This window comes from Zosterops lateralis, assembly GCF_965231275.1.
Source record: "Zosterops lateralis genome assembly, chromosome: 18".
In the NCBI taxonomy this organism is placed as follows: Eukaryota; Metazoa; Chordata; class Aves; order Passeriformes; family Zosteropidae; genus Zosterops; species Zosterops lateralis.
In genome coordinates this window covers 1,013,008-1,298,604 of record NC_139778.1, presented here as the reverse complement: position 1 = coordinate 1,298,604, position 285,597 = coordinate 1,013,008, and the positions used below count along the sequence as shown (strand labels likewise).

Genomic DNA, 285,597 nt, shown 5'->3' with positions numbered 1-285,597 from the left:
CTGTTAGAAAAGAACATTTAATTTCCCTAAAGAAAAACCGTATTTGAGTTTATTGTGTCTCGTTTTACAGAGCAGGCCTTCACAAGGCCCACCTCAACAGGGCCATTTACAGAGTGCTAAGTCAGGTTTAATCCTTTGGTAACTTTTATAATACTCACATGGAAATAAATATTCAGTTACACAGCATTTTTTTAAAGACACACGTTCTTTAGAACAGTTAGTATAATAAAACAGATTTAACATTTGTTTGTTACTAAGGCAGCCTATGATAAAGTGTCTACGCTCTGTCACCTCCATCCCATCCAGCACAGGAAAACCTTCCCAAGGAATGGACAATGCAGCCTCACCCTCACCATGCAAACACCCCTAGCCAGGCAAGTCATCTGCTGCATATTTTGTGCTCCAAATGTTTCCAAACTATTAACAACAAGCTGTAGCTCTCAAGAGATTAGCTCCTATTTATATGATGCTTTAATCATGAGTGTAATGCATAAACACATTCTTGAGACAGGATTGAGCGTGTATTGTCATCCCAGTGCCTGAGGTTTGCATACTTTATTCACCTTTCAAAGTGACCTTAAGGGGAGTTTATACAGCCCAGCACACTGTGATGGCAACAGGGACCCAGTTAATCTACTGTACCTTAGGACAGGGGATAAAGTTCTTAAATGAGAAGTGCACATGCCTTTATCTACACCCATAGTGCTACACAGTTCAAGTACTTACTGTCTGCTTTAAAACCTTTCCACTTTTGGACAGAAGCAATCAATCATTCTCTGAAATATTTGCAAGGGCTGGCCCACTGAGGTGACTGAAATGGCACAGTGGGCCAGCTCCATTTGGCAAAAGACCAGGTACACATTTGCCAGTTTGCAGGGCTCCAGCTGGAGCAGTAACGCCACTCAGAGAAAACAGCTCATCTCTAATAACAAATTAAATCCTACACAGAACCAAGGAACACAATTGTGCGTTTGGTTTTTTTTCTGAGAACATGAGAATGTGACAATTACCAGTGAGTAAAAAACTTTGGAGACTGTGTTTTCCAAAGAGGAAAAAAAAAATAAAAAAAAAAAAATCAAGAAAATGGCAGGAAAAGCAATTAAACTGCACCACTCACAGTGAAGATTCTGCACAACAGTAAAAGTTTACACAGCATTTTTCTTAAGACATCCAATCCCATTAATTAATTCAGATGTGCTTCATGTTCAGCATACATGCCTATAAGTTTAAAATAGGTCTAAGAGTGTTGACTCAGGTTACTTTGTATAATTGGTATTTGTATAATTTTTAATAAGCTTCCAGACTTTATATTTAAGCCAAAGTACTTTAAAGAGTGACATTCAAGATGAATATGGAAAGCAAATTATGAACAACATGCTCTCATTGCTTTTGGCATTCTGAAGAGAAAAATACTACCAAGGTATTAAACATCTTTAATAAGGATTTTTACTACATAGTTCATGTCCTAAATACATATTTACGAGTGGAACAGCTGTGTACAAAATATGTCGCTTAAAAAGTATTTATACATAGAAGTCTAACCAATAGACCTGAATGGAGATTTTCTGGTTTATCAGCTATGATATGCATTTGAAAAAGCTGCCTAAATATATATTTACACAATAGACCTCAGCTAAATGTGTTCATTTAAAAAATTAAGAAAATATATAAACACATGTTTGCCTGATAGACCAGAACTGCTCCTATTACATAAAAATGTTTAGGCAGTTTTAAAAAAGTGTTTCTATATTTACTCCTCTGAAACTGTTCAGTTCTCTCATATAATCAAGTTACTAAATTTCTCTGCTAATCTGAACAGCTCCAGCCATTTGGGGATAAATGCTGGATGTTTATTAAAACCCCTCAAAACTTTTACTTTCCAGAGACTAAATTAAAGAGTAAATCTGGGTTTTTAAATCTTCTGAAGTACAGAAATCGTGAAGTGTTTAACTTAGGTCTGATACTAATGCAGAAATTTCAATGTAAAAGGAAGACAGTCTTAAACTCACATTTATGGTTAAAAAAAAGAGATGGTGAGTAGACAGAATAATAGAGTCAGCCTAATATTAGTCTCCTGACTTTCAGTAATTTTCTCTGTCTTTGTGTTACCTGATAATATTGTTGCTAAATTATTTTATTTTATTTTTACTAAATTGGGGTGTGGAGCTACAAAAAAAATACATTTTGTACCTAATTATGTGGAACTACACTTCTTTTACGATCTCACTTGAGCAGAATTTTTTCCTGTACACTCTCAGTCTTTTCTCATGCTCTAATTGAGGTCTCCAACCTCCACACACATAGTGCCTTATGAGTTTGACCAGCTAGGCAGAGAAGGTCATTCTAAATGCTTAGGACATAAGGAGTTAAGACAAGAAAAGAACAAAACATATCCCCTGTCTGAGAATTTTACCATTATTTTCCAATTTATATCAACCTAAGAATACCCTTTGGAAACAGAGTTGTTCCATGTCAGGGAGATAAAAAAACAACATTATGCTCAAAATTGCTCATTCCTGAGAGCAGCAGTTCTCAAGCTTTAAGGTTCATTAGTGAAAATATGCTTTTATTTAAATATTTTCATTTTAATTCCTATACAGCCTTCTCTTTCCCCCCCACAAATTCTGAAGAATGTAACAAATTAAACCATGTACAGTATATGAGCAAGATCTTCCAAGTTTGAAAACAAAAGCTGAAACATACAGTTTCCTTGAGCCCTCACTGAGTATTTGGGTGAGTCTTAATAATCCATCTCCTAATTTGTCCATTTTTTTTTCATACTCTGGGAATAACTTTGCTGTTTTACCTGATGTATTATACAGTGAAATGAAGCTCAGCTGGAAGAAAGCTGAACTCAAGTGAGACTATTAAAGAAGTGAACACATGAGATTGGTGTGGTACAGTAAAACTGTCTCAGCTGCTCACTGTGGTGTGCACACCAGCTGGAGAAACATCAGATTTCCTCACACTCTTCCATTTAACATGGGTGCAGTAAAACAGCACAAGCTAATTCTGTAGAGCTAAAGGTATGACAGATTTGCAATATAAAGTTAAACAGCAAAGAAATGCTTCAACATCATGTAGTGAAACAGGTTCACAAATTAAAAAAAAAAAAACATGCAGAAGCTTTTTTTTTTTTTTTCTTTTTTCTTTTTTCTCCCCCATCCACCCCCCCCAACCCCATTTTTAAGGTCTCCAACTGCATCCTCCAGGCTCACTCACTGCCACACATGACTTGCCACACTATTAAGTGACTCCTCTCAGCTTTGGCTACAGAAGGTTCAAGTGGTAGAGCTTCTCCCAGAAGTTCAGATTCTCCTCCTTCATCACCTGGAAAAAAAAAACAAACAGTGTTGTTTGAGGCAGCCAATAACCAGAACAGCATCGACACCACATGCAGCAAGACAAGAAAAACACTAAAAAAGACAGTGTTGCCATATGCTGATATAAAAACATATTAAAATCTGTGAATGTAAACAGCGTGTTGCATAATTATTTCAGAGCCTAGCATTCTGCTGGCCATATTCTTTACTTCTAGCCCCAAAAATAATGGCAGTTTTGTAAGTATCCATATTCTTTGTAAGTATCCATATTCTACCTCTTTCATTATTTGTAACTCTTTAATGTAAAGAGGCCTAATTTGCAAACTACCAGGCAGACACAGAGATGGTTCTGCCACTAGAAAGTGCCCTGGGATAAATCCAAACCTATAAATGCCCTGGGACATTGAGCACGTGTGAGACAACACAACATTCATGTCTACAGTCAAACTTTCCCCCTCTTTCCTCCTGTTCCAGTTATTCCAGCTTGTCACAACTCTGCCCACAGTGGCAAAGAAAGCCTTGAGGATATTCTCCACTATTGCTCTTCGAAAAGAAGAGCAGTTTTGTACTCTGGGTGACTGGGACCAAAGCTGACACTAAACTGCACATGGACAGCCAGAACCATCAATCCAGGAGGTCACTTTAATCAGAGGAAACAGGAACTGATGCACATCTTCAGGAAGGTGCCAAATCAAATTTTGGCTGGTGCTCTGATTAGACTCCTTTAGAGGAATGAGAGAGCTAAACAGAATAGCTCCAAATGTCATTGATTTAGTGGGATGGCAGGATTTGGGATGGCCTTCCTGGCTTTTCCTTTGTAATGGTTTATGTGGGTTGTTTTGCTGTTTGGTTGGTTTTGAAAGACTACAGACAGATTTAGGCAAAAGGTCAAAAGCAGGTCTAAGAGTTGTGTTTGTCAAGGTCTCAAGCTGCAGATTAGAAGCACAGAATCGCAACAGCTCTCACTTTATTTCCCCAAAGAGTTAAATTAAAAAAAAGAAGATGAATGTTTACACAAGAACTCTTTTATGGGCTAGATCATGCAAAACTGCTATCCAAGAAAAGCAGTGATCAAATACGATGGGCATGCAGAGATAAGTGATCTACTTCATTCCTTCCTACTCAAAAATGAGTAAATTTTACACTGAGCATTCCTCACTTAAAAATTAAAACAACTTGTTTTCAGTCAGTCTGCATATTTAAGTAACTAAGGACATGTTTTCCAGCAGTTTGAGACAGAAAATTAACCTGCCAAAGAAAGACTGAAAGCATAAACAGGCAGGTGGTACATGACTCCAAAGCAGAGTTTCAAATAAACCTTGTTATACAGTCATCCCAAAGGTCATGGTTTATTGAAAGTGTGTCAGAATAAAAATACTTCTATCCCTGCAGTGCATGGTAAAGACTCTATATACTGACCACACAAATGCACTCATTGCAATTACAGCAGCAGTTATTATGTGGGTAATACCCTTTGAGTATGAAGTATGACTCATTTAAAGCTCAGATTTCTTACCCATTCTGAAGTCAATGTATCCTTCTCCACCGCTTATCACCAACATTGATTTTAAGGGACACTGGTTGAAGGATTCTTGGGCTTGTTTATCAGCTGTTAGATCTGTTCCAGCACTACTCTGAGGGCAAACAACCTGACCTGGGTGAAAAACAGAACACTTATGTCTTATCTCAGAGTAAAACCTTCTGTGCTTGGTCATTAGATGACAAGGCCTAAAGCAATTGAGTGCCTTCTTAGCAGGCAAGTGCTCCCTTAGCACAGAACCCTTTTCACAGAAGGAAGCAAAGTCCTTGCTTGTGATCAAGCCCCTTTCCTCCCATTAAACAGGGCTGCACTTAGGAATCAGACAAGTCTTGTAATTCAAATCCAATATATTGTTTCTGAAAGTATGAATTCATACTCTTGCTATCTTTGCCTGAACACTGTGTTTAAGTAAGCGAACGAAGGAAACAACAACAACCAAACAAAAAACTCAAACAAATAAAAACCCTTTTGAAGATGGTAACAAAACCTCACCTGGTACTGCAACAAAGAATTTCACAGCATCCCTGTGGCCGTGGAAGCAGAGCTGTGCATGTGCCATGGAGCAGTAGGGGATGAATGTCCCTGGAGTCACTTTATCACTGTGCTCATCTCCATAAACACGGATCACACTCCCTGGACGGTTCCCAGAGCCTGCTGCTGATTTATTGGCTGGAAAAGAAGAGGACTTGTTTTTTCTACTTCAAAACACAAATTGCTTAAGTGGTTATTTGTTAAGAAACCTTATGGGTACCATCTAAAAGCTAAAGCCAACTTAGATAAAAATGAAACAGGAGGGCAGCAATGCCAATTCAAGACAGAGCTGGAAAGAAAAAGATTGCATGCTTCGTTATTTTTAAGTACATCAGAAAATGGAGCAGGATTCTTATTAGTCTAGCATAAACACCAGATTTCAATACCCTACTTTTGGGAAAAAATAATTTGTGACAGGACTGTATCTCATAGAAAATAAGTACCTCTAATGTGTTACAGTATGAGCAAATTCCACATACTTAAACATGAAATTAAAGACAGTTTCATTCCAACTAACCATAATGTATGCCCTTGCCAGCAAAAATTCTCTAGAAACAGCCACCTGTGGGCATGAAAGAGCTACCCTATTATCATTCTACATCTAGATTTTACTGAGAAGTTTTAAAATCCATTAAACCAGAGAAGTACTCATGCTAGACATACAAGCCATCTCCATTCCAAAGACTATCAAAGTAGTGAAAGAAACAGTGATTTGTAACAAGACAGCAAATGATGGGGATTAATGACAAAAGTTATAAGATGTGGTATCACATTGGCTGGAAGAAAAACAGTCTATATGAGAGTTCAGGTGCAACACAGATGATATGCTAAACTGCTGAGCAGACTGGTGGCCATTTAGCAAACATAAAACTGCTGCAATGCAGTGACTGCAAGTGGAAAAACATTCAGGAACATACAAAGGGTAAATCTATAAGGAGTGGGAAACAGCCTCAAAGTGGCTATTAGAAGCCTGAAAATAGGTTTTGGTTCAGGATCTGCACTTACCCCGCAGCCCCAGTAAACGTCCCTGGTGGAGGATTACAGCTAGTGAGAAAGGAGGAAAGGGGAAATGGATAGGTATGACAGTAGAGGAGAAGGATTAATGAGAACCCACCACTCAAATTTTGGTTTTTGATAAGGTAGAGCTTAAAATTTTAGCTCCTAAAAAAAACCCAATAGATATTTAATTACAGAAGATTCAATCAAAAGTCACAAAGAACAGCATCTTATTATAGAAGTTTCAGTACAGAATAGACCACAAAAACACTGTCACATATTTTTAAGTTTATTATTGATTAGCAACGTTTCCCCTTTCTCTCTTTCCCTGGCAGGAGGCTCCAGAGTAATACAGAATGACTCATGTTTTCAAGTATCCTTTTGGAACATCATCTGCTGCCCTGCTACTGAGACCCAGGGGACTGAGAGATGCCACTGCTCATTCAGGGATGTGACTGCTTTTATTAAAAAACATTAATATTTCTCACCAGGGTTCTCAGCCTCACTATCAGGATACCCCCAAAAGGCTGTTCTGACTCACAACCAACCAACAGAACTGAAATGAAACTCAACAGCTTTAATAGGGATTTCTTCATGTTCACTCCTGGTTTAAAACAAACTCCTCTGGAAAAATCAAATTAAGCTTGACACAAATTAAGAGCTCTAATTTTTGAAAGCATGATTTAAAATGTCTCAAAATCCATGACAAGAAGTCTGTCCTTCCTTAGTACATTCATGCAAGGCAAAAAAAAAAAAAGACAATTACTGAATGGATGGACAATGCAATGGAACAATATGAGAAACAATGCATGTGTTTGCTGTTCAACAAAGATACAACGTGAAGAGTTTTCACTATTAAATCACCCTAAAACTTCCTGTCAGACCACTATTTTCTAGGTAACAACAGTACAATTAGGACTATCAAAGGTCTGCATTTTATTTTCTGAAACTTCTGTCCACTTGTTATAATATTAGTCTCAGGCACAAGGGTTGAGGCTTTTTTTTTTATTGTTTAAATACAATTAATTTACACAGAGATTCTTCCCAAGCTTTACCTACTTAAAATCTGGTTTGCCCTTGGGCTGTTCTTTTCTCCTGAGATTCAACTGCCCTCGATTAGTTTCAGCCTATGACAAGAGTCTGGGGTCCGTTATTAAGCAAAACCCAAGATTTGCATGATTGGAATTTGACCTGGATGTCAGTTCCCTGTTTGAAGAATGTGTTTACAACTCCTCTAACTCTGAACGTGTCCTTTAAAGCAGCCTGTGTTACTTCTCTTCCAGTCCTATATATGCCCACTTTGTGATGAATTCTCAAGAACTAAAGCAAATCAAACTGTATTAGCAACAACATCAACATGCTCAAATCAAAAAATCTACTTTGTGATCATATGGCAATCAAAAATAACATTAATCAGAACCCTAATGATGTTCCATATAAGCAATAAACCTCTATCAGTGCTGTTAGTGCTCAGAACCCTCTAAGGCTTTGAAGTGTCCCTTTGATTCAAGCCAACTCTGCTCAGTATAGGAGATTCTGGAGATGTGTTATTTTCTCAGAATTATTGTAACCACAAACACAGATTTAGGTACTGAACAGCACACAGGCCTGATCTGTTACAAACCTTAAAGAGTCAGTGAAGCTTTCTATCCATAAGCAAGCATCTGCATTGTGTTTAATACTCTTTTTTTAATGCCTACAGCATATTGCACATTGCTATTCATTGACATTTTACTTACTTTCTGTTAATGGAATGGAGATGATGACACCATTTCCTGTTCCTACCCATAAACGATTACAAGACACCATAAGTGCTGTGATTCTCACAAATGAGAATCCCAGTTTACCAGTACCTAAAAACAAAAGATGCTTTTCATCAAAAATTATGAGCAAGAATAACTTGAGTTCTACAACACAGAATCTTAAATCCAACTCCCAAATCACAAAGACAAGTAATTCCCTCCCACTTCTGACAGAAACAAAGTAGAGGAGCACATTTAAGTTGTAAAGATAACCTAGAAGGCTACAACACTGTAAACTGAGAATTTATACTGCAAGAGTCTAACATTAGCTATGAGAAAGCAAAAAAGGTAAAACAGCTCCTTAATGCTGCACAGTAAAATCTTTTGGGGCTTACCAGCTTTTAAAACAAAAGAAATGAGTTTACAGAGATAAGATGGTAGTTTATCATGCATTAAAATTAATTTCTCATTTGTTAGCATGATCAGGAGAGCAGAAAGCTGACCAACCATGTGCAATGCACAACACTGAAGGATTTCCCAGAGCCTGATTACCTGTGTTTGTTGTGTAATGTAGGTGGTCAAACTGCTCTTATGCAGATATTAATGAAAAAAAATCAGAAAGCTTATTAGGTTCAACAGCAATAAAAATTTGCTATTTTGAGGGTGTTTTTTGAAAAAAGACACAATTTTTCCAGGCAGGTAATGGATTCTTCCTATTTTTAGCTATAAAAAAATTTATCAGTATAGAAAAAAATAAAGATTGCAGCATCTCTATTGGTGCCTGATCAACTCAATTTGCCTCATTAGTTCTGAGTTTTTAAGGACACTTTACACACCAGGTGAGGTGACTGTAACAAATGACCCATCACACTTCGCAGACTGACTTAGGCTTGTGCTTCCAGATTCAACTTTGCACAAACTGATTTTAGCTGGCCTTTCCACCCCCCCTTACCCCAAATCTGCAGTGAGAACCCAGCAGGAAGAGGAAGCTGCAGAGAGAGAGAGAACACACCAGTTTTTCCTGGCAACTCACCCAGCATTTTGCTGACATAGGGCTCGATGTCCACGTCCTGCAGGTGCTGGTAGGTGTGGGCGTGGTAAAGGCGCAGGGTGGAGTCCAGGCGGATGGACACCCACACCCCGTCCCCCACCCACGCCAGCTGCCTCACTTGGCTCTCCCTCCTTGGGTGGGCATCAAAGGACTTCTAGGAAACATTGGGGTTCAAATCAAAAGGTAAAACAAAGGGAAGAGTAAGAAAGCGTAATTTTTGTTACTCTCACGCAGTTGGAACTGGTAGTTTTAAATCAAGCACAACCCTCTGATTTGCAAGATCACAGACAGTGTTTAGCTCAGTTACAAATAGCATGGGATGCTCTAAAATTGCTGATTCTTTTCCCTGAGTGTGATCTCCAAGTTGTAATTTCCTACTCTGTCCTCATTTACACATCTCATCCCAGCCTGCTCCAGCTTCTGTCTCCTTTGAACCTTGAGCCTTTTTGGTCTGAGCTCCTGCTGCCACAGCACAAGGTACACGTGCCCAAAAAGTGTCTTTCTTCCTTATTCCATCATGACTGACTCTCATAAACAGCCCACCTGTTCAAAATATACACTATCCACCAGCAAAACAATCCATTTCACTTTATATGAACTTCATTTCAGTTTTCCCATATATACTTACTCTTCTTCACAGGTTATTATTGGGTGATTGATGTTTTCAGAAGAGCTGAGCACTCACCCTCCAAGGCCTGGCCCATGGCTCAGGCCAATTAGCAGGAACTGAAACACTTCAATTGCTCAAGGCTTGCAGAAACCTTAGCCACTTTCTGCTCTTGAGATGACACACTAAACACTGCAGATAAAGCACCAGCTCACACCTTGCATAAGCTATTCTCTAACTGGAAGGAGAGTATATTCCAAAGTAACACAAACCTCTGCATCTTGGTGGAGAACAAAATAAAGCACACAGTATAAGCTGGGAGCTGGCCTTACAAGGACACTTTCCAGTTTCTGGCCAGCTAAAAGTGGAGAACTAAATCTCCCAAAAACTGGTTTCAGTAAGTGAGAACTGTCTCGTCATAGCTTTAAGTCTTCCAAAACAACTATTTCGTGAAACGAATTTGCTAGGCAGCCTGTTTCCATACTGATGAAAACAGATGTTTCTGGAGTCTGAGCTGCAGCATTAAAACACAACATTTCATTTTTTTAGTCACCATTGGAACTTACCTCTATTTTCATGGCCTTTGGTTGAACAACATAGATTTTGTTCCTGTAGCCACACCAGACCTTGTCGTGTACCACTGTCATGCACCGGATGGAGTGGTGCGGCCGGCCGAGGTCCAGGAGGTGATAGTTTGTCAAATCCCACTGACCATCTGCAAAAACAGCAGGAAAACAAGAAGCAAAACTCATAGGGGCCTGTGTTTAGTTTAAGGAAAATTTAGAAGTACAAGCAACTATCTTAAAAGTCTAATTTTTTTAGAGCATTGTAATAATCTGGGTAAGTCAGTCCAAATTTATGGCTAGGCTGTTCATTAAAAAAACCAGCAACTAACATCCCAACTGTAACCTTTTTTTTTTTAAATAAAGTTTACAATGATTCAGGTTAAAAATCCAGCAAAACATTTTTAAATCAGGCGATTACCCAGTACTACAGGCTCTGCTTGACTAGGACCAGTGCCTGTGAAAACAGCTTTCCACACAGCACCAGGCATTTGCTGCTTGGCTGAACAAAAAAATGTTGGCCAAGGGCTGTGCAGATTTCTTTAAAATATGCTGCAAGATCTTAAAAAAGGCACCTGAAATCTACTAAAAGCATATTAAATTTGGTCATTCGACACCAAGTAAAATTCTTCCATAGACTGAACTATCAATGATGTTCACTAGAGAGCCTTAGGTATTTTAAGCCACTGCAGTGAGTTTTAAAAAAATAAAACAACAAAACCACTAAAAAATACTTCATCCCAGATGCATCTTTTCCAATATTTGCATTAGTGTTGTGCAACCTTTTTAATTCTTTTAAATGCTGTGCACAAGGATTTACACATCACAAGAGGAAGATGAAATGAATAGGGTGGAAAAACAAGCTAATAGGTAGTTCCAGTTGCTCATTGTAAGACCTTCCCCTCCAGGTCCTATTTCTGGAGGCTGAAGAATGGAGCTGCTTCAGGAGCAGTTTGGGAATAAGTTCTGAAGGCACATTTACAAAATTCTCATTGAAGGACTTGCCCAGAGACCATTTTTAACACTAATAAAACAGAAGACGTGACTATAATGAAAAAGAGATAATGATCGAAGTGGACTTTCAGATGTTTTTCCCTATTTAGTTCAGATCTATCCCATTCTCCATTTCAGAGTAAGAAAATACTCCATGAACACATCACAACAGTGTAAAAACAGTATTTGAATCTGCAACTGAAATAACAAGAAATATTTCTCATGACAACCCAAAGAAAGATCATTGGGGAATACATTATCAAAACATTACTTGTAAATGACACATTTCTTTCCTGACCACTGTTAAAAATTTCCAGATGCAACAGAATCCTTACCAACTCCCCGGTGAAAGATGGCAAGTGTCCCATCTGCCAGTGCAACCAAGACTATTCCTTTGACATGTCTGGGGAAAAACAAAGCACAACAACACACTCTGTTAGACTGCTCTACTCACAAGGCACTTTTAAAGCTAGGTATAAACATTTGATATTTCAGCATGTTTTTTACAGTCACATTAGCCCCAGTGTTTTGATTTCTATAATATAGTTCAGAGAAGGGATGTAAGAAGGGGTCAAAATCCAGTTCAGAGAGATTGAAATATATCTGGCTACAATGTCTGAAAAAAAAAAACAAACCAGCAAAGACAGCAACCTATAGCTACAGCTCATCCTTTGGGCTATGTATTTCTACAGGTGCAAGATTCCTTTTATTTTCTTTATTCCCCAGAAGTTTTCCACTGTCCCTCAAAGAGCATGCAGGCACTTATGGCAACTGGCATTCCCAATATCTGAGGAGGAAATATAAAACTACTTTGGAAAGTATTTTAACAGAAATTCATTATGATTTGCATGACATTCTTTTAAGGACTTACACAATACTGAGAATAGAATCTTTAAGTTTAATGGCATGAACACATTTCCTCCACTGGGCCACTGACGAATGAACATACAGGCTGCAAAGACAAATCAGGAGGGATTAAAAGCACTACCAGACAAAAACAACACAAGCAAAACCCTTATAAACTGAAATCCTCAATCAAAGGGAAAATAAGTTTTCACCTTCCACTGGAAATTATGTATTCACTGAAAGGAAGAACTACATGAGCAGCAGAATGGCTTTTTCAGAGGTGTAAAGCATTACAAACTCCCTTGCAGATCCATCTGCAGTAAAAATTACAATACATTTTTCTAGCCACTAAAATATTGAAAATTATGGAATTAACAGACCATAACAATTTCTTTGACTACACAAAACCCACAGAACTCTGCAGATGAAGTGTTATCTAACAAAAAAAGGACTTGCTAATCACCTACAATACTTCCTTTGAATTCTATAATGCCTAAAAATGCAGCAAAGCATTCAAGGTTTTTGCTCTCTTGAGATCATCCTGTGCCTAATCTTGACTTGAGATGGTTATCAGGCCTGTAGGCACAAAAAGCAAGCTTAAAGTAATTATTATAAATAAATGTAACAAGATTAGCACTTCCTTACCATCCATTCTGTGCTCCAAGCCACATGGTCGGTAAAAGGCTACTCATTTTCTGGGCTTCTTCTCTCACTAGATCTTGCTCATTTGGCAGAACTGCAACATCCTTATATAACTCTGACTCAGTACTAGAAAAAAAACACCAGTTAAAATACATTTAATGGAGTGCACAGATTACTCAAGCTATAACCCAGGTGTTTACTTCACTACTGAGAGTTCCTACACTGGCTTTTGAATTATGTCAGGTGTTTAAAAACACAGTAACCACACATGAAAGTACAATACAGATGAAAACCTCAATAACAATGAATTTCTTCAAGTGGACATTTACTTTTACAAGGAAAACTAGGTTCCATTTAAATCTGTCAGTATTATTATCTCTGGGGAATGGCAGAAGAGAATCACAAAATACAGACTTGTACCAAGACTACTTAAAAAGGAAAAAAAAGTAGTCATTTTGTCTCCATGCTATGTTCCTACAAACATTACATTTCTTTTTAAAAACACATTTTAAAAGGTGTGAGGACTGAGACTAGGTACTTAGGCTGATACACTGGAGATGCTTCTGTCGTGTGCTGCACTCCCAAGGGATCTGTAAAGACATGCTCTGTGTAGACTCCAGTTTGTGCAATATCAGCTGTGTCTTCTCCTGTCCCTGCATTGACTTCTGTTGCTTCTGTTGCCTCCTCTGCCGTTGGAATGTTCTCATCTACTGAATTATTTTCAGTTGCAATATCTATGAAACAAACAAATTTGATAAACTTTTGAACAACTACAATAGAACTTGCTATTGTTTAAAACAGCCAGAACTTGATACTTAAAACTGAAGTGAGTAGCTGGTATACCAGACAGTATTTCCACATTAGAATCAAAAACATCACATCAGGAATGTCCAAATATTAGCAGGTTGCACTGTATAAACAAATGTCAAATGCACTTTAAGTATCAACCCAGTGACTGAGGGCTCAGATTGGCCATTAAATGATTAACTAGGACAGCAGTGAACAACTAGGACCACATATCAACTGACAACTGTATCACCACACAGCTCTGCAGGGCATATGACAAAAAAAAAACCAGTATGAATGTTTACAAAACAATCAGTTTCACTTAAATCTCTATTAGGACTCGACAAAATCCAAGGCATTTATTTTAGTCACTCTTTGGTAACATCTGCATTTCAAATATTACATTAAAATCTCTCTAGAGCAGGCACAAGAATTCTCTCCAAAGTGCTTAAAGAAGCAGCTGCCAATTCCCATTTCATGTCACCTCCACCACATTTTCAGCTACAATTTTCACATTTACAGAGAATTCATGTTATCACAGCTTACACGCTCAGTAGTTGCAGCACTTATTTCCAGCTGCATCTTGAGCTGTTTGGCCAGCCCTGACACACCTGGAGTATTTATCACCTACCTGACTGTTTCTCTGCCACAGGTGAGGCCCCATTGATGTCATGGGCAGCAGGAGCTCCTGTGAGACCCTCAGCAGTGCAGCCCACCACGGTGATGCCCCCCAGCAGGCTATCAGTGTCAGCAGAGCTGTTACTGGTCATGCTGCCACACAGGGAGGATTTGTCCACTTGGCTGGAATCTGCCTCCTGGGACCCTTCTTCTCCTGCAGGGTAGTCTGTTTCCCTTGCTCCTGAAAGAGATTAAATTCAGAATAACATAATATCCTGAGCTGGAAGGGGCCCACAAAGATCCAGTCCAACTCCTGGCCCTGCAGATACCAAACAATCCCACCTTTTGTCTCAGAGCATTGACCAAACGCTCCTGAAGTTCTGGCAGCCTTGGTGCCATGACCACTACCCTGGGGAGCCCTTTCAGTGCCCCACCATTCCCTGGAGAAAAATCTTTTCCTGATACCCAGCCTAAACCTCCCCTGATACAACTTCAGGCCCTGTCACTGGGTGTTTTTCACAGTGATAAAGCTGAACCACTTCTCTATCTAATAACTAAGCTTCAAACTGAATGATCTCACCAGCAACTGAGATTTAACATGCAGACAGCCCCTACCTATAAGATTATTTTAACATGATCAGCAAACATGGAAGATGCTATCACAAAGCTCACAAAACAAAAGCAAGAGCAACTTATGCTGCACTACAATGTCATTCACTGTATTTCAATCTGCAGTTTTCCAAAAAGATTATTTCTATTTTAATTACATCTTCCTCTTAATTAGATTTCATAACAATGCATGTACACAAGGGCACCTATCTATATCTTTATGAAGAATTTAGGTGCAACAGATCCTTTGTTCTGGAAAAAAACCCGACATTTTTCTCATGCTCAATCCTCTCATACTTTCAAGACTTTTATCACACTAAGTAACAAATCTGTGGGTTTTCATTGCCTAAGAAAAGCTGAATAAGAAACAGTTAAAAGAGCAGGAGCTGAACCAGCCCAAGTGTTTACCTGGTACACTGGCAATACAAAGCACGTGAGAATTGCAAACAATGAAACTGTCCAGAATATTCCCCGGTTGATTTGCATCAATAATGATAACTTTTGTAGCAGAGTGTGTGCTAGTACAGATCCAAACTAGACTGGATAATTCTTCCTGATGTTTCAGTTCCTTCTGCTGATCCTGAGGGAGAAAAAAGGCAGAAATGAACAACAGAAAGGGGGACAAGAATAGAATTATTACCTTTGATCTTTTATGGTTTTACATTTTCACCAACAGAAATATACATAAATATGTGGGAAGTTAAATATCTTCAATACTATTGTAAAACTACACGTAGTTACTCGTTCTCTATGTATCTGAAGTATAAAGCTCCCTTGTATTTCATACTTCTATTAAAAATATATAAAATATTATAATTACACTGCATAATTATCAGTTAAATCAGTATAAAATAATAACATTATTGACATGACAACTGCCATACTCAGTATTTCTACAGGTTAATGGGATATCCCAAAGCACTTCAGAATCACGACTTTGTTTTTATGCCCTTAATATGAATTCCATTCATGGCAGTTAGAACATGAACAGTTGTGTCACAAATGGTTTTTAAACAAGGCAGCATTGGTATAAGCAATACATCATTTTGATATAGTTGATTTGCTCCTGAGATTTGCCAGCAAAAGAAAAAAGTATTTAATAGTTGGATTCAAAAGCCCAAACATCCTGGGCTAATGACTAACCAAGCAAAATCTATTTGTTACCAATGAATCTCAATAAAAAAATTCTTTATTACTCTACAGTTACACAGTAAAGACATGTAACTATGTAACTTATTAAATGTACCTTGCAATGACCTTACCTTGAGCTCCTGGTCCAGTTTATCTAAGCTACTCTGGGATCCTGTTTGCTGCTTGTTGCCATCTGCATCCACATTAGTCACATCATTGTAGAATACACTGGCACCAACCACAGAGCCTCCATCTCGTGTCTTCCCTCCTGACAGGTTGACCCCTACAGCACACCACAGCTTGGGAGAAAAAAGAAATATTTCACTTGAATCTCAAACTTAAAAGAGACAAAAGCATTGGTAAATATGCTAAGTGATATTGACATTATTATATATCTGAAGTTCCATTTTAAGTCATTAATTACAATTAAAGTAATGCACATTTTACTGAGACATAAATTCTTCTTCACTATGTTTTAAAAAGAAAATTGAAAAAGAATGTAATTGAGTCCAAAACAAAAATATTCAAGCTATAGTTTGCCCAAGTCTCTCTATCATCACTGGAAATATCCTACCTTCATAGAGGTATCCTTCTCATCCAAAGGCCTCAGGTAAACAGGTACAGGCAAGTTCTTCATCTTATTTTCACCCTGTCCACCATTTGCCACCTAGATAAAAAACAAACAAACAAACAAACAAACAGGGGAAGTTTTACCTTCAAAAGAGCTTTACAATCTTTGGAATTAGTTGCTCAGACTTTATTAAACACAATTAAGAGTTTTGCATTACTGCTTTCTTTAGGAAGATTCTTTACTGCTAAATTCAACAAAAACAAAGCTGGAATCACTCAAATCATACCCTATTCAAACATGACAAAATATAAAGCTGTTACTATTACACTTGAAAACATCCTACCTGTTTGTACTTCTGAGGTAGACTCCAGCCAAAAGCCTGCACTCTGCCATCCTCTTTCTGGACATGAGCCTTCACTTGGCGATACTGCTCCCTCTTCTGCTCCCGCCGTGAGGCTAAACTGGCTTCAGTTCTGGGCAAGAATCAGGATTGAAGAACTTCTTATTCATACTCTTTAGAATCTCTTGTGTAATGGGAATTGCTGTTAAACTCAATAACCAAGATCAATGTGGAAGCATTGGGTTACCAAGGATATCCCTAGGTTTTTTCACCTATCAGAATACCAGGTTTCCTGTGGGATATTTTTAAGGGATTGCTGAAAACCAGGCAAAACCAGAAATTCTATTGCCAGCATACTTAAAAGAAATGAACTTGGGTTGTGTACCTCTAGTAGGAGCTTTGAAAGTTGTAATGCAGAGGAATATATTGCCAAAACAAAGCACAGGAGAAAAAAATAATTACAGATTCTTGTTAGCCTGACTCTTAAGTGAACCTTAAGTACCTGTACAGGTATTGCCCAGCTACAACATTTGCACATAAAAGTGCACCAAGTGTTGCCTCCTGTGATTAAATGCACTTTTTTGAAAGACAGTGGTATTCACCAAGTAAAATATTTCAGCCAGGTGCTCAAAGTATTTACCCACTGCTGCACATTTCATTCTGCACTCTCTTGAGTCTTTATGAATCAACACTCACTTCAGGAGAACATTATACACTTCACCTACCAGCATGCTAATAGTCTCAGAGGACTAAAAGAGTGAACACTTGATAGAGCATATCTACTAGTATAAAACAAAAATGTCTTACTCTTCACTGAGGAATTCAAAGGCTTTAGATTTGTCACTGGGTAATTGAGATAAGGTGCTGCTTCTTTTCTTGACTGATGGAGTAATGTGCGAGGTTGGAGCATTATATTTAACGTTGACAGGAGGTTCTGGTTTCTTTGCTGTATTGCTGGATGAACTGAAGAGCCTACTAAAACTAGAAGAAGAGAAAAAGAACAAGAGTCAAGATTTGTCAGATACATCCAAATTTGACTGTGCAGGCAAAACACAGCATATGCCAGCCTGCTCAAAACAGTTAAAATAAGAAACTGGAGATCAACATAGCAGCAGCCACCACCACACACTCAGCAACACTCTCAAAGCACAAAGACTCACATCTCTAAGAAAAATTCTTAAAGGATTATTATCCCATTTATCAAATTCAATGGGAATTTCACCTTGAATTAACACCTACAGGGAACCAAGAAAATTAGGATGTGAAGAACACACCTGGAAGACAATTCTATGAAGGATATTAGTTCGTGCAGAGAGAATTTTAAAAACCTCACTATTTTCTATGCAACAAGATAAAACAGTTATCAGCAAATCACAACATCAAAAGGATTATTTAACAAATATCTTTTTGTGAAAAACACTGATTTAGATTTAAAGAGCTTGAAGTCAGCGAGGAGAATGTAACAATCAGTAAGCTGTACTTCACAGAGGGAAAAGAAGCTGAAATAAATGCAATCCACACATGCCATGCTGGGTAATAAGAGGAGAAGTGTTAAGATATCTTCATCTGCCAAAAAATAATTAGCTAACATCCACAAATGTGCCCATTAATTGGTTAGGGTCTGTCTTTATTTCTGCCAGTGAGTTGTGTTTCTATACTCACAATTGCCAAATGCTTGATCTTTTCTTCTCTTGCATGGCTGGATTTTCTCTGGATGCTCTACAAGAAATGAATTCCAAGTTTACTGAGTCAGTAATATGTAAAAAAGAAAAAGGAATAGAACAGTGTGTAACTCCTTTTAAAAAAGGATAGTATCTTGAAAACAACAAAGCCTGTTTTTTCACACTGCTACTTCTTTACTTATCAGAGGACAATCTTGAAATTCCCACTAGAGGAAAAAAAGCTACTTAATAAACTTCATCCACATTTCTTTGCATCCCAAACAAACTGGCAACTTTTCAGACAGAAGAGACAAATCTGCATAATACTTTGTAATAAAAAAAGCTCAAAGAAAGGCACCAAACCATTTTAAATTATTCTGTTGCCTATTTAATATTTTAAGCATTGCTTTTTGTTTTAAAGCCTATTAATCTTCAATACACCAGTAAATAATTGATAAAGTGAGTGTTCCCATAGCCATAGATAAGAGATAGGAGAGGATTTCTACAGCAGACAATAGTTACAGAAGAACAAGCCATGGCTGTTGGGAATGTGTATTTTTTTTTCCTCCCAAAGGGTCACAGGCATGAGGACAATGGGAATAATTCCATGTCACTGCTGTCTGTGGCCAGCAGGCAGCACCACAGCCTCTGGTACCTGTGTCAGGCACAAGGATAAGCTGGGCTGAGGCAGAAGATTTAGGTTTTTAAACCATACCTTCCAAACAACTCAATATTCAGGATGCAAATGAGACCAAATCACCATCTTTACTGCTTCTATTTAACACACCTTGCACAACTTTAAACTGTTTCATCTTGAACAACCCAAGTCCTTCCAAAGGAATTATGCTCAGCCTGAAGACTACATTATCCCTTTTTGACATCACAAGGTATGTGTACACACAGAGTAATTTCTACTGCCCATCAGATTAATGTTATTTACAATTACCAACTTCTGTAGCTGTTCCAAAATAAGCATCCCTTGAAAAAAAATATGTGTATTTCACATCACATTAAGTAACACATCTTCACTGAGGTCTCACAAAGAAATATTCTGACAAATTTATGTCCACAACTTAAAAACAACATTCCTCGTGGGCATGAGGAAAACGAGCAGAAAGCAATGAACCTGCTGACCAGATTAGAACTCTTTCACCTTATCATCTCAGTCCATCGAACAGCCTCCTGCAGCTCCATCAGCCTCTCCTTGTACTGGTTCCTCTCCATCAGCACTCGGGCCATTTCCACGCGGGTGAAGCGTTTCCGCTGTGCCGTGGGGACGTCGCTCTGGGCACACAAGGAAACAAACGTGGCAGGGATAGAGGAGAGCACAGGGCACTGCAGAGCCACCCTCTGCCTCCTGCTAACAGCCAGGCTAGGGCAAAATTCCAGATTTCACATAGTTAGGGGCTTTGGAAATCTGAGTTTTACCATCCTCTCCTCCCATCCCTTTGTATGTGATATATTGTGAATGAAAACAGCTCTTCAAACAAAGTGTGATAATAGAGGGCAGAGAGGAAAGCAAGCAAACTAAGCACTGTCAGTTTAAGTTTACTTGTGCTCTTTTATCTTCTGGATGAGCTTTACCACTACTTATTAAGCAGTAAGTTTTAATAACATTCACTAAACACATGGATTTCTAATGTCCCATTGAATTACACACACATATACACCTACATCATCATCATCCTTAGCCTTCTGTCTTGCTTCCTCTGCTTCTGCACGAGCTCTAAATACAAAAAAAAAAAAAATTGCATTAAATACCACAGTAGAGTTTTTTCTTCTTTTTTTTTCTTTTTGACAAACACAGAATTAAACTTACTTTCTCAGCTCTTCTTCCAGTTCTTTATTCTTCTCTTCAAGCTTTTGTTTTGCTTGTTTTACAGCCTCTAATTCACCTTGTAGTACATCCTTTTCACAGGTCAATTCATCCACCTTTGCTATTAAATCATTCTTCACTACATTCAGTGCATTTCTACACAAACATTAAAAACACACGGTTAAAAAGATGACCATGGTCTCGCAGTTCAGCTTCAGCCTGGTTTTATTTTTGAAGATCTACACATTTCTTATACAGAGCTGCTGTAAAACAACACAGCTTCCTTGGAGAGCAAACCATGTCCCCCCAAATCTCCAACATTCAAACACATTCACATTCTCTCTATTAGATGATAGTAGTGATAAATCAGTTTACAAGGATAAAAGCACATTTTGCTTCTTAGGTCTTTAATTTCTAGAAGAAGACCAACTCAGACAAATACACCTACAAATTCAAAATACTCACACCCCCACTACTCTTACAACTGAAATCACATTTGTATAGTTACAATTCTGTATCAGAATATTGAAGATATAATGAAATAACTGGAAGTCAGTATTTTTTTACATAAACATTCTCACTTACTTTGTCTCCAGCAGCTGAGTGTTTTCCAAAATAAGGTTTTCAACCTCACGCCCCATTCCTTTCCAAAGGAAACAAATACATGAAATCAGCATATAAAATGGTTGTTTTTACAAAACTTATATTTTGTTATTGTCTAAAGTCAACTGAATTTTAAATATGACAAATTTGTCAGAAGGACTGTGAGCTATCTGAAGTTTCAGGTCCAACCTACCTTCTACAATTATCTTCCCCCCACCTTCTCCCAATCTGATGTCAATTAAAGCCCAAAAACATCCCTGACCAAGCACAGGCCAGTGCTGGACTCTGTATATTTGTATGTTACAGTATTAAGTCAAAAATCAAACACAGCATATGTTGCAGAAGTATTAGACCACAGAAAATTAAGTTTAAAATGCTCAACTGTCTTTTACACCATCAAAGTGGATCAGTTCTAGACACAAGACATGCTGAATAAAGCTGAGATTGTGAAAAGCCCTGCAGATTTCCCCAGAGCAAATGATACCTTACCAAAGAAATTATGGTCTTAAAGCCCATGCATTCCATGTAGAGCAAAAACAAGAACAAGAAACATTTTATGTGAGGTGTAGTATGAGTGAGGAGCAATAAAAGATTTAGACTTAGGAAGTAAGAGTGAATTAAAACAAAGCCACCACCAAAAACCTGAAGTTTTTTCTTCAGATATGATATGATATGATGTGATTAGAAGCAGGATTTATACAGAAGACTGATGTTGAAGAATTTAAGTTTGTCACAACCATTTCCATTGGTGAAACCTCTTATAAAAATCAGTAACTTAATAAAAGTCTCTCATTTTCTGTGAAATAATTTAAAAGCACAGCCCTTGGAAGAAATTCTAAGCCATTCAGAAGTTTTCAATTAATATGCTATTATGGAAAAAAAGTGAACAGAACTTCTCAAGTAACTCCTTCAGTGTTACTTAAATTTCTGGAAATTAATTTCTCACCCTATTTTTTGCATACATTATATAATTTTCAGAATTTTTAAAAAAGTAATTTCAGGAGAAAATAATTATTTTGCATCTTGCACAGCAAAATAATTACCACACAGATAAGCAGATATGATGTTAATTCAAGATTAACATAATGAATGAAAAAGGTATCTTAATGGTGGAGGCCTTTTAAAATACTTAAGGAACGCAATCTTCTAAGCAACTTTGGCAGCAGAAGACTTTAAAGATATTTGGATAACAAAGAAAAAAAGGTATCTATAAATAGACATGCAAGTCAAAGTTCCCTCTTTTGACATTTCCCTCTCTGGGTTTTGCATTAAAACTAAATGACATTTACTGAAGTAACTTAGATCAGCCATGGTTAATTTATCAGTATCTGGAGAAATCCCTTATACTACAGCCATTAAGAGATTTTACTCAAGTTGCTATTAGTTTTTAAACATTTTCAATATTCCCAGATAAAAGTACGTAGGATAATATCCAACAGGTTTCAGGATCTATTATAATGCAAGAAAAAAAAAACTACAAAGCCAGAGTGCAACAGCAAAAAAAAAAAAGATACCAAGCAGGGAAAAAATACAGAGAACATATTTCATGAGAGCAGCAGCCAAGAATGCCTAACTGGAGAAGCAACAGATTTCAAGGAGTTTTTGAAAAAAGAAGCATACACACCAGAATATTCCCCTGGGTATGCAGCCCAAGAGAAAACAGATTGGAGAATCCCAATTAACTATTTTTACACAATTCCATACTGAACTTTAATGCTCACTTAGAACAGGTGCAAATGCTTTAAACACACTATCCTGGATGGAGGTGTGGCTTTTCTGGTCCTCAAAGTTAAACGACAATTCTAAAATAAATTTTTTAGAACAACAAGTTCTGCATAACAAAGGCAGGTATAACCCTGGGCTTAGTTTGCACACACTGGTGTTTTCAGCAATAAATTTACAGAAACTAGTAATAAACTCACTGACAAACCTTTAGTAAGTTATACTAAAAAGTACATTATTTTTTGCCCATGAAAAACAAAGCATTAGAATCAGGACATCCTGAAAACAGTTTGATTTCTTTTATAATTTATCACAGCTAAGGGATGGATGTTGCTCCATGTTAATACTTCTTCAATATCTGTATTTTTGCATGCAGAATGTGTGATTAATCCCTGTGAGAATGGAATGACATCCAAGAGTTTTGGATGGAATATGCTGCAGTAAGGATGTGGAGAGTCTCACTGCTCAGAGCAACAACAAAGCAAAACCATCTCAGCCTGGACATAGGCCCATTACTCCTAGTGAGTAATACCTGCAGAAATGTCACCTGTTTGATGGAAAATAAATTTCTGGAGGAACATTGAACAACCAGAAATCCAGATTGCACACAGGAGTTTTAAACAATCTGCATTTTTTCAGGGTCAGAGGACAGAAGCAAACAGGCCTCTGTCCTTGATTGTCTGCACACAACCCATTTCAAAAGCATCTGAGAGTGACATCTGCATTTTATACATTTCACAGAACCAGCTTTCATTATTTCAAAATGAGGCCTGAACAGTTATACAGCAAAAAATACCTTGCTATGACCTTTTTGGTCTTGGTCAACTCAAAACTTAATTTTTTTTCAGTCAGCACAGAAGTAACAGCAAGCTGCTTAGGGAAAGGAGAAATGTGAGTTTCCCCTCCCCTATCAATTAACAGTTTGATTCTCAAATTGCCACCATTTCATTTGCTGCAATTCTCTTTCAAGCTAAAATCCCTAAGGAGGTGATAAAGCTGGGCTACTACAGATCAGGCATGACCTGAATAAAATTATCTAAAACTAGTTCAAGACAAAATCCTTCCTTGAGATAAAAATCCTTATGTAAGAGAACAACATGGGAGAAATGGAGAACAGTGTAGGAAGTGCCCCAAAAGATTAAGATCTTTATAAAGAGAGAAAGAACAAACACTTTCTTCTGGTTTTCCATTCCAATGACTACCTTAGGATGCTATTTAATTTTAATGCAAATGAAGCCTAACAATAAATCCAGCAAGAATAATTACGCACTTCCTGAAAAGGAAAATTGCTGTATACAGCATCTCTAAATAACCTTTCTTACCCAGTAAATCTGCACCTTCATCCACGTCTCCAATTAGGCCAGAACCAGCAGATGACAGCTCTTCAAAGAGTGACTCTGTGTTACGGTCAAATGCTTTGTTCTTGATGCCTTTGGTGGGAGTGCTGGGCAGAGAATTAAACAGGACATGAAAAAGCAGGGAAATAACACTGCCATAATGAAGAAAAGCTTTCTCTGTATTTTTTGCCAGGAGTTCATCTGTTCCCTCTAACAAATCCCACAAGCTTTCAGTTGGCTTACAAGTTCTAGATTATATTTTCAAATATAAATGATCTGCTTTGCCATCAAGATCTTCAATCTTGAAGCAGTAGCTGATATTGAGCTGGACAGGATTTTAATAAATTAAAGCATATCAAGTTTTGGCCTATAGAAATTCAGTTGTGTCAGGACTTAGCCCAAATGCCTGAAGAACAGACAGCTCAGCTAAACTGGAAATCATTTAATATAACAAGAATGCAAGAGAACTGAATAGTAGGAGGTCAAAATATTCCTCTGGTCAGAGAAGGAGCTCCTTTCACACAAAGCTCTTACACCCTTAAGATTCACCATACAGGGTAATTTTATCCTTCTCATCACAAGAATGAAACAAAGACAAAAAAAAGAAAAATTCCCATAAACAGCATCTTTAAATAATTTTCTAAAATTCGTCTTCTTCCTCAAATCGCAACACACAACTTACCTGGAACCTTTATATCCACTGAGATCTTTATCCATATCCAGTTCTGGAGTTGACTCAATGATTTCCTGAACTTCAGATTTTTCTTCATTTTCATTTCCTCCTGGGGCAAAGCAAGTGGTACAAGCCCATAAACAAAATCACCATGATATATTAACTACATGCAGTAGTTCTTAATCAATTGCCAACTTAGGATACTTCTGTTCAAAGACTTATTGGGGTAATTAAATGAAGAGACACAGATTTTGATACTCTACTGCAGACACTGGAATTTCTAAGTCTCTCCTCATTTTAACACAAATAATCCAACAGCAGTTATTTCCTACTATTTCTACAACTGAAACCAAGATGTCCAACACTTCATGATTCTTTGTGACTTTTCTATTGCCAATGAAATATCATAAATATTTCTAATTCTGAAGGAAAAAGGACTAAAATCACCAATAAACAACAAACTTATCTCTGACCAATATTCTGTACACCTTAAAATATTGAGCAAAAACTCCATTCTCATTTGTGGCACAACAAAAGATAATTAATAAGTGATCAAATAAGACGTCCATAGTAACCCTACATTAAAAAATTAAAGCAGCTCACCAGTGCACACATTTCTTGTCTCTTGAGCTACCTGGACTTCAGTATTCTTGCTCACATCCAGCTTCTCATTCAACATCTCTGTGTCCTTTGCAAGCCCTTCAACATTTTCCTTTTGAGGGGTTTCAGCAGCCAGTGCAGGAACATCTGAAGCAGCTGTGGATGCTGGAGTGGTACATTTGGAGCCTGCTTGGCTAACATCAGACAGCTCATCCTAGAATTGGACCAGTAAAAAATGAACAAAGAGTTATTTGAAGAGTTGGGTATATAAACTAAGGAACAGACAACAAAAATCACTGTATTTTACTGAAATTTATCCAAACGTAAAGATAGATGAATAAAAATAATATTTTAAGCCAGTACAGTCATCTTTAGCCTATGGCTCTTCCACTCTTGTTAAGGCAGTTATAGCTACATAAAAATGCCTTTATTTTTAATAATAATGTTTGATCTCAGCTGATAATTTTAGTCACTACTTTTCTGTGAAGTCTTCCAGAAAACAAGCAGCATTCTCATTCTAAGAGTCCTTCTAGCTGCACAATGAACTGCTTAATCTTTCCAAAGCTGTTATAAAATTAATGCTTCAGAATATACGTGGTACCTTAAAAAGCAGCCACTGATGCAAACATGGATCTAACTGATATAAAACTGCAGTAATTCATAGAATTATAATCACAGAATGATGGTAAGGATGGTAACTTTCTATAAAAAGTTCTCCTAGGTTTGTTTGGGAATCAGAGGTGAAAGAAAGGCTCCTGAACAAGTCTGTGACATTTTTTTAAATGTGACTGAACTTGTCAAGAATAAAACAGGTTTAGATTTTGCAAAGCACAAATTGACTGCATGCCTTTTTGAGTAGGAAATGAAACTGGATTTTAAGGTCATATAAAAAAATAGAAGAGACCTGCATGTAGATATATGTTGTCTCACTTGTACTTAGCATAAAATTACTATGAATCAATTATAACTTAGAGATTTCTCCTTTTGGAACTTACCAAGGCAAAATTTTTATTTGTGGGGACAGGGAGCAAAACACACATTTATGTATAACAGCATAAATGTAAACCTTGCTTGATAGTGACATCTCCACAATGAATTTACAAGCCCTAAGAACAAAAATACAGCACTAATTGCCTATCAATTACTGACAGCTCTCATTGTTTCATAGTAAATTGCAGAATAACCAATTATTAATATTCGATTTTCTGTCAAAAGTATTCAGAAATACAGACACCTCTAAAGAAATAAAATAAAAGAAAAACACTCTGCAATTCACTCAATTGCCTTTTGAATGGGTGAAGTTGAGGCACTGGCTAATGGTTCATACTTGAGCAAGCAGATACAGAAGGGAGGAAGTGGTGCTCCTTACCAAGGGCATCCAGAACTCACACAAATGAGAAATAAAACCTCAGCGGAGCTGCTGGCTCTGGTTAAACATTTCTACATCTTTGTATTCCAAGAGCATCCACTAACTGATGCAGCACAAACTGATCACTGACTTTCGCACACAAAGCTCAAGGAAAATAGCTTGATAGCACAAGAAAAAAACAGGGAAGAAAATGGTCTTTTCCATAAAGGAATTTCAAATCATCCCATCTATTTTATATTTCTGACTTTATTATCTATGATATTTTTGAGCTTACTCTTGGAAACCACACAGATTAAACTATTACAGATATTCGTTCTAGAACTAAAGAGAAAGCAATTTCATTAAGTGACACTGAATTAATCAGAATATCTCTTAAAGCCTAAACATTTGAAAGTCAGTGCTGTGTTGACTTAGCAAAATTGACTTTCTTTGTCATGTTGCCAGAAGACTTTTCCCGAACAAAAAAAAAAAAAAAAAAAAAGAAAAAATAGTTTAAAAATTCAATAATTAAATCTGAATGATAACTCATCTGCAATGCTGTGCAGGAATGAATAGAAAAGAATGACTGGTACATAATTGTGTGCCATCTTACAATGATGTCCAGCAATGTCACTATTGCACAAGATACAAAATACTCAGATTTTTTCATCTCTGCCATCTCCTCTTTGTGAAACTTTTGGAGGAAACATTGACCATTAAGGAAAGTTTCAGGCATGAATGGAAAATAGAGGCTGGAAAGCAGCAGAATCTTGTTTGTGCCTTGTACTGGATGTTAAAAATATTCAGAAGAAAAGTATTAGAGAAAAAAGTTTCAAATGCTGGTTTTGACTTCAATATATCAAGTTATTCAACAGTTTCCCTTCAGAAGTATTTCACACTCACAGCTACAAAGTAAAGATGTTCCTTTGGACTCAAAGAACTTATTCTGAATAAACAGATTTGAATAACTACACTTTGTGCTATTTTGTGAATTCTCATTTTAGCAGGGCATTATTTTTTAGAAGAATTAGACCAAGAAATCTATTTTGACAATATGGATTAGCCAATTTTCTGAAGGGAAAGATGGAATGAGAAGCTTCCCTTTCCACCTCATCTCCATCTACTGTTAGTGGTAACTTGTATTTAGTGTACATATTTCACTCAGCTTTCCTAAAATCCACCAATTTACTGATGTTAAAGGACATACTCAAAATCCAACCTCTTGACTAGCATCCTTTTAAGTGACAATTTTTTAGAAGCAAACTCACATTGTCACTTGGATATCCTTATAATTAACCACTACTTACTCTTCCAATTACCTCCTTATGACTTCCATGATAAATAAATGAATTCCTATTACTTCCAAATAGTTTTTGTAGTTCTGAACAGTTAATATATCCCTGCTAGGCAGGTATTAAGTTCTCTTAAGAGGAAAACTCCTTCTAAAGCAGCATTAATGAAACTAATTAGACTGCACTCACTGCCTACTGACATATCTAGTGTGGAAAAACAAATTGGAACCTTTGGAAAGGGCCCTTAGTCAGCAAGAAAAGACCCACTGCTGAGAATAAGAGGAAAATTAACCTGTATTACCACTCATTTGGAAAATGCCCCCAAAACTTTGTTTCTTGTACTAAGAAAGTTCCCTCAAAGCTCACTGGAGTAAGCAACGCACTTGGCTTATACAAAGATGTTTTAAGGGTCTACCTCCTTTCTTTCAATTTGGTGAGGTTTTTTTCCATCCTCCCAAAGATCTACCATCTGTTATGGGAGTTTTTCCACACTCCACACAAGGCAGGCAGGCTGTGCTCACCTTGAGGCTGGTGTGGGACCTTGGCTGGCTCAGCTCGTGGAATTTCCAGTGCTCTGCTGCGGGTGTTTCCGCCGCCTCCCTCTGAGCCTCGGGGGTGAGCAGAGCATCTCCTGCAGGTAATGGGAAGATGCCCAGGGATATGGGACGTTCCTTCCTGTTGGAAAGACAGGTAGAGTTCATCAGCCATCTCAGATAGTCTCACAGTTTATTCTCCTGCAGACCTCTAAAATCAGCAGGGAAGTAGTGAAATTCCAGGTTCAAAGTGCTCCATTAGAGGAGAGCATCTCCTGCAGGTAATGGGAAGATGCCCAGGGATATGGGATGTTCCTTCCTGTTGGAAAGACAGGCAGAGTTCATCAGCCATCTCAGGTGTCCCACAGTTTATTCTCCTGAAGTAGTGAAATTCCAGGTTCAAACTGCTCCATTAGATGTGCAGCGCAGCACAGCCCGGAATTATTGTTTTGTATTGTATTGTATTGCTTGTTCCACAGCACCCAATAATTCCTCATTTCACAATTGCCAAATCAATTTCATGGCTTTAAATAGCAGTTATTGATTTATACTACAGCTAAGCTGTAGCAAAGTTTTACAGAAATGAAACACCAGCAGAAGTGTAAGACAAAAGTGTTTCCTTACTTCAGTTTTCAGCAACCACTATTAAAAATATCATTTTGCACCTTCTTCTCCAAGATATAACCACAATTTCTACAACAGCAAACAGCTAAATCAACAACTGAAGTATTTGCAAAATTGTAAATAGTAAGCCTCAGGCAACTCTTCTCAAATCATTGGGGATTTTATTCCTGAAGATCACAGAAACCACATGGATTTATGTAAGAGAAAAGAACTGGGTCAGGGAATTACCAATGTTACAACTGGCTCAGCTAAATATTGTGTAGTTTTACCCAACATCAGTTCAACACTCTACTTCATCCTAAAGCTGCAAAAAAGCTTGTGCTACCAAAGCAAATTCTCATCCCAAATTTTAACTTCTTCACTCTTTCTACTTGCCTATAGCAAAAAGCATTTGGAAATTCCAAAGGTTTATGCAGTAACCCTCAAAAGAAACAAAAAAATCCCCAGGTCAGTAGTGTGCTCAGTGCACAAAAGGATTCATTCTTCCTGCTAGCAAGAGACAAAACCATTGTGTCCAATGCCATTCAGAGGATGCTGTGGCCAGCCCTGAAAAGGAAAAATATCAGCCAGGCCTAGAACTGAGATAAGCAAAGTGTTTGTTCAGGCAGAACAATGTAAAGCAGAAAAAAAAATGACTGCAGTCAACTAGTACAGCTTTAAGTATAGTAGAGGCAGAAGATAAAAATGTCTACAAGTGATGGAATAATTTTCACATTTTAGCATTATAAAAAGTCAAGTCACAACCACACGTGCTTTCTTTCACAAATTAAACATAACCTTGGCAGAATTATTATCTGCATACAAAATACATGCAAATATATGGCAGGTAGTGCTGAAAAGCAAAAGTTAAGCATTTTTGGACATATTTTTGATTTTGTTTATTTACTTTGAAAAAAGTTAATGAAGAAAGGATTTTATTTACCAATTAATCAGCAAACTCTCTTTGGTAAATTTTACAATGTCAAAATCACAATGTTCAAACAACAAACAATTCTAATTGGCAGGAACCTTTCCAGTCCAGGTGTAGAAAGATGCTCCTTGTCACAAAAACCTTTGTGCCTAATTCTCACATTACAGTTATCCTGACCTTTCAGAAATATTATTCCAATTTAAGTCATTAATTGTGAAGTAGTTTAGCACAACAAAGGAGGCAGCAAAATAAGTAAAGTAAAATCAGTCTGAGTTACAAAATTCAAAACATCAGACAATGTTCCAGCATCTGCAACTGCTGGAATGAGAAACCCCACAGTGGATTCCAAGGATTCCCACTATTGTAACAGTTCCTGCTTTGCTTTAGATTTCCCACAACTCTCAGGCATGTGGGGAACAAAAGACAGGCTACAGAAGCTGAGATTGTGTCAAAAGAGGGTCTGAGACCGTTTCACTGGATAAGAAGGAACAAAAAGGAGGAAGAAAAGCTGCCCTTCAGTGGCTGACAGTGATGCCTTGGGAAGGCTGACCTGAAACAGAACTAGAGAATAAAGTAAATATTTATTGCAGGGTCTTTAAGGGTATACCTTGGGCAGGACAAGAGCCACAAGGTGGACTTAGAATGGTCACAAAATCTCACACTTTTCTAAGTTTTGCTCCATTTGCATATTGGGGTTAATTGTCCAATTACAGCTTTAGGTCTCATTCTGCTTATTTCTCTCTTCAGTCCACTGTTGTTTGTGCTTTTGGGCCTGAAAGCGGTACTTGTTGTCCTTGGTCTTCAGCAGAAAAAGATTTATTTTGTCTCCTACTCTGTGGAAAGAGCTTACTAGCACTTAATGTAAAGCTCAGAACTACATCCCTGGGCAGCACAGAATGTGAAAAACACAAAAGCTAAAGCTTAAAGCATCAACAGAGCTGCATTGTGAGGGGCCTGGCCTTAGGCAGAGGGTCCAGCACATTTCCTTATTTGCAGGACGTGCCACAAAGCTGATCTGCTTCACAATCCTCAAAAGAGAGGATATTAAATGGGTACCAAAACAGTTCACATTGCTTTTTTTTTTTTTTTCCCAGATTAGTTTGAAAGAAATTTTCTAATAAACATCTTTTGATGTGTTAGAACAGAGGTCAGGTGTGTTGCAAGTCTGTGCAGTAAATGAAGTTTGCAGAAGAGGCTGATTTTGGAAATGAAGCTTATTATGTGACTGTCAGCACTAAAGAAATGTTCCAATTAAACTGAAGCAATGTCAATTTATTTCACTGCTTGTTGAGCAGAAAGCAAAGAACCTCTTCTGCTTTCCCAGCACCCCCAAAAATATCTGAAAATGCCACAGTGAGCAGAATGGAAACACATATTTTAAAAACCTAAACTGATCTGAAATGGTGCACTGAAACACTTACAGAAACCTTTAGGAACTTTTAAATGCTCAGTTCTAAAATCTGACTGGTGTTAAAAAATAAAAACAATTCTTCTACAATTAGATTCCTTCATCCTGTATTTTTCTCTCTTTTTTAAAATGAATAAAGACTGAAAAAAGTGAATTCTAATTAATGTAATTCTGAAAGAAAATTAGAAGTGCAGAAAAGAAAAAGAATACCTTCCCCAAACCCCTCAAATCCATTAAATAAATAGTCCGGGGGAGCAAAAGCACATTAAAAAAACTAAAAAAATCTATTTCTTAAACCATCTGACTGTCTAAAACTTTAAAATATCTTAAAAATTTACTGGATATGAAATCCTGTTTTGGTTTTAGAGTTGGGAAGTATTTGTTCTGTGTTTGGGTTTCCTCCCCTTTTAAACAAACATAGCCTTACTAACTAGATCAATCTATAGTTTCACTTGAAATTTATTTAATTCATCATATTTAAATATTCATTCAAATTTTTTATCAGCTACTGATATAAATTGGTATTTCTTTCATCTATTGATTGCCCTTAACCTTTGGAAAAACACTTCTGTGCTCACAGACCCAAGTTAAAAGTATACTACCACACAAAATCTACATGCAGCTGGTATTAAGGAGGAAGAAGTCACATAGCTGCTCTGAGAACACTAATTTCCAGCATTTTTCCCCATTTAAAATAAAATTCACTATTAAATTTATAACCACAGGCAAAACAAGTTAAGCGTTCAGGCCAGAAAGCTGCATTTGAAAACTTTTCCAGCTGTTTACCATCTGTAATTATAGTATTAAAACATGTCAAGACTACTTTTGGCCACAATATTCTAATGCATTTCTGTCTGTTACTGCTCCAGGCGTGTAGGACAAACAGAACATAACCTGAGGGGGGTGGGACAGACAGATGGCAACTTGCCATACAAGTACAGAAACAGAGGAGAGGGGAACGTTTTCCTGAACAATAGTGAATAGGTTTAAGAGCTTTAATGCTTAAATCATGAGAGATTTTTTTTTCCCCCCGCCAAGCAATAATCAGATTTTTTGAAAATAACACGATCAACTAATTACTGTGGTTTTAACATCAATTAACTGACCTTACATAAGCCTTTTAATTAAAACAGGTGCAGTTTAATAGTACAAAGCCACAGACTGCAGATATTTATGCTACACAAGATTTGACAATACACTGAATGTGACATTAACATTGCAGCTTTTGCAGCAGGCTACAATAAATTGATGTTAAGATAGATCTTTGTACAGGAAAGAGATACATAAACTGATCTTCAATAAAAGGCAATAAAAATAGATTTGTATCTCTGTACATAGACACATTTTCAACAAAACCTGACATTTATACATAATTTATTTTATTTTTGAATAATGTTTGAAAAATGCAGGAGAACAGAAAGCAGGGGAGCAGCGAAAGCACACCAAGATGGGGTTCAGTGGGTCAGAGTACCTGAGGATCCTTGGGAGGTTCTGCGTCAGAGCTGGCACCCCAGTGGAAATGGAAAAGTGCACGAGCAGCAGAACAGAGAGCGACACCAGGATGGCAGAGTTAATGACCACCGCCCCGCCAACGAAGCCAAACACAAACAGCAGCATGCAGCCCGGATTCATGGCGCTGCGCTGGCATGGTGGAACGCCGGCTCCAAGAAGGCTATGCAGGGGCCAAGGGGGGATCTTTGGAGGCAAAGTCTGTCATTCAGCCGCCACCACAAAAACAATGCCATCAGCAGCAGCAGCAGCAGCGGCGTTCCACTCTTCTGCAGCAGCTCCAAAGCAATGACATCACCACCCTCCTCCCCCTCGCCGCTCCTCGCGGCATCGAATCGATGCAGTAGCGCAGAGGCACGGCCAGAACAAGAGTGCTTCTCCCTCCTTCCACGCAGGGTTCACAGGCTCCAAAGCTCCCGAATCTGCATAATCTATTCCCAGCAAGCCCTGAGGACGAGCGGGTACCGTGCGCACGCCTCCATGGCCACACACACACACAAAGATGCAGCCAGACGGCGGAGCGGCCGCGCCGGGACAGCCGCTGACATTTTCCCTGCCTGCCCCAACGTAAATACTCCAAAAAGCTGAAATTGTTTAAGGCTAATTAATGTACAAATATATCTCAACGCTTAGCGGCACGACAGCAAAAGCCTCTTTCTACGGATTTCCACGCTGTTCTCTTACCACATTCCAATCATACAACAAATCTTTCTGATTCAGCCGAACCGTTGTTGTAGGATTAAAGAACAAAGTCTTGCAAACACAAATGAATAGAATTTTTTTTTCTCATTTCAGGGTGAGAGAGCAATAAATAGCTTACCTAATTCTACTGTGTGTTGTGGATTCTAGCTGATCACCCCCTGTTAGCTGATGAAGTTTGGTTCTTTCCAAGTGCTCCATATAATTGTGTATCATCTGTTTAAAAGGACAGAAACAGCAAGAAATATTTAGTAACATTTACTTGTACTACATACAGCTGCATAGTTCTTGACCAATATATTCTCCCCCTGTAATGCTAAATAGTAAATCCATTTAGAGACATTAAAGAAATAGAGAAAGAAGCAAAATTACAGTGTTATTAACCAGATCAATCAGTGTTATTAACCAATTACACCAGAGAAATCCATAATAAATTAAAAATATTGGAGAATATTCTTGTACATTCATGCACAGGGAACATCCTAAGGGTAAAGAAAGTGCATGCCATATTTCAAACATGAGTTAGGAAAAGAAGTACCATGTTCAGAACCATTTTGGAGTCTGAGCCCTCTATGTCCAGCAGATACAAGCATTTTTTACATGATACGTAATAGGCACTATAGGCCTAATTGCAAACTAATGTGAAGGTCAGACAATATGCTCCTCAAATATTAAACACTCTGAATCCACAGGCTACTAATTAAATTATTTCTGTAGGCAGAAATAAGAAGTCCCCATTTCTCTTCCTTTTTTCTACTAAAATACAAATAAACTTCAGCTTTCTGTATTTTCTACAAGGGAAGTTTGGTTTTAAATTATCTAGGCTGACATCTCATTCAAAGGACAGAGTGGCTGTGGATTTTCAGCACTCAAGACGAGCTCTGCTTGCTCTCTCTTTCTCACAAGAGACAAACACAGGCCAGCACAGTACTACACCTGCAGTCATGATTTATTTAACAAGCCCTGACCCCCATGGCCAAAGGATGCTGCTCTCAGCATGTAACTGATCCAGGACACGCACAGGGAGAAGGACCAGGTATCACTGCACCATTCCAAGGGCTTCATTTGGACACACATCTCTGAATTTAAAACTGGGAAAGCCTGAGGAGAAGCCTATGTGCAAGCTGGTATTTTTAGCACTTTCAACATTCATGTTCACAGATGAATAGGGCTCTAGGAAGAATAAAGGAAAAAAAAAATCACAGGTGTACTGCAGAGGAATTTAATGTACTTTTTTTTTTCCTGAGACATATTCAGGTCAAATCTTAACAGCTTCCTCTAGGGAAAAAAACCCAACAAACTATTCTTTAAAACTGTAATTTCTTAACTGCTATTCTACAAAGGGTATACAAACACTTCAGAATAGTGATATTACCAGGCATTTGTACAACCGGTTTATATAATCTTTTCTTTTGGGGGCAGCTGCACACATGAGTACTGAACTCAGCAGGACCTGGAAACCTACATTTATGTGTTACTCTCAAGACAGGTTTAATGTATCCGAGTTTGACCTTCAGATGCCACCAACCTCAACTAGTGCCAGCTTCTCCTCAAATGCTTCTCGCCAGCATTAGCTACATAGGAATAAATATTCTTACTTACAGATTTTTCTGATCAAACAAACTGGCTTAAGACATCCTGACTGATGGATATTCTATAAATCAGTAACTTATGTTATCTGCTGGTTACATACAGATGTTGGTTTTCCCAGCATTCACCTGAACTAAGAAAAATAATTCAGACGAGAATAAAATATGCTGTTGAGGGTGGGGTTTTCTTTCCTTGTTACTTGTGGAATTTTTCCCATTGCGTTGCTAGGAAGCACTGATGGCTGGGTGCTTGAGATGGGTTAGCCACTGGCGGGGTCTCTTCACAAGAGGACAGTGGAGCTGCTGCTTGGGGAAGGGAACTCACTGCTGCTGTGAGTGCCCAGCTTGGTCCTGTTTCTTCTCCTGCTGTGGGGAGAGCCTCTGCTCCTGGGAGCAGCCACTGAACTGGGACCTTCTTATTGCCTGCCTTACTAAAAGAGGGGCCTGTCCCTGTTTACTTGGGTGTCCAGGGACCCTGAGCCTGCCCCACTTTGCCCCACTGGGAGCCAGGTCGCTCTTGTCCCATTCCCGCTGCTTCTTTGGCAATGCTTTGAGTTTTTCACTGCTCTGTGGCCCACAGCCCCTGCTGCCGAGACCTCCTGCACCTTCAGCCTCAGCTCTGGAGCTTCTGATCCATCTCTTCCATTCCTTCCCATCTTCAGGCACAGCTCTGGTGCTTCTGATCCATCCCTTTCATCCCTTCAGCCACAGCTTTGGAATTTCTGATCCATCTCTTCCATCCCTTCAGCCACAGCTCTGGAATTTCTCATCCATCTCTTCCATCCCTTCCCATCTTCAGGCGCAGCTCCGGAGTCTCTGATCCATCCCTTCCATCCCTTCAGCCACAGCTCTGGAATTTCTGATCCATCTCTTCCATTCCTTCCTGTCTTCAGCCACAGCTTCGGAGTCTCTGATCCATCCCTTCCCGTCTTCAGGCACAGCTCTGGTGCTTCTGATCCATCCCTTTCATCCCTTCAGGCACAGCTCTGGAATTTCTGATCCATCTCTTCCATTCCTTCCTGTCTTCAGCCACAGCTTCGGAGTCTCTGATCCATCCCTTCCCGTCTTCAGGCACAGCTCTGGAATTTCTGATCCATCTCTTCCATCCCTTCCCATCTTCAGGCACAGCCCTGGTGCTTCTGATCCATCCCTTCCATCCCTTCCCGTCTTCAGGCACAGCTCTGGAATTTCTGATCCATCTCTTCCATCTCTTCCCATCTGGGACAACGCCGTCATTACCTAGATGTTCCAATTGTTCCTTTGCATAGTTTTACACAAATTTATTATAATGCAGATAGTTTAGAAATTCCAGGCTGGGGGGACCCCAAGAGTGCATAACTTTGAAATGCACATTAGATCATTCTGTATCCTGCTCACGTATTCCCTCATCACAGGAGGAAAATATTGCTGACCTGCCTATAAACACCCCCATTTGCAGCACACCAATTGGTTTCTCAAAGTAAAACTTTAAATAGAATAACTGGGTTTTTTCAGCCAGTGAACAGAAGATGAGTGTCTAGTACCTCTCCAGGGAACTGCTAACACATGGGGAAAAAAAAATAGGGTCAGTAAAACCCACACAACTTTCACGTTTTGCAAAGGACATGGTTTTAACCTACTCTCTTCCCTCCTCTCAGTCTGTTCTTTTGTTTACTGAAATGTCTCATCACATTTATTACCCAACAGAGGCTGGAGGGCAGGTCAATTTAAAGGACTGTTCAGCTTATATTGTTCTGCAGCTGAAAATGGTGCTGATAATAAGCAAATCTGCAGATCACATACTTCAGCACAATGCATATAAGCTATAAGAAACCAAAAATAAAAAACAAAATGTGCAGTGCTGCATGGCAACTTAAGATCCATAGAATCATGAGGTTCTATGTGCACATGCAGTGCTGCACAGCAATTTCTCCACAAATCCAGGATATATGTGCCTGTGGTGTCCAAAAAATCAGAACAGTGGTACAACCACGCAAAGTCCACTTTCTGCCTCAAGGATATAAATTGATAATACTGGAATAGTGTCCACAAGGAAAAGAGCTCCTCATCCTCCCTCCCCACAGGATGGGGAGCTCCACAGCTGGTGCTGTTGAGTCATAAGAAATGGTGTGTGAATTCCCAACTCCCACCAAATTAATTTGAAGGTTAAAGTAATAAATACTGCAGCTTCTTGGGAAGTAAGCCCACTCTAACTGCTCATGTGCAATAAAACTTTGAAGACTCAATCCAAAACCACTGGGATTTGAACCAGATGATGTTCAAAATTCTTTTGAATCTAAATGACTCTCGAGCCTTGGCATATCCATGAAGAGCCAAAATCATGTAAGGAATTAATGCACTAAAACTCTGAAGGCTCAAAATCTGATTAGAAGTTCTGCTGTTTTGAGATTATTCAGCTGTTGAAATAAAAAGGTCTTAATATTACTGACAATTTAAAAATAGACTTAAATGGATTGAATTGCTCTCCGTTCAGCACAATTTTTACTGAAGTTGTGCTGGAGGACAGATGATAAATAATTAACTATGTCTACCCATCTTCTCTTCAATACAAGCTGCAGTCAATATTTAATCATCCATAACCTTCCACTATGGACAATTCACTCTGCTGCCCACAAAGTCCACAAGTATTTTAAATACAGCCAGTTGTTCCAAGGAACACACATCATAAACACAGAGCACTTCAGCATTGTTGTAATTAAACACATTGCTCGACTGGAATTAGCTGAGGGGATTAAAGATAAACTCAGAATTTGGAAGACTTACCTTAGTTAACAGCATTTCACAGTTCAGGTGTTAATGATTTTAAGGCACATGTACAAATCAACTCCAACATGCTTTTGAATACATTACAGCATGAATGTGAAATCAATTCCCTTTAAATGCAATGTCCTTCCACCTCATAAAAACACTCAGAGTGGTTTCCTCATATGGCACGTGACAAGTTTTACAACTACAGAAGTGCTAAAGGTTTTTCTACATCTTAAACTTCAGCACTCAATAAAAGACAACAACATCCTGACACTAATTTCAATTTCTACCCTTACAAATACAACCACTCCCAGTGTATACAAGCCTGGCATTTGTCATAAACAATGTGAATATGCCATGCTGGGGACGTTGTTACCTACACCTTTGCCTTAACCAGGTTGAGAGCACCTCCTTTATACATTCCTTGCTCTTTCACTCCTTCCTTTTTGTGTCACTGCTTTAGCTCCCCTGGACAGGTTTTAGTAATTCTTTGGCTGTCAGACCAGGCTCAGTGCTGCAGCCCTTGCTGCTTATCCTGCAGATCCAATCAGGCTGGGCACAAGCAGCTCCTCCCTTTGGGAATGTGCACCCAACTGTGTGTATTTAGATCTTTCTCTGTCCCACATAATCTAATTTCATTGAGGTAACAGATATTTCTAGAATCTCCTTAATTCAGTATCAAAGTCCTAAACATAGTCCCACGTAAGTACCTTTTTTCCCATCAGGGTTTGTGGTGAGTTTCTCACCTAAGTAAAAGCACCATTCCCCCCAGAGGGCTTGATGCATCTTTATCCACACATAAGATGGTGCTGCTGGCAGATACATTAACATGTAAAGATACTAAATCCAGGTTTTATAGATCAAGCTGTTAATGCTCAGCATAAGGCTTTAGAAAAACTGTTGGCCTGAACTGATATCCAAAGTCTAATCTCAAAATGTGACAGCTGCCCATGCTTAGCTATAATTGCAAATAAACACCTCCACCAGCCTTCTCTTCCTGCCCAAGGACTTGCTGGGGATATGTTTGTGCTAATGAACCTGACAAAGTCCATTCCCAATGCCAGAGCCGGGCTCACTGTTCTGTCACATTGTATCAGTGCAGGACATTGAGAAACTTCCATGGCCCAATTATGCTTCATTAAACTAAGCCCATATTCTGTGTGCCAGGGAAAGATATTGAACCACTTCAGCCTGGTGTTTCCCAAAGGAGAGAAAGAATAACTTCCTTAAATAGAGAAAAATGAGGTTTATCTTGGAAACCCGTGCAGAGAGAAGTCACAGGTCTAAGTCAATTCTCCAGCAGATCTCAAGTATTTCTTTGCCTCAGTTTCCCCACTGAGCAATAAATATAAAAGCTTTAGCCAAGCCTTTAAAAAGCCAGCACCAAAGTCATGAAGTTATGCCCTTTAGGTCTGCAGAAAAAGGAAAGTAAGATCCTTTACGTCCTATTCAGCAGTCAAAACCACCCTGAATGGTTTGTTCTGACAGAGGCAGCAGCAGCAGTGCATCATCTCAGCACCAAAGGCAAAAAAAAAACCCCACAGGTACAAAGAGCAGACAGGCCTGCTTTTATCCAGGCATGAAAAGCCAAATTCTACTGAACAGAACAGTATCTGAGATACAAGAGACAACCAACAGAATTCCTTTCTAAGTCAAAGAGCAAAGATTTCATTGAAGACTTTTGTGTTAGACCACTGTTGACCATTCTGCTTTCCAGCATTTGACTCTATGATTGCTTCCTGTATCTGGTCCTTTAGAGTCAGAGAAAGATGGAAACAAGACCTTGCATAGAAGTTCCACCTCAGGAACTCCAGCACACTGCTTTGTCACTCATCTCACCTGAGTGTTAGAGCAGAGTATGATCAGCACAAGATCAAAACCCACTGCAAACACAGGAAAGACAAGGAACCAGAGCATAGAAGTCAGAATATGCTCAGGCTGTTCCATCCATTCTGTTCTGACCAAACATTTTATCCTCTTCACTACCTGCTACATGCCACCTTCCAATCTGCCATCTCAACTGCTCAGGTTCTCATACCCTAATCCATTTAAAATCAAGCCAGTTAGCCCAAGTAGAGTCTTAGTGGGAAGGAGGCTTAATGGGAAATCCTGCACCCAGCCAACCAGCCCACCTCCCTCTCCAGAGAGCAGCAAGACAGATGCTGATGGAACAGAAGGGTATTGGAGGGTAAAGCTTGTCCCCAGAGCTCCTCCCAGCCAAGGCAGCCCTGCTGCCTCTGCAGCCACAGACACCTCAATGCTGGGCAGGCTGGGGCTGGAACTGCAATGCAGACCCTGTCTCTGACAGGCTGAGCTCCAAGGAGATCTCCCAGCTCTCACCACAAAACACACACTGCACAGAGGGATTGGTTCAGCTCTTTGCTCCACAGCCCTGCTAAAACTCCCCAAAGTGATTCAGTCTCTGTAGGTCTTGGTCTATTGGGACTGAAAATGGGGGACATTCCCTGGGGGGCTGAGACAGCACCTTTGCTCTGCAGTGAACTCCAGCCACAGACAGGTAGGGAGGGCTGAAAGGACACGGATACAGAACCTCAGCCCAGGAGTCGGAAGAGAAAGACATCCAACTCTGAAACATGATCAGTGAAACAAAGAATGAAGCAGAGTGAGTGGTAGAAGGAAACAAATAATGAAGACAGAAGAGAAAACTTGCTAGAAATTAAGATTGCACAAAATGCAGTCACATTGCATATTTAACATGGCATCTGGCAAAGTAAGCATCTTAGAGCTAAATTTTTAAAAAATAAAAATCTTTCTAAATGATCTGTTCATTTTTTGGTCAATTGAAAGAAAAATAATTGCCATTTCAGTAAGTAACAAAGATGTGTGTTTACCACTTGTAAAGACAACTGTGATGGGGACTCAGAAAGAAAGAAGTATCCCTTCCAAGGAAGAAAAAAGTTTAAGAACCAAGTATTTGATAGAAATATTTGATCCAATAAAACTGCTAAACCTAAATGCTGAAAGGAAGTTGGATGTCTGCCAAAATACCTGCATTAAAAGAAAAAAGTTACTACACAGACCTGAAGTGTCAGAATTTGTTGGGAAAAAGGGAAGCACCCAATATTCTGAAGTACTTCCAGATCAAAAGGATCCCAAACCTCAGGGGCAGCATTAAGATTTGTCACTTCTCATTTGTCACAAGAGGACATAAAATAAAGATGTTTGACTCTAGTCAGAAGGTAGTAGAAATCAGAAGGCTTTATTTATAATTTATTTAATTCTTTCATAACATTCTGTGCTAAGAAGGCACGTTATTGGTCCATAGGATTGTTACTTCTTTTATTGGCTCAGTAACAGAAATAGCAAACAACACCTGTTGTTATGGGAAAGGAATATTGTTTACACAAGGTTGTTTTGGGAATAAAAAAAACAAACTGTTGAAAAGTTTTTTTTTTGGAAAGAGCTAGCAATTCCTAGGTTGAGAAAATATCAGGTTTGCACTCATTTTACTTACACTTCCAGTTTTCAACATGTGCCATTTTAAAGTGACTATCTAGTAACAAATGTGATTTTTAAAATGCTCTGATTTCAGTAAATATATGAATATTTTTAAGAGCTTCAGAAGTCTTGTCACACAAGTGCTACAGACTGGTCATAGCTCCAAGTCACTTTTCAGCCACTGTGAGTATAAAATATTTAAGGTCACCAAATCTGACACCTGTACCTGCTTTCCCTTTCCCTGCATGGGTCTCTTGGACTGGGGACAGTCATTATGGATCTCTTTGGTGGCAAGGACCTAAAATCAGATCTCTGACCTTCCAAAGGCAAAGCAAGGAGAGTCTGGAGAACTGTGCTCAAGTGGGACATTAATCAGAATAATTCAAAGGACCTAGTGACTTCCTCACTAAAATATTTATATGACTTGAGCAGTAAAACATCCCTGTATGGAAAGATAATCTGCTCCTGAAAATTGAAGCATTGCAAGTCCTGTTTTTATGCTCTGGACCCAATGTAAACAGTGTGGCTCTTATTTATTTAAATTAACACATTCAAACTTGTTCCATCTTTATCAGCAAATCCCATTTTCAACAGTTATAAATAAAGTATGAAAGGGAACTCTTGTAATCACAAATCCCAGTAGGCCAGATTTGGAAAGGATTTGTTCCTTCAACAGTACAAATAAAACCAACACAAAAAATTGACAGAAAGAGTATGAAAATGTAATTTCATTTCTATTTCTTTGAAGCTTATCAGTGTTTTGAAACTTTGCCTTTGAAATATGGAAGAACAAATTCCTTTTTACAACTTCTCAATATCTGACAAAGCTATAAAAATGACAGATGTGTCATCAAACATGGAGAAAATAGACACTTAGATGTGAATGAGGAAAACTACATCACCAAATGAAGCCTGGTTACAACTCAGTGTACAAACCAAAATATTCATTAATTTTCCCAATTGCTCACAACAAATGGTTTTGCACAGATCTGTATTTTTACAGATATCCCAAAATCATCTTGATGTAACAACCTACCTCTGTATGTCTTGAATGAAGGGCATTGTATTCCTTCTTGAGTTCTGCCTCCCGCTCCTCAAGTCTGCTAACTGGAAGAAGAAGAAGAAAAAAACAAATTAAAACTGAATTCAGAGTTCTAGTAAGTGAGACTGACTTGCCTGGGACTAAACAAGCAGATCAGAGTACTCCTAGTAGTGAACAGCACAAAGCAAGATAAAAAGTATGTCAGTGTTTGTCTTTTTAAGCTCTTATCACTGAGCTTTCTAAGTCCATCACCAGCAGCACAATCTTGCAATTTACATTCCCCTAAAGAGCCCAAGTCCTATTTTCCCCTGCTGATTGCTCGGCCACTGAGAGGGGATTTTTCTGTTCAAGGCCAGCTTACTGCTCACTGCAATCCAGATTGTTTCACATGGAAACTGCAGGAAGAGGCAGAGGCCACGTCCCCCAATCCCAGATGAAGCCATGGGCTCCAGCTAAAGTCCTACATCAGTTCCCTAAAACACATCCACACAATTTCCAGAGTATTTAACCAGGACAAACATAGGCAAGGTATTTGTTACAACAGGTTCAAGCCCTACTCAAATTAAGGTTTCTGCTGGCATTCACTCACACTTCACTGAGCATTAAGGCAATAGATTGGAAGACAGAAAACATTTGAATACTTCTGTAGGTATTCCAAGAAATTAAAAATATATATCTAGCAGATTTAGGAGAACTTTGGACAGTAAGTTCTTATTAGAGGGAGATTAAACAAATTGAGCAGCTCAGCTCATCTATGCTGTGTTTCAGCTCAGATGAAACCGAGCTGAAACAAACTGATATCCCAATGCACTTAATTTGCAGAAAAAACTAAGAGAACTCAAATTTTCTACATACAACTTATTGTGTTATTTTTTGCTGCTTAGATGTGAATTCCATGTTTTTATTTAGGTATTTATCACAATATTTATGTGACATAAGCATGTGTATCGAATTGTGTAACTGAGCTTATTCTACTTGCCATGTTTAAATATCTCTGGTAAAGTTTAAATTCATAGTTCCACGTTTCCAGAGTCATTGCCAGACACACATTATCTGAAGACAAATGCCAAGATCTTCTCTGCAATTTGCATATTTTCATGCTGCCAACTGGGTCTCCTGAAAATTAATTCTCAATATACCATTTCTTTTTGTTCTATATATCTGTATTTTGCCACAGTATTTTATCATAAGTATGTTTTAATGGAAAAAGAAGTCTTTGCCTGAGTCAAATGCTGGAACCAAAGTACATAACTGTCTACTCACTCAAATCTGTATAAACATTCTGAACTGATCTAATCTTGCTCTTATAAGAACATTAAGTTCCTTGACACAACCTTTTGCAGTCCACCTATAAATATCTGCTCAAAATATTACATCAAATATTATTCCTAACATTGCCAGATCAAATCCATTTCTGCCCTGTTACTGAATGGAACAAAAGCTCTTTGGCTCAAACAGCAGCAGGGGAGGCACATGTATCTATAACACAGCATAGAGAAAAATGTATTTTACACCACAAAGCATGTAGATAAAAAATACACATTTATGTGATGCAGAACACTACTGAATGAAAGAGTTCAGTTTATTGTTTTGAGGCACGAGGTGGTTTAAGTCTCCTTGTATACTTGAAGTGTGGTTTTATGGAAGCCTTTGGTAAGAGGTTACAGAAACAAGAGTTAGAACTTAAAATTAACAAAGTTATCATATTTTATCCACTATCTTTGCCTGATCGACATCCTAGTCATGAGTTATGAGATGTTAAACAGCTGCCCATCAGAGATACTCAGCAGCTCCCACCAGGCTGTGCAGCACAGCTCCCAGAGGATCTCCCTCATAACCTTTCCACTGTGCTAAACCTGCTTTGGGAAAACAGGAGATCAGAAAGAGCAAACTGCATGAGCCTCATGTTTGCTGAGACCAGCTCCCTCTCCAAAAAACAAGTGTCCAAGGAGCCTCCCTGCTGCTTCACTCTGGGTGGTGAAGTCACGGCTCCCACACAAACCAGGGTGATGCACCCAACACTGTTCAGGGAGTTCATGTCTAGACAGTGCAGCCAGCTCCAGGGATGAATTCTGCAAGTGGATTCTGGGAAAGTACTCAACAGTACATTTAATGAAGGTTAACATCACATCAGGTGTTACCAACACCCTTCTTTGCAGCTGCCCAAAACCAGCCTTCAAGAAATCCACAAAATTTCCCACTGTTACGGATATAACACACTCTTGCACAGGGGTTGAGGTTCCATAAAGAAGCACACCACTTTCCTCTCCATCTGTGAAGAAAGAAATGCTTTAAAGTGTTTTAAAACATTAATGGCCCAGTTATAATAATAGTTCCTTCAATCAAATCATCGAAGACAAATGTACATAGCAAGTGATGCTGCATGGTCAAGGGGGATCTCTCCATTAGATCTGACCACAAGGTCTTTTTCATTGGGTTTTCATTAGGTCCAGAGGTTAAAACAATGAAGGGCCCAGAAGATGATATAACTGACATAAAGCACTTTCTTCTGGAAGCCATTTCCAGCTGGGCAATACATTACATTCCTAGAGCTGGAAGTTTCAGCCAGAAGAGCACTAAGTTATATACCCTCAACAGACACATCAGCAGTCCTCAGAACTGGTTTTTCCAACACCAGAAGGATGAGAGACAGCACCAGAAATCTATTCTACCCAAAATATGCCTCCCATCAAGATAAGATCTTGCCAAAACAACCAACAGAAGACACTTTCTTTTTTCAATTAAACACTGTGCAAGAGATCAGATACTCCCCAAGGATCAGAGATCACCACTGACTTGGTCACGGAGTCAGAAGAATTTTGAGGAAGACCACCAGATTCTTTCCCCAAAAACTTTGAGAAACTTAAGTCACTATTAAACAGAACTAAATAAGATGGCAAAATGCCTTTCACTGGCACCCAGAAATATATTTTAAACTCAACTGTCGCCAGTTCCATTTTAATACATGAACATACAAAGGAGTGGAGGCCTGGCCTTGATAACATCTCAAGAAGAATAGAGCTGTGTGCTGGCACTGCCTGACACATGCTGGGCCTACCAAGTGCCAGGCAGACATAGTTTCTATCAGTTTGACTTAAGTAACAATCCAAAAAATGTCTCTGATATTTCAGCCTTAGACATTTTTCCACTAACATGTCAAATTCTTATGGGTGGATGATAAAATTAGTTTGATTGTATAAATTCTAAAAGCAAAAGTAGCCATTGTCCCTGTTGCAATGTGTCATTACAAAGCCTTGTTACATCAAGGAAGATCTTACATCACAAGATTACATTGCTCAAGATAATACATCCGCAAAATATAAAATGCAACAAAAAAGTTGCACTCTTAGAAGCTTATGTGGAAAAAATATAAAGGTCTTCAAGCATCATAAGTATGAGCATAAAATGCAAATATTCTAGTGCTTTTAGGCTGATGAGAAGGCATCCCCCTGAAACATCAGCACAAACTCAAACCCAAGGCCTAGTGCAAACTTCTCCAGCACTGTCAATGTTCTAACACCTTTAATGACCTGAGGTACCAATCTTGATCAAAGTTCTCTCACAGAAAATCAATTATGCCTGAAAATGGGAGATCAAATGCAACAGTAAACTAGAGAAACTGGAGTTTCTGTCTCCTGACAGCATTATGAGGAATTAGGCAGCCAAGCTGCCCACCCTGCCTGTTCAAAAGTCAGAGCTTACCTCCCAAGTCTGATGGCTTTTACCAAGTTTGGAACCCTTCATCTGTATGTTGTCCTCTGCCTCAAACTCCTGATAAGCCTGAGGGGGAGAAAGAGAAACAGACCTGCTAGAATGGCAAATCCAACCAGTGTGATGCCTTCAAGAGGAATTACAAGTTCCTCCTACACAAGCCAGGACAAAGATGCAGCTCACAAATGAGCCTTTCCTGGCACCAGGACTGTCTGAAGACTCTCCTTGGACAGCTTTCATCCAGCTCTATTCTTTAATGCAGGTCCCACACCAAAGTTAAGATGCAGATGCAGAAGGACCTTATGACCTCCTAACTAATTGCCAAAGAGCACACATAACACTTGTGGGCTGAAAAGAGGACTGAGCTATCAAACAAGTGTTTATCCTGGAAGTGGTAAGACCTGCAAATCAAACCAGCGCAGAAAACTGATTTGTAAAACCAGTGAAAAATTCAACCCCTTGACAAGATCATCTTCTAGATCTCAGTTTAATAAGTAGGGCACTTGAAATTATGACAATAATTTAACTGTCAAGAATGCTCTGCTGATAGCAAATACCAACACATGCAGCAGCAATGGTCTTATCCCTGACACTCCTAGATTGCTCAAGTTTGCACTGTGTCTCAGGCACCCCAAATCCCTGCAATTTGTTACCAAAAACCCACCACAGAACTTAAAAAGAAAAGCCAAAAGCAAACAAAGAAACCTCACCTCTTTAAACATTCTGCTACAACATTTAATATGAAGACAACCACATGCCAGGACACCCCTCACATAGACTGAAACTCAAACAATCAAGAATATATACAAGAAACTTCTACACAAAATCAAGTAAAAAAAAAATCCAACTTCTTGCCCACTCTGCACAAAGAAGTGTTTCAGTGAGAAAATCTTTGATTGACTTCTTTGCAAACAGTGGGATGCTCCATTTATAAACTTGGCTATTGAAGCAAGTCTCTGTCTGAGAAAATCTACATTAAGTCAGCGTGGACACAAAAGCTTTAGCAGACTGTATTTGTCTTAAAAGCCAGTGAAAACTGATGAATGTAAGAGTCTAAGAGACATTTGAAGTTGTTTTCTTAATTACTGCAATATTTTGAGCAACAGAATCACTATAACAACCAAACTCCAGCACAAACTACAATACTCTCTTAATTTAAAACCACACATGAGCAGTTAATTACACACCAATGGATCTCAAGCTCTTCTCACCACTTTTGCTCAGGTATATTAACAGCTAAGCTTAAAGCAGGCCAACCACTGCTCTGATTTCCTGCTCCATTTTATTTTAGCCTTGAGGCCTTGTAGTTTGGCTTGGTGCCTGCTCTGGAGCCAGCTGTACCCCCTGCTCCATCTAGTGGGCTGCTGGCTCCCAAAACCAGAGACAGCAGCTCTTTGGGAACAGCACCGGGCAGCCAGGAAAGGCACTGGGAAATGCACAGTCAGGAGGAAAACCTCCCTTTCCAGCACACCCTGATACTCACAGTTCTTACAGAAGGATTTTTCAGGTGTAGTGACTGACACCTGAGGCACAGTGTGGCAAAGGGCAAGGGGAATCTGCCTGGTAAACAAACCTGAGATAATGAGGGACTTCATCAGAGATGAGGAACATCCACACTGAGAACACACTAGCAAACAGTTCAGTTCCACATCTGCTAATCGAGAAATACAAGAACTCAAGCCATTCTGTTCCTCCTTTGCTGGAAATCAGATTAGTTCTGCTGCTGTCACTCTGTGAAAATGAAGTAGGAACAATCCAGACCCCCAGTGAACAAACCTGAACTTTTCAACTTCTTTCCAGGATCTATTGAAAAGTTTTCTTGTATTCCTTGAGATGAACACCAGTTGAGCCATCCCCAGAAGCAGAGTTTACTGACAGAGCTGTTTCACACCAGTTTATTTATTTATTTCACCATCTGTGCAGATACGCAAACCAAATCTCAAAACAATTTTCTGGGAAGTTTCCGTTAAACTTCACAGCTGAAAGTTCACATCAGAGTCTCCCTGTTAACTACAGATACACATGAGCTGCGTGATATCCCATGTGCAGAGATATCTCAGATATTGGATGCCTTCAAATTACCCATGAGTGGCTGACAGCCTGGACATACATAACACCAATGCTGGTGTCCTGAGAGCTCAGAGGAAAATCAAATATCAAATAACATTTGCAGACATTCACAACAAAACCTGGTCTTGCATTTTCTCTTGAAGCCAGTGGAAGCAATAGTTCTGTTTAGCTCCTGAGAAAAACAAATGTTTTTAGGTCAGCTTCCAAAGCATTTGTCTCATATCCCAAATAAAGCCCTCAGCAAGCAATAGCCACAGTGTCATCTGACATGGGAAATACCATCATCCCAAGAGCTGTGTCACAACATTTACAGCTCCAAAACCTAAGAGCTGTTTCTTGGGATTATATTTCTTTGGGATTTGTTTGTTTTGTTAGGTTTCTTTTACAAATGTAGTTTTCCCCCCAAATGTAATTTATCTTGTGCACAAAGCTCAGGTTTGAGAAACTCAGGTATGTCTTGTCAAATGCAGTTTGTTATCTTGGTTGTACTTTAGCACTAGGCAGATCCAGAAAAGGAGCCAAATCTTTCAACTCCCACAGCCTACCACCTCCATCAGAAAACACTTCAGCCATGCAGACATTGCGCTTTTCAGATTCTCTAATAAATAATTTACTCCAAGAATGAGTCCTTCAGAAAGCTTATGCCAAAGCTCTTCCATTCCTGTAGTAAGTCAATATATACTAGTCATTTTTTTACTCCCAAAAATTTAATTAACTTATAGCCTGTAATACATAAAGAAAATTGACATTCCCAGAAAGAGAGACGAGGAAGGAAACTAAAATAAACCTCTGTAGCCCCTCTCCTATAACTCCATGGAACATCCCATGAGCTCTGAGAAGATCATATCCCTTTCCTGTAACTGGAGACTGAGCACTATCAGTGTCCCAGCAGTATCATGTATCCAGAGCACTGCTGGACAAATGAGCTGTGTATTGCTATTACAAGTTTTTAACAGCCTTCTATTTTTCAGGTCCAAGGTCGACATCTCAAATATTTTAATACTGCAAACAAATTACAAGCAGAACTAGGAGGGTCTCACAACAGCAAAGACTTGAAATAATGTGGAAGTCATGTATTTTTAAGTTCTTGTAAGAAGTATTTAAGATTATATCAAAGACTGGCACTGGCCTCAGATCCACCACTGCAGAACAGAAGAATGTTATTTACTGAACAAGTGGCATTATCGTGTTCACAGGTGCCCTCTGCTGCTGAGAAGGAAAAAATGACATAAATTCTGGATAAGTCATAAAGCCAGAAATAGACGTTTGCCATCACTCGGTAAAAGTTTACTACAGATCCACAGCAAGAACTTCTAAAAACTCTGCCTGTACCAACATCATTCCTAAACAAATACCCAGGAACTTTGTGCTATTTAACTTGCTTGACATGGCACAGACCCCAAGAGCACAGGCACTGCCCTTCCCCCCTCCCTGTGCAGGTACTGCTGAGAGCCAGGACACACAGGGGACAGGGACAACCCAGGGAAAATTACAGCCAAGTGCAAAATGAGATGAAAAGCTGCACCACGAGCCAAGGAGCTTCATCAGTGTTGTACATTCCTGTGCTCAAATAGAAGCCACAAATCCTTGTGGCCTCTGCTCTCCTTTGAGCAGCTGTAAAGTTTAATGAATTATCCTAGAGTGCCATATATTGCACCATTTTTTGGCAGTAAAATTGACTTAGGCAACCAGCACAGCCCACCAACTACCAGAACTGACTAAACACCATGCAGGAGTGGTAACTCCAGTGAATCTGCTCCCACCACTCGTGGTTTCATCCTCTGCTGGGCTCACAGTCCACCCAGCAGTGTCCTGCTGTCATCTCAGCTCTTTCCATCTCCTCCTAAGAAAGAACACAGCACTTCAAGGTAGTTCAGGCATCTGGCAGCAACTGTTTCAATTTCTGATGGGGGGAAGAAGTCAGTGAACAACAGGTTGACACAAAACCTCCTGATTTCACTTCTCTAATTTCAAAATGTTGCTTTATTCCAACCTACCTGGTTGAATACATGGCCATGGATGCAATCCCACAGGGTAAATTTAAGTGTAAAGAAATACCTTTTGTTTTCTTTTGATTTAGTATGACGATCACTTAGACTGCACAAACAAGCACTTAAAATTCAGGACATAACAACCATAACTTCTTGAGCAATTTTAACTGGCACACAGGTTTAAGCACATACAATAAAGCTGAACTCAACCACGTAAGGTAAGAGCTGCCCAGCTGACAAACCTTCACTAAATGCCCAGTGTTCAAGAGAATGAGTCAAAACTTTTTAAACAGACAAAACTTGTCCTCACAGACTTTGCTTATTTGAGGAAAAACACACAGAGCACAGGCAGCCTACAAGAAGCAAAAAGTCTTGTAGTTAAAGTATGACACAGAACCACATTTTTCCTGTTTTTCATTCTTATCTATTACTGCTGTCACAAACTGATGTCCTGATCTCACTCTACACTCCAGACCCAGGTTTTATTTGCTTACTTGCACTGTGCCAGGCATTTGCAACTCCCATTACCAGTGATAACACTGCCACTGTTTTGAATGTTGATGTGGTAACACAGTTGGCAATACCAGAGCCCTAATTTAGATGCACAGTCAGTGCTATAGGAAGTAGAAGAGAAAAAGAAATATAGCTAGAAAAACTAAAGTGATATATCAGTGATACAACATGAGAGTTGCCTGGTCTGTGAAACAAAACAAGGTAATGCAGTAAGGTTAAGGTGTTTCACAAATATAGATGCTTGCATGGTTTTCATACTTTAGAAATTTAGAGCACTAAGAAAACCAGTTTACTTGCATAATATTCATTAGATGTTCAACAAATGCGCTTATGTCTCCTTTGATCTTGCTCTGCATCAGCAGAATGTCAAATCTTCCCAGCAGCCTTTCATGTTGTCCTGGACAGTTTATCAAAGTCAAGCATAAGCAAACTCGGCATTAAACCCAGCCCAATTGTTTCTCCAAATATACAATTTTGCCATCACAGATGGTTTTTCTCCAATAAAAAGATTTTTTTTTTTCCTCCAATAAGTAGATTTTGGAACTGTCCAAAACTCATTGTTCTATCACTAGAGCTTTATGTAGTTACAACTTCTTTTAGCAACAAAAAAAGTAGTTCAAGCAACATTCAGTGCTTCTACTGGAATAACTGAGTTTCTTGGGCAAATCCTTTCACACCAATAATGGATAATGGAGCAGATGATGCCTCTAAGATCTGCCAACACCACTCTGAACTGTCCAAATTTCAGTAAAATTCTGCACTAGAAACCACCTACATTCATTTTAACACCCTCAGACTAATACTTCTGCCCTGCTTTAGACTCAGTCACGCCACTGAAAATTAAACTTTACAGAAAAAGTGTCATTCAATGACTCTGTGGCTGGAGAAGCAGCCCAGCAGAATGTCTAATCTACAATACATGGAACTTCAAGCGTTTCAAGACAAGTGATCACTCTCATCTTTTTCTGAAGTTTCCAGAAGTTCTTTTTAAATTACACAGAACATCTCTAAAAAGGGAAATGTTCTTCCTAAACCTTTTTTCCTGAACTTTTTTCTGTAAATGTCTCATAGAAATAAATAATTCTGCAAAAATTATTTAAAAGTTAATGAGAATCACCATCAATGCTCTTTCTCATCCCAGCTGTGCTTCTAAACCTGAAGATTACCTTTATTTTAGCACAGACAACTGTTTAATAGGAAGAAAATAGCTTATTTTATCATCACTAACAAGGAAGTAATCTAACCATCTCCTGAAAAAGTTGTTGAAATGTGAAAGCAGCACTGTCTAAAAGGCAAACAATACAAGCAGGATACCAGAAGAATCAGATTACAAGTCACAAGCTGTATCTGTATTCCAAAGAAAACAGACTTGCACAAGAGTTAAACCCAGTTATCTGTGTAAATACAGGAATCAGAGGGCACAGATATTTAGTGTATGTATTATTATTTTACAGAACAAAAATCACAATGCACTAACATCACTCACAGGGAGTGCACCATGTTTTACTTACTTTGATCAGCATAGTTTTTTGCTTTTAGTTCAAGTTGTCGAGTTTGTGACTCTAATGCTTCCACTCTGGTCTGTAAGTCCTTTTTCTCTTGTTCTTGAGAATCTTCAAACTCAATGAATTTCTAAACAACAACAAAAGACTTAAGTTAGAACAAACAACTATTTAGAGGTTTTACAGCAGGTAGGAAGTAGCACAGCAGCCTTTCACAGCCAGGAAGGTGTGAAGTGGTTTCCAAAACAACTGAACAGATCCACAGAAAGAACTATTTCAGTCCAGGTCCATCAGACAAGCACTCAGCCCAGGTGTGACAACTTTCAACTAAGTGCCAGCTACTCCAGAGAACCTGCTTGGGATTAACATAAATATCAATTATTTCATTATTGCCTAACTTAATGTACAATTGTTAACAGTTCATGTGAACACAGGGAGTCTTGGTATCCTTAGTTTGAATGATCATCAGTGAAGTTATTTTCACCCATAAAGGTACAGACACTGCAACAGGGACACACCAGCAGTAGTGCCAACCAAAATTATTTGATATTTTTTCCATTCCCACCCAATTCTGCTATAAATTCTCATAGTCTTCATCACATCCTTAATAACCATCTACAATCTGTCAGCTGCACGGAAAACTCTGCTGATCACCATCACCTTCTGTTTCCTTGGTTTACCAACTTTGTGATTCTCAATATTCCAGAGTTCACTGTGAATGCATCAGTGTTTACATTCCCTAGCATAAAAATTACCAACAGACCATTATAGCTGCTTTAAAAGCTTTTTTTTTTCTATTTATTTTACCCAAAAAACCCAAGAAATTCAGCGTGTATTGCTGCCACAAAATATTTCCAAAAGCCATTGATGTTTTAGGCCATGCAGTACTTTATGCTCTGCATTGCAAGAAGACAAGGCCATCAACACAAGTTATGCAGAAGGGTCATGGAACAGGGAGGACCAGAAACCTCTGCAGGAAAAATTCCCAAACACCCACAAGAGTTAAAGAGGCAAGGACAGCTGAGGACCACATGGAAGAAAAGAGACAGTGAAGGCAGCAACTTAAAAACAGTAATTTGATTTGAATATTGTTCGGAAAATCCAGTGGAAAAAGTATTTCAAATGGTCACACATCAACTGTTAATGAACTATTGCTACGTTTTAGACATTGTGTTTTAGAGCTTTTGACAAAAGCAGAAATTCATAACCTTATGAAAAGGGCTTCAGTTGAACTGAGTCATCAGAAGAAGTTCTGACTAAAAAGTACTTCAGATGTAGAAATGCATCAAAACCCATGAAGTGAAACAAGAGTTCCTTTCAGAGCAGCCCTGCAGAGCTATCACAGGACTGGGCATGGTGTTCATATGACTGCTTGAAGCTAAACCATGACACGACTGAGGAACAGACAGCTGACACAGCCCAGGTAGCTCCGCTTTGGGGGCTGCCTCAAAAATCCCTCTTCAAACACAGACGTGCAGAAATCCTTCTATTCCCTCCACGCAAACTTTGGGAATATTAATTAGTCAACATAATTTGAAAACCTCAATGTTTAAGCTTGTTTCGTGTCTTCTTTGTAGTAACTGATTCGAGACTTTTGCCCCTTTAACAGTCAAGTCATGTCTGGCCTATTCTTGGCCTTTCACAAAGGGCTCCAAAGTTTGACACAAATTTGGCACTGGGGCTAAAGACCGACACAGTTTGTTACACTAAACATGGGAAAACATGAAAGAAGAACTATAAAACTGTAACATCTTTGTTTAGTTGTTTCTCTGATGATTTCCCCCAAAATGTGCCATAGCTTGCTAAAGGCCAGGGACAATTATACTCATGAATAACAAACAGTCATTCAGAGCAATTGATGTCATTCTTACTCACAAAATTACAGATAGATATAATGTTGTATTTCCTCTCAAGTTCTTCAGCTGCAAGTGGTAAAACTGGTTTTGCCTAGAACAGTTTTGTTACCTTCCACTAGTTTACCTTCATTTTGTTAAAGTTGAAAAAATGTTCTGTATTATTATACTTTAAAGCATTTCTGTAATTACAGCTGAGTATTTTTCACTCCCCTGCTGTAAACTATATCTGATCAGAACTTGGGATTGAGAACTTTGGACTTTGAATATTTTTACTTGGTTTCATTTTTCCTTCTAGTTGATAGTATTATCACAGGCACATTGATCATCACATCCTGACTAAGCCTGCACAAGTATGACAGAAGAACTAGTTAGAACTAGTTAGTTTGGCAACTCCCATTTAATCCATCCTTATTTTCTCCAGGCAGGACCAACTGTGTCATTTCAGACCTTTGTCCAACCTGTCCTCAAAGACCTCACGTAAAAAGTGTGAAAAAGTCCCCCATAAACTAATCTCAAAATATCTTTATGTAATCAATTTTAAACCCACTTGAAAGTTTGCAGAGATCTGTGGAATAAATAAGAACTGAGACTACACAACAGCACAGGATATTTAGAACCCTCTGTCCTGCACACAACCACTGAAGGATTTAGTAGCACATTATTAGCCAAATGAAATATCTCTTCCTATATTTATGTCATCTGTCTCTTTACATCTTGACTTGTTTTCCTGTCACAGGACCCAGATCCAATGCTGAGTATATCTGATGTCAGGGTCCCACCCACTTGGCAATCTTTATTAGTCTGTGACATGTCCTTCAGCAATGTGGATTGCAACAACGACAGATTCTCAGGCAATGGCAAGTTCTTCTCAGAGCAGGGAGAAAAAAAAATCACCTAAAAAGCCAGTTCAGATGGATTTGGGGCACAGAAAAACGTACAAAAATGAAAACAACCTGATGGCTGTAAAATAGAGCCAAAGTTTTCTGCAAAATGCTTCTCTCAAATGAAAAATACTTAAAATCTTATGGCACAGTGTTTACTCAACTTTCTTCTCTAAGGAAGAAAGTCACCTCTGGGAACAGTAAGAAAAAGCATTCATCAAGTTCATACTATGACTTAAACCAATTTTAGTGGTGGTAAATCCTTTTTCATGGTTGCCAAAGATTTCAAAAACAGCTTAATCCCACCAAGAGTGGAAAATGTAAAATTTATCCTAATTTGGCATGGCTAAAGGGAGTAGATTTTATCCTCTTTCCAAATGCACACAAAAGCTACAAGTGCAGGTCTGAAACATCCCATTGCTGCAGAAGTAACTCTTATCAGGGTATAAAATAGCAGAAGCACAAATGCAGTTTCCTCTCCCATTTCTTTGGGGCAGGAATTGCTACCTCACAGTCACCGAGTGGGAAAGTAAGAACTGGAAGCAGAACAGCAGTGCAGCTGGTTCCTACATCCCTCCAGCAGTATCAAAAATTAAAAGTCATTTTAATGCCACATTAAAAGTCAGATCAGTGATTTTGCAGCAACTACAAAGATCAAGACTGTACTCGGAGTGCTGTGATGTAGGCCCAGAACTTCCCTCAAGGTGACTTTAAAAAAAAATATATATTTCAGAAGTCCACAGGCAACAACTTTTAAGATATTTCTTTAGTAACGCTTTTTAAGCACAGGAAATAAAGAAGGCAAATTACAAAAACGCGATAAGGAGACCCCTACTCAAATAGTAAACTATTTAATGTTCATTAAGATACTACTACAAATTAGTTTCTTACCACAACAAGCAGAAAGTAAAAAAAAAAAGGTGTGTTAATTGTCCAGAAGTGCTCAAGGATAGGTTGGACAGGGCATGGAACAACCTGGTCTAGTGGAAGGTGTCCCTGCCTATGGCAGAGATTGAGTGATATGAACTTTAAGGTCCCCTCCAACCCAAACCATTGTGTGATTCTATGAACAAATGATAATAAATATGGAACTCAGCAGCTCAAAATTCTCCATTTTGCCACCACATGACACGAGCAAACTCCACAACAGAAGAAATGTGCTAAGCCAGCAACTTTTTGTCCAAGGAAAATAGTGTTAAATTTCTGTTCCCTCCTTTTATTTCAATAATACTGCACCCATCAGGTTATTTCAGCATTGAGAAAATAATTCAACAGCCATGCCTGACTAACACATGTGCCTGTCCTGAACACACCTGTGCTGCCTGTGCTTCAAGTCTGATAGATTTTCTCATGAATTGGTTCATAAAGTATTTATCAATCCCTTCCTATTACTCTTAATATTTTCTAAAAGACCCTTTTACACCAGCTTGTGTTGGAAATAGTGTGTCAACTCCTGTCCCCTGACTGGAGTCCATAAAGCATCATAAAATCACACTGTGTTTGATAAGGAGGATGAATGATCTGTCAGTCCAAGAGTTCCATTCATACCACAGCACTTCACAACAAACTGAGTCCTGGAATAAACTGCAGACAACATTCTGCACTTACTTACAACAGAAATAAAGAAGTATTTTGACAGGGCTAATGTTTTTTTTTTTAATTAAGCTTTTACTGTCAATATTGTGTTCACCCTCAGTGTGAACAAAATCAGTTGTTGTGATTTTTGGAAAATTTAGAAGGCAAGCACAAGCAGAGAGATTAGCAGAGGACAAGGGGTCTGGAAATAGACTTGTAAGAGAGCTTGTTCTATTACAGATAATGCTGCCAATCCAATTTCCTCCAGGAGTCTGGCAAGACAAAGAGCTGCAGGAAGTTATCCCGCACAGCTGACTCCTATTGTATTGCTTTATAACATCACATTAGATAATGCCTCACGAGCTTATTTATGTTGAAATGATTCTCGGTACAAAAACTGAACTAAAAACATCGAACATCCCAAATCAGAGAGGATGTCAGTGGAGATCCACATCACCTGTTGCTGCCTGCAGCTTTATGTACCAACTCTGAAGGGCTCCAGCCTAGACACTGTATTTCCATGGGTTTAACAATGCGCTGTTGTTGTTAATATTTTTGTAAAAACGGACAAGCCGGCTCCCTGCGCAGGGAGCATCCCGCGGGCCGTGACAGCGCAGCCAGGACACGGTTCCATGTTGGCTCCGTTCCCCTCCCGCTCTGCGGGGGTTACCGGGGCTGGCTCCGGGACCGGCGGGCTCGGGAGGGATCCCCGCCCTCCTCACCCTCCTGCCGAGCCGAGCCGCGGCCCCAGCCCGTCACTGGCGGCCCCGGTTCTCGCTGCCGGCCCCGGGCAGGCCCAGCGCCCCCCCGGAGCCGCACCGGGCCGGGCCCAGCGCCGTCCCTCACCTCCTCGGCCTGTTTGCGCAGCGCCTTCTCCCGCTCGTACTGCGTGAGCAGCTGCTCGTTGTCGTCCCGCAGCAGCTCCAGCTCCACGCTGGTCTCCTGGCTGTGAGCGCACACCGAGTCCAGGTTCTCCAGCACGGCCACCACCAGCGGCATCAGCTCGGCCACCACCTCCTCGTCGTAGCGTCCGATGAGCCGCTCGAACTCGCGGTAGATGGAGCCCGCCAGCCCCGACACCCGCTCCGACATCATGGCGGGGCCGGGCCCGCCGGGGTCCTCCTGGTACACCACGCCGTCCGCCAGCTCCATGGCGGCGGCGAGGGGCTGCGGGGGCCTGGCGGGGCCCGGCGGGTCCTGCTCGGAGCGGCTCCTGCGGCGGCGGCGGAGACTCGGCGGGGCCGGGCGGGGAGCGGCGCGCGCCTCTGACCTCACCCGCCGCGCCGGGCGGGGCCTGCCGGGACGGCGGCGTGGGGCGGGGCCACGCCCGTGACGTCACGCGGTTGGGGGGGTGTGGTCTGCACGGTGACGTCATGGAGAGGCGGGGCTGAGTGACGTCACGGGGTGGTCGCTGGCCAAGATGGCGTCGCCATGAGGGGAAATGTGTTTGGAGTGACACGGGGAAGGGCCGGAGTCACCGAATCGTCAAGATTGGAAGAGATCTGTGAAAAGGCAACGAGGCTGGGGAAGGGCCCGGAGCACACTCGCTGTGTGAGGGGCTGAGGCGGCTGTGGGAGCTCAGCCTGGAGAAAAGGAGCCTCAGGGAGATCTCACCCCTCTCCTCTCTCAGGAGTCTGCTGAGGGTCGGGCTCTGCTCCCCGGAAACAAGGGACAGGACAGGGGGACACAGCCCTCAGCTGCTCCAGGGGAGGTTCAGGTTGGACATTAGGAAGAAATTCTCCACGGAACGAATGATTGGGTTTGGAATGGGCTGCCCGGGGAGGTGTCACCGAAGTGTTTAAGAAAAGACTGGATGTGGCTCTCAGCGCCACAGTGTGGTTGACAAGGCGGTGTTGGGTCATAGGTTGGACTGGATGATCTCAAAGGTCCTTTCCAGCCGAGTTCCTTCTGTGTTTCTGTCACCCACTGTGAGCGTGCACCCTGCCCTGCCCCTGTGGCTCCTGCACCACTGAACCACATCCCAGTGCCGGGTCCAGTGTGGTGATTCCAACCCCTTCCAACCCCTGGCCACACAAACAGTAAAAATAAACTTTTCTAATATTTAATCTGAATCTCCCCTATCTCAGCTTTGGTCCTCTCTCTGCAGGCACAGCAGAAGAGCCCCATCCCCACCTCACTACATGCTCCTGTCAGTAGTTCTAGAGAGCTGTGAGATCATCCCTGAGCCTCCTCTTCTCAAGACTAAACAAACCCAGCCTCATAAGACCTGTTTTCTAGTCCCTTTACAAGCCTTGTTCCTCTTCTTTGGACACCCTCTAGCCCCTCAACATCTTTTTTAAAGTGAGCAGGCCAAAGCTGAACACAGCAGTGCAAAAACAATCACTCCCAGGTGCTGCTGGCAATGCTATTCCTGTTACAGCCCAGGTCACCAGGGTGAACATCAAAGCCTGAGCGGTGTTGGTGGAGACTCTGGGGGCCCTGACAGCAGGTTTGGTCCCTTTGGGACCAGGATGAGGATCCCTGGTTCCATTGTGGGGTGTCCCATAGGCAGCTCCCTCTGTGAATTGCAGATGTGAGGCAATGCAGTCTGACACCTCCTGGGGTATTTGTTTATCACACCCACAGAGGCACAAATAGACCTGGTGATGATTCACTGAGGGATGACTGACAAAGTTAGGATCTTAGCTCCTGGATTTTGTGACTTCACAGCTCTGTGTTGGCTGGTGTCTGGCAGCAAAAAGGCCTTTCCTTTCTAATAAGGTCTCCAGATAATATCAGAAATCCAGTTTTCTTAGCAATAATAGCTTGGAAGGCATCTAGCTTTCTTAGCTTGGAAGGCATCTTGCACTTGCTGAGAGAGATTGATTTCCCTAGGATTTGGAACAGGGAGTTCCATTCTGGATTATGTGTCCTGTCATGGGAACAATGGGTGCTGTTACAGACATTTACAGTAATCTTGAAAATACCTACTGAGATTGAAAAATTTCCGAGGTCTTTCACATCCCTCATTTTATCATGGGGTTATTTATGTTGAAAAAAACCCTTTAAGACCATCAAGTCCATCCATTAACCCAGCACTGCCAGGGCCACCACTAAACCACGTCCCCAAGGGCCACATCTGCAGATTTTTCAGATCCCTCCAGGGATGATAATTCCATCGTTGCCCTGGGCAGCCTCTGCCAGGGCTTGACAGTGCTTTGAGTGAAGAATTTTTTCTTAATATCCACTCTAAACCTCCTCTGCTGCAGCTTGTATCATACAACTCAAACTTGGGGAAATTGGTATTTTTCATATCACATGGCCCAGCAGCAGTCCAGGCACAAAGAAATTAAAATGTGCTTTTAAAAAGGCAGAAAACTTGAGAAAGGGTGGCATTTTAACTGTGGTGATTGCATTCAGCTCCACTGGAGAGCAGCAGAGCCTTGCACCTAATTTTCTCTCATTTGTACTGGTTCTAAGGCAGGAACTGTGCTTTAAATGAATGTGCTGCCTTGTTTCTCCATGTACTGAGCCAGTGAGTCTGCACAGGAATGACAAAGAAGAAAAAACTCCAGCCCTGTATATTGGATTTATTGAGTCCTGTTTAGACATCATCATCCTCCCAAGCTAATATTTAACATGGTACAGGCAAGGCACAGGTGGTCGAAAAACAATTTATAAACATGGCAAAAGGAAAGAAAAGGTGTTTGGCTTTTAATTATTACCAAAAAATGACATCATTCCAGCTAAAAATATATATTTTAAAAGATATAATGTGTACTCTCATACATCTTCTCAAGTGAAATTTTCATTTAAATTATTGGGAATTATCTCTATGAAGGGATTATTTTTTTTCCTGGTTCTCTTTAGCAGTTGTACACTGCCCTAGTTTGAAAGACAGGATAATTTGGAGAAAGGAGATTTACATTCTCCATTCCAAGTGAAGCTCCTGCTTCCCATAGCAGACAACTCTCTTTCAAACTGAGACAGCTGCACACCAGTATCAACCAAAGCTTTGTATTTCCATGTTTCTGATGTGCCAGGCCATTGATCCACACAGTCCAAAAGACACAATTCTCCTGTGCCTCTGCTTCTGGCTAGAGACAGCTCCCCTGCTGTAAAATTAAATTGATTTGCAATTTACCAGGGAAAAAATCAGCCCTCAGATGACTCTGGGATTAGAAGAGTTTAACTGGGACTTTACCCAGAGGGATAAATTTTTGTAAAAGTTTAATTCTATAGTGGTTTATACCTTAAAGCACAACAGAAATCAAGATAAAGATTGATGAATAATAGCAGCAGTCAGCTAAATAAAAAGTAGGATATTCTGGAGCAACAAAACATGTTAGTGAAGACTCTGGTTACAAGGAGTAAGAGGGACACAGCACAAAATATGATTTTTGATGAGAAGCCCAGATATTCTGGGTGGTACAGACAGAGGCTGTGAGCTGTGGCCACTGTAAATCTGGGGCCAAACCAGCAAAGCTGGATCTGTGTTAAATTCTCCTGAAGTCTGGAGACATTCACAATCAGTCCTGTCTCAGGCCTGTTTTAAAAATCTTTTCTGGTTTTAAGTAATGTGGAAATGGTTTGAGCTCAGCAATTACACTTAGTTCCCTCACTGAGAATTTTGAAGGTGTTTACTTCTCTCCCATGATCAGTCCATTTTTTGGAAATTATTTGTCTAAACAATCTACTTCTTCACATTTTAGATAAACGTGATTTCCAATGTAATACATGTAATTTCCAATGGAATTAAGTGATCTTGGTAAAATTTGCCACCAGCAAAAGTTCCTTTATCCAGTAACAATTTGCTCTGCTAATCATGGATTAATCTCAAAAGTGACGAAGTTGACCCTTATTTAATGAGGTTAAAAGACTTGGCAGAGATCCCTGAGCAGACCTGTGGTAAAGCTGGAAGTCATCCTTGCCCACCTTAGGGCAAGTCCTAAGCTTTAATCATTAAATGATGTAGATTTAACAAGGCTGTAAATAGATGTCCTATTGCTGCTTTAAACTTAATATTTTTTTATAAATACCCTATTTCTAGAGACCTTTCTTCTATTTTTATAAGTTATTTTGCCATAGCGAAGATTACAGCATTACAGTTTGTTTAAGTAGTATGAAACATCTTAAATAAATGTGTGTCAAAGCAAGAGAATAAATAATAAATTGGATTGGCATTGTCTGGAGAACACTCAGAAACTCTAATTCCAAAATAACCTCAAGGAGGACTTGCTAGAATGTATGATGCTGTGATTGTTAAAATACCATCTATTAAATCAGAGATCTTGGAAAGTATGATGGAATAAGACCCTGAATACAAGAAAGCAGGATGGTTGAATAGATGCTTAGGTCAGATCTGGAGTCTCCCACCAGAACTAAAAATACCACATGGAGGTGTGAATTGTGGTGAAGAGAAGGGATCCCAGGAAAGGAAAAAATCTGGATTTTTCCCTGTCCAGAGGGATGCAAAATATTCATTATTTTGCTTTCAAGAACAGCCAGGGAGTGGAGCCCAGGAAGTTCATCTCAGTTTGGAAACAAAAACAAGGCAAGCATGGATTTCCATCCAGATGCTTTATCCTCTCTTCTCTCAAAGGCAATAGAACACTCAAGGTAAAACAGCTCAGTGATAAACGATTGGAGGGTCTTTTGACTCAAAAAGCTAATATAGTATAATCAGAAAAAAAAAAACCCACCCAAACAAAATTAATAACCTCCTTTAAAGAGGAAACACAAACAGGACAGTACGATAAGGAGATTTTTATTAAAATAATGGTACATGCCTTTTGTTAAATAAAGCCCAGGATGTGGCAGGCAGGAGTGAGATGCCGAAGGGCCGGTGGGTGGGTGCCGGTGTCACCGGGGCGGAGGATCTGGGACAGGGATGGATCTCAGAGGGCGGGAGGCCGAGCTGTCACCTCGGTAACGCTGTGCCGGGGGGGGGACACGGGTAAGCCGGGGGGACCTGCGGGGACACGGCTGGACAGAGCCACCGCTGCCGGACACAGCGGGGACAGCGGGGGACACCAGCGGGGGACAAGCTTCGAGGTGTGCCAGAGCCACCAGCAGGTAAGCAGGAAGGGTCCTCTGTCCCCTCAGTGTCACCCCTGCCCTCCCCTGATGGATCTGTGATGATCATTACCTTCCTTTCCATCCTGAGCTTTTCTGATTTCAGTGTTCGCTGATTGTTCCTACGCTTTATATCTTTCCGCTGGTTCAGACTCACTCCTGCAGCACTTGGGAAAACCTGTGTGCGGTCACTGGTTTGTCCAGACATCAGAGACCGTGGATTAGATGCAGCCAATTTAATGACACTGAGAGCAGCCAGGGCTGGGGTCTCACAGTCCTGGAATAACCAGTTTTATTCTCCCTCTCCCCAGGACCATGGCAGCCATCGACGAGCGAACTTTCATCGCCATCAAACCCGACGGGGTCCAGAGGGGGCTGGTGGGGGAAATCATCCGACGCTTCGAGAAGAAAGGATTCAAACTGGTAGCCATGAAATTAATACATGTAAGCTCTCCTCAATTCCTGTGTCTGCTTTTTTATATCAGCTGTAGCCTTCAAATAGAGCAGCGTGTTCTAACAACAAATGTGGCCTCTGGAACATTCAAAACTGAAATTTTGAGAAGTACTTGGGATGTTTTTGGAAAAGTTCCAATTCCCAGCTCTGGCTAAATGCTTTAGACGTGCTAAGCACACTAATTTTAGTAACTTGATGCCCTTAGTCTGAAGAGAATATTCTTTCAGGTGCATCCTATGCTTAATAAATATCTTCGAGTATCTTTCACAAATTCCAGGTCACATAAACTGCCCGTATTGGCAACAGAAACTTTTCTAAGTTTAGTTATGGTTAAAGCAAACGGTTCAAATTCATATCAACCAAAAGTGCTCCTAGGAAGGTGCTGGAAATACTGAATTTTGAAGTGCGTGCAAGTTTCAGGATTACCAGTGCTCTGTGGTTAATCTCTATGATTTCACTATGCTCTTAAGTTCTTACTGTAAGCTTTTTTCTGTCTGCGTGGTTTTTAACCCAGGCCTCTGAGGACCTTCTGAGGGAACACTACATCGACCTCAAGGACAGGCCATTCTATGATGGGCTGGTGCAGTACATGCACTCGGGACCTGTCGTAGCCATGGTGAGTTCCTGGCAAGGAAAACCACCCTGCTTGATTGTCTTCCCTGCAGTGGGATTGTGTCACCTGTTGGATTCTAGTTTATTTTTTAAAGGATTTTAAATCCTTTAAAATCAAGATTCAAATACTGTGATTAGGAAGATGTGCTGTTAACTCTTTTTCTTTAATATTTTCTCATAATCTTTCCCTCCTTTGAGTCAGTTTGTTAAGGAAGAGGGCAGGGCAAAAGAGAATCAAAACCAGGACCCTGAGAAACAGTAAACCTGCACAAAAGCCCTACTCTTACTACAAATGCCATGTAGTAAGCCAGCTGAAAAAGGATGGTGGAATATTTTAACTCTATTTCCTTTTTTTCCTCAATAATGTATTTGTAAAATAGTTGAGGTCTAGCTCTCCCATGAGCAGACAGCTCTGTGAGACTGTTTGACATACTGAGATGGAAAATTGTTCTCTCCCCACCCTGGGTGAGGAGGGGGATTGTACAGAAGGGGACCATGTGAGCAGATGCTTCAGGAATCTGAGAGAAGAATTGGAGATAAAATATGTCTCGCTGTGACAAATATTCAGATGGAGATTTGTGCCATGATGGACAGCCCCCTGTTCTTGTGGATGATATAATTTATCTGCTGCTAAAATTTGATAATCTGAATGGGTTTTTTTTTTCTTTAAGGTGTGGGAAGGTCTAAATGTGATTAAGACAGGAAGACTGATGCTGGGGGAAACCAATCCATTCGATTCCAAGCCCGGCACTATTCGTGGGGACTTCTGTGTCCAAGTTGGAAGGTAAATTTTAAAACTTTTGGTATTATCCAAAAGCATTAAATGACAAGTGTTACGTCATGATATCTGCTGAAACTGTGCTCCATCCTTCTCTGTCTTACACATGGAGCTGCCATTCCCTGTGCCCATTTCATGTTAGGATCTAAGGATGGGGATCAAGTCATGGTTGTCCCTATTGACAAAAATGAGGAGCAAAACTGGCACTGCCTATGCTGTGTCTTTTCCTACTTGACTGTTAAAGTAAACTAGGAACTTCAAGCTCCTGTCCATAATGGGAATCACTTCAAAACAAGAAGCTCATTTTTCTTTAAGAATTCTCTTACTCTTTTATTCACCTTTTCTTTTCCTAGGAACATCATTCATGGTAGTGATTCTGTGGAAAGTGCTGAGACAGAGATCAATTTGTGGTTCACTGCTGAAGAACTGGTTGATTACAGGAGCTGTGCTCATGAGTGGATCTATGATTAACACCCAGCCTGGATCTTCTGATATGTCCATGAGCTGTTCCACGCAGTTGTAGGTTGGAGACAGAAATCACGACTCCAGATCTCTTGATCATAAGACAAACAGCCTGTTTTATTGTTCTTTTATAGAGAGCTCAAAACTCCTGGGTCTAGACACTGATTGGTCTGGGTCTTATCACCTCCCAGCTCCCTGGCCAGTGATACATGTGCATGTGGGGTCCAAAGGGACTGCCTGAGGTCTCTGTGTTCAAATCCTTCCAGGGACTTGTTTTATTTCTAGGCTAGTCGAGTTTGGGGAGCAGCTTCAGACCATGAACACCTTTTGGTTATATTAAAAACTGTAAAAGTGTTCTTTGTTATCTTCTGCAGGTGCCTTGCAGTAAGGATGACAAAGACAACATGATGACACAGATAATAAATCTGTTTTGAATAAGGCTTTCTACTCAACTCGACAAGTCTAGCTTCCCTTAGCTAGTGATATATCTCATGTATCATTGGAGTTATGACATTTGCATTTGGGAGCTGTTAAAAGTGATTACTAGAAATAAAAGGTTTTAAGATGGCATGTTGCAGGCTCATTACTTGGAAGTTACAATTTTTTGACTTAACACTATAAACAATAAACAATTCAACTTAAAACCATTTCAATTTAAAAAAAAAAAACACCTCCTTTTGCCACTGGTGTCTCCCAAATGTTTGAGTCTTGGAGTTTGAATAGAGTGATGGGCAGATTGTCTAAATAATGTTGTGAATTGATTGAAAAACATGAGAAAAACAGGAGAACCCAAGACTTTTGAGGGGGGGACACATCCACCCCTGTGCACACACTATAACTTTTTTTGAAAACACCATTTACCTCTTTGTCACAAACAAATTCAAACAAGCCAAGGGAACATCTCTCTCTCTCTCAGCTTGGTAAAATATTTACACAGTTTTAGATGACTGAGAACAAAACTTCATTTGGATTTTGGAATCCCCAAACTGAAATTGTAGGATTTTTGGAAGAGGAAAGCAAATACCTTATTAAACTTTTGAAAAATATTCTAAGATTGAATTTTCTTTTTTTTTTTTTTTTTCACCTTGATGCTTCTTTTTTTCTTTGGAGGGTAAAAACAGCCTGGAAAATTATTGGGAGTTTTATAAAGAAGAATATTATTAAATTAAACTAAAATCCTTAAATATTATAAAATAAAATCCTAAATAAAATAAAATAAAATAAAATGAAATCCTTAAATATATAGTATCCAGTATTATATTGAAACTTCAATAGGAAAATCAATACCTTGACAATGGGGTTTTTTTTCCAGTGAAAACCATCCTCTTATGTCTTCTTCAGTGCCATTTTCTATTTACAAAGGGTACTTACAAATGGGAATCCAGATTTTTGTCAACACAAATGGGAATCCAGATTTTTGTCAACACTTCATGCTGTTTTAAAAGCTGCTTCTGGGTTTGAGAGATATGAGGTGAAAACACAGAGCAGATAACAGATATGTTTTTCTGAAGCACTTTAAAGTCGTAGGGAATATTTTTGTAAACATTAAAAAAATGGGCAAAAAATTATTTTGTAAATAAATATGCAAATGGCTCAGAGTCAGAGCTTATCTTTGCTAAAACATTAGAGGACAACTGATGGTGTGTAAATGCATTGATAATATACTCAAATGTTGAGGATTTACTTAATATCAAGTCGAGCGTGTCCCCATTCCTAAAACAGCTGCAGGAAAAAACCCATTTCTCTTCTCAGAATGTGCTTTATTCATAAAGAGCTCAGCTCTGGCTGGAGTGACAACTGACACTGTTTCAGTTTGCTCTTTTTTCCTACCACACGGGATTTAAGGAAAGATTAACCAGCCAGGCTTTATGAAATGTCCTTTTATGTGAAAAGAAGATTAATGTGAGGAAGGATGAGGAAGATTTTACCTTCAGCCACTTCAGTGCAGCAGCTCTCTAACATTGCACGGAGCAACAAGTGCTGTTTGTTTTGCCTGCTGAACAGCTGATAATTTGGCTTTGTTCTCATTACTGTTCTTTCCTTAGCAGCTGCAACTACAAAGCAAACAGTCCTTGGATAAGTTGTTACAGAAGTGACTTTAGCACTATCATTTTGTATTTATTTAATGATGTAAAGAAATAGTCATAATAACACAGAAGGTGTTTCAGTTTGAACAACAAAACTTGTCCTGGACGATGAACTGGGACTGATATTATGTATTTATTTCCCTGCAACATTTTATTCAGCAAAACCAAGAGTTTCATGGAATCAGTTTCTCAAGCTCCACATGTTTTTTTCCCCTCAGAGTGAGTTCTTGTATCCAAACACTGTTGGGGGTGAGTTTTCTTGTCTTTTATTCCTTCTTACCTATAGAATTTTCCCCATAAGTTGCTAAGAAACACTGATTCATGGATACTTATGGGGACTTAAAAAAACAAAGGGCCAAGCTTGGTGGGGGGAAGGAGGTTGAATTTCTCTGAGCTGGGAGAGTTTCTCTTTGAGGGACAGAGATACCAGGAGAATGGGGCAGGTGGGGCAGCTCTGGGCTCTCTCTCACTCTCAGATATAGAGGAGGAGGATTCGGGTCATTGCTTGGGAAGGGAGTCCTGCCCCTGCTGCTCCTTTGTGTTATAAATATATATTATACGATTGGCTTTTTGCAAATATTGAAATGAATACTATATGTGTTATATTAGAAAGTTATATTATATTAATATAGTGTGCTTAAACTGTCTGTTTGGTGAGGATAACACCCAGTGAACATGTAAAGAAGACCCTGCTGTTGATACACCAACTATCAGCATCTCCCATCTGAAGAAAGCACAGACCAAGGCCTGAGCTGGAGGTGATAATGAAGACACATCATAAAAAGTAACAAAACACACAAAACACTCCCCGCTTCATGTTGTGACACATGTTCAAGGACTGTGAGGTTTTGACATTTGGCAGCTTCATCTTCCCAGTAAAATCACCAATAATATTCCTGGGTTATGGATCCCACAACCACCAATAATATTCCTGGGTTATGGATCCCACACGGCTTTTCTGTGATAAATCTGCTTTGAGGAGCTGCAGCCGTGCAGGACCAACCCTCGGGCCTCGGGGACGCCTGAAATCAGCCAACCCAGAAAAAAAATGAATGAAAACTTATTTAATTTTGTTAAACACCCACCGTCTTTTCTATGCTCCAAAGGCTTAAGACAGTTTCCTTAAATTAATAACCCTTGAGGTGGCAGAGGCGACAGGTGCGGCGGGGCCTGGCCAAGAGCCGCCCCTGGGGCTCGGGGCCTGGCGGTGACCGCGGTCCTGGCTGGTCCCGTCCTGTCCCATCCCATCCCGGCTCATCCCGGCTCATCCCAGCCCATCTCACCCCGGTCCGGTCCCTCGTGGCGCTGCCGATTCCGCCCCCGAAGCGCCGCCGGCCCGGCGGCTCCTCCTCTGCGCGGGGCGGGGGATGCGCGGCCCGCCCGCCTCCTGCTCGGCCTCTTCCTGCGGCGGACGCGGCGGCGGCGGCAGCGGCTCCGGAGAGGTGAGGCCGGGCCGGGCCTGGCGGGGCTCGGAGGGGCCGGGACACGGTCTGTGGCGGGGCCGGGCCGGGCTCGGTGCGGGCGGAGGGGCTCGGTGAGGCCGGTAACCGGTTCTGTGGCGGTGCCGCGTGGCGGGGCGGTGCCGCCATGGCCGCCGCCGACCTTGAGGCCGCGCGTCCCCTCACGCCGCGTTCCCTCCTTCCCTCCCTCCCTCCCTCAGCGCCATGGCGGGGAACGGCGAGCGCACCTTCATCGCCATCAAGCCCGACGGCGTCCAGCGCGGCCTGGTCGGGGAAATCATCAAACGGTTCGAGCAGAAAGGATTCCGCCTCGTGGCCATGAAATTCGTGCATGTGAGTGCCCGCGGCTCGCCCCAAAACGGGTCCCTGCCCTGGGTGTGGGTTCCCACAGCCACCCCAGCCCCAGCCCGGGATCTCCCTCCCCTGCAGCACAAGGGACTGACTGATGGATGTGCCCCAGCCCAGGATCTCCCTCCCCTGGGCTCCCCCTTGCAGCACAAGGGACTGACTGATGGATGTGCCCCAGCCCAGGATCTCCCTCCCCTGCAGCACAAGGGACTGACTGATGGTGGATGTGCCCCAGCCCAGGATCTCCCTCCCCTGGGCTCCCCCTGCAGCACAAGGCACTGACTGATGGCGGATGTGCCCAGCACGTGGCGGCCCCGCCTTCCTTTCAGCCGCTCAGATTCTCCCAGGCCTAAAAAAGCGAACTTTGCTCCCCAGGTTTAATGCAGCCCCACTGACAGCTGCAGTGCCCGTGGCTGGAAGGTTTTGTTGGGGAACATCATCCCGACATCCTGCATTGATTTAGAAGAATTAAAGACTGTAGTCAAAATAGATAATGCTGAGATAATGTAGCCAGGACTTCCCTTTTTGTTAACAGAAGCCAGACTGAAGGAACTGATAAATCATGGAAGGAACTGATAAATCAGGGAAGCTGCCAAACCAGGCTTTTGCATCCTGAATAATCAATAGGCCCCATGAATACAATACAATACAATCCTAGAAAAAACAGGATTCAGCTGTCACAAACACTAAAGGTTAAAAAGTCAAAGGGAGGAAGACCCATCTTACTTCATCATTTTGGGACCCCACCCCATAAAAAAGACCACCGACCCATTTTAAAGAACAAACTCCCCACGCTTAATGGCTTTTGGGCTAATTACCATACGGAGCGGGGAATGGGATGTACCAGAGTTATGAATGTGCATTTGTGTTTTGGGTATTCAATACTCCTGGACATAAAAGACCCCGTGATCATCTGTAAATTGTGATGTGTAATAAACAGACACTTTCTAACTTTAAACTGTTAGAGAGTCTTTGTCCGTCATAGTTGGATATTGGTATTAGATCAATATCCAGAGTTTTTTAATAAATCACTTAATCACAGATGGGCACTGCAGTGTGAAGAAATCCTATTGGCAATTCCCAGCACTGCCACAAAGAGCTGCTTTAATGCTGCAGCAGGAGCTCCTGCTGATACCCACAATAGCCCTGCAGCATCGTTGTTAACATTTATTATTAGTGAATCTAATCACTAACGCCATAGTTTACAGCTGTAACATCTTTTGGTTAATGATAGTCAGAAAATTACATTTAAGGTTTTATCTGCCCTTTTAAAGGCCTCTGAAGACCTGCTCAAACAACATTACATTGACCTGAAAGACCGCCCCTTCTTCCCTGGTTTGGTTAAATACATGAACTCTGGACCTATTGTGGCCATGGTAAGTGACTTGGTATTAGTTAAAGATTACTTTCTTGAATATATTTGTTTTACTGTTTAAATTATTAGGAATATTCAGAGATAGTGCTACAGAAACTTTTTTTTTTTTCAAATGACCTACTTCTGATAGTGGCAGAAAAATGTAAGACAGTGAAATTACAATATAACAAGAAAAGTGCATATAAATACATATAAAATGAGTATATGTATAAAGCAAAATTCCTGAAAGCAAATCTTCTGCACCAAAAAATGTGGTTTGGGCTAAAAAAAGGTCAGGCTCTCTGATCCAAAAACCCAACTTTTGTGTCATTCATTCTTACATTCCTGCCAAAACAAGGCCTTGCTGTAATAGCATGTCCTGATGTGATGATAAACTAGGAAAGAACACTCAGCAGGGTGTCCCTTTTCCACGCCAACACAAAGGGTTTGTATATTAACTCTGGTTACAAAGTATATTTTGTCTACAAAGATGAGGCTTAAAGTATCTTTTTAATTGCAGTAACAATGTTGATAGCCCTTTTTACAATCACTTCCCGTTCATATGTTTTTTTTTCCCTTGTCACCTTTCCAGGCATAAGAGAAAACCTAGGCAAGGTTAATATCATTAGTGGTAGAACCTTTGTTTGCAAGGTGTGGTAGAGCAAAGATGAATTGTCAGTATTTTGTATAAGCATAGGTTAACAGAATTTTTGTGGTTTTTACCTTAAGGTATGGGAAGGACTCAACGTGGTTAAAACTGGGAGAGTAATGCTGGGGGAAACCAACCCTGCAGACTCCAAGCCTGGCACCATCCGTGGTGACTTCTGCATTCAAGTGGGAAGGTTTGTATTCAATCTATTAATTGATACTGAAAACTCAACTTCTACTCACTGTTTACACGACAACACAAAAATTGTTGGCAGTTTTTTATTCTAGAAAGTCAGAATTGGTGGTAGAGAGCTTAGTCTGATGGTATTTCAATTGCAAGTCACAGTGCATTGCTGCTGCTTAGGAAAGTGGTACAAAGCTGACTTCATTTGCAGTCCAGCTCCTCCCCAGAGCGGCGTGTGAGCTCAGGCAGGGGCTGGTGTAGAACAGGAGCTCTAAAGTAACCCCTGATAGGCATAATTAGCTCTTGGGGGGGTGGGTGTTGGAACATTCTACCTGAAATAACAGCAATACTCTCCTTCTCCAGCTGCTTCATCCAAGTTTTTGCAAATGGAGAACAAGGCTGCTGGAAGTGTATTTTTATAGTGAACAACGTTTGTCTCTTTCCACAGGAACATCATCCACGGCAGTGACTCTGTGGAGAGTGCACAGAAGGAGATCAACCTGTGGTTCAAACCCGCAGAGCTCATCGACTTCAAGCCTTGTGCACACGACTGGATCTATGAGTGACGGGCTCTGCCAGTGATTTGTGCCTTCCAACACCTCATCTCATTCCAGCTGCTGCCTGAGAGCAAGCCCGGTTATCTTAGTGCTGAAAGTGACTGTCAAATAAATGGATGTGAGCTAATTCCTTGTGGTGCATTCACTTACAACAGACCCCTCTTCAAATACTCAGCAAAGTCATTTTACTCATTCAGGAACCACTGGTCCAGCTGCTGGACTCAAGCAGTGGTAAATTTGCAGAGGGAGAGCTGAAGGGAGGCTGGAATTACTTCCAACACAGCTAGAGGAAAAAAGGGATACCCCAAAATTTCCCTCCTTACACAAATATTAACACTAAATGAAATGAGACTGAGTGCAAAGCTTGCTCTCTGGAATGTTTATCTAATTCACCCTCTCTTATCAAATCTTGTGCTCAGGGCCTCACACAGTTTGTTGTCACACCAACATACTTAAAATTATTTAAAATACTCACATTTTTACTGATTGTGGGTATTTTTAATATGGTTAAGAGTGTCTATTGAACAAAACCATCACTATTCAGAAAAAAGACTTTTAATCATTTTTATTTTGTGTAAAAAAGGCAAATTTAGTGAATTATTTTCATCTTGTACACAAAGTTATAATTTTAATGCTTTTCACATCCATGCTGAAAATCTGCAGTCTCGTAAAAATGAAAGTAACATTAATTTCTCCAAAAGCATTTTTCACTGAGTTATGTACATTGCATGAGAAAGCTTTAAATGCTCTCTCACTGACAACACAAATTACCAAGAAAATAAAAGATTAAATTTGTACAGATATTGATCTATATATCAAATACATACAGAAACGATGTAAAAACCCATTTGTTTAATCTTGATTCCCGCCCCAACATTTTCCCAGGGGCCAAAGCTGATGCCTTTTTGTATAAATGGCTGTGGCTTTTCATTTTAAATATGAAAAAAAATCAAAAGGAAGAAAAATTCAGCTGAAATCACAGTTTTTAAAAATCCCTTCCCAATAAAGGATTATTACCAAATATATTAGCACCATCATACAAAGATCGAGGGAGGGTATTCACATCACAGAAAACAACAATAAAAAAACCAAAACAAACACTGAAACCCGTGTTAGTATCCATAGAACAAGGAATCCGTAACTGCTGTAGCTTTCCTCAGATGCAGGAAGGAACAGGTTAGAGAGTTCTACTGAAAATAACGTAATAATCAAAGAGCAGAGAAAGCTGGAACGAGAAAAGAGGGGCAGCAGCCAAGTCGGGGACAAGCTTGGGCTGCCTCAAGGTCAGAAAAACCTGCTGGGCCAAATGCCAAAATTAGTCTGACCCCATTGAAGGTTTTAAGGTGTCCAACATTTGCTGCTCTCTCAGCCAGGTACCACGGCTTGAAAGCCAAGAGAAACATTTCAGAGCCACGGGAATGCTTTGCAAAGGCAGGGAGCTGCCACAGGGACACCCTGCCAGGCTCTCTGGGGATCACATCCCTGCTAGCACCTCGCTCAGATTTTCCCTGAGCTTCTCAGCAAGTGACTTCCAGCAGCTCCTTCCATGGTTTGCTCAGCACAGATGCCACTGTACTTGACGATTACACAATTGAGGCAAATTATGAACTCAAGAGACACAAAAGACATTTCACCAACTGCTGAAGTCACACGGGTACCCAAGAACGTACATCACCTCACAGACTTTAGTGTTTGATGAATAACAGAATATTATAAATACTGACAGACTTTAGAACAGATTCTTATATTTCTCCCAACACAGAAGTGTGTTAAGGACTGATTTTCCCTCTTGACATTTGAAGACTGACTCTGAAATCAGGGATGAGCCGGGGCAATACTCACTTTAGTGACCTGGCAATGCACCTCACTCATTAACTAGCCCAACCCACTAATTAATGCAACAGTTTTTCTACTGAAGAGAGAAGCTGTTGATGAGAGAAGAAAGCGAGACTGTGAGAACCTTGTTCCAGCTGATGGGACAACCTGCAAGTTGTTGTATTAAAAAAAAAAAAAAAAAAAAAAGAAATCAATAGTGCTATACTTACCAAATGAAATCAATGCTTGCAGAGCTGGAGTTTACAGCAGATTAAAATGAGAACAGAGAAAAACAATCAAGGCTCAAACTGTCACTACAATGGTCTCTAATCCTAGTTCTCCAATCTAGGCTGTTAAAAATAAACATCATGGGTTGGTCAGAATCTGAGAGAAGGTATTTGAAGTCTACCAGGTCCAACAAAGTCCTTTTTATGGCTATTTCAGAGAGCTAAAATGTCTTTACCACCTGAAGTTAGAGATTCTTGTAATCAGATTAACGGATTCTGTCAATAGAAGAAGCTGTTGTTAAAAACAGGTCGTTATTTAAGAAATTTTACCAGTAAGGGAGAAAAGAATTCCAGACATTCCTACACTGTACAGGACATGTTTTACTTCCAGTAGTAAATACAAAACTTTACATAATTAACCCCTCTTGCATAGAATGAGGTAAACCTGTGCATATCACCAATACTATGTACTCAAAGTTGGAGCAATATTTTAGAAAATAATCTAATTGCTGGTTTTCAACTTTCTATGCACTTTTTTTTCTTTTTTTTCTTTTTTTTTTTTTTAAGCACAAACAACAATATACAAAAATGTTTTCCTGGGGCTCTGTGGGTTGATATCCTTAAAGTATTTCAGTATTTCTTAGGCTGTAGGAATAAAGATATTAATATTTTTTGATCTTTTTTTTTTTTAAGCCCTAACTTACGGTCAAGAGTCAGATGATAATTGTACTGCTCCAAAAGGGACCTGTGAAGATCCAGAAGCACTTACAGAACTTATGAGATAATTCCTGAGAGTTTAGTTAATGAACCTTACTGGTAAAAGCTAAAGCTCTTGATGCACATTCTTCCAGTCACAGCTCTGCAGGGCTGATCAACCACCTCACTCAGCAACTCCATTTCCAAAAATGTACAAAGGTTAAAAATATGGAAAGATAAAATCCAAATTATTAATCCTGCAAAAATACTTTTGTGTTTAAGCAGTCATAATTTTCACCCTTTTACATGACTTTTGCCTTTTAACTTGACCAGGTGGGGCTAATGGGATGCTTGACATGAGACGAGAATTCCAGGCAGCAGAAAAATTCAGTTTATGAATTATAGACTCAAACAATGTGATTTTGATACTGTTCTCAAGTCTCAACTCCTGTGTTACACTATTGTAACAAGACATGAATATTGCATGTTATGCAGGACTGAACTCATTTTGAATCCACAATGTAGGGCTCCTTTCAGCTCACCTGAAACCATGTGGCACATCAGTTCTGAATGGTCACAGATATTTAGGATGGTAAGGAAACATTTAGGGTTTTCTGAATGGAAAAAATAAAATAAAATAAAAAAAAAATCACAAGAATACTCACAAGTTCCTTCCCACTACCAAGGGAGTCCTTAGTGACTGTCCATCTAAGCTGCATCTTCAGTCAAATTTCAGAGCTACAACTAATCTTCCAATGAGAGAATTTTCTGAAGTTCCAGTTTGGCATAGGGCTCTGTAAACATTTGCTAAAGCATTCCAAGACTACAGACATTCATATACAGACAAGAGCTTTGTAGATCCAATAAAATGCCCACTGCAGTCGACGGAGACAAGGCTACTGATATTAATGGGCACTGAATCAGACCCTAAAGAAGGTTAAAAAACAAAACCTGATATAAAAAAGGGTATTTTAAACTAAATAAAAACACCTTGAAAAGTTAAAATCTTCCTCAGGCAATGGCTCCGTTGCACTTGGGGCTACTCACTGAGTAGAGCTTTACAGGACTGTCTTTCACATATAATTTATGCCTCTAAATCAGGGCTTTAAAGCCTTATTTTCACAATTAAAAAAAAAACCAGAGGCGTGACCAGTGCAGTTCACAAGAGTCTAAAAGTCTCCCAACTTGTACCAAAAAGGTTCATTTGTTATGACAGTTCACTTGTATTTGCAACTATATCTTCCTCCAACTGCTTCCCACAATCATGCTAAATAAACTTTAATCTTACCAAAAAATTAGATTTTCAGTTCTTGTTAACAATGCACAATAAATCTGAACTTGAAAATATTACAAAATTCTTTCAAAAGCTTCAAATACAACACAAAAGTGTCCTTTGTTTTTTTTTTTTTTTTGTTTGTTTGTTTTTTAATAAATTGAAAAATCTTTTTTCACTAAAATAGTTTCCCCGCCCTTCCAAAAAAATTCTGAACTGAGTCTAATTCATCTACAATTGAGCAAAACTCCCCAGGCACAGCCAAGTGAACTGCACCATCCAAGTGGGAACAGAATCAGTCAGTCTTGGAGAAAGGTTTTTTTTTTCCTATCACCAATGCTGTGCCCCTCACTGCTGGGAGCTGCTCAGGGTTCCTGTTTGATGTAGTAGCTGGCAGAGCCGTTGCTTTCCTGGTCAGATGTTCCCTGCAGGAAGTTGTACTCCTCTCCATCCAGCAACTCCTCCTTCAGCTGTAACGAAGTCACTACAAATCAAAAATTCATGTTAAACATCTATATAATTTACAGTGCAATTTTTCTTTTAATTTATTTAGTATTATTGATATTGGGAGCATCCCCGAGTCTCCATTTTCTTATATTCTGCATTTTAGTGACGCTTTAATGCTCAGACACTTTGTGAGTGCAGATGGAATCTAAAGTTATGCCCTAATATTAACAGATCCCAAATGACTTACAATAATATATTTTCTGCCAGATTTTCTCAAGAACTGAGTATTTTAAACAATTTTAACTTTTAAGCCACTTTAGCGGTTCCTATTTAGTCTTTATCCAAGTGAAAGTGAGATTAACTGTTGCCCATTTTCAATCTACAATTCAAATTACTCAGCCCAGTTACTGCAAACAGTCTATGAGAGACAACAAAATACAGTGATAAAGACTTCTCAATCCATCATTAAAATTTTAAGATCCCAGAAGGTAAGTTTCATTAAAGCAAAACATTCTTTGTAGTTTTAGTTTTCACTGTTCTTTTGTCAAAATTAAATGGAAACGAGATTAAGACAAAGATGTTATGAATAGCAATAATGTCACAATCATCCTTCCAGTTTCATTAATGAATAGAGATGATTATCAGAATATGAACACAATGGAAAGAACACTGAAAACAAAACATGGAAACGTTTATTAAAGGTGCAGTACCCACATCAAAGGGTTGATTATATAAAAATAAATGATTCTCTATGATCAAATGAATGAGAAAAATATAAAAGTTTATAATTATCGAATATAATTTTATACACATTGTCAATGTGTCTTGAAATGCAGAAATATGCAGTGAAAAGAAAAAATCCCAACCCAAAACCTGCTGCTACTGATAGCCCTGCAGTAATTTATAACCTGTTTGATTATTCTTTTATAAATATTCTATGTTGAAACAAGCTCTTGAGCTAAATAAAAATAAAATTTGAAAAATCAAGACAGTAGAAGATGTCAAAAAGTTGCTGCAGCATAATGCAAGCTCTCCTCATCTTTCTTTAATAGATTCCTCTTCCCACCTACACAGCCCACAATCCCTTCCTTATTTTTTTCTCCCAAATCCTCCTCCCTGCATCGTGTCCAACTTTGACCAAGATCTCTGACCTCCAGGGTTAACAAAGTGCTCTCTAAATGATAAAGCACACAACTGGCTGCTTGGCAATGCTCCAATGCCTTGAGCAAAGGCTACACAGAGCTCAGGGATACAAACCCAATGCTGTTCCCCTTCTCTCCATCAGGAGGAAGCTCCTGAAGGTACAGAAGGAGTTGGGTGAATCTCTGGGAACAGTCTCCTCCTCTGCCAGGCTGGCTGTAGGTTCTTTTCAAAAATGAAGCAAGTCCAAGAGGTGAATTTCAGTGCTGAAGAGATCATTTTAGATAACTGAAAGATGTGAAATACTCATGCACCCTAAAGCAGCATCAGGAATTTGCTAGAGAGCAAAATCACTTAATACAAACCAAGGTGAAGAAGTGCTGAACCTTTCTCGCGTGCTCATACAAAAAGGGAAAAAATTGGGACAATACAAAAGGAGAAGGAATTGGGTTTGAACCTTACTGAGATCTCCCATGGACAAGAAGTTTCAGAACAGATGCTCTTTTGTTCCTTATCTTGCACTGACTCCATTCAAAGCCACGCAAACATCCCCTGCACTGTGCCTGTGTGTGTCCTACAGCTACTGCAACGTCAGCCAATGAATGATGCTGAGGAATGGGCATGTAATTAATGAGTTAATTAATTAATGGCCACTCTCAAACGTGTTCTAAACTGACTGGATGGTCTCAAGGTCTTGTCTCCTTCCAAGAGACTGAAAAGGTATGGTCTTGCTGGTTTCAATATAAACACAAACATCTTTGGACAATGACAAGGCTACATCACAAATAAAATTAATTTTGCCCAGCCTTACCAAAACTCAGTGTTTAAAATCTCCTCTCAATTGATCATACAAAGCATTGAATATCAGAAGCCAAGGAACACAGGTGTTTCATAGGAACTGTGAGATCTAATGACACAGAAATTCAGACTGTATGTCTTTGCACTATAGAAATGCAATGGAGGTGTAGATTTGGCTTAAGAGAAAAACAATTGTGCAGAAATAGAGGCTCCAGAACACTCTCCCCTAAGCAAGGCTTCTCTTTGGCATCAAAGGCTCTGTCAAACACAGCATGTACACACCAGTAGGAACATGAAATGCTCATGAAGGGGTCCTTGAAAAGTGCTGAGAGGTGTCAGAAGAGAGTAAAGGTTTTCCTCAGGGCCTAAAGGTGCTATGTGGGTTCCTTTTTTCCTCGTCTATTAATGGATAACACACGGACAAGAGAAACTGTTCTGGATGTATTCCAGTCAGTAGAGAGTACAGACAAAGTCAAGCTTAAGGGAGTAATCAAGCAAATCTGAGGCTAAATCTATCAACTGTCCTGCAGGGAGAGCATCATTCAGCCTGTCTGACATATTGCCACAACATATTTGTTAGCAATAATTTGCTGCATTATGTTGCCAGAGATGTCAGGAAAAAGGAAGAGGAAAAACTACCAGAGATCTCTGAAGTGCACTTGTATAATTGAAGATTGATTATATTATGTAAACTATAAGTTTACATAAGAAGTTCAAAATTTTTAATCGACTTCAATAATGCTGATTATTTTTTAAGAGTTTTTCTCTGCTCACTCATACAGATGCACAATTACACTGCTTTAAGTATATTTTCTTAGTAATCCACAAAATTTCACATAACACATTCCAAAGGCATTTTTCCCAGATAACTGGGGAAATGTTCCTCAGTTCCCCTTTTTCTGATACCAAAGACAAAAATGTTGATTTACAGCGTATAGTTATTTTCTCTGCAAAGGATAATACACAATAATAACTTGCTTACATCCAATATTCCCAGATCTACATTACCATTCAGTTTCACAGGGTGCATTTTTTTTATTTTAATTCTCTGCAGAGTCCCTCTGGGATTCTCAGTAACCCACACCACAACTTTTTTTCCCCTCAGAAATTCTAAACCAGCTGTGACTAATTCAGTGACATGGTGCATCAGTGAGAATGAAAAGCTCTCTAGCAGAAAAAATTAAACCAACTAAAATTAAAAAAAAAAAAAAAAAAGGGAAAAAAAAGGAAGATTGGATGAGTCAGCACATGAGAGCAGAGCTTCCCACTCTGCAGTGACACACTGCTGGGAGCAGTTACCTGTTTGGAGGCTGGGACTGAACTCCTGGCTATTCCTGGGAGGCTGGAAGGCCTCAGGGGCTGTCTGGGCTTGGTATGGAGGAGGAATCAACTTGTCATCCCCAGAGAAGCTCCTCCGCACCTCACCTGCCATGGGTGGGCTGGACAAACTGACAGGCTTCTTCCCAACTGGGATCTTCCTCTCTAAACATCAAGTCAAACTAAAATAAACGCTCGGGTTAAAGTGCATCAGGCAACTCTGACTGTTCACTGAGAAATGGCTCTGACTGATATTCACCCATTCTCAAAAACCAGGGCCTGTACAATGGCACCGTTCACTTATTACTGGGAATATTGCTCTCAACAACCACATTGCAGTCCCTGAATTCTACAGGCTACAAGGGAATTTCTTAACACCATGACCCACTTATTTCATGTTCTATCAATGAAACACAAATGCTGCAAATTCTTCTGCTGCAGCTACACTGCAGTCACACACATTTCTCTACCTGGGCACCCAAGACACCTTGGCTCAGTTTCAGGCTGCAGTTGGTTTCAGTGTGTGTGCCTAAGAGACAAAAGGATGCTTCTGGGGAAATAATCCTCTCCAGACAAAGTTCATTACCTCTAAAAATATATGTTCTTAATTCCCTTAGAATGGTATTTCCAATTTTTACAGTGCCTTACAAACACAAATAGCCATTTCAGAGCATAGAAAAAAAAACTTCTAAAATGCCCTCGAATTATTAAATACTGTATTTCATGAAAAAATGTTATTAAAACATTTCCTATACAAATTACCATGTTTCTCCTTTATCACTAAGATGCTCCCATTCTGTGCTCAAGGCACATTCTCTGTGGTATTGAGGATTCAGCTACATCAAAACTGTGGCTGCTGATGCTTCAGTCCTATCAGCACTGTCAGACAAACAAAAGCCCAGCCCTGAAAAGGTACCTGATTATGTATAAGCTAAAGATACCACCCTGCCTAAATATTCTTCTTATCAGACAACTTCAGGATGAGCCTTTTAGAGAGATTAATGAGGAAGAAAGGTATCTACAGAATCCCAGCCTTGAAAATATGTGGGTCAGATTATCATTTCAGTAACCTTATTCTGATATACACACCCGAGAGGAAGCAGACAATACCAGCAGATATGTGGAAATAATTTTGCCCTGCTAAAACTTATCCAATTTATGACATGGAGTTTCTTGTTAATCATCTGTGGTGACTTTATATGGCACCATAAAAACGTCACAGCTGCATGACATGATTCTGTGACTGAGATCCTTTACAAAATAACTTTCTATTTTATTTACAAGTGCTGAATGAGAAAAAGCTTCATTTTTGGTGTTATTTCCTGTGACTCAGCACTTCTGTTGCCATAACCTACTTAGAAAAAATCCCATATAGAAGGCAGCTGGCTCTAACTGTTCATGACCTTGCTCTCTCATATTCTAGTGATTAAGATTTCTTTAAGCAAACAGTCCTGAACACAATCAGTTTTCCTTGCTTCCACAGGCAACATTTACCCTAGGCTAGTGAGAAATGAAGAACAAATTTCCCTAGATTAAATTTTTTAAAGCTAGGAAAAAAAAAGCTTCCTATAGGACCAAGTAAGAGCAATTTTCCAACTTTGGGTCACAGTTACTGTAAGATGGGTAGTAGAGGTATTAGGAAAGGGATAAGGTAAGGAGTATGATGGTCTAAACAAAATCTGCTAAGCCAGTGCAGAATTATCCAAAAACTATCCTACACAAAGGCAGTTAACCATAGAGTCATATTTCCCTAGCTTAAAGGAAAAGCACTAATATTTTCCCCCAGATATTCTCAAATAAGGAGTTTTCCAGTACCTGAATTCTATTTAAAAAATACTGCTGCAAGATTCTGAAAAGGATCTGGATTTTAGTGGGTTTTTTACTGCTTATTTCCTCCAACATCAGGAAGGAAAAGCAGTGCAATGTTTGAGGCACTTAACAAGAGGTTCTAAGAACTTCCCAGACACCTGTTTCATCTGTAGCACTCACCAGCCAACTTCTTTTCATACCCAAAGATCAAAACAACAAAGGTTGTATTCTCAATGGCTGGGGAAGAAGGTTCCAATTGGCCTTAATAGATCCATTCACAATTTCACCAGGAGGACACCAGGAATGTTTTAATTCCTCACATTGGTTCTATACCACAATGAAACACTCTGGAAACAAGACTAATTTTTGTATTTTGACAATTTGATTCCAAGGGAATCAATTACTTTGGAAAATACCTGAATACAGCAGATTCTTAAAAAATGTCATTGCTGTGTCTTACTGTGACAAGAACAGGCACACACAGCAATGCTGTTTGTTTGGGAAAGTAATAATACAAAAGTTTAATTTACATAGATGCCTAAACAAAAACATCTGATAAATAATTTTCTACACCTCATTCTTTCTGATCCCAGTAACTTAGTTCTTATTCCTTCACCTGTGTTACAGACAGGAGAGGGAAAACTGCATTGATACCTGAGTATTTTGTACAAGGCAGTACAACTACCAATATAGTACACAGCCAATATATTATTTAACTGAAATTAGTCAGAATACAGAAATATTTTAACCATTCCCCACCTATAATTCATAGATTATTATTATTAGCAACATCTACCCTATCAGGAATTATAAAAAAATGGTTATCCTCAATGAAAAAGATCCTTTTGTGGCATACTGCACCTTTAAGCATAACACCTGTTAGACACAAACATTTCCAAATAGAACAGGGACTTAGGTGGAGACCACAAATTTCAAAACATCAGGTAAAGTGCAAACACTATTTTGTCACCCACTTTTCTTCTGTCCTTTGTACTGTTGTGATTTAGCTTTTTTCTTCTGTTTGGATGAACTTGACTGGCTATCTCTTGATGCTGTAAAAATGAAGAATTCAAAATTTATGCTTATTATTTTTTAAAAAACCCACTTTTAGAGTCAAAGCTGCTACACGATTACAGAATTTCTCCTTAGTGACTGAACAAAGACAAATTTACTGTGGAAAACCAATTTGCATTAAACTATTCAACACAAACTCTCTTATTATCCCCTCATTAAAAAACAGTTCTTGAAATGTATTTAATCAGTTATTATCACTTGATCTGATAGGACAAGTTGTGATGTAACAAATTAAATACAATTTCTGCACAGGCTGAGATCTACCAAATTCAGGAGCTGAAACAGATACATTGGCAGTCTTAAAGCAATATAAATTCTTGGTGAGCTCCTCCAGAACTGACAAGAGGCTTTTTTTCCCCTGCATCAAAATCAGCATCTTCTGGCATTGAAAAAACACTCAGAAGTACTTTAGAAATCAAAGTGGGAAAGATTAAAACTTTGAATTAGAACTTCCAGGTATTAGTAAGAGTTTTTGCCTGGGGACCTGACTGGAAAAGGGCAGGAAAATAAGCCCCTAAGAAAATAATTTCCATGATTGGCAAAGCAGGACTCACACTGCGGTGCTGGAGGCTGGAGCTGGTACCCAGTGAGCTGACACCATCCCACAGGATACAGGTCTGGGGACTCACAATCCACCCACTGGTCATATTCATCCTCCCAGCCATCGAAGTGGATCCTCAGGAGGCGGTGGATGATGCGAGTCACCGTGGCCACGCACACCAGCCGAGGCTCCATCAGATCTACAGCCTCCAGTTTCATGCCAACGTGAAACCCGTGGTTTGGGACTTCCTGGGGAAGGAAAGAAGGCAAGCATCAGTAATCAGACGTGCTCATTTAGATAGTTTAAGTACAGTGATGAAACAGGGATTTCAATCAACTTAATACAGAAAAAAATCCAAGTATCATTGATGAAGTTTCCTGTACCTCTGCATCTGTTTAACATTTCAGAGATACCAATCCTTGTTTACTCAAGTGGTTCTTATCTCTAAAAGTCTTAGTTTTTCAAAATTGTACTTCACAAATGGGTCCATTCCATGCAGTATGCAAAGATTTAAAGAAAATACTAATTCCAGGATAAACATATATAATTTCATTACCTTATTGAAGAGCTTTACTGGTGCTGCTATTGAGTCCGTTTCCCTGAGGTAGTCAAACCATTTAAAAGGGAGTTTTGCATAACCTGTGAATTTTAAACAACATATGTAAGAACAACAGCAAAAATAGCACATTGGGAGTGTGCTACAGCTAAAAAGACAACAAAAGTCAAACATCATTATCAGAAACTTCCACTCTCTGAGCTTTGATCTAAGGGACAAACAGGCACCTGGACATTGCCCATTTGCAACAAACAAGAAGAATGAAGCACTGGGTAACATAAAAGATATAGTTTAAGTTAAGATTAATCACTTAAACAGGAAGTTTTTGTTCACATGGATTCTTATCTCTACAAATGCCCTACACAAATGACCCAGAACAGATCGTGGAATTAAGAACATCCAGTTTCTTCCCAGTGGGGAAATAGTTCCACTATGAAAACATTTAAATTGTCAGGGACAGAATGGTAAGAATAAACATGGGCATTTTAAAAGCTTAATAAGTGTAAAAATAGCAGTAATATGTAATATGGAAATTTTAAAAAAGCTATTATAAAGGGAAGAAAATAATTTTTCAAAAATATATGTAGCTGCTACTAAACATGCGTAAAACACAGGAAATTCCTCTTCCAAATGACTTTTAGATTATTGCATATGTGATTTATAATCACCTCTCACTGATGACACAGGAAAAACTGCAGTAAAAGGTAAAATGTACGTGGAGGTAAAGAATTAGGTTGCCACGATACAAGAAACACCAAGTAGCAGAAATGTGCTAACAAGAAAACCCACATTCTGAAAGCAGTGTTTGGAGAGTGAAGAGGTAGTCTAATCACCAAAGGCAAGTTTTTCTCCTGTCTCATCACTTTCATATATATATTTTTCTAAATTGATTGCTATGTATTGATATACAAGCATTTCCTCCCATAAAAAAAAAAAACAAAAAACTTCTATTGCAAGTCTCTGCATTTAAGATTTTTGAGGGATGCTGGAGCCTGTGAATTTCTAGGCAATAAATTCACTAAATGAGATGACTGAAAAAATAAAACTAAATCTGTATAACTGCACTTTCCACCCACTCTAGGGTGACAGTTGTCACTGTACAACAACAAAAAATGATATGAAATTACTTTCTTCATGCTATATTACACTGTATTATTATCTAGAAAAATAATTCATTAAATACAAGTAGAAGCTTACAAGAATGAGAATGGAGGGGAAAAAAACTAAAAAATCATTATCATCTGTTGTTATACAGCTATTGATCCTCTTAAAAAGTGCCAGACCAAAGTGAAAAATGGGAAAAGGGAGGTAAAGTCTTCTGTAGGCACATGGGTTTGTGAACAGACAGCTTTTCCACACAGAGGGGTTTATTCAGTCCACAGTCCTAAAGCTCAGGTTTGTGTATAGCCTTCCAAAAATTGCCTGGTGTAGTTGTGAATTAGCCTGAGATTCTTTACAATGGTCATTAATTGCTTTGGTGGCCAGGACCTCCCAACCAGTGACAGTTTCTGAAGAGCCCTTTTAGTGACTCCCACACTTCTCATTTACTCAGTGGAATCCTCAACTTCTGACAGTAAATGATTATTTCAGCCAATAATCAATCTAATTTCTTCTAAATGAAGAGTTGGCTACCTCTGGTTTAGATTACTTCAAAGTAATGCTGTTTTATTGTTTCAGACTTGAGAAAGTCCTAAGAAGTGACCTGAATTTTGTAGGCTGAGTTAAGAAACAAAGCATATGGCACATCCAGTATCAATGAGCAATATTGACAATAAAAGGTGTCAGAATGCTACCTGTACCTCTGGGTGGAGTTAGTTCAATCATGTTAATTTCACAGAAACCAACAGGGAAAATAGAAGGGGAAGTGGCATGGTAACAAAACCAATCGGACCCATCTGCTGCTTCCGAGCCATCAATCCCAATCATAAGATAGCCATCTGCTAACACCTTGGGAAAGAGAAACAAAATTCCACATTAAATACCTTCAGCTGGCTGAGAAAGCTAGAAAGAAAGCATGCCATGTTTCAAGAGTGAAAGCAGCTCAATAATAATGGAAGCACACTTAGAAGGACATTTAATTATAACAAAACCCCTGAAAATCATACCTGTCTCCAGGACTATGGATACAATTACCTGTACCTTAGATAATCACAAAGTTATCAGATCAACATTTCCTTTTTCTGATCTCCAGTTTATTTTTCTTATGAACAGCAAGCTTTGTAACTCAGTCTATTCCTCAGCTTGCAAGGATATTCAGTATACCATTACTCAAAATCATAACCACACTCCTCACTGGAAAGGTTAAACAATTCAGCTAAGCTGCTTTTTACATTTTCTCTTTTAAAGCAGATTTCACATGGATTGGCTCCCTTTCCATCAAGCTAAGAAAGAAGGACAGCCTTAAAATATCTTCACAGACTTCTGCAAGTCAGCAAGATGAGGTTTGGTTTTGAACAGTTGCAAAACACTTGGTATAATTAGCAGAATATTTTCCTGCAAATTCAGCTCACAAATACATTCTAATTAAAGGTAAGACTGAATTTCCAGAGATTAAAGTCAAATTTACATGAACATGATTCCACAGCAGTTGTATATTAACAATTGACAGACATATCCCATTCACTGTGTAAATGAACTCCACTAATTTTGATTTTGAGCTTTTTATTTCAAGTCTGAATAAAGATTAGGGAAAAAGGATTTCTCTCTGCCTCCCCAAAACACATATTTGCTTTCTTACCTTTCTGACAGTTGCCACACATATTGCTGAAAGGTTTAGGGGGTCTATAGCTTCCAATTTCATTCCTTCTTTAAACCACTCTCCAGCTGCATCGACCTCTTTTACCTAAAGAATCACAGAACAGCAGCAGAAACAAAGAATTCAATGAGCCTGGAACAACAAAACAAAAACATACCCCCACACTGCCAGAGCAACAGACTGAAATATCTTTTCTATCACCTCTGCTCAGATCAAGGAGGTGAAATTGGATAATAAAAGCAGAAATGCTTGTGCTGGGCCAGGATGTAAATAGAGTTTCAGGTCTGAAACACACAACAGGAACTAAAGGTCCTCAATGAACTCTGCAAAGAGTGTCCTAGTACTGAACTCACCTTCATAAATAAGTGTGGGGGTGCATCAAAATGTCCATCCTGTTTCTTTGTAATATCTACAAGGAATAATAATAACACTATAATATTGTTCAGAAGTTTTGTTCACAGAGCAAACAATATGTTTTTCTGAGTATGTTAACCAATCCCACACAATCACTGGTGTGGGAGGCCCACAGTTTATAGTAACTACCACAAAAATCTGGAGGACATAATCCATTCATTTTCCTTGCTGACTTCAACCTGAGCTGCCTCAATAACACAAACATCATTTATAGAAAAAAAAAACCCCAATATCCAGTATTTACAAGACCATTTGATTACATCACAAAACTGATGAAATTATTACATAGAAGCTTTTGCAAAAAAATTGGCAGGTAAACTACTTTGCATTATGTTATGACAGAAAACTACATTTTTATAGATATATATATTATGTGATTAAATATAATCACTTTAAATAAATATATATATATGTGTGTGTGTATCTATATCTATCTGTTTGTAAATGGATTCAGTGAAAGTTGAAGCATTAGAAAAACTGAAGGCCCTTCCCTGAAGGGAAGCCTTGTTGAATGCTTTACAGATATTCTGTCTCTGACAAGGGATACCAGCTCAAAGTAATAGAGAAATTATAAAAAAGACATACTTTTTTTTTTGTTTAGAAGCCTTACCATTCCAATTTACAATTGCTTTTGTATTTTAGGTAGCAAAGGCCTTAATTGTGTCCTTTCTATCAAACTGTCATTTCACTTTCCCAGCCCATTTCCTAATGTCCCCTAAATAACATAAATACTGCAATATACAATATTAGACAGCCTTTAAACTTGCAAGTAAAAAGAAATTCTGTATCTATGAGGATACTTATCCACAAAAAAAAAAAAAAAAGAGTTAGATGTGAAGAAATTAGGAGTTTGTGGAGCAGGGCTGTAATTCCAGTTATCAGCACGAAAATTGATGTTTACCACGCTTGAACTGTGCAGTTAAAGGTTTTTCTGACCTCTGTTTATCATTGAATCTCCTAAACACTATAAATCAATCTAAAGGTTATTGTGGCTTTTCCACTGCTGTACAATATATTATAATTTTAACTGAAATTCCTGAACATAATAAAATTGGTCACATTATGTAACGTTTTTAAATACCATCATTAAATTAGCTTGATTAATTGTATAAAACAACAGAACTGCTTTAAGCAAACACTGCCCACAAACCATCTCTAACCCAAACCAAACTTACCAGATCTTTTAAATCTGTGACCTATACTCCGAGACCAGCCAATGTGATGGATGAGTGGGCTGTACATGTGGCACCAGAAATCATCGGTTTTGTCCTCACTCTCCTCGTACACCAACCTCAGGCGGCCCCCGATGACACTTTCCACCACGGCCACCCTTGTCCTGCAGAGGTGGGTCTTGTCCACCACTTCCACCCTCATGGAAGTTTTGAATGGGTACTGCATACTCTCAGATACCTTGAAGCAACATAAAAATACATATTTTGTAAGAATATCCTCTGGTTTTCCATTATCTGTCTATTAAAACACAGTATTGATGCACCTGTCATTTAATTGAAGTACTTGTCAATCAATCTGGAGAAATGACACAAATTATTTCTCTTCTATTCCATCTCAGAAAACTAAAAATAGATCCTACAATGCTTTAAATTGTTTCAAGGTCATTCCTTATGATAAGATACAATTCTCAGAAAAGTTCAAGGAATTTTCCACTGACGAAATGAAAGTTTGCTCAGTTGTTAACAATGGGTGAAGTTACCTTGAGAAACAACTTTAACAACAAAAACTTCAAGATTTTTTTTGTTCTTGCTTTGTCATCCACTCAAAATACAGCATTTTCTAAACAGGATTAAAATACTTCATTTTAAGGGATGAAAAACAAACCTTCAACATAATCAAAGCTGGACATTAAAGAAAGTATTTCTTCAAAATACACAAAAGAAAGGAAACTGATATTAATCTGCTTTGTGAAAATAAACTATTTAAAAATCAGTATCTGTCACTTGCCATTTTCATTACCAACTCCCCAAAGGACTGAGATCTTGCCAATTTAATTTGCATTCTAACTGAGTCAACTTTAAAATAAAAATTAATTGCAGAAAGGCTTTTTGGTTGTTTTTTAAACATTGCACGAAGTGTAAAACAACAAATTAAGTCTCATATTTCTACTATTTCACCTCACAATATTGGTAAATAAACTTACAGCACACTATACAGTAGCTGCCACACCTGAAGACATGACTAAGAAAGAAAGAAACCTCATCCAGAGCAGGAAAAAATACTAAGATTTAAAAGTATGATCTTTATTCCTTCTACATCCATGCTATATTAACATATTCTGTTCAGATTGTTGATATAATGAACGATAAAAATCATTTCTCAATTAGAAAAATAATTTTTCATTTTTCTTACATATCACAGGGTAACTCATGAGCACTTCAGGATTTTTTAAATAGGGTATTTTAAAACCGATTACCCAGTTTTTATAGAAATCTTTCTACAGCAAACAGTTTTCCAAGTACATACTGATGAGTGTGGATATAACTGGAGAAGGGATTCCAAGGAAAACTATCTAAGGGAAGAAATTGCTGTATTTCCTTCACTGCAAGAGGAGCTAATGTGCCACTGTAAACTATTTCAGTTCTTCACACTGCTGCAGTTTTCTTTACAGAACATCATCGATATTGCACAGCCTTACCTTCTGAGAAAAGTCAGGAGGAAGTGTTTTGGCACCAGTAAGTCGTTTCACTAGAAAAGCTTTCCAGTTTGTGTATTTGTGCTGGATGGCTGTTGCAAATGGAGGGGAAAAAATAAAACCACTGATTTTTAATTGTGCCTGTTAGAGACAGTATTAGAGACTGGAATAGGTAAAGAAGAAATCCCAGATGACTATTAAAAGGCCTAGATGACAATAATGACAAAAAGCCTCTTTAGAGAATAAATGCTACCCAAGATTAAGTTTATGGGCCAGGATAAAAAAATTAATAACAAAGTATAAATAAAATCAGTGCACTTTCCCATCACAGATTAGCCAACTGCTGCCACCCTAATCTTAAAAGCTTTGAGTTGCATCAGATGGGTTACTCCAAGAAACACTTTCAGCATCAGTCAGGCTCTTATTTTTCCAAAAGTTAAAATTATTAATTCATCACTGTTGAAAGAGTTGTTATGGTAAAAAACTACTTTGATATACAGACCATGAGCAAATTTAGTTTAATAAAGAGACTTTGAAATCAATCAGTAAAGTTACTATTTACATACTTCGAGGAGGAACTAAGGGCTTCCCACTGGTTGCACACCAACCAACTGGGTGGATGTCAGACCCACAAATGTTACACCAAAAGTCAAGACTTGAATCATTTTCAAAGCCTTCATATCTCAGCAGAGCATTGTAGCCTGAAAGAAAGCATTTTGAAAAATACAAGAATGAAACAAGATTATAAAATACCTATGAATATTTCTTGACCAATCGTCATATACATTACATTGGTTTTCTAAACGTAATTTTTAAGAGCAAGTTATTTTTAAGGCACATTTCTGGATGCTATTAATGCACAGCATGGATTACTTTGATAAATGCGCATGTATTATCATGTAAGTCAATTTAAATAAAATCAAAATTCTTGAACTATAAACCTTTAGAAGTTGCACATAAGAGAACAAAATTAATTACACACAGTATCTGCTTTTTCATATCTTAGATCTGTGACCTTGAATTTCTAATTTTTTTACCAAGGAAAGTGATTTATATGAGGCTTCTTGACAGCTCTTATACAGTCTCCTATCTGCTCTGCACTGCTCTCACTGCACTCTGAGGCAGCATTAAAACAACCAAAGCAAGGACAGACATTCTCAAACATCACAGCAGGCATTGCAGAGCAGTGACAGCACCACAAAGTGTAACCTACAGACACAGCTCTGCCAACCTGATCAGTGTCAGCATTACTCTCACCAGCTGATCACTCACTAAACTACTCACAGAGTTATTTTGATTATTTTCATTTCAATCAAAACCACATTTACCTGCTAATTTTACAATTCCAGCTATCCAGAAGACTTTGGTAGGTAGGCTGCAGTCAGTGTTTGGAACCTCCACTCGCACTCCTTCTGCAATATCACCCCAGCAAGTCCCCATGGGTGCCTGTCAAGGTCGGGGTTAAAAAATCATCAGCTCACCATGTGAAAATATTACTTTTTTGTTATCTCAGTGTTCTACAAGCAAGTTAAAAAGACAAAACATTCAATATACATATAACAAACATATGGTTAGAATTTCTATGAGAATCTACTTTGGTTTTGATTTGATGACTATGTGTAATACTGTAATTGTATCCAATTATTCCTGTGTATTTACTGAAAAAAAACCCCTCTAGCATTCAAAGTTTAAATAGCAGCTAAGCACAAGCGCAAATTGTACATTCTCAAAGGTCAGTTTTATTCTATGATGTTTGAATTAGGAAGAAATTACTGAGGTTAGTAAGAATGGCAGAAATTGCTATGCAATTCTACTTGCAAGAAAATCATGGTACCTGTAGCACAGACATCAAAACCTTTAAATTCTGCAAGTCAGGCAAGCTGCTGGAAGAATGCCTAAAAATGATTTCTTTAACCTATTCTGATGATTTATTATGGTGGGGTTTATCACCCACTGGTTGACACCCTCTCAGAGGAACAGGCTTTCACATCACCTGCAAGTGATCACTCCACAGAGCAGGCAAAGAAAACAGAAGACTCTGAGTTTTTAATGAACACCCAGAAGGAAAGGCACAGCAAGATCCCTGACACTGCCCATGTGAGGAATATGTTAGGAACAAGAAGGAGTATCTGCCTGATGAACTTGGAAGGGTTTGCAGAAGCTGGTGATAGAAATTACATTTTGTTTGCTATCTCCAGAAGAATATTTTGTTGAACAGAGCGTCGTGAAATGTCAGTCAAAGATGGTATTGTAGGTACCAGAAATGCACAGTGCTGAAGAACCTAAATTCTTAACAGTAACTCAACTGAAGTTATATTGGTAACAAGCTAGAAAATTTCTCAGTCTGCATTGAACTTGAGACTACCCAGGAGAGAGAGATTCATATTTTGGGTGTTTTATAACAACAGTCACATCAATTCTGAGAAAAATAAATTCTTATCAGTTCAGAGATTATCCAGCTCTCACTGGGACAACTGGAGGAGAGATCCTCTGACTCTGCACTGTGTCTCATTTACAAAACTCTGCAAACCCAGAGAACTGAACCACTCTGTGAATAGCCTCCAACTGCACTGAATTTTTGCTGAGAGCTACAAGTGAAGAAATCTGGATTAATCCTGAATCACTGGAAATTACAATATTGGAATTTTGCTGGCAAACAGCTATTGCCACTACGAGCACTAGAAGCTGAATTATTTTAAAAAAGGGAAACTCGTCACTAGTTGAAGTATTTGAGGTTATAAAAACTTAAAACTAGTTTTAACTCCTAAATGAAATGTAAGTATGCCAGTTTTTATTCTTGAAGCCTGGTCTCTTCATATTCTGCTATGTCCCATCTACACCAGTCTAAACAACAGAGCTCTCTTCTGCCAACTGGCAGCCAGAGAAAAATCCAACTGAAAAGATGATGGCTTATCTTCACACACAAAATACGCAGATACAACTTAAATCCCATCCCATACTCACTACCCTCTCTAAATTGACATATGTAGGCTTTTGAATTGAATTGAGGAAATAAACTTTTCAAACTGTGTATTTTAGCAAATCTTGTTGCCTGTATAGCGATACAGATGAGGCCAAACAATCAAAACTAACAGTGCTGAATAATTTCATAATCCAGCCACACTCAACTGAAGTACATTTTACTGCCTGTTCATCTATTCAGTTGATTCAGAGAGAATAGTAGATCAAAACACTTCTCCTGACATCAACCTATGATGGAAATTTCATTTCTAGAGCATGGATTGGTATAGACGGAAATAGCAGAAAGTTAAATTTGTCCTTGTCTGTGAAAACATTGGTTCTGCTAGTTCTCCTACACCAATCCATATGGCTCACCCTTTCAAGAAGGAAGCCATCCTGTGCAGCATCACTGCTGAAATGTCAGACAACAGTACTGTCCTGAGGGATGGTTTACAGCACACCTGCTACACTGCACTCTCTTGGTCTCCTTCACTCATTTGGGATATTCTTGAAGCAGGAAGGCCTGGATAAACCAGGGCTGTGACTGCCATATTCCTTCATCTCTCCTCTGATTAATCAATCAGTGTTGGAAGAGTGCTTTTAAAAACTCAAAACGCACTGGGGAAGTGTTAAGTCTTACTTATCTGCTGGCTGGAAGGTGACTGCAGTCTGGATTGGCATAGTGTGAACTAGCAGAACCATCATTTACAGGTAAGAACAAATTTACCTTTCAAACTCATGACGAAGAGATCCACTTCACATCACTCCCAAACAAGGAAGAGCTGGTTCCTGGCTTCCTGCTCCGGGACATGACCTGGGAGGAGTTTATCTGTGAGCACCAAGGGCCTTCTCTGCAAGGTAAGGTGCAGTCAGGAAGGCACCCAAAGGCCAAATATTCCCACATATGCACCTGAACAAAGAGCTCACATTGCTTAAATAAGTGGTTCCTGAAGGTTTTGGATGCCATCAACACTGTCATGATTCTAGACGTTAAATTCAATCATGATTTTAATGGCAAATCCTGATGGGTGATGCTACCAATTCCTGGATTGTATAAAATGCTGAAATGTGCATGAGCAGTGCCCCAACAGCTAATGCCAGAGGGGAAAACATGCAAAAAGGGTTTAAATAAAAACCTTCAAAGCAGAGCACTGCCACCCAGTGAAACATCCTGGAAATGCTCCCTTAAATCACTGGATAGAGTTTAAAAACACATGAAATCAAGAGAATGAAAATATTTCAGCTCAGAATAAAATTCAGCTGGAAGAAAGAACTTCAGGAAATGTGCCTCTCACTAGCAGAGTGAAAATAAATAATTGCTCTTAATTGTGCATAAAATTGTCCAGGAAGTAGTACTGAGAAACAACTCAAACCACTGTAATTTACTTTCAGTTGTAGGAATGGCTTGAACTAATAAAAGCAACTACAGAAAAGAGTAAAAAGCATTTAAAGGAGAAAAAGTGGAATGCAGGTCAGCAATGAGCTCACTGTATGTGATTAACCTATAACTCAATACTAAAAACATTAAATTCAGGTTTTTTTCCTTGCAGCAGCTACTGCTGTGTGCCTGATAAATGCAATTTGACAAAATAAAAAAAAGAGGCTGCAAGGTGCACAAATGGGAATTCTGGCATTGTCATGGGCAATAAAACAAAGCAGTTCCCTACTTCAGGTTACTGAACACTGAATTTCATCAGTGTAACTCAACACTCAAGTCTGGAATACAGGTAACATGGAAGCACAAAAAACTTTGCAATTAATTCTTATCATAAATAGAAAGAGAGAGAACTTCCCAAGATTTAGATATTTTAATTCTAAAATATAACTGGTTTAAATTGAAGAAATAACTTCCCAGGAAAAAAAACAAAACCAGAAAAACTGATGTGTGAAATGTACATTAGAAACTGAGATACTGAAGTAGGCCAAGTTATTAGAAAAAATAATTAAAAAGCTAAATCTCACATCTCATAATTCCCTTAAATTTTCTTTAATATTGATCCTAACATTCCCTATCAAATACCCATACAGATATACCTAGTATAACCAATAAATTTAGCATATTTTATTAAATAACGAAAGGCAGATATGTCATGATTTTACTGTCAATTCAAAACTTTGGTCTTGAACAGAGTAAGTTTTACATATTCCATCACACACATACAGGTGTATGAAATCCATAACATGGATGGTAAACAAACATCAACTAATATGAATTTTCACAAATCAAAGCAATATAATACACAAAAAACAGCAATCTTTCCAAAAAGGCAAAAAAAAAAAAAAATTGTTTAATTATGAATGGAGTGGGACAAAGAGAAGGCTCTAACAAAAGAGCACTGATGTGTTTTTCAGATTCTGACTGGTTTAAATAATATATTTCTCAAAGAAATATTTACAGTAAAGTTAAATGCAAATCATACCCTTATAACACTAACTCCTACCCACCAAAGATATAGAAATTTCCAAAGAAAACTGTAGGATTTGCATTTTACTTGTATGAAAAAGGGAAATGAGGACAGAGAATAAATAACTTTCAGGCTACTTGGTAGCACTTTTCTCATAATCTTATGAAAATTTTCGAGGTACAGTGTGACCATGAGCGTGGTCTTGGTTCACATTATTGGGGCACTGTGCAGCTGAATGAATGAAGCAGTGAGAAAGGAAAATACAACTCTTTTTAGTAAAATGCAATATTGGAGCATAATTTACAAGTGACCTGACAATTGTAGCTGTCTCTAATAGAGGATGCCACCCATCCTGAGATATTTATAGATATAATAGCACAGCTCATGTTATCAAACTAGACTTTTTGATATGAACTCATGAAATCACTTATTACATGTACATAACTGTGAAAGCAAAGCGCAAACATGCTGACTTGAGCATGTGGAATTTGATACAAATTCCCCAAGTTCTCCTCACACAAGGCTCTGTTCTGGGCAGTAGCTGAAGCCTCTGAGCATAAAGGGTACTATTCACAAAGTGCCAACTGCCAGGAGCACTCAACTCCCACTGCTTTATGAGTGGAGAGGGCTCAGCAGGAATTCCTGAGCTCTTCTGTCTCATGGACAACTTCCATGAAGCAAAATGTTTGTTTTGATTACAACTTTCAGCACATAATTTTGAGCAAAACAAAAATTTTGTAATATAAAACACTTTTAACTCCTCAAATTAAAAAATACACTGAGGTAACACCTGCCAAAGCTCGTAAGTAAGAGACAGAAAGTACTGACAATATTTTAATTGTCAGTTTAATGGCTAATTACTAGAATTTCACAAACATACTAAAGACAAGTGATGCTAAATATTTTCCCCAAATCCTGATTTCCTCAGTCATTAAAGAATGTCTAAAACAAGGAAAAGTAACTCTAAATTTCAGATTTCTAAACAGCCTTTTTTTTTTCCCCATACTAGACTACCTGGTAACATGACTGACAGGGAGAATCTGACTAAAAATTAAGAAAGAAAACTCCAAATCTAAATATGTAACAAAAAGATCAGTCCAACACAATGGAACAACCCTGACAATCTAAAAAGCCTTTTGTAATTGTTTTCAGTACAGCTTGACTTGGTTGGTTTGTTACTGTGCAGTACATAAGATAATTTTGTGACTTGAACACAAGAAAACCAATTCTCAAGTATGTAAGAGCCTTCCTTTTTGTTTATGAGAGTGTATATATGATGAAAGTAACTGATGGTGTTCAGAAGGGTTTCAAAGGACAAATAAATTATCTAAAAAAGTAATCATGCTCAGTTATATTTCACAGATCATGAAAAATATTTGGATATGAATATTTAGGAAAAATAAATTCAAGAACTACCACGGGCTCACTCATACACACAGAGAGAAGGAAAACAAACTGAGAAATACTCACATGTTTAAAGCAGGTAACAGGAGCTGCTGTAAAGCTATTACTATTGATGTAGTTACCCCAGCTGAAACCTTCCACAGGGACAGCTGCTAAGGGAAAGTTATTTTAGTTAGGAAACTGCTAATGAGGTACAAATCTTACAGTGTTTTTATCTCAGCTCCATTTATATGCTATTACCTGCTTTTGTCTTTGCCTGGTTTTGTAAAGTTGCTTGGTACTGGGCATATGCTGCTAATTTAGCCACTAAAGGCTGTTTTTGTAGAACTTTAGATTTCTTTGTTGGAGGCTTACCCTAAAAAAAAAAAAACAAACAAAAAAAACCCAACCCAAGTAAATAACATCTTTCTAAATTCCCATCAGGAAATTTCCACAGGGCTGCAGTTATCTTTGGCAGATTTAAACTAAAATTAGAACTATACAGAGACTAGATTATCACACAACTACACGTATTACAAAATAAATATAAAAACCAGTAGTAAGGAGTGTCCAAAAGATGACTTTTGTACTACTATCCCAACTTGAACAGCATTATAGATTCACTGTTGTTTACCTGAAAAAAAGATATCTCTTAAAAGCAGGTCAAAATGAAGAACTTTTAATCTAACTTACAGCAATGCAGTTTCTTGGCATTTGTTGCAATGAACTTGAGATGGGGTATAATGATATTTCTTGACATTTCTCTGTCTTTTTTTGACTACTACAACCATGCCTGGATGATTATTTAATTAATATTTTAAGTCAATGGGCATATATACCTATATTGCAACTCTATAAAGAAAACCCTCAAACCCAAGAAACTGATGTTAAAACACGCAGCCATTTGTACAAATACCCAATTTCAGCACCACAGAGGACAGAAAGGATGGAAAGAAAACAGTGTCTGTACCGCTACCTGAAGCCTGGCCAGAATGCTGGCCTTCTTGGAGTTGGAGGAGTAACTTCTGGAGCACGACACGCTGCAGAAGCGCTTGGTTTTAGAGTAAAAAGCGTCCCGGACACCAACCATGCCACACATCTCACAGGTAGCTAATCAGAGGAGAGAAAAATAATCCCAAAGTGTTAAGAGTGTAGTTTAAATTGCAGTAAAAAAATTCAGAATAAAGAGGATATAATTAAGGTCCTGGAGGTGGTACCATCAAGCGGTTTCTGAGGGTTTGACCCCCAAAGAAAATTGCACAGGAAAAAAAAAATTAAAAGACCACCACTAATATCAGTGAAACACCAAGAACCTCAAGTTCACTTGTGAAATAATGCATCTTTCTACTCCCTATTAATTTCACCCCTGGTGCAACTGAATGACCTGGCTAAATCAACTCAAGCTGATTTTTGATTTTTCACTGTTCTCAAGGAAGCATCTGCTTTGAATCTGGGCCTGCCAATCTTGATTTCCCCTAAATATTGAATACTTCCAACCTGAAATAAAACCAGATCTCTTGTTTGATTCATAAATTAATATATCCCAAGTACCCCAGCCCACCAATGTTTTTTTTCTGGCTAGAATCATGTTTCAGAGGTGGACAGCATCACCCACAGTGTATTCCACGATGAGTAAGACTCAGAGACCAACTAATGCTAGGGAGAAAATACCCAAATTCTGCCCAGACAGAGCTCTACACGAATCACTAGGATTTCATATAAAATATTTTTCCCCGATAACAAAAAAAATCTTCCCTTTTAAATTTGTTTTCCTAGTATCCTCCAGCTCACAGCTGGTACACACTAACAGGTTTTATACAGTAGCAGTAATGAAGTTTCTCTAGTATAGCAAGAAATATATTTAAAAATACTGTATATGCAACATAAAGGGCAGAGAGAAGGTATGTCCTGGCATAGATAGAACACACTGACATTGTCCTCAAAGCTCCAAGAATAAAACATGAGAATACACACATGCAAGTGCAGAGACAACACATCTGACAGGAGGGCAGATGTTCCCATACTATTTCTTCCCTGTTAGCAAGCTTCAAACCCTCTCTTATTTCTGTTTAGCAGCACCCAAACAATTCCCCCTCCCAAAACCAACTAACCCAAATCCTTTAGCTGCTTTGGTCCCTTTTCAGTTGGACCCAACCTTTGGGATGGGACCCTCAGAACCCAGCACAGGCTAAAACCCCCCAATATCAACTCCTTGCACTCACACAACACATACTCACCCATGCCAGATTTGCCATCTGGGTAAGTATAAACTTGCCCATTGTTCTTGATAATTGGGAGACTGGATGGCAAAGGAGCAACCTCCTCCTCACTTTCATCTGAGCTGGAGCTGCTGCTGGTGTCCTCACTACAACTATCATAACCGTCAAACATCCCGAACGAGTCTCGGCGTTTCCTTTCCACTCGGGAACTATGTTCTGTCTAAAAATTAAACAAAACCAAACAACAACAAAAAAACGCCAAAGAATAGCAGAATGTTCTGAATGCAAAGATTTCAAAGTCAAGCTTAAAAAAGTTTCATAGGTCAATCTTCAAAAGCAGGTGTTTTAAGGCACTGCTGTAGCAGCACAGATATGAGCCATGTATTGCTAATTACACGAGCATTGTATAATCAAAAGTGGCCAATTTTTGGTGTTGTGATGTACAGGAAGAAAAAAAAAATATATCTCATGATGCACTGAGAATACACAGGAGCCATCCATACATTTAATTTCCTTGGTATCTTTAGAGTTCATTAAGCCTGACGTGCTGAACACTGACAGCCACACTGATCTTATATGCAAATGAGCCTATTCCAGATGGCTGCAGCCAATTCCACTAAAATTCATTCATTTCAGAAAGCTGGGCAGAGAAAAGACAGTTCAATCCAGAGGGCATTTCTAGCACAGGAACAGGAACGAGAGGCTCTGTGCTCTCATTGGCTTGTGGTTCTCCATAAATCACTGTGAGTCCTGTGTGGAGCAGGAACACCTCTCCAGCTCCCAGGGCTGTTCTGAGCATTAATACATTAACCATTCTAACAGCTCAGTTACTATGGCAATAGGGTCTGTACAAATGCTGAAAGAGAGAAAGGTGACTAATTTGCCACTGTCATACACAAAAAAACTTGTTACATAATTGTTTTTCTAGAATCAAAAAAAAAAATCTGAAGTAGGATAAAACCACACAATTTTGACAGTAAGCGATTTCCAGCAAAGACATTAAAGAAGCAGGAGATTAACTGATGTACTTTTTCTAAGGCACATCCACCACATGCATTTTGATACAAGTGACAATTTTCACTTCATTAATATCCTGCACAGCTCTATTGAAACAAGGCTCCTCCCATGTGAGCTGCCCTCATTAAGCTAAAAAAAATATTTTATGTTTCATATTATTTCCATAATCTTAAACAATATCTATCAAGTTTGAGAGGGAATAACAAATAAAAACAAAACCCAAGAAATTCTACAATAAAAATACAAGTTAGGGAAATGAAGTACAGGCAAGAAAACAAGAAAAATTAAAAAAGCCTTTGGCTCAACTTCCTTTTTTCAAGAGCTAAATTTTTATTTAAAAGTCAGTGTAGACAAAAAAAGTAATGCGATTGGGCTTTTCCTTATTAAATTGCATTTGGATTCATAGCTTCAAGATTTCATCACAATTGCCTAGAGCCCTTTCCTAGAGAATATGCCTGAACATCTTTATGGTTAGATCTCATCTGAGCATTTTTCTGCCATGCTATCCCTTTATTACATTATATTCTCCTTTGCAATCTCAATAAATCCTATTATGGAAGAATTTCTTAATAGATACAAGGGAAAACTGATTTCCACACTGACCCAATCCTAGTATGCAATTATTAAAAAAAAAAAAAATTCCCCAAAAACCCAGTAAGCACCAAAGGTTATGCAATAAGGCAAACACTTTTAACACACTTACAGTGATTCTGAAACAAAAGAACAAAATAAATCAGTGTAATGTTAATTACGACTATACTCCTCAGCCAAAAAAAAAAAATTAAAATTATATTAAATCAATTCAAATTTAGGCACAACCTGACAACTTTCACAAGGTCCTGAAAGCAGCAATCAGGAATTGTGGGATTGTTAGAGGAAACAGTGAGCCCTGGCAGACAAAGGCCAGCCCTGTCACCTATCCTGTGTCACTTGTCCCATCTGCCACCAACACACACGACCAGTGGATTTTTTTGTGAGTGCACACGTGTGCAGCTTAAGGCTGAAGCTGAGCACAACGTTGCCATGGATACAATGTCCTGCCAACACTGTCAGGAATTTTCAGAGCAGATGAAAACTAGTCATCTTCTTCAAGATTTCAGGAGCTCCTTAATTTCTCACAGTATTTAAGTTCTTTGCTAAGATATAAAGTGTGATTCCATCTGAACCATTCCTGGTAATAATACCAAGAGCATTATGAGGCTTGGAGGGTTTTATGGACATTTCAAAAGCAGCAATCATCAAATTTTTGAGTTTAACTACACTGTCAAAACAAATCTCATGCACCACCTTTTCATTTACTTAATATTCAGTCAAATTGTTCCAACTCAAAAATTACTGAACATCAAATCTGCAATTCAAATCAGCTGCTTTGCTTACAATTTTAAAATAATACTGTAGATTTTATAAAACATCCGTATCCCAGCTTTTGCCAGAAGATGACCACGTTTGCCAGATAATTTATGCAGGACATTCTTAATGTTAACTTGCAGTTATTACCTGGATTGCAATTGGGGAAACTACTCAAAATGTTCTCAAATGTACACAAAAGCACTTCTATTTTGATAATAAGCACCCACAGAGGTTCTTTTCAACCCATGTTGAAACACAGCATTTGTAGAAATAAGTGAACGTAAGGAAAATTTGACAACCCTTCCTGCAGAATTCAGAAGAACAAAAGAAAAGGAGCTCTAACACCTGGAAGTGAAAAGTTGGAGCACTGCTCTGAATTCAAAGGTCAAAGATGGATCCTGACAAAAAGGACAATATACACCTCAAAAAATAATTATAAACAAGATAAAGCAGGGGCTTTGGTACAGCAGCAGCCTTCCAGTTCCTGCTGAGTTCTTGCTAATTGGTTCCACCTTTTTCTTTTGAAAATTAAGTACAAAATTTCCCCCTTTCTGATTTTCTAGGGCCTCAATCTTCTTCCAGAAGCTCTCAACCATCTCATCAACAGCTCCTGAAGTGCTGGTGGCTTTAATACATTATCGGTGAGCTTCAGAAGAGATACCAGAAGTTGGAACCATAGACTTTATGCTCACATTCTCTGTCCCTTTGTTGTTAACCCTCCTGTCTTCAGAAAAGCCAAAAGAGAAGCCAGGAAAGGACATGTCAAAGAGCCCCATCCCATCCCTGGTGAGGTGATGGAACAAGCAATGTTGGAAATCATTCCTAGGCATGTGAAGGACAAGAAACTCTTGATGAGTCTTTTTAGGCTCCACAAATGACAGCAACACCTTGTGTGTCCAAACCAGCATCTCCCCAGAGCAGCTGCAGGGCTTGGATTCAAAAACAGGCGTGCAAAAATATCCCCCATTCCTCAAATCAACATCAAACCAGTTTCCTACTCTTCAAAGCTGGACTTAGCACCAAAATTCACGCTGAGGAGATGGTCTTTTCCTCAAAACACAACCCAATGAGTGTTTGATTTCTAACAAAACTGGGAATAGCCTCCTGTCTATCCACAGAAACCGCTTGGAGCAGGAGCCTGGTTTGCTGTAAAACAGAACCTTGCAGCTGGTTAATGCCAAAAGAGCAGCAGCTTCAGTGACTGCTCCACTAATAGAGTCTCTCTGTACATCAGGTAGAAATAATATACAAATAAAAGAACAAGACAAACTTTCAGGCTTATTTTCCTAATAAGATTACTGGTTCCTCATCAGAGGTTTTCAGTCAGAGCACTGTGAAATGTAGCTCTGGCAAATTACCCCATACTATTTGCTCGGGGGGTTTCTTGCATACTTTTCTTTATTGAAGGGATGGGTGGAGAAAGGAACTCTAAAGAACTGCTTTCTTATTCTGCCCAACTTCCCATTTTCCTGTTCTTCCCCCTCCTCCCTGTGAATACTTGACAGACTATTTTTAATAAATACTCTTAATTAAGCATTACATAAGGCAAATAGAATGAAAAATAATACAGTTAAGGAAACTGGTTTCCCTGAGAGCAGGAAGACAACTCTAAACAAGTAAGAAAATAACCAGTTTCTCACTCTTAACATACATTTTTATACACACACACATATATATACATTGAATTTGATCAACACATTATAGCAAAAATTCTTTGAGTGTAGTATCCACTCTTATAACACAAAAAAGTGGGCACAAAGGGTGAGCAATCCATGGCAAAACCAAAAACCATTTCATGTTATTTGGGCATCAAACATTTACTCATGAATGGCTTCAGTATCTCAACAAAGACTATGCTCAAACACTGACAAAATTTATGCAAAAGAGTTTTGAAGGTAAAAACTTGGAAGGAAAACACTTCATTATTATGTAACCAAACCTCTCGCTCCCAGGTAAGCGCAGCTGGCCACAGGAGGATGATCCAAAACAGCCCCAGAAAGGTTTCAAACCACTCCAAATGGTTGTTGTTACTCTTGAATTCAATCTGGGGCTTTAATTCAGAATGGCAGCAATTTGGAGCTTGGAGCACAAGAGCTGGAGCTCAGCAAAGGGACAGCAGCACTTGAACAGAGGCATTAATTTCCTATATCCAGCTCCAAGCCCTCCAAACAGGACAGAACTATGGACAGGTGGGACCTGAGGCCAACAATGAGATCACCAAAACCTTCAAGCCAAGGCTCTGTCATAAAACAGATTTACTTTAATCACATATCCTTAATGGATCCAAAGGTATTTCCAAGTTAGGCTTAAATTTGATGCACAGGTTTTGTTTTCAAAAATTCACTGATGGTTTACACTACAAACTTAGTTTCAGCTCTGGATGTTAAGGAAACACTACAACAGAATCAATTTATTACAACTCTTCTGAATGCAAGTTGGCCAAAATAATTTACAGTAGAATAGTAGCTTGTCCCTGTGGAATGGAAGCCTAATTGTGCCTCAAAACATGACCAAAAAAGAAAATTCAAACATGGTACCAATTTCAAGAAAACACATTTTCAGCTTTCATTAAAAACAAACAAAAAAAAAACCCCAAAGCTAAACATCTTGGGATTCTTGGAAATCAGAACCAACCAAACTTACTTTTTTTATATAAACAACTCACCTCTATCTGGAAATGTGCCTTCCACTCTTATTATAAGTAAAATCTCTGCTGGAAAATTACAGAAATGTTTTTTCCTGTCTCTTCATTTGCTATGTATGACAGCATTTTGTCTGAAGCCAGTTTCTGCTGTTTGCCAATGGTTTTGTCCATAGCCTCTTCCCCAGGGGGTTTCACACAAGAGGGGAGACTCTTTCATAAAAAAATATATCACATTAGCAGGAAATTTTGGAGGGGAGGGTGTGATGATTAATACGTGAAATATCTGAGTTTTGATAAAACTAAAAAAATCTGTTACAAACTCCATTACGTTTCTACAAAGCCCTTACAGGAGTATCTGGAAGAGGCAAATATTTCACTTTAAACACTGTGTTATCACTAAAACAAACAAACAAAAATCCCAAATAAAATAACAAATTTACACATAAAGAACCCCCAAACCACCACCAACCCAAAACCCCAAGTCTTCAACACCTGAATTCATTCCACGTGCTCAGAGCGTACCAACTTACCTGAGAAATGAAGAAATGCAGTAGTGGTTGGCAGAAGGTAAGAAAAGCCTTGCAAAATTAAATCAGATTTTAGAAGGTAAGAGAAATGAAACCCAAGGAGAGGCAACTTTTGTGCATGTTATCACTGCTGCCAGAGGCACCTCTCTCTTTGAGGAACAATGAAAGGAATTCTTATTTCCAGTTTTTGATCTTTCTGCATGTGCACAAACCCACATATTCTCAAGAACAACATCTAAACTATTCCTGGGAGACAAAATCCCTCTGCAGAGTTTCTTACAGCCCATGATGCCAAGGCTGAAGGAATAAATAAAGACAATTGACCTGCCAAGTTCTGTTGCCTTCTTAGGGGAATATATTGTTTTAGTTCCCATTAAGGGCTCCAGATTAGACTCTCATAGCGTTATTCCACTCCTTTTAAGCCCAAATCAATCTGTTGAATACAATAAATAGGTAAATGCAGGTCCTCAAACCTGCAAAATATTTTTAATTCAAAATAGAAAAGATTGCCCTGCAGCTTTCAGTTTTGACTAGGTTTAGATTTGAAAAATAGCAACAGCTGCCAGCCACATTTTAAAATAAATTGCTTTTCACACACAGAATTTTTACCACCATCAACATGCGCTTTGTAGCAGGATTTTTAATTTTCAAAGCCACGCCGGGCAGAAATGGTTACACTTTTAAATATTTCCAGCAACAGCCTGAAAGTGAAACTCGTTTCCCGAGTTTAGTGCTTCTTCCAGAGAGACCAAAGTCACAATATCAGAAGTCATAAAACTTGCACGGGAGGGGGGAAGTGGCCGCAAAGAATCCAAAACTTGCGAAGAAAACACTCCGGCACTAAACACGAGCCACGCTGAAAAACTGAACTTTAAAAGGCTACAACTACAGGAGGAAGTTGGTGAAAGCCGGCACTAGAGTGGAGCAGGGGGTGAAGCTGAAACTTTTCTCCGAGGCGGCAGGAAAGAGGGGAAGGAACAAAACCCGAGGCCGCAGGGGAGGCCGGAACAAAGGGGTCCGGGCCTGCCGCCCCCCCGGGACCCTCCGCCGGCAGCGGCAGCGCCGGGCCTGCCCCCGGAGACCCCGCCCAGGGCGGGCACGGCCCCCGCAGCACCCGGGGGTGTCCCCGGCCCCCTCCCGCACCCCACGGCTCAGCCCGCGCCGCTTCCCCCCTCAGGGGCTGGGGCTTCCGCGGGGCCGCGCCTCCCGCGGGCTCCGGTACTCACCAGCTCCTTTGTGTTTTCCATCAGGCCCTCATGGGCAGGAGCCGCCTGCTGCCTCTGCGCGCTGGCCCCAGGGGCTCGGGCGCTGCGGGTGCCCGCGGTCGGGGCCGGGGCCGGCGGGGCGGGGGCGGCCCGGGCGGTTCAGCCGCTCCGAGCGCCGGGGACCGTCCGGGACCGACCGCGGCCGCCGGGACATCAACAACACGAGCGGGCAACTGCGCATGCGCGGACACGCCCCCGCCGGGCTCGGGCTGCGCGGGGCGGCCCCACTGCCATATCACCCCCCCCAACCCCGCTCTGGGCGAAACCATTCGGTACCGGGGGTGGGCGCTCCCCGCCAAGGCGGGCACAGCGGAGGATAAGAGCAGCTGTATCCGCCAGAGAGTGGCGGTGCGCACGGGATGTCCCCGTGAGAGGCCGATGAGCGGCTGGTGAGGGACGCGAGTCGCCTCACGGCTCAGGGCATCCCCCCGCGGGCCCGCAATGGAATGGCCGCATCACGTGGGACTCGGGCTGGGCGGGGGCGCGGGGGGCAAAGGGAGGCGAAGAAAGGAGTCACGTGGTCACGCCGGGGGCGGGGTTTCACGCACGGGGAGGGGGCGGGGCGACAGCGCCAACCAATCGCGGGGCGGGGGGGCGTGTTCCGGTTCCGGTTCCGGGTCTGGGGCGCCATGAGGGGCTCGGCGGCGCGGCGGGAGCCGGCGGCGGGAAAAGCGGGGACAGCGACCACAATGAAGGCGGCGAAGAAAATATCTAAAGGGACCAAGGTGACGGGACCCAAGCGGGCGGCGAAGCGGCTCCTGGCCGGGGGGAATCAGGCGGCGGCGGCCACCGAGGCGGCGCGGCGCGCCCGCCACCTGAAGGCGCTGAGCTGCGCCTCGGGCGCCGAGAGGGAGCTGGAGGAGCTGGTGTTCGGCGACAGCCTCAACGTGGAGGAGGATGAGCTGCTGAGGCGCCTGGCAGGGCCCCGACGGGTACGGCACATCCCGGGCTGGACTCGGTGCTCGCTGCGTTCCCTGGGCTCCCAGCCGTGCTCCCGGTCACTCCGCACCTTCCGTTGTTTTCAGGTCACTGCCGTGGACGGGAAAGGCCTCCAGGAGGAGTCCAGCGATTCGGGGGTGGAAGATGAAGCGAAGGGTAACTTACTGCCCAAAAAGCCGGCGTGGGTGGATGAGGATGATGAAGCTGAGGAAAAGTAAGTTGAGGCTGAGTGATGGGAATTGTGGATCACACTTGGGAGCGCCTTGGTTTGAACGGTGTTTGTGTTCTGTGTGTTTTTCCCCTCCAGTGTTGATATGACCCATAAGTACAGGAAAGATTTCATGAAAAGTGACACCGAGACAACGCTTACTAAGAAAAAACTAAAGAAAAGGCTTGAGGAACAGTAAGTTTCACTGATTTTTTTGTGGGTGACTATATTGAGATGGGATCATTCATCTCCAAGGTGGAGATGAAACCCAACAATTTTGTGAGCTAAAATACATTTATGTGACATTCAAAGCCACTTTCTTTTTTATCCAATGTGGCCTCTTCAAAGCCAGTGCTTCCTGCAGTATTTACAGTGTTTTTAAATCATAAATAATACTAAGAATAGTAAATAAAACCTGCATTAGCATTGTCTTGACTGATTTGTTTAATGCTTGTATCAAAGTGCCCAAACTAATTTGCCTTCTAAGGAGTTATGCAAGAAACAGTGAAATCTTAATTTAAAAACAAAAATACTTGAATTGTGTTTTAAGTTCAAGTAATCCTGCAAAGTTCTGACTGTGCCTCTTCTAAGTACTTAATACATAGAATGAAAATTACTGTCTCACAAAAGTTGTGATTTTTTTCTTGTCTTTTTTTCTTGTAAGGTTTCAGCAAGCCATGGGAGGAGTTCCTGCCTGGGCTGATCTAGAACACAGGAAGAAATCCAAAAGGACTTTGAGTGATAGTAAATATGTCCAATACTATTCTGATAAGTGTTTCTGTGATTCCCTATTCAGCTTGCTAGAAGATAATTACTTTTGCATCGTACTTTTGTTTTCTCAGATTCAGTAGTGTGATAATATGCTGGATATGTCAGCTTTATTCCTTCAGTGTGCTTTAATTTAATTCATTTCAGTGAGGAAGGTGTTGATTTTTGTGCAATTAGCTGTTTCCATGTGCTTTGGTTTAATGAGGTGACAGTGATGAAGAAGATGATCTGCTGTGCAGGACTGGCAATTTCATAACCAGCTCAGAGTCTCTGCCAAGAGGGATTTTAAAGGTAAAGACAAACCTTATCTTTTCACTTCTGTTGGACTTGAGTGCACACTTTGGCTCTTGTTGTGTATAAAATTAGTGATTCTGTGAATTTGTTTCTGTGATTAGAAGCTCTAGAGGGCAAGCAAATGGAACAGTTCATGTGGAAGCATGAAACAATAAACTGGGGTGGATTGTTTGACATAAGAATTTTCTGCACTCTAAAATAGCATCTCGTAGTAGGAATTTAATTTCTGCAGAGGGAGGATGGAATTCTCCCCCAACTTTGGAGCTACTGAAATGATCTTTAAGAAAACAGCCTTAAATTGGTGTTTCTCATTTCTACAGCTATCTGAAATGAGTCAGAATGCAGCTGGTTTTACACTCAGTTTTAAAGCAAGTAGAAAGTGAATTCAGCCTGTGTTTGCATTAGAGAAACTCCCTGAACAGGCTCTGTGTGCTCTGCTCACCTCATGCTGCCCAAAACTTCATCACAGGGCTTGAGGTCTTGTAGCATAAAGAGTAATTGGTTTTTTGTTCAGTAGAAGTGATTGTTGAGGGTTTTTTAAACTGTCTGATTGTGTTGTAGATGAGCACCTGCATTCCTGCAAATCAGGAACGTTTTGCCAATGGAAAACTGGTGACGGTGCAGTTTCATCCTTCAGCCCAAGTGGTGATGACAGCTGGGCACGATCGCTCTGTGTCCCTCTTCCAGGTGAAGAATTTCACTTTGTGCTCTGCTAATGGTCACTAACGCAAAACCTTTTTTTTTTTTTTTGAGTATACATGAAGTAGCCTGGAGTGGTAGACTTTGTTTTCTCTTTTCCTCTGCACGCTGAATGTAATGTCTGTGGTTACGATGGAAATTTCTTGCTTAAAGGCACCTTGGAAGGAATTTCCACCTGTGGCTTCACACCAAGCCCATTCAGAGTACTGGCAAACTTTTTGCCTCAGAGTTTTTAGCTGAAGATTTGTGTTTAAAAATGTTTGGTTTGAAGGTTTGCAGTGATGGGCCCTAACAAAGTTTTTTGTTCCTTAGTTGTTTGGAGAGCCTGTAGTGGGGGGAGCAGCCCACTTTGCTTTGAGACTGTAAAATTCCTGTGAAATCATGTTGGGGATGGAGAGGCTGTGCTGCAGGAAGAAGATGTTCATCCTTAGACACTGCCCTGCTCCTCTGAAAACTAAAGATCTTAATTTTATTTAGGAACTTTTAGCATGACCCATGTATCAATGAAATAATCAGATACAAGTGAAACGTGATATTCCCACAGAGCTGAAAGAAAACCCAAATCAAAGCAGATGTTTCCATTTAGAAAAAGCACAATAGAAGTGATTATTTCAACCAAGCATCGGCGAGATGAGGAAGGACAAGAGGTGTGAGGTCTGTCAGAAAGGCAGGTAGTGAAGGAGCTAAAAACCAGATCATTTGTAGGAGAGAGGAAGAGTTTAAAGCTTCACAGTGATGTACCTCTTACTACTTAAGTCTCAGCTGAGAAGTTGATATGATTTTTCTCTGTAAAAGTATTTGATACATTCCTCAATATGACAACTTGGTTTGTCACTTTCTTTTTTTGAAGGTGGACGGTATAAGGAACTCAAAAATACAGAGCATCTATTTAGAGAATTTTCCAATTTATAAAGCTCGTTTCAGTGTGGATGGAGAACAAGTTATAGCCACTGGCACTCATCACAGCATGTTCTTTGTGTATGACATGATGGCTGGGAGCATCATCCCTATCCCAAAAGTACGAGGTAAGTTTTCCAGCTCTGAATGCCTGGGCACATTTGAAACTGTGAGGTGGCACATAAATTTGCTTTAAAAGGAAGTGCTGTGGGTTGTTGGGGGTTGTATTTTTTAACTCGTGTTCAAGGAAATAAAGTACTTTTAGTGTTAATTTGTCTGGCATATTAATTATCACACATGAGCAAGGTTGAGTTCAGCTTCTCTGTGACAGCATATTGCAGAAATGAAAAGCTGAAGTGGAGTCAGGTCTTAGTCATATTCATCCTACCTCTAAACGTTGAGGCCAAAAAATAAATTACACCAATTTCAAGTTTCAAATCTCTTTTTAAAGGTGTGGAGGAGAAATTTCTGAGAAACTTTGAGCTCTCTCCAGATGGATCATTTATGCTGCTAATTGGAACTTCGGGTTACCTTCATTTGCTGTCCACGAAGGTACTTTCTCTGCACGGTTCATGTAGCTTCACTTTTTTGGTGCCTTTTCCCTTTTGAATCTGCTTTTATCTCATCTGCAAGGCAATCTAACTTTCAGCTGAAGCCAAGGTATGACACATATTGTGACAACCCTCAAAAATGTGCTGCTGAATCAACCCACTGCAGCTGCAGGGAATTATTTTGGACTCTCTGAGACTTTATTCCACAGCTCCATGAGGCTGGTGGAGCTCAGGGCAGCTCCACTGAGAAGAAATCCTGTGTCAGTTCTGTATTTCAGCTTCTTGCACAAGTCCTGTGCTGGCAAAAGGAATGGAAACAGCATAGGAACAGGAACCTGGGGGTGCCAGAGATGCAGGACTGCTTTTTTGGGAGTCATGCTAGTGCATGCTGCTCTGCCCTGTTCATGAATCATGCCAAACACTGATTCATAACGCACAGAGCAATCTTGCAGCTGAATTTTAAAATGCCTTATGATGGCAGGTGGATGTGTTTTAAACTTTCACAGGGGAAGATACTTTTAAAGGAGAAAGTTCAGTTTTGTATAACTCAGGCCCTTCAGTGAGAGCAGACAAGTGTTTGTTGATCCAGCTGCAGTTGGACTCAGGAGCTTGTGCTCTGCTCTGCAGGCACTGAAAATGTTGTTCTCTGAAGGTCAGGGTAGCCAACTTAAGATTTTTGTGGGACAGGAAACAACTTTTCTGTAGATTTTTAGTAGAATCTCTTGTCAGCATTGTTCTTCATCCTACAGACAAAAGAACTGATCAGCACTATGAAGGTGAATGGAAGGTGCACTGCCTCTGCTTTCACCCCAGACAGCAGTAAAATATACAGCTATTCAAGTGAGTATTCCACCAGCTCTAATCATAATTCCATTTAAATTGAATGAGTTCTTAGAAGTCACTTATTGTTTTAGAAAAATAATTTTAAAAATTTATGTTAGTATCTCCCCTAAAAATACATCCAAGTGATCAATCATTAAAGAATGGAATTAACTATTTTAGTATGCCTTTAATTGTTGGGGATTTTTTAAAATACTCTATATTTGATAGTTGTCAATGAACTTCTAGTTGTCATCTAATTAAATTTATTTTAACAAAATGGACCAACGAAGTGATATGTACGTGTGTTTTCTCTAATATCCTTCATTCTGCAACCAGAGGAAGGTGAAGTTTTCATTTGGGATGTGAGAAATAGAAAGTGTCTACACAAATTTGAAGATGAAGGTTCTTTGGAAGGAAAATGCATTGCTGTTTCAAAAAATAACCAATATGTGGCATGTGGGTAAGTGACTGAACTTCAACAGCTTCTTCTGTTCTCATTTTGAAGCTCTTCAGTGAACTTCAGGGTGGCTGTGAGAATGTAGGAACATGTTTTGGCTCTAATAAGCTTAGAGTAGACAAGAATAAATGAATATTACCTGTTTTATTATAATAATTTACTTTTTTCTGTGTAAATATAAAATACCATAGTCCACCTAAAACAGTTTCAAAAGGGGCCTCAACTCAAGGCCACAAGCAGAAATTTTCTCCAAATTTATTGAGATGCAGTTTCAGGCAGTGTCTGCATTATTTTAAATGAGAATAGCAAATAAATACAGGAGTACAACATATATTTTCCTAGTTCACTGTAGAAGAGGATTTTAAAGTGAGCTTATGCTACAGTTATAAAAAGAAAAACCCACAATAAAAAACTTGAATTATTTCAGAATATTTTTGATACTTTGCTCTCCTTGCTTTGAATTCATCCTGGGAAGAGATGGGTTCATCAAGGTTTTCCACAGTTGAAATAATAATAATAATAATAATAATAATAATAATAATAAGGTAACAATAAATAACTTATATTAAATACTTATATAATAAGTTAAAAGAAAATACAAACCAACCTAAACGCCTCCACTAAAAATTGTTACAAACTCCAAAGGAAAATCAAGCTCCAAACAAAATATTATTACAAACTTCAGTAAATAATTGGAAATTACATTTTCAGGTGAGTAGTGGCTATAGTTAACAAGGCAATATGTACTGAAATGTCACTTTTCAGTATACTCTTTGTTCATTTTGTTCTTTAGCTCATCTTCTGGAGTTGTAAATTTATACACTACTGATGTCTGCCTCAAAGAAAACCATCCTAAACCAGTTAAAGCCATAATGAATCTTGTCACTTCTGCCACCTGTGTGACCTTTAATCCCACCACAGAGATTTTGGCAGTGGCTTCCCGTGATGCTGACGAGGCTGTCAAATTGGTATGTTCTGCTTCTTTATTGCAATATTTCTTTTAGATCTTGCTAAAAATACTGCTGGTGACATAATAAAACTGATATGAAGAGGTACAAATACTGCAAAAGGTGCTGGACCACCAACCAGATCAGGACATGGCCAAGACACTCTGGATTTACAGATTTGTATTTTATTTTTAGTGGGTTTTTCTTAACTTTAAATTCTGCCCTATTTCTCAATAGGTGCACCTTCCTTCATATACTGTATTCTCAAACTTCCCAGTGTTCAGAAGAAAACAGATTTATCTTACTCAATCTATGGACTTCTCTCCCGGAAGTGGATATTTCTCTGTAGCAAATAACAAAGGCAAAGCTTTGTTATTTAGGTAGGTACTAAGTTAGGTCCATTAATCCCAGATAACACGTTTGTGTTCTGTAGGAAGTGATAAGTGACTCCTGATCTGAATTTCACCCCATGAGTTACTTGAGTGTGGAGTTGGCTTTCCCTGCTGGAGAACAGCCCTTGTTGTTTGTCTGATTATGCAATACACCATTTCCATACTTTTTTTTTTGTTTTCCTCCCCTGCTGGTGTGCTCAGGGGTGAGGAGCAATGCTAACTCTAAGCAGAAATAATTTTTTTCAACTCACAACTTCATGGTGCTTAAAAAACTGCTTAATTTTAAGATGAGATTTTAGTGATTTACTAAGACGGACAGGAGAAATTTCTAGAAATATTCCTAAATATGACTAAATCTTGTGATTTGTCCTTTATTTTAACTTGAATTGCATATTTTAATGGTACTTAAGTAATTCTAGCAGATGGTGGTTTGCTATCTTTTACTGCTGAACAGCTGTTATTTCTTTGTGTTGTCCCCTCAACACATTACTGGGAAGTTTTAAATCTCTCAATTTCTTTTCTTTAGGCTGAAACATTATTCATCCTTCTGAAAGAAGATCCAGGAGAAAATGAACCAGTAACTGAGGTGAAAATAGCACTAGAACTGTTCACAGTGTTGGCTTGAGGAGCCTCAGAATTTTCATTTTGCTGCCTCCACTTCTTTATGGATGGCAAGAAGAATTTCTTAGCCCTGTGTGAAATTATATTTAAATCAAACTCAGCAATGCTGGTAAACAGCTGCAGGCTTGGCTTGATCCTGTTCTGGAATATTGTGAACCACACAAATCTGCATCATTTCAAATTCCTGTTATGTGAATTACTGAAGTTTGAAGCACAGTCTCTGTGCAGATATGGTTTTACTGTACACTTAAATGTCTTGGGAAACTGGAAAAACTTGTAGCCCTGATGGTAATAGAGTTGATTGACAAAATGAGGGGAGGCTGAACTTGTTTAGACTGGAAGCAGCTCTGACTGCTGCATGTTAAGCTTGCATAGAATTTTGTGATGACTTGGTATTTGGAAAATACTAACAAAATTATCTTTACTGTTCTTTCCCCAGGTGTTTTAACCTGCAGGTACAAGGATGCTGACAAAATCAAAGCTTCTTTTTTTTTTTAATATAAAAACTACAAAATACTAATAAAATATATATGTTTTAAAATTTGATTGATTGATTTTAAATAAATATACCTGGTAAGTTTCCAAGCAACTTATTTCCACTTACTCCAATGCTTCGTGTAAGTTCACAAGTAAGATTTTATTGCTTGGCACTTCAAGCTGGTGTCTTCCAGAAGTGCTTAAATGTCTTAATTATTATAAACATGCCAGTGCTTGTATAATATTCCCATACTGGGTCCTGGTTTAGGGCAAATTTGGGAGGAAACCTCTGAATGAGGTTCCTCAGGAGAGCAAACCCAAACAGCCCCTTCCCCTGCCAGCTGGTCCAGGAAAAGAACTTCTTCGGAGAAAAGTGGAAAAAACTATTTATTTGGCAAACAAAATGCCCACAAGCATAAGGAATGAACCATACAAAACAATAAAACCTCTCGCTGGTCCAAAGAGAGATGGCAAAACTGAGAGAAGTCCTTGCAGGGAGTCAGCTCAGCTCTCTCAGTCGCTTATCAGAGATGCTGGAAAATGCTGAGGTCCAGCCCCAGTGGGGTGCAAGATCCCAGTTCTCCTCTGGGTTTTTCAGTCCAAAACAGATTTAAACAGTCCCAAGAAAAAGAAAAAAAAAAAAAAAAAAAAACCCACCAGTCCAGGAGCTTTTTTGCCTCAGCTAGCTAGACTAACTAAAAGGAAAAAAAAACCCAAAACTCTGGCAGCTGTCTGTGCATCCGATGAACACACTGTCCCAAGGAAGAAGAGGAAAAATGCAGAGGAGTGAACACTGTTTATCAAAACAAACTGTGCACTTCTTCTTCCCCTCAGAAGCTTCACTCTCAGAACTAATCTTAAAGGTACAGAACACAGCATACAGCACACACAGAGCAGACAGTTGGGGATACAGGGATCATAGTCACCCTAGGACAGACTGAATTGCCTCAAACCAGGCCCAGAGACACTTTGGAGACAAGTCCAAGAAATGCTCATTTTCTTTATTCAGTTTGAGTTTATCTCCTGACAGCGTGCTCACAGCAGATCACAGTATATGGTTATACTTTATGCATATCCATAGCTTTCCTTAGAAAAGGTGTGGTTATGAAAACTATTTCTTAGCACTTATCATTATAATTATTATCATTATAATATGTGAAGTGCAGTCACAGACAGCCCTGGTGGTCAAGGCTCAGCATCTTCCCCTGATGAAGGCTGGATGTCTTCCTCGCTTGTTGGGAAAGATGGGACAGGAAGGGTGTTGTGGTTTGAAAGCAAAACAAATGAGAGGCTCCAAGTCAGAGATATAATTTAATAAGAAGAAAGGTAAAAAGGTAAAAATAAAATCAATGCAATAACACAAAGGAGCACTGCCAGAGTCAGAATACAACCTGAGCAGGGTGGTGGGAGCAGTCCAGGTGAGGGGCTCTTCCTGAAGCAGTGATCCCACAGAAAGGTCTGGGAGCTCTGCTCCTCTGGGAATCCAGTGGCTCAGGGCTGCTTGTCCTGTCCCAAATCCCAGATTCTCTCCAGGTGGGAATGCTTGGCTCCTCCCCCTGGGCATTGGGAGCATCTCCCAATGGGATGAGGAGTCGTGCAGTGGCTCCTTGATGGCCCATTAAACAGAGAGAGCTCCTGGAGGGAGTTCCCTGTGAGTCCTGGGCAAGGCATTGATGGGCCATGAGCAGAAGACACCCCCACACTAGAGCTCTGCTCCACCTGGTTTCAACAGTTCATGAAGATGGTGATAGAATAAATACTTTGTGTACATCCTACACTGCAACCCAGGACAAAGGGCTTGCAGATACGATTGTTTGGTAAGAAATACTGGAGATGTAAAATTTGTGAGTGAAATAGAAATGAAGGGCAGCTTTGAGATGTGATCATGGCAGGCAGGGAGATGGTGTTAGGTTGAAGAAAACAAAAGGAGGTAAGAATGTGGTCTCTCTTCACTTTGCCAAGGTATCAGGGAAAAGGGAGATAAGAAAAGTAGTCTTTAGAGTTTAGAATACAGGATGATATGGTGATATAGTAGTTCTCATAGGTTGCATGCAAAGTTTGTAAGTTTTGTATCTTGCACCAGTTGGTCACTGTAAATTAGAATATTCAATACAAAAGCAGATATAATGTATTGTAACAAAGTTTTCTGTCTTTTACTTTTCTTACCGCTCTGACTTCTGCACTCTTTTTACTTCTCTTAGCTTTCTTACCTCTTTTACTTCCCTTACTTCATACCCTTTTTCTCTTTCTCTTTCTCTCTTTTTGGGGTTCCCTCCAGCCCAGGCTGGTGGCTGAAGGCAAAGCCCTTTTTACCCACGACCCTTGCAATAAACCCTTGCAATGTTTCTAGAATGTCTCAGCTCTGCAGAGTTCCTTGTCCCTGCTCCTACACTCCTGTGCCCTTTTTGTAGTAAAACACCCCCTACACACCCAGCAGGTGCTTCCAAATAGGGAAAGAGTTTCAGTTTACCTTTAGACATTTTAAGGAGTTTAACTAGAAAGTTTTGTGCCCTTCTCATTGTAATGGGCCCAAGGCCAAGAGAGAAGCATCTATTGGGTCTTCTCACTGTTCTCCAAACCTTGTGTCTCTCTCTATTGGCTGCAAGTCATATTTTCCCTCCAAAACATTCAGTATTTAAGAAGCACAAAGGAAGTAAAGTGCTTTTTGGAGTGTTTGTAGCAGAGTGTCTGAAGTTTTCTCAGACACCTGTGCTCGACTTATCATTTATTTTCTGTAACATTTATTATTTTTTTATTTTTTCCTTATTTTATTATTCTTTTTTATTTTTCCCTTTTAAACCTTTTGATTTACAAAACACCTTGGAGGAGCAGTCTCGCTCAAATTAATTATAGCCACTTCTCTACAGAGATTAATACATTATTACCACCTGGTTTATTGGACTCTGGCCACGGGTTAACCTGTATCACCTTTTCACCTTTCTCCTCCAGGCATGAGCATTCTCCTGTCAGCAGTTTCAGGGATTTTCTCACTGGGAAAGCAAAGTCTGTCCTTCGTTTTTGAAAGTTCTTTCTTCCCTTATTTCTTGCCAAATTTCATTCTGTGTTTCTAGCTTGTGGCTAATTTTTGCTATCTTCTACATTGGTTAAAATTTATCTTATTCTTGCCCAAGTATGCCTCACACAATGCTTTTAAACCCTCTCAGAACTGAGACCTGAATTTCAGAAATCCAGGTGCTGGAAGTGGTTTCTGACTTCACTAGAGGGCAGCTCAGCATCATTTATGGAATATTTTGTCCAGTTTGTCCTGAGTCAGCTTTGCTGATGGGAGAGGGTTTGGTTGTGGTTAGCAACTAATTAATTCTCTTTTCTCATAATCCCTGTATTTTATCATTAAGTAAGGTAAGGTTTTAAGTAGTATGACTTCATCTATAAAATTAATAAATAATTTCAAATTAAAGATTTCTAAAAAGGTAATTTTTTTCCTGTTACTGAATCTCACTGAAGTGGCTGTGAAGGGTTTTAATGCTATTTAACCTACATGTCCTGAGACTGTTCCACTGTTTGCACAGTTTGTGCTTCTACAATGTACCCATTTGAAAACAAACTGCCCAAATCCAAGTGATTCAAAGCCATACATCAAGTCATTGGCAGGTCTGGGGTTAGAATTTGGGAATTACTGTGTCCTGGACTTGTTTAGTTTAACTAAACACAATGAATTTCTGCTGTTTTTTCTTGCTCATCTTGCTGACCTCTGGTTTAAGAGGTCTAGATTGGATGGAGCAGGGAGTAAATGGAAAAAGTGTCATAAAACTGAGGTTTTGTTTGCTCCAAGTATCACTGGAAATGGCTTCAAAAAGTGGCAGAAAGAAATAAAAGGTTAAACATTTATTTTTTTGCCAACTATGTGACGCAAGTTGCAAATTTTAAGCTCTGCTGAGTTACTACACTGCAGGAAAGTTTAAGCTTTGTACTAAATAACTGAATTTTTGCTGCTGCATTTTTGTCTTCTGCAAAACACAGCTTATTGCCCCATAAAATATCAAATAGGGAAGACTTCCTCTGGGAAATAAAGGAAATCTCAAGGTACCAATTGCATTCTGTAGTGCATTTGGATCAACAACACTTTCCTGTACTGAGCAGGTCCTAAAAGTTGGATGATAACCAAGAAGCTGAAACTGCTACTTGTATGTGTGGACATACTTATTTGGAAAGGGGTGAATTACTGTTAAAAACACACTTGGCTGTGCTCTTGTTGCTCCATCTCTCCACTTTCTGTGACACCACATCACCCCGATGTCCTCATCTCTATGACACCACAGCAGTGGCAGCCCCAACATTCCCATCTGTGACATCAAAGGGGAGGCAGTTCAACTGTTACCCTCCCTATGACACCATAGCCGTGGCAGCCCCAACATTCCCCTCTCTGTGACACCACAGCCCAGAAGTTCCCCTTTCACTGACACCACAGCAGAGGAAGTCCCAGCTTTCCCCTCTCTGTGGCACAACAGCAAGTGGGAGCCCCAACATTCCCCAGTCTGTGACACCACAGCAGTGTCACCACAACATTCCCTTGTCTGTGATACCATAGAGATGGCAGCCCCAGGGCTCCTGTCTCTGTGACACCACAGCACTTGCAGCCCCAACTATCCACTGTCTGTGACATCACAAGAGTGGCAGCCCCAATATCCTCCTCTCTATGACATTACAGTGGTGGCAGACCCAATGTTCCCTCTCTGTGACACCACAGCAGTGGCAGCCCCAGTGTTCCCCTCTCTATGAACCCACAGCAGTGTCAGCCCTGACATTTCCCTGTCTGTGACTCTGCAGGGAGCACTGGGTCAGTCTGGGGGGCTGGAATGAGCAGAGCTGTGTGCTGGGGCAGCTGGCTGAGCACAGGGCTGGCTGTTCCCCAGCAGGGCAGGAGCAGCTCAGTCCAGCCTGGAGATGGTGCAGAACCAGGCTGAGAAGTGGCTCCTGCTGCAGCTGAAATGAAACCTTCCCTTTCATGCCAACTGCTCCTTTAGGACAAGAACTTCCTCCCTTGGACTTACAGTAGGGAACCCAAATCCACTTAGCTCTCCCAGTTCCAGAGAACGTTTTCATCTGTTCCAATAAATCCTCCCTGGACACCCCCAAACACCTGTGAACCCCTTTGTGCTGCCTCTGTGGCCAGCCTTGACCCTTGTGGGTCATGTACATGCCCAGGAGAGTTCCACAGCCTCTTCCCCCTCCAGCCAGGTCTGTGGTGCAGCTTAAACTTGATTTTCCACTGCAATAATCCCTTGGGGATGGAGGTTCCAGCCCTGGACAGCAGCACTGGCACTGCTGGATCCCTCCCCTGCACCAGGCAGATCCACACTGCTCTGAGAGGGAATTAAAGTTTGGCTGAGGGTTCCTGGAAGGAAGCAGCATTTCCAGAACCACCTCTCTCTTCCCATCCTCCTCCCAGTAATGGACTCAGGATGTTAATTAATAGATAATTGCTAATACCCCGCATCCCTCTAATGCCTCGCTGATGAGCTTCAGAGCACTTTGCAGTGGCTGGCTACGATTCCCTGCTCTGAGAGGGCAAAAATTGCACTTCAGAGATCTTTCAGGAACTCACTGATGATCCAAGGCTGGATCAGCACCAACCCCCCAGTGCTGGGTTCCTGCTCCAGGCCCTGCCCTGCCTCCCAACCCACAGCCTCCCATCCAACCCTCCAGCCCCAGGAGCAGGGACACAAGGAGTTAAACAATATCCTGATGGGCTGGTGAGATCATCGGAGCTGGGATGCTCCGCTGTTTATTAGACTCAACAGAGCCCACAGGACAACACCCAGAGGGATGAGGGGTTTGGGATGAGCCTGGCTCTGGAGAAGGGGCCCCCCCTGCAGCCATCCCTCCCTGCTCCCCACGTAAGTAGGATGGGTTTGCACGGGTTTGGAGAAGGGGCTGGGGGAGAGGGAGAGGGGTCCAGCACGGCAAGGTGGGGTCAGCCCTGCTGAGGCTGGCACAAGGCTGGAGCTGCTCTGAGCTGCTGCTCCTGTGCCCTGGTGTGCTCAGGGCATGGTGAGTGCCACCAGAACCTGCAGCCAGCACAGCCCAGGGACAGCGGGGACAGCAGAGGCACAGCATGGGGAGTGGGCTCAGCACTCACTCCTGGGGTTTGGGTGCTGGTTCCCTCTCAGGGGTTTGGGTGCTGGTCCCCTCTCAGAGGTTTGGGTGCTGGTTCCCTCTCAGGGGTTTGGGTGCTGGTCCCCTCTCAGGGGTTTGGGTGCTGTCCCCCCCAGCAGCCCCCCAAGGCAGGTGGGGCTGTGGGGCTGCTCTCCATGGGGCAGCTGATGCAGGACAGGTCCCCACCTCCCTCAGTCTTCATCTTTCTGGGTTTCCTGGGGACCTTGGGCGTGCTGGATTGCTGAATGTTCATCTCTCTCTCTTTGGGAACTGATTGAGAGCCACTCTTGGTTAAATTTGGCCAGCATGAGCATCCAAGAAAAAGTTTCTGCTGAGTTTGTGCACGTCCATGAGTGCAGCAGCCTCCTGCCTTCCCATTCCATGGCCACACAGATCTCCCAGAGCAGCAAACCCCTTCCCCTGGCACACACAGACCCACTGCTGTCATTGGGGGGGTCTTGGACTGAGATTTAACACCAGACACTCCAGAGCAGCAGGAAAAGCTCCTCCTCCACTCCCCAGGGTTTTGTTTCACTCCCAGCTGGGACTCAGTGAGGATTTGCTGCCTGTTGGGGTGACAGTTCCTGGCTGAAGGACAAACCACCTCTCTGGGTCTCACCCAAGGCTTTGCACCAGTGCTGCTCTCTGCCAGGAGACCACCACAAGGCCACTGGAAGCCCCAGAGAGCTGTGGGGCCATGGGAAGGGCCTGGGGGTCCCTGTCTGTGGGGCAGGACCCCAATGTCACCCAGCCAGGTGAGGGAAGTGTGTGCACACCTGTGTGCAGGGGCTGCCCCACACCCAGCCCCACCAGTTTGGGGCCAGGCAGAGCAGAGCTCACTTCATCCCCTGGCAGGGTCTGACCCTCAGGAATGGGGTTTCTGCAGGACAGCAGCCCCTGGGCTGGGCTTTTGCTTCTCCCCTGCAGGGATCAGGGCAAGCTGCATCCATGGGGTGCAGAGCTCACTCCTCAAAACGTTCTCTTCTGGTATTTTTGGTTCCCAGAGGGATGTGGGGCTGGAGCCCCAGATCCAGGAACCCCACAGGTGTGCTGTGCCTTGGCACTGGGGAGATTTCCCAGTTCAGAAACCAAACTTCACCACACAAAGCACTGGAAGAGCAAAGGGAGGAGAAACAGAATCCCAGGAGGGTCTCCCTTATGGGGAGGGGAAGGAGAGACCCCAGCAGTGAGAGCTGCCCAGGGTTTCAGAAGGACAGCAGAGCTACCAGATGTGAAACCTGAGACGTGCTCGGGAGGCATTTTCAAGACAGCAAAGAGTCATCTGCTGATTGTCTGCTTCCAACAACGGTTAAAAACCTGGGAGAAATCCGATAGCACTCTCCTGGCAGGCTGCTCAGCGCTTCCATCCCAGCACAGCTGTGATGGATTAGGGATGCAGCAGGGGCAGAGCAGGATCTGGAGTTGCATTAGCTCTCCCAAGAGCTGCAGATCCTCCCAGTGCTCCCAAACAAGCTCCAGGCACTGGCAGGGAGTGAAATCCTTCATTAGCCAACAGTGGGCAAAAGTGTGACTGAAACCCAGGCTCTGCCAGGAAGTGCTGGGAAAATGAGCAGGGGCTGGGAACTGCGGTGAGAGGGGTGGTTCTGCCAGGAAATAAAAGGGGGGGATAAATCCTCTTGAGTGGACAGGCAAAGCTGAAAGGCAGCTGATGGTTTCTGCAGCAGCCTGGCATTAATGCTTTGCACACAGAGCTGGCAGAGCTGCTGCCCTGGGATGCAGGATCAGGGTGGCAGCTCACAGGGAAGCAGGGAATGGGATGCCCAAAAAATGGAACAGCACATTGAGCTTCAGACTGCTGAGGTGTGGGATTATTCCAGAGAATGAAGCAAACTTCCAATCACAAATTAAAACTAGACTTGATCATAAAACCTCAATGTGATGGAGGTTAGGAGGGCAAAGACAAGAAATGCCAAGATGAAATTTCAGGAAAGGATTGATTGCACTGGAAGAGGGGGAGCAGAAGGCAGCAGTGAGGCAGCTGGTGGGCAGGTGGCACCTGGAATTCCTCAGGATTTGGGCACTTCCCTGCAGAGCTGCAGCTGGTGGGGGTTTGGGGGCACTGGGCTCATCCCAGGGGAGGTTGTGTAGGTGGCAGCAGAGCAAAGACTTTGCCCCTGCAGAGCCTCAATGGGCAGGAGGAGAGGGAACGGCCTCAGGCTGGGCCAGGGGAGGCTCAGGTTGGACATCAGCAGGAATTTTTCCATGGAAAGGGTGGTCAGGCCTTGGAAACGCCCAGGGAGGTTTGGAGTGCCCATCCCTGGAGGTGTCCAGGGAACACCTGGAGGTGGCACTCTGGGCTGGGGACAAGGTGGGGATTGGGCACAGCTGGGGCTGGATGGGATGGGAGGGCTTTTCCAACCTAAAGGATTTTGGGATTTGGGATTCTCTATCAGAAATGTGTCCCTTGCCCTGCCCCTGTTTTTATCTGTTTCAACAGAGAGCAGTGAGAACTCCAGACAGGAGGGTTGCAAATCCTGTCCACTGCTCTTGCCTTTTGTTTTGTGCTCGTTTGTCCCAGCCTGGCAGACCTGAAACATCCCAAAAGATGCCAACACCACCAGCTCTGCAGCAGTGGCTGTACTGGGGGGGGACTAAATGACAAAGTTACATCTGTCTCTTCTCAGAGTAACCACAAAGCTTGGCAGGGACACAGGTGGAGGAGTGAGGGAGGTGCTGGCTGGCACCCATCCATCAGCATCCCTGGGTGGGCACTGAGCCCAGCTTGGCCCAGCTCTGGGCAGGTTTCCTCCAGCCCCTGGAGCTGTGCCAGCCTCGCAGCCTCAGCGTGGCTGCCCTGGTGTGGAATTTGCTCTCACGTGGATCAGCAGCTGCAGGAAAACAGCTGGAGCTCCGGGGTGACTTCCTGCACTCCTGCTGAGCCACAGGCCTGCCCTGGCATGGGCAGGGAGCAAAGGCAGCCTGGCATCACCTGTGAGGTGCCAGCTCCTGGGGAGCCACCCCTGCTGAGCAGGGCAGACACAGATTGTTGGGGCTGCAGGGGGGTTTGGGTTATCCAAGCCCATGTGGGGTAAATATCTGTGTGGTGTTTAGGGAGAGCTGTGCTGGCACTGCCCAGCCTGCCTGCAGGATCCTGGGCCACCAATTTATGGGTGTGATGCTCTGCTTTCCCTCCCAAAACCTCCTCCACCTCCATCTGGGCTGGAAGGGAATCATCCTCCATCCTCCATCACTTTCCCTGCTCTGCTTTCTCTTTTGTCAGCCTGGCAGAGCTGCTGCCCTGGGGTGTGGGATCAGGGTGGCAGCTCACAGGGAAGCAGGGAATGGGATGCCCAAAAAGGTGGAACAGCACATGGAGTTTTAGACTGCTGAGGTGTGGGATTATTCCAGAGAATGAAGCAAACTTCCAACCACAAAACCAAATTAAAATTAGATGGTGGCTTGATCATAAAACCTCAGTGTGATGGAGGTTAGGAGGACAAAGACAAGAAATTCCAGGATAAAATTTCAGGCCTTTCTCTTTTGTCCACCCCAGGTCTCCTCCTCCCATCCCAGCACCATGGAAATGCCCCCTAAGAGCCCTGATGGGAGTGAGAAGTCTCCCCAGGAGCTGGTGACCAGTAACACGGGCAGCACCCTGTACATGAGCTCCCGCAGCGAGTCCGTGTGGACCAGCGCCTCCAGGAGCAAGTGGGACATTTACCACAAGCCTGTCATCGTGGTGTCCGTGGGAGCTGCCATCTTCCTCTTTGGCACTGTCATCACCAGCCTCTCCTGCTTCCTGACCAACAACAAATATGTTTATAAAATGACTGGCCCGGCTTTCCTGTCCCTGGGACTGATGCTCCTGGTCTGTGGCCTGGTCTGGATCCCCATCATCCGCAAGAAGCAGAAGCAGAGGCAGAAGTCACAGTTCCTACAGAGCCTCAAGTCCTTCTTCTTCAACCGCTGAGAGGACCTTCCCCAGAATGTTCCCCTCCCCTCTACCTGCCTGTGTTGATCAACCATGAAAACAAACACTTTCTTGTACTCCCTAGAGGATTTCGCCCCAGCCAGTGTCTTCCCCACGTGGTCTCCAGTGTGAGAATGAACTTTGTACTTCACCCAAGTCATCCCAGGGCAAAAAGGAGCAGGAATTTTCAGCTGAGCCCAGCAAGGCAGGTCCAAAGTCTCTGCATCACCTCCCTGTCCAAAGAGGGACCCAATGGCACAAACTGGGTAAAGCAAAGCCCCAAAGGAACTCAGATCCCCCAGGAGGCTCTGCAGGATCCATCAGCAGAGAGGTGATCCACCTGACCAGAGCCACAATTCCTTCCAGACCCTGCAGAGGGTCCCAGATCCCACAGAGGGTCCCAGATCCTGCCAAGGGTCCCAGATCCTACAGAAGGTCCCAGATCCTGCTGCTCCAGGCACCTGGCAGGGCAGGGGCAAGGGAATTGTGTCTGGGAATGGTGTGAGCTGTGGGAACTCTGCTCAGAGCTGAAGAGCTGATTCCCTCCAGGAAACTCTCAGCCTCCTCCTGGCCATCTCTGCTCGAGCTCCCCCATCTCTCAAAGGGGTGCCACATCAACATTTCTGCCTGGAAATGTGCTCCGAGACACCCGAGACCTGAAGTTTTCACCCAGGGTGAGCTCGGGCTCACCTTGGCACTGGTGCCAGGCTTCCCCCAGGCTGTGTGCCTGCAGATCCTCTCCACCCGTGTGGGCAGAGCTGGAGGTGTCCCATCCCATCCTGGCAGCTGGCACAGCTGGATTAGGAGCATTTGAGCACACAAATCCCTTTGTCCCAGGCTCAGCCTGGCCCTGAGCTTTGTTTCCTGGCTGGTGCTGGTGCAGGGCCAGGCTGTACAAGACCTGGCACAGGACCCAGCAAAGCTGTTTGCTCCTCAGCCATCCCTCGTGTCCCGCCACGCTCTGCTGCTGTTTGCAATCCTCCCCTGGCACCAGGCTCTGCTCCTTCATGGCAGGCTCACCCCAGACTCCTCAGGGCAGCTGCAGCCAGGGACAGCATGGACAGCAGGATTCAGGATGGAAAACCAGCCCCAGGTCCCACCTGGCTGCAGATCTGGGAGCCCTGGAGCTGCACTGGATGGAGGAGGAACATGGAAATGGGTCCTGCTGCACAAAGCTGTGCTCAGCCAGGGCTGCCTGGCCAAAGGGATGCTCCAGGAGGGCTGGAAGTGGCAAATGGAGAGAGGGAGCTCCTGCTGGCCATGTCTCACAGCCAAGGAGAAAGAGACAGTCAGTGAAATGTTTATGTGATAAAAAAAAAAGAGTCACCAAGACCAAGAGCTGAATTGGGTTCCAGACTGGTCATTTGTAACCAGAATCTGAGGTTTCATTAAAGGAAAACCTTCCCAAGGGACTTGCAGGTGGCTGCTGTGGTGTCACATCTCTGCTGGGCAGGGAGGGTGTGGTGGCAGTTTGGGGATGGTGTGGCACCCAATGGGCAGGGGGAGGACAGGGAATGGCAGAAGCTCAGGAATGTGCCTGGCAGGAGGATGGAGCCTGCCAGGGAAAAGGAAACAGCCCAAGGACCAGGAAAGCCTGGGGAGGAGAAGATTTATCAGAGGGAGTTCAGTGTTTGGTGCCCAGATCTGAGGTGGGACAGGGAGGAAAAGGGACAGGAACATTAAGGGAAAATCAGATTAACAGGTGGGAGATAACTGAAGGAAAGTCAGACCAACAGCTGGGAGATAACTGAAGGGAAATTCAGGTTAACAGCTGGGGGATAAGTGCAGGTGGAAGTCCAGGAACAAAGTGGGAACTCCCCCTCAATAGCAAATGCTTGATCACTGCCAGGGAGGGAAGGAACTCTGCACTGGAGCTCCCAGCACTGGGAATTGCCTCCTTGCTTAGAAGTGAGCTGGAGCAATTTATGGAGAGAGATGCAGGATCACCTGGAGGCTCCTCACAAGGGTTTCTTTAGGAGTTGACATGAAATCCATGATCTGCTGTGGCCCAGCAAAACCCCACAGGGCTGCTGGGAAATGAATTTCTGCCTCAGTGTTGTGGCACCAGTGAATTTCCACCTCCTTGGGGTGTGGGAGGCTGCAGAGACAGGGCAGGGAGTATCCATGGATTTAAATGGATTTATGGACAACAGATAAACCCAAAAACAAACAAACAAACAAAACCCCAAAAAACCAAACAAACAAACAAAAAAAACCCCCAAAAAACACAAAACAAAAAAAACCCAAAACCAAACCAAATCAAACCAAACCAAACCAAACCAAACCAAAAACAAAACAAAAAAAAAAAAACAAACAAAAAAAAAACCAAACAAAAACAAAAACAAAACCAAAAACAAACAAAAAAAAAAAAAAAAAAAAAAAAAAAAAAAAAAAAAAAAAACAACCAAAAAAACAAAGATAGAGTAGAAGCAAGAGAGAAGAACATTCCACTTAAATTCCATAACATAACAGTGGTGGATGCTGGAGCAGCCCAGGAGGAGCAGATTCCAGAGCTCACCTGCTGTGTCCTCCTGCCTTTGCTGGGGCAGGATGGGGCTGGATGGGCCTTGGGGTAGCTCACACCTTTGGGCTGTTCCCACGCACTTCCAAATCCCTGTTTAGTCATTTAGAGGTGCATGGGAAGGAGCAGGCTGCTCCCTGCTATTCCTCTTCACTCCCACTGGACCCTGTTTGAATCCTGCTGTGATGCTTTGGATGAGACCAAAGAAAAACACGTTTAGAGAAAAAAGATCAGGTTTTCCAGCAAACATACTTATGTCTGGCTAAAACAAGCTCGGATGCGATCTGCCAGCTTCCCCTGTGCTATAAAAAGAACAGGAAATCCATTACAAAAGTCATTATCTCTGCAGAGCAGCTCAAAGAGGAAATATTGGCCCTACATCTCAAAGGTCACAAAGCAAACCTGCCCGGCAGGCTCGGTGTGGAGCACGCCCTGCTCCAGGTGTGTGAGCTGCCTCATTCCTGGCCTTCCACAGCCCCAAACCTGCCCAAAGATGTGCACAGCCCCGGGGCAGACCCCTCTCTGAGGATGTTACATCCTGGATGAATTCCAGTCCCTAAAGAGGCTCAGAGATGGCTGGAGGGGAACTTTGGACAAGGGATGGGGGGACAGGACACAGAGAATGGCTTCAGACTGACACAGGGCAGGGCTGGATGGGAGATTGGGCAGGAATTGTTCCCTGGGAGGGTGGGCAGGCCCCGGCACAGGGTGCCCAGAGCAGCTGGGGCTGCCCCTGGATCCCTGGGATGGACACTGGGGCTTGGAGCAGCCTGGGACAGTGGGAGGTGTCCCTGGGACAGTGGGAGGTGTCCCTGCCATCATGGACTTGATGATCTTTAAAGTCTCTCCCAACCCAAACCACGACTCCAGGATCTGTCATACTCACTGGGCTCACCCTTGGTCTGACCAGGTTTCTGCAGCAGCTGTGATCAATTATTTCAGTGTGGAAGGAAGGAAATCCCACTGTGAGACCCCCCTGAGACCTTCCAGTGCCCCGTCCTGCAAACACAAGTCCCAGATTCCCACTGGGATGCTGCAAGGCTGGCTCCATGCCTGAGCTGGGGTAACACCCCTGCTGCCAGTTCTGAAATGCTGCATCCACCCAGGGAGCAGATGGGATTCCACCAGGATGAGCTGCACCTGCCCATCCCTCCCCAAAACTTTTTGGGGTGCAGGTGTGTGCTGCTTTCTGCTCCCTGGTTATGGTGTGACACCGGGAACATCTTTGCTGTCCTTCTCCCTGCTCTGTGCACCCTTGGCAAACTGGGGAAGATGGTGGGAGGTGAGGAATCCAGGGAGCCCTTGGGGCTGCAGGGGACAGCCTTCCCTGTCCTTAGTGAGCAGCAACGAGAGCAAAAACTTCAGGGGGCTCTCAGTGCCCACAGTGAATCTGAAACCCTAAAAAAAAAAAAAACCTTCCTATTTTCACACTGGATCTTGGGAAACTAGGCAAAAAGCATGGAAACTGGGGGAGGAAGAGGTTTTTCTCAGGGCTGTTTGTGGGTGTTTGGGAGCAGCAGGAGGGGTCAGGGTGGGAAGAAGGAGGGATGAGGCTGGGAGGCAGAAGGGATCAGGGTGGGAGGAAGGAGGGATCAGGTTGGGATAAGGCTGTGAGGCAGGACCTGGCTGTGCTGGGCAGCCTCCTCTGCCCTGGGCTTGCCCTTTGTGACCTGCACAGTGTCACTGGCAGGCAGGAGCAGCACGACTTGTCACTCCCTGGGCAGCAGAGGATGCAGGAGGTGTCCTCTGTCCCCTGCAGCCACCCAGGCAGGTGCCAGCCTGTGCTTTGGGATGGCTTTCCCAGAGCCAAGGGCTCCCTGGATTCCTCACCTCCCACCATCTTCCCCAGTTTGCCAAGGGTGCACAGAGCAGGGAGAAGGGCAGCAAAGATGTTCCTGGTGTCACACCATAACCTGGGAGCAGAAAGCAGCACACACCTGCACCCCAAAAAGTCACACTGGCTGCTCAGAGACCAGCCAGGAGCTCTGGGGGGATTTTGGCTCGTTTGGAGATTCCTCACTGCCCACCTGCTGTCCTGTTTTTGGGCACAGGGGGTCTGATGGGTGGCTCTCCAGCAGGACCTGCCTTTGGAGGTGTTCCAAGGGTGGTGTCATTTCTGGAGAGATTCCCGTGCCTCAGTTTACCGATAAAGACGGGGAGTGGTAGAATGTTTCCTACTACTCTCCCTCTTGATTCCACATGACTTCATTGAAGACAACTTTAATTTCTTGGCTGTTATCAGGGTTTTTTTTAAACATTCACCTTTCCTTTCAGGTTGTTTCCAGGCTGTTTCTGGGATGTCAGAGCCAAGGCTCTGCAGCCTTCCCTGAAATGCTCCCACAGTGGATGACAAAACCAAAAGTGACAAAGCTGCTCTCAAAGCCCAGGGCTGTGGAGTGGCTCAAGAGCAGATTGGCACCTTTGGGACAGCCTGGATGTGACCCCAGAGCACCCCGGGGCAAGCCCAGGATCCGCTGCGGGGCGGAGGCAGGGCCAGCCAAGGGTTAAAGCGGTATCGTGTGCTCCCTGCCGATTGTTCTGCAAGGTGTGTTGTGACATTTGTACTTCCTCTTGGCAGGGGAGAGGCAGGAGGAAGGCAGGGATGCTGCTCTCTGCGCTGCCCTGAGGGGCTGCACCATGGGCACAAGGCTGGGGCGCTGCCCGGCCTTCGCCCTCCTGGGCCTGATCTGCGACGCCCTGGGCCTCCTCATCCTCCTCCTGGGCCTCGTGGCTCCTCTCAGCTCTTGGGACTTCTTTGTCTACCTGGGGGCTCTGCTGCTGGCCTTCAGCCTCGTCTTCTGGGTCTTCTGGTACACCTTCAACATTGAGGTGCCCCTCAGGGAGCTCCAGTGCAGCTGATCCCGGAGCCACAGTGGGGATCTGGTCTCATTTTCCTGGGAAGATCCCTCAGCTGGTGAAGAGCACCCAAAGGAGACCCAAGGGAAGGGTCTGGTGGTCCTCACAGCAGCCAGCAGGCAGATGGACCCTCGGGGGAAAGGTACCCACAGCCGGGCGTGCACAGGGATGCTTGGCTGGTGTGGGGGGATGCAGAGCTCCTGGCAGGGCAGCCAGAGCTCCCTGCTGCTCACAGCTGCTCTCAGGAGCAGTGCTGGATTTTTGAGTGCTCTGGAATGGATCAACCATGGACAGGGGATTGGATTTGATGAGATGAGTGAGTTTTGGGAGGGGGGTTTGGTGCAGTTTGGAGGTGAGGTGTAATTCCTCATCAGAATGGATTAACTATGGGCAGGAGATTGGTTTTGATGAGTGGATTTTGGGAGGGGGTCTTGGTGCAGTTTGGAGGTGGGGTGTAATTCCTCATCAGAATGGATTAACCATGGACAGGGGATTGGATTTGATGAGATGAGTGAGTTTTGGGAGGGGGGGTTGGTGCAGTTTGGAGGTGGGGTGTAATTCCTCATCAGAATGGATTAACCATGGACAGGAGGTTGGTTTTGATGAGATGAGTGAGTTTTGGTGCAGTTTGGAGGTAGGGTGTAATTCCTCACCAGAATGGCTTAACCATGGACAGGGGATTGGTTTTGAGGAGTGGATTTTGGGAGGGGGTTTCGATGCAGTTTGGAGGTGGTTGTTGTCTGGGGTGTAATTCCTCAGTGCCTCCCATCAGATGCTGCTGGGAGAGGAGGGTCCTGCAGAGCTGCTGCTCTCTGGTGACAGCTTTGTGTGCCAGGGGGACAAGGAGCACGAGCCAGCCCCGGCCATACACCCTGGGCAAACAGGGAGAGTCAAGAAGGATAATCCAGGCTGTGCTTCAGCACCAGAAACTTCTGTGTGAGGTGTGAGGCAGCAAAGCCAGCTGCCCCTGCGTGCCCCCATCACACCCTGTGTGCTGCCAGGAGGGTTTTCCTAGCAAGGAATGTTTTCTAAGCAATGAGGAACAGTGAAAACCCAAGTGGAAGTCGTGTCACCAAGGCTCTGATGTGCTGTGTAAGGTGACAAATGCTGAACACACGGAAACTGGGCACAAAGTGCCAATGCCTGAATGTTGCCTCTGAGATTAGTCCTTGCTAATCTCAGGCTTGTCCAGGACACGCCTGGTGGGTTTGGCAGCCCCCCAAGAGGCAGAAAAATCAAGCCCTGCCTGGTGTCTGCAGCCTGGTCCTGCAGCCTGGGGACACTGAGCATCAGCACAGCCTGGAGGGGCTGGAGCTGACCAGGGAACCTCAAAGGGCTCAGTTTTGGCCCCGTGTGTGAGCAGCAAACCCAAAGTTATGGGGAGCTGGTGCTGTTGTTAGGGCGGTCACGACACACAGAGTGACACTAAAAGGTTTTTTATTATGGCCACATGTTGTCTTTTACACACTTTTTACAAACCTCATGGACAACTTTAATTGGTTAATAGCTTTCTTGTTAATTATTTTCTTGGTTAGTAAAAAGTATGTTACTTGTCTATCAAATCTATCCTTGAATTGTTTACATTATTTATTTTGGGTTTTTTTCCCCGTAATTTCCTCTCCTGTTGGCAGTGACCACAAGAGACAGACCTGAGGTTTCCCTGCCCTGTGAGTGGAGGGTACCCACGGTGTTTTACAGCCCTGCACTCACCCAGGCCAGTTTTACAGCCCAGGATGCCCAGGCCAGCAGCTCAGCTTTGCCCTCACCACGTCTTCAGGGTGTTTTTCCACCCCTGTGCCCTTGGGACTTGGTCCTTCAGGAATTTCCTTGATGTGCCTCAGGATAAGAACCTGGGACAAGCCATCAGTCGGATCCTGCAGCTGCAGAGAGGGAAGGGCAGCAGCACCAACACACACCCTCCTTTATTTGCTCGGGGGTTTTTAATTGCCAGTGCTGAGCTTGTCAACCCAGCCTGTAAAACCTGGCCCAGGGCTTTGTCAGCACTCAAGGTCTGTCCCTTGCTGGGTGCGTGTCTGGGTGTGGCGTTTGGGGACAGCATCCAGGGGGACCCGGGGCGAGGTCACTGTCCCTGCTGTCCCCACTGTCCCTGCTGTCCCCTCCTGCCTCCCAGGCTGGCGGGACAGACACTCCCGGATGGAGATTTTTGGGGGCAAAGTGGCTGCCAGTGCCTGGGACTGGATGGTCCTGTGCACAGCCTGGGGATGGTTTGGGGATGGAGGGTGATTCCCACAAGGAAAACTGCTGTCAGCCCTGTGCCTGGAGCTCCTGGGATGCTCAGGAGGTTGTGCACAGTGCCATGGAAGAGCAGAGGCTCACAGTGCACCACCCACCCTGGGAAACCTGACCCTGGCATCCTGCGCCCCCTGCTCCCCTCTCTGAGCCTCCTGTGCTCTGTGACAGTCACCCCGCTGCCCTGGGCCATTCCCCAGCAGGAGGAGTGTGGGCACAAACCAAACCCAAACACAAATTTGTGTGCGAGGTGCCTTCAGCATCCTCCCCCAGGTGCCTTCAGCATCCTCCCCCTCCTGCCGGCCGGCTCAGAGTGACACAGGGACAGGCAGGACGTGGTGCCTTCCCTGCTCCTCATGCACAGACAGGAGCAACCTGCCAGCCCAGAGAGAGAGGCGAAACCTCCCAGCTGTGTGTGCTCAGGGCAGGGACTGTGAAATTTCTCCTGATCCCACCTGTGACCCTGCACACCCCAGCACCAGCTCTGATGGTCTCCAGTGTCCTTTCCATGCCAGGGACGCAGCTCCTTCCCTCTTCTGCTGTCCCCAAATCCCTCAGGCTGGTGCAGAGCCCAGTGGGTGAAGCCCCTGTGGGTTCCTGTCCCTTGGTGCTGGGAGCACTGGGAGCACTGGGAGCACTGGGAGCACTGGGAGCACTGGCCCAGCCCCAGTGAGATATTGACTCAAGGGCTTATCTTTCCCTCTGGGTTCTTGTGGTTTTGTGCTTGGTCTGTTTGCTCCAGGGCTGGAGGCTGTTCCAGATCCCTGGGCTTGGCACCAGCAGCTCCCTCTGCTCCCTGACCAGTCTGTGCTTCCCCAGTGACACCAAAGCCCAGCAGCCTCCAGTGCTGCCTGTTCTGGTAACCCCAAAATGCTGTGGGGTGACACCAGGAGTCCCCCAGTGTGACTTGGACCTGCTCTCAGCAGTCTGGGCTCCTTCCCACTCTTCCCCTGCCGTGGATCCCTCACTGGGCACTGGGACAGCAACATCAGCCCCAGCAGTGCCAGGGGTTTGCTCATGAATCTGGATCTTCCTCCTTTTGTGCCCAAATGTTACCAGCCTCACTCATATCTTGAGCTGGGCTGATCCTGAATATCCCTGGGCATCCCTTTTGCAGCCAGGAATCTGCTCGTGCTTCTGTCTGGGATGTGTCTGGTGGGAAATGGGCCCCTGAAGGTCCCAGTGTTTTGATTTCATGTGTCTTCATTGAAAAAAACTTCAATTTCTTAGCTATTTTCAGGGGGGTTTTAGACCATTCACATTTCCTTTCACTCTCTGTTTAAAGGTAATGAAGGAAGGACAGGAGTGGGTGTCAGGAAGGAGCAGAGGAAGAGGAGCAGCTCCACACCAGGACTCTGCCGTGCTGCCCTTGCACAACCAGCACTGGGAGCACAGAAGGAACTGTGTCACTCTGCCGTGCTGAGGACACTGGCACAGCCACTCAGGACACTTCCTGAAGGATGGACACCCCTTTTGCACCCTCTCCAATCCATTTGCACTCCCCTCCTGCCTGCTGCTGACTCAGAGGGCCCAGCAGGAGCAGCCTGGTGGCAGCAGAGCCTTCTCCCTCTGTCCTGACCAGGGGACACAGAGCCACAGCTGTGTCACCCTTCCTGCAGGGTGTGATGGTCCAGCAGGGCTCACCCTGCACACACAGCCCCAGGGGCAGCTCAGTGCCCGGGCTGGGACCTGCTCTGTCCCAGACAACAAAATCAGGCAGCACAAAGGATTCCCTGAGCAAAATGCAGCTGCTGGAGGTCTCAGGTGTGTTCTACACGAGGTCCCAGGCACTCTCTAAGGGCATTTCAGGAAATGCTCAGAAGATCTCAATCCAAGGAGCTACTGGAGCTGAGCAGAGCTGCAAAGGCCAGGAGAGGATCCAGTGCTTCAGCTGCCAAACCAGGGGTGGCTCAGCATGGGAACAGAGCCCTGGCTTGCTGCAAATCCAGACCTCAGGGGCCAGCAGAGGAGTGGAGACCTCCTGGTCAACCACTTCTCCATTCTCCTGTGCTCCTGAGGCAGAGTTTAGCTGACCATGAAGACACTCGTGTAGGATGGAAGCATTTATAACACTATCAAATATATAACACATCAAATATATAACACATCAAATATATAACACATCAAATACATAACACCTCTCGAATATATAACACCTATCACATACATAACACCTATCGAATATATACCATTTATCAAATATATAAAACCCATCACATGTATAACACCTATCAAGTATATAGCAACCAAGAGGTTGTTCAGCACTGCACTTTACAGACACCTCTCTCAGCTCTTTCAAACTTCACCAGGATTTATTTCCTTGTGATTTCCCATCCTGGAGGATCTGCCCTTGAGAGGGAATTTGGTTCTTTGCAGCCCAGCTGGCAGGACAGTGCTGGCACTCAGGGGCTGGGAGTCCCTGACCACACCCTGGGACAGGCAGGACTTTACAAGTGACATCAGGCCTTTGGTGTCCTTGCTGTCCCTGATTTTAGCACTTTGCCCCACAGCAAGGACAGTGGGGTTTGGGGGGGTTGTTCAATGTGGGAAATGCTGTTTGGGGGGGAACCAGCATCCTGCTCCTGGGGCATGAGGCTGGTGTGGAGGATTCTGGAGCTCCCTGTAGCTCTCAAACCATTCCAGCCAGGGGAGGAAAGCTCCCTGCTCACCTCCACAGCACTGCTGGGCAGGACCCACAGCCTCAAAGCATTAAAATGACTTTGGTTTGAAATTGTGATGCATTTGTGCCCCAATCCTGTCCTGACCTTCCCCCAGTTCCCCAGAACATCCACCAGAGAGCTGCCACCCTAAGGGATGTCCCCAAGCACACTGAGCAGGTACAGGGGGTGTGGAGCAGAGCCTGTGCCAGGGGTTTGTTCTGTTCTGGGGACACCACATTGGCGCCACTTCTCTGGGAGTCTCATTAAAGTTGCTGCCTTCCTCCCCAGATCTGTTGGCCCCTGGCAGGGGTGCTGAGGTGAACAGGAACCTCTGGCTGCAGTAGCTCTGTGAAGGAGCAGCTCTTACACAGGGGATGAGAGCTGGAAGCAGTGGCAAACATCAGCATCATTAACTCCTCCCTGGACACACTGAGAGACCCCTCCAGTGCAAGAAAAAAATAGCCCTTTAAAAAAAAATAATCTTTAAAAACTACCCACAGTGTTGGTTCTGCTGCATTTGCAATCAATGAGGTGGTGGGATGTGAATGAATTTTTTTCCCCTGCAAATAGAAAATCATATCAAGGAGATCCCAGAGATTTTTGCAGGTTCCTGAGGCTCTGGAGGCCGGTATCAGGATATCAGGAGCCTTATCACCGAGATAAGCAGCTGTTGTTATCTCTGCAGCAGTGCCCTGTGCCCGGGCAGAGCCAGCCCTCCCCAGGGCAGCCTGCCAGCACCATCAGGACACAGCCTGCAGCCAGGAATTGGAGCAAATAAAGTGTCTGAGCAAACACAGGCCTTCAGGGCCACCTTTGCCTCATCCCCAGCCACAGCCAGCCTTGCCTGGGGGGTTTGGAGAGAGGTCAGGGCACCCCAAACTCCTCCTGCCCCCTGGAACTGCACAGCCCCTCGCAGCCCTGCTGGGCTGGGGGACCAGCAGGATTTGCACATCCTGGAGGAACTGGTTCTCCAGGCTCCTGCAGCCATCCCCTCTGAACCCCTGCCTGGAGCAGGGGATGCCTGGTCCCCACCCGGCTGGTTCCAGCACAGCCGAGCTGCAGGGATGGGCTCCCAGCTGGGATTTAACCCTGCCCAGCCCTGGAGGTGCCCCCGAGGGATGCTTTGGGGTGGGATTCAGCAGGAGCAGCTCCTGCAGCAGCTCATTGTCCTGTGGCCAGGTGCAGCCCCAGCAGGGGATGGGAGGCCGGGTATTCCACAGGGAATGAAAGCCTTGGCACCACACCCTTCCACAGGGAATGAAAACCTTGGCACCACATCCCTCCATCGGGCAGGGCCCTGGGGGCTGGAGGTGATGTCTCACTCCAGCAGCCACAACCATCAGTTTTCCCCAAGGAGATGCTGCCACAAGGATCCCTCAAGATCCCAAAACAGCCACCTGCAACCCTGGGTTGTTCCAGGAGCTGCCAGCTCCAAACCCTGAGGCACCCAAGGAGGGTTTCCTAGGAGCCTCCACACCTTACAGGTGAGTAAAGTGACCCCAGGCTTTCCTACCTACCCACAGGAATGTTTCTCAGCTTCTCTCTGAACCCTGAATCCCTTCCTCAGGCACCCCATGGGGGATTCCAGAGCCTGCTGGGCTCCAGCCTGGCAGGAAGGGCTCCTGTCCCAGGAGCTGGGCACACACAGGGTGTTGGTGCCCTGCAGGGCTCCTGGTGGGGCACAGACCTGCCCCAGGGGAGATCTGCCATCAGCCAGCAGATTAATCACCCTGGAGACAAGGAAAATGCCTCTCCCAGCTCAATTTCCTGTTGCAAATGGGACATCAGTTAGGGCAAAACCTGCTCAAAAGAAGCTCTTCCCAGAAAATGCATTTGCTGGTCTTTGCCAGCCATTACTGGAAGAAGAGTGAAGACACCTCTGGTTATATTCCAGAGGTTTTTCTCATGGTAGATCACTGAGTTTTTGACAAAAAGAATCTGTAAGGATGACACAGGGAAGTGTAAAGCCTGCCCAGGCAGCTGAGCAGGGTGAGTCCCAGGGTGCTGAAGTGACCCAGGGAATGCAGAACTGACCCAGGGAATGCTGATGTGACCCAGGGAATGCAGAACCGACCCAGGGAATGCTGATGTGACCCAGGGAATGCAGAACTGACCCAGGGAATGCTGATGTGACCCAGGGAATGCAGAACCGACCCAGGGAATGCTGATGTGACCCAGGGAATGCTGATGTGACCCAGGGAATGCAGAACCGACCCAGGGAATGCTGATGTGACCCAGGGAATGCTGATGTGACCCAGGGAATGCAGAACTGACCCAGGGAATGCTGATGTGACCCAGGGAATGCAGAACTGACCCAGGGAATGCTGATGTGACCCAGGGAATGCTGAGAAGGGCAGGGCTGGCTCCACCCTCCTCTACACCTCAGCTTTGTCCCCTGCCAACAGCCCCAGGGACAGAAATCAGCCCCTCTCCAGGGGACAGCTCCAGCCCCACTCCTGTCCCCACGGTCCCTCCTTTAGGGCTCATCTCTGTGGGCACTGATGTCACAGTGGGGACAGTGGCTGAGCCCCTCAGGCACGGCCAGACCTGCAGGCACAGGAAACCCCTGGCCCTGCAATGCCCCAGGGGAAGAACCTGCCCAGGGCCATGGGGTGGACAGTGGGAAAGGGTGGGAATGGAAAAGGGTGGGAATGGAAAAGGGTGGGAATGGAAAAGGGTGGGCAATGGAAAAGGGTGGGCAATGGAAAGAGGTGGATAGTGGAAAAGGGTGGACAGTGAAAAAGGATGGAAAATAGAAGAGTGGGCAAAGGAAAAGGGAATCTGAATCTCTGCTGGAGATGGAGCCAAGGGCTCTTGGCTGGGGAGCCCCAGGGGTCAGGACAGCCAGGTGAGTGTCACCAGGGGTAGGGACAGTGTCACCTCCTGTCCTGTCCCACTGTCCCAGCCCAGCCCAGCCCAGCCCAGCTGCCCGTGGCTGTCAGGGCAGGGCAGGGCAGGGCAGGGCAGGCAGCCTGCAGGAGCCTCCTCCTCAATAATTCATGGCCAGCTCTGCCTGATGGAGCCGGGGCTCCCTAATGGAGCCTGCAGCCCTGCCTGCCCAGCGAGCACTCCTGCGCCTGCACAATTCCCACTCCTGCCATCCCCGGGCCATAAAAATGCCACCTCCTGCTGCTAATGATGCATTACACAGCCCTGCTGGGGCTCAGAGCCATATATATATTATATATATATAATATATATATATCTCATATATTTAAGAGTATATATAATATATTATAAGATTATAATATTATAAAAATTATATATTCTAGAAATAATATATATTCTGTATTCTACATTATATATTCTATATTCAATATTCTATATTCTATATAATATATCCTATATTATATTTTTATAATATATAATATAATATAATATAATATAATATAATATATATAATATTGTATTATATATAATATATATAATATATTTTTATATATTTCTATATGTATAAAATAGATATATTTATATTCTATATAATATATAATATATTCTATATATATTATATTCTATATATATTATATAATATATATTATAAAATCCTTTAATAATATTTAAATATCATTATTTTATATAAATCTTTCTATTTTATAAAAATCTTTCTGCATATTTATTAATACGCATCACTCATATTTTTATAGGAATATCAGAAAGCACCATGGATTCAATTGGTCAACAATCCACAGTCAGTTCACTGGTCAGTAAATGGAATTTTGCGTGTCCATCAAACCTCTTTATTTCTGGATACTTTACATGTTTTCTTCATGGATTCTCATAGGATGGACTTTTAGTTTTTGCAGGTGCAACCAATTTTTCTTACAAGTATAGACTGTTATGCAAACTGATTCTCATTCTTATAATTCTTTCTCATGGGAACTTAGCAGGCTGAGTGTTCATTCAGCTGAGCGAGGCCTGATTTTATAAGGCCTTTCTTTTATATGGTTTTATTTACATGCAGCAGAGCAGGGGCACAGCACAGCCAGCTTTAGGCAGAGGAAGGGAAGGAGGTGGCAGAGGACAGCTGGGGATGTCCCAGCACCATAGTCACTTTAGGATATTTTACTCTTTATCCCCGTATCATCAACTTATTACTCAAAACTAAACTGAATTTTAACTCTACAAACACATACATAATACATATTTATATCTATATAGAAACAATGTACAGCTATATACAGATAATGGCAGTGACATTTAACAAAATGTGATATTTATACATGGTTCTTACCTAACAATTAGATCTTTTTGAAGTACACATCGTGTTGTTATATATATATATATATATTTTTTTTTTTTATTTTTTTTTTTTTTTGCATTATCTACTATGTGCAACTTGGTTTTTGAGTAAAGACAATCCCATGGGTGGGATGGGTTGTCTGTACTTGAGGCAGAAATTTAGAAGGCTTTATTATGGCCACATGTAGTCTTTTACACAGTTTTTACAAACCTCGAGGGCAACTTCTAACTGGTCAATAGCTTTCTTGTTAATTATTCTATTGGTTAGTAAAGGGCATTTTACTTCTCTATCAAATCTATCTATTGTCAGATTGTTCACATATTCTCTTTACTGATTCTCATGGGACAGACCCCTTATTATTAATTTTTCACCCCCAGAATAGATTGTTGTGTTAAAGGAACTTCTCATTCTGAAAACAGCTTCACATGGGGGTTTACGGATTGTTTGTTAGCTGCACCTAGAAGAAATGAGAGGTTGGATTTTTACCTTATTCCTACAGCAGCCCAGTGAGCAGGGCGTGTCCCTGGCCCTGCAGCCAGGCCAGTGCCATTAGCTGAGATTTGTGAGCCACTGGCTCCCTTTCCATGCTCTCATTAGGCAGTAATTGCCCTAATGGGCTCTCCAGCTCTCCTGGCCCATGCACTGCACTGGTCACAGCCTTGAGTGACCCCTGGCTGCTGCTGGCCAGAGCCTGGACACTGGGCAGGGAACAGTGTTGGAATTCTGGAAGCTGAAAGTTTAGGTTTTAATATATATTAATGTATGTGGGGCAAGGTGGAGACCTTGGGGTGGAAGTTAGTGGTTCTGGTTTTTTCACCTTCTTCTTCCTTCTTGGTCGTGGGTTTGGGTGGTTTTCTGCAATTGGTTAATAAAGTCCACATTGAGGACTTCAAGTGGTTAGTTATTGGATTTAAGGTAGAAAATAATTTAGGTGGCATTTTCCAATTGGATGGATTGTCCCTGAGAAGGCCTTGTAGAAATACAGAGGTGCTCCATTTTGCACCTTGTTAACTGGAGGTACTGCAGGAGTCACGGCTTGTGAGGCTGTAATTTAGATTACTAATTTAGATTAATTAAGCCACAGGATGGGCTGTGAGGCAAGGGGACATTTGGGGTACAACACCAGTGACACACAGGGCACCCAGGGCACCCAGGATGGGGCCAAGAATCTCCAGCAGAATGAAATCCCAAGTAGGTGAAATCCCAAGCAGAGCTGTGTGTTGGGAGCCCAAGGGTGCCTGGGCCAAATGATGCACAGGAGCAGGGATGAGTCAGGTATGAGGATGAAATCCTTCCCTGGGAGGGTGGGCAGAGCAGCTGGGGCTGCCCCTGGATCCCTGGCAGTGCCCAAGGCCAGGCTGGACACTGGGGACAGTGGGAGGTGTCCCTGCCATGGCAGGGGTGGCACTGGATGAGGTTTAAGGTCCTTCCCAACCCAAACCATTCTGGGATTCCATCAAATCCCTGTCTCAGAGCTGCAGGTCTGAGCTGTCCTCGGACTATCAGGTCACCATGGCAAACCAAAGCACTGAGATCCTCAGGAGTGAGCTGGAAATGCCCCTGGTACCCTCTGGAGGACACAGAGGATGCCCTGGGCAGCATCTGGGGGCCGTGGTTTGCTGGAGATCCAAACATCTCCCCAGGGATATCAGCAGGAAAGGGCTCAGAAAGGCCTGGCTCTGCTTTACCAGCACTCAAACAGCTTCAGGGCACTTTGTCCATCTGCACAGGAAAGATCTGGAGGCGGCTTTCCCACATCCAGGCAGATTCCAAAGCCTCAAACAGCAGGCACATTCCCTGTGAGCCCCAAGGCCTGGAGCTGGGGTGGGGACAGCGAGGACATGGGGACACTGGCCCTGGGCACCAGCCTGTGCAGCACAGCAGCTGCCACAGGCACAGGAGATGCCACCCCTGCAGCAGGGAGTGGATGCTGGGCACAGCATTTCCCGGGATGTCTCCAGTTCCTGCTGCCTGATGCTCACTCACCCAGAGCTGGGGCTCTGTGGGTGCCATCCCTGGCCAAGCAGTGCCACCCTGTGGAAAACACTCTCCTCTCCTCTGGTGCCATGGATGTCCCTCCCTCCCAGCCTTGGTCCCCCTCCCCTGGTCCTTTGCATGGCCCTGACACAGCAAACAACATCCCCATCCCCTCCCTGTGCTGCCACTGGAGCTCTCCCAGCCCCCACCGCCTTCCCAAAACCCTCCAGAGCTGCAAGGGGCTGGTGCCCTGGCACCCTGCATTAATTGCCCAGACAGATTAATGATGGGGTTTGTTATTAAATAATGAGGCGTGGACACGTCACCATCGGGTCATTGTTTCTTGTGAAACAGGGTTTCCATTCCAGTGCCATGCCTCAGGCTGCACACAGGGGTCGGGGTCATGGCACCCCAGGTTTGAGTGGGGACACTGGGGACAGGGCTGGGGGAGTGCAGGGACATCACAGGGAGCAGCAGGCCAGCAGGGCAGTGTCCCCAGCTGTCACCCCAGGGATGACAGCTCCTCTGCCCCACACTGCTCCCCTTTCCCAGTCCCAAGCTGTCCTTATTTGTTGCCCTCAAAAGTTCTGTCTGGTCCCAAAGCCACCTCAGTGTCACTGTGTTTGTCCCTCCCCTGGGGCCATGTGCCAGCTTTGTGCCCCCAGGCACTGTCACCTCCCAGGGGGGACAGTGAGGGACATCCTGCTCACATTGGAGTGACAATGAGGGACATTCTGCTCACGTTGGGGTGCCCATAAGGGATGTCCTGCTCATATTGGGGTGCCCATAAGGGATGTCCTGCTCACGTTGGGGTGCCCATAAGGGATGTCCTGTTCACACTGGGGTGCCCATGAAGTGACACATTCCCAGGTGACAGAGTGAGAGCAGCACCTACAGGGCCAGGGATTGGGTTAGGGGGACAAAGGTGATGAAGGTGCAGACTGGGCTGGGGACACAAGCCATGAGTGATCCCAGCACCAGCAACCCATTTTCTCCTTCCCCTGAGAGCAGCCTCAGAGCTTCCCAAACCCCAGCTGTGCCTCCCTGCTGCTCACTGCCCTCCCAAAGCAGGGCCTGGGCTGGGGGCTGACACTGGGGTCCTCTCAGGTGGGACCAGTCAGTCCCAAAGAGGGCAAAGCCAGAGGTTTTGGGGGCTGACCTGTGCCCAGCTTGTCTGAAAATGAGCCCCTGGGTGTGAGACTTCAGGAGTGGGATACAGGGACAAGGAAATGTCACTGTGCCACAGGGCTCCAGCAAGGACAGCAGGGTGGGATCCCAAATCTGTCCCCTATGACGGCCAGAACTGGGGTTTACTGCCAGCCCCTGTTCCCGGGTCCCCTGGCAGGAGGGGTGCTGTGACAAAAGGAGGAGCCATGACCCTGGGGAGCTCAGAAAGGGGTGAGGGAGGGCTGGGACTGCCAGTGAGATGAGCTGGCCTCCCTTCCCACCCCATGGCACTGCAGGGAGGCTGGCAGAGGGGCAGGTGAGCTCAGCAGGACCAGCACCACTCTCCCCATGCTCTGGTTTCACTGCCAGAGAAACAGTCAAGAGAAATCAGGCTCTGATTTCTCCATCCCTGGGATGGAAGCCGAGTTTCTGCTCCAGGCTGGCTGCAGCACAATGATCCCGATGTCCTGGGAGCTGGGGGAGCTCCAGCAGCCCCACAGCCTGGCAGCCCTGACCCCCAGAGCCCTTGGCTGTGCCCAGTGCCACAGCCAGAGCTGGGCAGGAGCAGCACAGCCCCCTCGGGCCCTGCAGCTGCTGTCACAGGGTGCAGGAGGATCCTCTCCAGACACCCTGGAGGAAGCTCCCAGCAGGGTTTGACCTGCCATATTTTAACCAAAAGGGACAGAAAATGCCACCAGTGACACTGCAAGCACCTGGAGATCTGCAGGAAGGTCGGGAAGTTCCATTCAGTCCCCAGCCAGATGAGAGCACTTCACCCAAAGCTGCTTCTGGGTTTTCTCCAGGAGCCTTCAGAGAAAGGCTCCAGCCCCAGGCGTGTCCCAGCCCTGATAACACCACTCTGGTGTCCCAGCCGGTCCCATCCCTGCTACAAATCCCTCCTGACCAGCAGCAGCCAGGGCAGCACGGCCGCCAGCATGGCCACGGTCAGCACCAGCATCACGGCCAGGGCCATGGGGGACTGGCAGCACTTCAGCCCCAGGGCCGGGCTGGATGACACCGAGCTGGAGGTGTCTGCCCTGCTCCTCCTGCCCAGGGAGCCGCAGTCCGTGGCCACCAAGGGCATGCCATGGTCACTGATGACAAAGATGTGAGCTTCCCGTGCCAGCACCCCTGGCAGCCCCTGGGAGCAGCGCTCCAGGCCCTGCACCGGCAGCACGAAGTGACTGGGCACCACCAGCGTGTTGCTGGCCTGGCTTTTGGCCAGGTGGGACAAAGAGGACGGCGACAGAGGCACCTCCAGCGTCTGGGGGTTGGTGGCCACCACGCCGGGTGGCCACAGAGCCTTTTTCTTGCTGAGGAAGGTGACGTAGCGGCACACGGGGCAGATGATGCTGCTCTGGACGTGCCCGTCCAGCTTGGCCGACAGCAGGCACTTCACCAGGCAGTCGTGGCAGAAGGTGTGGCCGCAGCTGAGGCGCCGGTGCGTGGCCTCCAAGGGCTGGAACTTCTCGTAGCACACGGGACACTCGGCTGGGGCACTGTCCTTGCTGGAGGAGGGCTCGGACATCGCTGCTCTGCTGCCAGGGAGAGGCATGAGGGGTTAATCAGTGATTAGCACAGTTCATCTCTTTAGCTCTCCTCCTCCTCCTCCCTGCTCTCTTGGCACTGCCCTTCATCCCTCGCAGGAAGAGGGGATGGGTGCCTGGCACGGCCTGAGCACTCTCAGCAGGTTAAACCTCCTGGGGCAAGAGACAGAGGGTGGAGGATCCCAGCTCCAGAGCCCCCCAGGGCAATAATCCCTGCCTGCAAAACCACCAGGGCAGAGGGCTGTGTCTGCTGAATTCCCGGTGCAGGCTGTGTCATTCCAGGCACAGATTGTGTCACCAGTGTCTCCATGCTCAGCTGCTGGGAGCTGGGAATTCCCATCCCACCATGGAGCCAAGGACAGGGAGATGCTGCCATCCCACAGAGCTCAGAGGGGCAGCTCGGGGCAGCCAGGCTGGTGGAGCAGCTGGGAGACACAGAGGGTGGACACGGAGGTGACACAGCCAGGACAAGCAGCAAACAGCCACACCAGGCTGCTGGGGGATGGCCCGGGCTGGTGGCCAGCCCATGGTGGTGGTCAGCCCATGGTGGTGGCCAGGCCATGGTGGTGGCAGCCCATGGTGGTGGTCAGCCCATGGTGGTGGCCAGCCCATAGTGGTGGTCAGCCCATGGTGCTGGTCAGCCCATGGTGGTGGCCAGGCCATGGTGGTGGCCAGGCCATGGTGGTGGCCAGCCCATGGCATCTCCAGGCTGTGTCCACGCTCAGGCTGGAGCTGGTGCAGCAATCCCGATTCAGGGTTAGTCAGAGAGGAGGGAAGGCAGAGCCAGCCCAGCCCTGGCCCCAAGCCCCAGATGGGGCTGAAGCTCTGCCCTGCATCTCCCCGAGCACCAAGGGACAGGCCAGACAAGAGAAGGGACAGGGGAGATGTTCAGCTCAGCTCCTTCAGCCTGACGTTCATCACAGCCACAGGTTTTTCCAGCCCTGGTGGCATTTTCAGACCCCACCCAGCCTGTGCCCCTGTTCTCACGCCTGACTGTGCCAGGGACACTCTCCCAGCCCATCTGGAGGTTCTGCCATCCCCTGCTGGTCCCCCCTGTCCTGGAACAGCCAGAGGGACACCACAAGCCACCCCCTCCCCAGGCACCAGCGCAGATCCAGGCTCCTCCTGCGGTGCTTTAGGAGTGATCAGGGACTGTTGTTCCCCTCATCCTGCACTCCCCCACCTCCCAAAATCCTCTTACCTGCTGTAGGGCCCCAGGGCAGCGACCCCTCCATGCACGGCTGTCCCAGAAAAGCACCAGGACACCTTTGGGACACCTTTGGGACACCTTTGGGACACCTCCAGGCACCGGCTGTGTCTGAGGAGGGCACGTTGCGCAAAGGCTGGAGCAGGGATAGGACAGGGCAGGGACAGGGACAGGGCAGGGACAGCTCCCGCAGAGTGAATGCAGAGGAACCCGTTCGGGTTTTAAAGGGCTCACCCTGGCCCGCTTGGGCAGGGAGTGGGCGAGGAGCTGGCGTCAGGCGTGGAGGGCAGGGACAGCAGGCCAGCCCTGCCCTCTGCCATGTCCCCAGGTTTGCTGTGGGCTCAGTCCGGCATTGAAGGGGTGTCGGGACCCTCTGGAGCTGCAGGGCTGGGTGAGCTGCATGTCCTGCACCAGGGCTGGGCACCTCACCTGCAGTGCCCACCCCTCACCCTCATCTCTCACCATCATCACCATCACCATCATCCTCACTCCTGAAGGGGACATCCCTGCAGAGCAGCTCCCTGCCCCCAGCCAAGACCTCCCATGGGATGGTTTGGGTTGGGAAGGACCTTAAAGATCATCAATTCCAACCCCCTGCCATGGCAGGGACACCTCCCGCTGTCCCAGGCTGCTCCAAGCCCCAGTGTCCAGCCTGGCCTTGGGCACTGCCCTCACCCCTCTCCCCAAGGTCTCCCCCCTTCTCCCCCCAGCCCTGCAGCCCCTCCAGAGCCCCGGGTGACACTGAATGGCCCAGCAAAGCCCCTGGAGCAGCCATGGGGGGCTCTGCCCTGCTGTCCCTGCCCTGGGCTGTCCCAGCAGCTCCCTGCACCGTGCTGCAGGTGCAGCAGCTCCCTGGGCTCAGGGCAGGCAGGAGCTCCATCCTTGGCCATCTCAGCACCTTCAGGTGGCTCGTGAGTCACCACTGGCCACAGGCAGGTGAAAACCCTCTCAGAGGAGGTTCTCTGTCACCTCACCTGTGTCCCAGAGAGCCACCTGTCCCTTGACTGACCCAGGAGGCCTCTGCCCTGCAGAGCCTTGTAAAAACTGCCTGCAGGCTGGGTCACTCCAATCCCAGCTCTTCCCAACGCCCCTGTCACCCCTCAGCCTGAAGGGTCAACCCCCATTTCATCTTTCAAATGGCTCCACAGGGATGTGGATGCTGTTTGCCACACCAGAGGAGCTCCTGGAGTGGGCACAGTGGCCCCACAGGCCCTCCCTCACTGTGGCCATGCAGACACAGCACCTGGAGCTGTGTCCTGACCCCGGGAGCCCTGGGGTCTTCATCAGGGAGAAACCTGGACATGTGAGACCCCACCTGCAGAGCTGCCCCAAACCAGCACAGGAGGGACCTGGAGCTGCTGCAGAGAGCCCAGAGGAGGCTCCAGGATGAGCAGAGGGATGGAGCAGCTCTGCTGGGAGAGCTGGGATTGTTCACCTGGAGAGGAGAAGCTTTGGGGTGACCTCGTTGTGATCTTCCAGGACCTGAAAGGAGCTGCAGGAAAGATGGAGAGACACAATAGACAAGGGATGGGGGGACAGGACACAGGGAATGGCTTCAGACTGACACAGGGCAGGGCTGGATGGGAGATTGGGCGGGAATTGTTCCCTGGGAGGGTGGGCAGGCCCTGGCACAGGGTGCCCAGAGCAGCTGGGGCTGCCCCTGGATCCCTGGGATGGACACTGGGGCTTGGAGCAGCCTGGGACAGCAGGAGGTGTCCCTGCCATGGCAGGGGGTTGGAATTGATGAGGTTTAAGGTCCCTCCCAACCCAAACTGTCCCATGGGAGGTCTTGGCTGGGGGCAGGGAGCTGCTCTGCAGGGATGTCCCCTTCAGGAAGGTCCCCAGGGCTGTGTGGGACAGAGGCAAGAGGAGATGACCCCTGGCACCCAAAGCCCTGTGAGAAAAGCCCTGCAGTGCCCTGGGCAGGGCTGGGGCGTGGGCAGCAGTATCAGTCACCCGTGGGTGCAGCACAGGGCTGGTTTCTGGAAAGAGAAATGTGGATGCAACCCCAGCAGGGCACCCTGGTGCCCTCAAGGAGGCCTCTCCAGCCCTGAATCCCTGAATCCCTGCAAGGACACCCTGAGCACACCCACACCTTCCTCACCTCTCAGCTTTGGGGGTCAGGTTGCTCCACTTGTTATCCCAGTTTTGTTGAGAGGATCCAAAAATGAAGGTGAAACCTCTCCAGGGAGTTGTGCCAGGGCTGAGGCTGCACCTGCCCTGCTGGGACAGACATCCCCATGCCCTGCTGGGACAGACAGACATCCCCATGTCCTGCTGGGACAGACAGACATCCCCATGCCCTGCTCCCTCTGGAAGCTGCTGGAGGAGGTGCCAGGGCTGTTTGCACCTCCACACCGATCTCCAGTGAGTGATCTGGGCCAACGAGAGCAGATTTGGGGCAGCCAAGCATCTCCTCAGCCCCAGTTTGCTCCCTGCTGGCACCCAGGTGGTGGAAATTCCTGTTTCCCATACTTGGAATGCTCTCCGCAGCTGGAACCTATGAGCTCATGGCTCTATACATAGGCACTGGAAAAACGAGTCTGCCTCCCTTTGCTGCTTGGACCACGCCAAAATCAAAGGGATTTGAGCATATCAGAGCCCCAGCTCTCTCAGCAGTTTCACTCTTTCCCAGGCCTGGCTCTCCTCAGTGCCTTTTCCTCATTTCCAGCAGCAGAACCTTCACTGAGGGACAAGGCTGAGTCTGACAGTTCCTGCAGGACAAGAATCCAAGTTCAGGGGCAAAGCAAGTCCCTAAACACTGCCTGTATTTTCTTTCCCTAAGTTTTAACAAGCCCAGCTCATGGTTCAGTGCCCTCAAACCAAGGCTCCAGGATCCTTTGATCCAAGCAGGAAAGTGTCTCCAGGCTCAGCTCCTCTCCAGAGAGCACAGATGAGATTTTCTCTGTGCTGAGGGCAGTGGCTGCCATTGACCAAAGGACATTTCTGACCCAGAGGAGGACACAGCCCTCACCAAAGGGTTTGGGGTGGCAAAGGTCCCTTCCCTGCAACCCCAGCAGCATCTGGGAAGAGCTTTGGCAAGGACAGGAGGGTGCAGGGACAGCCCTGGAGTTCCACCAAACTTTCCCCTGGCTGGGTGTGGAGGAGGGACAATGACTTATGTAAAAATGTTTATTTTCAAAGCACATTCAAAGCCACAACATTGTTCCACGTCTGAGCCTGTTGCCAGGCAAAAAAAAAAATTGCTACAGGTCTCAATATTTCCATGTCAAATCCACACTGCAATTCCCTGGATCCTGAATGATGAACCAGGGATGTTTCAGTGTCCCACAGCCCTGCACTCAGCTGGGGCCAGGATCTTGGAGACAAAACCCAGGTGGAATTTTGGTGGCAGCTTTGCCATGCAGGCACAACCACCAGCATGGTGCCTGCCCCATCCCTCCCAGCTCACACTCAAACCCCCTCAGCTTTTCCCCTGGCCACGTTCAACCTCCAAACCTGAGGTTTTATAGGAGTTTCTGCTCAACTCGTTCTCCTCCCACCCTCCCCAGCCCCAGTTCAAACACAGCAAGTCCTTGGCATTGCTGGGAATGAGGTGAGGGCAAGAAAGAGTGAATCCATGTTTGATCCCAGCCCAGGGAGATATTCCCAGCTGGGGAAGAAGCTCAGTGAAGCAAAATTAATTTTCCAGGGCTGCACTGTGCTGCTGGAGGGTCCAAGAGTCGTGGACACTGGGTTATATCCACTTCCATGCTGTCAAAATAAACTCAAGCATCTGGAAAAGTTGAACAACCTCAAGGAAACCCAAGCTTTTTAAAAGGAACACAAGCTTATCCATCTTCCCCCACGCTCGCTTTGCTTGAATTAGAGTGGGGAAATCAGCGTTTTTTTCCTTCTGGGGGCTCCATTCTGCTCCTCAGGCACCTGGCAGGGTGGAGCCCAAGCACCTGGATGCCCCTTTAGCCAAAATGCACAACCAAAGCTCCTCCTTCAGCTTCTCCTCGCTGGTTTCCGTGGTGCCCAGGAGATGGTGCTCTCGGCTGTGCTTTGACTCCTATTCTGACCCCAAATATCAGGGTTTGTCCCATCCCGCCCGTGCAGAGCCGCACAGCCCCACAGTCCATGGGGCTTGCCATGCCTGGGAGGGCAGCTCCAGTCTCCAGGGGCTCATTCTCCCCTTATTCCCCACCAAAGGTGTTTTCTCTCATCAAAATCACCACGGAGCTGCCTCCAGTGAGTCTGGGGTCAAACGTGGCTCCCTGAGAGGCTGAGCTGTTGGAAAAGATGAATCAGGGAAACCTTATCAATATGATTGCTTGGCAAAAGATTCTGAGCCGCATTATAAATTATATATTAATATTATATAGATGGGAATATATGTATGTGTATATATATATATACACACATATATCCCCATATATATTATATTAATATATTACTATGTATATGCAACTATATACATATCTTTATATATACACACTTATATCTATTTACATTCTCTATATATACACATTCTATACATGTACACATTCTATACATGTACACATTCTATATATACACATTATATATATACACATATCTATTTACATTCTATACATATACACATTCTATATATATACACACACATTCTATATATATATACACTTTTTATATATTTAGAATGTGTATATATGTATATGTGTGTGTATATGTGTATATGTGTATATATATATTTAGTAGGGAGTAAATAATTTAGTTTACCCATTGGGATTTATCCCAATGGTAAATTAAATTATTAAATTATCCCAATGGGTGAATTAACTCATTGGGGTATTAATTTAGGGTTCAACAGACACAGAGCCTTGGCTTTTCTATAAAGCCAGAGGATTTGGATTAATGGGAAATTATATTTCAAATATAATTTATAAATTATATATTAATATTATATAGATGAGAATATATGTATGTATGTATATATATACACACATATATCCCCATATATATTATATTAATATATTACTATGTATATGCAACTATATACATATCTCTATATATACACACTTATATCTATTTACATTCTATATATATACACATTCTATATATATACACACATTCTATATATATACACATTTATATCTATTTATATTCTATATATATACACACATTCTATATATATACACTTTTTTATATCTAGAATGTGTATATATGTATATGTGTGTGTGTGTGTGTATGTGTATATATATATATATATATTTAGTAGGGAGTAAGTAATTTAGTTTACCCATTGGGATTTATCCCAGTGGTAAATTAAATTATTAAATTATCACAATGGGTAAATTAATTCATTGGGGAATTGATTTAGGGTTGAACGGACACATGGCCTTGGCTTTTCTGTAAAGGCCTTCCCCAGAGCACAAGGATGGACACCCAGCCTGCCCCAGGGATCAGCACCACCCACCCAGAACAGCTCAGGGCTTGATCTGGGAAAGCAGATCTTCTCCCAAAGGCCTCCAGATTCTGCACAGCCACCTCGATGTCCCTCCCCGCCCTCCAGAGAGGGTGTCAGCCAGCCCAGGGGATGGTCAGTGGCAGCACCAGCACCGTCCTCTGGGAACAGAGAACACAGTGGAAGGTGCACTGGAACAAGGCTCTGCACCCAGGAGGGATGAGGTGGCTCCAAGGGCAGTGTGTCACCCAAGGGTGACTGCTCCCAGCACGCCATGCCTTCCCCTCCTGGCACAGCCTCTAATTCAGTGTCTGGGGGCTGTGCTGTGCTGCACGTCCGGCCCCACTGGTGCTCTGACGTGGCTCAGCAGCGTTTGTGGCCTTGTGCAACACCCAGGTCACAGCGGGTGACACAGAAAGGGCCGTGCAGGTGTCAGGGGACAGCCAGGGTTGGCTGGGGAGAGAGGTGTGCTCCTCATCCTGGGGCTGTCTGCAATAATCCATGGGAAATGCAGGAAGAGCATGGATAACCCCGTGTACAAACAGATGGGACAGAGATGGCCGTGGTGGCACTGTGCCCACGGAGGACACCGGCTGTCCCAGCTGTCCCAGGTGCGGTTTGGGGACACGGCAGCACCGGCCTGGGGTTATTAGGTGCCGCTAATGACAGCACGGGCAGGTAATTACAGGGCAGGAGATTAAACACGCAAAGCCAGCTCCAGTATCGGGGCAGTGCCAGCTGCAGCCCGGGGAGCCCTGCAGGGGAACCAGAGCAGGACAGGGACTGTGGGGACACACCGGGCATGGGGACAGTGATGGGACACTGATGGGACACCGATGGGACACCCATGGGACACTGATGGGGGAGCCCTGCCAGTGGGGACACGCTGTGCCAGCAAAACAGGGAATGGGAAAGCCATGATGGTCAGATGTTGGGAAAGATTAACCAGGGAAACCTTATAAATATGATTGCTTGGCAAAATATCCTAAAAATATGAAACCTGTAATTGAAATAGAAATGGAAGCTTAGTTTGAGCTGTAGGATACCGAGTCTTAGTCACTCTATAACCTGAAGACAACAGCCTGGGCAGCTGGAGGAGAATCCCTTTGGATTGAACAATCCCCTTCTGCTGCCTGAGGGATCCAAAGGTCAATGGAGCAAAACAGAAAAGTCTAAAGAGGAGTTTTTAGAGTTTAAAATATAACACATGGTAATGTAGCAGTTCTTATAGGCTGTATGGAGATTCTATAGGATTTTGTGTCTTGTGTTGGTTGGTCACTGTAAATTAGAATATTCATCACAAAAGGAGATAGAATGGATTGTAAGCAGGACCTGGCTCTCTTGGCTCTCTCTCTCTGGACCTGGCTCTCCTTTCCCTGCTCTCAGCTCTGCTCTCTTCCCCCTGCACTCTGACCCTGCCCCTTGCTCTCTCTCTCCCCTCTCCTCAGCCCAAACCCTCTTGCTCTCTCTCCTTCTCTCTCTGGCACTTCCCTCCAGCCCAGGCTGGTGGCTGAAGGCAAAGCCCTTTCTACCCACGGCCCTTGCAATAAACCCACATATTCTAGAATATCTCAGGTGTGCAGAGTCCCTTGTCCCTGGAAGTCACCACGCCCCCGCCCCTCAGGCCCCGCCCCCTCATGACGACAGCGCCCCGCCCCCGCCGGCTCTTGCATCACGCGCCGGCCCCGCCCCCCAGTCCCCGGATGAGGCGGCCCCGGCGGCGCGCGCTGCGGCGGCTGTGGCAGGGGATGCGCTCCGGTGAGCGGCGGGCCAGGCCCGGCCCGGGGGGCCCAGTGGTGGTTCTGACGGGCCGGACCGGGCGCGGGGGGCGCGGGGCGGGCGGGCGGGCGGGGAAGGGGCCGGGGGTGCTGCGGGCCCCGCTCCGCGCCGCGATTGGCTGGGAATTGACAACGGGGCAGGGCCCGCCCCTCGAGCCGCGCTATTGGCTGCAGGCGCGGTGCCGCCGTCTCCCACTGGCTGCGGGTGGTGTCAATCACGGCGCGGCCCCGCTCGGCCGCCGCCCTGCCCGGCTCCCCCCGCCGGGACCGCGCCGGGTTCGGGGCCCGCCCGGCCGCACCGGGGCTCTGCCGGCCTCGGCCCCCGGCCTGGGCCTTTCCTCATCACTGCCAGGGAGCTGGACGCGTGGTTTCCCTGATCAGCCCTATGCCCAGGGCACACAGCGTCTCTTTTAGGAGGAAATTCCTCCCGGAATCGGTGGTTGGATGCCGGGCTGGGCAGGGAGGCGCTGGTGGAGTCACCGTCCCTGGGGGGGTTCAGGGAAAGGCCCGTGGAGCTCAGTGACAAGGGGGTGTTTGGTCACAGATGGTCTCAGAGGTCCTTGGGTGTTTGTCAGTCATTCAGGGAGGGTTTTTCTCCCTCCGAGCCCTGTTGTGTTCTCTCTGAACGTGCCCAGCCCCGTGGCCGGTGATGAGCGTGGCCCGAATTGCAGCAGACGAGCTGGAAAAGATCACTGCCGGCAGAGCAGAGACATTCCCCGGGCCAGCCTCAGCCTGGGGACTCCCACCGACACCTCCCTCTCCTTCCCAGGGGGAGGAGAGCTGTGCTCGCTGTGCTCTCCCACCCACAGCCCGGTCTGCACCGGGAGTGACTCAGGCCTTCTCTCTCCCCTCTGCCACTCTCCTGCCTCGCTCACAACTGCAGGGGCTGGAGAGACTTTTGGATGCCTGTGGCATGTGTTGCCTGAGAGGTGCTTAAATACAAGAAACTGCTGTAGAAGAGTTCCCTGGATACTTCAGAATTTATTTTTTTTTCTTTACATTTTTTTCCAACCTGCGCCCCAAGAACCAATTCCTGGGCACTGCAGAGAGCTGGTGGCCTTTCCAAGGTCAGTGTTTTGTTAGAGATATCAGTAAGAGGAAGAAGCTGTCCCAAGGCAGAAAAGAGACTGGGAGGCTTTTAGATATTTTTGTACAGGGCTGCCCAGAAAAGTGGTGGAGTCCCCATCCCTGGAGGTGTTCAAGAAACTCCTGGATGTGGCACTCAGTGCTCTGGTCTGGTTGAAAAGGTGGTGATTAGTCAGAGGTTGAGTTGATGATCTCAGAGGTCTTTTCCGACCTGAATGATTCTGTCCTGCTATATTTATTTATTTAAATGTCAGTTTGATGTGTTTGCAGTGTGACTGCACAGACAGGCTGGTTGATGGTGGTGCCAGTTCACTGTGGCTGCACAGGATGTGGCAGAGGTGGGTAATAGTGTTAGATCTGCCCTGGAAGACATCCCTCGTCCTGTTTCCTGCCTGGGCTGTGCATTTCTGTATTGGTGTAGATGTGGAGGCAGAGCCCAGGAGAGAAGATTTAATGCCACTTGTCACTGGGAGTCCCAGAAGTGAAGGAAGTGCTCAGAGGCAGCGTTTGAGTCAGTGTTTGACTCGCCTTCCTTCCTCTTCAGGGGAAAACCCTCTTTTTTTTTTTTTTTTTTTTCCCCCTGACTCTTTAGATTTTGCAGATGCGTAAGATATTTCCTCATTTGGTGGAGAAGGACAGAGAAGAGAAAGGAAAATAAGAAAGTGGAGAGAAAGCACGAGACTGATGATGTCTGTGACCTTGGTGTCACAAGGAATCTTGTCTCTGGAGACGCTGCTGGCAGCAGGCTGCCAAGAGGTACAGCAACAAAGTACAGTTTATGCCCTCAGTCCTTTACAGTTGGCTTTTTGAGGTGCCAGGAAAGTCAGACTGCAGAAAGGAAATGGTATTTTTGCAGCCCTTGATGTTTGTGACACCACAAACATTATCAAGATCAACTGGGGAGTGTGTTCAGCCTGCACTGCTGTGCTGCCCTGACCCCAGGGCAAAGCCAGCCAGAGCCATCAGAGCAGATTTTTCACAATGTGGTTGTGTCCCTTGAGGGCTCTTCTGTCCCCACAGCTCAGTGGAAGGTTGTGCTGGTTCCTTCTCCTGATCAACATAGAGTTTGGGGGGTTACTTTTAATATTCTTTTTGTTAAGTGCTCACTGCAGAGCCCCTCTCTGCTGGGGGCTGCTCTGTGGTGCCATTTTGGGAGGTATTTTTCAAATCCAGTTTACTACCCCCGGCAATGGTAGAACTTCAGAGATGTGAAAGCAACAGAATTCCGTCCTTTTGGCAGAAATCTGTGCCAAGTCCTTTTCTCTTGGAATTCTTTAGTCATTTTGTGGTGTCCAGAAACATCTCACCCTCTGGCCACCACCTTCCCAGGATCTGGGTACACCTCCAGGAGCCTTTCCTTCACCTCTGCAGGTACTGAACCTCCAGCAGGAGCACCAGCCTCTTCTTTTTTAGTCACTTCATGAGGTTACTTGGGAAGGAACAGAGGTCAAATGTCTGACACTTCCCATGTTTGTGAAAGCAATAAATAGTTTTTAATACAAAATTCTGATACTTTTGGTAGCTGTAGCTTGATTTCTGAGAAGAGGCTTTTCGCATCAGTGCATTTCTTCTGGTTTCAAGGCTTCTAACCCAGTGCTGGCTCACTCTTCAAGGGTTTTCCTGTGACTGGATATCAAATATTCACCAGACAGATGAGTCTTGGCCATGTGGTGTAGAGCAGACATGTTATATTTGATTAATGAGGCTGTTGAGATAACAAGGCTTGGCTGTGAGGTGTTTGCTTTATCTTAAAGGCTTTTCTGAACTTGGCACCAGGTTTTTGCAGGTAGGAATTGGTTCTCTCCTGCCTCCTGCGCCGCCCAAATTGGAAATGCAGGATTTATTATTGCAGCAGAGCAAGGAGCGTTGTGCTGACGCTGTGCTCGGTGACTTTCTCCTCTTCCTGAAAGCTCCTGTGCTGCTGTTGTAAGAGAGAAGGAGGCATTTGTTGTGGTTCACTCGAGAACATTCAGTTCAAAAATAGAACTGCAGGAGAAGGTTCACTTCCCAGAGGTTCAGTTTCATGCAGGCACACATCCAAAGGCGTGTGTGTGGAAATCCGCCGGCTCCTGTTCCAGCAGGAGCAAAACGAGCCCAAATTGATTGGGGAAATCTAATCCGTGCCTCCTGCTTGTTTGTTTGTTTCCCATCTTCTAATAAGACCGTGCACATTTGCTCCGAGTTTTGGCTGAAGTGTTTGGGTTACCTTGCTTTGAGTCTTGATGGGGTTTGTGGGGAAAAAAATCATCACCTTCAGGAGCTGGAGGTTTCCCGTTGGTCCTCATGGTTTGAGAATGACGGAAACAAGATTTCTTCTGCTTTTCTGCCTGTGAATCATCAGCAAGAAGGGGGAAGAGGAAGAAGAGGTGGCTGTGGTCAGTCCTGCTGTGCGTGGCTGCTCTGGGTGGTGTCATTGCCTCGAGAAGGGGGAAGTGGCAGCCAACAGGCACAAAACTTGGATGTTTTCTGATAGCCAGAGTGGCTTGTTATCTCCAGAACTGAAGGCCACATGTGAGCTTGGCAGAACTTCTTGATCAAGTCCTATTTGAGCTGCTTGCTTGTTTAATTCCAAAGGTCAGTGGATATTTGTGGTGCCTTGGAGGGAGGGAGGGGGGATCAGCCAAGCGTAGCTGGGGGAGTTCAGCCCTGTGGTTGGTCCTGTTTGAGTGGCCTTGCTTTGCTTCTGCTTGATTTTTCATGTTTGGTGTCTGAAAATATTGGGCAAGTGGAGTTGAGAGGAAGAAAGCTGAAAAATGTGCAGAAAAACAACCTGTTCATGAAATAATATTAATTCTCTTTATATGGCAGTATTTATGAGCTGGTTTTAAGTGGGAGAGTGTGAGGCAATTAAAATCAGGAGGAATTCTTTCTGCAGCCACTTGAGATGCTGCAGGTACCTCCAGGATGAATTGCAATGCTCAAAGTCATCCCTGCCGTGACGTGTGAGGGACTGAGTGACTTTGAGAGCTGGGAGGAGTGGATTCCCCACTGTGGGAAGGGGTGGGACCCAGCTGAGACGTGGGGTTGGATTTCAGGCTGAGTGTTTTGGTCTTAGATTCCATCCCAAGCTTCGCTGCAGTCTCCCGTCACATGGAGAGCCCCGGGAGCTTTTTTAAGGTACTGTGTTACATTTCAAGCTGTGTTTGTGTTTTCATGGCTTAGCTGGAAGGTGGCTCCAGAGAGGTTTGGGGTTGGCCTTGGATACAAGATTCCTTGAAGTACTTGAAAAAAAAACTCTGCAAGAGTTTTTAGTTTGGTTACTTCTGGTGCATTCTTGAACCTTTGGCTCTCGTGGTATCCAGAGGATACTGCTCCTCTCTTTTTAAGGATGCTTTCAAGGTGGGAAAACAGATTTATCCCGTACAAACCCCCCTGGATTTAGACAAGCTCTTAACCTCCACGCTGTGTTCTTTTAGAGTCACTGCAGCGTGGAAAAGTTCTTTCCTTTTCACAGTGGAGAGTTGCTCTGTCCTGCTGACTTTGTCGGGGCTGGGGGGGCTTGAAAGGAGCCCCGGTGTTTTGAACGTAGCTCTTGTCTGGGAGCAGCTTTGGAGCTGGAGCTGTGCCCACGGAGCTGTGTTTTCCCAGGGCACTGTGTGAATGCTAAGCTGTGTTGGAATGAATTTGAGTGGGCAGCAGCATAAGCCTGTTCTCATTTTCCCTGGAAGACGCTGCTGCATTGTCTTGTCTGCTCCCTGAAAAGGCTCAGTGTTGTTTGTCAAAGGCAGGATTCTGCAAGTGCCACGTATGCAAAGAAGCCCTGAATAGGGAGGACTGTGCTGGTTCTCAGCTCCTGACAGAATTCCTGGGGCTGGGACAAGAGGCAGCAGACTGAGGCAAAGCAGTTTTTTGTTAAACTCTTGGTATTCCATGGGCATCCGCTCTCCCACACGTGAGAGGTGTGGAATTGTCTGGTTGTGTTCTGAGAACTCCTGGGATTTGCTCTCTGCTTGCACAATCCATGTTTTTTGTGCCATCATTCTGAGGGAATGGCCAAAGGTTGGTGGAGTGAAGGATTTTCCCGTGGAGCAGGTTTGGAAGCTGTCAGCATCTCCCAGCTCCCAGGTTGATATTTTGGCCCTGAAGCCTCGTGTTTGCAGGGTGTCTGTGTGTTCTTAACCTCTTCTCCTGCCCCTCATGGGAATACAAGTGACAAAAAGCAGGATATGGATGCTGGAGCTCAGCAGTGCACACTGGCATTGGCTTCTGCAGCAGGGCTTTGTGCAGAGCAGTCAGCAGATCCCAAATCCCTGCTGATGGCATTAGGGATGGTGGGAGACATGGAGCAGGGGCAATCCTGCTCCCACCTGCTTCACCAAGGCAGGATGAGAGAGTTGGAGAAGATCTGGGTGTGTTGGGAAGGAAGAATTCCTGCCCAGGGCCTGAGGCAGTGCTGGGCTGAATCTCCTCCCTCCAGTGTGTGAAAGGAAAAGGTGTTTGAGCAGGGAGTGGGGGGCAAACACACCTCCTGTCCTTAGGAGCCCCAGGCAGCCCTTCCTGTTGATGCTGTGCTTGCAGGGATCCCTTGGATGTTGATTTTCAAGGGTGTGCCCCGTGTGAGCAGACAGGAAGGAGTCTTGTGCCTTATCTCAGCTACTTCTAGGAAATGATGTAAGATGCTTTCTTGTGCAGCCTTTCTTCTAGCCACATCCTGAGCTTGGCTGCTCACCTTTGGAGCTGTGGGAGCTGAGCCTGTGTTGTGCTTCATCTGATTTATTCTGGGATGAATGTGCTCCCTGCTGGTTTAGAGCTGTTCAGATAAAGGTTGAAGGGATTTATGGAAAGGTTGGATCAGTCCTGGCACTGGGAATCACTGAGCTTTGTCAGGTGTCTGCTCCCACCATGGAGCTGCAGCAGTTTGAGCAGGAATACTGAGCTCCACATGCAGAACTTGGGATTTGTCCCTGTGGAGTGACTGAGCTGCCTTAGTAACGGCTGATGCAAGTGTTCCCAAAGAAAATCCTGTCTGCAGTTTGTGATGGGAATGGCTCCACAGGTACTTTTCATTTTCTCAGTGCAGGAGAGGAAACACCAGCTGTTCTCCTGGGCAGTGTGAAGACCTGAGCCGTGACATGTTTGCTTCTGCAGTAAAGCTGTGGACTTAAATAAACACAGTGTGAGATTTGAGGGGTTTTTGAAGTGCTCTGGATTAAATTTGCTTTTGGTTGTGGCAGCTGCAAGCTCAGCTGGAGAACCAATGTGCCAGATCAGCCTCACTGTGTTTGGCCTGGCTGCCCTCTGACGAAAGCATGGGATTGTTCTGACCCACTTTTAGGTGTCAAAAATGTGGGTCACTGAGATACAGAACACATTAGTGTGACAATTTTAGCCTGAAGGGACAGAATTGGCTGAGAAGCGATGCCTGTTGGAGTGTGAAAGTCAGGACTTTTAGGTCAGCTCTTCTGATCAATGGGCTTGGTGCAGAGTGTTGTTCAGAGCTCTGCTTGGAGCACAGGGGAGGTTGGCTTCACCCTCTTCTTTTCCTGGGTGGGAAGGACAGAATTTGAGGCTTTGCTATTTGAGGAGGAAAAAATATTTAAAAAAAAGCCTTGAAGAGCTGTGGGATTGCTTGGGGAGGGCCCAACAATGATGCATCTCCTGGCTGGGGTCTGAGCATTCCCCTGGCCCTGCTCCTCATTTTATCTCTGTCACCCCCTCTGAGACCTGCTGTGTGCTGAGGCCTCTAATGTCTCGTGCTCCCTAGACCATATATAAAACCATACAAAAATTATGTTGGGTTGTGTTTTCTTGTGCTGGCTGATGGGCTGGGGAGATCCAAGAATGGAAAATCCTTTCCTCTCCTCTTGGAAAGGGGATCACCAGTGCCTTGGTGTGGGAAACTTCTCCTCTGAGCACCTCCAGGCTGGGAACACTCCTCTGTGTGACGTGAGCATGTCATTTATGGGAGAGGCTGATCTTCCTTGGATAACTGCTGTTACCTGCATGTGACACAAGCAGGATTTAGCCAGGACTTGTTGCAGGAAGAATAAATTGTATTTTGATCTCTTTGTAGTTAACCTCACTTGGAGTGTTCATCCTCCTTCACTACTCACCTTTGCAGCTCTAAAAGCAGCTGTAGTGTAGAATGATCTGCCTGGATTTATCCTGAGTATATTCCTGTGCTGGTGTTCTGCAGGTCGTGTTGATCATGGACAGTGAAGAAATTCCTACTTTTTCGAGTCCAAAGGAGGAAACTGCGTATTGGAAAGAGCTTTCCTTGAAGTACAAACAAAGGTATTGTGGATTTGCAAGCTGAATTTGGTTCTTAATGATCAGAACACTGTATAATCTGTCCCTCTGCAAGGCCACACCAAGATGGTTATTAGATACATTAGAGAAAACCTGTGAGAAGAGAATTCCAGCTCTAAAATTTCCATCTCTGTGGGAGCTGAGTGTTTCTTGCCCAGTGTCACCATGCCAAGAACTGCAGGCTATGTTTTGAGCATGTTTGAGCAAGAGCAGAGCCTTTTTATGATCATGTGCACCTTTGTGTAATTAAAGTGCTGCCTTAAGTGGTATCTTGATGTTTTAATCATAAAAAGGCACCTTTGGGCTTGCCTTGTATCATTCCTGTTCCCTCAAGCTTCTTCTAGTGGAATTACTGGTATGAGAAGTGGCTGATTTGGTGGCTGCTGCATTTTATTCAAGTGTTTCATAGCTCCTGGTCCTGCCTGTACCTGTGGTTTGCATCTCCGAGGGGACACAGGGTTTTTTTGTTACCAAAAGTGCCAAGAGAAGCTGCTCTCTGGAGTAATGCTGTGCATCTGGAGGGATTGGAGGGTGGGCTGAGGTTTTTTTGGAATTAAATCCCTCTCAAACCCAAAGAGCTCAAGGGGCTTGTTTGGTTTGGTTTGGGGTTTTTTTGGGAGGGAGTGTTGGGAATGTAGAGGGACCTGTCCACGTGGAGAACCCTGAGCTGTTCTTGTGTGTCAGAAATTCCATCTGAGGCACCACTGGATGTGTTGTTCCCTAAAGCCTCGGTGGTTTTCTCTGCTGCTTGCTCAGGGCTGAGCTATTACCTGTGGTAAAGATGCAAATTTAATAAGCAAAGTATGTGGAGTGGCTACTTCTAGGATTTAATAACTCAGTAGTTTGAGGTAGGCATGTCCTGCCTTCCTGACTCTGCATGATTTTTACAAACATTAATTTTCCAGCTAGTGCAGAAATGCAGAAACTGTTGTTCTCTCTTCAGTTTCTGACCAAAATCTGGTTAAACGTTTGCTTAATTCATTGCCTGTTCCATAAAGTCTGCCAGCAGTGAAAGCTAATGGAGCACAAAGTGCTTCTCAGGCTCCCATGAATCCTGTAAATTGCTTTGATTCCACACAGCCATTCAAGGTGGCTGCTGGCTTTGATGTAAAGGAATTAATTTCCTTCAATAGCTTAGTTTAATGTCATTTCTCTGTTTCCCTATTTTTCTTTTTTTCCCCTTAGAGGTCTCTGGATGACACTTAAGTGCTTTAAAACTCTCTTTTTTCAGCATTTTATTTTAGAAGAGCTGCAGGTTTTGTTTTAACTTGGCTTTTCCACTGATGAAATCCTCTCCTTGCAGCTTCCAGGAGGCTCGTGAAGAGCTGGCTGAATTCCAGGAGGGAAGCAGGGAATTAGAAGCTGAGTTGGAGGCACAGCTAGTGCAAGCTGAGCAAAGGAACAGAGATTTGCAAGCAGATAACCAAAGACTGAAATATGAAGTGGAAACATTAAAGGTAAGTTTTTCTCTGTGGTAGTGTTGCTTTTCCTTTCAGCTACATCTTGGGTCTCATTTTGGATCGTCTGGGCTGCTCTTGGGCACTGAATATCCAAATAAAAAAAGGAGTTGTCTGGCTAAGATCCACACTGAAGCATGGCATGTACCCCAAATAAGGCCAGGGACGTTTATGGCAGAATTTTTCTTGTTCACGTCATGAAACTTGGTCCTGGAGTTTGTGCTGGTTTGGATTCCTGAGGCCGTGCCAAGGAGGAGCTTTATTTGTTCCACAGGGAACATCAGCATAGCAACAGGGCACAACACAGGGGGTTTTGTCAGGCCACTGCCTTGTCACCTTTCTTTGCAAATCAGGCTTTTATGAGACCCCAAAGAAACCAGAAAAGAGGTGATTTGTGCACATCTTTCAGAGAGTCTCCACATCCATCTGTGGAGCCAGGCATTGCTCAAGGATCTGCATCCCAGTTGATGCCTCTGTCTTAGTAAGTTCTTGCCTCTCTTGAAATCTTGAAAAAAAACATCATTTTGAGCAGTCTTGGCTTATTTAGTGAAGACAGAGGTTCAAAATTCACTCAATGGAAGGAGGATTTGTGGGATTACTTTGTGTCTCCAGTCCCAGCTGTACTTGCAGGGTCAGGATGTGTTTGATGAGGTCAGTAGTTTCTCCATAGTCTCCTATCAGTGCCCTCAGAGGGTGTGTTTGGCAGTGAATTCTTCAGTCTTTTGAGGATGAGTTTGTGGGCCTGGAGGTTTTGTGACAGATTTCAGTGGCCCATTTTTGCTCACGGACACATCAGAGAATTTCTGGTGTCAGGGTGGTGCTGCCGAGGCAGAAGCACAGAAGGGGGGACAGTGCAGTTGGATTTCTCTCTGCCTTCCTGGAGCAGCTGGCAGTGCAGGCTGTGGGATGCATCCCTGAAAGGCAGCTGTGCCATGGGGAGATGGCTGGGGTTTTGTACCGTGGCCAGCTCTGATGTTCACAGTGTGTTCCTTCTCCCTCTCCAATTTCTGCTCTGAATTACCAGCACTCCCAAAGCAGCATTCTGCAAAGAGACTGATACTTTTTGTCCCCTTTTCACGCTGATCACTTGGCCAGTGCCAGCAGCTGATGTTTATCTCCCTGTTCTTTGTTTCAGGAGAAACTGGAGCACCAGTATGCCCAGAGTTACAAGCAGGTGTCGTTGTTGGAGGATGACCTGAGCCAGACAAGAGCCATCAAAGACCAGCTGCACAAATATGTGAGGGAGCTGGAGCAGGCCAACGATGACCTGGAACGTGCCAAGAGGTGAAGGCTGCAAACCTCCTCTTCCCTTCGAGTTTGCACCACAAAGATCTTTTCTTTGCTGCTCAGCTCAAGCATTTCGTTGTTCCTTAAAGGGAGAACAACAACCTGAAAAACCCTAAACACCCCCAAGACTTTGGATTGTTTGAGCAGTGCAGTTGCCCCTGAGCAGCAGCTGGTTCCTGCTGCAGCAGGAAGGGCAGTGGGACAGTGTGGATTGTGAGGAACAAGCTCAGAGCCAGCCAGGCCACTGCACTGCCCCTTGGTACCCCCAGCTAAGTGACTGATGTTTGTGGTCCTGCTGCCTCAGAGCCCCTTTGAAGTCAGAAGCTTCTGCTTTCCATAGTCCCTGTTAAATCAAACAGGCCAAAGGAGTCTCCTGGTCCCTTGCAGAACAGCTGGAGGCAACAATCCTGCCCTTTCCAAGAGCCTGGAATGAGCAGGCTGCTGCTGGGAACACCCACTTTGGGAGGAGGTCATGTTTCCCTTCTGCTGAGTGGGAATTCTGCCACTGATTCAGGGAGAGAGAGCAGGAATGAGCCTCTGGCTATCTGGAAAAAAGATCTGAGAGCTGAGGCCCTGTTTGCACAAGGCTCTTAAGCTCATGACTAACTTTTGACACTGATTTTGGGAGGGTTTGGGTCTTAGATAATGTCCCAGTGCTCTGGTGCCCACCTTGGCTGGGCTGTGCCTGTGCAGAGCCCCACCTGAGCTGGGGCACTGATTAATGCACAGCTTTGGAGCATGGCTTGGGGAAAAGGAGCTGGCTGCTCTGGGCTGGCTCTTTGTCACATCTTTATCCATCTCTGAGAGCCTGATGCTATCACGTTCTTCTCATCTTTTCCCTCTTTTCCTTTGGAGTTGATGACTCCTTTCTAAGAAGCATTTCCATGGCTTTCAAATGCTTACCTTGAAGGTAGCCCTGCTGCCATTTTCCTTCTGCTGTGCTTTTGAATAAGCTTTTATTCAAAAATAAAATGCTGGCTGACTGAGCTGAAGAACCTAATATTCTGGATTTTGTTTCTAGGGCAACAATAGTTTCGTTGGAAGACTTTGAACAAAGGCTGAACCAAGCTATTGAGAGAAATGCATTTTTAGAAAGCGAATTGGATGACAAGGAGTCATTGCTGGTCTCTGTACAGAGATTAAAGGATGAAGCAAGAGGTATGGCTGGTCTGGTTGGTTCTGGGTGCTGGTGCAGGGTTGGTTTGCTAAAAGAGATGTGCAGCAAGCAAAGCTCATGTTTCTGGAAAGCCTCACCTGATGAGACTTGAACTGGACGCTTTAGGTTTTACTGACAGTGTGTTCTTTGTAGCCAAAAAAGAAAAATTTCCTCATTTAATAAGTCAGAATTAATAATAGATGAATTTGGGATTTTTAACACAGAAATACTCTGTTCCACAGATATAAGAGAATTGAGGGCGTTGCTTCAAAAGTTCCTCTTGCTGTGGGTTTATGGGAAGGGAAAGCACAGGAATTGACAGGGAAATACAGGATAAATGATCAAGTAATTCCTAAAAAAAATCTCTCCTGTGTTCCTTCTAAGCCCCTTGGAAATTGCCTTAAATATATTATTTAAGATATTCTGGAAAAGGCTGTTTTTAGACCTGTGGGAGATGTTTGGGATGGTGTTCTGGGATAAGATGGGGAGCTGGGAATTCCCCAGTGGATTTCACACTGAGGATGCTGAGGAAGCATTTTTATGGCTACTATAAACTGATTTCCCTAACAGTGGAGGTGATCTGCTCACAAGCCTGTGCCAGCCAATAATGGACTTTAGAGGTTGGTGCTTTGCAATTTTGTTCCCTAAATGAAGTTTTCTCAAATATTTCCTCATTTGAGGCCTGGACCTGAGTGTAAGAACACACCTGACAGCAGGGATATTTTGTTGTTGTTCTCTCTTATGAACCTTTTACAAGCAAGTTTATGCCCCAGAAATTTGGAATTTTATTGGAAGCACATGAATTTTGTAATAAATATGAAGAAAGACATTTTCAGAGGAAGTATATGTATTGTAATTTGAGATTAGGGCAATAAAACTGAAAAAAACCAGCAAAACCCAGGGGACTATTTTCTAAAACACTGGAACAATCAGCAAAACAGACATCTTGTTTCTTAGATGAGTCATTTGGACATTTTTAGCATTTGTGAGTTATTCCCCCTGGCAGCAAGCAGGAGCAGTAGCCTCTAAAAGAACTGGTTCTGTCAAACTCAAATATGACATTTCTGATTGAACAGCCTCAGATCCTCTTCTGGGAGCCCAGACAGATTTTCACTTCAGCTCTGCTCTTTTACCTAAAATCAGTTCTGTTTGTTACAACTTAAAAGCTGTGATGTGCAGTTAATTTTGCTTTTGTACCAGATGAGGGCAAGGAATAGGAGGGTCTGTGAAGATGAAGTTGCTCTGGAGGAAGGAGCAGCAGGCACTAACCCAGGATTGTTGGGAATTGTCCCCTGTGCCCTTCCCAAATGAACAGAGAGAGTGTTTGAGAGAGAATCAATCAGTAATCTGAGATTTTGTGGGGTTTTTTTTCCTTCTCTCAGACCTGCGGCAGGAGCTGGCAGTCAGGGAAAGGCAGCAGGAGGTGACCAGGAAATCAGCCCCCAGCTCCCCCACTCTGGACTGTGAGAAGATGGATTCAGCTGTCCAGGCCTCGCTCTCCTTGCCAGCTACACCCGTTGGAAAAGGATCAGAAAATAGTTTTCCTTCCCCAAAAGGTACTATCCATAGGGATGGGGCCTGGTTGTGCTCTTTAGGGAACCTGAGGTGGATGTGGGAATGTGGATCTCACATTTCCATGAGGTGTGTTTGAATCCCAGGGCAGCACCAGGTGCATTTCAGGAGTAAATTGCATGGGAAAGGACAGTGAAGCTTAGACACTGCCTTTGGAGGCAGGCAGGGGTTTGGGTGCCTGCTGTAGAGCCCTGGAGATATTTGGGAATGCAGGGAAGTGCAGGGACTGCTAATTCTGCTCAAATGATCAAATCTTGATCAAATCTGCTCACATATGCAGCAGCAGTGGTGGGTGAGCATGGTCAGGGAGTCTCTGTTACCACACTGACTTCTCAGGGCTCCTGTTTCCTCTATGAAGCAGTGGGATCTTAGTCCAGCCCCTTTTCCCATCTGGAAGGCTCTGCACAGTCCCAGGGATTAATACTTGATTTTTTAGATGAGGAAGAGTGGATTGCAGAGGGAGCTCTGGCTGGATTAGATGGATTGCAGTCAGTAGCCTTGCAGATGGAGAGAGTGCATGAACTCTGCTTGGGGGGGCTAAAGGGAACCAGGGCAGTGGGCAGGAATTAAGCTTTATCATTTTCCCTGGCTAGTGATCCTGCAGTGACTGTGGGTAATTGTATGAAATGTCTGCAGCAAGATTGTAGATGTATTTGGTTGGTTTTTTTTTTTTTTTTTTTTTTTTTTTTATGTAGAAGCTGTTTTATTTAAATTTTTTTCAAAACCTGAACTGTGGAGGAGTGAAGTAATAAGATGTGTCTGTGTTTGCAGCTATACCAAATGGGTTTGGTACCAGCCCACTGACTCCTTCAGCTCGAATATCTGCACTCAACATTGTGGGAGATCTGCTACGGAAAGTGGGGGTGAGTGCTCTGAGCTCTGGGCCCTCCCTGGGGCTCCTGTCCTTGTGCTCAGGCACAGCACAGCCCTGGCCTGTGCTGGGCACATTCTGGAGCTGCCAAATCATCCATGTTCACTGCCACAAATCATCCACATTCACAAATCATCCACATCCACATTCACAAAATGTATTTGATAATGCATTTTTTAAAAAATTATTTTGATTTTTAAAGCCCGATCCTATGGTTTTGATCCAATTTGGGGTGACAAAATCCATATTTGGAATAAAAATTTTTCAAGTGCTGGGTTGGACACTGTCAACTTGTTCTTACCTTTAAGTGGGGCTGCAGCTTCCTCTGTCTGGAGCTCAGGCCCTGGGTGAGGGAGGAGCTGGGATCACCCTGCCAAAGTCTCCTGCTCTCCCTTGGAGATCTGCACAGACTGAAAGAAAAACCAGCCTGGAAACCTTTGGTAAGAAAGTGAGAAAATAAATGAGGAGAAAGCCAAATGCTCCCATCTGTGGTTGGTGAGGAAGTGAAATGCATGAGTCTTTAAAGGGATTACACTGTAAGCAGGGAAGAAGTGGTTTAAACATCTGTTGTAGTGTTGTTCAGGATCCAGGCTTTCCTCGTGGAAAACAAAATTACTTTTGAGCTTCCAGGAGCTTCTGGATGAGCCTTGGTGGTTTGTGTGTGAGTGGAGCACAGGGAAGCCGTGGCTGGCTGTGCCCTGTGCCTGTGTAACCACGCTGAGCCTGGCAGGAGCTGCACTACAGACAGTTGTTTTAGTGAAAAATCGCCTGGCTGCTCCCATTGGGAGGCAGCGAGCTCAGCCTTGCTTTGAAAGGGCAGCAGGACAGCTCGGGGTTAGCAGTGACACGTTTAAAAGGGGATCATTGTGAGTAAGAGTCTGCAGGGGATTTAGGGAGCTTAGTGACAATCCCATGTGATTACTCTGCAAGGACAGGAAATGCCAAATAAGCAAGCTGCTCTCCCAGCCTGCCCTGAGCCACAGCTGGGCCACTGAGCCACGCTTCCTGCTCCTGCACTGCTCTAGGAACAATTAGAGGCTGCTCAGGTTCTTTGGGGTTTGTCTGCGTCTCATCCCAAGCTTTACACTCCCTGTCCCTGCAGGAAGTTTCCCCTCTGCTGTCCTGCCTTGGCTCAGATCACACTGCCTGTGGCCAGGGGACAATCTGTGACACCCAGAGTTACCCAGGGCTGCCTCCACAGTCCATCATCCCTAAATCAACTTCCACGGATTCCTGGGAGTCTGCACAGGCTTCACTTACCTGTGGCAGCATGGCAGTGCCCTCTTCATGGAACATTCTGTGCAGAACAGCAGCAAACCCCACGTTTGGGGAGAGGAATTTCAGCTTGCAGTGTTCTGAATGCCCCCATGCCCAGGGGGGTGTAATGAGGAAGGACTTTCTGCTACACCACAGGGATATTCAGGATAAGGTGGATCTCCAGCACAGGGATATTCAGGGTAAGGTGGATCTCCAGCACAGGGATATTCAGGGTAAGGTGGATCTCCAGCACAGGGATATTCAGGGTAAGGTGGATCTCCAGCACAGGGATATTCAGGATAAGGTGGATCTCCAGCACAGGGACATTCAGGATAAGGTGGATCTCCAGCACAGGGATATTCAGGATAAGGTGGATCTCCAGCACAGGGATATTCAGGGTAAGGTGGATCTCCAGCACAGGATATTCAGGATAAGGTGGATGTCCAGCCTCTGATGGTGGCAGAAAGGACAGGTGATGTTCTGGAGTAAAGGAGAGTATCAGGATGTTGCTCCTCCTTCCAGGAGTCACCTTACATAGGGGGAGAAAAGCCTCACCACGTCTGTTTGGAAGGTGGCAGTGAAGCTTTAGAAATTGACTTTATTTTGCGAGCCAAGATGAAGAAAGAAATTCTAGGAGGCATTGTGCTGGTGGAAAAACCAACTTTCCAAATGCACAGTTGCTCTCATAGCTTGAGGATTCTGCTTTAGGCTCTCAGTCTTCTGATCAGCTCAAGGCAGCTGCTGAAGCAAGAAGTTTGGGTAACTTCTGCTGGGATTTGGCTTCTTTATCTTGGGTAATTATTTCAGAGTTCATCTGTTCTAGAATCTGAGCCCTCGTGGAGCTGAGTAATGTCTGGCAGTCTGCATCAGCATCTGTGTGTTTCCTTTGTAGTGGGGTGACAGAGGAAATGACAGCTTTGTTCCCATTTTTTTGCCAAGGGTGATCACACTGCAGTCCTGACCACGGCTCATGAGCAGCAAAATACTTCCTCTTAATTAATACTTTTTTAACACTACTTTTTTTTTTTTCCTTCCCCTTTCACAGGCCTTAGAATCCAAATTAGCTGCTTGCAGGAATTTTGCCAAGGACCAGGCATCACGGAAATCCTACATTTCAGGGAATGTCAGCAACGCCGTGATGAGCAGCAACAGCACAAAGTACCCACACCCAGGGCACACGTCCTTCTTCGACAAGGGGTGAGTCAGGGCACAGCCTGGGCCACTTGCCATGCCTCGTTTGTCCTTAGCCCACCACAGCTTTCAGCCTGTAGGAGAAACAACTCGTGGAGCAGAGTCAGTGCCCTGCAGAGGGGATTTCTGGGAAGCAGAGAGAAAAGCAAGGGTAGGGGGTGGCAAAGTCCTGCCCCATCTCTTGGTGGCCCAGCAGTGAGGAGAGCATTCAGCTCAACCCCTGTGGCCTCTGAGAGCAGCACAGGAGGGGCTGCAAAGCTGCAGGTGTGCTCTGGGGAAGGGCAGACCCACACTGAGAGATTCCCCTGCAGCAGCAGCTGAGGGCAGTGCAGGCAGGGCTGTTCCCTGGGAAAGAAGGAGGGAGGGAGTCCTGGGTGCTCACACCCCTCTGGGAGGGGAGGGAGGGATGAACCATTGGTGGTGGAATTGTGGCTCCTCCCTGCTGTGAGCCAGGGATTGCTTTCCTGGGAACAGCGACTCAGAGCTCCCTCTGGGATGCTGGAAATGCCTCTGCAGGAGGGTTTTCCCCAGCTCCTCACAGCACAAGGCCCTGTGGGTGTACAGAGGTGGAAAGCACAGAGTTCTCCGGTGGTACACCCTCCATGCTCCCATCATGTCATGTCATGCTGATACTCAGCACTTCCTCAATCCTACGTTTATTTTAGAGAATGAAAGGAGCTGTTTCCAACCTGAAAGTGCCAGAGCAGCCAGCTGAGCTTCCCACATTCATCCTCAGTGGGGCTGTGGGGGGAGCAGGGCGAAGCTGCACCTTAAAAACTGCCACTGAGAGCCACTGGTGTTTGCTGCTTTTGGAAAGGAAGAATTCAGAGCCTTAAAATCAGCCTCTTGGGTGGTGTGTGCTGCAGGGCTGAGGGGGCTCTGCATCCCCCAGCAGTGCTCCTGCAGCTCCAGGGAGCAGGGAAGTGCTGGGAAGGGATTATGGCAGCTCTTAGCAGGCAGTGTGGCTATATTGAGGTGTGGTGTGACAAATAAGCTGATTGCTCTGTGGGGTGGGGGTCACTTTTAATTATGCAGATTGTCATCACACTCCTTATCTGGGCTGGCTGCCTGGAGGGAGGAGCAGGCAGGGGCTGAGGGAGGCTGAGAAAGCCTGGAAGGAAATGCTGCAGCAGAGCTGGGGGTGTCAGTGGGCAGGAAATGGGCTGTGAGTGGTTCATGTGCTGATCTGCAAGTTCCAGAGATGCTGCATGGCCCCACTGTTCTGTCCTTGTCCCCTGTACCCCCTGTGCTGTCCCCTCAGCCACTCCTGCTGCCCTGCCCTGTGCCCAGGAGGTGCTGGTGCTGTGCAGTGCTCCAGGGCTGCTGAGGAGAGCCTGGGGGCTGAGACAGGCCTGTCCTTCTCATCCTTCCCTCTTCCTTCTCCAGTCCCTGCACTCCCCTGCCTGCCCCGAGTGCTGCTGGAGCCTGCTCCAGCTGTGAGTGTAGCCCTGCTCCAGCTGTGAGTGTAACCCTGCTCCAGCTGTGAGTGTGAGCCTGCCCCAGCTGTGAGTGTGTAACCCTGCTCCAGCTGTGAGTGTCGCCCTGCTCCAGCTGTGAGTGTGAGCCTGCTCCAGCTGTGAGTGTGAGCCTGCTCCAGCTGTGAGTGTAGCCCTGCCCCAGCTGAGTGTGAGCCTGCCCCAGCTGTGAGTGTGAGCCTGCTCCAGCTGTGAGTGTAACCCTGCTCCAGCTGTGAGTGTGAGCCTGCTCCAGCTGTGAGTGTGAGCCTGCTCCAGCTGTGAGTGTGTAACCCTGCTCCAGCTGTGAGTGTCGCCCTGCTCCAGCTGTGAGTGTCGCCCTGCTCCAGCTGTGAGTGTGAGCCTGCTCCAGCTGTGAGTGTGAGCCTGCTCCAGCTGTGAGTGTCGCCCTGCTCCAGCTGTGAGTGTGAGCCTGCTCCAGCTGTGAGTGTGAGCCTGCTCCAGCTGTGAGTGTAGCCCTGCTCCAGCTGTGAGTGTAACCCTGCTCTAGCTGTGAGTGTGAGCCTGCTCCAGCTGTGAGTGTAGCCCTGCTCCAGCTGTGAGTGTAGCCCTGCTCCAGCTGTGAGTGTGAGCCTGCTCCAGCTGTGAGTGTCGCCCTGCTCCAGCTGTGAGTGTCGCCCTGCTCCAGCTGTGAGTGTGAGCCTGCTCCAGCTGTGAGTGTAACCCTGCTCCAGCTGTGAGTGTGAGCCTGCTCCAGCTGTGAGTGTGAGCCTGCTCCAGCTGTGAGTGTAACCCTGCTCCAGGAGCAGCTGCTGGGCTTGGCTCAGGGATAACTCAGCCCCATCCTTACAGCTCTGTTTGCTTTCCTCCTCCTGCCACTTTGCTGGTTGAAATCTTTGAGGCACCCCCAGCTCTTGTCAAGGCTCTCTGCTCTCAGAGGGGAGCAGGGCAGCTTTAGGGGGGCCTGGAGCCCAGCAGGGCTTGCACCAAAGCCTGGCTGTGGAACAGGAGTCAGGGTTTACCTGCTTGTTAAAAACTCAGCAGTGTCTGGTGTAGGATGAGTTTCCTATAGATTTGTCCCTTCAGGAAGGTGCAGGCTCTGTCCAGATGCCAGGAGTGGCAGAAGAACACCTGAGGATGGTCCTCAGGATGGATACTTGGTTTTTTTGCTGTTGTAATTATTGTTAATTGGTTGTTAATGTCAGTCCAGTTTTGTCCAGGAAACAAAACTGCTCTGGGCTCTGCAGGGCCCTGGCACTGGGACAGCCCACCTGAAGTGTTTGTTCCCCTTCCTGCAGTCCTGAATGCCAGTGTCCTCACAGCTGGTGTTTGTTCTTGGTGATTTTTGTGAATCCCTTGGGCTTTGTTTTAATGAAACGAGCTGAAGTTGAATGTGAGAAGTGCCTGTGCTCACACACAGCAGCCAGAGCTGTCTCTGCACTGTTACCCACAGCCCAGAACACACCAGCCTGGGAAACCTGGGGCTTTTTTCAGCCCCTGCTCCACCTTATTGAAAGGTTTCCCTGGCAGAGAGGGAGCTGTGAGTGACTCAGGTGCAGTGATCTGTGCTGTTCTGCCCATGCAGAGCAGCCTCACTGTGCAGAGCTCAGGTGTGCTGAGCTTTGGTTGAACATCTTTGCTTGGCCCCAGCTGTTGCCTCAAGGGTTGTGCTCAGCAATGTCATTTTTGTGTGCATAAACTTTCCCTTTCTCTCCACTAGGCGTGAGAAGGTCATATTCCCCACCTTGGTCATGGGTAAATGAATTCATTTGCACTGATTGGCTGCATGTGGTGTAACCTGGGGCTTGGGGCAGCTCTGGTAACTGCACGAGGTAGTTGTTGTAGTGCCACACACTAATGGGCCCTGATCAAAGCCTCAGGCTGCAATTGCTCTTTTTCCTGACTTGAAATAAACCTCTCTGCTGCTGTGACCTGTTGCAAACATAAACCTGAGTGCTGCTTGCTTTCTCCATCTGTTCAATACTCCAAATCAAGTGCATGTTTCTGATTGAACTGGTCACAGCAGGGATGCAGGGGAAGCGTGGCCTCGTGGAGGGAGTTCATTTGGAAGGTTTGCCCTTTGGTTGGAGTTTTCCTTCAGCATTTTGTGCCTTTGGACTTGCAGTGATGTGGTTGTGGCTGACAGGAAAGCAACCAAGGGCACGGGTGCCTGGGGGGTGGCCAGGGGTGGAACAGGGAGGGGACAGTGAGGGTAGGGACAGCAGTGTCCCTGCTCAGTGTCCCTGTCCCTGCCCAGTTCCAGAGCTGTGCAGTTCCAGGTCTCCAAATGTGCTTTAGCAGCTCCATTTTCCCCTCAGGCCAGGCTGTTCAGCTCCACAAGAATCTGCCACTGAGGATTTGTTGGATATTTAGAGCTGAGGGAGTCTTGGGCATGAGGTGCTAAATACAAAATACAGCTCGAAATGCAGTTTAATGAGCCCAAATTAGTAATCAGGGCAGAGAGTGGTCGGACATGGACACAAAGTCCGAGTTTTCCCAGCTCACTTCTGGAAGCTTAGGCAGGACCTTTTATTGGTTATTTTTTATAGTTGCTGTGTTTAAGGTATTTTCCTTTCGTTCTGTCTCCCACTGCAGTAATGCCGATTTCTCTCCCTTTTTTTTGTGTGTTTTTTCATGCTACCACCAGAAAGGCAAGGCTGGCCAAGCCCTCCCTAAGCTCAGCTCTCAGTATCCCCCAGTTTGGTGCCTTTTGCTGTGGCCCAGCAAATCCAGGCTCTGCTTCACCTTGGATGAAGAAAGGCAGAGCTGGGGAAGTGCTGCAGAGCTGTTCATGGAGGCAGAACTGCTGAGCCTCCAGGGCTGGGGGTTCTCCCCCACCCTGAGCATTGCAGGGCTGGTTTGGGGGAATTTCATCCCTCCTGGGGCTGGGATGGGGCCTGGAGCTCCTGACAGAGGTGTCAGAGCAGGTGGAAAAGCTGCTGGGCCTGCAGGCTGCTCTCCCAGCCCACAAGGAAGGCAGGGCTGGGCAAGGGGGAGCCTGTGATGGATCCTGGGCTGTGGAGGCTCCGGGAGTGTCCCCTGCACCCGGTGGGGATTGGTGGGGCACAGAGACAGCTCTGAGTGTGTGTGTGTGTGTGTCCCCTCCCGTGCTCCAGCCCTGAGGGACACGGGCACAGGGCAGGGAGGGGACAGGAGGGGCCAGCCCCGAGGGATGCCCTGGCCCTGCACAGCCCCATTGTCTGTGTCCTCCTGGGACAGTGACAGTCCCTGGGATGAGCCCGAGGGGCACCGGAGCTCCCGGGGCTGCCCTGCCCTGCTCCAGGGCTGGAGGGGTTGGAAGGGCAGCAGTGCCCTGCCCTGTCCTGCCCTGCCCTGTCCCGGCTGCTCCCCCCTAACGAGCCTGTCTCTTGTTCCCAGGGCAGTGAACGGCTTTGACCAAGGTCCCCCCGGCCTGGGGGGCTCCCGACCGTCCTCGGCGCCGGGAATGCTCCCCCTGAGCGTATGAACCTGCGGGAGGTTGGACTTGGATGCTTTTCTCAGCTCAGACCTCGAGAAGAACTGCTCCCGATTCCTCCCCATTCCCAGCCCGGTGGAACGTGACCCTGAGGGGAGACCCCGAGCCCACGGCCCTCCATGTCCTGTCAATACAGTTTGTTTTCTGCTGTCGCTGTAGTGGACGTTCTCTGCCCCGGCCCCACGAGCTGCCACCCTCTGCTGTGCTTGGGGACACCGAGTCCTGCTCTGGGGACACCAAGTCCTGCTGTGCTTGGGGACACCGAGTCCTGCTCTGGGGACACCAAGTCCTGCTGTGCTTGGGGACACCGAGTCCTGCTCTGGGGACACCAAGTCCTGCTGTGCTTGGGGACACAGAGTCCTGATCTGTCTGGGGGACAGACCAGCCTTGTCCCCTTGGCTTTCCCTCTTCTCTCACAGGTCTGACAGAGCCCTGGCTGCTCCTCTCGAAGGCTCCCCTCTCCCTGTCCCCTCCCAGGCCTGCAGCTGCTGCTCTCAGAGCTGGTGGAAGTGCTCTGGGGGAGGCCAGTGGTGGCCTTGGGGCCGTTTGCACTTGGGAACCGGCCCCAGATGCTGTTTTGGGGCAGCTGCAGCCAGGGCAGGCAGAGCAGGCCTCCGGGATGGGCCCGTCCCCACTGGACAGACACAGGGCCAGGCTCCTCGGGGGCAGGGAGGGAGAGGAGGGTGGCAGCACACTTGGGGTGCCCGTCCCAGCCCCCCCAGATGCCTCGGCAGGGCTGAGCTGTTCTCCTGGAGCTCCTGCCCTGCTGCAGGGGTGGGCAGTGCTCTGTCAGGGGCTGTGCCCCCAGGGCTGCCCCGCAGCTCCCTGGCCCTGCTGGACTCGGCCTCCGTCCCTCGCCCCACACAGTGACCCCATGGGAGCTTTAGGAAGCTGTTGCTCCCCCTGGCCCCAAGACCCCCCTGCCAATCACCCCCTGTGCTGTAGGACTGGACTGTGCAGCCCTCCCTGTGGGCTTCTGTGACACTTTGGGGCGGCTGAACCTTGTGGGTCTTTCAAGCAACACATTTGTGTGGGTTTTCTGTCCATGTGCCTCAGAGTCGGTGGATTTTTAGACTGAACCAGCAAATGGAGCCAGGGTTGGAGCTGAGGGTTCAGCAGTCGTTGTTCAGGGGCTCTGCTGCTCCCAGGTGGTTGAGTTACAAATGCTGAGAATAAAACCCCACTGGCCCAGCAGTGGAGGTGGGATTGTCCCTTTGCCATTAGGGTTTGTATGGTCCTTCCTTCCTGTGCATCCTCTGCTGCATTTGACTGTTTACATTTGTTTTATTGTACATAGATTTGTAAACATAATACCTTTGCCTGAGGTCTTTGTACATAACTTGGGCTTTGTAGCTTTATTTATTCAGCCTCTCTCTGGCATGTTTCCATAGGATGTACGTTCCACCCTGGTGCCACTGACATGATGTGGTTTCAAAAGAATGAAAACAAATGAGAGTAATCTTCCAAAAATAAAGTTCTTTCAATGTGGAATCAGTGGATTTTGCAGAACCAGTGGCCGTGGCTCTTACTTTGTGTAGGGTTTTCTACCAAGCCCCAGGGAGGGGGCAGTGTTGAGGCAGTGCCACGTTATCCCACACCCCTTCCCTTGGGAATGCTGCTCACTTTGGCCTCTGGGGAACAGGCACTGCTGGGCCATCCCAGCCCCTGCTGCTGGCACTGGGGGCACACAGTATTTCAGCTAGGGGAGTGGTGGCAGCCTCCAGCTGCCTTCTGGAGGATTTTTGCCTCCTTGGAGCAGCTGGAAGGAGTTTCCTGAGCACAGGAAACTGGGGCCCTCCCTTGGCTGCTCCATCCCCTCCCCTCAGCAGTGATGGAGGAAAAGGTGCCCAGGCCTGACCCAGGTCCTATCCAGCAGCCCCCAGTGCTGGAGACCCACAGGTCCCATGCAAAGGGTGGGAGCAGCCAGCCCTGCTGTGTCCTCATTCCCTCACTGCCCTCCCCTCTCCCTCCTCAGACCCAGCCTGCAGCTCCCAGGCCTTTCCTGCCCCAGCTCCAGGGCAGGTTCTGCACCCCAAGAGCCCCAAAAATGGGATGTAACTGCTCAGGCAGGAGCTCAGACCCTGCTGCAGGCAGAAGTGCCACAGCACTAAGTGGCAGCAGCACAACTCAGAGTTCCTTTGTGCTCCAGCTGGGCGCTGCCAGTGGCATTCAAAGGCAAAGGCTCAGCTCGGACCAAGCCATTGATGCTGTATTTAGGTCAAAATAATAGGGAGAAAAAAAAAAAAAAACCCAAGCAAACAAAACAGGAAGAAGGGAAAAGGCAGCTTCCAGTCATATCTTGTTTATTAAGGTCTATGCCAGCCTCGGGAGAGCTCTTCCAGTAAGTAAACAGAGCAGGCGGCCGCATCTATAATGAATAAATTTATTGTCTTACAAAAATCATTGTCTAGAAATATGGGTATACAAGAAAACAAGATATTTGCAGTCAGACGCCTGGTGGTCAACAGCCAGTTTGATTAAAAATATCCAAACACACACAACAAAACCTTTGCGACAGATGTTAAAGCTTTTAACCAAAAAGGGAAATCCATGGGTTTTGAGCATGTGGCAGAGGAAGTTTCCTAGTTAACACTGATTCATTGTCACTAATATCAATAATACCACTTGGACTAGAGAGGTACATGATATGAAGCACAGTCAAAATTAATACATTAAATCATTGTTATATAGGCAAATTATATATGTAACGTTGTCTTAGTACTGTAGTGTCTAAGGCACTTTCTGTAATGTCAGTTTTCAGCTATTTAAACAAAAAGAACGCTAACTACTCACTGTAATACTGCTCAAAATAAAAAAAAAAAAAAAAAACAAAAACAAAAACAAAAAAACCAACAATAACAACAAAAAAAAGGATTCACATCCACTGGCATGTTAACTGTAGGCAGGCAACATCCATCCAACCATCCAGGGAGCCCCACAGGACCCCGGGGCTGCCCGAGCCTCCCACGGCCTGGCTCGGCCTCACATTAATAAATTAGTTTTGCCTGTGCTGTGTGTTTATTTCCCACTGGTGTTCACATTCTCCCAGCCCGGGGGCTCTGAGCACCGCGGGCTGTGCAGGGACGGGGACCCACCTGGGTGTGCCTGGACTGCATGGACACGGAGGGATGGAGCTGAGAACACTTCAAATGGGATTGCAGGATAAAAACGGACACTACTCACTCATCCCTACACTTCCCTCTCTAACACTTCCCAAGGCCGTTTTTTTTTTTTTTCACAGTTCACTCAGGGGTTGTGTGCGGAAATCACAAGGATTGGGAGAAAAGAAAGGAACGGGTGCGGTTTGGTCTTCACTGATGGCAGAGGCTGCGCCAGCCCGGAGCCTCAAGGATGCTGCTGGACACACAAGGCATGCACAGCCACGGCAAGGGGGCTGTCCTGGCCACCCACCCGCTGGGAATGACGCTTCTGGATTGATTAAAAAAAAAGTTTTCATCCTTCACATGATGCTTTTATAAAATGGCTTTACAATGAGTATCTGGAAAAGAGATGCACTGAACAGAGACGATCCCGGTTTGTTGTTTACTATATATAAAAAAAAAAAAGCAGTTGTACCTATATCTGAAGCAGGGTACAGTGTGGTGAGGCTGGAGAGCCTTAAGACATGGTTGACCTATGATAAGGAACCTTGTAGCACATGCCGAGGGTCGTAAGGCAGCTTTCCGGCCACAAGGCGGTTCCGAGGGCGGGGCGGGCGCGGCGGGCCCTGCCCGGGGCTGGAAAGGTCTGGCCATGCAGGCGGGGCCGGGGCTACTCGGCGGGGGCGGCCGGGGCCTCGTTCACGTCGCTGCCTTTGCTCTCGGCGTCGTCGTCCGACAGCTCCAGGGAGGCGCCCTCGATGTGCAGCTGCCGCCGGCCCGAGCGGCTCGAGGAGAAGGTGATGGGTCCCCCCCTCCTGCGGGCACAGCAGCGCCGGGTGAGGCCCCAGGGCACCGCAGGGCCTGGGGGAGCCCAAAGCTCAGCCCAGCCCAGCCCTGCCATGGCAGGGACATTCCCACTGTCCCAGAGACACCTCCCACTGTCCGGGGACATTCCCACTGTCCAGGGACATTCCCACTGTTCCAGGGACATTCCCACTGTCCAGGGACATTCCCACTGTCCCAGGGACACCTCCCGCTGTCCCAGGCTGCTCCAAGCCCCAGTGTCCATTCCAGGGATCCAGGGGCAGCCCCAGCTGTGCCAGGGCCTGCCCACCCTGCCAGGGAACAATTCCTGCCCAGGATCCCATCCAGCCCTGCCCTCTGGCAGTGGGAGCCATTCCCCCTTCTCTTGTCCCCCCATCCCTTGCCCAAAGTCCCTTCAGATACTGAAAGGTCACAATGAGGTTGCCCTGGCTCCCTCCCTGCTCCACCAGGGAATGGGGCAGCTCAGCCCCACCCCAGGCTGCCCAGGGGGGAATATTTCCCACAGGGAATCCCAAATCCTCCTCCCTCCCCAAGGAGGCAGAACCCTGAGCTCTAACACCTCTGGCATTCTGGAATTCCTGCTTAGGATATACCACCACCTGAGGTTTCTCAAGTAACCTAAAATGCCGTCTCTGCAGGAGCACCAAGCACAGACAAGAGCAGATTCTGTACAGAATTCCAAGGCAGCTCAGGGAAAGCTCCAGCCAGGCTGAGCCCCTCTCCCCTCTGTGCCCCTCAGTGTGGCTCGGGGGCTGCAGGAGCCTCACCCCTGCTGACTCCCCCTGTCCCTGGCATAGACCTGGATCCCACAGACCTGCTCTCAAGGAAATTGCTGCAGCATTCCCAACAGTGAGGGCCAGGAGAAACAGGATCAATACCAGCCACTGGAAAAGTACAATTGAACCACCTCCTCTGTCACATTTACCTGTGGCTGGATTGAACTGGCTACCCAGGGAACCTGCCAGTGTAAACTCTGAGGAGTTTGAGCCCAGGAGCTGTCAGGAATATCTGGCAGCTTCCTTGTTCTCATCACCAGGCTCCAGTCTGACCCAGTTCCTAATCCCAGCAGCTCCCCAGCTGGATGGGGACGATTCCCCGTGGAGCCCTGTGGGCTCAGAGGGGCCCAGGTCCATCCCAGTGTAGCAGTGGCACTGACCTTAGCCTGTTTTTGAGGGTGCTGACCTCCCTGCTCAGCCCCTCGTTGGCCTCAGTGGCGTCGTCCAGCTCCCGCTGCAGTTTGCGCCGGGACGCGTTTGCGCGCGTGGCCTCCTCCTCCGCCTCCTCCAGCTGCCGCTTCAGCTGCTTCATCCTGGCGTTGGCCTTCTCCATCTGCAACCAGCCCAGCCCTCAGAGTCACCCCTGCCCTGCTCCCTGCTCCTGCAGGCCCTGGGAGAGCAGGGTGGGAACAGCCCAGCCCAGCAGAGCTCACACACACAGGGGAAAAAAATCCCTGCTGGGCTTTCCCTGCTGGTTTCATCCCCACTGGAGATTCCCCTTCTGTTGGAAGTCTGGAGGCTGAGAATGTCAGGCTTTCTGTGCTAAAAGACACTGGCCCCAAAGCAAGCACCACATCTGACTTGAGGCCATAGAATAGGCTTCCTAAATTGAGTGATAGCACTGGGGTTTGGGTGTGTAGTTTGAATAGTATTGTGTGATCTCACAGGATGAAAACTAGGAATTTGGGGTTTTAGTATATGGTAATATATATGGGGCAATATGGAGGATTTAAAGCATTGTCTAAGTCCTTCTTCACCTTGGTTTTGGGTGTTTTTTTCTTAATTGGGCATTGCAGACCTTGGGTGGTCAATTATTGAGTTAAAAGTATAAATAATATAGATGTCATCTCGTTCTTGGGTAATTAGCACATAAAAGACCTTGGAAAGAGTTAGAGGTACTCCATTTTCTACCTTGCTAGTTCGAGCTCAAGACTCGTGAGAATGTGCTATAGATAAGAATTAATAAACACTGAGTCCAAACACAAAACCTGCCACTCCCATGTATTAAACCCAGCTCTAACAAGAAGATAAAAACCCCTCACATTTTAATGGTATCCCATATGAGGATCAAACTCATGACCTTCAGACCTTCCCATTACAGTTCCTCTTCCCACCCCAGGGAGGTTTTACTGAGCCCCCACCCACCTGCTCCTTGTACTGGTCCGCGTGGCGCCGCTCGTCCTCCACCTGCATGAAAACCTCCTTCAGCTTCTTCTCGGTGCGGCGCACCAGCTTGTTGGCAGCTGCTCTTTCCCTGCAACAACCCAAAGCCATCGTCTGTCCCAGTGCCTGAGGCCTGGGGGAACATCAGTGTAACTGGTACAGGGCCCTCTGAACATGCCAGACACAGCAATGGGACTGATCCGTGTGCCAGGGGCTGCCCGGGATACAGGGATACAGGGATACACTTCTGCAGCTCTCAGAGCACAAAGCCTTTGCCTTGGGACAACTTGAGCACGGGACAAAGAGGGCGCAGAGGGTGCCTTCACAAGGAGATTGAAGAGAGCAGCTTTAAAGCTGCTGCTTTAACCAGTAACACAACCCTGCTGCAAAGCCCAGAGCACAGAAAGGACAGAGGTGCTGGTAGGAGAAGTCCCACCTGCGAATGGGGGGAGGAACCAGCTAAAAAATTGAATTTTGAGAATAGGATTGCAAGGACAGATGAATAATTCACTGCAGAAAGAATTCTGGAGAGGACAGGATTCATCTCGAGCTCAGATTCATCTCCTACAAAAGCTGTTCCTCTAACCAAGCAACCAGGGGTCTCAAGGGGACATTTCACCTTGTCCCAGGAAATTCTGCAGCACTTTGTGTCTCTGGGACATCAACACCTTACAGAGTTCATCCAGCCAAAAGCAAGTCCATGCTGGAACTCCCAACCCAAGTTACTCTACAGCTACCTTGTTAAAGTTTATCCCCTTAACAGGAGTCTCCAGACAATAAACCCAAAAAACCCTTCAGAAACTTCCAGCATGGGACTTTCAGCCATTCAACCCACACAGGCAACCAGGTCTTTTCCCCTTACTTGGCTTCCTGCTCGAGTTGTTCTTCAAGCTGTGCAATTTTGGCTTCTAGAGTAGAAATTGTTGCCTTGAATTTGGACTTGACAGAGCCCTCCAGTTCCTGCAGCTTGGCCTTGAGCTCCTTGTTCTGCCTCTCCAGCTGCTGCCGTGCGTTCTCGCTCTTCTGGGCCGCGCTGCGCTCGCCGGCCAGCTCCGAGTTGAGCGTGTCCACCTGGCAGGGAGGGGACAGGGTCACTCGGTGCCACCAGAGCCTCTGTGGATGTGACACGCAGCACCAGCTGCCCCCAGGCTCACCTGCAGCGTGGTCTTTCGGAAGCGCTCGTTGAGCAGCTCCATGTTGCTCTGCTCCTCCTCCAGCTCCTCCTCCAGCTGGGCAATCCGAGCCTCCAGCCGGCGCTTCTCGTCCAGCAGTGCTGACCTGCACGGGGGAAGGGGTCAGGGTGTGTCCAGAGCCAACAGAGCTCATGGGGAGGTCACTCAGGATCGGGAGTCCCCTGAGCTGGAAGGGACCCACAAAGATCCAACTCCTGGCCCTGCACAGACCCACCAACAGTCCCACCCTGGGCATTCCTGGCAACGCTGTCCAAAGGCTCCTGGAGCTCTGTGCCCATTCCCTGGGGAGCCTGGGCAGTGCCTGAACCCTCTGGGGGAAGAACCTTGCCTTGAAATCCACCCTGGCCCTCCCTGGCCCAGCCCCAGCCCAGACTCACTTCCCGGAGGCGCTGTTGGCGATCTCGTCTGCCAGCTCGTCGCGCTCCTGCTCCGCGTGCCGCCGGGCGCGCTCCGACGCCGCAAACTCCTGCCAGGGTGGGAAAGGGTCAGGGCAGCCCCAGGAATGCCACAGCTTCTGCACACACTGCAGCCTCCCGACAGCCTCTGGGAGATACTGGGATATCCCTGGGGGTTTAATGGATAAGCCAGCGGCTGGATATCCCCTTGCTGCCCTGGGACTGCAGTGGAGTTACTTCTCCCTGTCCCTGAAGTGTTCCCCACACAAAGCAAGGGGGAAAAAATCCATGAAGATCAGCAACACCCAGGCCCTCAGCAGCAGGAGAAACCACTGTGCCACATGCTCTGATAGACAGAGTCGGTGTAAAGTAGGTGCTGAATTAAGTAAATGTTTTAGGTTCTCACAGAGTTCTCAGCATGAAGACAAGAAGAGAATAAAGATTAAAAAGCTTCAGCACAACAGCACACACAGCACTGAACCTTAGATTATACATCTGCATTAAGTGGCAGAAACACTCAGGCATTTCCTAAGGACAATGAAATGCTCTACAAGTGCCACAATGAGGTCTGAAGGCCACCCAAGTCCACCTGGAGAAGCTCCAGGCAGCACCAGGTTATCTGTGAAGGCTCCAAGGGAAGTGTGGTGAGTCTGGGCAGCTGCTGCAAGCCTTGCCCTGCAGCTCCAGCAGACAGGAGAAGCACAGGGACACTGCAGGGTCTGACCTTGTGGCACCACAGGGACAGTGGAAGATGAGAGATGCAGCAAGACTTGGAGCTCTCATATGAATTGCCAACAGTGAGGGCAAAGATGCCCATTAGAGAAAGGGCTGAGAGGGCAGAGGGATAAAGCTCCACGCACACAAATGGTCCACTGAGGCACCAGACAGGGAATTGCAAATATATAAACCCTAACAACCCATTTCAGTGCTGACACTGAGTGTCAGAGACTCCTGAACCAGCCAGCACACTGTGGGGAAGCCTCAAATGTGTTCAAGCAGCAGTAAAACTTCCCTGCTATCCAGAAAGTCCAGAGTCCTGCAAAGCTGTAAGGACTCACTGATGACTGGAGCAGGGGAGGCAGAGTTCTCCTGGCTCTCATTTCTCTGTTCAACTCATTGCTTTTCACTTTTTTTACCCTCTCATCTTTGCCTTGCTCTAAACAAGAAAATCAAATCTCTTGGATTTCCATCTCACCTCTTGGAGCTGGAGTATTTCTGCTTCCAGACTTTTGAGCTTCTTCTCACTCTCTTTGGACTGGGCAAAGATCTCATCCCTGGATGCTCGGGCCTCTTCCAGCTCCCGCTGGTAGTCCTTCATCTGAGCCTGCAGGTGAGAGCAGGGTGAGGATCAGCCAGGCTGCATCAGGACAATCACAAGATCCATTCCAGCTCTGAAGCATTTCAGCTTCTCCCAAATTGGCTTCATTCCATTCAAAGGCATTTCTAGTTCTTCTGTATTATAAAATTTCATTTTCTCATCTTTCCACCCCTCAATGCCTGGTCAGAAACATCACATTCCAAGGCTTCAAGCATTCCATAGAATTGCAGAGTGGAATCTAAGAATGACCTGAGCTGGAGAGGCCCTTAATTATCAACCAGTGCCACCCCTGCCATGGGCAGGGACACCTTCCACTATCCCAGGTTGCTCCAAGTCCTCTCCAACCTGGCCTTGGACACCTCCAGGGATGTGGAAAGTGGTTTTGTGGCAGGGCAGGGGAGTTTGGAACAGATTAGCTTCAGGGTCCATTCAAACCCAAACCACTCTGATTCTCTAAAAGGATGAGTTTGGAGTAGAAGATAAATGCAGGCTGGACTCTCAGACCCATCAGTGGAGTCTGATTCTCCTCCTGCCCTCAGCTGCAGCCAACGGCAGCTCCCAGGACAGAACCCAGCTCCCTGACCAGCTGTGCCTACCTGGAGCTTCCTCAGCTGTTTGATGGCTTCATCCCGGGCCTTGTTTGCAGCCTCTATCTGCCCCTCCAGGTCCTTCAGGTCCATCTCCAGCTTCTTCTTGGCTGCCACGGCCAGCGCCCGCTGCTTGCGCTCGTCCTCCAGCTCAGCCTCCAGCTCCCGCACCTGGGACAGGCACGGGCAGGGTCAGCCTCTGCAGGGCAGGATCAGCCTCTGCAGGGCAGGATCAGCCTCTGCAGGGCAGGGTCAGCCCCTCCATGGGCAGGGTCAGCCTCTGCAGGGCAGGATCAGCCCCTCCATGGGCAGGGTCAGCCTCTGCAGGGCAGGGTCAGCCCCTCCATGGGCAGGGTCAGCCTCTGCAGGGCAGGATCAGCCCCTCCATGGGCAGGGTCAGCCTCTGCAGGGCGGGATCAGCCCCTCCATGGGCAGGATCAGCCTCTGCAGGGCAGGGTCAGCCTCTGCAGGGCAGGATCAGCCCCTGAGGGCAGGATCAGCCCCTCCACGGGCAGGATCAGCCCCTCCATGGGCAGGGTCAGCCTCTGCAGGGCAGGATCAGCCCCTCCATGGGCAGGATCAGCCTCTGCAGGGCAGGATCAGCCCCTCCATGGGCAGGATCAGCCTCTGCAGGGCAGGATCAGCCCCTGAGGGCAGGATCAGCCTCTGCAGGGCAGGATCAGCCTCTGCAGGGCAGGATCAGCCCCTGAGGGCAGGATCAGCCTCTGCAGGGCAGGGTCAGCCTCTGCAGGGCACACAGGCCAGCCCAGGCACCTGCCCAGGGCACAGGGAAAAGGCCATGGAATGGCAGCCAAAGGGAAGGCACAGCCCATGGCAAGGCCAAATCCCAAATGGAAGCAGAGATCTCTACACTGAGCAAAAGGGAAACCCAAGGAAAGAACATCTGGAACATTTCCATTTCAGCCTCCTGCCCACCACTCCCCTCCACCAGAGGGGATGGCTCCAGGGCAGATGTCACTAACTGATGGAAAATAAGAAGCAGAATCACCTCATTGTCTCAAGAAAACAATGAAACCATTCCCTTTGAACAGCCTCTTACTGGCATTTATACACCAACAATTTGTCTTCCCAAAACAAAACAGGAGTCTGTGAACAGGCAGGCAACATAGACTGAGCCAAACCTACACAAAAATCAACTGAGCCAGAAATACCACAGGTTACCAACATGAAAGAATATTTTGTTTTGAAGCAAATCTCCCTCCAAGTGCAAAGTCAGGAGCTCTTGTCCAGTTCAGATAACAGCAAATTTGTACTGCAGTGACCTTCCAAACCCTGCAGGCCAGGTTTATTCCTAAGATATCTCTACACTGGTGATTCTCAGTTTTTCTTTTCTTGGGATAAATCTTGAAATATTGGCTGGTTTATTCCTCAACACTTAATGTTAATTTAGAACCAAGCATGAACCTCTAAAGGGATTTCTTGAGACTCTTCTGATCTCTGTGTCCCCAGAATTCTCAAGTCTGGCAAACCTGGAAGTTCTGCCATGATTTGCATTTAGGAAACTGTTCACTTAATTTAAAAATCTATCTCAGCATCCATAGATTTGTTCCTGAACATCAAATAGGACGGGCTTGAAAATGCAACTGAGATATCCCTGTCCTGGGAATACACCCAGGCAGCACCAGCCAAACCTGGAGTGATGAGTGGAGTGATGAATTTTGGAGGCCACCAGCACCACCTGACACTGCCTGGTGTCAGCAGCCAACCTTCAGCCAGAACTACTGTATGGTTTATAAAAATGCTGTGGTTTGGGATTTCCATGGGATGGATTCTTTAAGCAAAGAGGTTTCTTTTTCTGGTAGCACAGAGGCCCAGAATTCTGGCCAAAGACCTCTCTCCCCTTCTGACAACACCACAAAATAAAACAGACATACTTGTTTCACCAGCATCCTCTTCTTCTCCTCATTCTGTTCATCTCTGGCTTGCAGATCTCTGTCAAACTGGGCTTTCATGGCCTGCATGTTCACCTCCAGACGGAGTTTGGCATCTTCTGTGGCCTGCAGTTCATCTTCCAGCTCCTCCAGCTGAGTCCTCATCTCCTCCACCTGCTGCTCCAGGGTTCTCTTGGACTTCTCCAGCTCGTGGACCTAAGGCACACGCAGTGATGAGAGCCTGTCCTGCAGGGGCCTCACAGCAGCACTTCCCACAGCAGGGCAGGGCAGGGCAGGGACTGCAGCTGGGACACTCTGAGCTGGACACTGAGGCAGAGCAGCAGCTGTGGCTGAAGCAGAGCCCCCACAGTGCCAGTGCAGACACACTCCCCTCACCCAGGCCTGGCAGAAGGGGAAATCTGGTTCTTGGGAAATGATGTGGGGCTGGGACACAGCAAAGAGCATCAGGGAAGGGCAGGGGGCCTTTGCTGCTGCCTCAGCTGGGTGCAGCAGGGAGGACACTGAAGGGTCACAGCTCTGCTCTGCCTTTGCTTCAACCATGTCCTGCAACTCAGCTGGACCAAAGGTAACAGAAATCCTCATTTACACACAAAAAATACACCCAGCAACACAAAAATGAGGAAGTGGCTGCCCCCATCTATCACAGCTGCAACACATAACCAGTTCTATCTGACTGCAGTCTGACCTCCATTGATCCAAAAGTATAAAACTGATATCTGGGATCTCCACGAGGGTGAGAATACAGCTTTTGAAGGTTTGATGTCAACAAGGACCACGTCCTTATGCTGGGCATTAATTAGTTAATTTTGTGTGAGCTTCAGAAAGTTCTGTTCTCGTGCACAGACCCTTCTCCAGCCAGGGAGTTTCCCCTGTTATTCCCAGTCTGTAACGAACAGCCTGTGGAACGATACTCACATTTTTGCCCACATCATCTTTGGAGCTCATCAAGTCTTCCATATCTGCACGCAGCTGCTTGTTCTGCCTTTCAAATTCCTCCTTGGCTTCCAGGGCCTCCTCCAGGGCCCTGGCCAGGGACAGGGCTTTGGTTTCCTTCTCCCTGGCCTCTGCCTCAGCACGGTCTCGCTCCTCTGCATACCTGGCAGAAATGTTCTTTTCTTCTGCCAGCATCTGAACATAAGAAACAATTAATCCATCTCTTAAGCTCCACAGTCAGGTCCTTCCTGCCTCAGGTGCTTTATTCAGGAAGTGGTTCATGCACTGAGTTTAATTTGCCTTCAGGAGCTGTCTGGTCCCTCAGTCATGGTCCAAGTGCCAGTAAGAGAACAGCTCCAGCTCCTCTGGGATGAGAGGAGGAAAGCAAGCTACTCATAAGACTCATATGAGTTCCATCTTTCACTCTTCAGATCCTTTTTTAGTCTACCTTGAGGGATTACAATAAAACTCTTAAGTCTGTGTTCCAGCATAATTCTCTTTTTCTAGCTGAAGACCAGATTACTTGCCCTAACAAGCCTCAGAGATGGCACTTGGCTCCCAGCACTGGGAATGACAAGTCACTCCTAACAAAGGCCAGCTGGTCACAGATTTATCAATATATCAATAAATAGATCACCACAGCACTACAGTCAGACCTTTCAGCAACAATAACAAGATGCCATTTAAAAATCCTCACAACCCAGGATTTTGACAGGAGACTGGAGTACCTGATCAAACTTCTTCTGCTTTTTCTCCAGGTTGGAGACAATTTGGCGCTGGTGATCCAGATCCACCATCAGATCATCCAGCTCCTGCTGCAGGCGGTTCTTGGTCTTCTCCAGTTTGTCATAAGCCAGAGCCTTCTCCTCCAGGCGCTGGCTGAGGGACTCCATGTCCTTCAACAGCTTCTTCTTAGTCTCTTCCAGGCCTTCAATGGTGCCCAAGTCATCATCCACCTTCTTCTTGGCCTCAGCCAACTGAAATTCAGTAACAGCAAGTGAAGTCCCTTAGTGCATCATGAGAGAGGCAAAGTGCAAAAGCAGGAACAGATGTTCCTGAAGCTAAAGGAACACAAATTCTCGGGGTGCTGAGCAGGGGCAAAGCCCATCATGGTTCAGTGTACACATCATTACTGCAATAGAGAAAGGCTACAGGAAACTTGATTCCAAGATCTGCTCCAGCACCTGTGGAAGTTCCATGATGTGTTCCCCAAAGCTCTGGGACACCCGTTTGGGCCGGCTCCTCACACAAGTGCTGCCACTCCCAGCAGCTTACCTGAGCCTGCAAGGCCAGCATCTGCTTCTCCAGGTTCTTCCTGGCCTCCTCTTCCTCCTCCTGCTGCTCTTGCAGGTTGTTCTTCTCCTCTTCCAGCTGCCTGATCCTGCTGCTGAGGTTGAGCTTCTGGCGGGTTTCCTCCTGGAGCAGCTCCTGGAACACAGGCATGGCCAGAGCTCAGCGTGCTCTGAAACCCCCACAGCCCCACCTGGGGAGCTCCAGGTTTACTTTCCCCTCAGATTTTGGGACAAGGACATGCTTTATGAAGACATCTGTTACTTGGGTTTTCAACCAGCCCCTGACTGTTCATTTCACACTTAAACCTTCATAAAACATATTTCAGGTCAGGGAAGCCATGCCAGAGTCTGTTCTAGAAGTTAATGGATGATACTTTTCCATCTTTCAAGGGACTGGCACAGAAGTCACCTTCAAAATGTATTTTTAATTTTTTCAGACAAGCATAGAGCACCTATTTTAAACCACCTGAGAAGAACATGGAGCAGCAAATCCTGCAATGGCAGCATGCTTCCAGGTTTTCTGCATTGTTTAAATATAAAGATCACTTTAAAGGTGGAAACTTGTGTCATAACAAAGAAATGAAAGGTGTAAGCCCCATCCCACCCCCTCTCCCCCATCCTGCTCCCTACAAACCCCTCCACTTGTGATTAACATCATTCAGAGTTCAGTGGTCACCATTAGAACTTTAATACAGGGAAAATAAAATATATTGAAGTGATGAATATCTGCAGAAAGCTGCCTTTTCTTAATTATTAAGAACCAAAACCTGACAGTTTCAACTTCAGCTGTAAGAATTTGAAGCTGTCAGTAAAAGACAGGGTATTGTTCCTCATATATCCCAAGGATGTTGACATTAAATTCTGCCTGGAAAGGGTTGTTTTTTTTTTTTATTTGATTCCTATCTCCCTCAGAGACAAAGACATAAAACAGAACTACCAAGTATCAGGTAGTGAAGCTCAAATAATGAAAACTTGGTTGCACATGTAGCTGAGCCATCCCAATCCATCCCATTTCACTGGACTGAACAGGAAATTCAGCTCCTACCCAAGGGACTTTCCAAAGCATGAATGAAAATGTATTTTCAGTTAGTAGTCAGCACTTCCCTGAGGAGCAGAGCTCCAGTGCCAAGCTCAGCTTTGCTGCTCACACACCTGTGTATCCTGAAGCTGAGATTCCAAACTGGCTGCATCCTTGGCAAACTTGATGCCTTTCTTCTCTGCCTCCTCCAGCAGACTGGAGACATTGTCCAGCTCATTCTGCAAAGCAAGAAGCCCAAAGGTAACTGCACAGCACAAAACCTTCAGCATATTCCAGGTATGGCAAGACAGCACCAGAGCCCAGAGAGAGCTAAAAACACTCAAGTTTGGCTACAAAATGGAAGTTGAATGTCAGTCCTGAAAAGAAGAGTTAGGCTTTTGAGCTCTGATATTTAGCACTTTGCTCTGATCCCTGCATTCACACTTGAATACTATTTTTAAATCTAAGACCATATATTTCATATATTAATTCAGGGATCATAAGGTGGCAGCTGGGTCTAAAGCATCACTGCAAGAGGAAAGGTTACTGCCAGGTGCCAGCTTATTATTTTGGGCTACACTGCTTTTATATACAGTGAGAGAGAGCCTGAAAGCTTCCTCCACAGAGAGCTGGGCCACTCCTCTCCTGAAGTGCCTTAGCTGCATTTACCTGAAATCTCATTGCTGTGGTCCAGAAGGCAGCCAAGGGTGCATTTTGCCTTTTTGCTCCATTTCCCAGAAAAATAAGCCTGTGCTTGCAGCCCCTCCCTGCCAGGCTCCCCACTTGGAGCACGAAAGCAAATCTGTGGCCACCAGCAATCTTTGCTCATCCCTATGGAAAAGCTCAGCCCAATCCCTTCAATTCCACAGCCAAGCCCAAAACCTGTATTTCAGCTGGACTGTGCAGAGCTCCCTGCAGGATTTGCTCTCCAGGATGGAAGGCACATCCTTCAAAGCCACTGGGTCTCTCCCACAGCCCAGGACGTTCAGGACTGATGTCACAGCTGTCCCCACCTGAGGCACATCACCACTTTGAGGCCTCTCAAGTCCACGAGAGCCCTTGCTGAGGTCACCTCCCACACCAGCCATTTCTGCACACGGTTACACCTTTGAGTTCCTTGCCTGTTCTCCAGGATTTTAGGACTTGCAGAGCCTTACCTGCAGCTTGTTTGCCTTCTCAGCCAGCTCCACCCTCAGCCTCTCCCCTTCTGACAGCTTTGCAGTCAGCTCCTGCACCTGAGCATCGAGTTTCTTCCTCTTGTGCTCAGACTCTGCCTTGACCTGCTGCAGCACCTTCACCTCACAGGCCAGCTCCTTGTTGTCAGACTCTAAGCCTTGCTTGTTCTTTTCAAGGTTGGCTTTGAACTAGGAAAGACAAAAGGGAAGAAGTTCAGCTCCTTGTAGCAGGTGAATATTTCCTGCTGAAAACAATCAGGTTTCCATGTTCAGAGAGAAGCCGAGTGCTCAGCAAGATGTGAGCAGGGAGTGTTTAAAATGCTGCTGTGTGACATTGTGTGTGGACTGAGGGAATTCAGGGGGTTCTCTCCCTGCTCCTCTCACAGGTAACAGTGAGGAGCAGCACAGGCAGGAGCTGGGATGGCAGCACTGGAAATGACTGTTTTGGTAGCACTGCAAGGAGGAAGGAATGTGCCCATTAACAGATCAGCATGGCTCATCTCACAGAAATAAAAGGGAAGATATGAACCAAAGCTGTCCTGATTTGAGTAGGAGAGCAGCCTGGAAGTGCAGAACAAAGCAATTCTCAGCACTGCACTGACATTTGTCAAAAGCCTTTAAAAAAAGCAATAATTGGCATAAGGGATGTTGAAGTGTCACTTTTGCTGTATCACCAGAGCTGACACCATCTTGTCACAGGAGCTTTGTTTCAGATTGCAGGGTATTTTTCCATCTTTTCATGCTCTTATTGAGGATATTTATTGAAGAAGTGCAGAAGATTTTCAGGTGAATAAAGCTGGTGAAAATCATAGTTTAACTAGTACATTTCTCACTTGATTTAGAATACTGAGGAAGCTTGTGCAGTATTCATAAAAACATCACCACAGGATATGAACTGTCCATATACACATTTGTGAATGACCCCAGCTGTAATTCTAAAAACTAGACACTTCTTTTCTGGGAATAATTCTCTTTCTGAACAGGAGCCATGAGATCCTCCTGCTGGTGACCAGAGGACACACAGCACAGATGTGTTGCTAAATAGCTGCAATTTTGTCAAAACAACACCATCAATCTCAACATCTGGGCCAGGATTTTAGAGGACAGCTTAGCTCTGTGATCATGGAAAACCTCAGCTCAGGTGTCCTGGAAGAAACCACACTGCTCCTATGGTATTATAAAAACCCCTGGAGCAGAAAGTTCATTTTCTTCTCACCCTTTTGGCCTGTTCAAGCTGCTCAGAGAGCTCCTCCAGGGCAGTAGCATGTCTCTGCCTGATCTCCTGGATCTGGGCTTCATGATTTTTGGTTTCCTCCTCAATTGCTTTCTTCAGTTCAGCCACCTCCTGCTCTCGCTTTGTCCTGGAGGAATCACAAAGGGTCATCAAAAAAAATCAACATTTCAGTCTTTTATAAATCAAAGATGAATTTCAATGGTGCTTTCTTACACAGACCATGATCCTACCTCAGCTCTTGCTGTGCTGCAGTGGTATCCAAAGTATCTTCCAGTTCAGTTTTTAAAGCTTCCAGCTCTTCACTCAAATCCCTTTTCTGTTTTTCTGCCTTGTTCCGTGACGCCTTCTCAGACTCCAGGTCCTCCTGGAGCTCTGCAATCTGAGCCTGCAGCTCCCTGATCACCTTCAGTGCATTGTTCTTCTGAACTGCTTCCTCATCCCCTCTGTCAAACACAGGCACTACACTTAATGGGATTTCACCTCCTCTCATAACAACTTCAATTATCTACAAAAACAGCTTCACTTTTCCACTAGAATAAAATAAATATTAGAACGTACAGAATGGTTGGGTTGGAAAGGACCTTAAACATCATCAAATTCCCACTCCTTACATGGGCAGGGACACCTTCCACTATCCCAGGCTGCTCCAAGCCCCATCCAACTTGGACACTTCCAACACTGCCCCAGAAATCTGTAGAATTCCATCTGGAGAATTTTCCCTTCCTGCAAAATTATACTTAAAAACGACACGTGGTGTTCAGCATAACATGGGACTGCAGGAATATCACACAAACCCAGATAAAGTCTGAGAAATACACATTTTTCCCTCTTGAGCCTGGATTTTGAGAGATTAAAAAAACTTCCAGAGCTCAAACACTGTTATACCACATGAAACTTCTTCTTTTTGCAGGTTTGTACAGCAAGGATGCTGAGGGATCCCTGAATTCTTTTAAATATGCCAAGTTTTAAATTTTGGGTCCAGAGCTGCTCCAGTTCGCAGCTCTGATTGCTGCCAGGTGAAATTCAGTTTGGGGGAGCAGCTTTGTCCCACACTGACCTGGCCACAGCAGCCTGCAGCTCCTCCTCTTTCTTGGCCAGCTGGATCTTCAGCTCCTCAATCTGAGCTTGCAGCTCAGCTATTTGGTCCTGCAGGTCTGTTGTTTCCCCATCCAGTTTTCTTTTAGCTTTTTCTAACTCTTGACGGGTCTTCTCCTCCTTTTTTAGGCGTTCTAAAGGAAGCAAAGAATTAAATTCCTATGGAATTGTTCCTCTTGCCACCCTCAGGGAGTTTGGGGTGGCAGGAAGGGTGGGAAGTTTAATTAATGCTGCCTCAATTCTTTCTCCAGTCTGCAGAAAAATGAAATAGCAGAGGAGAAATACATGACTTAGCCAGAAAGTCAGGGGAAAGTCTCTGACAAGTGTGAATAGTTTGAGATGAGGCCACAGAAATGTCTTGGTAGAAAAGAAAGAGTGGGATCTAACTGAGCTGTTAGGCCAGATAGCCACAGACATCAACACTCAAAGAAAGAAGATAAACTGTGGCCTGGAACAAATGCTGGCTTGCATGGCTTTGGAAGGCCTAGGCCAGACTCCAAAATGTCTCCTGGAAAATGGCACAGTTTAAAATAAACGTGAATAAACCATTTTACAACTATCTGTGCTGTTTAATCACATCCCACCAATACTGAGCAAAACTCTGCAACCCTGAGGGCTCCCTCAGTGATTTACTGCTGTGGCTGGGATACTCCAGTCCTGAGGAATTCAGACATTTAACTGGCCTGCCTGTGGCAGAATAAAGGCAGATCCTGGCTGTGCTGCCCACATCAGCAGGGCTGGAGCACATCTCAGAAGGTTTTGCCGTTAGCACAGTTCTAAAAACACTGGCATAAATTTAGAATTCTAAGTGATAGCAGGAGTTATTTCCCTTGTTCAATACTTTGTGGCTCCTCAGTGCAGATTTCCCTCACTCCCTTCCTAAATCTCCTTCTGGAGCAGGTTCTTTGACATGGAAAGGGAGCCACGGTCAAGAGTCACCCCAGAGCCACCCTGGGCTATTTGGGCTTTTCCAGACAACCTTAAGTAACACTGCTTCTCCCCAAACAGCTTCACATTCCCAAAGAATTGTACTGTTCCCTCTGGTTTTGCATGAAGTTCCTGGTGAGTGACAGTTACAGCAGTGTCACAAGACCCAAGTTTGTAATTGAGAGAGTTCACAGCAAACTGAATTATTTTTTCCCCAAATATCAGTGCCTAGCAGTGCCAAGACTCTAGCAGAGAGACCTTAATGGCTTCTTGAATCATCTCCAAAAGTAAATATCATTTTACTCTGCTTTCCTAGCCAAGAAATTGCATGCCTTAAATATAAACTTTAATTTCCACTTCTAAAGTCATCAGTCTTGGAATGGCTCTGTAACCAAACACATCTGTCAAGTTCCTAGTCCTGATTTAAGCCCAGAGCTACTCCAGCATTATTTTCCAGTGAGTAAAGCTTAGTTAGACCCATCTTAAAGTCTCTGAATGCAACTGATAAAGACAAGGTTCATCAATCACTGCTACCCCTGTTAGTTCAATACCTTCCTACACAGATAAGGTAAAACTCTGATCTTCTTCCAGAAGCACATCAGCCTTAAAATATGTAGCAAGACAGGCCACAATACACCAAGTGCAAGAGCTATTCCCAAATTAGGGCACAGAGAACAACTTTCTCTATTATTTAGCAACTTTGACTTGGCAGCTCATTAATGTTTGCACAGTATCTATAATAATTAAAAAAAAAAAAACCCACCATAAAAACAAGAAAGGTTGCACATGGGGCAGTTTTAACTTGTGACAACAGTGGCAAAATAATCAGAAATAAATGGCTAAAGGAATGGAACCCTTTTAGATGGAATCATGGAATGGTTTGGGTTGGAAGAAACCTTAAAGCTCAGCTCATTCCAAACCCATGCCTTGGGCAGGACACCTTCCACCAGAGCAGGGTGCTCAAAAAAAAAAAAACCCTAAAGCACTATAAAATAAAATATATCTATAAATGTAATGTAGACCAAACATTAAGAAAAGCAAACCAACTGAGATTTGCTTATTGAAAAAAAAAAACAATGCTGGAAGCCTAAAGAGTGCCTGTTGTCATTCCTGCAGGAATACATTGCTCTGGTGTTAGAGAAAAGTGGGAGAAATTTCCCAGGAGCCGGGATGTTTTCCCTTGGTGCTAATGGACACAGGACACAGCAGGAATTTCTGGGTGTCCATAAAGGAAACAGATTCTCCAAAATGAAAGCCTGACAAGTTCAACAGGAGAGAGACTGAGCAGCCAGATGCATCAAGTCTTGCAAGGGACACGAATTTCCTTCAGGAAGTGGCTGCAATAGCAGCTCTGGAGTGTGCAGAGCTCAGGTTTCCCTGCACAGGCTGAGCAGACACTGCAGCCCTGGCCCAAGTGATCCATTCCCTGCTGGCAGCAGCTCCAGCCTGTTCCCAGGCACAACAAACCTTCCAAATCAGTGATCATCATTTCCTGCTTGTTCTTCAGTTTGGCCAAGTTTTTGGCTTTTTCTTCTTCTTCAGCCAGCTGAGAAGAGCATTCAGCAATCCGATCCTCCATCAGCTTCTTCTCCTGGGGAGGAGAAAGGGGAGCAAAAAGAACTTGTAAAACTCAACCTCAAGAGTCCCTAAGCAATGCAAATAAAGGAATGTACAACACTCACAGAGGGGTGTCACAGAGCACAATATTCTATTGCAGGTTTTGTTTCTAATACAGATTTCATTTCAAGTGATTGTCAATATTAAGGAGCAATTTGAATTGTTTGGAAAAAATAAACACTTATTTTCCAAGGGAGACCTGGCATTCAGCACACAGCAGGCCTGGCTTTAGGACAGCACTGGAAATCTGTCTGCAGAGAAAAATGGCAGCTCTGAATAATTTTTCCAGCTCTAAGATTTGAGAGAGTCATGAAACTGGGAAGAGTGCATGACAAACTCCCTCTGGAATGTCAGCCAAACTCATCTCCAGTGTCTCAGCTTTGCCCTGGTCACATCCCACAAGGTGCAAATGTCCCAGATCCTGTGACAGCAGCTTTGGGAGCTGTCCCTTGGCATCTCCACCCTGCACACTGCCCTCACCTTCAGAAATTTAGAATTTTGGTCCTCCAACAGTAGGATCTCCTCCTCCATCTTCTTGATCTTTGCTTCAGCTGTCACTTTTTCAAGCTGCAGCTTCTGTCGAGCTCCCTCCTCCTCATCAAGTTGTTCCTCCAGGTCCTGGGAAGAGAGACAACTTCAGCATTTTCCAGGTTATCCATGTGGTAACATTTCAGGTTTTTTAACTTAGTGACAAAGATGTGTTATTTTGAAAAGCCTCTTGCGCTGACACACGCTAAACCCACATTTGCTTTGTTAGATTCATTTACAGGATCTGGGAAGCAATTAAGGGCCATGGGATACACATGAAATTTTTGATGCTCTGAATTCCTGCTTTGGGTGAAATGTGCTGTCCAGGAAACACACTCACTGCCACAGCCTTCACCTTCCTAATTCCAATTATAAAATAAAAAAATCTGTAATTGATGACAACCAAATTAGATCAGGCTTTATGTCAGAGACTTCCCAGCACACCTGGTGGAAAAGTGCCAGGATCTGGGAAGTGATTCCACAGGAAACAACTCTCCTTATTTCAGTATCACAGCTGAGACAGTCCAGTTATTGACACAAAGTTAAAAAGGAGAGGAGAAGAGAAGAGATTCATCTCATTCCACTCAGGAGCCAAATTCCTCTGTCCTGCAGAGATGCTGAGGGAGCTTCCCCATCCTACTTCTCCATTTCCAGTCACTGAGAACCATACCTGGATATGACCCTGCATTTTCTTCTTCTCATTCTGCAATATTTGGTTTCTTTCCTCCTCCTCCTCAACTCTGGACTCCAAATCATGGAGAATTTCTTCCAACTCTTGCTTTTTGGCAGCCAAGCGAGCCCTCATCTCCTCAGCCTCTGCAAAGAGCTCTGTCTCAGCCTGGAGCTGCTCTGCAAGGATGTTCTTCTCCTCCAGAACCTGCAAACACAGAAGGCAGTAAAGCTTTAAAAATGACACTTCAAAAGTTTCTCGTGAGACATTGCACCTGTGGTAATTACAAAGGTACTTAAAGGCCATGTTCTGCTCCAAGTCCTGACTGCCATGTCCACATGCTAAACCAAAGACTTTGAGAAGAGGCTTTGGCAGCAGTCCAGGGGACACCAGCTCTGGCTCCAGCAGGATTTCCTGCACTGCTCCCTGCAGAGTGACAGAGCAGTACCATGGGCTGATCCTGGCACTTCTGGCCAGTCCCAATCCTCAGCCCTGAGGATGTCACTTGTCACTGGACAGGGAGTCACTGACTGCCACCCTTGGAGTGCCCCAATCCAGCCACTTCCTGATCCTCATCCATGAGCTCCATGTTCTCTCCAGTTTAGAGACCAGGATGCCACGTAGGACAGTGCCAAATGCACAAGTGCAGGTAGATGACACTGAAATTGCTCTTCCTTTATTCACCAACTCTGTAGAGTTGTCCCAAGTGTTTGCCCACAGCTTGCCCAGCCCAGGCACAGAATGACATTGCCACTGAACTTCTCCTGTAAACCAGGAAAAGCCATAAATCAGGTTTTGTTTTGTTGACGTGTTTCTGCATCCCTGGAGGAACAGCTCGTGTTGTATTTTCCTATTCCACATTCCAGCAGAGTGAGAATCAGCTCACCTGATTCTCTTTTGCTCCTCAACTTGGCTCCCTCACTTGGGACAGAGCAAAATTCATGTCCTGCACATCAAAAGCTGATCTTAGACACAAACCTGTTGATGTTTCCTTTCCATTTCCTCAAGTTCTGCCTCCACTTTTGTCTGTTTTTCTTTCACCTTCATCAGCTCCTCATCCTTGGCTTGAAGCTCTTCTTCCTGACGAGTGACCTGAAGCAGAGGCTTCACCTGCAAAGGTTTGGAGTGAAAATGTGAGACCCTGCACTCACCTATTTATAGGTGAATGAAACAGAATAGATTAGAACAGAAAGAACCTTGGTGAAGACTCTCCACCACTGCCAGTGCCTCAATTTCAAATATGCAGCACAATTCCTCTGCAGGATTTTCAGTGCACTCAGCTGCTGCTGCTTCTTTGCAAAGGCCCTGAAAACAGCAAAAAAGTTTGTGTTAAATACAGCTGACCATCATTTAATTTTTAGGTTACCCAACTCTACAACACTTACAGACCATAAATAGGCTTATTTATAAGTTTCAGTAACTACATTGAACTTTGGAGTTCTTGCTCCTATGGAGTCAGAGCAAGAGCTGGATTCACCATTTCCAATAATTAAAAATGCTATTTGCTCTTACTCTCAACAAGCTTTTTTCTTAAAGACAAAATCAGGATGGGTTAGCTACTTTAAATTTTAAAAAGCAGCTTTCCAGAGTACTTCCAAGAACCTCTAGTGGGACAGGAGGAGAAAAAAGGACTGAAAAAAGGAATTTGCAGCCACTCTAAAGGGCTGTGTGTGCCACAAAGGCAGGAGCAGGGAAAGGAGATATTGTTAAGGACTGAAGGTGCAAATTCTTCCCAGGCAAAAATCCACTTAATACCCAGGATACAATTACAGCTCCCCAGGTAACACACTCAGAAAATCTCTCCTGAAACACAAGTTTTAATGCACAGCTCCCTATCAGAGAGGCTTGAGAGACCTAAAGGAAGATCCCAGCCCCAAGAGCACACTCACTTCCTGGCCAGGTATCCCCTGCACACTGCCTGGAAGAAGATGATGATGTCTGTGATCTTCAGATCCCGCTCTTCTTCCAGGTGTGCCAGGACTCCAGCTCGGAAGAAGATCTTGCTCTGTCCAATTCTGTACAAATTGGGGTCCAGCTCCAAGGCTCTGATCTAAACAGACAGGCAAGGGTGTTGTTGTTACACCAAGAAAAGGACAATTTTGGGGAATTTTTCAATGTTTTGACAACATTCAGCTATAAACACTTACCATACGCTCACAGGCTTGCTTACCATCCATGAAACCTTTGGGAATCGCATTGGGAGTGAGGATCTCATACCTTGAAGGCAAATGAAAAAACACCTTTACATTCAGCAATAGGCAATGTGATTTATAGTATAAATGTATAGCTTGTGACCAAGTGCACAGTTGGGGAATTTCTCCAGGAAGCTTTTCCAGCAGCCAGTTTTGGATTGTTTCCCCTTCCCTACTGTCTTTAGAATAAACTGCAGTAGTTAAACACTTGAAGCTCAAGGCCTCACAATCAGGTTTTGATTTTCTTTGAGCTGGGTTGGGGGAGGAAGGATGAGTGTGGAGTTTTCAATCATGTAACAAAGAACTTTAGCTCCTAAGAAGTCCAAAGCCTGTTGCTGCTGTTACCTCTGCCTGAATTCCTGGAACACAATCCTGTTTGGGAATCCTTGCCGACAGATCCTTATTCCTTCCAAAACCCCATTGCACCGGAGCTGATCTAGAACCAGATGTGGGTCAAGTTTCCCAGCCTGGACAAAACAAAACAAGGATGATTTGAATTGGTATTAGTGGCAAAGTGTACTTTCAGGTTTTCAGGCTACTCTAGAGAGCCAGCTGTGTGAGTGCAGGGAATTGTGAGAGGACATTGCTCAGCGTGACAACTGAACTGTGACCGGAGATGGAAGAGCCAGACAGGATGCAGGACTTAACACAGGTGGAAAGTCATGAGAAGCAAGAAGGATGAAAGAACAAGGGCAAAGAAGGCCCTACCCTCTTCTCGTGGTTGGGGATGATGCAGCGCACGAAGTTGGGGTTGGTGTTGCGGAGCGTGGCCATCAGCTTGGTGAGAGACTCCTTGTAGAGCTGGCCCACGGTGCGGAACATGCCCTTCTTGGTCTTGTAGGCAGAGCCAAAGGCCGTCTCGGTGATGCCCGTGACCTGGTCCAGCCCCACGATGCGATCCACTGGGGGGACAAGAGGGAAGGGCTGAGTGGCCCCGGGGCTGGGCTGGGAGGGGCAGAGGAGCGGCAGCGGCAGCAGAAGCTTGGGGACATTGGGGACAATGGTGGGAGTGCCAGAGGACACCAGCTCTGTGTCACAGGCAGCCGCAGCGGGGACCGGGGACACTGTGCACAAGCTTGGGGACCAAAAGCCACAAACTCATCCAGCACAAGAGTGTAGCTTCAGGAGGTACAGGCTGAAATATCCAGCTCTTTCCTTGCAGTTCTACATGACCAGGAAAGCTGTTTTTTCCTGTGTTTAAGTCAACTTTATAGAGATGGAAATCCCAGCCCCGAGGCAGCTTTCTATCTGAGTTCTTACAGTGCACAATATTTCTGGGTTGAACATTTGGAATTACACATCTGGGCATGAAAAGTCACTTATGACAATGAGATAGATCAAACCTGAGTGTAACTCATGTTTTAATAAAAATTTACAGAAGGGTTGGAAACAGTGTTATTTCAGTGACAAGAGGGGGGAAAAAGTATCTGCCAGACTTGTGCTCAGCTGCTGTTTGGGAGAGTTTTTCCCAATTTTAAATACACCTGCAAAGACCTCCCTACCCAAAAGACAGATTTCAAACCAGGAAAACTCCACACCAAAGCCCTTCCAAGCTGCCATAAAGCATCACAAGAGAGATTTTTCTTTGAGTTTTTTTTGAACATTTTGGGTAAGGATCTCAAGGGTTTGTTTTTCAGAAGCACAATTAGAAACATGACTGCCATTATTAAAACCTTGAAGGTGATTCCATGTGCATGTCAAGAATTATGTGAACAGTTCACTAAAAGATACACAGGTGGCTTAACACCTCCATAATTACAGCTGGTGCTTCTTAGGACTGAGCAAATCCCAACATTTGTGGGTTCTCCATGAAATCCAAGCTGAGCAGCCAGAAACAAGCAACTGTTTGTAGACTACAGCTTCAATTTTGTCATTTAAACCAAAGCAGAGGGAATTATACTTTGCTTCCAGAATTATCTGACAAATAAGGGACACTATTTAACTTCTTCCTAATATTCAACTGGTAAAAAGTCTATTAGAAAAGGAAAAAAAAATAAAGACAGAGAAACACAGGGCAGCCAATTTGAATAATCAGTTGTAAGCCTTGCATGTAGAGCAGAGCCCAGACCCTCCACAGGGTTTTGAACACGAGAATTCAACTTATTTATAATAAGTCATATCCCAAATATTTGTTTTGAAGCAGAATTCTGTCCCAAATCAGACATGGGCTAGGGATTACAGGGAGTCAGTTTTATAGAGGGTGAAATGATTGTCAATATCAGGAACCTGCACCCACTAAGGACAGCAAGCACTCAGCTTTTTTTCCACCGTGTCCTTCCTACATTTTGGCAAACAGATCTGATCTTGCACAGTTTTGTTTTGCTCTCCTCTGTGCTCCAGCTCTAGGAGGGGGATTTCTATTTCAAACAGGATTATTGGAGTTAAATGTAAGAGGTTTAAAGCATGAACTGCACAACTGGACCATCACCCCTGGCTGAAGCCCCTGGAACAAAGCTCTCCAGGAATTCTTTTAGGTTCCCCTGGTTTCCTCAGGGATGGGATGTATCAGGAATAGGGAAAGATAAACCCAAAATCTGAAGGCACGACCTTCACATCCATGTGTTTCTAAGCTTGGGGTGAGGAATCCAGGAAGGATAAGGAAGTTGAATTAAATGCCTAAAGTGTCTTTAAAGACATTCCAAGTGCATTTCATGATTTCTCAATACCCCAAAAAACATCTGCAGCTTATACAAATATTAAAATTAAGATGTTTTAAAATAAAAAAAACAATTCCAACAAGGCTGGAAGAAGTTTATTTCACTTTCTACCCCCACTAAAACTGCAGCACTCATCCTGATATTTCAGAACATTCTCGAGCTCTCCTCCCAAAAGGACACGGCCACATCCTAAACCATCCCAGAGTTTTGTCAATGTTGGACTGCAGAAAGAAGCTTGATAGTGTTACAAAGCTTTTGCATTCTCTCAAATGCTTGGAGCTACCAGAATTGTCACTTAGAGGCAATTCTACATCTCCTCATGGAACCAGGAAGCAACAAACCTTGTCATCTGCAATGCATAACTGGAGATGCTTTGTGTGTGTGCAGCAGCAGCTGGACAGGAATGCACTGGGGGCCTCAGGGGGGCTGGGGGGGCTTCACCTAAATTCAGCATGAAATGAGAAGTTCATGCAAGCCTACGAGCAAAAATGGTTCTCCTGGAGGTACAACAGCCCTGCCTTTAGTAGGCCTACTGTTTTATATCCATTCACCTGGTGGCTCATGAAGACCAGAAATATTGTCATAGAAACAGGCTCTCTGAATATTCTGAATCTCTAAGGCAGAGAAACAGCAGAAACAGAAAGACAGAAGAGCAGATACACAAGACACTTGAGTTAGTAAAAAACAACAGGTTTCATCAATTGCAAACACACTTCACTGTGCTACAAAAGCAGTCAGGCCACAACATATTCCATGCACATTTCAATGGTCTGTGGGAACAGGGTTGGAGGACTTGGACCAAAACACAATTGCTCTGTGTGTGTCCTTCAAGGGAAAGGAGCAGATCCCCAACCAAAAAGTTCTGTAAATATTCATTAAAGCTGCTCTCTGTGGCTGCCCAAAGAGGGAAACTCAGCATTCACCTCCAGCACCACCTGAATCACAAGTTTTATTTCCTCCTCAAGTAACAAACTACAGGGTTATATCCTGGGACATGTAATATATATACTCTATACTCTAATATACTCTAATCAGTAGACTGTGAAAATGTGAATGTTAAAAAGCAGAATAGAAAAGTCCCTGCTAAGTATTTATGTGGCTATTTCTGCTTTTTGCAGTCATTTGGTAGGAGTATTCATAAATAAATCCCTGCAGGTGATGGGCAGGTAACTTGGCTGAGCAGCAGTGTGCAGTTAAAGCAGGATTTGATTTTAATGTGCAATATCTCAGCACTGCTATGGCTGTTAATGCAATTAATTTTAGGAGCTGTGGATTTGCAGAGTACCACCCACCAGTGCACAGGAAATAACTGTGCTGGTGCTCACAGGAGACAAAGTTTACAGTGTTTTACCAACAGCAAGAACCACTACAGCTGTCCACACTCAGGACTCCACTGCAGCAAGTCCCAGCCAAGTGTTTTGGACAGATTCTACATGAAATTGGACAGAGAGAAACAAGTAATAAGTGAGTATCAGTTCCAGTCATGAACATGAGAAGCAGCTACTCAGAAATGGTACATGTGCAAGGGACCAGAGGTGTAACTCAGCTTCCTTGGTGTTCTCTGGGCACTAAATAAGAGAGAAAATGCTGTAGATATTTACAACGGAGAAGTGGAGGGTGAGGAAGGAACAGGCATTTAAAAAACCCCAAACAACTCATCCAGCAAGGTGAAATCATCAATCTGTGCTCAGAGCTCTCTTACCATCCTTCCAAAGCTCAGCCACAAATTTGTCTGAGGACTGGTGGAGGAGCGTGGCCACGTTGTCATTCAGGGGGTCCATGTTCTTCATCAGCCACTCATCTGCCTTGTAGTCCACCTGCAGAGCAGCCAAAAGCCACAGGCTCAGAGCAAAACCAGCTTCAGCTTTCTATTGATCAGCATCAAACATCAGTGGTGTTTTCCTCTCGCTGTCAATGCTCAGAATCACAAACCTCTAAGCTCAGAGTCCAACCCTGCCTGGCCACAGCAGCCCTGGGTGTTCCTTGCTGAGCCTCCTTAGAACAGTTCAAAGTACCACAGCTTTGTTGTGCTTTTGAAAGAGTAAGTGGGAGTTTTCTTGAAAATTCAGCAATCTGACTTCTTTCTTACTGACAGCTGGCTGTTTATTTGCTGACTGGTTTATTGCCAAAATAAGGTTTCACTGTGAAGATGTAAAAGCAGCTCTAGGTTAGACACCAACTCCTTTATCTAAATTACTGGAGAGTTAATTACGGATGTGCTGCAGCACGATTTTAAAAGAATTTCTCTACACTATTTACATTTAAACACTTGGTTCTATACAGAAAACAAAGTTTTTATCTTTAAAGAGTTAAACCTGTGGTTCCAAATAAACCCCAGCTCAGCAGCTAAAAAATCATTGACACCAACCTGGGTTTCATCCCAACCCAGGGAGCCCTAAAATCCTCTAAGTCCAATAAAATCTCTGTAGACCAGCACGGTTTTGCTTCAACCAAGGCTAAAGTTGTCTACTTTTGCATCCAGGCTTTGGAAGGAAAGCAGAGAAACTTTCTCCAAACAAGAATTTAACGTTGACCCCTTACCTTCCCTGCATAGTGAATAATGCAGAAATCTGCTTTGTCCTTTAGTTGTCTTGGCTTTTGGAACTTGGAATGAGTTCCTTGCTCTTGCACCAATTTTTCCACAAATGTCTTGTCAGTAGCTTTAGGGAACCAGCATTCTTCATCCAGCAATGCCAACACACCAGGAGGATTGGCCTGAAATGCAGTTTGAGAATGTGATCATGCTTTATACATATTTATCTTTTATATTTCATATTTATATTTTATTTTAACATTTATTTATATGTTATCTATTCTATAATTTTTTACATATAAATATTTTTTAATAAAATTAATTTAGTATTTCCAATGCACCGCTAAACATCACAATTATGGTAGTCCAAAATAATACACCCCCAATTTCTGTTAAAACTATTTGCGAGGCAATTTTCTGAGGGAAAACTCTACTCTACACAAAGTTTCAGGAATTTTGCTATTGATTTCAAATGAAGGAAGTCTACTACAAAACTTGAAAAAACTTTCTACCTGAGTCCCAAAGCTCCTACACCACAATGGCACAGTTTAATGACAATGACAGGATTAATGACTTTATTAGTACCAGGGAAAAAGGTATAAAAGTAGCAGCTTCATATCTTGAGCTCAGTGTTTTACACGGATATAAGGGTAAAATCCCCTCTGGATAAATCCTTTTATTAACAATACATGGTATTTTAAATTTGAACTTCAGCATTCCAGTTAATTCCCTTTTAATGACAGCTCCACAAGAAATGTCTCATTTTGCAGGCAGCAAAAGACACAGTCAGCACTCCAAGCTCTCCTCCCCAGAGCATTATTCATGTGCAAACTTACAGGTCTTTCAATTAAGTCAATGCAAGGCTGCAGATCCAGGCCAAAATCGATGAAGTTCCACTCGATCCCCTCTCGCTGATATTCCTCTTGCTCCAGGATAAACATGGTGTGGTTGAATAATTGCTGCAGCTTCTCGTTGGTGTAGTTAATGCAGAGCTGCTCAAAGGAGTTCAGCTACAAGAATAACATCAGTATTCAAGAATGAGTCAGTGACAAGATACCACAGATCTGGGAGTCAAAAATTTGACTTTATAAGGAAATTCTCCAAAACTTTGCAAAGTTCGAATATAACATAAAGAAAACCGGAAAGCAATTCTACAAATCTCCATTACATAAATTACAGCGGGAACATAATATCACAACAAAAACTATCACACACAAAAGAAGGATTAAAGATTAAATTATGACTTATTGGCAGTGTAATATTTTGGGCTGTCAAAGCCTTTGTCCACCCCAAACACACCCTTGGTTTGTAACCTCGGAATGTGCTGCTTTCGGCGCCTCTGCAGCACGTCCTGATCCCACAAAAACAGGGTAAAGGAAAAGCTGAGCAGGGATATTTCCAAGTACCTCGAAAATCTCAAAGCCAGCAATATCCAGGATTCCAATGAAAGAGGCTCCCTGACGTTTGGTCCTGTCCAAGGCTTTGTTGATGCGGTGAACGAGCCAGCGGAAGAGACGCTCGTAGGTGGCCTTTGCCAAAGCTTCCACTGCAAAGTCCGCCTGCAAATCCAAACAGGAACATTTATTTACCCTGGAAAAGCCATCAAAAGGACACAGACAGGGATGTTATCACAAATAACTCAGTAAAAGTAGGAGTTGGATGGAGTGAGGAATGAAAACAAGCAGTAGGAACAGTCTGGAGTTCGATCGATGTTAAGAAAAATGTCTTTCTAAACTGTTCCATAAAAACAAAAAGTCTCCAAGTGTTTGATAATGTCACAACATGAAAGGATGAAACCAGGAGAAAGTCAAGGAAAGGAAAAGGTTTATTCTATTCTACAAACGATTTTTACCATATAAGCACATTTCACAAAGACAGTAACACTTAAACAGAGCAGCAAACACCCCAAGCCAATTTTCTTTGTTAGGAGCTAATGAGGATGAGGCAGCTTCACTTCAAGCACCTTTGAAAGCTCACCTGTTCTTTGGTCTGGGCTTTCTGGACGTAGTCCCTGCCCACTTTGATGCGGGGGGTGAGGATGGCCCGGGTGAACTCCATGACGTTCATTCCCAGCAGGTGGCAGAGCTTCTGTGCGACTGAGAGAGACAGAGGGAGCACTGAGAGCCTGCCCAGACCTGGGAGCAGCTCCTCACTGGGAATTTTGGCATCTCAGGAGCTGCACAAGTGCCCCAGGTCAGTGCTCAGCCTCAGGGGCTCTGTCCCCAAGGCTGGCAGAGCTCTCCAGAGGGACACAGCTGGAGCAGGGAAACACTGAGAGGATTTCATGAGGTGGCAGCTCTTTAGAAAGGAAAACATCCCTTTTCTCATCCTCAGGAAAAAAAGGATGGTATGGGGATATCAAACATCAAATCCATCATCCTAAAGGTGGCTTAAAAACTACAATGCAGGCAAAAGCAGAGATCTGTTACCCTGTCCAGGTCCCTAGGAGCACCCTGGGACAGTGGAAGGTGTCCCTGTCCATGGCAGGGGTTGGACTGGGATCACCTTTAAGGTCCCTCCCAACCCAAACCAGTCAGGGATTCCAAGTATTTTGGCATAACACCACAGGCATCAGTGCACTTTAACAGCAGAAGCCTCCTGATGTCATTTCATTATTGAAATAGTGCATTACCCAGGCCAGCCCTACAGACTCCTGTTGCATCAATCCCTTTCCCTAAACACGTGGCCCAGGAGCTTGGGTGGTTGTGATTCCACACTTCTAAAAATGACAGTGACACTGAAGGTATTTTTAGGTCCAGGGAAGTGTTGCCCTTTAGCAGGAAGCTCTCCACACCACCCAGTAAATACTTGGCCCCTTATCTTCATCATCTGATAGCTTCTTTTACTGCCAAAATGAAAATAAAAAGCTGTTTTTTTCAAATCAGCACCGGAAAACAGGTTTTCATACTAAATATATGAGTTCCTGGTGCATTATTTTTTTTCTTTAGTAATAAAAAAAACCTATTATTGCTCTTTAACATTGAGTTTCTGTGTCTGCCCATGTGTTCACTAGAAGGGTTCATGACCTGACACACAACCAGTGAAATCACACTAAGCACTCCTTCACTTGAGCTACAGACAGGAGCATTTCTGGGCTCTGAATATAAAACTATACACCAGCACATCAGATAAAACTCCCACCCTCAGGGGCCAAGCAGAAAGCGCTCTCAGGATCTTCAAAACAAACAAATAGAAGAAGAACTTGAAAATATTAAGTTGCCACGAGCTTGGTGCTGTGACACACTGGATACTGTGAAGGCTATTCCAGTGCAAGGAAGGAGGGTCTCCCCTCTCCCAGAGGACCCCAAATTCCACACTCAGCTCCTTGCATAAACCAGGGACATGGGATTTATTGTTCCAGCCTTTCCAGTCAGTCAGAAACTGTAGCTGAGCTGAGAATAACACCAATAAACCACACCTGAGCATCACATCTGCTGAGGCACTGCAGGAGGCTGCAGCCAGCACTTCTGAGCTTCCTCTGAAGAAAATGAGGCCATTTCCAAGTGCAAAGTGTCACATCTAAGGGCAGGACTGGCTCATGCTATCTCAGCTGGATTCATCTTGCACTTTGAAATAAGCATCATTCATTTGAGGATCACAGGATGGTTTGTGGTGGAAGGGACCTTAAACATCAGCCAGTTCCCAGCCCTGCCACAGACAGGGGCACCTCCTTGTTTGTTTGCAATAAGAAAGGGCCGTTTAAAAGGTGTGACTGGAGAAAACCCTGACTCATGTTTTATTACTGCTGGGGTTTGGACAGAAAATTCTGAATTAATTATAAAGTCAAGATACTGAGGAGCTCCTGTCAGAGGTGAACATGGTCTTTCTGAGGTTGTTTTGAACTCGTGCCCTCCCAGCAGAAAGGTTCCTTCCCAATCTGGTGAGCATGAAATGATTCTCCAGGTACAGCTCCTCCATCCTCCTAACCCACAAAGGCTCTGTGGCTTCTCTGATATCTGTACCTACAGCCAGGATTTGTTTATCTCCATTCACCATCTAGAGGGGAGAATTTGCTTCCCATGTTCTTTGAATTGGTTCCATCTCCACTGCCCACACAAACTCCTTCCCATCCACAGAGATAAAGCCTGACCTGTATCACAGCCAGCCTCTAAACAAGAGGAGTCCCTATCAGGACACACTGATTTCTCCAGAGGATGCAGGGAAACCCCTCACAAAGGGATGTGACAAGAAAAGAGAGATCAGTTACACTCAATTTCTTCAGAAAGATGCAATAACATAGACCACATCACCAATTTTTTTTTAAATACAAGAGGACAAAAATATGCTTTAACTGTGATCTGAGCTTTTCATCCTTTTGTCTTTAGAAGTCAGAGTTTTGTATCCAGTACTATAAATATCCAAGAATATTAATATATTTACAGCCAGTGTTGTAATTCAGAATTGTCTAAAAACCAAAGGTAATGTAACTGAAGTCAAGATAGTCAAGGAGCATCTCTGTGTTTCCACATCACACCTTCCACATGGACAATGACCCAGGTGGGTTCTCTAAACCAGCAGGAAAAGCCAAAAAAATTAACCCCTCACCCATCTTTTCTCCTCACTGCAACACAGAAAGTGCTAAAAATACTTTAGGTCAGTAACTACTGACCTTTAACCCCCACCTGGGCAGCAGGACAATTCTGCCCTCAGAAAGGACAATTTTGGGCACTGCAAGTGACCCCTGTGCTCAGCAATTTGGGACAGTTACACAATGAGACCCAGCCAAGAACCTGAATTGGGGTTCCCACTGTTCTTACTTCTCCAAACTGTCTTTCCATGAGAACATTTCAAAGGCTGGCACTGGATCCTTAAATAAAAACCCCAAATGTGCCTCAGCAGCTTTTTTTTTTTTTTTTTTTTTTTTTTTTTTTTTTTTTTTTTTTTTTTTTTTTTTTTTTTCCTGGGTGGGGGAAGAAATATATCTTTCAAAATACTGATTACATTGCAGGCACTGATAAATTCAGTGTCAGCCACACTGCCAGGACACTCCAGAAATCAGCTTGTTCTAAATGCAGCATTCCTGTCTTCAGCCACTGCACCATGGAAGTTGTGCTTGGCTCCAGAGCTCTTATCATTGGCAACAAAACTGCTCTGAGCAACCAAAGAAAACAAACTGATTTAAGCATGAACTTCTTCCTAGGCCTTAAGTCTTTGGAGAGAGCAATAAACAAGATTACAACCAAAATACTTGTTCAAAGCTTAGCAGCAATGCAAACAGCATCAATTCCCTTGATGGACATTTGCATTTGTCTGCAGGAGGAGATGGAAGGGGAGAGGTTTAGGAATTGCCTGTTGGTGCCATCAGCCCAGGCCTGGCCTCATTCTGGCCCAGAGCACTGCCAAGGATGCTCAGCACTGCTCTGTGCTTGGCAAGGGACTCAGCACAAGCCAAAGAACACCCTCCAGACATGGGGAACTCACCAGTGTTCTCTGGCATGGAGGCCTGATCTGTGTTCCTCTCCTTCTTAAAGGAAATGTTTCCAAACTGCAGCACTGAGGACACCACTTTCAGCATTGCTGTGAGAACAAGAGACATGTGCATCAATTTCATGGCAGAGGGGCTCAGCTGAACAATTTTTTCTTCTGTTTCTTGTGTCGCTTTCCTTCCAGATTCCAAGGAGAAGATCGGAGAGGAAATACATTTTGTACTTTGCTTTTTGGGCAAATGGCTTGAATTCAACTCCAGTTGGAGTTAAGCAAACATTTTCTTCAGGCTCTCAAAGACACTGATTAAATTTGGTGACATTAAATTAGCAGAGTGTGTGTATGTGTGTGTGTTAGAGAGGAAAGAACGCTTTGAAAATTCCAGAGGCTTCATAACTTACACAAGATCTCATCGTGTGAAAAGCCCATGATGTGCATGGCTTCCATTGTCTCCTGGAAGTTATCCTTGTCTTGTTGCCCAGGGATGGGGATGTAGCCATTAGATAAAAATCTGTAATTGTTAAATCCTTCGAGCAGCAGGTCAGCTGTGTTGGGGGAAAGGGCAAGAGACAGAAAAATAAGCTCAGAAATGCTGTTCACACCCACCCGTGCTCTGTTCTCACTCAATTCCCCAGTTCTGCTTTAGGAAATCAGCTCCTCAGATATGGCCACAAGCCAGGACAGCAGCTTCGAAACCCTAAAAATACAAGTGCACCTCCCAGGCTGAGGCCAGACTCAGACTCTCTCTCTGCAGCCACCTCCACCAGCTCTTTAATGCATTAAACCAGCCCACAGAACATCACCCAGATCTAGCATCATCTCAAATCCTCATCTGGAATATCCTAAAAGGAAAATCTCTACTGAAAGGTAACAGAGCCCAGCAGAAATGGATTTGGGGATTGATGATCACATCAAGGATGCTGAGCACCAGCTTATCTCATACAGGAAGAGTGGATCAATCCTCTGAAGTCTGGATCTTTATTAGCTTCACTTATCACAATCTACCAGAAATTCCCTAAGAGGGGAAAAAACCCCCCCAAACAGAGCTGAGATCACCACCCCAGCACTGCAATGGCTTGAAGAAAGCCAGGGTTTGATTAAGTTTGGGTTAATTTTCTGGGGCTGCCTCTGCTGACCAGGGCTGGCTGTTTCCAGCTGGGAACTTTGCAGCTCCAATCCAGGGATTCCCAGCCAGAGCCTGCCCAAACTGGGCTTTGAAAATTGAAATGCCAGAGTGGCTCCCCAGCACATGTGATAAAACCAGGAGTTATTTCAGAATGAAGCTGCCTGTCCTCTCCTCCTTTTAAAACTCCCCATTCACAACCAAAGGATAATTCAAACCCATCCTGTCCTACTGAAACAACAAATGCAGCACCCAACAGGTTTCAAATTCCCCAGCTTACACTTGAGGTGCTCTCCTGCTCCAGCCAGGAGCTGATAGAAGATGTGGAAGGTCCTCTCATCCTTGGCCTGACGGACAGCACGAGACTTCTCCAGCAGGTCTGGGAACACCTGGAGTCAAGGGTCACCTCCAAACTTGGCTTAAAAACCCACAGAGCAAACAAGAGCTCCAAAGCAGCCTATGGAATTTGTGGGAGACCAAAGAGGATTTCAGGAGTAATGTCCACGGCAGCTGTGGCTGCCCCTGGATCCCAGGCTGGAATTCTGTCATTGGACCAGGTCCAATATGAACTTTTAGTGACTAAGTAAGAGATTTCCAGCTGAGACTGGTAGAAACCCACTTTTCACCTCAGCAAATTCTTGACATTTCAACACTCCCATCCCTTGGCTGTTTTTCCCTGCATTGTCCTGCATTCCCTGCAGCCACCACTGCCTACCATGGATCAGCTGCAGCTTTGGTGAGGAGGAGCTCCCACCCTTCTCCATCACTTCTATTGAGGTCATAGCTGAACTCTGAATCCCAAAAACACAGCAGCTGCTGAATCCAGAAGTCCTTTATCACCCAGAGTGCATTTGTCATTCCTTCCAAGCATTGCATTTTCCCATGACAATGCACACTCCCTTTAAGCAGCTCCCAAATTCAATTTCTGCACCAGGTAGTGCCTGATTAGCTGCCATGAACTGTAATCTTATTGAATTTTTTTTTATTTCTTAATATTCCATATTGTAAAGCAAATATAGGACAGGGATTTGAAATGACAGTGGCAAGGATGAGTTTCTGTGACAAAGAAGAAATTCCCCAAGAGTTAAATCCTCCTGTTTTCAGTTCTGGGCAAAACAATTCATCTGGACTTTCTAAAAGCTGCCTTCATTTCTGTGCTGTGGTGAATGAAAAAAAGCCACTTATCATTGCAACATATTTTGAATAACTATAGATCTTTCCCAGCCTTATTGGGAAATCACATTTTCTGACAATTCCAAACCTTTAATGCACTTCAGATCAAGCAGTTCCAGCAACCAAACAGACACTTAACTACAGCATTGTTTATGATCAATATTCACTTAACGTTGTTTACCAAGACTTCCAGCTTCATCCTTTTATGACCACTCTGCTGCTATTCTCCCAGAAAACTCAAAATTACACAATAAATACATTTTTAGCACAGAGAAAACAACTTCAGGGAATGGCTTTCAGTGCCAGTATTTTTACTTGGTTTTACAGTCATAAATAAAGGCGAATCTTAGAATTAAAACTGAATTTGCTTTGGAATTAATAGTAATTAATTAAGTATAATAGAAAGCCTTGTTTTATTGAATCTTTATGGGTAGCTGAGCTGAGCTGAGCTGGCAGGAGGTGGCCCAGCTCTGTCCCTGCATCAGGAGCATCCCTTTAGCCATCCCTGGCACCAGGCAGAGCCTCAGCTCCTCCTTGGGAAGGCCTTGGGGGATTTTCAGAAATACTCCCAGAGCAAGCACATTTTACACGGTTTCCCTTTTTAACACACCCTGGGTTTAAGGTCAGTCTGCAGGTTTCAGAGTGCGGAATTTGGGAGTTTCGGATTTCGGAGCCGCTGAATCTGTGATATTTGATCAGTTATTTTGAAACAAAGGAAGACATGGATGCTTTCAAAGGAATGTCCAACCTTTCACTGCATTCCAATGAATTCTGGGGTTAAGAGCAAAACAAAGCAGGGAAGCTGCATTTTGCAAGGATGGGGCAGGAAAAAGGATACAGGTCTCAATGTTGGCCCCAACAATGTAACCAGTGACATCGAAGTTAATCCTGATGAATTTGCCCTGCAAAGAAAAGAAGATTTTTTTTTTCATAATTACTTTTTTTGTTGTTGTTAATTAAGACAATGCTGTTCATACCAAAGATAATCCAAATGCATTCATGGATCAAGGATTTCCCAAGTTCAAAGGAAACCTTTCCCCTTCCATGGGCTCAGCCATCATCCCAATGCAGCACATTGCACACAAACACACTCTAAAGACTGAGGAACTCCTAGTGCAGATTTATTTGGAATCCAGACTTAGGAAAAACTCCTCTGAATGTGAAGTTTCATTTCCCCTGAGCAAACACTCAGGCTGAGGAGGAGAGCAATGCTGACATTGCAGGTGTGCACATTTCTATGGCATTTTCTGGTGCCTGAAGGGGCTTCCACTCCTGAATCTCAGGTGCTGCCTGGCCCAAAAAGATTTCTCCTTCCTTTTCCAAAAGGCCTCTCTTCAGCTCATCTAAGGGCTGAATTCTGTTGACACATCACAGCACTGAGTCCAGGGCTTTGGAAAAACCACATCAGAGGGAAGCATTCAGAGCTGCCACATAAATCCAGCAAGCCCACTCTCCTATCCAATGCAAACCAGAGATTTATTCCCTGGAACACAGGAGAACTGCCTTTGGTAGAACTAAAAAAAGGGGAAAAATAAAATCCATTGGCCACTGGGCTTCTTGGAGTCCTCCCTGGGTTATCAGGAGCAGGGGAAGGCTGTCAAACCTGCAGGGCTGAACAACACCACCTCTCACTTCGTGGGAGGAGAGAGATTTTTAAAGTCAGGTTTTAAAATGGCTGTTAAAGATGATTTTTTTTTTTTTTCCTGCATGAGATGAGACCATCTGGAATGAATTATACTTGCTCCTTTATGAAAACAGAGCTGGAGCCATCAGAGTGATTATGTTCATGATGGCAATGCAGAGCTCAAAATAACACAAACCAGATGCTAACATCTTTTAGGGCAAGAAATATTCTCATTAAATTAGTACAGTCTCTGATGGATTCAAGACAGGTAACAAAGTAGAATTTCATTGTGCAGTGAAACCTGTTGATGTTATAAATCCTGTACCCAGCTTCTATAAGCAACATTATAAATTACAGGGCTGTAAAATTTAAAAAGCTGAATTTCCACCAAACTCTGCTCTCCCTTCTCAGCTGAAAGGGCTGATGGATTTAGTCATACAGTCTTGCAGAGTTCTTATCATGGAGTTGAGTTCATGCATTATAAATCCAAGCAACTGTTGAAATGTCAAAGGCAGACAAGAAATCTTTCATTTGTTCTGTAAATTTTAGTGCTGTTCTTGCAAGCAAAAAGATTTAATACCTCCTGTGCACGTTTGAAGTTGTACTAAAAACATCTTCCCCCTGTAATAGGAGACAGCTTTTTTTTTTTTTTTTCTTTCAAAGGAAAGGAAGTTCTAAGAAGTGGCAAAAAGCTATTAATTCACCCCGAGTTCCACCACAATTTTTAAAACAATGGAACCCATCAGAAGTGGTTATCAGCCACCAAAACACTCTGTGAACAGCAGGCAGGGACCCAACAAAAACATGCAACAGCTACAGCAGTGCCTGACACCTGGGCTAAGTCACACAGTGGCTTTTTGACTTTCCTGCAGTAAATCAGTACATTTAGATGGAGTTGTAGATGCAAGTTCTGCGTTTTTGTAGAAATTCAGGATGTTCTCCCCAATCCAATCAATGGATCAAGTCACAGCCATGGAGAAGGAGGCTGCAGGATTTGCCTGTCCCATGGGGACGCCACGATCTTTGCCACTTCCCAGCAATCCAGCAGGATTTGTGCACACAAGCCCCAGCTCAGCTCCCCAGCAGAGTTAGATTTGTTTAATTGTGAACTGCTGTCAGCTCAGAGATGGCTGGAGTGAGGATAAAATCATGTTTTGCCAAGAGCCGGTGAGGAGGTGTCTTCAGTGAGCCCAAAAATGCAGAAGGCATTATAAGAGAACCTGGACTCATGGAGGAAGAGAACGGATAATCTTCTGATACTCATTAGAGAGGCAACTAAAAAAGGGGATTTCTCCACCCACAGCAGTCAGGTTTACAGACTCTGGAGGGACAGGAGGTACTCACAAAGCGGGAGGAGTTGTCATTTTTCACTGTCTTTGCATTCCCAAAGGATTCCAGGATGGGGTTGGCCTGAAGAAGCTGCCGCTCCAGCTCCCCCTAAAAACCAAAGAGACAGAAAAACAAACACATTTATTGCAGAGCACCTGTGCAGGCTTCAATATTCTGCCTCTCCTGACAGTCACCTCCCCTGGCTGTGGCAGTGCCACCACCTCCAGAAGGGATTTTCATCCTTCCCCTCACTCCCAAATCTGCCGTCTCCTCCATCCAGGGGTGAATGTGGCTGGATTTTTGGTGGTGTTTTTCTGGGTGGGGTTTGTTTATTAAAACACACACAGAGACACACATGAACAGAGCAGGGACCAGGTAGGACTTGATGGATGTTGAAAGTCACCCAAGATGGGAAAGAAAATTCACATTTAGGGCTAATGAAATCAGGCACAGACCTTAAGTGCTGCTTAAGGGAAGAAACCAATTGCACTGATTGAAAGTTTTAGATTTAAACTTTGTGTTGACCATACAGCTATCTCAGAACATCTATTTTCAAGCTCAGAAATACCCATTTTCAAACTCACTTTCAGATGAGTCAGACTGAAACTCATCTCATTGCATCACCTCTGACCTGCCCACACCTGAGAGGGCCAGAACAGCACAACTGAGCAACACCAATTACAAACACTGTTTCCAAATTGCTCAATCCAGCCAGCTCAGGATGCTTCATGCATTTGTTAAATGTTTCTGCAAGTTCTGGCCAATGAGTTTAGAATGTGAAGTACTTATCTCAAGGAAATTGCACAACAGCTTTTACAAGTGCTGTCCATGAGGAGGTCTGGTAACAAAAAAAAGTCTGTGCTGCTTCCAAGAGCCCAGGAGGCACAAATGTACACAGGAAAATATATTATCTTCTTGCTCTGAAGGATGGTTTGGGAAAAAAAAAATCAAGTGAAGCTGTCTGGAATGTAGTCTCCAAATCTGACATTTCATGAACCTGCTTTTTCCAATTATTTATAGTCTTGATGAATAAAAGCCCCAGACCAAGCATCAAAGAACAGGAAGCATTAAGTCTCCTAAGGCTTCCACACGGGGTCAATTCTTAGACAGGAATTTTAAAAATTCACTACTTAACACCTGAAAGAGTTTAATTTGTATATTGAAATATATTTCAAGCTCGCCTGGAAATAAATGGCTGCTTCTTCTTTTATGTGACCTCATGTTATCTGCTCAGAAGTTACCTACTTCCAAATGTATTCCCTTTAGGGAATTTTACATTCCCTGAATTCTGGGGTAAGGAAAGAAGGAATAAATGCAGAAAGACTAAATGTGAGTCTTAGCCCAGAGCAGAGCCAGCAGTGCCATGGCAGTGCTGCCAAACCCAGTTTAAAAGCACATTTAAACTGACACATTAAAATACCTGCAACTGGAGACAAACTGGATGCCTGTTATAGCCACCCTGTGCTGTCTGCAATTGATATTGTCCAGATTTCCCATGTGAAAGCTCAGATTCTAGGAATGCTCCTACCTTCCCTCCCCTCTCCCAGCGTGCTGCCAGCTCCTGTGGGCACACCAAGATCCAAGGGAGATTCCCTCATCACTGCTCCTGGGATAAAACCCAGCACATCCAGCAAAGGCAGGGAGTGTGGCACAGCTGGCAGGCCCAAGTCTGGAATATTTTGGGGAAGAAATGCCCTGGCTGCACAGTGACTGCTCCACGGGCATGGGCTGGGGCTGTGCACAGCAACCTCTGCAGGGCTGGAATAAAGCAGCAGAGAATGTGGACAAACATGTGTCCAAACCCTCTGACTGGAGGCAGCAAGGGCTCGTTTTTGCCATCATCTCTGAGGAGCTGAAGGAAGCAGTTGGATCCTCAGCTGTGGGTGAAAACCATGGGAACGAGCAGTGCTGCACACGCAGCCTTTTCACAGCTGTCACCAAGGAAAGCGCACCTCTCACCGTGCAAAAAGGCTCCTGATTTGGGAGTTTTCCTCTCTCCATGGACTGCTTTCAGCCAAAAGCAATCCTCTTTCTGAAGAGCTCAGTGTTTTGCAAAGACTGAACTGCAGAGCGTCAGTTTGGCCTCTGGGCACCTCCCCAGAAGTTGGAAAAAGCAGTATGGGAACTGTGGGAGAAGTGAGGTCATGCAGGAGTTCATGCAGGCACCACGAAGACAAGGCCAGGTGATTGTCTCAGTTTCAGGAAAACCAGCAGTGACTGGGTTTGGGGAGGCCTGGGGCAGGCAGGGGAAGCTCCATGCTACTCACATACAACAGGGATCCACTCTGGAGTTCCAAATGACATTGAAACAGAGATGTTAATGATTCCATGCCTTATGCACTATCAACAGCTTGGGATTAGCATTTTCCACGGACACAGTTAAAATGTTCACCAGCAAACGTTTTATGTCAACCCTGACACGCCAGCTCTAAGCAAAAGGAGGGTTAAACCAAACACCACTCCGTCTATTTTTGGACTTGACAAATATTTTAGTAAAAACCCTCAGAACTGACTGATGTGCTCAAGGAGGGAGGATTAAGTTCAACACTAGGAATGTCTGCAGCTTCTGAAAAAGAGACCATGGGCTCAGACACACAGTTGGGGTGCAGAGGTTTAATGTGTACCACACACTCCCAGAGGCATCACAGCTGTCCAGGGATTGCTTTTTGCTTCCAATACATCACACTTGAAGGTTCCTTTACTATTTCCCTTTGCACTGTAGTTACACTGCACTCATCAGCTTCAGAGAAATTCACACAGCTAAACTAACCCAGGGGAGCTGCTTCAGTTTCCATGGTTGGTTACAACCCAAAGAGCTGGAGCAAAGCTTTTTCTTTATTTAAAAAAAGCTCATGCCCAGCACAAAGGCATCACTTACCAGCTCAGGTTAGAGTGGGGCATTTATCTTGTGGCAGCAATTTCCAAATTCCTGCCCTCAACTTCCACCTTAAGCCTCTTTCAGGTGAACTCTACCTGGAGGACTGCAATTCCTTCTCTCTCCCAGGAAAATGGGATCAAAGAGAGCTGTGCCCAGGGCCAGGGGGATCAGGGGCCTGGGATGGGCACTGTTACCTGGAGCCTGAGCACTGAGAGAAGCTGCAGCTCAAATCAGCAAACATTAATTCAGGCAGCACATCCCACTCTGCTCACATCACTTATCCTAGAAAGTCAGGAGAAACTCTTGATTTCAGAAGGCTTTTGGTTATGCCAAGCCTTTTACACTTGAGATCAAAGTCTTCATTGGTGATTGGTGAAGCTATAAAAATTTTCAGACAAAACACTTAATCAAAAGAATTTTGTAGCCTCCATTAATCCAATCTTTTATTTAGTGCTTTGGTTAATATTTAAAAAGTGTTCTGCACTCTCTCAGCAGCACATTACCCAATATACACACAGTATTTTGGAGGAGGGTGGCTGGAGAGAGGGCAAACCTTTCATTTCAGGGCTTAAAAGTGGTTAAAATCCCTTGCTCTGCTGAGAAACTCATGAGCTGCTCACTTTTCCCTCTCTCAAAGCCAGTTAAACATTTCCAAAATTCTCTATTAGTTCTGTGTTCCTTCAAGGTTTCCCACATTATCAGCACAAAGAGAAGAATATACATCGGTTCTCCTACATAACTGGAAAAGCATTAAAAAAAACCACTTGCCTGGTGTTTCACGGGTTTGGGTGATTCAGGCTGTTCATTGCAAACAAACAAATGATAAGTTAGCAAGCAGGCATTCCAGCTGCATGTCACATCCCAAATTAGCACTGTCAGCACGGTTAACCACACACTCACTTCACAGAAAGTTTCACAGAAACTGCCCAAATTCATTTCAGAACACAAGTTATTGGCATGTGCAAAACACTGCACCCTGTGTTTATGCAGGGACTAATTAAACCCAAGATGACAGATGGCCCTTGAGCAGAAGGGAAAGGGCAGGAGTTGCATTATTTGGGCATTGCTTTCAAAATTAAGCCCAAGTCCCTTTCTCCCCAGCCTTGGGCACTGTGAGGTGTTGGGATGGAGGAGATGATCACTGCCCTTAACACTCACAGAGCTCATGGAACAACGTGAGGGAAACAACACCAAGGAGGCACAGGGGTTGGTTTTGCACTGGACTACAAAAAATATTTAAGAAATGCAAACCCACATTTGAGACAAGACCTTTGCTGCTTCCTTTCAAGCACCAACACGAGCAGCAGCACAACCTTACACTGGAATTTTGCCAGCAAGAAGGACAAAGGGAACGTGAAGGCAATAAAGTAAAATAAAACCCCTTCAAAATTCAAATCTGCAAAGCTTTGGCAGAAATTTTCAATTCCATTCTTTCTTCCTTGGCTCAGTCTGTGACTTTAATAATGTTAAGCTTCATATCTGAGATCCCTGAGGCAAAATATTGTGGAGAAACAACACACACAACAAGAGATTTTTATACCAAGCCAAATGTGCTCCCTCTTTCTATGACTCTTTATTTTATTAGTGCAGAATGGCAGATTTTGATAGAGATCTGTAAAGCAGCTGGCAGAGGTCTGGCTTGGTCAGGTAAGTAATGGGAATTTTCAAAGCTGCACTCTACCTGCCAAGAAAAGAATTACCCCTCCTGGAATCATGGGGAAGGACAGGAACACCTCGGAATTCAGAGGAGTTTCAGTTGTTTATATTTAGAAAAGATGAATTGCACTCTTGGGTGTCCATTCGTGTCCTAGTAGAAACAGAACTGAGCTCAATCAGGCACAGATTTAACTTCTCTGTGTTTAAATTAGGGCAGTTAAAGCCCACTTGGGAAACCCAGGGGAGATTTAGCCTGAGTGAGCCTATCTGAGATCCTGTCCTTCAAAAACTAATTCTGTTTCTTTAGAAATTAATAAAACAATTTAAGCAATTTAGCATTTCCCGCAGCCACTGAAAGCAATCATTAACCTGAAAGTACCACTAATGAGTTCTAAAGTCTAAAATAGCACCAACATGAAAGCTGGGTTTAGTGAAAATAGAGGCAGTTTGGGGTGAGAACACTTTGGGGAATCCTTAAAGCCCCTTCCAGGGCCTAAAGGGGCTCCAGGAGAGCTGGAGAGGGACTGGGGACAAGGCCTGGAGGGACAGGACACAGGGAATGGGTAGAAGCTGAAGAAGGGCAGGGCTGGATGGGACATTGGGAAGGAATTGTTCCCTGGGAGGGTGGGGAGGGGCTGGGGCTGCCCCTGGATCCCTGGAATGGACACTGGGGCTTGGAGCAGCCTGGGACAGTGGGAAGTGTCTCTGCCCATGGCAGGGGAGCTGGAACTGGATTATCTTTAGCATCCCCTCCTACCCAAGCCATTCTGGGATTTGTGATCTGCATTTGATGTCAAGGTTTCATCTGCTGGAGACTGGACACGGTGCAGGGCTGACTTTCAGCCCACCTTCAGCCCTTAGGGGACTCTTGTTTATAACCCACTGGGAAAGCTGTCCCTCCCTTCCTGCTCTGCTCTGGAGAGCTCAGCCTCTATCTCCAATTTCAGGGACTGCAGCAGCCTCACCTGGCTCTGCCAAACCTCACAATTACTGAAGTTTCTCTTGCACACTTCCAGCACCTCCCCACACTTGCGAGCACAGCGCCCAAGACAACATCTTGGGATTCCAGAGGAAATGAGACACTGGGGCCACAGATTCCAACAGTCAAAAATCAGGAATCACGACTGCTCGGGCTGAAACTCCAGCCCCTGTGTTATTGACTCCATTTCCAAGGATGATGTGCTAAGGGCTGTGCAGGACTTTGTCAGCTCTAAAGAAAGAGGGATTTGGGGATAGAAAAGCCTCATGGACAAGCAGCTGGATGCAAACCATGGATGGGCAGAGTTCCTTAGAGAGACTGAACATTTCCCCGCCATCCCAGCTGGAGCAGGGACCTGCTGAGCCCCTGTTCTATTTTTACAGCACTCTGTTAGGCAAATCAAAGTTAACCCATGGCTTAGCATACTAATTGCTTTGTTTAAAAAAATAATCAATGAGACATTCAAACAGGCTCAGAAATATACATGTCACTGATAATTATCTGTAACAGGATGGATACAGACAGACTGCAAGTCATGGATTAATTTAACAAGCCTATTTAGCATCTTGTTGTGCACAGGGTAATGCACAGGTTCTCCAGACTGTGGCTCACCAGCAGCCCTCTAGAGATTTCTAATGAATATGCAAACAGGACTAAATTAGGGCTGCTTCTAGAACCCCCATTCTGACATTTCTAACCTTTCCAGTGGCACCTGTGAGGATCAGAGATTCTTTATTTCCAATATATGAACAAAAACTAATGGTTGCAGAACAAGGGAGACCCATTTATATTTTCAAAATTAGTTTGGTGACTAACATCCTGCATTTTTTCATGGATATATGGCAAATCCAGTGCTCACTGTGGTGCTGCACTGAATGAAGGGCACAATCCAAGAGTTTTATTTGGGACACTCCCTGTTCTTTCTGTTCACATCCCAGCTTTCCCCTTTCTTTCCTGTGCTTTCCCCGAGAAGTTGCATCATCTCCATCCCTCAAGATTTTCAAAATTCAGCTTTTGTGGGGCTTGGACAATGCAATCTCACTTTGAAGGAAGGCACATTTTGAAAGGTGTCTGGACAAGAGGCTCCCAGAAGTGTCTTTCAAGCCTGAGGTATTCCAAGTTTTCAACAGTATATTTAGAAGTACTTGGTGTAAACACAATGCCCTTCTCTCCAAAATCCAGTTGGCAATTCTACTTTTGTAGAAACTGAAAGAACACTGGGTTTGTTTTGGGCTGCACAGTGGTAAAGCCAAGAATATGCATAACTCAAAATCTCCACAGAAAATCCCTTCTGGTGGATGATGTCCCAGGCAGTGTCACCCAGAGGCACAACCTCCCAACACAGCCCTGACACTCTGACACTCCAGTCCTGAGAAAGCTCCTCCTGAGGCCTCAGCACCCTCAGCCTGCTCAGGAAACACTTACACAGACTGATTTTCACCTTTTCTGTGTGAAAAACCAGCACCAGTTTGAATAAGTGTCAAAGCACAGGCTCACTGTTTTACTTTTGATTAAAGCAAAGAGTCAAGTTTCCCCATCCACTTAGCAGATTTCTCCAAATCTACCTGCAACTTTTCCTTCTCTCCCACTTCAAATTCTCGCCTTTTTTTTCCCTTCACAGACTGATTAAAAGTCACCTCATGTTCCTACAGGAGTTTGGAACCAGCATCCCTGGAGGGGCTCAGAAAATGACTGCAAGTGACACTTCATGGGATGGTTCAGTGGGAATGAGGGATTGGTCAAAGGCTGGACTTGATCTTAGAAATCTTTGCTATAATTTTGTAATTCTCTAATAAATCTATAATCCCATAAGATAAAGCAGTTTGAAGGTTCCAGCCACCACAGACACCAGGATTACTATTGGAAAACCAGGCATGTGCCTTTCATGATTACAGCAATTATATATTTTAATATACCAGTGTTTGTAGCAAATCTGAATTAAAACTTCACTGCAAAGAGATCCGAGTGCTCATAACAATGAATATTCAAACCCATTCCTGTTTTTTAAAAGCAAAGAATCACTAAAAATTCAGTGCAAATACTGAAGCCTGGCAGGAAATCTGAAGAAAGTTTTAAATAAATCAGAGCTGGTTTCAAGCTACCAAAAAGCCCAATATTCTCTGATATAAAAGGATATACTCACTTGTTTATAGTGTCATAAAATCTGAGCTTTTAATTAGATGCTGGCTTCTAGATATAGCAAGCCTACAGCAGCTTTTAAGTTGGATAATTTTTCCTATCTACAAGTTAATTTTTGAAAGCATAAAAAGCTTGTTCACAAATATAGTGAAAACTGCAGCCAGTGGGAACTAAATTCAGTTAGAATTGCCTGGGTTTATTGAATGTTTTTGAAAAATGGGGTTTATTGCATCAGAAAGCTTTGCTTTTATTTGTATAAAGCCTTTAATTGCACAACAGAAATTAGGCAGTTGACATGGGCTAAAAATTTTGATGTAACTGCTCGTTTCAGCCACTGCTAAAGAGAAAATAATGGTTGAGACAAAATTACACAGATTATATTACAGTTTAATAAAGAAAAAGTCATTTTTTCAAATGCAAAGATGGTAATTTGCAAAAAGAGCAATAAACAAATGAGAAAATACCCCAACTTACAGGAATATTATGGTCCTTTCTTCCTTTATGGGAGGAAGCAACATGAGCAAGGTATTGAATAACCTTCTTGGTGTTCTCAGTCTTCCCAGCACCAGATTCACCTCTGCAAAACAGGGCAGACATTTCCTTCAAAATTCATCTTCAACAATCAGCAATCTTTGTTTACAGCCCCTCACTCCATCCCGTTTATGGCTCTGACTATGCAGCAGACCCAAAAGCTAAAAGCAGGGATGTTTTAGGGAACTACAAGGTATTTGTTTAAAATCCTTCCTTCATCCTAAAGATCTCCTGAGCTTTAAGATGTTGATACAAGGTGTGACATTGGTTTGTTTAAGGACTTTCGGATTTATGCCTGAACTCCTTTGCTACCCGAGGTGACACAAAACACTTGTCCCCCTACCTTGATCTCTGCTGACAGAATGTTTCAGGGTGCAGATACATTTTTATTTTTAAATCATGAGATATACAAACACACTTTTACACTCAACATGATTTGAATAAACCAGGATTTGGTTATGGGAATTACCAAGTTAAGGGAAACACTCAGTACCTTTATGAGTCAGAAACACAGTGCAGTAAAACACACTTTAAACAAAAGATTTCACTGTTCATCTCAGAATCTTTGCTAGGTTAAAAATGTATTTAATGCCACAGGGCTACATGAAACCAAGAAGAAATGAATTTCAGTGCAGAGTGGCAGGGTTCAGAGATCAATAAAGATAGCAAATGCACATTTCATCTTTAAGCCAGAGCTGGATTTAAAGCAGATCATGTTTAGACAGAATTTATGGAGGGGTTTACAGGAGATATTCAAGGCAGGAAATGTGACCAAGTTCATGTCCCTGCAATCACAAATGATGTTACTACAGCTCTAAAAATGACAGTTTGGGCGGGTTTTTTTTCTAACCTAGGTCTGATCTTCAGACAAATCCACCCCCAGAGGATTCAGGGGTGCCTTAGGCAGGACTCAGCCAGTGCAAGGCACTGAAGGGAGATTTCCAGGGAGACGGTGACTGCTGTGAACAGCTCTGAAGTGTGGGAAGCTAAAAAGGGTTTATTACAGGGATTTGCACGGAAAGAGTGGAAGCACTCCTGTCATTCAACAGTTGTCCAAAAATTAACAGTTTGGAAGCCAGCTCCTTTGTAAGAATGACAAGCACGCGTTTTCCCTGCCCGATTTTTTCTCCTCTAAGCCACTTCTAATGGAAATGTTCATTTAGCAGGGGAATTTAAGCACATTCTTGTGCAGCCTTTTTCATCATACACACCACTTTTGTAGCTAATCTGCATTTGCTTAGGGATTCAGCACCTCCAGACCTGCACTTCTTGATCAGGTGAGAGCTGAGGAGCATTTCCATCCTCACACTGCACTCAGGAGAGGAGATGAGAGAGAATTTCAATTCTGCATGTACAGGAAGAACAGTGATCCCAGCCCGGATTTTCAACACTCAAACACTCTCATTGTTCCTCACCTTCCAACACTCTAAAATCACAGAAACCCCCCGGGGAATGGCCCTAAGAGAGGAGAACCTCAGCTAAGGATGGCGGGATGGGCATTTCTGCAGCCAGGAGCAAGAACTTGCATTTATTGCAGCTGATGAGACTCCTCACAAGAGCTTCAGGTGAAACAGCTTCTGTTTGACCTGAGAGCACAGCAGTGACCCCAGGTTTGGCTGGAAAACCCTGAGCAAAAAGGTGCTGCAGACGAGCTGTGGGATATTGCTCACCCCACTGAGGCAGCTGTGGCCTGCACTTGCAGAGGGTTAACCAAGTTAACTGGTTTATTGATGGCATCTGCTTCTTGGAAACAACTCCATCAGTCTGTCTAAAACCACTTCGGTTCCATTCTTCCTCACAGTCATTGGAAAATAACAGAGAATACGAAAGATTAGAAAGCGCTGCACTCAATTACTCAAAGCTTTCCAGAGAAAGGGGAGTTCCCTGCAGATTTGTTGACTGGGCTGGCTTTGCTCAGCGCATGGAAAAACCTGGAAGGCCCTACCTGAAAAGCTGGTTGCAAAGGAGATTACTCTGAGAATTGGCTAAGGGATAACTGGGTTTCCTTTCTGCCCAGATACCATCAGTATGAAACCCAGAAACTGGGTGTACTTTGGGACCGCTACAAGTGGAACAACACCCTGTGACTTAATGAAAAATCCCATTTCCACCCAGCCCAGAGTCCCCACAAACAAGACAATTGTGAATGCTGATAAGCAGAAAAAAAAAAACCACCCCAAACCATCAGGTGCCAATTCTTGCTTCTCAAGTCTTTATTTCTCATTTCCCTTTTGCTGCAGTGTTTATATTAACATAATTCATGACCATGAGCAATAATAAAAGCAGCTTTGCCTGTTTCTAGATGTGTATTAAAATATGCTAATGCTAAAACTATTCCAGCAGGTAAGAGAAGTAAGAAGCACAGCAAAATATACATTTACATTTTAAAACAACACAATTTGTTCTTATTGTCAGCAGAGCTTGGGAATGCACTGTTAGCTGTGCCTGTAAAGCTCGAGAAATCATCTTTTCTGTCAGATCACACAAAGAAAGTTTCTTACATTTTAAAGGAGGAAAATCTCCTGTAACACAATAAATCCAGCTCAGATGTCAGCTTTGGAAAAGGGCAGCACGGGACTGCAAGAGTCAGCTGCAGACACAGCAGCAAAGCTGCACAAGCACAGGAAAAGGAGCAGCTTGAAACACATTTTTTGTGTTAAAAACCCTCTAAATCTAACAGAGGGGTATTTTAGAGAGAGCCTTTATGCAAGAACCTCATTCAAAAGCGGCGCTAGAGGATGTTATCATCCCAGTCCTGCTCTCCCTGGAGCTTACAAGAATGCCAAGTATTTCCTGCAGCATCGTGGCAAATAGCTCTGCTGCCATTTACTATGAAAGAATTAGAAGATTTAGGATAAAGTCCTTTGCATTTATAGGAATAATGACATCTGCATACTTTGGTTCTTTCCCAGGAGTGCAAACACATGGATTATAAAAAGAAATTAAAGTCTTCTATCGACCTGCCCAAAAAAGGTAAACTCTGAGTAACACCATGTACAGTATTTATGGGATGGGGATGGAATCACAAAGCTAAAGCTGAGCTTTTTTTAAACCTTGTTTTAACACAACTCCCATCTGTTAGCATAAATTAAACAACTAAAGCCCTGAGCTGAGAATCAGCCTCACCTCAGTCAGTGGCAGCTCTGCTAAATGATTTCACCTCCTTCATTTCAGGCTCAGCTCCACTGGAAGAATCAAAACCTTCTGGGACTGAATGGGAACACTCAGCTCCAGCCATGGGCTGTGGCAGTGCTGCCAAGGAAGCAAACCCTCCTTAGCCACAGCCTCCAGTTGGAAATATGAGTTTATTCCATCAATTGACTGAGGGATCTGTCCCTTGGAAATCACCTTCCAGGGCCAGGTCAAACAAAGTCTGACAGTGACTGGTGAATTCATGCAGGATCCCATGTCCAAGTGCTCTTCCCCCGAGCAGCAAAGCTGCTGCTTTGAAGCAGCTTCATGCACATTTAAAACAGGAAAAGTTTAGCCAGCATGAGCACTTTAAAGTTTAACATGGTTTTGAATTCATTGCATGTAAAGCTGGAGTGTCATTTTCAGCAAAGCCAAGAACTCTCCAGGCAAATTCATCCCAGCTCCAATTTGGTTAGGAAAATCCAGGCACTGACTCAACCAGCTGCAGTTTTTTCCCTGAGCAGCTTGAGCCCAAATCTTGCACAAGAAGCACTTGCAGCACTGAATGGATTCTCATCTGGAGAATCAGAGAGGGAGAGGACTCGCAGGTGATAAAGCAAAGGCAGCAAACAGGGATGGGAGCTGCTCATCCCTGCCCACAGCATCACTTCCAATGGCAGCTACTATCCCAGAAACAGGTCCAGTGCCCCTTCCAAGGGATCTACTCCAAGAGGAAACGCTGTTTCTGAAGGAAAGTAGGAATAAAACAGTTGCTTTCCCTCCTGCCAGGCAGCTTTGAACATTCACACATCTTGTGCCAGTGACAGCACCTCTTCCTGACCTGGGAAATGCCTTATGGACTTCAGGGAAATCAGATGAGGCTCAAGCTGTTTACTGAAGGCTCACTGCACAGACTGGCCCCTTTCCAGCCCCTTTCCCCAGAGAGCCATTAATTCCATGAGCAGAGGCTTCCCAGAAGGTACAAAGTGCCACGAGTAGCACAGGACACAGGGACACAAACCCACACATCCACAGAAAGCTTTGAAATTCCAACACAGGCTTTTCTTTATCTTGCTGCCTGGGAGTTGCAGACTAACAATATTCCTGAAGATGTGGAATGCGTTAGAACGGTCAGATGCAGTTGGAGATCATCTCTGTGATTTAAATTCCTGAAAAACTAACCCAAACAAAGTCAGCATTTTACATTTTGGATCGCTGGGTCACTCAAATCCTTTCCTCTGCTCCAGGAATTTCAGGCATGAAATGATCAGCAACGAGTCCTGGGATGAGAAGTTCATGTGGCAGCAGAGGGACTGGAAAGAAGTGGCACAAGTTCCCAGCACACAGAAGCCAACCTGCTGCTCACAGCTCCCCTGGCCAGCAACGCCTCCTCCCAGGGAAGCAGCCCCAAAGCACGGAAATATGGAAATATGCACTTAAATTGTTTGGAGGAGAAAGTAACTGCCTATGTGAGAGCCCACACAATGGCCTTTTGTCCTTGTCACAATAGCAGTTGCAAAGAACAGAGGAGACACTTATTCTCAGGCACAACTGAGCAAATCATCTGCCAGTTACAAATTAACAGATATTTACAGAAAATACCTGTAATTAAAGGGTGTCTTAATCACCTGGCTTATTTTCTGCAAGAGGTATAAGTGATAGTTTGGAAAAGAGTCATTAATTTGCTTTACTATTTCCGTGGCTGCTTTAGAGCTGATTCTTTTCCCTCCTGATCTTCCCATCATCTCCACAGCACTTGCCATGGGAATGTTCCCAGCTGGACTCCAGCCAGGGGTTGTATACAAAAATCTTTGGTATTTGCTGCTGTTGGCCTTTAATAAGCAGCCTCTATTCCCTCCACACCCCATCACTCCTACGGAAGCTAGTTCAGATTAGATATCCTTGTAGGGCTGCAAGCATCTGCTAAACACCTATTTATCAGGCCCAGTTTTGGGAATACCAGAAGTCTGTGCTAAGAGTCTCCACTTCAGAACACACTGCCTCTAAAAGTGCAGTGCAGCACATTTTCAGAGTTGATTTTCTTCAGTATTTCCCAAATTCCTAATTACTGCAACACAAATTTCTTCATCTTGGTCATCAGCCTGGCATGCTCAGGGAGCAAAGAAACACCAAAATGTAACAAAATAGCAGCTGCAGCTTGTCCAAGAAAAAAGAACCCAAAAAACACCCTGAAAAGCTCTTCAGCACAGCTTCACATCCCACAGAGAGAGGAAAAGGTGCAGGAAGGTCTGGGAATGCTGCAGTGTTGGCATCACATTTCTGTACAAATCACTGATGGATGCTGAGTCAACACAGGCTGAAAGCTACTGCTTTTAGATATAAATATATATATATATAAATATGTATATTACTTATAAGCCAGAAGGAACATGAAGTTTCTGGAACTACACATCTTTTCCTTTCTTTTCAGCAAACTAAGAATTTACAGAGAGAAGGTCCAAAATAAATTCTCGTATGCAGTCCAGTCAAGGGGGAATGATGAGATGGAAGTCGGTTAAGTCCAGCTTCCCAGAAAATTCTGGTTTTCAGGGCTGCTCCTTTGCTTTTTGTTGAAAAGCTGGATGAACTAAACTCCAAAGCAGAGGAGAGCTCCAGCAGCCTTTCTCACCATCTGTTAGTGGTTAGCAGCCCAAGATTAAACACCATCCAACTTCAAAGCTGAAAAGAAATTCTCATCATTACTGTTTGTTCAGCTCCTCCCAGCTCATCTTCAGCCAGGCAATAATCTGGCTTTCACCCATAGCTTGTCCAATGGATTTGGGAGCTGTAAATGTTCCTGTCTCTGGACATATCTGGGTTTTCCAGCTGGTGAAAGGCCAAAAGGCACAGAAGAAATCCCATCATTGGTCCTGAGGCTGCTGGATATGGGAAAAGGACTTTTGGTCCACTCTGAGAAAAGTCCATCCATAATATAGTAATTTCATCATGATGTTTCCCCTACAAATTTCATCCCTGGGCTCAACACTTCCCGAAAACACACAAACAGATGGGGAAGGGGATGTGCCACTATGAGCCAACACAAAATCCAGAAGCAAGGGAGTCAGTGCATGTTACACACCACTAACTCCCAGTCAAGCCCTGCAACAACACAATTGTCAAAATTTGGGTGCCTAAAAGGTGGGGAGTGGAAAGGGAAGAGAGAAGAAGGCAACAAAGGAGCAAGACAGCACAACACCTCACACTCAGAGACACCTCCTGGTCCACAGCAGGAACAGGAAGGAATCTGTCATCAGGTCTGGCTTGGAGAAGTGCAGGACAGACACAGCAGCTGCCAGCCCCAGCAATCCCCTCCTAAAAACCAGATTATTCCATGTCAGGGCAAGGTGTTCTGCAGCCACACAATGCAGCAGCATGGTTTGGGGGAGGTTATTTTCCCTCCTTTGGGAAAATATTATTGACTTAAAAATCACCAGTTTATGCAGGACTCCTGATGGAACATTAGCAGGTGATGAAGCTGAGACAGGAAACCTCCAGGTAACCCCACTGCCTTCAAAACAATGAGATGTTATGAGAGACATGCTTGGAGAAGGATCCATGCAGGCTATCCCATGCCAAGCATGCACTGAGATAAATGCCTGTTCCTCCAGCAGCTCAGTGAAATGAAAAGGTTTAAAAAAAAATAAATTAAGAGAACTTTCAGCAAAGTGAATTCCTCAAGAAGATCCAGCTGCACTTACCTTCTTCCTCGAGAATTTTTATTTTGTTATTTTACTTTGTTATTTACTAGAATAGTAACTGCTGGAGTGCAGGCCTTGTTGGAGAAACAGCCTGGTGTTTCCTAAAGATCTGCACAGGGGAAAACAATGAAACTGCCTCAGCCCCAGATTGAATTACGCATTCTCATGCCAAGGATAAAAATGCCACGTGTGCCACATTCAAATCAGCATTCAGCTGTCTGTGGAGCTCAGAAGATCAAAAGCTTATGGTCACCTTGCAGGTGAGGCAACAACAAAATTGAAGAGCAGAATGTTTAGAGTTTTCCAAGATAAGTACAAATGGATTGGACATTCACTAAATCAGAACCAAAGGAAGGCACCTGGAAAACTGCAGAGACAATCTTTGAAGACCAAGAACCCACAGCACAAACCCTAAAGTCAGGAATTCCCCCAAAAGCAGCACTCCTGGTTGTCAAGGAGAAAAGGGGGCTGGATCCAAAGACCTGGTAAAGTGTCCTTTAAACACCATCACTGGAGAAGTGACTGCCTCTCCTCCAAAGGCCATGGAAGGTAAAAGACCAGGAAATTTCATCAATAGAGGAAGGGGGAGAGATGAAGATGCAATGCAAGCAGTGGGAGAGCTTTGTCTCCAGACAATTCCTGTCCAGGCAGCTGGAGACAGGGAAATGACACACCACAACCTCCACTCAGCTGAGGGCACCACTCAGGAGGTGGTTTTTTCCTCATTAGCTACCCTGACCACTCCTACTGGAGAAATTAGAAAGTATTCTGAGGGCTTCCAGCTTCAGTAAACATCAGGGTCAATCAGGTGAGCCAGGTCCTGAGACAGCAAGTTTGGGATGAGAAGATGAGTCTTATGAACTGCCACAGGAGCTTCTGAAACCACCTCTGGTGTGGTTGACATTCGCCTTGTACTTTATTTATTCCTGCCTTAGTCTAGGACCTGCAAAACCAGTGGCATAAAGGGGAACACACAATTTACCTCATCAGCAGAAGCAGTAAAGCAAGGGGAGTCCTGGACACTTTCTCACTCCTGATCAAAACACGGCATCTCCTTCCAGTCTGCTACAAAAGGAGCTTCCCATGACCCTGTCAAAAGCTCCTAAGAACCTTAGAGGTGAGGTAATGACAAAGGTGAAGGCAGGAGAGCTTAGAGGCTTTCCAGTTTGTAAATGATCAGATTGGAAATTCACCAAATCCATTCCAACCCTGTGGGCTCGGCTGACCATGCAAAGGAGAGTAAAGTTCATGGGCAGACACAAAACATGAAGCTACTTCAAAACATTCACCTGGGGCAAGCACACGCTGCCAAAGCATCCACAAACACGCAGAACAAAGCATTTCTTCTCACTCTGGGATGCCATCCCTGCTTTGAGGGCTGCTTTGTGCATTGCACATGAAATAGTCATCACACGAAAACAGAAGTCCTGTTAGGAGCAGGAACCACAGACCTAAACAGGCCTGAGTTAACTGGATCCACTTTTATCATAAGTACAGAACTCTTTTTGCTTCTGTGTCCTTAAGCCCCTAGAATCTTGTATTCATGGTATCAAGAGCTGGAAAAAACATGGCTTGAAAGGCTCCACCCTCAGTCTTGTACAAACTCTGAGAGTTAAGGCACTTCCATAGGAAGCAAAAGATGGAGATTTTAATCCCTTCATTTCAAGAAGGAAACTGAAGCCAGGCCTCCTTCCAGCAGTCCGTCTCCCCACTGAGCTATTCCAGGCAGCAGAATCCTCCCAAACTGGGGCACCCAAGCACTGGACCTGCCCCTGTCTCCCAGACACCTCACCTTGCTGTGCTCACTGCAGGCAGCTCCAGGACAGAGCCAAGGTGTGTTTCCAGCACAGAGGAGCCGTCCTGACTCCCAGGCTGCTCCCAGCAGGGACAATTCCCTCCTGCACCGTGTACCTTGGGGCTGGCACAGGGAGTGCTGGCCCAGGGAATTGAACACGAGCAGCAGCACTCTGTGCAGGCCAGCCTGGCTCCCTGAGCACCAGGGAATCCTTATCACACTGCTGACACTCCCAGCAGCAGCACAGGAAGCTGCAGGAACACACAGTCCATGGGGGAGAGGGAAGGAAGCTGGATCACCCCTGCCAGCAGCACTCCAAGCACACAACAGCTCAGGAGAGTCACAAGCCTCAAATCCCACTTGTGTTCTGCAGTTCCAGATCCCAGGAAAACCTCAGCTACGGCAAGAACTTTGCTCCTTGCAGGGGGGTGAGTTCAGGTAAAAGAGAACCTTTGTGTCACCTTCCTCAGAGATCCCCTTTGAGGCAGACCCAGAGCTGAGCTGCTGCTCAGGGTCTCCAGAGCCACTTTTGCATCTTGTCTCCCCCAGGCATTTCCCACTGAGCAGTTCCAGCACAGCAAAGCAGAGATGGGAACTTCTTAAAGCTTTTAGACTGGATGCAGAGCTCTTCACTGACATTTTAAAATTACATTCTCTTAAGTAGCACATGCCTAGAAAACTCAATCATGTGAATCACAGTATTAAAAGACTATATCACCATATTAAATATCACTTCATGCTACATCTTTTCCCACTGCCTGTCAAGAGTGAAGACCAAGCTTTGACTCCCACAGCTGTATGAAAACCCCCCTCACAACACAGATCCCCAAAAGTGCCCAAATGAAAAATTGTCACTCACGTGCAGAGAATTGATTGGTCCTCACGATCTGCAAAACAAGAACAAACATAGTTATAGGGGTTTGTTTACACTGGTCTGTAAGCCGCAAAGCAGTTTAATTGAATATTTCTAAGTCATCTTTTCAGTTCAACAATTCTAAGGACACTCTGAAAATATTTGAATAATATCCCTTTAATAACATCCCCATTTCACATGCACACATCCCTCAAACAACAGCTTAGAAGTTCCTAAAAGTCCTGACATTTCAGATAATGAAGTCAAAATTCTGGTTAAATTTAATAATCATCCACAGTAAGTTTGTAAACTATATTTCCAGATAAAGTGGATGTAACACATCTTATTCTGAATGCATAAAGAGAGAGGAGAAAACCAGTTTCAAGCACATAATACTGACAAGCACACACTTGGAAAGAGCACTGCCATCTCCAGCAAACAAGTGCTTTCCTCCCCAGCTTTTTGTTTTCTTTTTTCAATGAGCATGCAGGCCTGAAGAGCTCCCAGAATTCAGCTTATTCATGAAAGCCTTGTCTAAAGGACATCCAGGGAAAGCAAAACTGCTGCAGCACTGTGGCTCAGCACTTTTGTGCCCCGCAGAGCCACGTTCACGACCTTTGAGAAGAACTCCTGAAGGTCAGGTACAGCCTGCAAGGGCTATTTCATCATGACAAGACCTTCACAGAATATATTTCAGCACCATATTACAAAATTATATGATCAAAACATCAGAATAGACCTGCAGCAAGTAAAATATTTCAGTTCAAGTCTTTAAGAGCAGGCAGATGCTCCTGCACGCTGCCAGCACAGGCTGAGCCACAGATGCCACTCCTGGCAAGGTTTAGACTGTGTTAACACCAAGGATGACAAAAAATGGAGGTGCTTTCTGACTGAAAAATGTTAAAAACATGCAGTCAGATGTACTTTGAGCCCGTTGTTCAAAAATATGAAGAGGTAGGAGTGATCCCCTGGCCTGCTGTGCTTCACCAGGGCCACCAGGTGAATCCTGCCCATGACTGTGTCCTGCAGGCAGATGTCAGCTCCAAAAACTCCTCCTAAGGGTAACCAACAGCAGAATGCGTGCAGGAGAACTCAAAAATATTAGTTTAGATTATTAGAAGTGGGAAAGAAAAATTCCAAGAGTTGGAAGGTCTAAGGAATGCTCCTGGATCATTCCCTACAGCTGCATGAGGTGCAGCAACTCCTGCACACCAAACAGACAGAATGGGAAACCTGGGACTGCAAGAATGAAAAGATGAAAGGGGCAGGAGCACAGCTGGGTGTCCTGCACAGACACAGGAGGGCAGCTCAGTGACCCTGAGCTGCTCCCAGGGCAGGCAGCAGTGACTCAGGCACTGAAGCAGCTCCCTACGCCAGCACAAGCTCAAGGTGACACAGGACAGCACAGAGCATTTGTTCTTTCACAAGAAACAGCTGAAGGAAAGCCAAGTCGGGACCGTGAGTAGAGTTGAAAGTTAGTACTTCTTAGCTTTAGTATTTACTGAGGCATTTCTTTAAAGTGACAAGTTGATTTTTCCCTTTCTTTCTTCCTGGGAATAACTTCATTCTAATTTTGGCACTGTAGCTGGGCCATTACCTCAAAAAACACAGACTCCTCTAAACTAGACCTCTTCAGTTTAGCACTTCAAAAACGTTAACACAGCTAGCATTTGCCTTGAAGTTTCATTTATTTAAAGACAGCGTGAGTTTGTCAATGCTTTGTACCATGACATTTATTACCCGTGTGCCACAACTCACAAGGCACACTATAAATGAATTTTCTTACCCAAGTAGTCCTAGACAAAATCTACAAGTCCAGAAAGTTGTATTTATTTGTAATTGCCAGAAGCTCCAGCAAGTGTAGCCAAGCTTTTTAACTTTCTCTGTCCAGGAGCCTGAATTGACACAGCCCCTATAAAGTCAATTATCTGCACTTAAGTATGTCCCTCCAAATCCATTTCTCTGTGTCCATCTGGACTCTGGAAAGTGGAGGGAAGACAACAGCAAGTTTCAATCTCTGCCTTGTGATGCCTTCCTGGAACTGGCAATACCCAAAGCCACACAGGAAGGCTCGGGGTGATGCCTCACACTGTGTCAAACGCCAGGTGTCCTCTGGCCCAAGAAAGAGCTCATCTCCCCAGAGTCACTCTGAAAAAGCCTCTGACAAAATAACTAAGGTTAAAGGGTTATTGATGGCTGGGTTCTGCTGCTCCTGTCTTCCCCCAGATAACACAATGTATCTGCAGCCTTGATTTGGAGCCTGATTCAGATTTGTTCTCTGGGACGAGGAAGAAGCTCTAAACTCCTCCGAGGGGTTAAAGCAGCCTACTAATCAAAGATGCTCAGGAAGTCAATCCTGCTCAATCAGGTGAATAGAAGCACGAGGAGGAGGACATTTAAGAGCTCTTAATTTAAGTAACATCATAAGACAGCCCTTTGGTTTTAATCACAAACCAAAACAGGCAAGTCCCACCGGAATCTTATGCAGCTTGGATTTAAATATAACCCAAGGTCTTCAACAGACACTGAGGACCATAACATTCAAGTTGTATAGAAAAGATATTATACAATTTCCCTAAACTTAAAATCAGAGTTAGAGTCTATGAATTTAAAAAAAAAAATTGATTTTCTGCTGATGAAATAACACTTTCTATAGACTAGAGTATCCTTTTGAATGGAAGACTCTGGAAGCACGAAGGCACCTGATATTCCAAAAACTTCCAGCTTTAGGCTGGAGCTCCCCTGGAGCTGTAATTCAACTTGAGCAGCTGTTGATGGCCCCATTTCCTCTGCCCCTGTCCCATCCCATTCCTCCCCTGGAACCAGCAGCTGACTGGGCACATGCACAGTAGCTGATGGAACAGCAAAATTTAGTTTTTGACCAGATCAGCTCCCTGGTGGAGTTTGTAACAGAGCCAGATAAACACTCAAATGAGCATATGGAAAATGAGAATCACCTCCTGTGGCAGCTGCTGGGGCTCTGGTCACCCAAAAGCCACTGGCCAGCTGGAAAGCATGGATGGAAACCACAATGTTCCACCTTCTCCCATCCCCAGAGTGAATGTGTGTCACTGTGTCCCTCTCACTCCACCCACAGACAGGACCTGAGCCCCAGGAGAGCAGCAGCCCCACGAAATCCCCAAACCACCGGGGCAAACCCTCGCAACAGGGGCCAAGGAGAATTACCAGATCACTACACAGGAAGAATTACAGCTCTAAAAGTCATTTTTACCCTCCCCAGAGGAATTAGCTCTGGGGACAGCACTTGGCAGCTGCTCAAACAAACCTGGTGCTTGGCTGCAAAAGGGTTTTTAGAAATCCAGTCAGAAGAGATCTTGGTGTTGTAACAAAATGCAGGAAGTTTTGACTGTCAGAATACAAGAACATTTGACTTTACAGCCCTTCATTCACCAAGCTGAATCTCTCAAAATAGACTAGATCTAATAAACCCCCTGTTAACTCCAGATATACATTAAACATTATTGGGTAGTTGGTTCAGGCAGGATGTTCTGAAAAGTTCTACTTCAAAGTGATAGACTCAGTCTACAAAATAATTACACTACTTTAAAAGCAGCTTTTCTTAAAGGCGTGACATTGTTCTGCTCTGGTCACACTGCAGTCATTGATATAAGACAGGCAGACAGAAAAACAAAAATCTGTCTGCAAGTTTCCCACTGCAACTCAAAGGCAGCAACACTTGAAGCACAGGAACTGTCTCACAGAGCAGAGTTTACAGGCACACAGATACCCAGCCTGTGCTCCAATTACCCTTTACTGTACTGATATTTCAAGTATTTCAAATGTCCAGATCTCTCTCAGATCAGTCTTGGACTGGGAATGAATGAGAGAAGCCATTTGGAGCTGTCCCTGAGTGAACTGCCCAGGCAGAAAGGCATTTTTTGAATTAGCACTCATTCACAGATCTATGAAAATACTTCCATAGGTGCCTTACCTGCTTTCAGCTTTAACCTCTCTCTGATTACAATTCTTATCAAACAGTAACTTTTATACAGACACTGAATGTCTCACAACCCCCTAATTTAAGGTAAGACCATGAAATAAGGTGTGCCAAGGTGAAAAAAGTTTAATCTGCTTTCCCAACTCAGGCTGAAGAGTAAGCCATGGGCTACCACCAATCCACACAGCAGAAAACCATGCAGAGGACAATGGGTTTTATTTGCAGGTTATTATTTGTCCTTTCTGAAATTGGATCACAAAATTCTTGTGGATCATTCACTTTGGTGTAGCCTGTCCAGAGCAGTGATCAAATGCCAGTCCCATTTCCACAGCAGACATTAAAAAAACTCCTGCTCTTTTGGGAGGTGGAGGAGACAAGTTCTTCGATATTTCTCAAACAGAAGAAATCATTGGCTTTCTAAAAAGAGGCCCTGTCAGGGGCACGGAGGGCTCTTGTTTATTTGTAGGGGGTGTTTCATCCTCAGGTGCCACAGAGCAATCCCAGGAGCAGCTCCCTGGTGGATGGCCTTGTTTGTTGTGGATGCAGCTCCAAGCATCTGCTGTGGATGTGCCCCGTGCTGGAGGTGAACAGGCTCAGATATCAATCTACCCAAGGTCATTTAAAAATTGCATTCCTGACAAGTTCTGTGAGAAGGGGTCAGTGCCTGGGGGACACAGACCTTCCCACCAGCAGAGATTCTGCTGCTGCCAGGACTGGTCCATGAATGTTACCTGACAAGAAGAGCACACAGGTGCCCCACAACCTGTCACTCTTCAAGTCCGAGCTTCCAATTATTTTCTTTTTCCTATTTTCCTGCTGGGCTGATAAGCATGGGAAGAGATCTGGTTACAGAGATGAAGCGTGCCTTTTTAATTTGTGTTTGTCTTTAAAATGTTGCCTGGTTACTTCCTAAACTATCATCAAACACTTAGCACTGTGAAGTGACTTGCAACAAACACCTCTAGCCAGAGCCAACAGGAAGAGTGACAGGCACAAGTTTTGCCTGCTGGGCACCTACCAGGCCAAACGTGCCCTGACACAGATTTCTGATTATCCTACATGTCACCTCTGTGGGCAGCTCACTCCTCCCTCAGTGCATTTCTGCAGCTTCCCAAAGCCAGGGCACTTTGCAGGGATAAATCAGCATCGTGCCCCCAGTGACCATCAAACACCCCAAGGAACTTTGCAGGAAGCAAAGGACATTTGGAGTTGATATTTCAAGTTTTAACACCTAAATTTCACCAAGTTCAAACTGTTTAAAGTTTTAAAGCAGCTGAACCTACACATGCAGCAGTGCTAGAGGAGCTGGGCAGTATCACTGTCAGGTTACCCTCCTTGGGAGGTTTCAGGTGACTAAAGGATGGAAACATCACAGGGATCTCCAAGAAACGTGAGCAGGATCACTGCACCATCCTTCCAAAAGCTGAAAGGAACTTCTGGAAGTCAAAAACTCTCAAGGTTACTTCAGGAGAAGGTGCACCTTCAAACTGCATTTACTTTTTTTTCTTCTTCTTGCCTTCTCATCATCAGCTCATTCATACATTGGTCAGGTTTTACATCCAACTCTTATTTCTTTGAAGCTGTCAAGCAATGAACTTGCAGAAATTCTCATTCTTTGTCCTAAAAGGTGTGACATTAATTTATACCAGAGGAAAGATCAAATTCAGGTGCAGCCCACTCCCTCATGGAATAATAATATTTATCAGCTTTGCTTCATCAATGCCCAGATACTTCTCTCTCAGAGCACTGCAAGGCCCCAGTGCTGCTCAGACATCACTCCATGGAGAATTACATCAAGCCTCTCCCTGCAGCTCAGCTTCAAAGGCAGATCCAACAGTGCTGCTTTAAATCACTCAGCAGTCCCCAGCTCTGGGTGTTCACCTGGTATTTCCCCCACAGACAGAGCCAGTGTCTCCTGCATTTCCTCTGCCTGCCTGAGAATTGTCAGCTCCAGCTGCCACAGAGCCTTGGAACAAACCATTTCCCTCCTGCCTCTTACTGCAGGAGATCTCCAGCTCTGCAGTGATGGGTCAATAAAACTCTTCACTGTGGGGTGGAGCACTGATGTAAACACTTCAGGTGTTCCTGCTATTTGTGAAGCTGAAATAACAACAGTTTTTATTAAAAGGGAAAAAAAAAAAAAAAAAAAAGAAAAAAGAAAAGAAGTGGTTCTATCCCTTCCCTTGGAACAATTGAGATAAATCACAAGAGCCACGCTCCAGGTTTGCTGCTGGCTGGTACATTAAGTTAATAATTAGCAGTGATACATTGCAGAGGTCACCCAAAGCCCAGTCATGGCTTACCCTGCCACTCGTTACAGTGACCCAGAGCACTGGATACAGGGATTTTTTGCATGTCTGCAGCACACGAGGTGACCACGCTCATTACTCCCTCACCCAGCACAGCCCCAGTTTGGGAGGACACAGCCAAGCTGTGAATTGTGACTATTTTAGAAATCACGAGTGAGGCATTTGCAACATTAGCTTGAAATTCCCCAAATTCCTGAGGAGAAAACTGTGACGTGCTGAGCACTGCCAGCCAGGGCTGAGTCAGCACAAGAGGACAAAACAAACAGGACTCTGTCCTGCCCACTGCAACTGGGGGGCAGCTTCTCCACCACACACCAGGGAGAAATGGAATTCTATTTTACTTTTGAGCCCTAATTAAGTGGGAAGAACCTTAAATATGGTGTAGTTTTCACTATCAGTCTTTCAATCCCTTTATTAACGATCATTAAGAGAAGCTTTAGTAGATTTAATTTAGAAATTACAACAGAGCTGCTACGTCTTTGAATTGCAGTTCATGGGTAACGTGCTGCTGCTCCCCTAACAAATTCAAACAGGTCTGGGTCCATTTCTGCAGCCTTTTCAAACAGGGGGCTGCTGTAATTTCGGAGATGAGCAGAACACACAAGGCGATTTCAGTTTGGAGAGAATCAGGACAAACTCCCTGGGCTGTGTGAGTGCTCCTGGTGGCCACAGTGCCAAGCTCAGCTCCTGGGCCCAGCTCGCTGCCCAGCCTGGGGCACACAGGAGGGTTTCAGCAGCTCAGCTCAAGGGCAGTGACAATTCAGAGGGAAAAACTCCAACTGCCCCGGGCAGAGATAGCAGGATTTGCTCCCTGTGGAGCCACTGACACACAGAGCAGCAGATCTCTGCCTCCTCCATGGTTTGTGGCTCCCAAGGAGCTCTCCCAGGAGAAATGAAAATCCACACAGGCCATCCCTACACTTACATTTTGGTTCTTATTTGCATTCTGCTTAGCAGTAACCTAAGATTAGTAGGAGCTGGCAAGCCACAGGCTGGACAAGGTTTATTTGGACTGCAGAGCACTCAGCACAGCAGTGGTTTCCATTCTCCATCAATCCTGCTTAAGTTGTTCTACTTCCCACGTAGAATAATTTTGTTTAGACAAAGATTACACTGTCAACTGAGACAATGATTCAAGGAGGCCCTTTAGCTGTAAGATCTGCCATGTAAGCTCCCTCATTTAACTTCTGCTCTCTTCCTTTCCAAACAAACAATCAAGAACAAACCACTTAACAAAACGGGCTGGCAACTTTCACTGCAGTGCCCTCTTTCCCAAGCTGTCTGATCCTGCCTGAACTCCAGGAGTTTGGAGAGATAGCAAGTGTGACAACAGTGACACAGCAGGGGCATGGTTTGGCGCTGTGTTCAGCCACACACAGGGCACAGATCATCTCACACATCACCCTCCCCAAAGCAAGGCCAGCCACGTATTTCATGGCAGCCACCAAATTCTCCTGCAGTTTCCTCATCCAAATATTCCTGTTCATGTATTCCTTACACGGGCTTAAAGCCCCCATTGTATCCTGAGGCAGTTTATCCTATCAGAGTTTATCCTATCAGTGTATCCTATCAGAGTTTAGTTCTGCTGTTAAAAAAATTACTTCTTTTTGCTATTTTCAACATGTAATCTGCAAATTTCAAGTAATGACTTTGTTCCTGAATAGGAAGAGATGGGTGGAGGAGGCTCCTTATTCCCTCTGTCTGTGCCACTTTGGATTTAGACTTCTGTCACATCTGACCTGAATTGTCATTTCCTTACTGAACAGTTCTCTTCATTCTGCTTGTTCTTCCAACGTCTCCTGTTCCATTTCCTCTTTGCCCAAAGCAGGGCAGCCCAGGGCTGTACAAAGTGCAGATTAAATCACAGAATGGTTTGGGTTGGAAGAAACTTTAGAGGTCATTCACTCCCAGCCCTGCCATGGCAGGGACACCTCCCACTGTCCCAGGGACACCTCCCACTGTCCCAGGCTGCTCCAAGCCCCAATGTCCATTCCAGGGATCCAGGGGCAGCCCCAGCTGCTCTGGGCACCCTGTGCCAGGGCCTGCTCACTCTCACATGGAATAATTTTTTCCTAATGTCTAATTTAAACTTCTGCTTTTTCTGTTTAAACCCAGTCCCCCATGTCCTGTCACTCCACCCCTTGTCCCTCTCCAGCTCTCTTGGAGCCCCTTTAGGCACCAAAAGGAGCTCTGAGGTCTCCCCAGAGCTTTTTCTTCTCCAATACTCACAGCATCATCCTGGTGCTTCCTCTGGCCTGGACTCAGGAGCTCCAAATCCCTCCCTGAGCTGAAGGCAGCTCTGCACGTGGGGTCTCACCTGTGTTTGTGCTTGGGATGTACTCTAAGTCTATATATAATCAAAATATTATAATATTATAGATTGATTATATGTATTATGAAAATAGAAAGAAAATGTGTCAAGTCTACGGTAAAAATGTCTCCTGAATTGATCCCTTTTCCATTTATTCCTCACATTCTCTACCTGATTTACACCTAGAGCTGACAGCTGCATTCAGATGTCCATAGAGCCTTCTTCCCTTCAGCTCCTGCTTAAGCAGCAGCTCCAGCATTGCCAAGGGAATTCATCTTTCCCAAGGTGTTTATGCACAAAGAGCACAAACAGGAATGCAGGTTCCAGGGCTTGCAGCAGCAACTCCCAAACCATAAAAAGCTCAAAATAATGAGCAAGATTGACCAATCTTGAACCATTCTTTGCCCATATGAAGGCCTTTCCTTTGGTTAGGATTGTTATCAAATTCCTTTAGGAAAGCTGATCACGAGCACAGTGGTCTCCAGATTTTGAGCAGGACCCTCAGAGATGGCACCAGTAGCTCACATCTGGCTGCTCTGCTGCCAAATGTTTTTGTGCAGCACAGTCCATCAGCTATTCCATCCCTGAGATTAAGGATTTGGTTCTTTCAGATTTGCTATTTTCAGCATTTTCTATTTATTAACTCTTCAGAGAACGATTTCCTGCCGTTTTCCTCAAATTTTCCACAAGAACTTCCCTGAGGAACTTCATAGCAGATATAGATAAGGAGGTAGACACCTATTTTTTCCTCTTCTGCATTTTCCTTCTCCAAACCCTCTGATGGCTTCACCACCACTCTGAAAAAGCCCTAGAACAGGATGAATGCCCCAGTGTAACCAGAAAGCCATGAGCTTTTATCCACCTTGTTCTCTGAAACAGATGCACAACTCCTTACAACTCTGAGTCCTTGAGGAAGGGTCACTAAGTCTGCCAGTAATTCCTGAGCAGCCAAACACCTGACAGCATCAAGCTTGGACAAGTGAAAGGAGGCTGGAGGTAAGCAAAATATAAATTAGCAATTGTGCTGTTGATGTGAGTCTGGGGTCAAAAACAGGGAGCAGGACACCACCAGCTAAGGGATAAACCCTGCCCTGCTGCTTGTTTGCCTCCTTGCCAAAGGATAACAAAGAAATTGAAGTCAAGAGGAAGAGGGAGGAAAAAGGAGCTGCTGCAAGTGCTGGCAGTGGCAGTCATGGCAGAGCTGCACTCTTGGCTCAGCAGGCCAGAGGAATGCAGGCACGAGTGACAAACCCCAGCTCTGTGCACAGCACGCAGCGCCCGGCCGGGCTCTCACACTGCTCTCCACATTAGAACACACTGAAGGTTTTGTTACATCAAGGCATTACTGCTTGTGCCTGTCATCTCCAGGCTTGAGCCAAGCAGGAGCAAATTATCTATTTCACAACTATCTAGAAATAAAAGGAGTTTAATTTAAACTAAAGCTTCAGTGCAGGAGCAGGTGCTGACTGAGTAATGGCACAAAATGATTCATCCCATGAATGATTTCCCAAGTTGGCTGCACTTAGTCTTGAATTCCTGTCTGTAGGCACAATCACAATTCAATTATAAGGCCAGCTTGCATAGCAAGTTTTAAAATTAAAGTCATCTCTGGTTGCTCAGAATATCAACCAAAAAAGCCCATGGAAGTGGCTCATCTATTGCAGCATTTCACTTCAGAAGTGGGAAGAAAACCAAGGCACTGAAGAACTTATAAATTCCTTATGTAACAATTGTCACTCCTGTCTCATTTGTAAATACAAGAAAGTTACTGGAATTATGTAAAAAAAAATGTCAACTTCAAAGCAATTAAGCCTTAAGAGAGAGCTGTAAATATCCCCATTCCTAATTAATGCCCAACCTTGAGGCTGAACAATGAACAGGAATCCAGTCACATTTCAACACAGAGAAAGACAAAGGTCAGTTAACAACTAAAACTTTTCCAACAACAACAAAAAAAAGTTGAAAATGCAGTTTCTAGAACTAGATTGCGTAAGCTCAACTGAGTTTGCCCAATGAGTACTTGCTACTGATGCCATTCACAGCTGGCCAAGCAAGGTGCAATAACTGCAATCATGACAACTCCCAGCCCCTGAATCACACAGGTTTAATATCAAGAGACAGAACACAAAAGTGGGGGGAAGGAGAGGAAACATTGCAAAAACAAGTTCAGCTGACAGAAGTATTTATCATTTTACTCCAAATTCAAAAATAATGAGGCAGAGGACTGTTTCAGCATGATGGATTTCAGGTTTTCCTACTTTGTTTCTTGCTTCAAGAATCTCTTTCCCTGGACTCAGCTGTGCATGTCACACTCCTGGAGGTGTAAAAGCAATCTGGATGTTAATGGTATTGTCACCTGAGTATTTATATTCCAAACCTCCTGAGTGGACCGAGTGAAACCCCAGAATTCCCTGTGTAACAATAAAGGGACCTGTGAATCCTTCACATGACATTTACCAAGCAGCCAGTTCTGCTGGGATCATCATCCTGCACTTTGTAACTTGTTAAAAGGCCTTAGGGACTCTTCTGAGGAGACAAGATGTAATGAAAATACCAAGAACATTAATGGCACACTTATCAGGTTCCATCTGCTCCTCACAACAGAGAACGCCAACCATCATTCCCAAGTTTTTCAGTCTCAAAGCAATTTTTCCCTCTTCCATTTCAAGATTTAATAGACCTTTAAAAGAAAAAAAAAATTGTCTTCTATTAGTTTCAATTCTTTTCCTCCGTATCTGGGGGTGGATATGCCCTCAAGGGAGGACTTAAATCAAGATTAACTACAAATATAGATCAATAAGATGTTTTTAAGAGAGAAGTATTGCACCTGTAGGCAGTTCTGGCTTCTCCAACACCAAGCGTTCCCTTCCCGTCTTACGCTGTTTCCGATAAACCTTCTCTGCAACAGGATTAAAGGCAGGCCTAAAATATCAGTGCTAATTTGGTGCTCATCAAGATGTCCTCAGGGAAACAGGATAAAAAGGAGAGACTAAGCATAATTATACAAGAGTAATATTAATAGGCAAGCTGGGCTTTAGTGACAAAAAGTCAACAAGTTTTCTTTAGTATTTCTTCTGAAACAACTTGCACGTCACTGAATAAAGAGGAACAATAATACAAAGCCATACTTCCTCTGGAAATCCAGTGGGAAAATTGGAAAGGAAGAGGGAAAAGAGAAAGTCAACTCTGGAAAAAGCACTAGAGAAAAATTTATGAGTGCTGCTTTTGCAGTGTCACATTTCCCTTGCTGGTGAAGTATTGTTGCAGACCTGTCAGCTCTAGAAAATTCATTTTTTTAAAGAAAACCCTGGTCTGTGGCAAATTTTTATGGCCCAGAACTTTCAGCAGGACTGAAGAACACTAGCAAAGTATGCAAATTGTATCACCAAACAGCATTAAGGTCGATATTGTCACAGGGATTAAAGCAGCAATTGCTCATGATCATGTCAACTGTGCAGCAATGCTCTATGGGGCCAGCACCAGCCCTACCCCACTGCTGGCCTTTATTCCTCCTCCTCAGGGAAATGAAGGGAAAGTGCAGCACAAATCCACTAAACCACCTGTGAAGTAACACCCTACTACCACAGCACTTTGAAAAAATAATTACTGGGGGAAAGAGAGGGGAAATCCAGTCTGGAAAGCTGAATTGCAGGTTATTATCTTCTGCGGTCAGGCACTGGGTAATGAGGCTTTTCCTGAAGAGAAATCCTGACTGGCATAACTAGAATGCAGCCTAAGTCCTGCTGGTCTCAAACAAGAAAACCTTCAACTCAATCTTTAATGCAACTGCTGCAGGAAAGGCAGCACTCAGGAGATCAGCACTGCCTGAGTTTTGTTTTTCTCCCAAATCCCTGTTGCCTCCCAGCTGCCCCAGCACTGACCCTTCATCTGCAGCACCCAGCCATGGAGAACAATTCTGCACCCCCTCCCTGGTGGCAGCTTCCAGAAGTTATTCTGTCTCCCTGGGGAATCCATTATCTAAATAAAAATCTCCATTTTCTTATTTATTTAAATATTAAATATAGAAAACCTCAGCAAAGCAAAAACTGGGAGCTGAGCTGTGACTATCCATGCTCTGAATTAGAGGCATGAAAGCACTAAGAAACTGAGTAACACTTTACTCACTGTGCCCAATTCTCAGCACAGAAAAATTGTGGTTTAAGAAATCAGGTTGCTCAGAGTCACAGCTCAGGTCCAGGTATCCTGTTAATCACAGTAAACAGCTCACAAACACCTGGAAATGAGTAGTTTGTGATTAGCTGCAAGGAAAATAAACATGATTATGCTGCACAAAATACCACTGAACAGGCCAGGAAAATCCAGCCAACCACCTTCATTAATCTAAATTAGTGGCCAGGATATTTCTATTAGGGAAGGTCATATTCTCCAAAGGAATTGCATTCCTATGGTTTCAGTTTCAGGTTTGAATCCTAATAATTAAACTTCAGACGTCAAATACTGGAAACACAGCAGTCATCATTCATATCAAAAGAAACCTATGGATGTGCTGTAACAGCAGAAGCATGACTTGCAATAATACTGGAAAAACTCCTCTCCCCAGCCCTCTCTTCTCTCTGCCACCCCAGCTCTATCTCCCACAGCAGCTACGTGCACAGGCACAGACAGGAACTGCACAACAACACTTTTAGAAGGATGTGTCAGTAACTTATCAGCAAGAGCATCCTGGCCAAGGATTCTGCTGCAAATAAACGCTTGCAGAGAGCTCTGATGATTAATCTGAAGCATTTTGATTAACTAAGCTAGTTCTTGGTTAGAGAGATATTTCTACCAGTCAAAACTTTCTGACACATTTTTGGTTTCATTGAAGACTGAATGCCAACTGAAACACAGGGCAGAACAAGAAGATTAAAGACATTTTGCACATTGTGTTAAATACTTGATAGGGAAAACCTCACCAAATCCTGGGCACACTCAGTAGCTGACCTTGTGTTGCCACTGATAACCAGAAAACAAATGGAATAATGTAATAATCTGCTACTGTTGAGACAAATAGTATTTGGTGCTCTAATGACTACAAAACCTCGGTTGTTATAATCGCAAGTTTTATTTCTATGGAGACAAACTTAGCCCCCTGAAGTGTCTCAAGCATCAGGGCCCACCCCGAGGCCCTGGAAGCAGAGAAGCAGCACCAGAGCTCCCCACTCCACCTGATAAAAACACTCACTGCTCACCCTCAGCAGCACTAACATCTGTGCTGGAGCTTTTATTTATCCCTGCAATGCAGTTGTGCAGACAAATCATCCATGGGAAAGTCACTAACTCCTGCAAACGTTTCCTAAAACAAACAGGGAGTGGCTCCATACAGGTGAAGGGCACTAGAAACACAGATTTAGTTACTCTTAAACAAGTTATTCCCAAAATAATGGATCCCATTGCATGGGTTTCATCTATTCTTGTTCCAAGCTACGCTTTCATTTGTTCAGATGAGAACTCAGACTATCAAAACCAAAAAGAAAACAAGCACAGAGAGGTTTGATACAAAATATAAACCTCCATGCATCAGAAGGAAAGAAATGAGGACTGTAACCAAACATACACTACCATGTGCATTTTTAAAAATTCTTCTTCTTTAATTATAAATCTTCCAAAAATAGTAACATTTGTCCATGTAGCAAGATCTCCAGAGATACAAATCAGTTCCAGCAGTGTATGTGAGCAAATATATGGAGCACCCTGAGTGTGGTAACTGCTGACATTGACTTACTTTATTAGAGGACATTTGTCTCAAGAACATTTCAGTGTATTCTTGAGACCATTTTGAGAGGTGCTTTCAGATTGGGAAGCACTTAATCACAATCCACTTGAGACTGCTACAATAAACTCCTTATAATAAATCTTAAGGTTTGCTCTGCTATTATTCCACATGCACTTATTAAGGGTCCTCTGATCTGAGCTGTTGGAGGCTGCTGTTCTGGTCAAGAAGTTAGAGTTTCTTTCACAAAAACACATGAAAACAGAGCCCCAGATATCCACTGGAAAGCAGAATAACTCTTGATGACCCCAATTTGCTCCTCTTTCCCTGCCTGTCCCTGCATCACCCCACTGCTGGCACAGCTCTCCTGAGGTCAAAGGACACTCAGGAACCTGGAGTTGATTATTAAGCAGCCCTAAAGACAAAGTCACAATTCAAGAAACTAAGACTTGTGTGATATATCTAAAGATATCAAATGTCTACCAAAAAAAAAAAAAGTTCACATTTAAATGGTTGATTAACGTGGTAGCAGAAACAGCTTTCCCTCAGTTGGTGTGAAGTAGGTCAAAGAGCTTTTCCCCTCCTTCCAGTCCATCCACAGCTACAGCACAACTCACAGGAAGCTGTGCACAGCAGGCTCTTGCTTACACACACCTGTCTGGGTACAACACGCTGCTGTCCCCACATCTTTAACAGCTCCCTAAACATGAATCAATATTGGACAGAATGAGCTGTGCTTCCAAACTACCGTGTCAGAAATGCAACTGTGCGAGTTCAACAGCACCTGCCCATTTCAGCAAATTTGTATCACATCAGATTCACTTTTCATGTTTGTCCAGCACAGCCTTAAAGCCAAAATGCAAACCATGAATAAACCATGAAACATAATTCAAACCTCTATAAACTCACTCTATTCTACTACAGACATACATCAGTTAGGAGAAAAAAAAAAAAAAAAAGAAAAAACAACATTCCTGCAGGTTAAGTATTTCCCTGACCTCTTTTTGAACTCAAACACACCATTGTTCCATTGTCACCTCGGATTATTTGTCAGCTGCCAAAACGCCAACATTTTTATAGCCCTGCCTTTTCAATCTCACTCTTTTACTCTTCCTTCATCCAGAGCCAGTGCACAACACCTTTTAACATGCAACTTACACCTTCTTTTTTGTTTTTGAAACAAAATTTCTGACACAACTTCCAGAGCAGCAATGCCCCAGCACAGCTGTGTCGGTGTCACTTTGCTGCTGCGCCTCAGTGAGTCATGCAAACACAATTCTCTCCCCTCTCTTTAAAATTCTCATTCCACGTAGCTGGATGAGGAAATCCCAAGCTGCAGGTCCACGAAGGGTTTGTTAAATGCCAGTGAGTGCTCCTTACCTTGCAGCATGCACCTGTAGGCAGACTCGGATATGGCGTAAATGTGCGGTGGCATCTCGTGGCGCTTCTTCCCTCGGTACATCTCAATGATGTTCTCTGAATAAATTGGGAGGTTCTTGTAAGGGTTTATGACTACACAGAACAGCCCTGAATAGGTCTGGAAAAAGAAAAAAAAAAAAAAACAGCAAACATTTCTGTTAGTAAACAGTATTGAAATACAGTCGTAAAGAAGAGAAAGCCTTTTCACAGGTTCTGTAATATTTATCTTAAAACGAAATTGAGGTGCTTTTTGTAGAGCAACTCAAAGCACATGCTATATTCAAATTATTGGTTTCTAGTTCTCTTAAAAGGCTCTTTAATTACCTGCATAAAAAGTAATTTAAAGATAATAAGTGTAGGTAAATTTGAAGAGGAATATCTGATCTCTTTCCCACAGACATTTAAATCTCTCTTCCGTTTGCCAAGTTCCAGCTTTATGGACACCTTTTGATGTTCACCTCCTTCGGTAAAACGTGCACTCCAAGTTATTTTCATTTTGAAGGAGCTGATAATACCCATTGCTCTAACAAATAATCTAGATGAGGGAAGAGCCTATTTCAAACCACCATTTTTTCTGTTATCCTGTTATTGTCTCTAACTGTCCCTCTTTCCTGCTCAGCAGCCCTTTTCAATGCCCCAGAGGGGTCATTCCCAGCCCTGCAGATGTTTCACACTCTCCTTTCAGAGCTGACACTCCACAGAAGTGGATTACCAGAATATCTCTTTACCAGCTCAGGGAGTGAGCAAGAGAGACCAGGTTTGGCAGAAATAGGAAGTATCTTTCTGAATGTCAGAAAAACTACATTTCTTACCTTTGCAGGTTGAGAGAAGAAAAAGAATGGGGAAAGAATAAACAGAAAGAATTAACAGCTGTTGAGAGCCCAGAGTACTGAGCAGGTCACTCAGGACATTTGTCCATTTTAAAAAGTATTTTAAATCTGCTACATTGGTATGAACACAGTAGCTGATAGTCCCAATCTGCCCTTTTTTTTTTTTTTTTTTTTTTTTTTTTTTTTTTTTTTTTTTTTTCTTTTTGTAAGTATAAAAGATTTTATTTGGAGGAAAAGGTGTCCCCTTGTCCTTTCTACACCTCCACCAGCTTCTGGAAAGACAGGCAGAAGGTGTTCTCTGAACTGAGTCCAGGAGCACCATCAGCAAAGAGAAAGAACTTGGTTTAAAGCCAGATATCCTGACATAGGGACATCTTATGTCCTTGCAGGAAAATGCTCCCTCTGCTTTGGTCAGATCTGCTGGATGATAACTGCAGGCCCTTACCACCTAAACAAGGTATTTATTTCTCAAGAGAAAGGAAACAGATCTTATCAGGGCAACTGACCCAAGCATAAAGAACAACTTATCAGTCATTAACTCAACATAACATGGGGCTGTTGGCAAGTGGGCAGTTCCCCCCCAGCCTCCTTTCCTACCACTGCCCCTCTTGCCAGGTCGGAAACAAGCAGTTCCCTGCCCAAACTCATTCATGGTGAGACTGGAAGGGAGGGAAGGTAGGACAGTCATTTTTTAAACAGCTTGGTACAACCATCCAAGGAGCCAATGAACTGCTGAACGGTGGGAGCTGAGATCACCCCCATCCCTCTGTCACCAGCAGCAGTGACAGGGAGGCCTGAGAACTGCCACAAGCCTCCAGGCAAGGCTTCCAGTGAGGGTAACCAGATGAAAGAACACGTTTGCCAAGCCCACCACAGAATCACAGCTCAGAACCACAGAGCAGCACCTCCCCTGTGCTCCTCCAGAGCAGGCACAGCTCAGGGGAGAGCTGCTTATTGCTGACTGCAGGGGAGAGCTGGGCCTGGGACAGGAATTCCCAGAGGCAGAGTCCACCCAGAGCTGGCCCAGCAGACTCTGAGCAGTGCCAGCCGTGGCACCAAACGTGCTGAGGCCAGCAGGGCTCTGCCCTCTGCCAGGGCTCTGGGCTCTCACCCAGCAGCACCGAGCCCTGCTCTGCTTTCCACACACTCAGCTCCAGCGATTGGCAATTTCCCTCCCTGGGCTGCTGTTCCTCACCTGAGCAAGGACAGAACTGGTTAAGCTGAAAGGGAATTACTGCAAAACCCACCTACAGTGGTGACCCTCTTCCAACAGCAACACCTCGATTTCTCTGCAACTTCATCCAGAACTTTGACTTTGTTTTGGCATTTTATGTTCCCAAAGGAAAGCTGTTGTTTTCCCCCCAGAATCACTGCCCTTCCCCAGATGTAAATAAATCAATCTGGTAAATAATTTAAAAAACCAAAAATCTTAAGTGCTGGTATAAAACAATTCTTTGAAGATTATCTTTCTCTGCTCCCCCCAGTTGGCTTTGGCATCTTTAGTTTATTTCTCCACCACAGATATGGAGTAAATGTTACCATTTTAGCTATGTAATAACCTAGAAAAGCAAACTTAACAATCCTTCAGACCTCTGCTGATAATCCCTAACCAGGAAGCCTTTCCAGGCCATCTCCTGAAGCAGGAGTTGGATGAACCTGTGAACCTGCAAAGACCAGAATAAGCAAAGCCCAACACAACCAATGCAGAGAAGGCCAACAAATACCCTGGGCAACTGAAAAGGGTTCATTGAAGCAGCTCTATTTATACTGATCAGGCCCAAATTAGAAGTTATGAAGCACAAAATTCTACATTTTGCCAGTGCTGGGGTTCATTTATTTGAAACTGAATCTAAGGAGAGGCTTTAATCCCAGACCATTCCCTCTGTGCCATGACAGCTCTTTGCATGCAGCACCTTCAACTCCAACACCTTGATTTCCTGAATATGTTACCCAGTTCACTCTCCTGCTGTTTCCCTGCAGAATTTCAAAATGAGATCTTTTCCAAACCAGCACCACCCTGCACAGCCTTAATTTATTCATAGGAAGATGGAACTGAATTTTCCCAATTTCCTGACTGTCATCTATTGCAGAAAGCAATAGATGAACATATTGGTGGGCTGTCTTCATGGCTTGGCAGGCAGAGAAACACAGAAAGGATGCTTTTAATGAGCCAAATTTAATTGGGAGGGAGGCAAATGGTACCAAAGTCTTTCACAGCTGTTTTATAACTGCAAGTCTCACAGTGCATCACTGGGCCTAAAAAAGCAGGAAAGGGCTTTGTGCACAGAAACCAAACATATGAGAAGTAGAGATTGTTAAAAAATCCTCAAGAAAGCTTCTTGGTGAGCAGCCCCAGGAGGAATTATCAGGAATATATAAACATCTGCTAAACAAATGGACACCCCATTTAATGAACCCTCTCCTGGACTCTGATGGAATTGTCAGGTGGGAATAAGAGCTGGGATCAGCAGTGGGGAGCTCCAGTAACAGCCCAGTCTGACTGGAGAACCAGCCTTCATTCATTTTTCAGCTGCCAGAGGTGGATGTGCACATTAAGAATTGATTGAAAGGCAAGCTGAAAGATGCTGATTCACCTGGAGCTGATGGATCAGCTGTTTGAACTCCTGCTTTAGCCAGGAACAGCCAGCATTAACCCACAGGCACAGGACACCCTGGAATGCACTCTCCAGGCAGGACTCCAGCCACAAACAGTAAAGGAGATCTCTGACAGAGAGCTTGGTTATACAAGCTCCCCTCCAGGACACTAAATGTGCAGCTTGAAGGTTTCCAGATGCTTCCAGCCTGTATCCAGTAGTTTATCATGTAGTAATTTGGGTTGTGGTAAGCTGTCCCAACCTGCAGAGCTCAGGATCCTGGCACTGGCCTGTTCCAAGCTCCATTCCATCTCTACAGGCTGGGAGGGAGGTGGGTGTGAGTGAACAATGGACAAACAGGGTGAATTATTCCCAGGGGAAAACACTTGGGAGTTCAGGCTCCTCATCTGGAGCGTGGCTTTCCTGGCCTGTCTTCCCTTAAAACCACACCAGCCCTTCCCTGTGCAGACACACGTGGAGGATTCAGGGTAAAAAACCTGGTGCTCTCCCTTGGATTAACAGTTTCTGTAGCCTGGAAAAAGCTGCTGTGGCTGCTGGGTTGGTCTCCTCTGTCATGCCATCAAAAGGCCTCTTTAAAGCACCACTTGAGAGCACATAGAAAAATGCAGGTTCAGCCTGGGTATTTGTTTGCATCACCCCAGAACACAGGCTCAATGTTTATCTCCAATTCTTCAGATATAAAAAGTGACAGATTCACTCTATTACTACATAAATAATTAAGCTGAACTAAGCATCTAGACAGCTCTCATTATTACCTGAAACAGAAACCAGCCATTCCCAACCCAGCAAGCAACACATGCTTCAAGCAGTATCCCACAGCTAATGAAGTGGAGCACACTCTCCAATTGATAAATTGCCTCAACAGAGCGTTTTCTTTGCCTGGGTTCACTTCCTGAGGTTACAGACTCACCTTTCACACTCCAAGCCCTACTGAGTTCCCTGAGCTAGAGCTGGTTTTCTCACAGAGCACCTTTTCTCCCTGAGATTATCCAGTTCAAGCCTTAGAGAAGGGCAGGCAGCTCTTCAGCCTCAGAGGGGACGAGGGTGAGGCTGTGCCCTGGGGTGGGGACAACAAAGGGGGCTCAGTGAGGGTGAGGAACAGCCTGGGAAGCTCAGGTCAGGGAGCCTGGGGGATGACAGCCACAGATTTACTCAGGGCAGCCCAGGAGGAGGGTGAGAAAGGGAAGGAGCACAACACACACACCAGCTATGAACAGAAAAGCTCAGCCCACATCACAGATGATTTGTCTTGTGAATGCTCCCCAGAGCTGGAGCTGTGCTGAATTTCCACATTCACAGCCTTGAGGTGATGTGTTTGGAGAGAAACCCCCCCTGAGCCCAGCAGGCCATGCCCTGCCCTGCCCTGCCCTGCCAGCTCCTCTCTCAGACAGGCACACTCAGGGTCACAGCCTGGGCTCTGAACTGCCTCGCAGCTAAAACATGAGCTGAGCTTGCACCACAGGAGTATTAATATCCTTCCATAGGCTCCTGGAGAGCTGCATGTCAGAGCCTGACTGCTCCACAGGAGCTCCAGAGCAGTTCTGAGGGGTGTCCTGCAGCACAGTGCACTCACCTCAGCACTTGGACAGCAGAGAACAATGCAAACTGCTGCTCCTGTTTACACTCCAAATCCACTCTTCTTTATAGAAACACAGAGTTTGACAAGAACAAGCACTCTTTCATACCTCTGCTTGCCTGATCCACTTCCTTAAAGTCCCTCAGACATTTCTAATCCTGCATGGAGTTTCCTCAACTTGATCACATTTGTGAGTCTTCCAAAAATCGGAATCAACGTAAAAAAAAAAAAGTTCTTATGTCAAAACAGTTCCAGCAATGTGAACCCCAGCATTTCTGCTGCCCCATGCTGGGTATTAGATCCAGTGACTGGTTTGTGGTAGGAAAAAGGCAGAATTAAATAACAAACTCCACTTCTTGAAGGTTTCTTTTAATACCAATCTTTGACACTCAGTAATGTGAAACATTCCCAACTGGACCAGCAGGAAAATTAAAGCAATTAGAACACAGATGCTTATATAACACCACAGATTGTTCTAGGTTACACTCAGGCCTCACAGGAGGCTTAACAGAAGGAACAGCTTAAAGAGAGCTCCTCCATTGCAGGGCTGTGAGAGCTGCCACCCACAGCAGGCTCTGGAACTGGGGACTATGGCACAGCTCTCATTCTTCCCCTCTTCTATTCCAATGAAACGGAAAGTACATTCAAAAATGAAATAACAGGGCTGCAGACCCATTACAGAGGTAACAGTTGCAATTATCAACAAATACCTGCTGCAGCATTTGACTTGCACAATAGTGAGCACGTTTTCTACTTCAGTGGTGGAAAGAAAACCCAGCAGCCCCGTGCCAGAGCAGAACCAGCAGGAGGCTTCCAGGAACTCTAAGCCTCACATAAACAGCTTCCAACGCTTTTTCAAAACTCTTGGCTTAAAAAAAAAAAATTAAAAAAAAAGCACGGGGGAGTGGGCAGGGAAGATAATTCACTGGAGTTTGGGGGACTCTAAAGCTGAAGCTAAACCTTTCCTCAAGCTTCACCAGCTCAAGGAACAGCAAAAGTCAGCAGCTCTAACCTGACTTTCCCCACAGCACACACACCATGGTACCTGTCCCCACCTGAGCCCCCAAAGGTAGCCAGGGCTCCCCAACATCCCCCAGCAGTCACAAGAGGCCATCTGGACACTGGCACCGAGTCAAGCCTTGCAGAAATTCCGTTCATTTTAATCCTTCTGACTGAATGAGGTCAGGAAGCAGTTAAGGAGTAGCTGCAATGATTTCTGGGGGTATCAGAAAGCCACACAACCACCTGTGGGCAAGGGCCTTCCTCCAGGAAAGCTGGGCCTACAACAGATGTGGCAACAGCAACATTTTCTAAAATAAATGACTATAAAGCCCATTGAATTTGGAATACTTTGGTTTTTACTGCAGCTTGATTACACCCTGTGTTTGAGTGAGTAATTCCTTCGTCCCATCTGACTGCAGTGGGAACTTCTGACTGCACAACCCTGACTTCTGCTCCTGCTAGAGCACTCAGACTCCAAAGTTTACAGCCCCACTGAATGGGAAACATGCCATTTATCCCAGAACTGTGCAGATGTTCACCTGCACTCACATTCAGACCATTAAAACACAACCATCTGCAGCTCCAGTGTTGGATTCCCTGGAAAATCAGAACCTTGTGGCAAACCTGTACAGCCATGAGACACCTGCTGCTTTTGGCAGAATATTTCTGTCCACAAGAGGTACGTAAGGTGATGTTTCTAAATTTAAAATGCACTTTCAAAGTGGGATTGAAGAGTCTTTCTTGCCATCAAAAGAGCTTTAAATTGCTGGGTGAAGTGTCACCTAGCCCTGACTTAGAAGCATTAACAGTTAGTAGTTTATTCATTCCAATTCCAGGCAGGGTTTGCAATAGCAAGAACAAGCTGCTTTCCATGGGAGTAGGAATGAGGTATTTACATTCCTGATCCATGCAATTACCTGCATTTTCATCATACTTTTTTTTAATAGTCTGGCTGGGGCCTCTGAGCCACCTGGTCTGGTGGAAGATGTTCCAGCCCCTGACATGGAAGGGACAATCCAATCCACTCTGGTGTTTTACAACTTCAAAATTCAAAATACCACAAACCTTCCAATCAGAATGCTACTTAACAAAGCACTGAAACACTATTTAGAGTGATTAGGAACTTTGCTTTTTGCAGCTCTGGAAGCGGCATAGTTTGTGCTAAAATTTGTATTGAGTTCAAAAGGAAAATAGTCATTTTGCTCCTAAAGTGAAAAAAAGGACCAACATGACAAGTTTGGAAGATGGTTCATGAAAAACCCCAAACCTCATGAAGGGAAAATTATTGGAGCAGTAATTTTATCTATCACAGCTTGTGACAAATAATTAACTGTGGTGGTGAAAAAGCAACTTGAGCACAAACCAAACTCTAGGGCTGGTACCTAGAAGCCTCCACAGTGGCATTTTACATGCAGCTCTGTTAAGGATAAAGATGTTTCCCCAAGGTCCAGACCTCAGCGATCCAAAATCCTTGACTAGAACTACTCCTTTGTTAAACCAGCACCCCCAGAAAGTCACCTGGAACTCAGTTCAGATGATAAGGATATTCAAGAACCACCATAAAACCAGTCTGAGCAAAATCATGTTTATTCCAAACCTTCAAAGGACCTCCTAAGCCTGTAGGTGCCCTCCCAGTGAACCACCTCCAGCTCCTGATCTGCAGCTGAAGGATGTCACTAATGCAGCCTGAAGCCAGGATTAAAGCTGGCCACTCCAAAGCAGGGCAGCCACAACAGTTCAGTTTGGACCCTGGAGAATCAATGTTCAGGAGCATTTACAGGAAGCAAAACCCACTCCAGCGGGATAGGAAGGATCAATTTAGGGCATCAGTGACTCAAATGATAAGTGAGAAACATTGATATCCCTAGAAAAGCACAGGATTTGGGGAAGTTCAGCTATGAGACACAAGGGAGAGAGAAATTCCAAGCAAAAGCAGAAGCAATGAAAAAACAACCAAACTACCTGCTGTGGGTGGCTGCACCTTCACAAAACCAGCACACCTCAAATAAACCTTGTGGCAATCAATAGAATAGATGATGTTAAAAGTGAAACAAGAAATTAAAGTTATTTCATCTCCAAAGCAAAACTGGAATCGCCATAATTTACACTCCAACCACCCTTCCCAGCAGTTCTGGGAATTCCTGCTCCTTTTCATGCTCTGTGCTGCCATGACCAGGCCCCAGCACTGACATCATGCCTTTACAAGCCCCTGATCTCCCATATTCTCTGCTCGTGTTCCTCCTCCCACAGCTCAGCAGTGATGCTCAGAGCCTGAGATCATGTCACTTGGCAGGCATTGGAGATGCTGCAAGTTCCAGAAACTGCTGGCCATCCCTACTTGGATGTTACATGAAACTCTTGGAAGTGAGCATCAGTGCCCAGGTCACTGTGGGCTTTAGTCAGCCTCCCTGTTCCTGCAGCAGCGTCAGCTGGACACGGGGATTACAGACAGATGACTGACCCACTGGCCAAATGCCTCAACTCATTTGTTTCCTTTCTAGGGGTTGAAAGCAAACATGTGTCTACTTCAATTGACATTCTTGCATCTTTCACTTCCTAGAAAGGCAACATTCTGTGCTGCCTGTTGGGAAATTCCAATACACCAAATCAGATTCACCATCTACACCTCAACTGCTGGAGTCCAACAGCAAAATATACAATTTTCATTTGGTTATTATGAGAGTACTATTTGGAAACCAAAAGAGACCTTAAACCAGCTCCTGTCAGTATGGCCAAACTAGCAGAAGTCACTTCAGCTCAGCTCACTTTGGCTCCTTTCCTTACACAGGCACACAGGAATTGTGGCAATGCCTCTGGGCTGTGCCAGCAGCAGCAGTACATGAGTGAAGTTTAGGGATGCCCAACAGAGACCCCAACACTGAAACACCACCAGCTCGAGTTCTTGCAGGGTCTCTCTGGCCCGTGAATCTCTGCAGCATTCAGTCCTCAGCACATCTCACCACTGCTCTTTTCACACCTTCACAAAGTGAGCCAGGTTTGATTTCAGCCCACAATTCTTACAGCTCTCTTGGGAAGAGCAGCATCCTCCAGCAATCTCCCTGTAACTCAGGCCTCCACAAAGAGATTCCGGAGCTTCTTAACCCCCACTTCAGTTCTCCCAGCTGGGGGCAGGAGGTCTGTCACAAAATCCACATGCACTGACCCCCTGCATGGCAGCAGCATCACACAGCCAAGAAACAAATTCCAGTCTGCCTCAACAGAGAAGGAATGAATCCTTCTGGGAAGGGAACACCTGTAGGATGTCCCAAACTCCACGTTCATGAGCAGCCAGCCTCTCCCAAAGGGAGGTTTGTCAGTGACCCAGAGGGCCACAGCCCTGCCAGGTTCTGCCAGCATCCCCAGAACACCTGTGGCTGTTTGCTGCCTGCAGGCCCTGCACTAGAGCTTGCTGTGACATTTAAGGCCTGCAGGTTTTTAACCTTCATAATCAAATAGGGCTATAATAGTTGTAATGAATTTCCTAACAGCCATAATTAGGATTGATACACAGACTGAAAATATTTGACCTATCAAACTGTTTACTGTTAGTTTTCAATACAGTCTCCATTAATTATCCAATTAGTTTCCTTATGCAAGAATCACCCCAGAAGTATTTTTCTCCCAGCTCTGCTGTGAGCACCTTGGTGTAAGGCCTTGGAAAAGGAAGCTGACAAAGACACACAAATACAAAAAAACCACTTTCTAGTTGTATACAATTTTTAATAAGTCCAAATATTACCAAGGGTCAAGCTAAAAATGTACCCAGATGGAGGGGAAAGCAAGCCAACTATCAAGACTAAATAAAATGGATTTAAGCATTAAGTGTGTAGAATGTGAACCAAGCATTTAAGCAGATGTGCCAGTGTCTTTTGAGACAGAAAGTCTCCCTGTAGCCGTTCCTGACTCCCTGACCCAAGGAGTCACTGTGCAATCAGGCTGCCAAGGGAGCAGGAGCTGCTCCCAGCTGCAGGCACAGACCTGGGACAGAGCCCAAGGGAGGAGCAGGGCCAGACACAGCACCAAGGGCGCTGTGATTCCCAACTCCAGAGCAAGATGCTGATAAGCCAGATGTTCGATTAGTGCTTCAAAAAAAAATAAAAGTTTTATCTTATTGGTTTATTTTAAGCACTTGAACACATCCCTTCCTGGCCACTAGGCTGATATTCAGTTCCAAAAAGACATTTTGCACTCCCAGTACTCTCAAACTTCATCTTTTAAATACCAGCAGAGCCTCTTATTGCCATTTTTAGCATGCAGCAAGTTAAAACAAGAGATGTGCTCATTCACATGAGCAGTTAAACACAGCAATCCAGCGAAGCGAGGGTTTGTCACCTCCCTCAGCTCAAGGAAGCCACTTGTCACTGCTCACTGGATGAGTTCAGCAGAAGGCAAGTGCTCCAAGGAGCAGCACCAGCAGAGCCCCCCAAGCTGCCATTTCACATTCTGTGCCTGAAAGATGCTCACAGAATTGTATTATCTGCTTTATGATGGACTTCTTGACCTGTACACAGCAAGGAAAAAGACTTTGGACTAATGTAAATGCTGTGGATATAAAGTATTTAGGTTGCCAAAATCAAAGACAAGACCTCTAACAGCAGGGGTGGGAATCAAGCAAGGTCAGCTGAATTAGCACCCAGAATGGATCCCATAATTAATACTTACATAGATGAGCCCAGAGTAATAGCGATCCTTTAAATTATGCAATACAGAGGCTTCATTTAAACAGGTTAACTCTGCCATGTCTTCCACTTTAGAGAACTTGGGAGGATTCATCTTCTGAACATCATCTTTATTGACAAGCGCTTTCTTCCCGTTCTCCGCCAGTTCAACCAAGACCTCATCCCCTTTCTCCTCCTTGATGCTGGCTGCCTCGAAGCCATGGCGCTCTGAGGGGATCCACACCAGCTTTTTGGCAGTCCAGTCAGCCTGGGTGGCAGGGTTGTAGATGACAGCCCTGTCCACAAAGAGGTAGCGCTCCGGATCCTCCTGGCCCGACCTCTGCGCCATCCCGGGAAGAGAAGGAGTCCACTCCCAGTCACCCTGTGGGCACAGAGGGAAAAGCAAAGGTTACACACCAACCTTGCCCTGATCCATCACAGCAATGAAATGATCCATCAGCAGGGTCACCATCAGGCGTTGTTGCTCCCAGCCTGGAGAAGCTGCTGCACAGCTGAGCCCCTGCCCACACAAAAGTTCAGGGATCTGTGGAGTGTCACCCAAACCCAGGGCAGGACGGGCATCACAGCAAGAGCTGCAGGCAGGAAAAACACGCACCTGTGTGCTGGGCTTAGATAAGGAACAAGAGCAAACAGAGCAGAAGCTTGGCAGTAAACTCAGCTGTGATGGAACAGTGAGAAACAAAAATACAGAGATAGATACAAACCCGTAAATCCGCTCAGTGGATTCTGCTGCAGAAACCAGAAGGCGCCAAGGATTATTGTTAAAAATGTGGATTTTCAACTACAGACAAAGCTTGGGACACTTGGGGTTTCTGCAAGCCATCAAGGCAGCTAAACCCTGCTCATTTTCTTCCTGAAAAGCTTTGCATTTCTACAGCCTGCTCCTGTTCTCGGTCCTGAGTGCTGACATCATCATATTCCAAAAAAAATGTCTCCAGATCTCAAGTTTACCTCAAGGCTCAAAACACTGCAAGGAATGATGCTGGATTTTCCAACAGCTCCACGGGTAATTTGAAGCAGAAAGAAAAACCACTGACTGAGAAGAACCCCTGCACACTGATTTTACCTGTCTGCCTCCATCCAAGAGAGGCCCCTGTCCCTTCCACAGCCACTGCCATCACAGCCAGGATTCCTGGAGCTGGCAGATCCATCTGGAACTGCCCAAGGTAAACCCTGACTGCTCCTACTCAGGACTTTAAACGTCTTGGTTTATAACACACATCACCTTCCCTGCTGAAGAACCTTACATTGGCTACAGAATCCTTTTCCAGCAGGTAACCCAAAAGGCAGCTTGGGAACAAAGGCAGGGAGGTTCCCAAACTGCATTTGTCACCTTTGCTGCTATGGCACGCGCCCCGATGGAAGTTCTGCAACCCAACCCTCCTGAGAAGAGCATATAATTAAACAGGATAATTGTGTCTCCATCTAAGGCAGAGAGATTTGGTACATTGTCCAACTTCAGTGCAAAGCAAGCCTGAAGTCACCGAACCCTTCAGAGGTGTGAGGAGCAGATCCCTTAGCACAGATGGCTTCATTCAAATCAAGATATGATGACTCAACATTTAAAGTATTTTAGAAGAGCCTCTCAGAGAAAATTTCCATTAACAAAGATGGAATCGTCAAGACGACACCTTAAGTGATGGCTGGACTCCTCCGCCGGGAAAATGAAGGTTTAGCCCACTGAGTAAATAACCAAGTGAGAAAGGTGACTGTCCCCACTGTGCCAGACTCCAGCCAAGCCCTGGAACCGTGTCAGGTCCTGAGCACTCCCTGGACAGGTGAGACACAGCCCAAGGCAGCAAGAGCCCGTTTTCACACACACCGAGAGGCAGTGAAACCTGAAGGTCAAATATAGCTCATAGGACGAAATTAACCATTATTGCTCCCCGGCGGAATTAAAGGGTGAAGCCTGAAATGAAAGCATTCATATCCGAGTGCATGCCCCAGTCACACACCAACGGTATAACTGACTTCAGAGCAGTTGCTGAGGATAAACCCGAATATCGGGGGATCATAAGCACTTCCAGGGTCATTCTTCCACTCGGGTTTCCAAGCCCACAAAGCCCATCACAAAAGCCCCTCTGCAGAAGCAAAGCGAGCTGCAGCTCACCCTACCCAGGGCTCCTCCGCTAACAATGGCATTCAAATGAAACACACAAATGAGCACATTTATCATGCAGGAATCCAGCACTCCCAACAGACGACGTACGAAAAAAGGGAAATAAAATTTACAAAAAAAAATTAAAATAAAATAAAATAAAATAATAAAAAACCGGCACACGTTTTGAACAAAAGGGGGGCACGGCGGGGCAGGGCGGGCCGGGGAAACCCTCGGGGCATCCCCCGGGCCCGGGCGGCCCGAGCAGCGCCGGGCCCGAAGGACAAAGAGGCGGCCGCGGCTCGGCCCGGAGCGCCCGGAGCACCCGCAGCCCCGCGCCCCCCGCCCGGGGCCCGCGGGAACGGCAGAAAATGGCCGCAAACGGCCCCCTCCCCGCACGGCCGGCACCGGCGGCGCGGCCCAACAAGGGGGTCTTTGTGTGCCGGGCCCGCCGCCCCCGCCACACCCCCGCCGCGGGCGGGCCCCCGCCGAGCCGAGCCGAGCCGCCCCGACCCCGCGCGCCGGTAACCGCCGGCGGCCCCGCAGCCTCACCTGTGCAGCGCCGGCCGCCGCCCTCCCGCCCGCCGCCCGCCGGCTCCGCCGCGCCCGCTCCGCCCCGCGCCCGCCGCGCTCCTTTAGCGCCGCGCCGGCCCCGCCGCCCCCCGCCGCACCGCCCGCCCCCGCCGCCGCGCGCCGCGCGCCTATTGGCCCGCCGCCGCGTCCGTCACCGAATCTAACCGCTTCCATTGGCCGGCGCCGCGGCCGCTCTCCGGCCACAGCCATAGCAACCTCCGCACGCCGTGGGCCGGCCCGCCCCCGCGCCGCGCCGCGCCCCCTCAGAGCCCATTGGCTCTCGTCACCCCGCAGCGCGGCGCTGATTGGGCGGTAGCCACGCCCGTCAGAGCGGGCCCCGCCTCCCGCTGCAGCACGGCCGCCGGGGGCGCGTCCCCGGTGCTGCAGCGAGCGGGGGCGCGCGCCTCCCCCGCACCCGCCCGCGCGTCCCCGCGGCCCGTCCCCGTCCCCATCCCTGTCCCCATCCCTGTCCCCATCCCTGTCCCCGTCCCCTGTCCCCGGCACCGCGGCAGCGCCGTTGGTGGGTCACTCGGGGCTGCGGGAGCTGCAGCGGGGGCAGAGAGGCCTTGGCGGGGCCCTGGGCTGGCTGCGCTCCGGGAGCGGTGCCGGGAGGCTTTGGGGAGGCCTCGGGGGGCCTTTCCCGGCCTTTCCAGAGCTTTTCCCGTGTTTTCCCACAGCCCCAACCTCGCGTGTGCGAGCCCAGAGCTCCGGGCTGCAGCTCCTGCCTTCCCCACCCACCAGGGCTCGGGAATTAAAGCCATTCCGGTGAAATAAATTTATGTTGGATGCTCTGGCTGTGGCAGGAGAGAGCATCAGGCCTGCCCGGGGACAGAGCTGGGATTTGGGGTATCCCGGGCCGGCTTTGGGGACAGCAGCAGGGATGTCTCCAGAGTTTAGGAAAGCAGGACTTTCACTCCAAGGGAAGCACTGCAAATCCCGCCTGCCATTCCAATCCATTGGAGCATTTTTGGAGGGGTTGGAGGGTTCAGGAGGAGGTGGTCACACAGACTGGTGGCACCGAGCTGCCAACCCCTGGCTCACCCCAGCCCTGGCACAGCCCAGCTTCTCTCAAAATCTCCCTCGTAATTACCACGGCACTGGGAGGTCTTGCACGTCCTGTTTCTCCGAAAAATCAGGGTGTTGACTCTCGCAGGCAGATGAAAGCCAAAAGGGCTCGACTGGTTCCTCCCCTGCGTTTGGCTGTGCAAGGCCTGTGCCACTCCTGGTGGCCACTGCCCCCAGGCAGCCCAGTGAGGGATTTGGGGTTGCCCAAACACAGGCACGGCCCAAGGTTTAGGCTTTTCCCTTGCTCAGCTCTCAGGTCTCCGTGAGACAAGACCCCTGGCAGCACCGCGAGTTTCCTGATGAGTGTTTTGCCCTCTTTGCAAAGATCATGGGCACAAGGAGCAGCACCAGGAGCAGCAGCAGCATCACTTGTGGTCGCCCCTCAAGGCAGCCAAGGCCTGGGGATGGTGCAGCATCCAAACCTTGATATCCTCACACCCAGGGCAGCACCCCCATATCTCCCTGCTTCCAGAAAACTTCCATTTTTACACACTCAGCATAGTTTGAAAGAGAAATAGAAACACCACCCAGAAAATATTAAAGCTGTTTGAGGAGTTTGGTTCCTTCTAGGAAATGATTTCCATGGAAAATCTGTGTGGATCCTGTAGATGCCATGTGGAGCATGACAGGGTACAGCGTTGGGTTATTATTTTTATCACACCATTATTTTTATCCAGGCTCCTGTTAGGAAGGAATTCTTCAAATCCACTCAATGTCTTTAACCCATAGAGGGAGGGAGAACATTTCTGTCTAACCCAGGAGACGGGAAAGAGCAGAGGCTGGACAAAGCAGAGAGAAACATCTTCCATATAGGATTTTTATTTAAATAGAAATTCAGCTGGTCACTAATCCTAAAATTGCCCCTGTACCTTCACACAGAAGTCTTTTGGTGCCTACCAGGGCATGCTTAAAGCAAAGCCTGTCCCATGGGTGTTTCCAGGGCTGGGACCAGGCAGGTAAATAAGAACCACTTAAGCCTGAAGCAGCACTTGATATATTTAAAACAACGCAGAGAATTTAAGCAAAAAAAAAAATGCTCCATTTGTTTCTAATTTAGAGGTCTTGCTACTGGTGGCATGTCCTGTGGAACTCCTTTCCATACTGGGTGATGTTCCCCTGCCTCCCCAGGCTGCCTGGGACAGCACCAGGCAGGACAAAATTCTGCAAGGGGAAGACATCCCTGACACCCCACGGCTGCTAATTCTGTCCCATGGCCTTGCAGCATCCACAAATGAGCCAAAACCCCCTCGTTCCTTGACTATTTGACACTTTTGCTTCCTGCAGAGGTTGGTGTCCTCCCTTTCTGTCTGTGGGAGCTTTTGGATGCATCTCCAAGAGTTACAGACAGTCTGGCCTCCCCAGGAGCCCCCAGAGAGCAGAACATCTTGGCCTCTTTCTGGGTCAGATTTGTCTCCCATAACCTCAAGCCCTGAACAATTCTGAGCCAGGGTTTAAATTCAATATTTAAATCCAGGCGTTGCGTATGCACAGAACAACGTTTGTGCTTAGTGGTGACAAGAGAACACTTAAATAAAATCCATGTGAATTCATTTCCCAGTTCAAATCCTGAGCTGCTGTGGCTTTGGGTGGCCACAGCACCTCCCCTGCCACAGGGAAGAGATGTCCCTGTGCCCCTTTGCCGTGTCAGAGGTCACATTTGAGGTGCTGTGACTCCTTCGAAGGAAGGTGGAGGAAAAGGCAGAATTGCTCGTGTGCAAACTGCCTGCTTTGTTGTGTGGGATCAAAACAGAGAGGTGTAAGGATAAAAGATAAATTATTCCACGAGAAAATTACTTTATAATGAACATTTCTATGTGAGAAGCTTGAAAGGAATGGGAAATTCAAGCCTCATGCTTGATGCTTGAGTTTCAAAGCTTTCTGAGCTGTCCTAAATGGCAGTAAGATGAGGTTACATTTATTTCTTGCAGCAGACTGTCCTCCAGGCCACACCGGTTATTTCATCTCGTGTGTCAATAGGAAACGTTCCCAAACAGGAGGGATCAGCACCAAACACGAGCTCCATTGTCTCACCCAGCATATATTTCAGTCCTGGAGAGTTCTAAAAGTTCTCTAAATCAGGAGTGGAAAGTCTGCTCCTTCCTCTTCAAAGGGGATTGCACAAGGGCTGGCTGGGCAGGCTGCAGTGCCCCTGATGTCACAGCAGCAGAAATAGCCACCTCTGCAGGGAGTGAGGCAAGGCCTGAGCTTTGCCTTCACTCCCAGCACACCTCCCAGCCCTGCAGAGCTTTCCTCACAGCCCTGCTGGCAGCCAAGGCATTCCATGGAGCATCCCAAAGGGCTGGAGCAGAGATCCAGCCTGGGATGCTGCAGTCGTGCTGGAGCAGGACCTGTGTGTGCAAGGGGGACCTGTGTGTGCAGGGGGGATCTGTGTGTGCAGAGAGGATCTGTGCGTGCAGGGAAGATCTGTGTGTGCAGGGGGGATCTGTGTGTGCAGAGAGGATCTGTGTGTGCAGGGGAGATCTGTGTGTGCAGGGGGGACCTGTGTGTGCAAGGGGGACCTGTGTGTGCAGGGGGGACCTGTGTGTGCAGGGGGGATCTGTGTGTGCAGGGAAGATCTGTGTGTGCAGGGGGGACCTGTGTGTGCAAGGGGGACCTGTGTGTGCAGGGGGGATCTGTGTGTGCAGGGGGGATCTGTGTGTGCAGGGGACACCTGTGTGTGCAGGGGGGATCTGTGTGTGCAGAGAGGATCTGTGTGTGCAGGGGGGACCACATTTATCACATGTGTGTGCAGGGGGGACCTGTGTGTGCAAGGGGGACCTGTGTGTGCAGGGGAGATCTGTGTGTGCAGGGGGGATCTGTGTGTGCAGGGGGGACCACATTTATCACATGTGTGTGCAGGGGAGACCTGTGTGTGCAGGGGGGATCTGTGTGTGCAGGGAGGACCTGTGTGTGCAGAGAGGATCTGTGTGTGCAGAGAGGATCTGTGTGTGCAGGGAGGACCTGTGTGTGCAGGGGGAACCTGTGTGTGCAGGGGGGACCTGTGTGTGCAGGGGGGATCTGTGTGTGCAGGGAAGATCTGTGTGTGCAGGGGGGATCTGTGTGTGCAGGGAAGACCTGTGTGTGCAGGGGGGACTGTGTGTGCAGAGAGGATCTGTGTGTGCAGGGAGGACCTGTGTGTGCAGGGGGAACCTGTGTGTGCAGGAGGGACCTGTGTGTGCAGGGGACACCTGTGTGTGCAGGGGGGATCTGTGTGTGCAGGGGGGATCTGTGTGTGCAGAGAGGATCTGTGTGTGCAGGGGGGACCACATTTATCACATGTGTGTGCAGGAAGGACCTGTGTGTGCAGGGGGGATCTGTGTGTGCAGGGGGGATCTGTGTGTGCAGGAAGGATCTGTGTGTGCAGGGGGGATCTGTGTGTGCAGGGAGGATCTGTGTGTGCAGGGGGGACACCTGTGTGTGCAGGGAGGATCTGTGTGTGCAGGGAAGATCTGTGTGTGCAGGGGGGACCTGTGTGTGCAGGGAGGATCTGTGTGTGCAGGGAAGATCTGTGTGTGCAGGGAAGATCTGTGTGTGCAGGGGGGACCTGTGTGTGCAGGATCTGTGTGTGCAGGGGACACCTGTGTGTGCAGGATCTGTGTGTGCAGGGGGGATCTGTGTGTGCAGGATCTGTGTGTGCAGAGAGGACCTGTGTGTGCAGGGAGGACCTGTGTGTGCAGGGAGATCTGTGTGTGCAGGACCTGTGTGTGCAGGAGGATCTGTGTGTGCAGAGAGAACCTCTGTGTCATCCCAGTTACACCAGCTTGCACTGCTGGAGCACTCATCACCTGCAATATTGTTCTTAAGGGATTTTTTTTTTTTTAAGAATTTTTAAAATTATTTACTTATTATGTAGTAGAAAGGCCAGAAGGAAGTTTTATTGGGTAAATCAAGCTGGAATGAACATCACAAGATCATCTAGTTCAACCTAGCTAGGATTTTGTGGACTCAAATAAAGAAAATGGTGGAAGATTCCCGTGGATCCACTTGCAAAAGGCACATTTCCCCAGGGATCTTGGCCTTGTCCAGAACTGGTCTTTATTCAGCACAAGTGCAGGATTAGGTGTGTGGATGCCAGCAGCATGAGCCTGTCCTGCAGAGCTCTCCCAATGGGAAAGATTCCCCTCCTCACATTTTGTCTGTGGGGTGTGTTTGTGGCCTGGTTTCTCCTACCCCACCTTCATTTCCCACAGACAGGGCTCAGTCCTGGTCCAGCTCCCACCACACTGCCTGGAAATCCCATTTATCCCCTGGACCTCTGCCCACACTGCTGGGGGAACTGAATGCCCCAGAAAACGGGTAAATAAATGCCCCAGAAGATGGGGAAATAAATGTCCCGTTTGTACCTGGGCAATTCCAGCAGGACTATCTGACATTTGTTACATAAAAATACAGAAGTGGTGTCTGCACAGCCCTGGCTTTCTCAGCACCCTGCAGTGGCCCTTGGCTGGGCTGAAGGGGCCAAATCCTTCCTCTTGAGCCAGAACCTCCATTTGAGATCTTTCACTGAAGCCATCCATTTTTTCACTCAATTAAGGGATCAATAAAGAAGATACAGTGTGGAAAAACTGCTGTCAGTGTCCTCGGTGGAAGCCCTGGCCATGCCCTGGGGACAAGGAGAACAGGATGTTCTGCTGTGGGGTCAGGCTCAGACACACTGAGCACTGAGGGGACACTCAAGGCTGGCCCAGGTGTCCCCCTTCCAGTGCCCAAATGTGCCAAAAAGGAGAAAAGCCCTTCAGAGCCTCCTCTGGGGAGCAAACACCCAAGAGCTGAGTGAGGACAGACAGTGTCCAACAGCCCCCAGAGGAGAATGAACCAGCAGCAGAGGGGATCTGATGGCTGCTGAGGTGCCTCGGGAGCCTGGGCCTCGTTTTTAAAGACAAATAACACATTTGGGATGTGTCCCCGCCCTCTGAGAAGGTGTGAGCCCCCCAGGGCAGACCTGAGGAAGGCAGGGGCATTATCCAGAGCAACAGCAGTGTCCAGGGCCAGCAGCAACTTCAGCTCCTTGAGGCCTGACCACAGGAGCTTGTGTCTGCCTAAAAAAAAACCACAGAGGAGCATTCCCAAGCCCTGCCTCATGTTTGGACACGGGCACAGACTCCCCTAAAACCCTGAACAACCCTCTGACACTTCAAAAGTGTGTGTTTGCCCAGCCTGGCTCCAGCCCTGCACCTCTGAGCAGCCCCAGTGCCCTGCAAGTGGCAAGTGACAGCTTGCAGGGTTTGCCCAGGCAACTCCAGTGTGCTGGGGGTTTTCCCAGCTCTGCTTGGAGCCTCCTGCTAGACTCTGCAGCCTTTAATTGGAGCTGATTTACGGCGTTTTTATTGCTGCAGACAGCCAGCAGTTGGCACAGCAGGCAGCTTTAATATTACTTTTGCATTTTGTTATTGAATCACCAGCTCGGAAGGCAGTTGAGGGGCTCTTTATAGCTGCAGCCTGGCAGCACAGCTCCTCTTCCCTGGGCTTTGGGGAGCTCGGGGTGCCCCTGGGGGCCAGCAGCATGAGAGTCTGTGTGAGCAGCTCAGGGACACCCCCTGCTCCAGCTCCAGCTCCAGCCCCACTGCTCTGGGGCTCCCTGCAAAGTTGGCTTTGAGGTTCTCACCTGGAGATTTTCACCCTCCCAAGGTGCAAAATGCAGCTTCTGCTGTGGAACAGGAGATCCAGGCTGGAGCTCCCAGCTCAGGACAGCTCAGAGGAGATGTGGCAGCTGCTGTCACCCTCCTGTGTCCAGCAGGGACTGTGACAGACACACAATGGCTTTAGGAGGTGTCTTTTGCTGTGACTCACACTCCATCCATGGTGCCATGGTCTCACAGGTGTGATGAACCCCTGTCCTGCTCCAGTTCACCTCTGTGCAGGGCTGGGAGAATGCTGAGAGGGATCAGGGTGCTCTCCTCTTATCAATTTTTTACACACACTTTGTTTTGCCGTGTTCTGCAGGAGCCCATGGATCTTCACAAGTCTCCTCTGTGGTTATTCCTCTTAGGCTTGAAAGCAGGAGGGTCTGGCCTGGCAGTGGTTAATGCCAGCTGGAGAAACCCTCTCCCCTGGAAACCCAGCAGCTGAGTCCTAAAGATAAAAGCTGGGAGATAAAATCTGGCAGGGGAATGTCCCTGCAGCCCATGTTGCTGCTCCCAGCCCCGAGGGGGGAGCAGGGAGTTCCCTTGGCAGCCCGGCTGGCCCTGGGATGGCAGCCCACAGCCACGCTCTCATTCAATCTCATTCAATCCAATTTAATGATTGACTGAACTCTGCTGGGTTAATTAAGCAGCCAATACTCGGCTATCAGCTGGTGAGTGAGTTTGTAATGCATATGCCAAACCTCCCCTGGGCTGGGGGATCAATCCCAGCAGACAAAGCCCTGGGGCAGTGAGGATGAGCAGGGTGAGCAGCAGTTAACCCCTGGCACAGCCCACACAGCACATCCTGCAGAGCCCAGCCCCACAGGGAAAAGGAACTTGCAGGTCCCTGGCAGTGTCAGGGCGTGTCTCCCTTTGTGTCTGAGCACTGGGATCCTGCTGGCAGTGTCTGGTCCTCTCCAGACCCTATAAATGTGCTCTGCAGGTTTACCTTGTCCTCAAAGGATCATCATGGTTAGAAGGGACCTCTGGAGATGATCCAGCCCAGCCTCTCTGCCTGGGCAGGGTCAACCTGAGCAGTGACACAGGAACTCATCCAGCTGAGCTTCAAATGGCTCTGGTGATGGGGTGAAGTGTCCCCAGCTGCCAAAGGGGGTCCTGCAGCAGCTGCCTGGGCTGGGTGGGGAAAGTTTCAGTCTCCCCTTCACACAGTGAGCAATTCGGCTGGAGCAGAGCACTCACCAATCCCAGCAGGGACAGCTCAGCCTGACTTCTAAAATATCTTCAGTGCTTGTCCCCACCCTGCAAATGGCACTGGGCTGAGCTCTGTTGGTGGGAAAGGCTGCCATGGGAGGAGTGGGGGAGAGCCAGAGCCTGGAGCCCTTGGGCAGCACAGCCATGCAGAGCACAGTCCCTGCAGGGTGACATCAGGGCTGGAAGGGCAGAGCACCTGGGACCAGGGTGCTGCCAACATGGGCATCCCACCCCTGTCATCAGCATAACCTGATCCCCACGGTCATTTCCCAGCTCCTCTGGGAACATTTTCCTGGGCCTGTCCTGTTCCTGTGAGCATCTCCCCATTCCCATGAGCACTGCCCTGCTCCCACACTGGCAGCATTCCCAAATCCCACCTTGGCACAGGCACAGCCTGTGTCAGGGGGATGGAGAGCCTCCCCTGCTCCTCAAGAACTGCTCCCAGCTCCCAGGCAGAGCAGGGCTGAGCGCCATGGGGGCCATGCTCAGCAGAGCTTTAGGATGAAGAAGACAAAAGTGATTTGCAACTAATTCAATGATTAAGTTTTTAATTGGTCTCGTGCCTTTCCTCACCTGTTTAAGATGGATAAGATTGGCCTGAGCCTCTGAAAGGGCTGTTTGTAAAACAAACAAACAAGCTATTAATTATCCTGGATGCTAACCCTGGCTGGAGGGCACTGGAGGAAGGTCTGCTGCTCCTCAGGGATGGTCCCTGGTGGGTTCAGGTGCTGCTCCTGGGGCAGGGATTTGTGTGTCACCTCCATTTAACCCATGCACAGCCCCACACAGCCCAGTGGCACCAGTTTGATGAGCCTGTCTGGCACAGGAATTTAAGGAGGATGGAGCCACTGTGACCTCCCCCATCTCTGCTGAGGGATCCTGGTGCTGCATATTTAACAAACTCCCTTCCTCTGCGTGCATTCACACCCCAGGGTTTAAAGAGGCTGAAATAAATGTCTCTTTGGTAGCTCAGCTTTTTGTCGTGGTTTATTTATTAATTATTTCTCAGTTGTCATTTTATATGCATGCTGTTATTCAATCACCAGCAGGGTGGAAGCTAAACCTGATTCCAGAAAGAATAAAATGCCTTTTTTTTTTTTTTTTGTGCTGTTTTCTACTGGAGCAGCCTCTGCAGGTGCTGCTGTGCCTGAAGGGCAGAGAGTCAAGGGATTTTTCAATGTTAAATCATGTGGAAATCAGCAGAGAGGGAGAGTGTTCATACAGGGGCTGTGTTTGGATAGTGCTGAGCAATGATGGGTTTGCATGGCACAAAAAAAAAAAAACACCAAAGGGGATGAAACAGCACAGGAGGAACCAGCAGAGCTCCGAGGTGAAGGAATCCCTTAATTCCAGCCCTGCAGCAAAGCAATGAGGAACCACTGAAAAAACCACTGGGCCACTGCACCCAGGGGCCACTCTCAGCTCTGGGGACTGGAAATACCCAGCAGGGAGCAAACCCACAGTTTTTGTGTGCGTAAAGGGGAAACTGTGCCACATCCAGGCCATCCCTGAGCATTTTAAAGGATGGCAGCCCATGCTGCAGGGAACAGAGCTCGTCACTCCCAGCAGGACACGGAGCCAGTGGGGGTTTCACACACACATCCTTGTCAGGAATTTCATTTTTCCATCGGGCTCTTTCCCCTCCATCCTCCCGTTTCAATTTAAATTCCCTGTCAGGGTCCCAAAAAAGAGGCCAATGCTCACCCCCAGCTGAACGTCTGCAGGACCTGTAATGAGTTGGGGCTGAATCCCTGCCAGCCCTTCTGGGAACGTTTAAAGAGGGCCTGGCTCCTGGCCAGAGCCCAGCACTGGAGGAGAGAAAGGCAGAGCCTGACAGGAGTGAAGATATTGCAGGATGTCTGGGAGACAATCCCAAATCCCAGAGCCGTGATCAGGGAAAGGCTCATGGGCTCTCTCGGAGCCAAAAGTCCCTTCAAAGCCTGCCAGGCAGAATGCAATTTATTTATTTATTTCTCATATTTAAAAAATGCTCTTACGTGAAGGCATCTTGTGAGAGTCAAGATTTCAAATCCTCCAAAACTCGAGTGTGGTGTTGGTGGTGTTGGTGTTTGGTTGGGGTTTTTTTGGGGTCTGTCTGTCCCTGAGCCCCTTCCCTACACACCCCCAGCTGCTGGGAGCTGCTGTCCCAAAGGACAGAGATGGATGTGGTTTAGGGAAGCATTTCTAAGGTTTTATTTTACTCCTCATTATCCTGCTGGGATATATGGATATGGAGATTTATATATATATATGTATATGTATAATATTATATATATGCATATATAATATTATATATAATATTGTATATATTCATATATAATATTATATATAATATTATATACATAATATATAGTATTATATATAATATTATATACATAATATACAATATTGTATATAATATTATATATAATATTATATACAAAATATATAATGTTATATATTATCATATATGATATTATATACATAATATATAATGTTATATATTATAATATATAATGTTATATACATAATATATAATGTTATATATTATAATATATAATATTATATACATAATATATAGTATTATATATAATATTATATACATAATACATAATATTGTATATAATATATGTGAATATGTACTTTCATGTATTAAAATAAATTCAATTTTTGTTAGCAATAAATTTAATTTATATCTCTAATTCGAGCCTGTTTTGCCCGTGATGGTATTTGCTGAGTGATCTCTCCCTGCCCTCATCCCAAATCCATCCCAGCCCCTGTCCTGGGGCTTGTCCCATGTCCCTGGAGCTGGCTGAAGCCACTCTTTTCAACATCACATCTGGGATATCAGATGGGTTTGGAGGCTCTGGGGGCTGATTTGGCATCAAAGAAATTGATAAGTTACATTCAGAAATGGCCTCGAGCTGGGGTTATGGAGGGGCTCAAACAGCAGAAGTTTGGGGTGAATAATTGTACAAACAATGTACAAACAATTGTACAAACAATTGAACAATGTGCTAATAATTGTACATTGCTACTCACTTAAAACCAAATGTTACAAATCCAGGAAATTCGGATCTGAGGTTAAGCATCAGGGAATTCCAGGCATGTCAGGAATGCAGAGATCAGGCACAAAACACCTGTGGCAGACCCAGGGAGGGAGAAATGAAACAAGTCTGTAAAAGTGGGTTCCATCTAACCCAGCCAGGGGGTGGATCATTCCCCTGTCACTGCAGCAGGGACAGCACCTCCAGCAAAGCCCAGGAAAAGGGGGGGATGGAATTTGGAATTAAATCCATTTGCTCCCAGCTCCTGGGCCGGGCTGTGTGTGGTTGAGCCTGCCTGCACATGTTCCTCCCCCCCACACATCCAGATTTTGGTTATTCCTGAGCTATCATTCCATTTTGGAAGCCAAGGTGTTCTCTTGGGGGTGAGTGCCTGTCAGCACAGAAAATCTAAAATCCTCAGTGCCCAGGATTCCAGGCCAAGTGTGAGCAGCCCCAGGCCCTGCCTGCAGCTCAGCCTCCCCTGCCCTGCTCAGCCGGGGATGCTCTGGGGAGGAGGAGGAGGAGGAGGAGGGGTTGGTCCAGGAGCCATCCCAGGAGCTGGAGGGGATGTGGAGCTGCTGCCTCACAGCTCAGCATTGCCACTGTCACCTGCAGTGGCCTTTGGAGACACCCTGGGACACAGCTCAGCCCAGGGACCCCTCTCTGCCCAGCCCAGTCCCCTCTGTGCCCTCTGAATTCTGCAATAGATGGCCCTCTTTGTCCCCAGATTTGTCCCCAGGTGGCTCAGCAGGGGCTCTGCTTCAGCTCCAGAGGTTATTTCACTTGGAGAGATTTTTACAAAAAATCTGAAACCAAGAATATCTGAAAAACAACCCCAAACAAACCCCAGAACAAACAAAAATCAAACAAAAATCAAACAAAAAACAACCAACCAAACAAAACCCCACAAAAATAAAAATAAAAATAAAAATAAAAATAAAAATAAAAATAAAAAAAAAAAGACACCCCAAAAAGCACAAATTAAGAGACATTTGGGGACAAATGGGGCCATCTATCGCAGAATTCAACTCAGAAGAACTGTGGCAGCAAAAAACCAGAGACAAGTCACCATCCCAAATGGGTCCTGTCCATTTCTGATCATCACTGGATGAGGAACAAAAATGGAAAGAGCTCTCCCAGCCCAGTCTGCAGGAGCTGGGGCTGGCACTGAGGGTCACACACCATCCCTGGCTGCACAAACACAGCCACAAGAAGGAGCTTGATGAGTGTTTCCTAAACCTGCCCGTTGCTCCCAGCCCAGCCTGACTGGGCTGAGCAGGGCTGCCTGACTGGTTTCCATCCAGCTCAGCTGGTTTGGCTGTTTCCTCGCTGCTGGCTGGCGAGACAACTTTATTTTCTGGTTCTGCTTGCAGCAGCTTTCATGTGGGATGAGCTGCTCTGCTCCCCAGAGCTCCAGCCTGGGCTGGGGAGCTCCTGTGTGCACACAGATCTGTGCTGGTGCCACCAGGCAGGGCCAAGGCTTTCCCAGCAGTGGCATCCACTGGGAATTTCCCAGTCCCAGTCCACGTTGTCCCCTGGAAGGGCTCAGTGGCTCAGCACTGGGGGGCTCATCCAAAGGGCAGCAGAGCTCCTCAGGCCGTGCTGGATGGCCAAACCCTGCTTGTCCCAGTGCCAGGAAGGCAGAGCATTGGCCTCGTCCCTGAGAAGAGAGATCTGCCCCCCCAGAGGTGCTCAGGAGAGGACAGGAGGTGGCACTCAGTGCCTGGTCTGGCTCAGGAGGTGGTGATGGGTCTCAGGTTGGACTTGATGATCTCAGAGGGTTTTCCCATCCTGATGACTCTGTGATCACCCCAAACCTGGACAAGCTGCTGGAGGGTTTGGGTTTGAGGAGGCTCCCTACTTGACCCAGGGAATGTGCAACAAAGGCAGGAGTTGGATGCAGATCTCCTAAATCTGCCTGGATCTCCTCCACCAGCCTGGCTTCTTCTGCCAAGTCGTGCCAAGGGTCAGTGACAGAGGTGAGAGCAAAGCACCAAACCCAAGTGTCCCAGCTCCTCCTCCCCTCTGTTTCCACCAGGCTGACTCTCCACAAATAAAGGATTAATTGAGGCTGTTACAGTTAACTTGAAAGGGCCCTGCAGCACAAATTCAGGATCCTAAACACAACCAGTTTCAGGTTAGTAATTAGTGCACTTCACTCATTGCAGGTGCACCCTGGGAGCTCTGAAACAAGTTCAGGATCAGCAAGAAAAATATCTGGGAGCAACGGCAGTGATTTCAGAGAGCTCTCTGGCTTGAACACAACTGCAAAGTGCTCCGTTACTGCCAAGCCTTTGGGAACTGTGGCAAAACCCTGACATTTCAGCTCCACCCCACAAAGTGAGGGCACCCCACAATTCCCATATTGCAGGTCTGGCTGGACCCACTCCAGTGTGAGCATGGACAGGTCACTTCAGCATCTTGGGGCTCATTTTCCTCCTCTGTAGATCAGCAGAGGTGGTCCTGTGCATTGGAGGGTGCTGGGTCTGCACAGAGCTGGGGGAAAGGAGTGAAGAGATAAAATCATCATCAAACCAGAGCAGCCAGCACGGAGCTGGGAGCACTCAGCAGCACCCAACACGGGACAGGAGGAACAGGAACAATCCCAGGTCCTGCTGGGTCCCCCCAGGGGCAAACCCCGCTGCTCTGTCCAAGCTTGTTGAGTTTAATTCCTCAGGAAGGAGCCGACTCCTTTCTTCCAGGAGCTGAAACTCTTCCTGAACAAAGAGACATTGTGGGATGTGATGGGCCTTCCTGGGCTGCCTGGGCAGTGGGTGGTCTTTGTGCAGGGCTGGGGTCTGAGGGCTGTGCCAGGAGGAGATTAGCAACCCTTGGGTGGGAAAAGGGAATTCCCACAAGTGTTCTTGTTCCCGGGGTTTGCACAGTGCTCTCTTTGTCCCTCTGCTCTCAGCCCCCTCTCACCTCTCCACATCCTGGTGGGAGCATCCTGCTCAGCCCAGCCCTGGAGATGGATTTCGGGAACTCTGGGGTTTTGGGAACTGTGCTGTTCCAGCCCAGCAGGCCATGGTGCTGCAGTGACAGTGGCTGAGGCTGCAGTGACCCAGCAGGGCTGGGGAGGGGTCCCTGCTGTTGGAGCAGCACCAAGGCAGGAGTTACCTCACCCTGGGCCTTGCCAGGAGGGGATGCCCACGGAACTGTGCCCCAAATCCCTTATCCTCTCTTTCTCCCAGCCATCCTCCTGTGGTTTGTGATTTCCCAGCCACCCTCATCCATGATTTCTCAGGAATTCTTCTCTCCCTCCCCATCCTTTGACAACCTCCTGTTTCAGCTGTGTCCAAAATGAGGCAAAGGAGGTTCAACCTGGGGCCCAGAAAGTTCCTTCTGGGAAGGTACCAGGTGACAGGGCCATGTCCTGGGGTGGTGCTGGCCCTGCTCGAGGCCAGGGACAGTGCAGGGACACCTAGATTTCCCCTGCTCCTTCCCCTGGCACTCACCTGGCTGCAGTGGGAGCACCTTTGGGTGCTGGGTGAGCTGGCCAGGGGTTTTCAGAGCTGGGAACCCCCAGCTCCCTGCAGAGAGGCAGCAGAGCCCAGTGCAGCCCCCCAGGATGGGCAGGAGCAGAGGCAGGACAGTGCCCCAGACACCCACACAAGGGTGGAGATGTGCAGAACTGCACTCACACCCAGCCCCAGCCTCCTGCACGCAGAGGAGGAATATTTCCACTGCTTTCCAGGGGGAAAATCCTGCCTGAGGTGACTCATGCCAAATATTTTGCCGCTGTGTGTCATGAGAAGGGTCTGGCAGGTAGGCTTGGAAAAACAGGAGCAGCTCCTGCTGGATCCTCTGACCTCACTCCCCTTGGGTGGTGAGCAGCACCAGGGGTGGCAGAGAAAAACAAAACCACGGAGCTGCTGGAGCCAGCCCAGAGGGCACCAGGATGGGCAGAGGGGTGGGAGGAAAGGCTGGAAGAGCTGGGGCTCCACTGGGACCTTCCAGGGCCTGACGGAGCTACAAGAAAGATGGAGAGAGGCTGTTAACAGGGGCTGGAGGAACAGGACACAGAGAATGGCTTCAGACTGACACAGGGCAGGGCTGGATGGGAGATTGGGCAGGAATTGTTCCCTGGGAAGGTGGGCAGGCCCTGGCACAGGGTGCCCAGAGCAGCTGGGGCTGCCCCTGGATCCCTGGAATGGACATTGGGGGCTTGGAGCAGCCTGGGACAGTGGGAGGTGTCCCTGGGACAGTGAGAGGTGTCCCTGCCCATGGATGGGATGGGATTTATGGGATTTATGGTCCCTCCCAACCCAACCCAGCCTGGGATTCTGTGGTTTATAATGGTGTGTTGGGCGTTTTTACACAGGTGATGTTTTATGTTGGAAAGAGTAAAGGAAGAGGCTTCATGAGCCTGAGCCAGCCTTGAAGAGCCAGGGCTGGGCTGAGGCTCAGTCACAAAACCAAAGGCAACGGAATAAATCTGCCAGGATGGAAATAATGTGCCTGAGGGGGCAGCTGGTGCAAGAAGGGCTGAAAGGTGACGGTGTGGGAGCAGCCCCTGTGAAAGGACATCTCCTCCCCAGGAGCCAGGAGATCAGAGCTGCCAAGGGACAGGGGAGGGGACACCACAGAGGGGCCACCAACACCTCCTGTGTGACAGCCTGGGGTGGCCGGGGCCACCAACACCTCCTGTGTGACAGCCTGGGGTACCTGGGACCCCCAACACCTCCTGTGTGACAGCCTGGGGTAGCTGGGACCCCCAACACCTCCTGTGTGACAGCCTGGGGTACCTGGGACCCCCTTTTCACTTTCCAGTGCAATTTCTCCTCGGACACTTCCCTTGTGTCCTCCTGGCAATGCCCCAGGGGCTGCTGCTCAGTGAGATCCATGGCCTGGCTGAGCCCAGGACTAAAGCAGGGCTGGAGCATCCAGATCCCCGGGGGAGGATAAACCAGCGCGAATATTTGTGAATATTTCATGTGTTTATTCGCAGAGAGCCAATATCAGTGAGACCTGCCTGACAAACTGCCCCCTCAGGGCTGCAGAAATACCTTTTCCATCTGCAAATGGGCTGTTAATAGGAGAAGATTTAGAGGCTCCAAATGCACTCCCGGAGCATTTTGATAAAAGTGTGTGGGAGCAAAGTCCAGAGCCTGAGCTAATACCTCTGTGCTGGATCAGAAAGCCTCGTCTAGACTCTGGCAGGATGCAAACAGTGCCAGAGCTACTGCTGGGGAGGCTCAGGGAGCTGCTGGGCCACTGCCCCAGCACTGCTGTCTCTTCACCAGAGCCTCTTTATACCCACTGGGGGCTTGGTGATTCATAAGACAAAAATACGCTCTAGAGGAGAGGTGGTGTTGCTTCAGCACTGGAAAAAAAAATAAAAAAAATCTAAGACACAGGCCAGAAATATTTTAAAGTGAACTCCAGCAAGCACAGAGATAGGGGAGGACGTTAGAGCTTCTTGCATGTGCCAAAAATAGAGCAAGTCAAGGAAAACAGCCTGGAACAATGCGGCAGGAAAGGCTTATCTCCAGGAGCAAAGAGGCACAGGTTTCTTTATAGTGCCTGAAAAAGCCCCAACAAAACAAAACTCAACTAAACTAAACAAAAGCGTGGCCTTGCTCTGGATCCTGGAGCTTTCCAGGACAGTTCTCCCAGAGCCGCCAGAGCTACTGAGGATGGAAAGCACTGAGGGGGGGGAGGCAGGGCTGGCCCAGAGTCCTGAAAATGCAGAATTTAATCACCACAGCCCCAGAAAGCAGAACAAGCCCAGGATGCCCGTGGTGAAATCAGCCCTGGGGCCAGTGCAGGCAGCTCCCAGCTCTGGGGGGGTGTTGGGAAAGATGAATCAGGGAAACCTTATAAATGTGATTGCTTGGCAAAAGATTCTGAAAATGTGAAACCTGTAGTCGAGATAGAAATGGGAGCTCACTTTGAGTTGTAGGATACCGAGTCTTAGTCACTCTATAACCTGAAGACAACAGCCTGGGCAGCTGGAGGAGAATCCCTTTGGATTGAACAATCCCCTTCTGCTGCCTGAGGGATCCAAAGGTCAATGGAGCAAAACAGAAAAGTCTAAAGAGGAGTTTTTAGAGTTTAAAATATAACACATGGTAATGTAGTAGTTCTTATAGGCTGTGTGGAGATTCTATAGGATTTTGTGTCTTGTGTTGGTTGGTCACTGTAAATTAGAATATTCATCCCAAAAGGAGATAGAATGGATTGTAAGCAGGACCTGGCTCTCTTGGCTCTCTCTCTCTGGACCTGGCTCTCCTTTCCCTGCTCTCACCTCTGCTCTCTTCCCCCTGCACTCTGACCCTGCCCCTTGCTCTCTCTCTCCCCTCTCCTCAGCCCAAACCCTCTTGCTCTCTCTCCTTCTCTCTCTGGCACTTCCCTCCAGCCCAGGCTGGTGGCTGAAGGCAAAGCCCTTTCTACCCACGGCCCTTGCAATAAACCCACATATTCTAGAATATCTCAGGTCTTCCTTGTCCCTGGAAGTCACAGATGCATCTACAGGGAGGTGCCAGAGCTGATGCCACGGGCAGGGTGAGCTGTGGGAGTTGTCAGCAAAGGCACAGCAAGGTCCTGCTCCAATCTCAGCCAGGATCTGCCACGGCTTCCTGAAAAATCTCTGCTCACATCTCCCTGCAGGCAGTGATGTCCATCTGGAGGCGCTGCAGGAGCCACCCCTCGCTCACTGCTCTGGCTGGGGAGGCAGAAAATCACCCAACCCCTCCTGCAGAGCTGAGAGGAGGGGAGCAGCACGTCAGGCCTTCACCCAGGGAGGAATGGACACAACCTGAGGGGTGTTTGGGTAGTGCCATTAAAGGAATTTCCAACTGCCTTGCCCTGGAAAAGTGAAGATTTCCCCTCCCAGGCGTAACAAAGGGTTCTCCCTCGTGGCTCCCTGCAGACATTGTGCAATCTTCTCTCTGGGTTTGGCAAGTCCATCACCCACCCCATGGGATCCCCTTTCCCTATTCCCCATTGGCTTTGGGTTCCTCTCTCCCCTATGGCCACTTGCCTCCTGTACCACCCACAACCCACAGACCCCAAATAACTGAGAAAATTCACAGGGTTGGCCTCTTTGGCTCCAGATTCACCTTCAGCACATGGAATAAAGGCTTGTTGGAATTGCTCTGGGGCTGGGAGCCCTCTGCCCCTCTGCTTGTACCGTGTGTGGATGTGTGAGCTGGAATTGCTGCCTGAATCCTTCTCAAGCAGTTTCTTTACTGGAGAGGCTGACTGGGGTCTAGAAAAGCTGTGGCTGCACCCCAAAAAGGACACACTGATACAGGGTAGGATGGGGTGGGATGGACAGCAGTGGGTCCTGTGGGATGAGCTGGGATGCACAGGGAGCTGCTGGGATGACGTGGGATGGACGGAGCTGCAGGATCCCAGCAGGGCTGGTGGCCTGGAGGGGACAAGCAGGTCCTTTGTGGTGCACAGGCCGTGAGCAGCAGCCCTGGGCAGGAATTGGCTTTGCCATCTGTCAGGGTGGGCAGAGGTGGGAGGGACACCCAGAGACACCCAGGTGCACCCAGGGGACACTGCCCAGGGGACACCCAGGTGCACCCAGAGGACACTGCCCCATTCCACCCCCCAGCCAGGTGCCACTGCAGGGTACCCACACACCTGGGATGCCTTGAGAAGGCTGAGCTGGAACAGAGACTGGACAGAGCTAAGAGAATAAGGTAGATTTATTAAAAGTCCTTTAAGGACACACCTTGGGCAGGACAAGAGCCTGGCCAGGGCTACACCCAAGGTGGACCCAAAATGGTCACAAAATGGTCACGAGGTCTCACACTTTGATAAGTTTTGGTCCATTTGAATATTGGGGTTTAATTGTCCAATTACAGCTTCAGGTGGTGCAGTCCCATCCTTCTTGTTTTCTCCCTCCAGCCCAGCCTTGTTTGTACTTTTGGGCCTGAAAACTTGTCCCAGTTGTCCTTGGTGTGCAGCAGGAAAAGGATTTGTTTTGTGTCCCTGCTGTGTGCAGAGCTGAGTGACACTGACTGTGAGCTCAGGGCTGCCCCTCTGGGCACCACAGAACCTGAAATACATGAAAGATAAAACTTAAGGCATCACCTGGGCAAGGTGGGCGAGGGATCCCCTGGCTTCCTTGGATGTCCAAATCTTCCATGGATGTACAAGTCCTCCATGGGTATACAAATCCTCCATGGATGTCCAAATCCTCCATGGTTGTCCAAGGCTTCCAGACAGACACAGCCCCACATGGGCAGCAGGGCAGGGTGGGACAGGGACCTTGGGGACAATGTGAGTGTCCCCTGGGCACCAGGGCTGGAGAGACCAGCTTGGGTTTTGCTCCCCTGGGCTGGGGTGAGGCTCGAGGGGCACCTGCTGCAATCAGGGCACCACAAAAACCCTGACGAGTGAGGATTGTGTAAATATTTTGATTAACTTCACCTTGAATCTACATGAAGGGGAGATTTTTATCACATTTACTGACAAAACAGTTTGGTTGGTTCTTTTAGGTTGTGTGTGGTGTTTTTTTTTTTTTTTTTTCAGGGAGGGAGGAGGAGGATGAGTAAGTGCTAGAGGAGAATTCCTGCAGTGATCTCACAGCAGATGAAAGCAGCCAGATAGGAGCAAGGGGACAGCAGCCACCCCCAGCAAGTGCTGAGCACGGAGGACTCACAATTCCTGGTGGTTGGGACATGATTGGCATTCCTGTCTGTCTGACACAGGAGAACAAGGACCTGTCCAGCCCTGTGGACACCTCCAGGACCTGCACAAGGAGTGTGTCCAGACTTGGTGGCACTTCCAGGACCTGTCCAGTCCTGTGGGCACTTCCAGGACCTGTCCAGTCCCATGGGCACTTCCAGGACCTCTCCAGTCCTGTGGGCATTTCCAGGACCTGCACAAGGAGAGTGTCCAGCCTTGTGGGCACTTCCAGGACCTATCTAGCCCTGTGGGCACTTCCAGGACCTGTCCAGTCCCATGGGCACTTCCAGGACCTATCCAGCCCATGGGCACTTCCAGGGCAGGACAGGGAGAGTGTCCAGCCCCATGGGCACTTCCAGGACCTGCACAAGGAGTGTGTCCAGTCCCATGGGCACTTCCAGGACTGTCCAGTCCCGTGGCATTTCCAGGACCTGTCCAGTCCTGTGAGCACTTCCAGGACCTGCACAAGGAGAGTGTCCAGTCCCATGGGCACTTCCAGGACCTGCACAAGGAGAGTGCCCAGACTTGGTGGCACTTCCAGGACCTGCACAAGGAGCGTGTTCAGTCCCATGGGCACTTCCAGGACCTGTCCAGCCCCATTGGCACTTCCAGGACCTGTCCAGCCCCGTGGACACTTCCAGGGCACTCCTGTCCCAGGGGTGAGGCCGGCTGGGTGGCACTGGTGGCACAGAACTGGAACGTCCGGAATGTCACCGCCCTGGGGAGCAGAAGGGGCACGGCCCATCCCCAGTCCCCATGGATTGCACAAGCCCTGCTCGTCACCAGATGGGAGATAAGGGCAGGGATGAGCTGGGAATGCTGGCAGGAATGAACCCCACACCCCAGCAGGTGTTCCCATATAGGGAAAGGTTTGAGACTCACCCCTTGCTGTTCTTATAAGGTAAAAGAGGCAGAAACTTCGATGGCCTTTTCCCAGTAACTGCCCAGGTGCCTGTTGGACACCTGGACCTCAAAACCTGTTGCCAATTTCATTGGACAAGGTGCCAAAAATCCCACCTGGAAATTCAGTACCTTAAAGAGTGCCCAGAACTTTCCAGGGCATTTTTGGACTGTCCCAGCCAGTGCACGAGTTCTCTCTGTGCTGTTTGATTGTATTTCTTTTGTTTGACGCCGTTCGTTATTTTTGTCATTATTAAAACCTTTTTTTTTTTTTTTTTTTTTTTCACAAAGCACACCTGGAGAAGTTGTGTCGTTATTATTTTTATTATTTTAAGGCATTTCTCTGTGAGGTGAGAGGGCTTTGTGGGGTTTGATTCCATCAGCAGAGAGCCCTGGGGTGGCTGTCCTGGGAGGTGACACAGCCAGTGACACAACCCCCCCAAAAAAACCCTGCAAAGAGATCAGGGGATGGGCACTGCCCCACCTGAGCCCTGGCAAAGAGAGGAGCAGGAGGAAAATGAGGTTTTCCACCAGCCTTAGCCAGTGAGGGGATTTTTTTTCCCTAAAAAGTGGCAAGGTGTGGGTCAGGTTCTTGGGGAAATGTTTGCACCCAAGGGAAGGTCAGCTTGGATAGTGGGAAAAATTCCTTTGCCAAGCACAGAATCAGGCTGGAGTCACCATCCCTGGGAATGTCCCAAAAACAAGTGGATGTGACTCTTTGTGCCACGGTCAGTCAAAGGCTGGACTTGATCTTGGAGATCTTTCCCCACTTTATTGGTTCTGTGATTTAAAATAGAATATTTGGATATTCCCTGCATGACCTGCTGTGCTGTCCCTGGTTTGGGCTGTGCTAACAGGGTCACTTCATGCAAATAATGTGGATTTCCATCACCTCTGCTCAACCACAGAGCAGAAACAGCTGATCCAGGTCCAGGAGCTCTGAGCAAGGCTTGCAGGTGGATGGGGCTTCCTGGAGTCTGAACTGCCCAGAGGCCTCAGGCGCCCTGTTCCCACTGTTCCCATTAAAATTAATATTTTCTAATGATCAATTCTTATTTCTATCCTAGAGGTGTGGGCTGGAGTCACAGGGGTGCTTTGGAAGGGCTGGGAGCCCTCATCAGGTGTAGCCCAGTAATATTCTCAGCATTAATGACTTTTGGTGGCTGTTTTCTCTCTGCCACGTTGTGTTTGCCTCCAGCCTGGTGGTGCCCCAGGAACGAGGAGCTCTTCATCATTTCAGAGGGAAAGGAAATTCAGAGAGAAGGGAAATTCAGAGAGAAGGGAAATTCAGAGAGAAGGGAAATTCAGAGAGAAAGGAAGTTCAGAGAGAAGGGAAATTCAGTGCAGTGATTTCTGCACGAGGGACACGTTTGACCAATGCCCTGATTGTCACCCCTGGGGACCCTTCACCTCCATCTCAGGTCCCACCTCAGCCACTTTTGGGGACAGGTGCTGTGCCCCTGGGGGTGCAAACCCACCCCCCAGGAGTGTGCAGACACATCCAGGCCCAGCTGTGCTCCAGCCCTCTCCCTGCACCCCTCAGACCCCATTTCTTCTCCATGGCAATTCCCAAATTCCTCCCCTGCATCCCTCTCTCTGTCCTGTGGCTGCCCCTGCTCTCCCCAAGGAAAGAATGCAGCTTTGCAAAAGCAAGGCAGGAACAAAGCAGAAAAAAAAAAGAGCAGTTTGGTATTATTTTCTTTTCTGGGCCATTTTGAATTAATTAAGGAATGTGATCTAAACTATAAATACCCTCCTTCACGTATGATTTATGGCCTGTTTGTTCTGGATTGGTATGTGCTTAATCTCTAATTGCAAGCCCACCATCTGTTTTTATTGATCCGCTTGCCAGGAGAGTTATTGCTCTCCTTGGCCTTATATGGGAAAATTAGGTATGTGGTGAGGAAGGCAGAGCCAGGGCTGCCCTGACGTCAGCCTTGGAGCCTCTGGGCTTGCTCTTCCCAGCATTTCTCCAGCCTGGTGCTGCTCCAGCCTCCCTGCACCGTGTGAAAGTGCAGCTCGGGGGTCCCACTGAGACTCCTTATCTGCAGGAGCATCAATTCCCCTCCTCAGCCCATCCCAGCTCCCTCCTCTGCATCCATCCCTGCACTGTCCCCACCGAAGGGATTTTGCTCTTCAGAAAAAAAAAAAAAAATCCCAGCAATTCTGAAGAGCAAAAATAGATTATTCTTCAGAAAAAAAATAAAATAAAATAAAATAAAAATATAATTAAAAAAAAAGGTGAGAAGAAGAGGCTGGCATGGATTTATTCGGTGTTTTTTGGCTGTGACTGAGGATTCTGCCAGCCCAGCCTGAGTGAGTGCTCTCAATGGTGGGAGTGTCTCCATGAGAAAACAGGGTTTGTCCATGGGACCTGCAGGGCTGGGGTGTGTTCTGAAGTGCAGAGATAACACAGCCCGAGCCGTGTGCTCCAGAGCAGGGAGGGGACAAGAGCTCTCGGGAACATCCTGAGTGTAAATGAACTTTTTGAGGCTTAAATGAACATTTCTGGGAACCCCCAGAGGTGGGATCCCACCAAAGCTCTGGCTCTGCATTTCTGTGCCCACCACAAAATGCCTCCAAACGCATTTGCAGCCAGGAAGGAGCTGTTGTAATTTGCTCAGTCTCCCACATCCTCCCGTGGTTGTTATTTTAAGGCATTTCCCTGATTTCTGGGCCTGGTCTGGAGATCCCCATTCCCAGACTGACTGATGCCTGCGATGACAGAATTTCTGCTGTTGGGCAAATTAATTTCCCATGAGATCGTGGCCTAATATATAAATATAAAGCTGACACATTTTTTCACTCGGTTGAAAGGCAAATAGCTCCAGCTCCAGCTCGCATGAGATAAGGCTTGCAGGAGATAAGGCAGCAGTTGGAGTGTGAATTGCCATGTGGATCCCATTTTTCCCACAGATTCCTGGTGATGTTTTGCTGGCCGGGCTGTGATAATGCAACGCTTTGGTTCTGCTTCATCTCAGCCACACCTGCCTTTTCCTGGGCCCTGTAATCAAAATAGAAGCTCACTTTGAGTTGTAGGATACCGAGCCTTAGTCACTCTATAACCTGAAGACAACAGCCTGGGCAGCTGGAGGAGAATCCCTTTGGATTGAACAATCCCCTTCTGCTGCCTGAGGGACCCAAAGGTCAATGGAGCAAAACAGAAAAGTCTAAAGAGGAGTTTTTAGAGTTTAAAATATAACACATGGTAATGTAGTAGTTCTTATAGGCTGTGTGGAGATTCTATAGGATTTTGTGTCTTGTGTTGGTTGGTCACTGTAAATTGGAATATTCATCACAAAAGGAGATAGAATGGATTGTAAGCAGGACCTGGCTCTCTTGGCTCTCTCTCTCTGGACCTGGCTCTCCTTTCCCTGCTCTCAGCTCTGCTCTCTTCCCCCTGCACTCTGACCCTGCCCCTTGCTCTCTCTCTCCCCTCTCCTCAGCCCAAACCCTCTTGCTCTCTCTCCTTCTCTCTCTGGCACTTCCCTCCAGCCCAGGCTGGTGGCTGAAGGCAAAGCCCTTTCTACCCACGGCCCTGCAATAAACCCACATATTCTGGAATATCTCAGGTGTGCAGAGTACCTTCTCCCTGTCCACGGATGCTCCTCCAGGGGGAGATGGACAAATAGCCAAGGTCTGTTGAGTTCCTCAATCTTTCCCAGAGTGTTCAGCACCTCACAGAAAATGGCTTCAATCAATAGCAAGATGGCATGGTCAAGTAGGTCTTGAAAAGGCAAAGAGGTTTTAATAATAGATATAATAATACAATACAATATAGCATACTATATAATATATATACTATATACTATACACTATATGCTATATACTATATACTATATAATATACTATATATGACACAATAATACAATAATAATAATGCAATAAAATAACAAAAAACCCCAAATAACAAAGGCATTCACAGTGTAGTGGCAGGTCCCACACACCTACTACAACACCTTGAAATGCACTGAGAATCCTCCTGCTCTCCCTTAAATATTGGATGATTAAGGGGTGTTTTTTTGCAAACAGCCCAATAGAGAACAGCTACATTTCTGAGGAACAGGTAAACAGATTTATCAGTGGTTTTGTCTCGGCACTGAGTCAATTACTGTCAGGAGAGCAAAGAAACTTCTGGTGTCCTTCCCTTAAAGGGTTTTGGGGTGAATGTGAAAGCCTGCCCTATATGGGGACACCTGCTGGGGTGTGGGGTGCATTCCTACAGAGGGGCAGCTGGGTGGAAGGGATGTGGATGTGCTGTGCCCTCCTCCAGGAGGGAACCACGGGGAGAAGCATCTGGGGAATGGAATTTCTGTGGCTCTGGGCAGGATTGTGCTGGGAGCTGCTGTGATCCAGCGCTGTGTCCCTTTGTGCAGGAGCAGGAGATCCCAGGCTGGGGGTGGCTTGGTGCCCCAGGGACCAGGCTGTGTTTGGAGGTTGATCTCAGAGCTCACACAGCAGAAATGAGGGTGTTTCATCCTGACCTCAGCCCTTATAAATAACCCAGCCCAGGCCAAGCAGGCATCCAAAACAATTTGTCCCTCTCCTCTCTTCCCAGCTCCCTCGCTGCCCTGGGAATGTCCTCTCCCCCCCAGGATGATTAAACCCTGAAGAATGTGCTGGGAGCTCTGCAGGACCAAGGCTGGGGCACACAGGGTGTGTGGGGGTGGAATGAGCAGGAGGATTTATCTGCAGCCTGTGTAACCCAGGGGTGGCCAGAGCTCTTGGCTTGTTTCTGTGTCCTGGCAGAGCCATCCCATCCCATCTCATGGATCCCATTCCATCCATCCCATCCCATCCATCCCATCTATCCCATCCATCCCATCCCATCCATCCCATCCCATCCATCCCATCCCATCCCATCCCATCCCATCCCATCCCATCCCATCCCATCCCATCCATCCCATCCCATCCCATCCCATCCCATCCCATCCTATCCATCCATCCCATCCATCCTATCCCATCCCATCCCATCCCATCCCATCCATCCCATCCCATCCCATCCCATCCCATCCCATCCCATCCCATCCATCCTATCCCATCCATCCCATCCCATCCCATCTCATGGATCTCATCCTATCTATCCCATCCCATCCCATCCCGCCCCATCCCATCCATCCATCCCATCCATCCCATCCCATCCCATCCCATCCCATCCCATCCCATCCATCCCATCCCATCCCATCCATCTCATCCCATCCCACCCCTTTCCCACTCCATCCCATTCCCACCCTGACCAGATATCAGCTCAGTACCCAAATCATCAGTAAATCCATATTTATTGTCCCAAAGGGCACAATTTTTTATTTTTTTTAATAACAGGAAAATACAAAATCCAGAAAATATCAAGGGAGGATTGCTTTGTAAATACTTGCAAAAACACTTTTATTGCAGAGGCTTAAACTGCTCTGTTTCCCTGTCTGCTGCCTCTAGCTGGAATATGCTGACTGCTTCCTACCAGCCTCAACTGAGACATTAAAATGTCAAAAATGGTTTATCCCTGCAAGAAAATCTGGGAAAGAAGAGACCGGACCCACATTTAGGCTGCCATCAGGAGAAAATAATCAGTATGAGTTCAGCCCCACTGCCAGACATTGAAAATAATGCATACAGGGAAAAAAAAATTCAAGTCTGAGAAGTTACTTGAGGTGGGAGCCAAAGGGAATGTGCTGGGAAGGGCAAGAAGCTCCTGAAAAGTGGATCTGAGCAGAAAATTGCCAGACCTGGCAGGATTTGTGCTTCTCCAGAGCACCCTGCCTGCCAAACACGAGCAATGCTTCGAAAGATTGCAAAATCTGCCCTGCTTGGAGTGGGTTTGGAACACTTTAATCCCTCTTTAATGACACTGCCCAGGAAGTGACAAAGCTTTGGGTTCTGGCTTGGGACATTTCAAATTGTTGCACTTTTTTTTTTTTTTTTTTTTTTTTTTTTTTTTTTTTTAAATTTTGTGCAGCTCAGCAAAACCCTCCAACATCCTGCCACAGCTTTCCTGGTTTCCCTGACACTTCTGCCACAAAAAATTGGACACTGCAGCAGATTCAGCATTAGGGATGGGGGATCTTTGGGAATTTTGGGGGGCAATTTTTGGGAATTTTCAGGAATTTGGGGATGGAGAATTGGGGGAATTTTGGGAAGTTTTGGGGGGAATTTTGGGATGGGTGAAATCCTTGGGAATTCCAGGAATTTGGGGGAATTTTGGGGTAATTTTTGGGGAATTTTTGGGGAATCTTTGGGAATTTTTGGGACTTTTGGGATGGGGGATCTTTGGGAATTTTGGGGGATTTGTGGGAATTTTGGGATGGGGAAAATCCTTGGGAATTATGGAAATTTGGGGATTTGGGGGATTTTTTGGGGAATTTTTTGGGAATTTTCAGAAATTCCATGAATTTTTGGGAACTTTTGGGAGCGTTGGGATGGAGAATTTGGGAATTTTGGGACTTTTTTGGGAATCTTTGGGGAATTTTGGGAAGCTCCATCCAGCTTTGGGTGACTCTGATTTGAATTTTATAGGTGGCAAGTCCTGGGTGCCCAAAATTCCATAGGGACCATCAGAGCTCAGAGCAGGGAACTCTCAGAGCTGAGCAAACTGCACCGAGGAAAGGAAATAAAATAAAATAAAATAAAACATTGGTGTTCTCCTGGTGGTTAACGAGTAAATATTAAGCTGGTTTGAGGTTTTGTTACAGGAGATGTTTATGTTTATGTTTTTACAGCTTTTAAAAGAGAACATTGGGAGCCTTTGTGCTGAGTCCAGGGAAGTCACACTTGCAAAAATCCACATTAGATTTAATGGTGTTTGCTGGAGGCCACAGCAGGAAGGGAG

The 285,597-nt window shown here is 45.2% G+C and overlaps 9 protein-coding genes and 1 long non-coding RNA gene across 23 annotated transcripts; 6 read left to right on the top strand and 4 right to left on the bottom strand.

The window, feature by feature from the left end:
* Positions 1-1,031: 1,031 nt before the first annotated feature.
* On the bottom strand, positions 1,032-57,772 carry SPAG9 (sperm associated antigen 9). Of its 4 annotated transcripts, none has more exons than XM_083874654.1 (30): positions 57,408-57,772; positions 52,259-52,379; positions 42,457-42,527; positions 33,746-33,840; positions 28,463-28,616; positions 25,305-25,515; positions 24,711-24,810; positions 24,014-24,135; positions 20,952-21,009; positions 20,370-20,522; positions 20,225-20,276; positions 19,704-19,834; positions 18,552-18,608; positions 17,697-17,870; positions 16,893-17,022; positions 16,553-16,645; positions 16,110-16,277; positions 15,256-15,427; positions 14,252-14,479; positions 13,385-13,568; positions 12,838-12,960; positions 12,218-12,298; positions 11,682-11,749; positions 10,357-10,505; positions 9,166-9,337; positions 8,130-8,243; positions 6,400-6,438; positions 5,356-5,532; positions 4,840-4,977; positions 1,032-3,330 (listed from the first exon to the last, which is right to left on the bottom strand). In XM_083874654.1, exons 1-30 carry the CDS (start codon positions 57,711-57,713, stop codon positions 3,215-3,217), a joined length of 3,957 nt encoding a protein of 1,318 aa, XP_083730780.1. In that variant the 5' UTR covers positions 57,714-57,772; the 3' UTR covers positions 1,032-3,214. The 4 variants fall into 4 exon arrangements, with proteins under 4 accessions (XP_083730780.1, XP_083730778.1, XP_083730779.1 ...); XM_083874652.1 differs by having other exon boundaries at positions 13,373-13,568; positions 57,408-57,771; XM_083874653.1 differs by having other exon boundaries at positions 9,166-9,334; positions 13,373-13,568; positions 57,408-57,771.
* Positions 57,773-62,879: 5,107 nt separating this feature from the next.
* LOC310916634 (nucleoside diphosphate kinase-like) lies at positions 62,880-64,891 on the top strand (the record flags this gene model as incomplete). The annotated part of the gene is made up of 4 exons (XM_083874320.1): positions 62,880-63,020; positions 63,545-63,646; positions 64,314-64,426; positions 64,774-64,891. The coding sequence occupies exons 1-4, from the start codon at positions 62,892-62,894 to the stop codon at positions 64,889-64,891; spliced, it is 462 nt and encodes a 153-aa protein (XP_083730446.1). The 5' UTR covers positions 62,880-62,891.
* Positions 64,892-68,345: 3,454 nt separating this feature from the next.
* LOC310916633 (nucleoside diphosphate kinase) lies at positions 68,346-71,647 on the top strand. Its single transcript, XM_083874319.1, has 5 exons — positions 68,346-68,411; positions 68,630-68,762; positions 70,052-70,153; positions 70,861-70,973; positions 71,412-71,647. Exons 2-5 carry the CDS (start codon positions 68,634-68,636, stop codon positions 71,527-71,529), a joined length of 462 nt encoding a protein of 153 aa, XP_083730445.1. The 5' UTR covers positions 68,346-68,411; positions 68,630-68,633; the 3' UTR covers positions 71,530-71,647.
* Positions 71,648-75,650: 4,003 nt separating this feature from the next.
* Positions 75,651-105,060, bottom strand: MBTD1 (mbt domain containing 1). 6 transcript variants are annotated; one of them, XM_083874318.1, is made up of 17 exons: positions 104,762-105,060; positions 103,030-103,218; positions 98,016-98,217; positions 96,749-96,888; positions 96,040-96,154; positions 95,866-95,951; positions 90,358-90,475; positions 89,596-89,730; positions 89,033-89,121; positions 87,558-87,792; positions 86,322-86,377; positions 85,951-86,055; positions 85,007-85,160; positions 83,214-83,296; positions 82,671-82,905; positions 82,017-82,094; positions 75,651-76,015 (listed from the first exon to the last, which is right to left on the bottom strand). In XM_083874318.1, the coding sequence occupies exons 3-17, from the start codon at positions 98,167-98,169 to the stop codon at positions 75,897-75,899; spliced, it is 1,902 nt and encodes a 633-aa protein (XP_083730444.1). In that variant the 5' UTR covers positions 98,170-98,217; positions 103,030-103,218; positions 104,762-105,060; the 3' UTR covers positions 75,651-75,896. The 6 variants fall into 6 exon arrangements, with proteins under 6 accessions (XP_083730444.1, XP_083730439.1, XP_083730440.1 ...); XM_083874313.1 differs by lacking the exon at positions 103,030-103,218; XM_083874314.1 differs by lacking the exon at positions 103,030-103,218 and having other exon boundaries at positions 95,866-95,948; positions 104,762-105,059.
* A 357-nt stretch (positions 105,061-105,417) lies between these two features.
* On the top strand, positions 105,418-112,890 carry UTP18 (UTP18 small subunit processome component). Its single transcript, XM_083874344.1, has 14 exons — positions 105,418-105,732; positions 105,826-105,953; positions 106,047-106,142; positions 106,612-106,691; positions 106,921-107,006; positions 107,571-107,696; positions 108,559-108,733; positions 109,057-109,157; positions 109,906-109,996; positions 110,315-110,438; positions 111,229-111,403; positions 111,620-111,762; positions 112,301-112,360; positions 112,835-112,890. Exons 1-13 carry the CDS (start codon positions 105,430-105,432, stop codon positions 112,323-112,325), a joined length of 1,653 nt encoding a protein of 550 aa, XP_083730470.1. The 5' UTR covers positions 105,418-105,429; the 3' UTR covers positions 112,326-112,360; positions 112,835-112,890.
* A 5,746-nt stretch (positions 112,891-118,636) lies between these two features.
* On the top strand, positions 118,637-124,201 carry PIRT (phosphoinositide interacting regulator of transient receptor potential channels). The gene is made up of 2 exons (XM_083874892.1): positions 118,637-118,730; positions 122,504-124,201. The coding sequence occupies exons 1-2, from the start codon at positions 118,674-118,676 to the stop codon at positions 122,918-122,920; spliced, it is 474 nt and encodes a 157-aa protein (XP_083731018.1). The 5' UTR covers positions 118,637-118,673; the 3' UTR covers positions 122,921-124,201.
* Positions 124,202-128,025: 3,824 nt separating this feature from the next.
* On the top strand, positions 128,026-133,278 carry LOC310916913. Its single transcript, XR_014591362.1, has 2 exons — positions 128,026-128,439; positions 131,833-133,278. It is a non-coding gene; the product is annotated as an uncharacterized lncRNA (long non-coding RNA).
* An 8,199-nt stretch (positions 133,279-141,477) lies between these two features.
* RNF222 (ring finger protein 222) lies at positions 141,478-142,119 on the bottom strand (the record flags this gene model as incomplete). Its single annotated transcript, XM_083874730.1, has 1 exon — positions 141,478-142,119. The coding sequence occupies one exon, from the start codon at positions 142,117-142,119 to the stop codon at positions 141,478-141,480; it is 642 nt and encodes a 213-aa protein (XP_083730856.1).
* An 8,295-nt stretch (positions 142,120-150,414) lies between these two features.
* On the top strand, positions 150,415-173,024 carry NDEL1 (nudE neurodevelopment protein 1 like 1). Of its 6 annotated transcripts, none has more exons than XM_083874762.1 (9): positions 150,415-150,489; positions 157,732-157,829; positions 159,148-159,301; positions 160,437-160,585; positions 161,610-161,746; positions 163,127-163,300; positions 164,088-164,179; positions 166,490-166,641; positions 171,429-173,024. In XM_083874762.1, exons 2-9 carry the CDS (start codon positions 157,744-157,746, stop codon positions 171,514-171,516), a joined length of 1,032 nt encoding a protein of 343 aa, XP_083730888.1. In that variant the 5' UTR covers positions 150,415-150,489; positions 157,732-157,743; the 3' UTR covers positions 171,517-173,024. The 6 variants fall into 6 exon arrangements, with proteins under 6 accessions (XP_083730888.1, XP_083730890.1, XP_083730887.1 ...); XM_083874764.1 differs by lacking the exon at positions 150,415-150,489 and adding an exon at positions 151,841-151,933; XM_083874761.1 differs by lacking the exons at positions 150,415-150,489; positions 171,429-173,024 and adding exons at positions 151,970-152,351; positions 169,771-171,298.
* A 787-nt stretch (positions 173,025-173,811) lies between these two features.
* MYH10 (myosin heavy chain 10) lies at positions 173,812-258,323 on the bottom strand. The gene is made up of 41 exons (XM_083874581.1): positions 258,284-258,323; positions 255,617-255,994; positions 244,893-245,049; positions 229,228-229,255; positions 219,687-219,789; positions 211,576-211,668; positions 209,446-209,509; positions 207,715-207,813; positions 206,713-206,856; positions 206,309-206,404; positions 202,865-202,983; positions 202,294-202,446; positions 201,724-201,897; positions 200,896-201,069; positions 200,057-200,171; positions 196,406-196,599; positions 196,043-196,164; positions 195,653-195,722; positions 195,395-195,555; positions 194,702-194,810; positions 194,484-194,615; positions 193,506-193,712; positions 192,788-192,925; positions 192,158-192,281; positions 189,726-189,897; positions 188,899-189,111; positions 188,651-188,795; positions 187,417-187,623; positions 186,394-186,498; positions 185,225-185,377; positions 184,678-184,926; positions 183,932-184,144; positions 182,999-183,211; positions 181,113-181,274; positions 180,394-180,522; positions 179,181-179,269; positions 178,765-178,888; positions 178,473-178,681; positions 177,593-177,701; positions 176,608-176,780; positions 173,812-175,441 (listed from the first exon to the last, which is right to left on the bottom strand). The coding sequence occupies exons 2-41, from the start codon at positions 255,959-255,961 to the stop codon at positions 175,297-175,299; spliced, it is 5,931 nt and encodes a 1,976-aa protein (XP_083730707.1). The 5' UTR covers positions 255,962-255,994; positions 258,284-258,323; the 3' UTR covers positions 173,812-175,296.
* Between the last annotated feature and the right edge of the window lie 27,274 nt (positions 258,324-285,597).

Bases quoted from the DNA above. Each gene is read 5' to 3' on its own strand.
- SPAG9 (XM_083874652.1), bottom strand. From the start codon at position 57,713: ATGGAGCTGGCGGACGGCGTGGTGTACCAGGAGGACCCCGGCGGGCCC. The intron at 16,646-16,892 runs GTAGGATGTTTT...TTTTTTATCTAG, and splicing joins TACCTCAGAAGTACAAACAG to GTGGCAAATGGTGGACAGGG. The intron at 8,244-9,165 runs GTGAGTTGCCAG...TTTTGTTTTTAG, and splicing joins CTATGTCAGCAAAATGCTGG to GTACTGGTAAACTGGGATTC.
- LOC310916633 (XM_083874319.1), top strand. From the start codon at position 68,634: ATGGCGGGGAACGGCGAGCGCACCTTCATCGCCATCAAGCCCGACGGC. The intron at 68,763-70,051 runs GTGAGTGCCCGC...GCCCTTTTAAAG, and splicing joins TGGCCATGAAATTCGTGCAT to GCCTCTGAAGACCTGCTCAA. The intron at 70,154-70,860 runs GTAAGTGACTTG...TTTTACCTTAAG, and splicing joins CTGGACCTATTGTGGCCATG to GTATGGGAAGGACTCAACGT.
- MBTD1 (XM_083874313.1), bottom strand. From the start codon at position 104,782: ATGGAAAACACAAAGGAGCTG. The intron at 98,218-104,761 runs GTGAGTACCGGA...TTTAATTTTTAG, and splicing joins TGGAAAACACAAAGGAGCTG to ACAGAACATAGTTCCCGAGT. The intron at 83,297-85,006 runs GTAGCATTCTGA...TAAAATTCACAG, and splicing joins AACTCCACCCAGAGGTACAG to GTTATGCAAAACTCCCTTTT.
- UTP18 (XM_083874344.1), top strand. From the start codon at position 105,430: ATGAGGGGCTCGGCGGCGCGGCGGGAGCCGGCGGCGGGAAAAGCGGGG. The intron at 107,007-107,570 runs GTAAAGACAAAC...ATTGTGTTGTAG, and splicing joins TGCCAAGAGGGATTTTAAAG to ATGAGCACCTGCATTCCTGC. The intron at 110,439-111,228 runs GTAAGTGACTGA...TTTGTTCTTTAG, and splicing joins AACCAATATGTGGCATGTGG to CTCATCTTCTGGAGTTGTAA.
- PIRT (XM_083874892.1), top strand. From the start codon at position 118,674: ATGAGCCTGGCTCTGGAGAAGGGGCCCCCCCTGCAGCCATCCCTCCCT. The intron at 118,731-122,503 runs GTAAGTAGGATG...TGTCCACCCCAG, and splicing joins CATCCCTCCCTGCTCCCCAC to GTCTCCTCCTCCCATCCCAG.
- NDEL1 (XM_083874759.1), top strand. From the start codon at position 152,280: ATGATGTCTGTGACCTTGGTGTCACAAGGAATCTTGTCTCTGGAGACG. The intron at 159,302-160,436 runs GTAAGTTTTTCT...TCTTTGTTTCAG, and splicing joins ATGAAGTGGAAACATTAAAG to GAGAAACTGGAGCACCAGTA. The intron at 164,180-166,489 runs GTGAGTGCTCTG...CCCCTTTCACAG, and splicing joins ATCTGCTACGGAAAGTGGGG to GCCTTAGAATCCAAATTAGC.
- MYH10 (XM_083874581.1), bottom strand. From the start codon at position 255,961: ATGGCGCAGAGGTCGGGCCAGGAGGATCCGGAGCGCTACCTCTTTGTG. The intron at 201,898-202,293 runs GTACTTGGAAAT...TTATTCTTGTAG, and splicing joins CTGGCTTTGAGATTTTCGAG to CTGAACTCCTTTGAGCAGCT. The intron at 189,112-189,725 runs GTCAGTGTGGGA...TGTGTTTGACAG, and splicing joins CTGCAGGCTGCTGTGGCCAG to AGGGGATGAGGAAGCAGTTC.